General features: G+C 36.4%; 2 protein-coding genes and 1 non-coding gene across 4 annotated transcripts; 2 read left to right on the plus strand and 1 right to left on the minus strand.

The window, feature by feature from the left end:
- Window positions 1–44,781: 44,781 nt before the first annotated feature.
- Window positions 44,782–65,508, plus strand: Chodl (chondrolectin). Its single transcript, XM_052741041.1, has 6 exons — window positions 44,782–45,300; window positions 55,229–55,538; window positions 55,670–55,827; window positions 59,504–59,590; window positions 61,689–61,791; window positions 65,066–65,508. Exons 1-6 carry the CDS (start codon window positions 45,219–45,221, stop codon window positions 65,148–65,150), a joined length of 825 nt encoding a protein of 274 aa, XP_052597001.1. The 5' UTR covers window positions 44,782–45,218; the 3' UTR covers window positions 65,151–65,508.
- A 3,201-nt stretch (window positions 65,509–68,709) lies between these two features.
- Window positions 68,710–180,893, minus strand: Tmprss15 (transmembrane serine protease 15). 2 transcript variants are annotated; one of them, XM_052739823.1, is made up of 27 exons: window positions 180,749–180,893; window positions 177,769–177,899; window positions 177,445–177,512; window positions 168,276–168,427; window positions 163,131–163,175; window positions 160,628–160,663; window positions 159,402–159,446; window positions 151,014–151,145; window positions 147,176–147,284; window positions 144,360–144,466; window positions 139,297–139,437; window positions 138,351–138,500; window positions 128,470–128,575; window positions 127,998–128,148; window positions 123,891–124,026; window positions 117,035–117,124; window positions 114,015–114,140; window positions 112,387–112,527; window positions 103,190–103,300; window positions 101,026–101,158; window positions 89,377–89,472; window positions 85,861–85,910; window positions 85,525–85,711; window positions 78,115–78,296; window positions 76,497–76,592; window positions 71,052–71,194; window positions 68,710–68,865 (listed from the first exon to the last, which is right to left on the minus strand). In XM_052739823.1, the coding sequence occupies exons 1-27, from the start codon at window positions 180,891–180,893 to the stop codon at window positions 68,710–68,712; spliced, it is 3,165 nt and encodes a 1,054-aa protein (XP_052595783.1). The 2 variants fall into 2 exon arrangements, with proteins under 2 accessions (XP_052595783.1, XP_052595784.1); XM_052739824.1 differs by lacking the exons at window positions 159,402–159,446; window positions 163,131–163,175.
- A 7,132-nt stretch (window positions 180,894–188,025) lies between these two features.
- LOC128112358 (small nucleolar RNA U54) lies at window positions 188,026–188,093 on the plus strand. The gene has a single exon (XR_008218976.1). It is a non-coding gene; the product is annotated as a small nucleolar RNA U54 (small nucleolar RNA).
- Window positions 188,094–288,358: the final 100,265 nt, after the last annotated feature.

A 288,358-nucleotide genomic window follows, 5' to 3' on the forward strand; every position in this document is an offset into this window, starting at 1 on the left:
TATTTTAAATATATTTATGCCATTCAGTAAGAAAATCAGTTTTCTAAGTCTTAAAAAGGACACATTAGCCTATAGGTTTGTTCATGTTTCTTGGAATCAAGGATTTAGTATTATTTTTCAATGTATTTAGTAAGATTTCTCCATAAATAAAATTACTTACAATTCATGCATTGCCCTTTTAAAGATTATATCTACTCCCTATAGAATTAAGACTTAAGAATGTATGTAGTGTTTTCCTATGTGTTTTTAAAGTGTATTCAAATAATGAGATTAATTTCAAAAACAACAAAGCAAACTACTTCTTAATTGTAGAGGTTAACTTTAAAGCTACTGAATTGGAAGAAAAATGACTCTTGCATTGCATATACTATGTTGTTCACTATGGATTTGTATAGTAAAAATATTTAATAAGATTCTTAGTTCCATTAAAGTAAAAATGCCATTATAAACTCAATGAAGTAAAAGCTAAAGTTTTCTTAGTCCAAATATTGACTCAGTTTAGAGCTAATATCTATGGAATAAAGAAAAGAAAAGGAGTAAGTCAGCTAAAACAAATGTATGTGGTATTATTGGATTGTTATCCTTATTACATATCACATATCATGATTAATATATAAATTTTTGAAATAATAGTATTTATGTAGGCTTTCTCTGAGATCTGAATTATTATTAATGGTTTCCCCAGGATAAAAGTTTGAGAAACACTAATCCACAAGGCCAGAATTATGAAACTCAGAGCATTTCGTAGGAATCATTATGTAGTGATTGCGAGAACACCCTTGTTTTTTTTCAACTAGTCAATCCATCAATTTGGATTGACAGAGGCCCCAAAGATCCCTTGGTTTGCTGATTCCAAACGCAGACTTATAATGATGATTTTCTTTTCTTTTTTTTAAATTTAATTTTATTTTACAATATAATTTAATTCTACATATCAGCCACGGATTCCCTTGTTCTCCCCCCTCCCACCCCCTCCCTTTTCCCCCAGCCCACCCCCCATTCCCACCTCCTCCAGGGCAAAGCCTCCCCCACAGACTGAGATCAACCTGGTAGACTCAATCCAGGCAGGTCCAGTCCCCTCCTCCCAGGCTGAGCCAAGCATCTCTGCATAAGCCCCAGGTTTCAAACAGCCAACTCATGCACTGAGCACAGGACCTGGTCCCACTGCCTGGATGCCTCCCAAACAGATCAAGCCAATCAACTGTCTCACCTATTCAGAGGGCCTGATCCAGTTGGGGGCCCCTCAGCCATTGGTTCATAGTTCATGTGTTTCCATTCGTTTGGCTATTTGTCCCTGTGCTTTATCCAACCTTGGTCTCAACAATTCTCGCTCATATAAACCCTCCTCTTTCTCGCCAATTGGACTCCTGGAGCTCCACCTGGGGCCTGGCCGTGGATCTCTGCATCCGGTTCCCTCAGCCATTGGATGGGGTTTCTAGCACGACAATTAGGGTGTTTGGCCATCTTATCACCAGAGTAGGTCAGTTTGGGCTGTCTCTCGACCATTGCCAGCCGTCTATTGTGGGGGCATCTTTGTGGATTTCTGTGGGCCTCTCTAGCACTTTGCTTCTTCCTATTCTCATGTGGTCTTCATTTACCATGGTTTCCTATTCCTTGTTCTCCCTCTCTGTTCTTGATCCAGCTGGGATCTCCCGCTCCCCCAAGCTCTCTTTCCCTCGACCCTCGCCCTTCATTACCCCCACTCACGTCCAGGCTGTTCATGTAGATCTCATCCATTTCTCCATCATTGGACAATCCCCGTGTCTTTCTTGGGGTCCTGTTTTCCAGGTAGCCTCCCTGGTGTTGTGAGTAGCAGTCCAGTCGTCCTTGTTCAACATCTAGTATCCTGCTATGAGTGAGTACATACCATGTTTGTCTTTCTGAGTCTGGGTTACCTCACTTAGGATGATTTTTTCTAGATCCATCCATTTGCCTGCAAAACTCATGTTGTCATTGTTTTTCTCTTCTGAGTAGTATTCCATTGTGTACCACATTTTATTTATCCATTCTTCAGTTGAAGGGCATCTAGGTTGTTTCCAGGTTCTGGCTATTACAAACAATGCTGATATGAACCTAGCTGAGCAAGTGCCCTTGTGGTATGATTGAGCATTCCTTGGGTATATGCTTAAGAGTGGTATAGTTGGATCTTGGGGGAGATTGATTCCCAGTTTTCTAAGAAAGCATCATATTGATTTCCAAAGTGGTTGTACAAGCTTGCGTTCCCACCAGCAGTGGAGAAGAGTTCCCCTAGCTCCACATTCTCTCCAGCATAAGGTGTCTTCAGTGTTTTTGATCTTAGCCATTTTCTTATTCTACCTGGAGAGTGGCACATAAGATCTTCCTTTTATTGTGAATACTGCTACCATCATCCATCCACATTTAACAAGTTGAATAGAAATCTCTTTGTCTCCCACTCCCCCTGATGTTGCACAGTGCAAATCCAATTCCATTTATATCTACTACCAACCCGTAGTCCCCAGAAACTACTCTCTGCTGCCATTTTTATCACCCCATGCAGCTCATACCTATATTTTTACCATGATTGTACAAAGTTCCCCTGAATTAGTCTGTTTCCCTGCCTCTCCTGTGGTCATCTGTCTTTCCATTTTACTTTCTAAAGAAACTGAATGATCTTCAAGTTCTCAAATTAGATGCTCTGGTTCCCTAATACTCACTCACCCCCAGGTCAGTATTCTTCAATGTTTCCATATTTAAAATAAAATATGAATGCTCTCTTTAAACTGACTGCCTGCATTTGTAGCTTCATTTCCTATGATACATCTCTCTTTTGGTTACCACACTGTCCCCCTGACTCTGCAAAGAAAGTGAGTCTATCCCCTCCACTTTCTGTATTTCCATGAGCTGGCATTTCTGATCTGTGACTGCCTGCTTCTATCAGGAGTTTCTCTAAGACCCAACTTAAAGTAGCTACTGAGTAACTGCTTTAAAAGTTTAAGATACATTTCACTAATAAAATCTGTATGCATTTGTGACATATGATAGCTTGTTTTTGATATAGTTATGCACTGTGAAATAGTTAAGTCAAGTGCAGTAGCATGTTGATCATCTTGCATACTTCTTGGTATTGGGAAGAATTTTTGAGGTCTATTCCTTAGCAATTTTCAAATGTAGAACAGATAGATTATTTTCATCTTAACTGAAAAAAAAAACTTGGACGTATTTGTTGTACACAACATTTTAAAACAGAATGCCAGTTAGAATGGCTAAATAGGTCTAAAGAACATATGTATCTTAATACTTAAAATTTTTATGGTGAGGACACTAATCTACTCTTAGCAGTTTTCAAGAATCCCAGACAGTTTTTAATGCAACGTGTTATTATTAACTATAATCACTATACTGTATAATGGTTCTTCTAAATGCATCCATATTGTCTATTTGAAACTTCCAGCCATTCCACCAGCATTTCCTGTCCTTTCACACTGTTGGTGGCTCCTGAGAACTAACATTCAATATTCTGTGTCTAGGCTTTTGACATTGTAAGACTCTGTACGCCGGTGAGATTATGCACCTTCCTCTTTGTACTTTGTCTCACCTAATGTCATCTGACTTCATGCACGTTGTCACAGATGACAGGATTTCTTTTTATATTACTCTATCTCAGTTCTCTGTGGGGTACACTTGGTTTAGTGTCAATTTCCAAGTTAAATATTATTTGTTTGCTTTTCATTTTCTCGGAATATGAGGTAAACTTAATAGAAGCATTGACTGTGCTGTTCTGCACTGCACTCTTGACTAATAATAGTGCCTAAAAGCAAAAGTACTCAAATCATGGATGAACAAGCATTTTAATGGAGGCAGTGAGAGAATGCAAGTTGAGGACAGTGACTGGCTTTTTATTATCATATGGTTACCCTTCTGAACATGGTCAACATCCAATGACATATCAGCCTTGAGGTAAATCCTGGTTACTGCAGATTTTTAATCCATAATATGAGGATTTTGAATTAGAATTATGTTTCAGAGCCTTGTTAACACTTCAAACGTACATTACATAGTGGACAGTGGTAAATTTCTTTAGGCCTCCAGTGACATTAACTCCTGAGCTAAACTGTCATAGCAAGAATAGCACACATGCAACTAACGTGCACATCCTTGATGAATCTGGGGTTTGCTAAACACAACAAATCGCATTCCCTTAAAATATTATTTATTACAAACCATGCCTTAAATGCCAATTGTTAAAAATGTTTTGATATGAAACTTTTATTCAGACAGAGGAAAAAAATCTACTAGTATATCTAAGTTTCAGGACATTTTCTTCCTTTATTGGTTTGGGGTACTTAAAGAAATTTGTTTTCTACTTTCTTCTGGAATGTTCATTTCCCTCATTCGAAATTGCTATGTTCAAATAACAGGAGGAAATACCTGGTAGTTATAGCAGACAGAAACACATGATTTTTGTAAGGAGGCATTCATTAAAAAAAATCAATATGAATCCATTTGGAAAAGTGGAATTGTTTAAAGATATATAAACACCTTCACCCAGTTTTTGTCCATTTTCTGAATACACAGTGTGACATTCAATTTGAGAGGGCAATATTCTTCTAAAAATCTTCCCTTTGTATTATACCAGATAAAATGATTTTATTACTGTTATTACAAATTCTTCAGTCACATCCCATAGCTCCAACATTGCTTTGTGACTGACTTTACACCAGCATTAGCAAGACTTCTTTACAAGAAATTTGCCCAATTTTACATAGGATCTTAAAATTCTTCTTTTAACATGTTAACCATATAATGTTAACTATATGGAAAACAAATTGTGTTGATTAGGATTATTTCTATGTATGTTTGTACTTTAGATTTCCTCAGAATAATTAACAATATCCTCCTTCAGCATCAGCTTTATCAGTCTCATAAATATACAGTCAAACAAAATCCCCCTCTCATTCCAGTATATTAATAACAGAAAGTGAAATGCCATCTTGATTTCCATGAAAACTGAAATTAACCATTATGTAGTAAATACTGTCATTATTGTCCATACACCTTTTTGTTATTGTTTTTCCAATATAGTAATAACTTTACTTGCTTTTGTCACTTCTGTGTTCACCCACACTTACGTGGCTAAATATACCTCTACAATCAAAAACTTATCTCTGTTTTCTCAGATCTCTACTGTATATGTCCCTTACTATGTTCAGTAATGCTTTAAACATAATTAATCCTTAAGAGGAAATAGCATGGCTACCCCTGAAATCATCTTCCATTGATAATATTTGATAATATTACCACACCTGTTAATCATACATTACACACACACACACACACACACACACACACACACACACACACACACACACATGCATGTGAGTAGACTAGTATATATATGATATATATTCCATATGTAAATATTATATATGTACATATATCAATGGTCGAACAATTACTAGATGAACTAAATGCTATATGTAACACAGGCAAGATTACTGTAAATGTGACATTCACAGCCAGCATATATTTGCTCAACATTAATCAATTACAGTTTAAGGCTGTAAGATGTGTGTGAAAGGTGTTATGGAGAACACAGGGAGAATAGAATCCCTGGAATTTTGATATCAGAGAAAGATTGCTGAATAAAGGACTTATCAGATTGATGAGTGATTGTTGGAAGAGGTGAGGTGTTGCAGTTCTATTTCTGTTCTATGCACCCCATGCAAAGACTCATGATGCAAGAAGACCTGTGTAGATGGGAAACTGACAGTCTCTGAGGTTTAATAGAGTATGAGAGAACATGTGGTAAAGTATGACTGGAAAGGCTTTTAAAGAACGGACGTTTACCCAGGGAAAGACAGCAACTATTAAATAATGAGCCAGAGAAGGTCATGGTTGGAGCAGCATCTTATCAACAATCTTACCACCAACTTCTGAAAAAACAGACATAGTTTTTAAAATAGTATTTCTTTATTTTTTATAATACAACATAATTACAATGTCTCTTCTCTCCATTTCCATTCTCTACCCCCTCCATATGCCACTCCTTGCTCTCCTTCAAATTCATGGTCTCTTTTTTTATATTAATTGTTAGTGCATGCATGCATATATGTTTACACACCTACATACATATTCCTAATAGAACCTGTTCAGTCTGTATAATGTTACTGGCACACACATTTTCAGGGCTGAGCCTTTGGTATTCGATAGCCAATCCGTGTGTTCCTGAAGAAGCCCATTTCTTCCACTTTCAGCATTCCTTAGTAGCTTGCAGTTCTTTCGTAAGGTTGAGGCCTTGTAGGTTTTCGACTCCCTACTTTAGCATGTCTATTACTGACGGTCCTTGTTCAGTTCATGTTTAAGCAGTAAGTTGGTGAGACTTTATGGGTGTAGCTTCTGACATTTCTAGGAGACACAGTCTCACAGAAAACTCCCTCTGTGTCGGGCTCTTAGAATCTTTCTGCTTCTTCCTCTGCAATGCTCCCTAAGCCTTAGATGTAAGAGTTGTGTTGTATATATATCCGTTGGGACTGGACTCGACAATGCTGCATTTTATTGGTTGTGGTTTTCCGTCATTGTCTCTTTCTGTTGCAAAAAGAAGTTTCCTTGATGAGGGCTGAGGACTCTGCTTATCTGTGGATGGAAGGACCATTATTTAGAGTGTAGTTAAGGTTTCTGCTGATTTGATAAAGTGGCACTTGTAGGTTCTCTTCCAAGATCCATGACATCACTAGTCTTAGGCAGCTGGCTAGGTTTCTAGTACCAGGCATGATTTCTCTCTTGTGGAATTATTCCAATTGGGCCTAGAAGAGAATTTTGGGTTGTCACTAAGGTTTGCATGTCTCTACGGCACACATAGGGCTGTTGTGTCTTGCTAGCTGTTGCGTTTCATAGGCATGATAGCTGGGTAAGACTGTGAATTGCTGTCCTTCTTTGGAAACTTGGTTGGCACCTTCTCAGGCCTTATGTAAAAGTGATGCTTAGGGACTTATTGTTTCCACTATTTCAAACAGGAAGGCACTTTGCATATTATATATTCATCAATAATCTAAACAACTATACTAAAACACAACCTTAAAATTTGGAATCATGTTCATATGTCAAATGCTTATAATCTACTTTCCTACTTATCAGATAATATATTAAAGCTGTTTGTATACATTAACATGTAAAATTTATATATTGAACCACAATCTTTATAGACATTATTATATGGCTTTTAAAGCAATGCCTATCAGTAAATCAATTTGTTTTGACAACCAAACTATCTATATAAATAATTGAGCCATTGTATCTAATAAATTTTCTCTAATAAGTGAAGCTGAAAATGAAAATTTGAACAAAAATAAAAATAAATGGGGAATTTGATGATAACATTACTATTACTGTTGTTATTATTATTGATAATAGGTGATAAAATTGTGACAAAAAGTATTAATATCAAATAAAATATCAAATGAAGAACTGAGAGTCTCTGATTTTCAAGTAAACATTTTAGGTGATAATGCAGATCCAGATCACGAAGGCTTTCTTATAACTTCAAGAGCTTTTCCTTCTTAGAAATTTTAAATGGCTAAATATGTCTTTACAGGAAGTCTATACAACTTGATGGGCACTTAAAAAAAAGGAAGGCATCCCATGGTTAATGTAAAAATTACAAAATGGATTTCTTCTTCCTTTGAGAAACTGTTTCATGTGCTTATTTGTAAGGAAACAGGAGACTCATTTTAAAAGAGATTTGAAGGATATTTGTAATGCTGGCCTTTGCATTCACAGGACATCAATTCCTCTTCAGAATCAAATCTCAGACATATTATTGTGTTGATGGAAATCTTTTTAAAAATGTCTCTACACTGTCTTAGTTGTATCTGTGTTGTAATTCTTGATTTTTCCAACACTTAATTTTGAGTTTTAAGGGTTCAATTATCAACTTCTATGCAAACAATAGCAACTTCACAGATTGTGAAAAAAAAAATATACATCCTATGGCATTCAGATACTAAAATCTAAAACTGTATGAAAAAAATTACCCAGAGATATGTTATGTATTGGATATTTATCATTCACAAGTTAATTGGTGGTGTTACTGGTCAGTATCAGTCACATATTTTATGGGAGAATATCCATAGATATTTTGATTAAGTTACTACTTGTAGAAGGTATGCTTTAAGATGTAAGGCTGAATATAAGCGTTTGCTATTGTTGCTGATAGTACCAAATGCATTGTGCCTGCATTGTTCCTCACTAGGGTCTAAACAAGGTGGTAAACACAGTAGCAGAGTAAGGGTAATGCAAATCAAAACCTTATGACTACTGAAGCTTGATCTGGAATAAACATCTTTATGTAAAAACTAAATCAACTTGATAAATATATATATATATATATATATATATATATATATATATATATATATATATATATATATATACTTGCTCAGTGATGGCAATAGAGGACTAAATGAGCTTCCTATTTGGAAACTACTCCCTGGTCAATATTTCTCCATTTTACAGCAAAGCTTATGGATTTGGAGAATTTGGAACATATGATGTAACTAAGGATATCATAATAATAGAAGCAGATAAACAACCAAATGACAGCCACACATGCTTATAAAATTTTGAGAATGTCTTCTTGTAAATGTCCTGTGGAAATCGATATACAAATATTAATTATCTTTGCAAATTAAAGTAAGGTAGCCACAGGTTTGAAATCCAAGTTGCATTTTTATGTTGTGAAGGTAAAATTCAGAGCCGTGTCTAGTGTCTTCCTTTGCTGATGCTTATGTAGAGACCTTGTCAATGAAGGGGAAGGAGCTAAGCTTCTTTAGTATCCTTGAAGAACCTGTCTCCCTAAAGTAAGTTCAGTTAAACCTAGACTTCTTATTTACAAAACCAACTTTGTGACATGCTGGGCTATTTAAAGAGACTTACAAATTCATAAGACAGACATCTAAAATTGTCATACCACACTTCTAGCTGAGGTCAGTTTAAGAAAGAAGTGAATTCCCAACCTTTAGAGTAGTACTGGTGTCCAGTTTTATGCCTGCAGAGCCTCAATACCTACTGCAGAGACTCAGTGGTATAAGGATACTTTCTCAGTGTTGCAGTCTCTAGGATGCCAGTTGCTCCCAGTTGCCTACAATCTACAGCTTAAAGATGAAATCAAACTATACTGGGCCAAGTTCCTTTTGGCACTACATACCTATAGTACCTGGACAATAAATAACTCGGTGGTATGTGTACTCTCTTCACTCAAAGAAGACATTTAAACAGAATTCCCATTGCCAGCTGCTATCAGACATATTACCTGGTGTCTTGCTTTCCCATCAGCAAATTTAAAAACTAATTTACATTTCTTCTTAAGCCATTTTTTGCCGGCCCTGAAGTACTGACCTGAGTGTGACTTAGATCGCCTCATCAAGACTTGGCTACCTATAAAGACAGCATGGCGTTTTTAGCCCTGTGACAGATTGGCTTTTCATTTACCACCTCTTTCCAAAGAAGCACTTAAGCCTGATAAGTCTATGTCTTTGGAAAGTTTACTCTCTCATTTATAATAAAGCTATTTAGAAAATCAAGATCATATGGCCAAGTGATCTTTCAGTGCAGGCATGTGGGAGAAAAATTAAAATTTATCCCCTCCAAAGTTCATTTCTAGACATTGGCCCTAAAGATAGATCAAGAGAAAATGAGCAAGTTGACTTTATTTGGAGTTCTTTGCTGATGCTCATCATAATTTAACCCTGTTAATTTATTGTAGATAGTGTCTCTTTATTTCTCTATCCATGTTTCACTCACATTTGCTTAGACCCAATCTGGTTTGCGTTATCAATACAACAGCCTAGAACCTGGGGTCACTTATGTTTAGTGAAGACTTACACACTTGAAATAGTTCTGGCCTTATCTATTGCTTGCTAGTCTACATTTCTGTACTGGTTAGATTTTTGTCAACTTGATACAAGCAAGAGTTATCTTGGAAGAAGAACGCTCATTTGAGAAAATGCCTCCATGGACTGGCCTGTTGGCAAATCTGTGGATCATTTTCTGTTGGCAATGCCACCTCTGGGCAGGTAGTACCGGGTGATATAGGAAAGCAGGCTTAACAGGCCATGGGGAACAAGCCAGTATACAGCATTTTTCCATGGCCTCTGATTCAGTTCCTGCCTCCAAGTTCCTGCCTAGATTTCCTGCTCTGACTTCTCTTTATGATGCATCACAAACTGTAAGACGGAATAAACCCTTTCCTCCCCAAGTTGTTTTGGTCATAGTGTTTATCACAGTGACGGATACAAAACTAGGACAGTTTTCCTTGACTGATCAGACTCCCATGCGTTCTGAGCACTTCATAAACCACACACACACACACACACACACACGAGAGAGAGAGAGAGAGAGAGAGAGAGAGAGAGAGAGAGAGAGAGAGACTATACATGTGTATAAGACACTTGTTTACATGCACACACATATATAATATGTGCATGCATATGTGTATGTGCTTGTATATGTATATGCATGTGGGAGATACCATCAGTTTCCACAAAAGTCTGGTCTTTCTTTTTCTCTGTGGATCAGAAATACTACACAGCCTGTTGAACATAATCAGATTCCTCCATGAATAATTAGGTGAGTGAACACTGGACTTTGTATTCCCTATAAAATGGAAATGGGGGCAATTTCTGCAACATCCAGGACTGAGGCATAGTAAAGCAACTGCATCTCTTACTATGTTGTTCTTTTGGAGAACCTTATAATTGATATGCCTCATAGACCTAGTTTTCACCTGTATGTGAATAAAAGGCTTATAGAAATGGCTGAGATCAAGATAAAAAAAATATTAGATCTCATTTTTTCATGTAATTATATGAACCTGAGCTGTCACCCAATTTGGACTTTAGATTGTTACTTAAGAGTTTCTTTCTTAAGCATGTTGTATTAATATTAAGAAAACAGCAAGATATAGTATGCTTTACTTGAGGTGGTCTAGGTGGGCAGCCTTGTCTCTATGGTGGCTTACCATAGGACAAAGTAAGTTTCACTGAAAAGTGAAATGTTACCCTTGATAGAATCAAAACATTCCAGCTGAGTGTAGAGGAGTTGAATGGAAACAGTTGAATGGCAGTAACAGCTACATAACTGGAAGTCAAGTGACACAGTTGACGGAACAAAAAATGTAAATCTTAGAAACACAGAAGATAACTGAAGAGAATGACAGAAAGATGTCAGATAATTAATACAAAAGGGGATCAACAAACTAAATCCCAGGTGGTGGTTAAATATACCTTAGTTTGTTTGCCTAATTAAAAAACAATGTACTGGCATGTGCTTCAAAGGCATGTGTCTTTGTCTCTTTTCTGGTTGCTGTAACAGAATACTCTGACAAAAGCAACTTTGGGGCTAAAGACTTTCTTTAGCTTACTGTTCCGGGGTTACAATTCATCAAGGCAGGGAAGTCACAGTGTGAGGACTTGGAAACTGCAGCTGGTCACATTGGCCAGAAGTAGACAACAATGAATCCATGCATATGAGTGCTTAGCTCATTCTCCCTGGCTTTTGTAGTCTGGGATTCTCTGCCCAGGGAATACTCTGCCCATGATTAAGATGAGTTTTCCCATATCAATTAATGTAATTAAGAATATCCCCAAGCGTCATCTTCAGAGGTCAGTCTCCCTAGTAATTCTAGATTTTGTGAAGTAGATAATTAATAATATGCACCACAAAATGTACAACAGAAGTAGGAGCAGGATTAATTACAAGTTGTGACAATTTGGGAGCTAGAACAATGGAAGACTTTGAAAGAGAAGATTTCTTTTGCTTATCAATCTTTATATGCTGTTAACAATTTAAAAATATGTGTTTCTTATTCCCTTGCACATTGCAGCATTGCTTAAAATACCCAGGTTGGGCAACTGACTTCTATGTCCATCAATAAATAAATGAATAAAGAAGATGTGATGAGTACATGCACTGAAATAATTCTTAGTCTTAAAGCTTAGTCTTAAAGAAGTCACGCTGTCTGTGACAGCATCTATGAACCTGGAGAACATGATGCTAAGTAAAATAAGCCAGGCTCAGAAAGGCACATGCTGCATGGTTCAACTTAGATGTGAAATTTAAGATACTGAATACCAAAGGAGAAAGTAGAATCATAGCTACTGGGTAAGGGGAATAAAGATGAAGTGATGTTAATAAAAGGGTCCCAAGTTTTGGTTATCCATGCAGAATTTCTGCTAGAGATTTAATAGAGAGCATAGTGACTAATGCTAAGGAGCATGTGAATTTTGCTAGTAAATTATACCTTATATATACACAAACACAGGGATTCTCTCTCACACACATACATATATATATACACACTATCTCTCAAACATTTTCTCTCTTGTACACACATACTCTCTCATATATCCACTTACTTTTTCTCTCTCTTACACACAGATGCTCTCTCTCTCACACACACACATGCAACCATGTAAAGGGATGATGAGTCAACTATCTTGAGAGTGTTAATAATTTTCATGTATAGATTTATAACAAAATGTTACATCAAACATGTTAAATGTGTATAATCTTGCAATTTATATGGCACTAAAGCTGGAATAAAATAAAAGCATATATTTGTATAAACTCAACTAATATAGTTAGGTAGATATAAATTTAAGTATGTACTCAAATGAAATTTGAGCATAGCATCAAACAATTTTAGCATGCAGTATGAAGGGTAATGTACAAAATTTTTATTTTCAATTTAAACTAGTGCAAACCAGTTTTGAAAATAAGTTGTTGTCCCTCATTGGGTGACAAAGGAATGAGATCTAGGACAGAAGATGTTTGTAAAGTCATCAGAGGGTAGAAAAAGACAACTCAAGGATACCATTGAGAATGCCACAATGTGAAACCATCAACTTAAAGAAGCTGAGCTTAAATCAAAGTATAAAGAAGGTTATTGACATTTCTGTTATTTGCTGTAACCTTAACTTTCAATATTATAATCACATTACTGGGTGAGAAATTTTTAAGTTTAGATTTTAATAAATGGAAAATTGCTAAACTGCCATGATAGGAGGGAGATACAATGAAATAAGAGGATTGTATATGAAGCCGTAAAACTTGAAAAGGAAGCTTGGTTGACTTCACAGTTATCCACGTGAGCATAAAATTTGCAAATGCAGCTGAATAAATATTTCATGATCCTTTAAACTTACCTAGGCATTTTGAATCACTATTAAGGGGAAAGACACACAGTTGACTTGGCAATCACAAGGCATTTACCTAATGAAAAGCCATTGTTATTAGTGAACTTTATTATTTATTTGAAAATGGAAAGCTGAAAGTTATCTGCAGGTCAGCAAATAACACAGACAATTGAAAGCACAAAGGTTGCTTGGCATCTATGGGTTTACTTAATTAGATTTTCAGTTAGACGCTAAGCAGTGCATTATAGACAGGGCTTCCATATTCCCTAGGTGTACATAATAGTATAAGGAGGTTTTACCTCCTATTAATCTTGGCATAATTATAAATTAACATTGAGATTATGCTTCATTTCACAGAAGATCATGTAAATTTTTGCACTAACATTAAAATACAATGTATCTCAGTCAACTATTTGTGTTATTTCCCTTCTTTCACAAATAGCCCATTAAAAATTGGGATTTTCAAATAAGAGGAATAGAAGTTAGCATTATTGTTATTTAAAACAAAGAATGGTTTGATGTCATAAGAGACCACAATAATTTAGTCTATATGATTTGACATTGCTATTTGACACATCTCTAAACAAGACAAGCAAACAAACAAAAACAACAACAACAACAAAAACCCCCTCCCAGATTGTATTTCCATGTGATTCAAGTTAATTACATTGGCATGCTATGTGTTACTATACACACAGGAAACAAAGGAAGTAGTGGCCTCATAAGAGGAAAACAAAGGTCCAATCGCACAAGACAGCCTTTCCCTTCAGTTACAATGAAAACTAAACTCACATTGAGTCAGACACCATCAGTGAACATATATACCTGTTGTGAAATAAAAATAATGTAAAATCACTAGGAAATGTCATTTTTTTGTATTAAAGCTGAATTTTATTCCCCTGTCTCATACAATTTTAAGGATGTTTAGTGAAATCGTACAGGCAAAGAATTAAAATAAATTGATTAAGTAATTTCCTGCTCATTAGAAAACCAAAAATGTTAATAAGCTAATATTTATTTCTTGGCTTTTCGATATTGTTGGAAAGTGGATCCGGTAAAGTATGAAAGAGAGAAATGACCAGGGATAATCTCACATACCTTTTAAAGGCTGACTCATTAAAATCCAATTTAATTTAGGATAAAGAGAAAATCAACTTCATTACAAACTTTAATTCATTAGTTTTAATTTTTTCTAACCATCCTAAATAGACTAATTTATTTAAGCAGATAGACTTAACTACTCCACATGCATGAAAATATTTCACATATCTCTTTTAAAAGTAAAGAAGCTTAAAAATAATATTTTAAGAAAATGTTTATGGGGAATCAGATATATAGTGCATAGAATTCTCTTCCCATAGGCTCTTTCCTCTCAGTTTCGTTTACTATTAGCATCTTCATTACCATACTACCTGTTACAGTTGACTAACACTGATATAGCACTAACTGAAATCCATAAATACAATAGGATTCATGTTTTTGTAGTTTATAGTTTCTTAATATCTATAATATCATGTCAATTATTATAACTTTAACAAAGATAGTTCAATTACTTAAAAATCCCATGTACTCAGCTTCCTATCACCTTCTACCCTTAAGTTCTCTGACAATAGGACCACAAGCCTTTCCTCATTCTCTTTCTTTCCTATTTACAAGATTGTATTAGTTACTTTTATGTTGCTATGATAAAACTCCATGGCCAGCTTTATAGAAGGGGAATTTATTTTGGGCTTTTGGTTCCAGACAGCACCCATGATGGTGGAGTAGATGGGAGGTGGATGGAGTCACAACTGAGAGCTCATACCTTGAACAGCAAGCAGGAGACAGAGAATGAAGTGGACATGCCACTGGATTTTGAAAACTCAAAGCCCACCTCCTGTGACATACCTCGTCCAATAAGGCCACACCTCCTAATCCTTCCCAAACAGTTCCAACAACTGTTGGCCAAGTATTCAAGCCTATGAATCTATTGAGTTCATTGATATTCAAATCAGTTCACCACACACTCCCGCCATGCTTCCTCCCCACAAGTCTCAAAACAAAGATCCAATTGGTAAGAAACTGAAACCTTAAAACCTCCCCAAGTTTTTAACTATCAGTTGGTAGTTTCAGGTACTTACTACGGAGACAGAAAATTAGATAGGAAATCAGCACCAAACTATGGCAGTTGTTGATGCACTGATGTGATGTGGGGAGACCTTCAGGATTAGTTTGCAGGAAGATTTTGGAAAAGTTTAGAGGAGCCAGGCATGTACACCTGTATTCCCAGCTGTCGACAAACCTGGAAGAGAGTTATCAACAGAAAACTGAACTTGGCTCTGAAATGTGTGCTTCTAACATCAAGAATTATGGGAAAATATATCTCTTGTATAAGCCACCAACTCTGTAGTATCTTATCGTAGCAGCCTAAGTAGACTAATAGTGTATGTGATCACACATTAGTGCTTAATTTAGTACTCCACATTCTTTAGGAACTTTATATAAATCTTATTACCATAGAGGATTGATGCCAATAGAAAAGGAATTTGTTTTGTGATAAAGTGTCTTTGTCTTCAAAGGTATACTATCCTGTTCAGCTTAACATAGATAATAAATTTGCTGCATATACAAAAGTTAGTAATTGTCCAACATCAATCTGATTAATTTAAAATGAAAGTGTTCATCTTAAAATTTTTTGATGCTGTCTGATATAAAGAAAAAATAATAGCTCATATGTAAAGATCAATTAATCACTAAATAAAGTCTGTATTTTAAATTCAGTGTTTTTCATAGTATAAATTATTATACTACCAAAAATAATTCACTTATATTATTTAATATGCCTGGTGTCACAAGTATTTGTTTTGCTTAAAATGAGAAGATCTTGGCTTAGATAAATTTTTGTGACTATTAGAAGAAGAAGTACTGTGGTGGTATTGTGTTCCCAAAAATATTGTGTACCTTAATAAACTTATCTGGGGTCAGAGAACAGAAGAGCCACAAGATACTTAGGCTGGAAAACATTAGTACACGCCTTTAAACCTAGCATTCCAGAGACAGAAATCCCTCTGCATCTCTGTGAGTTCAAGGCTGCATTGGAAACAGCCAGGCATGGTGACTCACGCCTTTAATCCCAGAAAGCAGCCTTTAATCCCAGAGAGTGGTGGTAGAAAGCAGAAAGGTTTATAAGGCATGAGGACCAGAAACTAGAGGCATTTGCCTGGTTAAGCATTTGGCTGGTTAAGCATTCAGGCTTCTAGCAGCAATTCAGCTGAGAGCCATTGGGATGAGGACACAGAAGCTTCCAGTCCGAGGAAACAGGACCAACTGAGGAATTGGCAAGGTGAGATAGCTGTGGCTTGTTCTGTCTCTCTGACCATCCAGCATTTCACCCCAACAACTGGCCCCGGGTTTGATTTTATTAATAAGACTCTCTAAGATTCGTGCTACAAAGTACAGAAATAAAATTTATAAGGACCACTTTGAGTATTTGTGGCTTTTAATATTTGTGTGAAAAGTCAGCTCAAAGGGCTGATATACATTTTTAAATCAAATCTTAAGAGAAATTCTGTATTATTTTTAAATGTCTACTAAAATGCTTGCTTATATAAACATATGTATAGATTATTGTGCACTACCCTTTAAAATTACAAGCATTCTTCTACGTTGCGTTTAAATCTCCACAGACAACAATAACATGGATTTATGACTATGTTTTGCTGCTGACTACACATTCTATTTCCTTGTTATAATTGAAAGAGTAAGGGGCTTTTGATGATAGCAACTTGGAGTATGTGCTGTAGCTCCTTAATGTTCTGCAATTTTTCACACGAAGAGTCTTTTTATTACTGTATCCCATTTACTTCATATTTTGGAAGGCGTTATCCACTCAATGACATTTAGAAAATAATATATACCTAATTTGAAACTAATCAAAGGAACATAGCTCTTTGCATCCACTCAGCATAAGATCTTGAGATTTTTTTCCACTTGACCACTACATTCAGATGTTTGTTTAAAAGAAACAGTATTGAAACAACAGGAGTAGCTTGATCCTCATCGAAGCTTAGGAGGCATAGGGTAACAGTGGATGATTCTGATTTGAAAATGCCATCTTGAAAACAACCATTATGAACCTTAGAATTCTATTGTGTGCTTTTCATACTGAAGTAGTTTACCTTCCTGGCACCTGTTACATAAATAATTTATTTTTACTCAAATACTCATAGTATTGGGGGAAGAGATCCAACAGAATATTTTAATAAAAGTGAATCAAATGCTATTCCCTCTCTCTCTCTCTGTCTCTCCCTCTCTCTCTTTTTTTTTACTATTTTTAGGAATGATGGAAGTGATAGCAGAATGTATTTCAAAATGAAAGTCACATTTATTAATTCTGTATTCATCAAGGATGATGCAATTGTGTAAATATTTACAAAAAGAACACTTGAGAAAATTCAACATGCTATCATGACAGAAACTTTCAACAAATTGTTATATAAAAGGAATACTTCTCAATATACAAAGACCATAGATAGCAAGCCCATAGCCAATGTCAAACTCAGTAAAGGAAAGTCCCAAGTTTCCTTCTATGATTAAGAATGAGAATGACAGTCCCTGTCACTATTTATGTCCAAGACAGAATTGAAGTCCTAGCCAGAGCAATCAATCAAGGAAGAAAAATAAAACTCATTTATATTGGAAAGGAAGAAAAATAGCCCCTGTTTACAGATTGATGTATTATATGTCAATAAATGACTCTAGAGACTACACAAAATATTGTTAAAACTAAAAAAAAAAAAACAACCCAGAGTTTCCAAATACAGTTTCAACATATAAAATCTCCATGTTGCTATAGACAAATACCAAGTTATGTAACACTGGAATCAAGAAGGCAATGACATTTATAATATCACCTCCAAATACAATAGGAATAATTTAATCAAATAGGTGAAATAACTGTACACTGAGAACTGTAAAGCATTCATGAAAAATTTGAGGAAATACAAATAAATGGGAAGGTATCTCATTTTCATGAAAAAATGTTACAAATGCATTCACAGTTCCCAAAGAAACCTACAGATTCAATGAAGTTCTTTTTGTTGTTGTTTTTGTTTTTGTTTTTTGCTTTTTTTTTTTTTGAGATAGGGTTTCTCTGTGTAGCTTTGGAGCCTGTCCTGGACCTTGCTTTGTATCTGCCTGGCTCTGCCTCCTGAGTTCTGGAATTAAAGGCATGCATGACCACTGCCCAGCTTCAATGAAGTTCTTATCTAAGTTCAATGATTTTTTTTTTTTTTGCACAGAAAATGAAAACAATAATCACAAACAATGTGAGGGGTAGAAATCTGTGATCCCAACGCTCAGAAACACAAGAAAGATGGGGTGCAAGTGTGAAGTTAGCTTGGGCTATATAGTGAGATGTTGAAAATAGATAAAAGGGAAAAAGTCAATAGAATTCACATGACCACAGAAAATACCAAATAATTAAGAGCATATAAAGAAAAGAAAATACAATAAAGCCAAAGGTGTCATACTAATAATCTTAAAATACAGAACAAATCTAGAGCAATCTGATAGCATAGCGTTGCCACAGAAACTGATGCTTATTCAAATCAAACAGAACAGAACCCACAAATAAATCCATACATTTGTGGCGCACAATTGGGATAGGTCCACAAATGACAAAGGACACTTTCTTCAATTAACAGATTGTGAAAACCTGGTATTTATGTGAAGAAAAATGAAAAGTGGTTACTTATCTTGCCTACAAACAAATACCAATACAAAATTGATGAATGGCATAATATAATGTCTAAAAGTATGGCCATATTAGGACAAAAATGCAGAGGGGAACAACTTCAGTGTGTTGGTAGGAAATACTGCCCTTATGACAGTGGATGAAACTGGAGGGGGCTGTGACATGTGAAAAGGATATCAGTTTTGAAGTCCTTGGATACAGTTGTTGCCAAGGCCTGGGCATGTATATCAAAATTCCTATGCTAACAATTGTCAAAGGCATTTTATCATCAGATATGCTCTTAGGCTGTCCTTCTAATATCACAGCCTAATGCCTGACACTGGATTACATTAGGGTTATTAAGCAGGGCCTTTGAAGGAGCTGGGAAATACCTCAGTGGTAAGGTGCTGACTGCAATCCTTGAGAACACGGGTTTTTCCCCAGCACTGCAATACAACAGAATAAACAACAAAGGACCGAAGGAGGGGGAAGGAGTCTTCCACTTTGGGCAGTTGTATGACAGAAGGTGTGGCATCGTTTCTAAAGACTGAAGCAATGTGATGCCTTGGTGGATGCAGAGGATGGGTAAGAACCAGGATCGTCAGACATCAGATCCAGCAGTACCTTGATTTTGGCATTTGTGGCTGAGAAATAAAATTATCTTTAAATTTTCTTATTATTTGAAATTAAACTAGAAAATACATCATCTTCTCCTTTCCCTTTCCTCTCTCCAGCCCTTCCTCCCTTGCTCTCTCTCAAATTTATGACCTCTGGCCTCTTTTCCTTTAATTGTTGTTACATATATATGTATTTGTTTATATCATATACACACACATATATACATATATGTATATATGTTTATATATTGAGATATTCCTCAATATATAAAGAGTCCCCTCAGTCTGTATAATTTCACTTGTACTCATATAATTTCAAGAATGACCACTTACAGAAGTTGTTGGCACCTTAAGATTTTTTTATAGCTGCAGAAATGAATTAAGGTAATTGTGCGTCTTCTCACTCTCACAGTTGTTATGCATAATTAATTTTTGTTATCTTATTTTTGTTGCTTGTCACTTTCATACATTTATATAATATAATTTTAATTATTTTGCCACTGTTCCTTTCTCTTCTACCTCTCCCACTGAAACCCTTCCTTCCTTCCTTCCTTCCTTCCTTCCTTCTTTCCTTTCTTTTTCTTTCTTCCCTCCCTCCTCTCCCTTTCTTCCTTTCATTCTGGTTTTTTGAGGCAGGTCTGTCTATGTAGACAAGGTTGGCCTTGAACTCACAGAGATTCTTTTGCTTCTGTCTCCCAAGTGCAGATTAAAGGTTAGTACTATTGTGCCTGGCTAATTTGAGTATTTTTTTCAAATTAGGATTTTTGTTTGATTTTTATTTTGTTTTGTTTTGTGGGAGAAAGACCATGAAGTAGGGAGGTGTAGAGCTTCTGAGAGGAATTGGGGAAAGGAAATAATGTGGTCAAAATATATTGCATGAAAAATTGTTAAATAAAAATAAGTTAGTATATATAGATATGTTGTAGATAAAAAGAAAACAGTTTCCTAAAGCAAAGTGATTAAAAATATGTGGGTTTATTTATCTAGAGCACTGGAAAATAGTGTAGTTTTTCTGTGTATAAAAATTGTTAAATAAAAATAAATTAGTATATATAGATATGTTGCAGATAAAAAGAAAACAGTTCTTTAAAGAAAAGTGATTAAGAATATGAGGGTTTATTTATCTTGAGCACTGGAAAACAGTACAGTTTTTCTGTCTATACAAATAGATATTTTACTCTTTACTAATCTAATTGATTATTTATGGACAGTGTGAATTTCAATCTAAGCTTTGTTCTTCTGTCCAGCAATTTCAGTAGTTATGAGTTATAACAATTAGCTATAACTTAATTGTTAACTAATCAGTTGGTTGAAACAATTCTAATAATTCACCTATCGTTCCTTTGTAAAAACTTTGTGTTTCATTATCTATTCTCTCCCCAGGGAGGGAATGGTGCCAAACTGGCTTATCCCAGGCTGAGAGTTCAGAAAATAAAAGAAATTTAAGAAACTTAAAGTACACAAACAATACTAAACCCAAATATTCATGTAGTAAATATTCCATTAGAAGGACATATGAAATATTAAATGTACAGAGGTAAAGTAGCAATGAATCTTAGGTTGTACAGACATAGGCATGAAATATGTCTGAATATCTTTTTGCTAGGATCACAACTGTGAGAAAGGAAAAGCTGGCATTTGTGTCGAGTATATTTATATTTATTGTTGAAAAATGCCAATCAATATTGAGTCTGACTGTTAACTAAGAGCATGACTCTGCCACAGCCCAAATAAAGTCATAGTTAATAGCAATTTTAATGTCTGAAACCACTGTAATTGCTCTTAGAAATCAATAAATCCATGAAAGACCCTTTCTGGTTTTAGATACAAGTATTGAACAATACATCACGTTCGGAAAGGCTACTTTCGAGCTTGACAACCCAGACAAATTTAGAATTGGTTTGAAAACTAAATAGAAACAAGTGAATTCCTTTTTCAACACCCATAAATGTAGAGGTAAAGAAGTGACAACTTATATTTACAGGTTTGGCTACATATTAATTTAAAATCACTGAAGCTTTAATGGTTTTCTTTGTAAAAAAAAATTCACTAAACTAAAGGCGTTTGTAGCTGAAGAAGGGGGCAGGGTTAACATCTGTGTACAGTGAGATGCTGTCCTTTATATACACTCTATTCAAAGGAGAGGACTGTTGGAATGTACTGAGAAATATATTTTGTACTCATGATAAAACTTGGTCAAAAACAGATTCATAGAACTTTTTCTGTAAGGATTGTATTGAACTAAAGTTTTCAACTCATCTTTGTCTTGATTCTCTATTCACACACAAAGAGAAATGGTTTTGTAGTAAAATGTGTCGATGCAGTGCTCATCATGGCTAAGCTGCAAACTGGGATGTAAGCAGGAAGCCCAAGGATAGAATGTTATTTGGAGAAGTGATATTGTTGTCATCTCAGGAATAATCACCTGTATTTACTGCATTCGGTCTTCAGGAAACACTAATAGAGATGCAATGATTTGTTTGTTTTTTTTCAATAGTTGATGTCAAGCAAATTATCTCGGCCCAATCTGTGACACGGGAACAATGCTTCTTGTGGCATTTGTTACTGGAATTGTGAGTAATGTTCTGATCGAAGATAATATCTTTTAAGTCGCTCTTGTCATTTTGCCTGGCTCACTGGCTTAGATTGCTATTTGGACATCTTCAACCTTTAATATCTGAATGACTTGTGCGAGTACAGACCACTTTTACTTACAAAATGGTTATCAGCATGATCAAAGTGTCTATCATTTCGAAGGGAGCAGAAAACTATTGTTTCAGTCATAGGATACAAACTGTCCCATAGATGTTTGGCATCATGTCTCATTATGTTCTAACCAAAAATCAGATAACATTATTGCCTAATTCTTTTTTTTTTTCTCTCTTGTTTGAGATTGAAAATACACTTCTCTGTTGTTGAAACAAGCATGGTTTGTGTATGTTAGCACGGTATAAAGCATTTGGTTGGTTGAACTTAGTTGTACTGAAAATGAATAGGAACAAATGAAAATGGTTTGAAGGTGAAGGGAACCCAGCTGAGGTTGGAATATGAATTTTAACAGAGGCGAGGCCAACAAGAGGAGAAGAGTCAGGGCAATTGACTGAACGATCTTAGAAACAGCATGACAAAGGCTACCGCTGGGATGCGCAAGTGCAAGGACTTCATATTTAACATCAAGGCAGTGGGAAGTAAAACTGAGCCCAGACAGTGGAAAGTGGTTCGTACCATCATCAGTTGCCAGTGTTCAAACGGGACAGCATTCCTATTACTATTTAGGTTGGTGAAGTGGTCTGATAAAGTTGCAGGGAGTCAGACCCTTGCCAGCTGACCAAGCTACATTCCTTCTGCATGGTGAATGTTACCATCTAGACAATTTTAAATATGTATGCAGAAATGTCTTCATATAAAAGTTCAACGAGTATGTAGTCATGGGGCTGAATTTTTTTTCTGTATGTGTCTCACTTCTATAACTTCTTACTTCGAACATGAACTGTTTTATAGCACTAGTTATGAAAGCTGTGGTGGTATAAAGGTATATTTAGAGAACAATGTTAGAAATAATATTTTCAAGGGTTCAGTAAATTATTTCTTAACAGTCCATGTCTTTATCAGGCTGTATCATACCTCTCCATGTGAGAATGGCTTTGGGGATATTAGAAGTATTCGTTTATTTGTTGGTTATGCATATTTATTCACTTGGTGGAAGTAAATTTATGAACAATCACTTTGAATTTATGAGTTTTAGTGTTATGTGTCATATTTTAACAATTGATGAAAAAAGAAGCCATGAATTTGAAGAAGAATAGAAAGGAGGATATGGGAGGTTTTGGATGGAAGAAAGGGAAGAGAGGACTGCTGTAAATTAAATTATAATCTCAAGAATAAAAGAAAGAGGGGGAGAAAGAAAGAAAACTCGGTTAGGAGTATAGTCTGTTCCTTCAAGATACTGATGATTTTCTGCTACACTGAGCATTTATACGTGCATTCTCATGTCCTTTGTGATTTGTGTTATAGCATAAAATAGCTGTTATCATTAATGTAGAAAAGTGAAGTATGCTATCATTAAGAGATGCTATATTTCATTTGAGTTAAAGATGAATTGTATTAGCAAAAATTACAATAATTCTTGAAAAGAGAGCTAGCTCTTTTGTTCATTTTAAGTGTGTGTCTAGAGTGTTTATTCTGACATCCAAGGGCAATTGCCTACCAACAATGGTTGTTGCTTTGTAGACATAAATGTGCTCAGTTAGTAAGAGAGCAGATGAAGTGATCATGTGCCTTAATTCTGTTTGGCCGTTTGTTTAATTTGGAGATTTATTGGCAAAACTGAAGACACCGACTGTATCTTAATGAATACTGTGGTTTATTACAGAAGTAGACAAATGCCTCGTTTTTAAGGAAAGCAAGGCATGTGTGTCGAAGTCACCATTGTGTGACTTGTTACTACACAACCACTGAGCATAACTTGAGTATTGTTGGGCAACACTTGCTTTTGGATTTTCATCGTTTAATTCGATAAGAGCCAAATGAATCACTACTGTGTATTAATGCCATTCGTTCAGTATGCTTGTAAAAACTATTGCTAGTCCCCTTACATTCTGTGTCAACATTTTACACTAATAACTTAAATGATTCAGTTGTTGTCTGTGGTTTCAAATTTTAAACTTTCACTGTTACACGAGAATGTGGATGATGCAAAACAAGGTAACGTGGAGAGGGGAGTTTCCAGTTTCTAGATCACAAGTCACTGGACTATGTCTGCATGCCCTTGGAGCACCACCCCATGTAAATTGTTTTTCATGTTCTTTTTTATTTCTTCATAACTTTTCTTTCTTTCTCTCTTTCATCATTCCTTACTATACATCTGTAAGGAACAACATAGTGGATGAATAACCAACAGATGGCTTTATGTTAACGGCTGTACCAGTGGATGCATCATTAGTTTCACATTTGGGGTACCCAGGCAATGCTAGCTTGACTGTGTGCATCTGTCTGTCAGTTCCTCAGGGATTTGTCACACAAGTAATCCAAGCGTCTCAGCTGTGTTTTTAGACCCCTAGTGTCTGCTCTGGCATGTAAAGGTACCCATGGGCCAGCCTAATCCTCTTGTCAATTTTCTGAGCGGCTAGAAGAGGTCTCTTAAATCCTGAATCCCTATTAACCACTCTAACGTTCTTCTACCATTTAAAAGAGTTGATCTGTTGCTGATTCTCGTTTTAGGTTTGCTTAATAAGATTTTAGAGAACTATTGCTAAAAATAAAAACTCCATTTCAACTAAAATATTGTTTATAACGAGGTGAAGCATATGAAGAGTAATAAGTACTGAATGAAGCCACTACCAAATTCAGTCACAAGTACTGTGGATGTTTATGGATTTAGCATAGAATAGAATTCCATGTGCCTTTTATCCATGCCTTCCTCATTTACCATATAACAAGTCCTTGCAGGTTAAAAGTACAGAAGATGCATTTGAGGGAATAGTCAGGTTAAAGTCATGAACTTGATACTTCTGAATCTTCTCTAGTACTGTGGATATAATAAGAATGTTTGATTAAAGAAAATTAGGTCATTAACACTAATATGTCCTTGCACTACATTATAGTATATAAAATACACGAAAATGAGGAAAGGCTGCAAGAGGAAATATCCAGTTAAATCTTACTTTTGCCTTCATGTAATTTAAACTGCTAATCTAATATTTGTAGAACTGTGTATTTATGTGATTTATTTGATATAATTTAAAGTATTTCAATAGCTTATATAAAAAAGTCTTTATTTCCTCTTTACATGATTGCTTCTGGATCTAGACATATCAGATGCATTCAACTTAGCTGTCATTTTGAGATCTTGTCTGAATAAACACTCACTACCAGAAATACTGTTTGTGCTAAAGGAGAGAGATAATATGTTTCACTAAAACAGTGAAACATATTAATAGTTTTGGTGTGAGTAGGCCTGTGTTGTATCCTATTCCATTCTCTTGGCTGAAGCAAATCACGTTATGAAGCCCATCACTAGTGGGATGGAAACTCATACTTTTCCAAGTGGTGATTTGGGAAGAATAATAACCATGATTGTAAAACAATCTACAGTCACTCTGTTTTTAAGACTACAAGTATTAATTTTCTCTATTTCTTCAATTAGTTATTAGAATGCTGATTCAATGAGGGTCTTCTCTTCCTCTCAAAGTATTCTTTTTCTTTATTAAAATATTTTTAAAATTAAAATATAATTATACTATTTCTCTCCTTCCCTTCCTTCTTTCAAATCACTCTCATGAGTCTTTCTTACAACCTCTCCTATGCTCCCCCATTCCCACTCAAATTCAAATTCATAGCCTCTTTTTCATACACACACACACACACAACCTACTGAATCCATTTAGTGTTGCTTTTATTCATGTGAATTCAGGGCTGACCACTTGGTATTGGATAATTAAGTGGCCTCTTCCTGGTGAAGACAAATTTTCCCTTTCTCCACAGTCATTAGCCACTTACAGCTCTTCATTTAGGAGTGTGGCCCCATGGCATTTCTCCTTTGCATGATGGCATACCTGCTGGTGTGATCCTTATTCTGCTGACATCACTCTTATTCAAATATTTTTTTATGTAGCCATGATGTTGAGGTATTATGGGCATAGCTTCCTTGTCATGTCTAGTAGATGATGTCTCACAACAGACTTTATGGTCCTCTGGCTCATACACTCTTTTTGCCTCCTCGATGATGTTTCCTGAGCCTTAGTGGTAGGAGTTGAGCTGCTGATGTATCCTTTGAGGCTTCGCACCTCCAAAGTCAGTTAATCTCATTATTTTACCAGTTGTACTTCTTGCTAATGGTCCCTGTCTGATGCAAAAAGAATTTTGCTTGATAATTATTCCTTGATAAGGGCGAGAACTACACCTATCTGTGGGTACAAGGATAAACACTGTACTGGCTAGTTTTATGTCAACTTGACACAAGCCATAGTCATTACAGATTAGGGAGCCTCAATTGAGAAAATACCTCTGTAAGATCCAGATGTAAAGCATTTTCTTAATTAATGACCTATAGGGGAGGTCCCAGCCCATTGTGGGTGGTGCCATCAATGGACTGGTGGCCCTGGGTTCTATAAAAATGCAGGCTGAGCAAGTCACGAAGAACAAGTCAGTAAGCAGCAGTCCTCCATGGCTTCTGAATCAGCTCCTGCCTTCAGGTTCCTGCCCTGTGTGAATTCCTGACCCCACTATTTTTTATGATGAACTATTACATAGAATTATGAGTGAAATAAGTGCTTTCTTCCCCAAGTTTCTTTTGTCACAGGACTAATAACCCTAACTAAGACAAGTACTTGGAATGCATATAGGATTTATACTGATTTAGTTAACTTGGCAGTAGTGGGTTCTCCTCCAAGGTCCATTACCTACATAACCATAGGTAGTTGGCCAGATTTCCAGTACCAGGCATAATTTTCCTCATGTTAAGCGGCCCTTAAATCAAATCAGACAGCTTTGGTCACCACAAGGACATGAGTACCATTATTACATCTTTAAGAATACGTTGCCATATTGTTCATTGTGGTTTATAGACATCATAGATGGGTAGAATGTCTCTCTCCCTTGGCAGCTTACATAGCACCTGATACTATGAAAGTTGGTTCTCAAGAAGGAGGCTTTCTGAACAGATCCCAGTTAAGATCATATATATTAACCCCTTGCTCAAATTACATGGTGTCTTGAGCAATAGGAACTTACCTTCCACCTCTGTATGACAACCAAGGGAAACAGCAATAGATTATATCGTTTTGGGAATCTCTTGGACTCCCCTGACCAATAACTTGAAAGGAGGTTTCTTATGCCTGGTGTTAAGGTTTTTGTTAGATGGTCCATGGCTCTTGAGGGGAACATTGTCATCCCAATATATATAATGAAGTTGTCAGACAGACACACGTGTGTGTGTGTGTGTGTGTGTGTGTGTGTGTGTGTGTGTGTGTGTGTGTGTGTGTGTTACAATTTTTGGTAACTATAAAATAATATGATTCTCTAAGGCCTTTTCAGTCATCCTTAGTGTTATTTATCACCCCTCTCTCCCTTCCTCCCTCCTTCTTTTCCTCCCTCCCTCCCTTTTCTTCTGTGTTGACCTCCCTCCTTCCTACCCAGTTAAAGCTTTCCTCTCCTTTTCTTCTACTTCCCCTTTTATATCAGTGTGTCCTACTTCCTCCAAGTATTCTTTTTTACTGTTTAAGTTTGTCCTTTAACAACTTCATACATGAATATAAGGCATATCCCTTACTCTCATCTCCAGCATCTCTAATTTCCTCCTACTTCGGTCTATTTTCTGTCTTTCCTACAACACTCTTTCTCATATTTCTGCCCTCAAGTTTTATTTTGGGACTCAGTTTAACCAGGGCCATTCTATATGACCATGAGTTTGAACTTACCTATTGGAGCCTGGTAGACCCAGCAGTGGGTGTCCAACTGGAGACAGCAACCCTGTCTTCCAGAATCTATAAATAGCCAGTACTTCTGGAGACCTTTCCCTGCCCATGACTGATTGTTGACACGACCAGTCTCTTATGTAGATGCAATGTAATTACTGAAGCTGCCATGACTTCATGATTGCAATGATCAGGCCATGCCTAGAGGATGTCATTTTGCAGATTTTTTTTAAATCTCACTGCTCTTACCATTTGTCATGACACTTCTCTCTTCTAGAATGTGCCATGATCCTTTGAGAGTATGATAACAATGTCTTATTTAGGGCTGGGCCATCAGCTGTCACTTATTCTCAGCATCTTGGGCAGCCATTCACTGCAACATACATCAAAGAGAAATTTATTTGATTAAATATGCTTGAGAGCATACTTTGTCTATTGGTATAAGCATAGATGTTTAGAAGGCAATGTGATGCCATTGTTCATGCGGTTAAGCAACAGTATTAAGTTTTTCCCTATGACATAGGACCTCCCTGTCATACGGTGTTAAGCAGGCTTACAGTTTAAAGCATGGATTCTCCCATGGAATAGGCCATATTAGTTGCACGTGTGCTATTCTTGCTTTGATATTTAATGCAGGGGTTAATGTAGATAGACATTTAGCAATTAGGGTTACCAGAGGCCTACCGAAATGTATAACTGTTCACTATGTAACATATGTTAGAAGTGCTAACAAGGCTCTTGAGGGTAAGTCTAATACTCTTTTTAATATTCTCATTAGAAAAGAATAGCTTTCTAGGAGATAACAACCAAATATGACAACGTAAAATTTAAGCTAAAACAAGAACCAACACCTCAAGACTGGACAAGGTAACCCAACAGAAGGGAAAGGGCTCCAAGAGCAGGTGCAAGAATCAGAGACCCACTCATTCACACACTTGGAAGTCCCATAAAGAACACTAAACTAATAGCTGTAATATATACGGAGAGGACCTGGTGCAAATCTGTGTTGGCCCTGTTCTTGCTGTTTCAGTCTCTGTGAGCTCATATGAGCCTTCCTCAGTTAATTCAGAGGGCCTTGTTCTTCTGGTATCCTCCATCCCCTATGGCTCCTACATTCCTACTGTCTTTCTCTTCCTCAGTTAATTCAGAGGGCCTTGTTTTCTGGTATCCTCCATCCCCTATGGCTCCTACATTCCTACTGCCTTTCTCTTCCTCAGAGTTTTCTGAACTGAGAGGGCTAGAATTTGATGGAGACATCCCTTTTAAAGCTATGTGTTCCAAGGTCTGTCTCTCTGCATAATGTCTGGATACGGTCATTAGGAGTCATTTTCTCTTTACTATTTTTATTCAGACCAGCAATATTTGGTTTTATTCTAGGTCTCTGAACTATCTAGTGTCTAGTTCTTGGTTGGCCAAACAGTGTTGGGTATGAGTTCATGGAGTGGGCTTTAAGTCAAATCAGACATTGGTTGGCTACTCTCACAAGTTCTGTGCCACCTTTGCCCTAGCAGATCTTGCAGACAGGACATATTGTAGGTCAAAAGTTTTGTGGCTGGGGGAAAGGCATATCTTATAGCTTACTTTTGAAAAAAAATATGACTCAGCTTTTAAGTTTAAGATTATCATAATCTGTGTTGTAATAAAGTAGTCATACTTTTAACAAAGATTTCTGACAAGGTAAATGACTGCTGCATTCCTTGCCAGCCCACTAAAGTGCTCAATGTTTTGGATCCAACATCACAAAATGAAACTGCTCGGAGAGTGCCCTGCAGTAACCCATTTCATTTTATATCCTACTCAGCAGAAATTGCTTCGATGGCTGCTGGCCATCGATTGTATGCTAACTCCATGATTTGGCACACAGTCCTTCGATTTGACTTAATTTAAACACATCTCTTCTCCAGTTAGACCTTCCACTGAATGCTCAAGACTTTCCAGAAATGGTCTAGAAATAGTCTTGCACTGGCCCATTGATTGTCAGGGTAGTAGTTCTGGGTTCATGCCTATGGCTAATCTTATATTATCTTTGAATCTGTGAGAGAGTCTATTTGAAATATATTTTCATAACTTTTTAAACCTTTATTCTTTTTTAATCTCTCTCTCTCTCTCTCTCTCTCTCTCTCTCTCTCTCTCTCTCTCTCTCTCTCTCTCCTCTTCTTCAAAGTCTAGAGTTCGTTCCAAATCCCAAAATGTTGTCTCAGTAGATTGTTTGAGGAGCTTACATTTTTGTAATGTACAAAAAAGAACACTGTGCCTTTGTTTCAGTATCACTTGGGAGAATAATTTAGATAAAGTCTATGCAGCCTATTATTTAAGACTTTGCTTAGTATGGGTAAGTATTTTCCCTTTTGGTCCCCTGAGTTTCCTGATTGTTTCTTTCATGTGTCATCACATTTACCCCTCTCTGCTCTGTAGTGCTTTCTAAAGTGCTTGATTAGGTGTCCTGGTCAACTAAGCCCCACTCTGCTCTACACAGTGCCACAGATAGATAAGGGGTATGGCCACTACCTTTGTTGTCCTTGATTCTGGTGGAAAGAAAAATCTTATGCTTCTTTTATAATAAAATGGCCTAACCACACTGTGATATGGCTCTAATAATTCAGCTCCAGAATTGTGGAGGAACTCCAGGGCCAGTCCACAGGGAAATTATTTTTATAAACGACAGCAGCGTTGCGGCCAATGTTTTTCAAATCTCCATCAATCTTATGTCATCTACAATTTTTTCTTTTCTCACCCTCTTTCTCTTTTTGATAGGGTCTCACTGAACAGAGAAGTTGTATCTTTAAAATGGCTTCTACTGTAAGGTCATGCTGCATGTTTTTTTTTTTTTCTCATACATGAACTGTAGCTTCAAATCTTTTGTGTTGTGTCTTTAATCTGGAGTGCTTATGGAATCAAGGAAACTGGGATCAGGCCTTTGGGATGTGGCATGCATGGAGGAATGAGAGACAGTAGTAGGATATGGTAAGATGAAAGGAGAGAGAGAGAGAGAGAGAGAGAGAGAGAGAGAGAGAGAGAGAGAGAGAGAGAGAGAGTCAATCTTAGAATAGAAAGGTTCAAGAGAGGAGTGGGGTGATGGGAATGGGGAGAAGATGATGTCCTAGTTATTGTTTCTATTGCTGTGAAGAGACACCATGACCATGGCAATCTTATAAAGGAAACCATTAAATTGGGGTGGCTTACTTACAGTTTCAGAGGTTTAATCCATTACCATCGTGGTGGGGAGCATGGCGGTGTGCAGGCAGACATGGTGCTGGAGAAAAAGCTGATACATGTTGACATGCAGGCAACAGGGAGCAAGATTTTGACCCTGGGAGTAGCTTGAGCATATAAGAAAGACTACACCTACTACAACAAGCTCACACCTCCTCATAGTGCCATTCCCTTTGGGGGCCATTTTCTTTCAAACCACCACAGCTGAGGTATGGAAAAGGTTAAACAAAATATGGAGTGTATATAGAAATAGCTGCATAGAAACTGATGATCTTACAACTCACGTAACACACACACACACACACACACACACACACACACACACACACACACACACAGAAAGCAGAGCATATAAGATATGGAAAACGTGGGTGGTACTAGGGGCTAAAGACTGAAGCAGAGATAGGAGGAGGGAGATGGGAGTAAGGTGAGAATAGGGCAATGTTAACCATATTAAAGATGTATGAAAGAAGGGTTATGAAAATCCACAAGTTTGGAAGCTAATTGTAAATATACTGAAAATAAAAGAATAAATTTGAACAGAGGTACCCTGCGTTAATGAACAATGCTGCCCACCAGAAGAAACTGGTCATTAAATGAATATCCAAGTTCAAGGCATGGGTTACCCCTATGAGTTCTTTGTCTCAGAAGCCCAAGAGGCATCTAAAATAACACAGGCTATTGTTATTGATCATTGCCGTGGCTAAATGTAAATTTCCATTGCTATAGACATCACACATTTTGGCTCAGGACACAGAGAAACCAATCTCAATCTGACCATGAAGCTGACTACAAATGTGCTATAGTTTTATAGTGATGGAAGTTGCTATGAAGTTGGGAGAGAAAATACCTCAATGGTTTTATGCAGGGAGGACCCTGTATGCTACAACGTGGGCCTCGAAGCCAGAATGTTCTCATTAGTGCAATACTGCAAAACTCTGTGTGTGTGTGTGTGTGTGTGTGTGTGTGTGTGTGTGTGTGTGTGTGCGTGCGTGCGTGGATAACCAAAAGATCTTTTGATTGTATATGAGGATTGCTCCATATGGGCATGCCTGGTACTGTAATTTATTTTTTTATTTATTTCTATTAGTTATTTGAGAATTTCATACATGTTTTGATTCATCTGTGTTCTCCCAGACTCTCTATCCTACCCAACCAACAGAATGTCCTTTAAAAAATACCCATCAAGACAAATTTGTGCTGTCCAAATGTTCTTGAATTTATATCCTGTTTCACAAGATGAAACTTATAATACTTTGTACAATTATCAGGCCCAAACAAGTTATATCTAGATATGTCACAGACTCTATGGGAGAGCCTACTAATATTACTCTGCTAAATTGATGTACTATTAAAATGACTCCTAATAACTCATCATTGTACCTATAGATCAATGCATCTCTGAAGCGTCATAAGAAAAGCTTATATCTGCAGTTTATGAGCTTAGCACAGAGACTAACAAATGGCTAAATGAACTGTCTCCTTCACCTGCTTAGTTGCTTTTTCTTTGTTTTCTTTTTTAAAGGATTTATTGATTTCTTCCAATTTTTTGTTTGTCTTTTCCTCAGTTTCCTTAAGGGATATTTTCGTTTCCTCTTTAAAAAGCCTTTATCTTTATCTTCATAAAGTTATTTTTAAGGTCTCTTTCTCCTGCTTCTTCTACACTGTGATGTTCAGGTCTTGCTGTTGTAGAACTTCTAGGTTCAGGTGGTGCCATATTGCTCTTTTTGCTATTGCATGTATTTTTGCACTGGCATCTACCCATCTCTTCCTTCAATAGGTTCAAGATGTACCTGTGTCTGAGAGAGCTTCTCTTGGTCCACTCTGTGTGCTTGCTGTGTCTGTATCTCAGGGGGCCACTCGTGGTCCAATCATAGCTCTTGGTCTAAATGGAGCTGGCAGATTCTGTGTCTCAGGGATCCACTCTTGGTCCAATCAGACATGCAAATTCCATGTCTTAGGAAGCTGCTGAGGTCGCAGGGGGATGGGTGGATTTAGGGTATGGTGTGGGTCTTGTAGATTGCAGGGTCCAATGGGGAGTGTTGGTGGAGAAGCCTGCCCCCAAGAGTCTTTTCTGCTGGCTGGCAACTAGGGCAGCGATAGATGGGGGTTCCTGGGCATGGGTTGTGTCCCAGGGCCTAGGCCGTGGAGGCAGGACTCTCTGGGTCACTGTTTCCTGCTTGTTGTTTGAGATGGGAGCTCTCTCCATCCCAGGTGCTTGCTGCCACACTTCCTTGCTGTATGGTAATGACCTCTTATCCCCATGGAACAGTTAAGTCCAAGATAAACCTTTGTTTAAGTTGCTCTGGTCATGGCATTTTTTCACAGCAACAGAAATATAACTGATACAGATGTATACAAGGAAACGTTGTCATCTGAACAGTTGAATATGTGAGCTCACAATAGCTGTGACAGCATTCACAAGACCTATTCAAGCCCAAACCAGATCCCAGCATGGAGAAGGCAGGCGGACACAAAGTCCCGCCCCTAGCTGTTGGACTATTGGCAATTGGTACCTACTGAGAAAGTGAGACAGTTTTCTCTAAGGGTCTGCTAAGTGAACCACGCTTCAATGTAAGGTCACACGGTCGACTATTACTAACTTTAATGGGAAACTTAAACTGCTCGTGTGAAAATGCTCACGTGCTGCTTCCATTTGAATGTTCTGAGTTCATTTACTTGTGAATTCAGTGTTGTCTGCAACATTTATCCAGTATCTTGATAAAAATAAGGCAAAAGAATTGAAAAGAGAACCAGAAAAAAATATTGTACACCTCATTCTCTTTGAAGCCCAGAGGTGTCCTGTGTGCTGGATGATGACTGGGTGCTAGTTGAGTTACCAACACATGTCACTGGAAGAGAAGAAGAGAGGGAACAAGGCTTCCTCTGGAAGTTCTGAGAAGACTTCAGTAAATACAATAATACAAGTATGGTTGGCATAGTTCAGATTTGGGTTATCTTACCTTTTAGATAAGATGATAAAACATATGTATGCAGAGAGTTTAGGAAGTTATACTATCTAGGGTTAATTTACAGCCAGAGAAGTGCGAGTTTTCCACTTAGGGAAGGAAGGCGGCTGATCTGAGGTGTTTTTATTTTGTTGTGGAAAGAAGGGCTGGTGTTTGGGGTCGGTAAAACAAGAGACAGACACCCAAAACATAGGGAAATTTTACGTGTCAGGTTAAGAAAAACACAGAGAAATGTGGTCTGTCACCCAGTTGGTCATACTGACTGATTTCTGCAAGCAGACAATGTTGAAGGTAGAAAGATAAAGAAGTTTAGATTTTAGAAGGCTTGAATGAAGGACAGAGAAATTCTATTCTGTTGGACAAACTACTAGTTGAAGGTATATAAGCCTGTGCACTTTAAAAATAGGAACAAGGACAGAGTGGGAGAGCAATGAAAGAGATACTATGATAGTAGGAGACATCATGGGGATAGGGAGAAACCAGGTGCTAAGGATGTTCCCAGGAATCCACAAAGATGACCCCAGCTTAGACTACTGGCAAAAGTGGAGAGGGTGCCTGCACTAGCTTACCTCAGTAATCAGATCAGTGAATACCCTATCTGTCATCATAGAGCCTTCATCCAGTAACTGATTAAAACAGATGCAGAGATCCACAGTCAAACACCAGACAGAGCTCCAGGAGTCCACTCAAAGAGAGAGAAGAGGGATTCTGTGAGCAAGGGCATCAAGATCATGATGGGGAAACCTGCAGTGACAACCAAAGCAAACTAGTGGGAACTCATGAAATTTAGACTAAGAGCTGTGGAGCCACCATGGAATTGAGCTAGTCCCTCTGCATAATCGAGACAGTTGAGTAGCTTGATCGGCTTAAGGGGTCCCACAGCAGTAGGATCAGGATCCATCCCTGGTGCATTAGCTGACTTTTTGGAACCCACTGCCTATGGTGGGACACCTTGCACAGCCTTGATGCAGGGGGAGGGGCTTGGACCTGCCTCTCCTGAATGTACCAGGCTCTGCTGGCTTCCCATGGGAGGCCTTACCTTGTTGGAGGAGAGAATGGGGGTGAGTGAGTTGGGGAGGGAGGCTGAAGGGGCTAGAGGAGGGAAGAGAGGGGGAATCTGTGGTTGGCATGTAAAATGAATAAAAGATTCCTTAGTTTTTTTTTTTTTTTTTAAATAGGAATTCTAGGGACTGGAGAGATACCTACATTTTTAAGAGAACTCACTACTCTTTCAAAGAACCAAGTTCAGCTCCCAACACCCATCTTAAGTGGTTAATATAACCATATAACTCCAGCTCCAGAGGAACCAATGTCTTTGGCTTCAGTGGAACTTTCTTTCACATGAAGATACCCACATGGACACATACAGATGCACAGACTATGAATAATACAAAAATAAAATGAACTTTAAAATTGTGTGTGTGTGTGTGTGTGTGTGTGTGTGTGTGTGTGTGTGTGTGTGTGTTGCAGGAGGCGGGTGGTCAGTGGGTAGAAACATGGCTCAGAAGTCAAGAGCACTTGCTTCTCTTGCAAAGGAATCAGGTTCAATTCCAGAAACCCATTATGGCAACTTACAGCTTCCCTCTAACTCCTGTTTCAAGGGATCTTATGACCTCTCTGTCCTTAGGACACTTGGTATGCGTGTCTACATATAAATACGGACAGGTACTCATGAACACATAAAACAAAAATAAAGAGATCTTAAAAACATGACACTTGAATCGATTCCCCTGCCTTCATGTCTGCAGTGCTGAGGTTACGGTGTGCTGATTCATCACACATAGCTTGTATGAGGTTCGGAATCAAACCCAGGACTTGGTGCCTGTTCTGCAGATACTTTACCAACTGAGCTGTATCCCCAACTCCATAGTGGAGTTTTTCTAAGCATATTTATCCTAACATTGGAGGGGGAAAGTTAAGAAACTAAAATCCTAAGTATTTGAAAAATAAAGCTGTATTTTTCATTGATGTAGATAGGGTGGCGAGTGGGTGGAAAAGGCTGGAGTCTAAATCCCAGTTAACTCTTGAGATTGCATGCAGTCATGTCTATATGAATTGCTCCTGGTGCTTAGCAGCTGTGGACAGCACCAGGAGTCTATGAAACGGTTAGCAAGCACCTGCCACAGGTAATGCTGTGTTCAAATGCTTTTCAAAATAGCAGACTCTATGATACTTGTGACCAAATGAATGTGTTTCACTTAAACAAATTAGATGTTCCAAATACCTTTTCTATCAAAAATTATGGTCAAAGGCATTTTGTTGTCATGGCAACACAAAATAGAAATTGGAAACTGGAGTATTAGAGGTGAGCCAAAGAGGACAAATTACTTCTCTTTAGCTAAGGTCTATTCCTCTTTTAATGTTCATATATTAAGGAGGAATTTGAAATTTTCATATAGTTTTTTCCCTACCAATTGTTAGATTTAGAATGTTCAGTTATAGTTGTATTCCATATGAGTAATTAAATAAGTGAATCACCTCCCCATTCTTTTTGTACCTCAGAAATGTTCTTTATTTCCATTTTGATAACTGAGCATTTGCACCCTTCATTCAGGAAAGTATTTTGGTCACATATGTGTTCTTCAAAATGTATTTTATGAAGGCTCAAAATCCTACAAGTGAAACCCAAGGCTTCTTCCAAAGGTAGTTGTGTATCGCTACATGATGTAGACATTACTTATGCCTTTTAGCTTTCATGTCAATGTCACAATAGAAATCACAATTGGAATACTCATAGATGACAAGACATCAGGAATAGGAGGCAGGGTGGTCACTTTGCATCTGCAGTTAGGAAACTATCAGTGAACAGGAAGTGGGGCCTAGATAAGATATAAAATCTCAAGCCAGTCCCCACTGACCCACTTCCTCTATCATGATCCCAATCTTAAAGGATACACAACCACCACCAGTTTTAGATCAAATGTTCAAACTTATGACATTGTAGGGGTATTTCACATTCAAACCACATCACCATTTAATATTTATAACTTTACATATTCTCTTAAGAGTAAATAGTAACTTAATATTTAATGTGTATTCACAAAACAAATATTTTATCCACCTAGTCTTTATTTATGAAAATGTACTAAATATTTTATTTATTGTGCATTTGCCAAATAATCAATTTCCTTGACAAGTAGGCAATAGATTGGGAATAAACACACCAACTGACAGTTAAAAAAAAAACCACATGCTCGGAATTAACAGTATGCAGAAAGAGACAAGTATTATAGCAGAGTAACTGCATTGGGAACTTAGCAAATATTTGTTAAGTGAATAGCAGACACTATTGAAAGACACTGAAGTCAAGATGAGCAAGTAGAGGTGGATTTAGATTCTGTGCTCAGGGGAGGACTTGCTGCAGGTTTCGGTAGAGGCAGATACACTTTCATTTAGGATCACCCTAAAGCTTCTGCATATACTGAAGATTGAACTTGGGGAAAGAAACCAACGTGCTATCTAAAAGACAAGGCATTAGTGGCCCTTACCTATTAGAATGGCTGTATAGAGTCATGTGGCCATGTGAGAGTCTAGATTGGGATTACTATGGAGGTAGTGTAACTAATTAAGATGGTAAGATAGTGAGGTCTACTTTATCTACGATAAACTCAAGTCTGTCTGTCTGTCTGTCTGTCTCTCTCTCTCTCTCTCTTTCTGTGTGTGTGTGTGTGTGTGTGTGTGTGTGTGTGTGTGTGTGTGTGTGTGTGTACCAATGTGAATTCCTGAAGAGGTCAGAGGAGACACTGTGTCTCTTATTTTACCACATTGTTGTCTTTGAGACAGGGTCACATATTGAACCAAAATGATCATAAATCTTCAGCTACACTGATTTGCTGTCCAGTCAGAGATCTGTGAGGGTCTGTCTGTCTCTGTCCCCACCCTCCTCTACCCCCAGTGCTAGGGTAGCAGGTACATGCAGCCATGCCCAGCTTTCTGTATTGGGTGCTGGGGATTTGAGCTAAGGACTTATGTTTGCATAAAAAGTGCTTTTACCCACTGAGTGATCCCTTCAGCTCCAGAGAAGTCTTTTACAGTCTCATGTTAATGAGTCCCCATGGAGATGAGCCCGAGGCCACAATAGTTATGCTTGTTTGGTAAGAACTTGGTGTGTATTTTGTTGTACTATTTAACTTCATAAATATTTAAAATCTTAAGAGTTATTTCTGATATTTTAGTATCAGGTTAAATGATTTCTTCTCATTAGGAAAGTACTTGGCTAAAATATCCGAGATGATTTCTTATTTCGCTGATGGTCTTTAAAGCGTTTATAAATCAAGACTACTTTATGTTATATCTACTTTTTGGAAGTAAATACTGTAGCATCAATTCATTATGCAACTTCTTTCCTGGTACAAAGACTTTGGCAATAGGCATGCACTTAATTTTACTCTTCTCTTCTTCTTCTTCTTTTTTTTTTTTATTCAACTTTATTTTGAAAGAATTTCTGTGGATGGCAGAATATGCACCTCCCTGACAGTGTGCTCCTTATTATTTCCAACATTTCCACTTTGCTGTACTGCAGTGTACACATGGGTTTGGCATGTGAGCTGTTTACACATTGAAACCCATTCTGAAAAAGTTGCAAAGTGACAGGTGCGGATCCAGAAGGATATGCAAATTGACACATTGTACAAATACCTTTGTATTTTCTCCACCATTTTTCCTCTAACTGCGCGGATCAAGCCACACAATTCAATTCCTTTGCTCTACTGACCAGCATCAGAATGATCACTTTTTAGTTGCTTGATAGGTGTGAACATATGCTGATTATTTGGAAACCTCACAAATATGTAATTTATGCTTTTCTAGGTCTCTAGCTATTATACTTCCATTTGCACATTTCCTTTTTTTTTTCTTACATAAAGAGTCAGGGTTTTCAAATATTCACTGAAGTTTTGTAGTCTCCTGATTGGGTTATCGTTCACTCAACCTGGCACTTGGTTTAAGTTGGCTTCGTTTGGGATTTCTGTTTATGTGTTTCTTTGTGATGTGATGACTTGTTGCTCAGAGGACCACAGAAACAGCCATAGGACTTTGGTTTGCTGAGACGTTTGGAAATCTAATAAGATAATAAGTATTCATTGTGAGTTTGTATTGTCCTTCTCTAGAAGGAGAGTGTGAGGAAGGAAGGGAGACGAAGTAGGGGAAATAAGGTGGAGAAAGCGGTGAAGGAAAACGAAGAGGGGAATAAAAACTATAGGCTTTCCTAACTCTGTGAAAATAGCATGGTAAAGTTGGAGATTTCAGAAGTAATCTGTCCTGGTATTTTCCAGATTCTTTGAGTATGAAGCCATTTGACTTTTTTTTTTTTTTTTTTTTGAATCCACATAATAGAAATTGCTCTCTGGGTTAGTATTAATTAAATATAGAGAGACTAGCTCTATAAATTTAATAATATTTAAAAATTAACCTTACATTTTATTAGAAACAAAGACTATGTACATTTAGAAAATTAGTGCAGACATCATACAACATTCTGGCAGGGAGCAAGGTTTAAAATTAGAACAATTTGTAAAAGAGACAAGCAGCATTTCAAAGGTAGAACACCAGGCTGTTGGGAACCACAAAACTTCTGCAACTCGGTCTCTCTTTTAAAGTAAAAACAGAACAGGTAAAGACGTTTGGAGAAGATAACAGCTCAGGAATTAGGTTTACTTTTCTGTCAGTGAAATAGTAACCTTTCTCTTCTTCCCTTCCAACCCTAACCTCCCAACCCCCCTCCTCTCTCTCTCTCCTCTCTCTTATTCTGTAGGTAATGTGTTGATACATTTTTATAAAATCTTTCAAACACTATACAGTTCACCCTCAGAATAATTCAAATTCAACTGTTTCTATGGGGTTCCTGTTTATTTACAGCATTTAAATGATAACATAAAAGTTTTTCACTCACTTGTATCTTTGCAATAGATTGTTGCATAATTTATATACAACCATATACTTACTGTTTTTGAAAGCTCCGTACATGCATAAACTCACAGTAGATGTGGTTGGTTACTTGTGCAATATGAAGCCAGTCAAAATTCCAGCATAGATAAGGAGAGACACAAATGTCCCACTCCCATGGAAGGAGCTATTGATAGTTGATAGTTACTGAGGGAAGGAAGTCTCTTTCCTTTGGACTTTGGAAATGTGGCAGCTGGTAGGTTGCTCATGCTCTGGTGGATAGCTTCATACCCATGTATGGGAAGAACTGGTTGGATTCAGAACATTGTTAATAACAAAGCAATACATTAAAAAGAGGAAATAAAGCTGGGAGTGAGAATGGGTAAAGGACATCATAAGGAGTTGGGGAGAAGTAGTGGTGTAATGGATATGTTCATAATGAAGTAATTTGTCAAGTATATACCTAATAAAACTAGACAACTAAGCTAGAGGTAACTTTTACCTTCTTGTTTTGATTTTTCACTTTGTATTAGTATACAAAATCAGTATATTAAAATTAGATTTGGTAATAAGAGATTTAAAGCAAGAACATTGACTCATTCTAGATTCATAAAAATACCATTGTTGAATTAGCTTCATTTATTTTATTTTTGTAGCTGTATTAAATCTTGAGAACTTCGTGCATGTATTTTGATCATATTCATTCCATTCCTCCTGGTAATTCCTTCCAGATCCGCTCTCACCTTCCTACCACACTCAACTTTGTGTCCTCCTTTTATTTTAACAAACCATTGTTTTTAATTTGCCTCTATATATGCCTAAATGTGGGGTTAGCCATTGCAGCAGGCTTGACCCACCAGGAGCTGCTAAAAGAATACTTAATTAAAGCTGACTTTAATTAAAATTGACCAATTCTTCATCTCTAATGCAAAATGTTCCATTAGTAGAGATCCATACTTAAAAAAAATGTTTTCTGAATGGTCATAGTTTAGAAGATATTTAATGATTACTAAACTTGAAGTGATAGAAAAGCATCTTCCTGCTTGTGTAATTCTTCATTACATTTCCAGCATCACTATGAACACTGGATCTCTGCTAGATTGCCCTCTAAAAACAAACACTTCTGGAATTTCGAGAGTGTCACTGGCTCCTGAATGAGGCAATTCATGTACTCAACAGCTCAGAGACCCTTTGAGATGAACAAGTGCATCTTGGGGGAACTTGGTCACCCGTTCATTCATCCTGTGTTCGAGCAAGTTACTTACTAGCCATCTGTATTCCAAGAGCATGAATTACTTCTTTCCCCATTCACTTCCAGTTGTGCACTCACCATGAGCATCTAATTCATGTGCCCATTATTTCATCTGCAGATAGCCTAAAATATGGACATTTGCTCCGAGTCATTGGCTTTTGTGTGTACACAGTCACTTCAGCCTCGGTCACAGCAGCAGGGTTCCTTCATATATGCTCCAGATAAGAAATATGAATGGTCATCTCCAAAAGAGAGTGACTATAACTTTATATTGATATAATCATGATGTCACCAAACCCAATATTATCTAAGTCATTCATTTTATTTCATTTTACTTAAAATAGTGTATGAATCTCCTAAGCCATTGAAACAGTGTAAGATAACTTTGGGGCTACCCTTTTGGACATTACCATTTTTTATTTTAGAGTTTTAAGAGAAAGATACATTTTAGCTGTTGGGTCAGTGTTACAGGTTTCACTCTACTCACTTTTCAGTTCTCATTTGAAACCATATTGTTTGGAAAGAGATTTAGGAACAGTCTTAGTATATATCAATTGCACACAAAATAACTGATTTCACTATGAGATTTTCACTCATGTGTAAGGTGTGATCATATTCTCTTCTTTTCTCTTGTCTCCTACCATTTCCAGATGATCTCTCTTCCCTGTAGTCCCCCTTCTACTTTCACATCATTGATTTATTTTTCTAAATTAGATTATCATCTAACCTCCCTTGACTGTTATTCACACCTTGCTTTTAGCTCACTGGAACCCAGCTCTTCACGTATACAAACAGTTTCTCATATACTCTTCCTCTTGCCTGTTATCAAAGAAGCCCTTAATCTGATTATTGATACAAACCTAGTACTTAGATATCTAATTTTGTTTGGGTAAAAGAACTAAACTATGTTTGCCATAAAATTCCATTTATCTTTTACTGTCCCTTATGTGTATCTATAGAGGAAGTAAGTGATGATCATTTGTTAACAAAATTGTTTAAAAATTATTTTCGCTTTCTACTAACTCCAATAGCTGTGCAACATTTCTGTTGCAAGTTTTTATTTTTTTTCCTGAAACAGGTTCTCACTATTTTGCCCAGGCTGGCTTTACACTTCTTCCTGCCTTATCCTCTCAGGGTTTTGGGATTATTGGCATGAGCTACCATACTTGTCTATGGCATATTTTTTGTTGTTATTTTATTTTTATTATTTAAAGCAATGTTTAAATTTAAATATATTTTAGTCATTTTCTTCTCCTCCCCCAAGTCCTTCAAGATCCTCCTACCCACGCAATTTTAAGTTGTTTCTCAAAAAACAAAAACCCAATACCACAGCAATGCTCCCCTAAACTAAGAAAATAAAATAAAACACACCCACAATATAAAAGTAAACACCAAACTGTAATCAAATAAAAACACACAATAAAAACTGTGAATTCCATTATATGTTGGTCAACTACTACTGAACATGAGGACTCTCCTGGAGTGGTTGATATACCCAATGTCATTCTATTAGAGAAACTGATCTCTCAGCAGTTATAAGTGACAGTTCAGTTGTTAGCTTTAGTGGCTAGGCTTTTATTCATTCATCAAAGATGATTATAGTATGTGTTCAGTTATATGTGGATATTAGCTGTGCAGTCTATGATAACCAAGCTACAATCCATAGAACCATAAGGGTAGCTAGTGACTAAGAGTCTGGTCCTCTCTCCATAATGAATTGTGTTACTTTGTCAGGCATCTCTTTGACCAAAGCTACAGCCAGTGATTCCCACTGACATGATTTCCAGGGCCACACTACAGTTCTATAACCTTGAGGTTTTCTTTTGCATTTCCCATCTTCCATTCAAAATCCCAATAGCATCTCCTCCTTGATGATATGAACTAGTGATAAAAATAATAGACCCTCTGCCAAATCAACATTTATCAACTGCCCATTGCTCTACAATAAGATAGTGTATTCACAGTCAATAACAGAACAACAAAGTGATATATTACAATATATGTAATATATATTATACAGATACATCATAATTATCTTAGAATTCTACCTTCATCAGTAAAGCAGATCTATAGTTAAGGATCTTTCAATTGCTAAAATGCCTGTTTCTGTGAGACTGGTCCTTATCGTAGCAGTACATACTGCCCTTTCCCAAGAAAATGATCCAACAGATAGCAAGTTTTTACTTCATATGAAAACCAAAGAGAGTAAGATGTGGAAGGAAAGTGTGCTGTCCATTAAAACAGAAAATTATTTTATTTAACAGATCTTGGTGCATTTAAGCAACATAATGAGGAAATGGCTAGACAGTTAAAGCACTTGCCACTTAAGCAAAAGGACAAGAGTTAAGATCCCCAAACCCACGTAAGTGCCAGGTTGGTGTTATGTCTCTCCTGTAACCCAGCCTTTGAAGGTGGAGTAGGGGATCCCTAAGCATGCAAGCTAAGGAGACAACTCATATGGACAAGATCTGGGTTTCAGTGTGAGACCCTGCATTAATGGATAAGATGGAAGAAAGTTAAGGGAGATTCCTGATAGCAATTTTGAGCCTTCACATGTATATCCATTCATACACACACGTGCGTGTGCGGGCACACACACGCACAGACACACAGTCACACAAAATGTGTATACATGAAAAAACCAAAACTATAAAAATAAATAATAAATTATGATAAAAAGCAACATAATGAAAAAATGCCAGTTCTACTGAACCTGAGTAAGAGAACATTTTCAGTGTTCCTTTCATAGAATACACACACACACACACACACACACACACACACACACACACACGCTCATTATGAGAACTCTCATGAACTTCCCTGGACACACAAAAGAGTTAAACCAGACATTGGCCTGTTAGAGAAGAGTGGGTCAGATTTGGAAAGGTGTATGTTCCTTAAAGTGAGATTTACATCTAACGGAAACCATATAGCACTGATGAGTGAGTTCAAAGAAATACACTCACTTTATATCCATGAAGTTCCCAACAATTCAGAATATTTATTTTGTCTTGATTTTTTTTTTTTTTTTGAACACTGAGATTGAAATCAGTTGAGGGAAAACTTGTTTCCAAGATTCTTTTCAATTTGCTTCTGTGGCAATGTAGTCAAGCAACCTGTTTGGAAATAATCTATTTGCAGAAGCTAGGTGGGGAAAAAGCTGCCACATTATATAATTCACTGAGCGAGTTTTGGCTCCCACTCTGCCAATCCATCTTAAATAGTGGCTAGTGCCCTGCATCTCGCTATACATATGATCAAGCAATTTAGCAGAAAAAGAGAAAGGCCCTGCGACTTGGCATCCCCGTGGACATTTATCTTTGAGAAAACCAAATGGAGCCAACTTTTGCCAGAGTTTAATAGCAAAGCTGTCACATTTTACACAAATGAGTATTGAAGTCTGTTGGCAAATGGGAAGGGGGTGGGGATCAGGGGAGTGGAAGAGGAGGGACTGCTGACTGCACTCTTTTCAAAGTGGCTCCAGTTTTTAGGGGAGGGGCCAGCTGCTTTGCTTGGCAGGGGAGATGAAGTAGTTAAAATGATTGCTAGCTTGGGATTGGAACCCCAGGCTCTGGGTGTATATAAGACGGTGCAGCCAGCGCAGAGCTGCTCTTGCTGCGGCTGCTGCTGTTGGAGCCAGGACCAGGGTACACGGGCTCAACCTCTTAGGACACAGAGACCAGAGAGGGAAGCGAAGAGGGCTGCTTAGATCTGCGCTAGGGAATCCTGGTTCACCTTTGCAATAGAACCCCTAACCCTGTCCCCTGCCCCCAGACACACGCCCACGGTCTCTTGCACTCCAGCCCAGTGCCGCACGGGGCACCCTGGCAGCAGGTCCCCGCTGAAGGCGATGCTTACAGGGATCCTAGCTCCTGTTCTGGGAAGGAGGAAGTAGTATCCAGCAGAAAAGCAAGGAGGTTGCTGGCTAGAGCCGCGGGTGACTGTGCTGCGGGAGGACACCGCCTTTGCTCCGCCGGACACCTGCTGCAGAAGTCTCGCCACCATGATCCGCATGGTCTCGCTGCTGCTGGGAGCCACGCTGCTGCTCTGTGGCCAAGGAGCCTTTGCCCGACGGGTGGTCAGCGGTGAGTCAGGGCAGGGGTACTGTCCACCCAGCGGAAGACAAGGGACTTGGGACTCTGGGGCAGTAACAGGCAGTTTGCATTAGGGTGGGGACTCCCCAGAGAGTTGGAAAACTGGACTGAGTAAGGCTTCCAGAGAGATGGTGAAAAACGTGTTATCCTTTTCTTTCCCCTTTCTCTCCGCAAAGCAGAAAGTTTTAGTTTTTTGGGGGAAGCGTCCTCTCTAGCTGCGGAGCAAACGCTAGCTAAATCCGGGGCAGCATGGTCTCTTCAGCACCGTTTTCCACTTTCTTTGGAAGACTGTGAGTGGATCACAGGCAGGCAGGGTTGGGCACCTGCGGAAGGGGTGTGGTCGAGCCAGGCAGACAGAGCCTGGAGGCTAAAAAGCTGCAGCATGAATTGCCACCTCCTGCTGGTCTGGTTTCAGTCCCGCCAGGGTGCTCTCACAAGGATGGCTTCTGAGACCAGCCCAGTTCAGAGGTCTGAGTTTGCAGCCTTTGTTCTCAGGAGGACTGCACTGTCGCCTTCTTTTTTACATACTTCCTTCCCTAGTTAGACAACTCAGGAAACTGAGTCAACTGCAGTTGGGTCCAGGTTTGGTTTGGTGGGTACTTGGTAACGATCTGGGTCTGTGTATCCCGCAGCTGCACAGTTAAGTCTCTCAAATCGGTAAAAGGGAAATAGGTTAAAATTATCAAGCTTCCTAGCTTTGTCTGCCCCCCCGCCCCCCCCCCCCCCCCCCCCCCCCCCGAGCGTCTGTTGTCTAATCTTTGAGCAATTCACATCATACCCACCTCCCCTCAGTTTGGGGAAGTCTCCTAAGGCTATAGACTCTTCAGTGGCTGAGATGAATGTGAACAACCCTGCTCATGGCAGCTGTACAGTTAGTTATGCATAGAGAAAGCTCTTGCTAGGCTCATCAAACAGCGGCAACGGGTTTGGTGAATGTAGTAGAGTATTGTTTTAAGGATAAAGTCTTTGCATCTAACATACAAGGCAAACGCGGCCCACTGAAAGCTTGTCCATCAGCCTAATAGCTGTTACTTCTAGATGTGAGACGACAGTAACTTAGAGTTTAGAAACAGGTCTTTAGGAGCTAGTATGTTAAGCCTGCCTCCGATCGTCTCAGCAATTCATGCATTTCACTCAGTCAGATACAGTTCTTAAATGTGCAGGTAAGCAATTAGTCTCCACAGGATGTTCAGAGCCTATGAGTTTAAATTCTTTTCCTTCCCAATTTAGCAGAGAATAAAGAACTGCGTGGAGATCTCTCTGGTGGAACCAACTAACTATACATTTCACTAGCTTTGTTTTCAGGAATTTTTTCACATAAATAAATGAACAGCAAGAGACTATGCTTTGAACATATGGCATTTTTAGACAAGCAGGAGCATTCCACTAATTTAAAAAATGTTTCTTTGTTGTATTCTTATTTATATGCCTTAAAGTTCCAAGGGGGGAGGGGGAGATCCAGGGCAGAAAATAGAACTCAAGCACTTTGTTGATGGAAAGTTTAATTTTCTTTGTACTTCTACACAAATTAGTCCAAAACTTGGGCTATGCTTTTCTTTAGCAATTCATGGGCATCTGGAAGATGACATCTGGAACATTTCTGAGTAACTGAGCATGATTTATTCGATTTAGTATAAATGATGATGTTGACTTGAGATTAGAACAATTAGTTATGTTTTTCTTATGAATAATTTGATTGTCTTTGCATTGAAATTTATCTATCTATACACTGATTTATGAATAATTCTAGCTGTGATGGGTTGAGCAGAGAGCAGCCTTTAAAATCTGTTATTTTTGAAGCAATATTTCCTAACAGTCCACTGTCAGCCTGTTGATATTTGTTCTGAATGGTGTAGCAACCATTTTATGCCACTAGGGACCAGTTACCCTGTCCCTTCTCAAGTGTCTGAAGAGAAGTGAGACAGCTTCTTTGCTTTCCACTGTTTGGAACATACTTAGAACACACGGAAAATAATTTCTACTTGTTATATTTCAGGACAACCATTTATAATTCCTTTGGACTATCAAATAATCACTTACCCTCCATATCCTCAAAAGACAGACACTGGCAAACTTAATATCTAGATATGTTTTTCATGTTTCAAAACATTCAACAAGATACATTCTAATGCTTTTAAGCACATTAATTTATGGTGAAAATGGTTTAGTTATTAAATACATTTCCTGCAACTTTGCCATCAGCTGATCTGCATAAGAGTTAATAGTATCCGATGTAACAGGGCAGTGCACAGAGACACACAGAGAACTCTGATGATAATAATCAGTGTATTTACTGAATTTGTGATTCCTGCTGGGAAACTAATTTGAGGATCTGAATTGTATGGTGATTTCTAACTTCACACAGATGGGTGGGGGACATCTGTTGCATCTCTTTAATCATTCAATTCAGAAAGTCACTAGCTGGTAATCACATTTTTCTTCTGACAAAGTTTGAGGTTTTTCTTTATGGTAAAATATGAAAATGGGGCATTAAAACTGAAGTCTCTGTGAGAGAATATGTCTTGAAAGCAAGTGACATTTTATTTTAAAACATTTGAAATATTTTAATGAAATCTTTGCTTTTTCTTTCTTTTTTTTCTTAGAGTTTGGATCACTAGTTCCCAACATCCTCAGGCTGCAATGTGGCATTAACCATATTCAAGGCATCCCTCAATTTCTCCAGAACTCTCTTCCATATACAGTCTTAACTCTACTACAACTGAGATACACTTTGTCTGAGAGACTAAGGGAAAACAGACCTTTAGAAACAAGGTTACAAGGCCTGTGACTAACTACCCCACAGCAATTCATGTGCTTCACGGAGTCAGACATAATTTTTAAATGTACAATTAACCAATCACTCTCCACTTTCACCAGAACGTTTGGAGTCTCTGACTCTAAGTCCCTTTCCTCCATAATTTAGCAGAAAATAAAAAGTTCACTGTAGAGAGGTCTAGTTAGTGGAACCAGTTATATGCAGATTTCTCTTTTTATCATGTAGAGAACACAGAATATTACATAAGTGGTGACCAGTAAGTAGCTTTAAAAGGTAATTTAATAGTAAGAAAGATGCAAGTGAAACTGCAGAGCATGTTCTATCTTAGAGAAAAATCCCATGACATCATCAAAGCAGAAAATGATGATAGTGCAGATCTCAAAGATGCAATTACTTTAAGTATCTCTTGGGCAAGAAGGCAGCAAATTAATCTTATTACTAAGCATTTAATAAACTACCCATTTATCACAGGCATTGTTCCTTAGTGGCTGTTCATCATTATCATATGGTGGCACTCTCTGTACACGAACGCTAAAACTGGCTCTGTAATTTAAAAAGGACTCTGAAGGGGAAATACAGCTGATGCATCGTTAGTAATTTTTACTACTTACATCTCCCTTCTGTGTTAGATTTTCACATACAGGTGCATTCATATAGATAACTGTGAGGTGAACTTTTTAAAAAAAAACTGTTTTAATGTAGTGCTGCTGGAACAGCACCCCATGATATTTTGACTATAGTGATAGTTTTTATATCGGTGATGACATTCAATTTAGGCTTTAATTGTTTTATTGAGAAAATAAAAGAACAGATGACACATCATTTCTATATCTATGTATATGTCTATATACATATATTCAAAGATAGAAGTGTCCTTAAATTAACTCTCATCTAATTATTATTCAACATGAAAAGTACACACTCAAAAACAATTTCTCAATAGACAATCCTGTGCTTTTACCAGCATTCAGTAACTAACCAATGGCTATATTAAATCAATGTCTCTAACACAGAATAGATTCATGGCACATACATTTATCAAACCCTTTATTCATAAAGTCTGTTGCTTGAGACACATGTGGAGAAGCATAGACATCATGGAAAATGGGCAGCATCAGCATTGAGACTGTCTCCAAACCCAAGTGTGCAGTTATGATCTGTGTGAACTTGGACAAACTTTTAAACTCTGTCTGTGTCCCCTTTCAAAGATAGGATGAGAAAGTCTACATCATACAGTGGCTTGAAGGATCAAAACGTTTTGATACAATTAGTGCCTTGTGCATGTAGAGAGGGTAGGAGGAGGGGCTTAGCTTGGTAAGTAACTTAGAGTTGAGTTTTCTAGAGGCGAAGGTAACTTTTCTAGTTGAATAGCTTATAAGAAGGACCTCTTAGTTATATGTCAATGGATTCTGATTTCCCACTTCCTCTAAAGACTCAGTTTTTTCACTTCCTCTGAAGGTGTGAATTGTACTGGAAGTGAAGTCTCATATTTCAAATTATTGTTCAATATCAGACAATTATTATCATTAGTTCTATGAAACATATAGCCTATATCAGTTTTTAAGGAAGCAGAAATGACCATGGAAGTTTTGTTCATTCTAATTACCTGCAGTTCTGCGGGACTTAAGGTACTTCTTTTTGATTGGCTGTTTAAACTCTCAAGTCATATTATTATGAACCTTCATTATGGATGGTTTCCATTCATAATATTTATATCTATTTCAAATATCAGGATGTGGACTCTGAGGTCCCTCCCTTCTCAGAGAGCTGGTGGTGTTTCTTGGGGGAGGAGTAAATAAGAAAGACTGGGGCCACCACCATCCCTGAAGTGACCCACGATGGCAAATTTAATTTTTCTCAGTGTAAGAGAATAGATGCCAGCTATTGTGCACTCTGCAATTAAATGAATCCTGAAACTCATCTTGCATAAGTAATTTAATTTTAATAAATCTGTCTTAACTTCAAATGAAAATTCTTAAGAAATTGATGTACTCTTGAGAATTGCAAATAGAACACTTACAGTAAACAATATTCTCTTTTACTTAGTTCAGGATAATTGTCTTTGTTCTCAGAGATCATGAGATTTATGTATTTCAACACCACCACATGTTTTAGTGTGTTTTGAGGGAGATAGGAAAGAATTATGGTAAAGATTTTTTTTGGGGGGGGATTATAGTAATGAATCTTAAGTTTTACCAATCTGGTTTAGGTGAGATTTATCATATTGTCCCTTTTTTACATTTTCATTATTTTTCAATTAAAGGTTAATCATAACAGAAGAAAATAAATTTATAATTTTTTACTATGTTTCTATTGAACAACATGTAATAATTATTTAATGTTGGTTATCATTTATTATAGTAAGAGGGATAAGGGTAAGTTTGACAACCTCATAGCTGCAGAACATTCTACAATAAATAATTTGAGTAAAGTAAAACCAAATTGTTGTTCCTATTCAAGAAGAAGAAACATTGTCATAACTTCATGAGTTTACTTTGAAGCCAATTTCAAGCTTTGCTAACATTTATCATTTTTCATAACTATGAAAAACCAAAATTCTTATTTATAGAAATAATAACAATATTAATTGTGACAATGATAGAACTGTTTAACAGCTATTAATAAAAATTTTCTGTATATAAAAGAACATATCTAGGTTTGTGGCTCAGTGTGGTCCCCTGTATTTACAAATCTGATAGGGGTGAATATTTCTTTCTATAATTCTATGCAAATTCACTTTGAGAAAATTTAAATTTGTAAATAGTTCTTCGATTTGGAGATTATTTAGTTTTAGGTGCACATCCAGAGTATTTTCATAAAAGTAATTACACAAAGCCATCTTGAACTTTTCCTTTTAATAATGTTTCTAGAATCTGGAGTGGAAGGTCTTTGTACATAAGCCAAAACTAAGTAATTTTCAACTAGAGATTCTGAATTGAGACTTCTTCATAGCTATGCATGTAACCCTAGAGTAGCATAAACCACTGTATGACTTTTAGAAAGATTACCATCCCCAAAATATTTCTGAAAGATTTTATTTGAATATGATGTTTAAAAGCAAAAGTCAGGGAAAGTTTTCATGTGAACAACCAGGGCAAGGAGGGAGGTCATCATAATTGTTCTCTAGGAAGGCTGGCTTTTCTGGGAGTTGAGAAAGTCACATCAGAAGACATGCATTAGCAGAACTTGTCTGGGAATTAGGGCAACATTTGTTTCCCAGCTGTTCAAGTTCCACTGTGATCACAGCCAAATGGGATCAGCGAAAGTGCAGCAGCAAGCCCCGTAGCTCCAGCTTCTGCTCATTTTGCCACAACTTGGGCCAAATGTGCACAATAAGGTAGAAATCAGTAGTAAAGTAGAATTATATGTAAAGGTATTCACCCTGTCAGCACTAACTGATTCTATATGAGCCATAATAATTGCTCAGTGTGTCTGTAATTTCCTGGAAACTGCCTTGCTCTCCCTGACCTGGTAGTAGCTTTTTAGTTCAAACATGAAGACTCAGCTGATACTCACCGAATGTCCTTTGGGGTTAACATATCTGTTCCAGCTGATAAAAGGCTTCTGTCTCGATCCCCTCAAGAGTCCTCTTTCTTGCAGCCATCATCATCTTTGTACATTTATTGGGGTCATGGATTACTCCATCTATAGGGAAAGGCTGCCTGATACAGAGTGCCAAGGTTTGTAGCTGGAGTTTTCCTGCCTGGCCCACAGTCAGGGCAAATCTCTCTCACCCGCCAGTCCCAAGCCACTCAAACCCGATCAAGTAAACACAGAGACTTATATTGGTTACAAACTGTATGGCCGTGGCAGGCTTCTTGCTAACTGTTCTTACAGCTTAAATTAATCCATTTCTATTAATCTATACCTTGCCACGTGGCTTGTGGCTTACCGGTACTTTACATCTTCCTTGTCCTGATGGCGGCTGGCAGTGTCTCCCTCACCTAGCTTCCTGTTCTCTCAATTTTCCTCTCTGTTAGTCCCACCTATACTTCCTGCCTGGCCACTGCCAATCAGTGATTTATTCATTGACCAATCAGCAACACATTTGACATACAGACCATCCCACAGCAAAGGTTGGCACTTTTCCCCAGGACCTATGTAGCATCAGTTGTGAATTATTTAAAATGCAATTCTTTGCCTAGGCATCATTACTTATACTTTTTACAATGTAACATAATAGTATTAGGACTCTCTACATTGTACTCAGAGCTCTCTATGCATTTTATTATAAGTGCTATCTTAGTTTTATAAATGAGTGAATTTCAATCACATTGTATACCTTCACCATGTATAAACTAGAGATAAATTTATCTTTTAATATATCTAAGATAATGAGCAGTGAATTTTAACACATAAATCATATCCAGGCAGCCTCTTAAGGTACCCTGGTTTTGTTACATATAAATACATGTTACTCACCAAAAACATCCTGCTTTTTTGTCTCTCTTTCCATTGAGATCTTGCAAAGTAATCTAAAAAAAAAATAAAAACAATATTTAATAAAATGCTTTAGTAAAATACGGGGCTAAATGTCTTTAGGGGTGAAAATTGGGAACTTGAAAACTCAGGGGAATGTAGCTAAGATATATTTGGAAACTCAGAATATGTAAAGGATGTACTAGATGAAAATAGGATGAGAGTTTGCTTCTTGAACACAAAAATAAAATATAGACTTGTAAGAATCATTGGAATCGCCGGGCGGTGGTGGCGCACGCCTTTAATCCCAGCACTCGGGAGGCAGAGCCAGGCGGATCTCTGTGAGTTCGAGGCCAGCCTGGGCTACCAAGTGAGTCCCAGGAAAGTCGCAAAGCTACACAGAGAAACCCTGTCTCGAAAAACCAAAAAAAAAAAAAAAAAAAAAAAAAAAAAAATCTATAAAAAAAAAAAAAAAAAGAATCATTGGAATCTTACAAGGAACAACTATTTTAAACAGTGAAATAGTCACAAAGCATAATAATAATCAAGGGTAAATTTTCAAATTTATGTATGATGTATATTAGAACTAAGCATTGGGATTTCCATTGCTTACTGTCAATGATTATTTCAGATTATTTGCCCTACTAAACCTCTTTAGGTCATTTCCCATGGCCATTACTACTGATATGTTAATTTTTATTAAATTCAGTTAACCTGTATATGAATTTGTTTGTACTTTTCAATGTACAGCTCCTAAGTCCAGATTCCAGTTAGCTGGCTTGTTTCCATTGCTGGAATAACCATTTTATGTTTTCAGCTGTTGCTAGGATCCTGAATGCTTATCACTTAAATACTGTTGTGAGGTAAATGGTCTTCCACCAACTTCTGCTTGCTCTTGCCTTGAATGTCATTGCAGATCACAAATTGAGTTTCAGGGGCTGGGAGAATGCTGTAATGTTGATGCAATATAGTTGCTCAGCATGATGGACCGTAATTAAGAGTATAAACTATAATGCTCTACTTATCACAGTATTTAAGCATGATTCCCCCCTTCTACAAATGACAACTTTCCATATAGACTGTAAAATTAAAAAGACACTGTAAGAGGATGTCAAATACTTATTTTATGTGTGTGCTGGGAGTAAAAAGTCATGTTCTCATGCTTGCACCGTGAGCAATCTGCCCATTGAGCATCTCCCAAGTTCCAACATCTTTATAAATTGAAATTAATAGACTAGAAAAGCAAACTTTACAATATTATTGGATGAGAGAGTACTCTTACAAAATATTTTTTATTAATTCTTTTAGAATATCATACAATGTATTTTTATTTATTTATTTATTTTTATTTTATAATTTAATTTAATTTTACATATCAGTCATGGATTCCCCTGTCCTACCTCCTCCCGGCCCCCTGCCCTCCCCCCAGCCCGCCCCCCATTCCCATTTCTTCCAGGCCAAGGACTCCCCTGGGGATTCAACTCAGCCTGGTAGATTCAGTCAAGGCAGGTCCAGTCCCCTCCTCCCTTTACCCAGGCAGAGCAAAGTGTCCCTGCATAGGCCCCAAGAGCTGTCTTACCTTGTCTTGGCAAGGATCAGCAGTCCTTTCTTTTGTGCTTTGCTTGTCCATTTTGAACAGCATACTCTCAGCAGTTGATGTGAGGACATTTCCTGGCAACACCAATCTACTTCAGAGAAGATGATGGGCATTGAAGAAACTCATATGGAATTTACTTTCATTGTGGCAAAAGTTAGCAACTGGGCATACAATGTATTTTTATCAGTCAGTCAAACTCTTTAACTCCTCACAGATCTGCCACCACCATCCTATCCTTTCCCAACTTCATGCCCTCCTCTTTTTAAAATTAATAATTCATCCACTCTAAGATGTACTGTCCATATACTTCTTGAATGGGACCATCCACTCAAACATATTTGATCTGGTAGAAGCATCACCCTTAAAGAAAACTGACTCTCCCTTCCCAAGAAACCATCAGTTGTCCATAGTTTCTCAGAGCTGGGACCTCATGAGACACTCCCTGCTATATGCTAAAATGCTGAATGACTTGATCCTGAGCAGGTCTTGTGCAGGCAGCTGCAACTGTTGGGAAATTCATGAGCACAGTGTTCCTGCCTTGTCTATAAGTCATTCTTTTGCCCTGGTCCTCCCCAACATTTGCCTTTTACATGCTTTCTCCACCCTTTCCATGATGGTACTTGGGTAGGAGGGTCTGATATAGATGTCCTATTTCTGGCTGAATATTCTATAGTCACTCCTTTATGTTTTGATCAGTTGTGAGTTTCTGTGCTAACCACCATCCACTGCACAAAGAAACTTTTCTGATGAGGTTTGAGAGGTGCAGTAGTCTATGGGTAGAGAGATAAGAATTTAGAAGGAAACTTTGGTAATATGTCCACTCACCCAAATGTCAGTAATATATTCACCCTTGTGGCTTGTGAGGTCCCCAGTCATTAGTTCTTGACCAGATTTGCAATACCAGGCATGGGTTTCCTCCTGGAGAGGCAGGACCTAAGTCTAATTAGAGAGTAGTTGTTTACTCCCATAACTGTTATGCCACTATTACACCCATGGACGTACTTGGAAAAAAAGAGTTCTTGATAGTGTTTCTTATTTTGATTTGTTCTTTTATTATGATTAATGTCAAACTTATGAATAGAGACCTCACAATCAGCTTATCTATATCTTTTTTTTGTTTATTTTAGGTCAAAAGGTGTGTTTTGCTGATGTGAAACATCCGTGCTACAAAATGGCCTACTTCCATGAACTGTCTAGCCGAGTGAGCTTCCAGGAAGCACGCCTGGCTTGTGAAAGCGAAGGAGGTGTCCTCCTCAGTCTTGAGAATGAGGCTGAACAGAAGTTAATAGAGAGCATGTTGCAGAACCTGACCAAACCTGGAACGGGGATTTCAGATGGTGACTTCTGGATAGGACTTTTGAGAAGTGGGGATGGCCAAACATCTGGTGCCTGCCCAGATCTCTACCAGTGGTCTGATGGAAGCAGCTCCCAGTTCAGGTAAGCTGTGACTGGACCCAGAAGTGTTTATCGATGCCCTGGAGGAGTCATAAGGGCAAAAGAAAGGCCCTGGTACCTAGGAACACTCAGACCACATGTTACTGAGTGTCCTTTTGGCTCTATATTTGTAGGAACTGGTACACTGATGAACCTTCTTGTGGAAGCGAAAAGTGTGTTGTCATGTACCATCAACCAACTGCCAATCCTGGCCTAGGAGGTCCCTACCTTTACCAGTGGAATGATGACAGGTGCAACATGAAGCACAATTACATCTGCAAGTACGAACCTGGTAAGAGACCTTCATAGCTATAGTAAATTTTGTTCATATTAGTCCTTGTCTTCATGGTTTTCAGCCTTCCTCTATTATTCCTATGAAAGAGGCATCACCTAACAACTCGCCCTGCTAATGTACTGAAGCTTGTTGCTTGCTGGAGAGAAAACCTGCCAGTGTATTGAATACAAGGGAATGGGTAGAAACATTTGTTGGGAGAGGCCTTTCAAGAGAAAATAATATTTTTTACAAGAACCAGACAGTGCTGTTGTAATTATATTTTGTAAATGACAAATTTCTATGTGAAAATATCTTAAAAACTTATAAGATTGTGTGTAAAGTAGGTATAGGCTGCCAAAGTGCTTATAGACTTGCACACTTGTGAGCAATAGTTCCTTGGTTCTTTCCTGCTGAGTTTAGGGGAGCAAATAGCTTTCCTCCGGCATATTATTTCACTGTGTTACAGCATAATACTTTCCATGTGGTCCTTTATCTGAGCTTAAATCCTTTCTCAATAGTTAAAAGAAGTAGGGTCACATTACACATTCTTCATCTGATTTGTATTTTTTGAGAAATGACACTTTTGTTAGTTTTCTTCTGAAATATTCAGTTGCTTGTCATACTCGGCAACTGGGAAAATTACCTTGACCTAAGTCACAGTAGTGTGGCTTCCCACTGAATGTGGTGAAATTGAGTTACTTTAATAAGACACTTCAATTGAATTTGGATTTAAACTAAAAGAAGGACTAATCAAAAATGTGGAAACATATATTTGATTGTCTTAGACACTCAAGTTAGATACTTAAGCCTTGATATATTTATTTTTCTATTTTTCTCTACAATATTGGGAAGGGCCATTTTAACTTTTCTGAAAGACTGTGACCTCATATTATGTTCCCATAGAAGGCAATTATATCCAAGTACACTATTCCTATTATTCTCTTGAAATTACACAATTTCTTTTCTCATAAAGCCATGAAGCACAAGGGATTATTGGATTAGACTTACCCTTCTCTTATGTTTATCCTGCTCTTGAGTATATTAGCCAACTTTTTATATCCCTGGTGAGTTTATCCTTTGCCCTGGGTTGCTAAATCTGTCATTACACTCCTGGAAGCCTTTGCAAAGCTAAGTCTGTTATTCATTTCTACTCTTTCTAATTGTGTCTTAGAGAAATACAGTTAAGATTCTGTGATATTTTAAATTTGCTGCAACACTTGACATTTATTAATGAGAGGGTTAAAGGAATGAGTATAGCTGTGCAACATGTATATATGTATTTTTATATTATACCCATGATCAGTTTGAAATTTATTATTTACTTTCATATTTCTACTCTCATACACTATCTAATAGCATGACCAATGGTGTTGAAAATGTTAAAAAAATTACCCTGGTTATTCAGAAATGAGAAAATTCAATTTTATTTTTGTCCTCTCCTCTACTGAAACACATATATATTCTTTTGGTTCACTGATACCCATTTTTTATGGCAGTACTTGTAAGTTATTTTTGTGTTAAACTTGTCTTTTGGATCTGATGAGGTGACTCGGAAGAGAAAGACACTTGTTACTAAGTCTGAAAACTGAGTTCAATCCCAGGAATTTTTACGGTGGAAAGAGAAAACCTACTTCCTCAAGTTGTCTACTGGACTTCACACGCACACCATGACACTCATGCTCCCAGTTAGACACAAACATGACATTCATGCTCCCAGCCACACACAAAATAGATTTAATTTAAAAAAAATTAACATTGTCCTATGGGCTTTTGTTTTTAGATAAAAATAGCTTATATAAAATTAAATTACTAGACTTTTATTTAATTCACAATCACATTGAAGTTTGTTAGAAATGTTTTAAGTGTAATTACTTTGCTGACTAATTTCATGTCTTTATAAATTGTTCCAAAACATCAGTTGACCACCTGCATTCATATACTAATGAAATTATTTAGAAAAATAACTATAGATTAGGAAGCTATTAAAGTATCAGTTAAATTTAAAATTTATGAAAACATTACTACAGGATGATGGGTGGTTAAACTACCAGTGAATTGAGATTGTAGGATAATATGAGGCATGAGAATTCTTTAAAACATTTATGTGTTCCAAAGACTACAGAAAATGTTCTATGTAACATAAAATGACAAGAATAAAGAGTCTAATTTCTTTGACCAATGAAAACATTTACAGTTGATTTTGTTATTATTGTTGTTGCTTGTTTGTTTTTGAGGCAGAGTTTTACTCTATGGCCCAGTCTGGCATGAAACTCAAAATATAGACTCATGGTGAACTACTAGGCTTGTCATGAATAAAAGGATGTTATAGGCTTATAGAGGGAAATTACAGTTTAATACTCCACCCTCAAAGAACTTCATTAAAGAAGAAATAGTCACAGATAGTCATGATGGGGTACCTGAAGAAAATACCCTTCATTCTTCTCCAGTTCCCTGAGAAGAACTCCATTCAGAGTGTCTCCATTCAGAGTAACAGGAGTTCTGAAGGAGAAGCTCCTTCAATTCCATTTATTTCTGGAGTATTAGAGAAGTTATAGCGTATACCTCAGGGGGCAAGACAAAGACCTCACAGGAGAGAGGATCACTTCACCTCAGGAGGAACAAAGGGAATGAATTCCTTGCTCTTATAACTTTACACATGTGAAATTTAGGGGTTGGAGGGGGGCAAGCATCACACCATGTGGCCTAACCTGTGTGCCAGGAGTTTGAATAGAGAGAGGTGTGTGTGTGTGTGGCACCAGATAAGAGTTATGGTTGGTTCAGACTGGGGGGGTATGGGATGGAGGTCTTGTTGTTAGGTGTAAGTGGAAGGAAGGAGACTTCAAAGCCACAAGAGCCTTGCTGATCAACTTGAATGTGCTTCACTACAGCAGGTGGGTGGTAGGTAGGTGGGGTAGATGGAAGGTTTGTAACCTATTCTTGCTTGCTAGTTTTTTTTCTCATTAATACAATTTTCTTTGGCTAAACTGTTAATGTCACAATTGGTTTTGTAGGGGAAAAGTATATAAAATGGTAGTACCAGACCATGCTAAGAAATCTTAAGAATTTCCCATGCATTTCAGAATTGAAAGATCTAATCACATAATGCTGGAACTGAAACAACCTGTAAAGCTTGACTTGCTATTATTTAAAAGAGCAGGCCCTATTGGAATTCACATCGAAGGATGTCCTTATTTGGGTAGCATAGACATGATTTTCAGATGGCTGCTGCTTAAATCAGCAATTTCGCATGCAACTGTGCAGTTATCTGCTCATTATACTGCACAGCAAAGGTTATTGCTTAGAGAATTTACCTTGTTTTCTTTTAAATTACGTCTCATGTCTTACATTTTAAGTTCACACATTATTGTTTGCTCCTGTCGCTTTGGGCCCCTTTGTCATTACTGATTGCAGCAAGCTGCCTTCAGCACTCTACCACTTCGGGTTGCTAAACGAAGTTTGGGATTATAGAAGGAATTGATCAAATTGGTTCTTTTATTCAGACATAATTAAATATTGACTATTGTTAGTTAATTTTATGTACATTTAATTCAGAATATATATTTGACTGCAAATATTCAGAAATCCAAATCAACCTTTTTTTTTTACCATTTTACTGATAAATTTGTATTTTTGTTGATGTCTGCATTTTCCTTATTTAATTATTATTTATTATTCCTACGCTCATTCTTTACAGAGATTCAGCCAACAGACCCCGTTGAAAAGCCGTATCTTACAAACCAACCTGGAGACACCCATGAGAATGTGGTTGTTACTGAAGCAGGTGAGTCCCTTGCTTGTGTTCTTACCTCTCACCTAAAGAATTGTGCTTTGCTGCCGGGCAGTGGTGGCGCACGCCTTTAATCCCAGCACTCGGGAGGCAGAGCCAGGCGGATCTCTGTGAGTTCGAGGCCAGCCTGGGCTACCAAGTGAGTTCCAGGAAAAGGCGCAAAGTTACACAGAGAAACCCTGTCTCGAAAAACCAAAAAAAAAAAAAAAAAAAAAAAAAAAAGAATTGTGCTTTGCACCAGTGCTTCACATTGACCCCAGGGAAACCTCTCTTGTGGTTCAGGGATGTAATGCATTAATTATGGGCCCATAGATATTTATTTTTGACCTACATTAGAAATAATTATGCAAGGGTGCATTTTGAATAGAATAACCTTTAAAATATTTCCATTTCAAGTATCTAATATGAAACTAAGGGATCGACATTAACACTTGTTATCTACAAAACATTTCCTAATATAATATAGTAGTTATCATGTATGCTGGCATATTTAGTGGCCTGGAATACTTTCTGCTGAATGTTCAGGGCTGGTCTTGTGGTAGAGATGAGGTATACAATAAGCATCATTATAGTGTGTGTATTCCTCCCTGGTGTAAATACTTCAATCTGATCAATTTCAGACTATCACTGTGATATCACTGTATGGCATGTTGGAAGGAGATGTACACAATGTGCTCGCTGCCACTGTAGAAGAGAGAGTAAAAAATGCAATCCCCAGTGCAAGTTCCTTATTAGCTAGTAACTCCTCAAATATTCCTTAAAACATTTTTTGACATGACCTAAATCCAGAGGGACAGAAATATTCATCCTATTTGTTTTGTGAATATTGATCCAAAGACCCAAGTGTTTCAAAACCAGTAACTCATAGATAGAGGCTCAGAAGGAAGGCTGAGCACTCCACAATCACGATTCTCTGGATTTTGATCCTCCTACGCAGCCCTATGGTCATAAACATGTGGGACACACACACACACATACATACACACACATACACACACACACAACATGAAGTAAGGAAGAAATAAGTAGAGGGATTTGTGAGAATTTGGAGTGGGGAATGAGGTGTGGGTTTGATTAAAATAAAGTGCATTTATATATGAATTTAAAAATGTGTTAAACAGCTGCATATCTCAGAATAACCTGTTACTAGATCTCATTAAATACACCACTTAGCAAAGAAAAAGATAAACAATGAGATGCATATATTATGGCCAACTTTAATCAGAATCATTATGATTCATGATATTGTTAACTAACTTTCAGTTTGCAAGCCAAATGCAATGTCTCCTAGTTTGTTTTCCTTATACAGACACGCTCTTAAGCCTTTGGGCCTTTTCTGTTTCAGGGATCTGATTTTAGCATCATCCATAATGTCTAAACACAATTAAAGTTGTCAGTAAATAATTAAACTACAGATATTTTTCCCCCTAAAGTATTGAAAGTGTGTATAATAGTGTCATTTCATGCTCTGTAGGTCTTGAGTGTTAGTGATTTTCTTCAAAATCTAAGAATGCCTGCCATCATTGAGAGGGAGAGAACAGGGTTAAAAGATGACCTATTTTCAGAATTTAATTAAATCATGTCATTGTCTCCAGAGTCTAATGTCTCTGGATTATGATTGCATCACTACCTAGTATGTGCTTATTGTCACTTAATGCCAGATGCTTACAAATTCTCATGACATTGAGCTTATTGGCTAAGATAATTCATTATCTACTAAGTCTACAATGATTATAGTAATTATTATTCCTTAATATAATGTCTTCACTTCTCCAATGATGCAGAAAAATTAATAAAATGAGAGAGCTAAGATTACTAACATGTTGTGGAAATTAGCCCATGTTTGAATTGGAAACGGAATAGAAATTTAAAGGCATGCATATTTAATTGAGAATGTGAACCAGGGCATTACAGTTTTGTTTATATTTTTTTTCAAAGTGTCTATGTATTTTTCATAAGCTCTTGTACTTGGAGTTTACCTTTTGGTAACAATTCTATTCTACCTTAACCTTTAGGGAAATTTGTTCATAAATTTACTTTTGAGTTCCTTCCTGAGCAATCACTGAACACTACAACTGTTTTATTTCTGTAGGTATAATTCCCAATCTAATTTATGTTATCATACCAACGATTCCGCTGCTTTTACTGATACTTGTTGCTTTCGGAACCTGCTGTTTCCAGATGTTGCATAAAAGGTAAAAAATATATTTGTTTCAAGATAATGAAGGAAAAAACCCTTAAAAGTACTTTGAGACACCTTTTAAAAATGTTAAAATGTTACTATGCCTTTAACTTATATTAAAGGATTTTAATGTCCTCGCCTGTCAGTAAAAATCCACCACGCGAAGAGTTATAGAATGTACTGATATTATCTGAGGAATCCAGCATCTCCTTTACATTTCACAAGTCCTACAAATTGCTTGCCTTACTGTTTCTGCTTTTCAGTCAGGAAAATGGTAGCTCAGTTGGGTCATCTTCAGTTGCCTTGCGTCGCACAGTTAGCACATGTGGTGGGTGTGAAGTGGGAGTGCTCATAAGCTCATGTGAGATGCACTATATTATATGGTCTCTGGATTGTTACATTAAATTGATGTTAAACCTTTCAATCTGGATATCAAGTTACATGTAAGACTTGGTTTTAAAGGCGTATATGTAGCATAGTTTCAAGATTCAAATATTAAGCTTCTGTTTTATTTCAAAAAGACATTTTAAGACTAGGAAATTAAATGTCATTGTGAAGACAGCAAGTTGAATGTGGTATCCTTGAGAGGCTGAAGCAGGATTACCACGAGTGTAAGTCCAGCTTGAGCTAGTGAGTTCCAGGACAGTCTGAGCTACATCATGAGACCTTGTCTCAATGATTAAAAAAAAAGTTCATTGTTTTCCAAACACACACACACACACACACACACACACACACACACACACACACACACACTGGGTACTATCTGGCAGATATTTTGAAATAAAGTGATATATCCTAATAGCAAGAATTCTAAGGACTTGTCAAACACTTGTTCATGCTTATCATTACCCTTGAGTCAGTGAAGTGAACTTTTTATGTGTGGTACAGTCTGTCAAAAAATTTCAATAAATGAAGTATAAATATGTATCAGATTAGAAACTAGAAGATGCATTTAGATAAGGAGAGATATGCTGGAATAAATGACCTCTTTGTTTTATGGTTAAATAACTGTTCGAAAGAAGGCTTCCATCAAAGAAGAAGGACCTGCAAATGAAATCATTTTTCTTTTTTTGTTTCATCATCTTCTTTTCCTTAAATAAATCCTAAAGTGCCTGAGAAGTAGCAACCCCCCTGAAAGGATATTAGCTGTACATGACTCATGTGTATTAATAACCGATCAAATCTAGATGTGCCTGGCACTACATGCCTACAGTCCCAGAACTCAGGAGGTCGAGGAGCAGAAAGATTGCTAGTTTGAGTCCAGCTGGAGTTCCATAACAAGAACGTATCTAAAGGAACAAGCAGACACCTCCCACCAGCCAAATCACACCAAAGGAAAAAAAACCCAAAATCAAAATCAAATAAAACATAACAATAATATATTTGAAAATATGAAAATAATTTAAACTAAAAATAAAGGGTATTAAAATGAAGTCTAGAAAATTAGTATTATATTTGTGATCCTCTTGACTTTCATTAAAAGACACATGAGACAATATACAATTTATTTCCCAGTATTTTATATATAATAAGCACAATACAAAGCATGTCATTTCTTGCCCTAATTCCAAAGACTATGGACAGAATTATGTTTGATTTCTCATTGGGAAAGCAGTGGTGTAGGAAGACTGTAAATTCCCTCTTAGCCCAGACAGACTGTTAAAATGGCCATTTAAGTAGCAAACTGGTTAGTAAACATTAAATACATGATTCAGACATGCTCACTTGTCAAGTTAAATGTGTTAATGTGTTGAGCAGCAGCCTCTCCTCTAAGGCTTGTTCTGTTTTTCCCAAATGGTGGTTGTAGTCATTCAAAAGATCTGTGACTGTTCCCACTTGTTTCAAAGTTTCAGAGTGAGAAAATAAACCCGAATTGGGCACCTTCGGTTGCCGGGATGAGCTGAAGTCCTTTGTTCGTCATTCTTAGAGCCTCCCCTTTTCCTTTCTTCCAGGAGAGCAAGGAGAAACCTCATCAAAGACTCCACTCCATTATCATCCGAGTGCCTTGCAGAAAGTTTAAATTCCAATCTGGTACACATGGTGGTTTCTCTCCTTCCATATCATTTCCAGAACAACTTTCCTTCCTTTAACTAGTAGAACTTTTTAAAGGAAATAGTAAAGCCACATTGACATCTTAACTGCTTTTCTTACCATTTAAAATACTCTGCTCTTCATAAACTTTGCCTGACTTATTTTTGCTTCATGCTAGTTGTACTTGGTAGAATTGAGTTATGTTGACCTTATTTGTTTGAAGAAATGTCCATATAACAAGCAATTTGGAATTTTACTAATCGCAACAACACTCGATTTGATATGAACAAAGTATTTCGCATTGCAATGATTGGGGCTATTTAGAAATAGTTCTTTTTCTTTGTCTTCAAGGAGTTCTGCAAATCTGCAGGATGATGGAATGGTGCAGGGGTGTGTCTGTGAGCGTGGCAAATGCTATTAGAGGCTTAAATGTGAATACCTAAGTGTAGAAGTAAGTACTAAACACAGGGAATGTGGACAGACCAGGTGAGAGATCATCCTCAGGAACCTAAAGCAAAGAAATGCAGATCTTGACATGTAATTGGAAAGAGAACGACTTGAGGAAACTTGCAAACAGACACTTGTGCAGGAGCCTGAGCAGTGAGCACTGTAGGAAAAACCATCAGAATCCCAGACACAGGCTATCATGGGGGCCTAGGTCTAGTTCTATAGGACAGAAGTTTTGTGTCAGACGTATCTTAGAGGAAGAACTCACAGGCATCTAAGTCACCACATATATGTCTGCTTTGCACTTCCACTGGTCTGAGAGACAGGCACAATTAAGCTTTCTGTACACAAGTGACCTACGTACAGCTCGGGACGACTTATGGTAGGAGGCAGACAGACATTTCTTACATTAGGTCCACAGCATGTGTTTAGATGATTTGACACCAACTGTAGCAACCATTATATTAGAGTATCCATAAAGCAAGATTTAGAAACCTGGCCAAGGAAAACAAGGCTTATTGGGGGAAAACTGAAAGTTTTAGTACTCTGCCAGGCATTATTATGCATGTGTGTTTGAACTGTCAACAGATGTAGGTATGTTTGTTGGTTTGTTTTCACCTCTCATGAGAACTGTTTGTCATCTTCACCCAGTGGGATAATCTAGACTCTTTTGTAGGAATGGAAAATATGCTGATGAGGAAAGAAGAACTCATAATATCTGTCTGAGCATCTCTCTTTGGACGAACACATGACCAGCCTGATAAGAAGATTCAGGAACTGAATTTATTTCTTTTTGTGTTTTTCAGTAAAGGAAGAACCAAAACTAGCCCGAACCAGTCTACACTGTGGATTTCAAAGAGCACAAGAAAAGAGAGTGGCATGGAAGTATAATAATTAACTGACTTTGCTCCATAAAATAAAAATAGTTTTGTAATTCTTGACCAGTGTAAGGAACGGCATCATTAGCTTGGAATGGCTTGAAATCTCAAAGGATCTGCAAGATGAACTGTAAGCTCCCCCTTGAGGCCAATGTCAAAATAAATTTTATATGTTCATAGTTTCACTTACAAAATATGCTGTGTTAATCATAGAGTGAGACCTGCTTACTCAGCTAAAGGATGCACCCAAACTTCATGTAAATGAAATGGACCATGCAGATAAAATCTCGGTGGGCACATCTGGAATCCCTGTGTTGGAAGTAGTTCCTTTTGCCTTTTGTCCCCTTTATCATTTTGATCTATTTCATGTAATATAAATTGTATTCAAATTTACAGTGTGTAGAAACATTGTACCTTTGCAAAAGTGTTTGATAAAATGGATTGTTCTGATATTTATATTTATGGCACTTCATTTTTACATGCATGCTGTTTTGATGAAATACTAAATTCACACAGACCCAAAGAAATCTTTCCATAGGGAATTTTTGTTTTGTTTTGTTTTGCAGGAATAGTTCATGTTCTTTCCATTTCTCTGCTTTTGGTTGCATAAGGTTTAGGAAATCTCTTCAGAAATAAGAAACTGTTTCATTGACTGTGCTATAAATCTCCTGAAACACTTTACTTAGAGGCAAGAACTGTCTAACTTCAATTGTGCAAGACACGTGCCTTACAATTATTCTTAATTTAAAATTAAACTGATTTTTGTAATAAAATATCTTTACTAATAGTTGTATAGACACCAATGTCGTTTATCTTGAAAAAAAAAATTGTGTCCACAGTACAAATCACAGGTCTTCACACGTTGCCTATAGAATTGCAAGTTGAGTTGTTCTGTGAGTGTCTGGAATCAGTGTGGCTTCTCCCTGTCAACCAAACAGGATGGCTGTTAAAGGATTTGGATTGAACCTAGAGTCAGACCACTGCAGTTCGGCTAAGGTATTCCTAAGTGAATTTGGCTCGTATTGATATGTAGGGCCAAATGGTTTTCAGCAGTGTGATGCTAAGCAGAACACACAGATATTACAGATTATGAACAAAACAAAACAAAAAATTCCAAGTCACACCAATTAATGCCCATGGGCTAGAGGTCACTGATGTTTGGATATCTTTGGTGCGGGTTTATTTATGATTATGAACTGTGGCTCCTTTGTGTCTGATCGAGTTTCTTCAACAAAGTAGCATTTGTTCTTCTCAAGAGAGAGTTGTAACTATTTTGTCTTTGAATGTCCCTGTGTTACTTTCAGCCAAATAAAAAGTTCTTGTTTCTGAGAATGATCATTGTTTGGTGTTGCCTAAATTCTTAAGTGAACAAAATGCATTATGTGTTTGCTCGTTACCTGAAGGTGAAAACAAACATTCCATGTGAAGAACATGGAAAGCAAGGACATAGCGTGAACAGGGAAACTTCTTAGTTTCTGTCAGTCTTTCAGTCGGACAATAAAGTAGTTTCCTTAAGCAGACTTGGTTTTCCAAAAAAGAGGCAAAAAAGGACCTCAGATCTTTTGCTACTGCTTGCAGACTGAGAACCGGCCACTGCTTTCTAAGTTCAGCGGTCCTCCTTCAGCCCTCATCCTTTCCGCACTCTCCATCTTTTGGGTCCAATGGGAGGCCAGCTGCTTGGATTTATGCCTTCCCTCCATGCCAACTCCGCCCGCCCGTTTCTTCCTCTAGTTAGAACTGTGAGAAGGGAAGCCGGGCTTTGCCTTTGTGTCACCCAGGACTCTAACAGCTGGAGGGTGGAAGCACACAGGGATAGGGGAAGGCCATTGTTCCCCCTTCTGTCATTATCCAGGTCAGGACAACTTCTGGTGCCAGTGACAAACTCCATCTGTGACAAGGGCGGGAAAACACATTTCCTTCCTATTAGACGATAACAATGACACTGCCCCAAGGGTTTCTGAAAGTTTTAGCTGGCCCATGAAAAACAAACCGACACGCGATGTAACTGCTCTGTATTTTCAGAGCATAGCTTAAATACAGGTTGGGAAATGCCATTAAATATGGAGCTGCCTTCAGGTATTCAAAACAAATGACACACCCACTCTTTATGCTCCTTTGCCCTTGCTGGGATCAGGTTAGTAGCAAGTTTGTGCTAAAAAGAATGTGTTCAAAGACTCCTGATTATTTATGCTGCTGCTTATGGGAATATCTAGTCTTCCATCATCTTGTCAATCCTTCTTTTAATGACATGTTTTCCATGCTCTGACTGTCTTTAGGTACAATATGATTGTCTCTTGAACTCTGTCCTCAACCTTCAGGGTCATTCCTATCGGCATAGTTGTTTCCAGTGTCTCTTAAGTACACCAATTATAATCATTCTCTCTAAGTGTAGCTGAAGCTTTCATCCTTCTTTCCTCCCTCCCTCCCTCCCTCCCTCCTTCCCTCCCTCCCTCCCTCCCTCCCTTCTGTCCACAAAGGAAATCGTGACAATTGCTTCTTTTTATTCAACTCATTTGAATCTCTTTTATCCTTCCATTTTTTCAATTCATGCAAAAGTGTGTGTGTATGTGTGCTTGTGAAATATGTCTCTGTGTGTGTGCATATGTGCATTTTGTGTTAAGTTGCTATGGATTTCAGTAGATTCTGTTCCAAAAGCTAAACTGACATTTGTAGTTACTCTGGAAATGATCCAAGAGATTACAGTAGTAAAGCAAATTAATTTATTACACATTTTTGGCTTTAATGGTCAATTCAACTGTGCCTGAACAATTTTTTCATGTTAAAGATATTCTGTAAACATACAAACTAAGAAAAACTTTTAATAACTGAATTTCTTCAAAATACTTGCTTTTTTTGAGATTTAAAAAAACACCAGTTTGAAGTAAATGGTTAAGTTCAAATGACTCAGATAAAGACTATTTGTGTAGAATGACATCGTTAGGCAGTTTACTTTTACATTGATGCTCGGTCAGGAGAGAGACGTATGTGTGTTTTCTTTACCTGGACGAAAGTGATAGTTATGATGAGATCATGTTTTCAATATGAGTTTAGAATATATGTACTTTTAGGAGCAGGGAAAATATTGCGTGTAAATAGAAATGCATGCAGATGCTAGAACAAGAAAACAAGGATGACTCTAATGGTACACGAAACTGAAACCAGATAAGTTACATCAGTTCATTTGAAACAGCATCATACTTCAGACAAACTATCACATTTCCTTTCTTTACCTGTTTTTGATTAAATGTGTGGAAAATGTCTTAAAATAATAACACTTCACACAAAAGAAAATGGCAAAAATGTATTCAAAATAAAGGAAATGATAATGTCTATAAATAATAATTGTTTATAATGAAACAAGAATGCAATTTAGAGTTATTTTATGTTGCAAAAATTGACTTTAATTTCTTATTTTGTCTCTCTTCCTTTTCCCAGTATTTACATGATTTAGTTAAAAAACAAAAGCTTGTTTTTTTCTTCTCATGAAACTCTCAGTTGCTGTGCTACTTTGAGTAAAAAGGAAAAACAAACAAACAAACAAAAACTGCCCAATTTTCACATTAGGAAAATGCCTAATGTAGAAAACTTTGTATCCACTCAATAAACTCTGAGACCCGGGTGTATACCCCAGGGCGATTAGGCAGTGCACACTGGACTCCAAATGATGTCACACCAACAAGAAACCACCTGTTGTTTTCTTGGCACATTAACGGTCCTCCCGAATCACCCTAAAGTGTGAATAACAAAGAAAAGTTGTGGGTACATGGCCAATCAGTATAAACAACTGTGCTAAGCTCACCAACCAAAAGATAAATGTACAGAAATATGATTGATTGCCAGATGTTTCTGTATTCTCACCATCAGCCTAGTCATTAGAAATTTGCTCCTCAAGGAGATGGGGCAAATGGTAACAATAGAAAGTTTATAATTATGAAGGAGCACTTCTTAGCAAGTAACTCTTCCTCACCTTCATTATTGTATTTCAATGTACTTAGACATTCTCTAAAGTGCTACAATAAAAAGTCACGTCAATATCAACGGACTAATCACTTTATTAGGTAACAGGCGAAGTATCAGAAAAAGCCTTCACATAAAAGGCAAAGCTATTCCACATCATGATTTTAGAAGAGTGGAGAATTCACACATGGTTTGGGATTTAGTTCTCCTACGTGACTGAAAATTTTGCCAACCATCAATCAGATTTGAAAACCTTAACATTTCAACCCAAGTAAGCAAATCTCATGTTTCCTAGTAATCAGAACATGTGTTTTCATTTAGACTTCAGTTATAGGAGGATAGCATTTTTGTTGTTGTTGTTTTGAGACAGGGTTTCTCCGTGTAGTTTTTTTTGTTTTTGTTTTTGTTTTTGTTTTTGTTTTTTGAGACAGGACCTCACTGTGTATGTAGCCTTTGCTGGCCTGGAACTGGCTATATAGATCTGACTAACATTGAACTTACAGAGATCTGCCTGCCTCTGCTGAAATTAAAGGCATGTACTACCCAGCAAGTTATTTATTTTTATACCACAAAATAATATGAAACTCTATAATTGATCAAGAATCACTGCTATAATAGAGCATTTAAAATTTGGCTCAATGTTAGGAATTATCCTGAGACACCTCTTGGTGCTATATTTAAAGGGAAAAAGGTGGCGTGACACTACTGATAAATAATTCAGTTTCTGAATGAAAATGAAATGACATTCATCCACTTATCAATAAGAAGATATTCTATAGTCTCTCTTATTGACTTTAAATTCAGAAGACTACCTCGAATATGCAAAGGAACTGGGTCTGACTGATGGGAAAAATTTTGAGGATAAAAAAATAATGATTCAATGAATGTATTCAAACAATGATATGTTCAACTTTTTAAATGCTATGTTATTATTTAACCAGTTAATATTAACGTTGAACCAGGAAAATTATGTGGCAATCTAGGGTGATGCTTACTCAGTTATAACAACTTTCTATTGAATGAAATATTTCTGTGCATTAGGAATTTCTTCCTTGCTACTGAATAGCATGCTTAGATCCTGTAGAAAGCAGAGCCAAGCATAAGATTTCACAGATCTGGAATGAGTTACTGGCATACTGTAACTCTAAGATCAAAAGCATTAGCCATCATATTTTCTACCTCATTTGTGAGGTGTCTACGTGCAACCCCCATTAACTATAATGGAAGTTGTACAGCTGATTTCCTTCTTGCAACTTATTCTATCAATCACATCTTAAGTGGTAATGTATCTTATCTTTAGCACATTTTTCATTTTGTAAGGAAAGCCTAAAGATCCAGAGGTAAATTTTAAACAATTGTAAAGCTCTTTGATTTGTATTGAATTTCCAAGTGTTCATCAAAGCAGAATAAAGGTAAAGCCAGGCTGAAGGTTTAACGTGACTGGAGACATTGATTTAACTGGGAAAAAAACCACACATTAATCTCCGTCTGTTAAAAAAGTGTTGTCAAATTGTTTTATATATGTTTTACTATATGAAACAAGCTGCTACACTGTAGCACAGTAAAGCCATTTTCTCACGATATAATTGGTTACTCTCACAGGTATGAATTACACATCTTTAGCACTTTGTAGTTTAATTTAATGCAGTAGATTGGGATGCATTAATATTTTATTAATTTCCAAATAATTAAGACATGCCAGAAAGTGTATTTAGTAAGTCTCCTAATAAAATCTCCTAACTAGTTTTCAGTGTTTGCAAATTGCCTTGTATATGTCATCCGACTTAACCCTCTCAATGAATGACAAGCAGCGTGTGTAGCCACTCATTGTCAGTAATCGAATTTACCAGGAAAGAAGTGGAGCTGAGGATTGGTAGTGATTTCTTAACTCCCAAATTATAGCTAAGCAAAGAAAATGCTATCTAAATGTATATGACAATGACTACCCTATATTTACCTGACAAGTGTCTATACCTCCTTCTTCATATCCTGCACATATCATATTTTCTGTGATGTTATATTCTGGCAGCTGTTGTTGGCACTTCTCGTTGGATAAAAGAGGAACAGCGGCTTCTTTCAGGACATCAACAGTAGAACCTGCTGAAAATGGGTGATGCAGACAGCCAGTCAGTAGTGATTAACAGGCATCCTTGAATGAAACACCATCCATCTGATTTATTCCAGCACTTTGCTCTCATTATCAAGTACTGTGTGGAGGTATAATGGGACTAACTACTAACTCTGCACTTTAAAGTACATAGTAAAGCCACCTGCACACTTTGGCAAATGGGTAACAGCAACACATTTCTTTCTTTCGTAAGGGGTAGTAGGAATCGTGGATTGGACTAGGGTGGTCTTTAGGCATTTTCAAGGATTTTAAAGAGTTCCAGTATTGCTCATAGAAATGAAGTCTGCTAGCACAAAGGGTCCATTCATGGAAATCAGCACCAACTTGGAGATTGAGAAGAGCTTTTCATTCAGCACCTGAGGAGGTGCTCCCTCCTGTATAGTGTGACATTCAGCGTCTTTGTGGTTCTGTGTGTATGAGCAGGTGCACATTGAGCGGGGACAAAGCTCCGATGAACTGTGCTCTGCTCTGGGGGCAATCAGCTTGCCATCCCATGCAGGCAAAGAAGAAGGAAGTGTATTTTAGCATTGTGTATTTGCATTTGTTTTATGTAACTAATCATTCACTGGAAGTGTGAATCTCTGCTTACTGAACTACTAGTCCCAAGAGGCTTGTGAAACAGACAGGTGTTAGTTCCTCCAGAAAAGGTACACAAGCACTCCCTCCTGATTAGCAATTCTATTTGGCATGGCAAAAGAGGTAGAAAGTTAAGGGTTATTTATTACACCTGTCAGGCAGTATTGTAAAAAAAAAATACAATTTCATGTTGATCTAAGTTCCACTTATACATGAAGAAAATTAAAATACTGAGGAAAGAAACAAATGTGTGTGTGTATGTGTGTGTGTGTGTGTGTGTGTGTGTTTATGCATGTGATTTAAGTGCAACACGCACACACGTATCTCAGTGTATGTTGGTAAACACATAGCTATTTGTTATCTAGGGAAAAATAATGTCCTCAATCTGCCCTCTTCTCTACCTGTGGCAAACAGTCCTACCATGGATGATTTAACTCTGTAGGAACAATGGTGAAAACAGAGCAGGGAAGAAAATGTACAAATCGCTACTGCCTCCATGGTGCCAGCCAAGTGAACAACACAGCCCACCACTGGCTTCCAAAACCTGTCAGCTTTTGCGTTAAGAAAGCAAACACAGGAGACTGAAATAGAGAAGAAAGTTCAACCACTCTCTATCATTTGTCCTACGAAGATCAAGGATGAGTGCCCAGACCTTAGCTTTACAATAAAATCAGAAGCCCCTCTTGGTTCTTGTCCCTGGATACAAAATCTGTTTGATTAAGTAACAGAGCCCTTTCCTTCGTAAAGGAAGCTGTGAGCAATGTTTGTGTATTTCATAGTTCTTTCTTTTGTAAAATTTTATTTTTGTTACTTTTGAGTTATGTGCATGGGTGTGTGAAGGTGCACAAGAGTACAGGTGGCAGAGACACACAGAAGAGGTGTCTGATCCCCCAGAGCTAGACTAGTTAAGGGCACTGAGTTAGGAGCTAACTAACCTGGGTGCTGGGATGTGAACTCAGGTCCTCTGCAAGAACAGTGTACAATTTTAACTGCTGAACCATCTTTCCAACATATTTATTTCTTTATCTTAGTTTCCATGTGGATGATCGAGAATACACACACACACACACACACACACACACACACACACACACAAATATAAAAAGATATATGGCCAAATTTGGTTATTTTAAAGTACTGACTGTCTAACTTAAAAGTTTTCTCCTCATTTCTTTCTAGAGAAAAATATACTCCCAAAGATCTTAGCTAATTAATTAGTAAAATAAACATATAAGACCAGAAAATGGGATTTTTATGAAATTGCATAGCTATAAATCATCAGGAAAAATGAATAAAATTCATGAAAAAAATGTAAGAAGGAATAAAACATGGCCTGAGTATTGCATTCTAAATGATTTCCGATGCCATGTGCCTCTCCTGGCTCCACTCTGCCTTTAGAGACATTTTAATTTAATTAAACATATATTTTAGGAATAATAAGCAAGCCACACTTGCTCAGCTCCAAAACATCTTCCATGGAATAAAGAGTCTTAAATTTTGTTAGCAGATAATTTGTTCTTGGTGTCTACATTGCAGCTATAAGTTGTTCATTTGAAATCTGGAAGTCAAAACATCTGTCTAGCAATCATTCTACTCTTTAAGTTTCAAATTTAATAAGGCATGACTTTTTCAAGTAGAGGAAATACAAAAATATGGTCTTGAATATACTCTGTGGACAGTGGCAATGAGTTACTGTCAATTAGACATTGTTACTGTTATAGATTGTTATGCTGAGTCACCAGGCAGGCGAGCACTGGCCTCAGAACTGGATGCTTTCTTGATAAGCAAAGTCCCCCCCCCCATTTTTAAAGAACATTTTGATGCCCCTTGCTCATAGAATCCCTCTTCTCTCTCTTCGACTGGACTTTTGGAGCTCCTCCTGGTGCTTAGCTATGGACCTCTGCATCTGCTTCCATCAGTTACTGGATGAAGGTTCCATGGTGACAGGGTATTTACCGATCTGATTATTGGGGTAAGCCAGTTTAGGCACCCTCTCCACTATTGCTAGTAGTCTAAGCTGGGGTCATCCTTGTGGATTCCTGTGAACTTCCCTAGCACCTGGTTTCTCCCTATTCCCATGATGCCTCTCTCTATCATGGTATCTCTTTCATTGCTCTCTCACTCAAGATCATGATTGGGGAAACCTACAGAGACAACCAAACCAAGCTAGTGGGAACTCATGAATTTTAGACCAACAGCTGTGGAGCCTCCATGGGACTGAACTAGGCCTCTTTATAAGTGAGACAATTGTATAACCCTATCTGCTTAAGGGGCCCCTTGGCAGTAGGATCAGGATCCATCCCTGGTGCGTGAGCTGGCTTTCTGGAGCCTACTCCCTATGGTGGGACACCTCACATAGCCTTAATGCAGAGGGAGGGGCTTGGACCCTCAACTGAATGTGTCAGCCACTGCTGACTCACCATGGGAGACCTTACCTTGTCAGAGGAGGGAATGAGGGGAGGATTGGGGTAGGGGGAAGGCTAGGGGGCCAGAGAAGGGAAGAGGGGGAATCTGTGGTTGGTATGTAAAATGAAAAAACATTCTTAATAAAAAAAGAAAAAGACCGTTTTTCTTTATTCTTTAACATATTCATACATGTATACACTGTCTCTCGGTCCTATTGGTCCAACTCCCCTCTTCCATTCCATTTCAAAAGTGAAATAAAGAACTAAATGGAAGAAATATGTGCAGTATATTTGTATAGGCTAAGTATAATGTTGTGATAAGGTTTCTGATCACCATGTTTTACATGACCAAAGGCTGAAAACCACTAAGCCATTACATACATTCTCTCCAAAAAAAAATTTTCAAAGTGAGTGCTTTGATTCTGAGACTAGACAGCTCCATAAAGTTTGTGTATTTGCTTTTTAAATACATCTGGGACATTTTACCTATCAGGCCTATAGAAGTCACATGATCCTGCCAGACAATAGTGCCCTTCCTTTTGGCCTAGCCTTACTGAACATTCAAAACTTTGTTCATGATGTTGTAGTCTTGGAAGGAATCTTGTAGCCAAAGATGTAATTAGGTTTGATGGTATGAATATCTGGGCTATATCATATAATTCATTCATTCATATATACATATTCTGGTTAGCTATAGTTTTTAAACTCATTTCTCTCTACATATTAAAAAAAGAAAATAAAGCAGGATTCATGCATATATTATTTGGTACTTAAGGCAAATCATCTTTCTCCTCAAACATTTATCCTTTTCTTTGTCAGACCTTCAGAATCATTTATTCTGCGCTTTGAAGTGAATAGAACGTCATTGCTGTCCATAATTCCCTTACTGCAGTGATCACACTGGACGCTCTTGTTTCTGTATAATTATCATGCATTTGGTCAATCTAGTCTCCTCTGCACTCCTCCCAGCCTCTAATAACCATTTGCTGTCAACTTCTATGCCTTCAACTTTTAGGTTTCCTCATGTAAGTAAGATCATATATTACTTGGGTTAGTGTGCTTAGTTTATTTCACTTAAAATAATCCTCAATTTCAAGCACACTGTCACAAATTTCAATATTTCATCATTTTATGGTCAAATAGCATTCCATTGTGAATATATGCTACATTTACTTATTTTCTTTTTGTGTGTGTGTTTTTGACATAGTGTCTCACCATGTAGTCAAGGCTAGCCCCAAACACTCAAAGCTCCTGCCTCAGTCTCCACCTGGTTGATAGATTTACCAGTCCAAACCACTATGTCCAATTACTAAATTTTCTTTATCTATTCGCTAGTGCTACACACAATTTGTTTCCTTTTCTTGCCTATTGGGAACTATGTTGCAGGGAACATGCCATGTGGAGGTCTTAGCATGTTTATGCTAATTTCAGTTCCTTTGGATGTCATATGCGGTAGGAACATGTTTAGATGATGTGGGAGTTCTATTCTGAAATTTGAAGGGACATTTGTGATATTTCCCCAAAAGCTGTACTAATTTAGACTCCCACAAGAAATGTCCACAATTCCATTTTCTTTATCTCCTCACCAGCACTTACTTTTTGTTTGCTTGTTAGGAGCTGTTCTTACTGGGGCTAAGGTGATATTTATATGGCTGTTTTGACTTTCATTCCCAAGGTGATTGCTGATGTGGCTCAAGTATATTTAATGTGCATCAGATTTGTGTTTGGAAACATGCCACTAAGTAAATCTTAAGGATTCAGTAATGTACAAATTTATGGTCTTCTGTTCATCTTATATTTGAGATCTTTTGCCAGTAGGAAGAACCAGTACATTAAAGTTAACAAAGATCCTTTTTTCATTTTAGAGAATTTAAATGTGAGACAATAACACTACAAATAAAGATAGCTTTGTTGATTGTAAAAATGTAAAAGGTAGTAATTCCACTCTTGAGATGAGACTTCTTTTTGTATGTAAACACAAATTTATAGAACCTTGGGTTATATTCACTTCAATATGTATAAATTTTTAATTCATCAGTATTTTTTCATGCTAAATTTACATAATGGTTTTGGTAGCACCTTGATTTTTCTGGGTTATGGGATTAGATTCTACACAATCTGAAAATATTTGGTGGTATTACATAACATAAACATGAATATAACCCCAACAATTGTTTTAGAATATTCTGCAAAAATAGGTTGAGATATAAAAATATTGAAAATATCCATAGCAAATTTCAGTAGCATATATTTTCTAGTATACATTTTCTCATTTTCAAATGTGATAACTTACTATAAATGTCAGTAAATCCCCAGCCAGCAATTGAACACATTCTCCCTGGAATGAATATTTGATTTTCTTCTGGTAAACAAATAGGCTGGATATAATCTGAAATATCAAGCAAAACAAATTAAACAGCAGAAAAAGAAGAAACACCTGAATATTACTCATGTTTCTAACAAATTTTTAAAAATCAACCATTTCCAACATTTAATATAAAATGTTTGTATTTGAATTTCACTATCCTGGAGGAACTTCAGATATTAAGGGGCAAAGTCATTTTAGAGCAGTAATCATTTGTCTGTGTTTGATGGTATGGTGAACTCTTGGGATTCTTCCCCATCATTCTCTAAATAATCTTTTTTCATGTACATAACACCTTAGCTCAGGATTTATCATTTGTTTTTGATTTTTAAATAACCATGTTACTCATTTGAAAGTAGTTCCAATTTTGTTAAATGTCGTGAATGTTCTTTTAAATTTTTATTTATATGTGTACATATACATGTATTTGCATGCACGTATGCATATGTACACATATATGTATACATGTAAGTGAAATCTCACACATTTGCATGTTGAAGGCAGAGGACAACTCTAGAGAGCCAGTTCTTTCCCATCATCTTGTGGGATCCACGAGTGAACTCTGGTCATTAGGCCCGCACAAAAGTGCCTCTACTTGCTGGTCTCTGCCTGATGAGACATCTTGCTGGCCCCTTTAAAGTTCTTTCAAAATGTTAGTTGAGAAAAAAATACTGGAGAATGTTTTAAAATATTTTTTGACACATAGAACCATATTAAAATCACGTTTCAGTTGTTTCAGTTGGGTCTTATGGAAGTATTGTGTTTGATTTCTCAGCATCAGCTGACAAGTACTTTGGTTTTCAGTGAGCTTCTGATGTCCCCAAGATGTATGAAAGATACAGAAACGAAGACTACCCTTGAGGACAGTGCAATGCTACTAAGGATTGTAATGTTCTGCTTTTCCGTAATCCACATGTAGACTGATCCCATGAATTAAATTCTCATATCAAACATGGACATAATCCTGACAGTTGTTTTTTATAACATTCTGTGAAAAATAATTCATTTCATGTATGGTGGCAATGCTGCCCAACTGGGCTTTGGAAAAGACTTCATAGTAACTGTTAGGATCGAACAGAACAGAACTCTTTAGGACAAATTTCACTTTACCAAGTGAATTCTTGCAAATTTTATAGGTGCTTGAGGCAATCCTTCATTGGTTGGTCTTATAATATTGTTGGATCTCCTTTAAAACTGTTGCCACGTGGATAACATATTTCATCAACCTATTCTCTTTTCTTTTGTGTCTTGCTTCATGCATTTTGACAGATGGACCCATGTTTCTATTGCATGACAAAGAGAGAGGCTTCTCTATGAGAGGACTCTAAGTGTTCATTTTACTGACGTCCATATAGTTGGATTTAAGCACTATGATGAGGGAGATTTCATACTTTTTCCTATATACTTCAATTGTTTTTAGGTTATAAGAATGTCTGCAGAAAATTATCAAATTTTATGAATTAGCATTGAATTGCTACAGATGATATTTCAAGTCTCATTTTGCATTGCTGTGAGCAGATGGAGTGGCTAGATATCATTCTCTTACCTGTGTAATTCACTTCATACTCAAGGTGCATCATGGCAATGTCACTGAACTTTCTTCGACTATCATAATGAGGGTTTATGACAATTTGATCAATCACCCGTCTTGCTACTTGAGGAGAAGTCAGATTTGATTGCATATGCAGGCCCAGGAATGCTGTCCACCTGGTTGGATCTCTATTTCTTCTGAAGATTGTAATAAGAAAATCTTTTCAATCTTTTTCATTTAGAACAAAACTTTCCAGAAGTTATCTAACAAAAAGTTAAAACTGTACAGCATTTCCATTCAATATTATTACTTGATCCTCTAGGGAATGTTCCTTTGAAAGTATTTTTTCTTATTATTTTTCACTGATATGAAAATTTGGACATACTTAGGGACCACCATTTGATGTTTTAATGCAGGTGTATATATGATGTTGTAATGCTTAAGTCAAAGTAAGTACATACATTTTTCTCTAACATTTATTATTTTCTTGTGAAATTATTCAAGATGATTTCTTCTACCTTTTTGAAACATATATCACTGTTACTTGTAGCCACACTCTTGTGTAATAGAAAACTAACTTCTATTTTATGTCCCAGCCTTACTTATTGATCAAATTCCCTCCTAGTCTCCTCTGTTTATCTTCCCTAGCTTCTGGCAACCACTAGTATATTATCAATACCATGTAAACCAACTTTACTGGGTTCCAAATGTGACTCGATTTTAACATTCCTAATCAGATTACAGAAGCTTAATTAATATCATTTTTCTTCTAATATGATGTCTCCTCAAACATTTTGACATTGTATTAGTTACTTTCCTACTGCCATGAAAAAAAAAACAGTATGAAAAAGCAACTTATATAAGGAAAGAGTTTATTTGGCTTCTGGTTTCAGAGGAACAGATAGAACCGCCTTCATAGGTATCATTTTAGTTGAAAAGAAGTGATTCTATGTGTTTTCAAATTTTTATTTCTTCATAGATTCTACACTCTAAGACAAAGTGGAAGAGCTGGGCTGGGAGTACAACTCAGTGGAGGAGCGCTGGTTTGAGATGTGCAAGTCCTTTGGACTGATCACCAGCTCTGAAAAAAAAAGGAGGTAGAGGGGAAAAATAACAGAATGTAAAAGAATAGAATAGAAAGAAGGAATAAAGGAATGGCAATGAAATGATAGGAAGGAAGAAGACAGAAGGTAAGTGGACAGCTGGTCATACCGATAGCAACCTCTAATCCTTTGGATGTCACTTGGATAAGGCTGCTTCAGGTGTAGAAGTTGACTTAATTCTGTCAAGTTTTACCACCATCTGCTAAGTTTTGTGGTAAAGATGCTTGTCTTAGAATTGAAGGAAAAACAAAGATTGGGAGGGACCAGAAAGCCATGCATTTCTGACTTGGCAATCACGAAGACTAGAACACATTTCCTAGGAAATCAGTACTGCACCAGATGGGTAGGTAAACCAGTGCTATCCCCAAATAGTGATGTTGCCTCAGGAATCAATGTTTTAGGGAACAAAAATAGCAAGAGAGTCAAGGAAGAGCAACATGATAGTGAAATAGACATTACCACAGGTTGTATTTTGTAATTGTAAACTGGAGCCCCCACTCTATTTTACAATTACTATAAATGGCACAAAACAGCCACAGCAAGTTTGTCCATAATCCTGCTTTCTCCTAGAAAAGTTTTTGGACTCTAGAGTTATTCTCTTCTGAATAAGATGAGGACCACCTAGGGTATAGCCAATTATAATTTTAAGGAGTGAAAATTAAGATGTTTCTGAAATGGAAATTGATACTACAGAGTAAAAAAATTCTTCAAGAATTATCAAGAACAATCCAGAAAGAAACATCAGACCAAATTGGATAAAATTCATCAAATTTCAGCAGTTTAGACATCAGTTAATAATTACCACAATTATTTTAGTCGCCATAATGACTTGGTAATGGGAGAGCATGAGTCTACAATAAGTGCACAAAGAAATAATTAAATAAATAATAAATAATGAAAATGAATAGAAAATTAGGACACAGATTTTTACTCTGTTTATGAGTAAGTATAAATATTATTGAAGTGCAAGAAGGCAAAATACAAGGCACTGGGAGGAAGCTACAACATCATCATTACCTGCCTGTGAACTAGTCACAGAAACAAGGAATCATTTTTGAACACCCTCCTTTGCATGACTTCCCAAACAGCACATGCACTTGTGATTTATTTTTCACTTAGTGCTTCTTTCTCCATCCCCCTCCAGCTCTCTTTCTTTTCTACTCTAAATATTAGAATACTTCAGGATTCTACTTTAGTCTTTTAAAAAATATATTATACATTCAATCCATCGATGAGCTTATTCAGTGATGATGCTATGAATTCAAGTATCAAGGGCATGTTATCATACTTCAGTCATTGCTTCTCTAGAATTTAGGTCCAAACTGACCAGTATCAATTAAAAAAATCCACAGCCAGAAATTATGCAGAAGAGAGAGAGAGAGAGAGAGAGAGAGAGAGAGAGAGAGAGAGAGAGAGAAAGTATAAATTGGAGGTCTCCACCAGGTTCCTCCCCTCAGAGCTTGGGGAATCCCAGAAGAGGGAGAGAAAAGACTGTAGGAGTCAGGAGGGATAGAGGACATGAGGAGAACATGGCTCACTGCATGAACTAAGCAGGACTCATATGGGCTCACAGAGACTGAAGCAGAGAACACAGGGACCTGTACAGGTCTGCATCACACCCTCTGCATACATGTTATGACTGTTAGCTTGCTGTTTTTGTGAGATTCCAAACACATGAGCAGATGCATCTCTGACTCTTTCTCCTGCTCTTGAGACTCTTTTCCTCCTACTGGTTGCCTTGTCCAGCCAGCCTCGATATGAGGGCTTTTTGCCTTGTCATATTGTATCTTGTTTCATCCTGTTTGTCTCTTGGAGGCCTGCCCTGCTCTTTTCTGAAGAGGAAATGGAGGAAGAGTGAATCTGGGCAGGAGGGAAGGTTGGGGGAGCTAGAAGGAGTGGAGGAAGGGATGTAGTGTATGAGAGAAGAATCTATATTTTTTAAAGATAGCTTAGATAGGTATAAAAAGTAAGAACCCATACTTCTGTTTTTACTACCTCTTTGTTCTCATTTTCTCATATCAAACTCACATTACTTATAGTCACCCCTTAATTCTTCCTAGTGCTATTATACATATGTGTCTTTGCTAGTAAATTCCCACCATCCTCAGCTGTGATCCTAGGATAGCATCATCAATTTCTATCTGCTTTCTACAATTTCACTCTTGCTTAGTAATTTTATCACCACACATCAGCCTGATAAGATGAGGTTATTCTGCAGCCTCTAAAAGGTTGTTCATCTCATTAGTCATGGCCTAATGATTCTTTTTCAAGATTGTACTTCAATATCCAATGTTATTTTTGTTCCTTTAAGAGCCAAATCAAGTAGCAAAGATTCTTGAAGTTTCTGGAATAGGCCTACATCACTGTTCACCAGAGTGACTTTGTTGCTATGGATGGATACACACACACACACACACACACACACACACACACACACACACACACACACACACACAAACACACACACACATGTATATGTATGCATATTATCTATCCATTACTTCTTTAGCTAGTCCTTCAAGTAGATCAGTGAAGCTCCCGCCAACTATCCTAACCCTCCCTTCACTTGGCCTATGCTGGTTATATGTGTCTTTAGTGCACATATAATTCTCTAAAATATTTATTTGAATATTTTTATCCTTTAATATTTAGAATAAAGATTATTGGAACAAGGATTTTGTTGGTCCATACAGCACTATCATGCCAAAATATTTGAAAAATGCTTAGTGTAGTGTGATTTCTTAGCAAAAACACTTTATTAAATGAGCAGATGAGAAGCCAGAAGCAATGAAATCCCTGGGAAGATTGAGTACTACCCATTGTATCTGAAGCCACATAAGCTCATGTGCTTCCACACATTAAGAAATAATAAGATTTATCAGTGAAATTCAAGATGACAGGTGTTCTCAACAGAGAGACAACCTCAGAAATCTGATATAGAAGCCTGAAGGAAATTAAACTTCTAAGAAGTCTAATAACTGCAAATACATACATAATTATATATATATACATACATACATATATATATATAAATATAATATACGTTACAAAATATGCAATCAAAGGATGTGTTGGATGGGTTAGTAAAGTGTCAAAGGGATTCTGAGTAGACTGAGGAGACAGAAGAACTTTCCACTTCACCATCTGCTGGGTAGAAGTGCGTGCTAACATTGTATTAAACATAGGAATTCTGTGTGGCATTAGTTCAATGAATATCCTGATCACAATTTTCCTTTTATTAAGAAATTACTTTTACAGATAAAACGAGGGAATAAAATAAAAATTGGTGGTATCAATTTGTTATTCTGTGAAAATATTTTAAATATGTCACTAAAATAATTTGGAAACCTTTTTGTTGCTTTGCCAGTGACATCAAGCAATAGACAAGAAAATTAGAAAGAGAAACTATTTCTAGTGAATGTCTGAGGATAGTAAGATGCAAATATTTCTGGACAATTCTGAATGTTTATGATTATAGTATAGCTCACCTTTACTCATTTGTGTTCAAACTAAAAGTAGATGAAGACATTTTGTATTCTGTCTGATTGAACATGTGCTTATAATAGATAGGACAGCTTTTTGATCCTTTTATGCATTTGTGGTTTGAATAGATGTTATATTGGTATCACTGACCTATAAAAAGTACATCCATGGAATAGATAAGTGCAATATGTCATTGATTCTGCTCTAGGCCTGCTTGACATTTATAAATCATTTGTTCTGTGAGGATGTCAAACAGAAATTTCCCAAACCTGAGGCTAACAAAACAATATTGTTGAGTAATACCTATCCATGTGCAAGAGAAAAGACCAAATTTTTAGCTTAAACTTTTATTTATAATACAGTTGTGATAGAGACCACCAACTTGTAACTTGCTCAAAAGAATGAGTATAGGAAAAGAGTGAAGAAATATTTAGTACAGATGAGAAGTGAATGCATGCTACAGTTATTTCTTTGTTGTGTTGGGAAAGAGATCAAATGCAATTGTCAGAAGACAATAGGGTCAATGGAGGTAGCTTTTACTATTGAGTGAGGCTATTATTTAGTTATTTAAACATTCTACCAATGTATAATACCAGATAGCTGTAAAGGCAGATGGAGCAATACTTTGGTTAGTCCCCCAGAAAACTAATTGGTTAGCCAATCTACCATCTGGCCATGTGTCCCAGATCTACAGACTTCTGTGGTCTACATTTGAGTTTATCCTCGTTATGGTACCATGGGCATCTAGATGCAGGTGGAATCAGCAATGTTCATCACATGACAACTCTGCCTCTTTCTGTCTTCCCTGAAATTGTCTGACAATTTGTTTTTACATACCCAGTAACTCTCCTTGTTTGAATTAGAAGGAGAGCTTAAATGTTTGAACCTGACTATGTACATCTACCTTCTCCAAGCCTGAGCCCACAGTTCATTCTCAGTCTTGTGCTGCTATAGGGAGACTCACCTTAATCTTAACAAATGAGGTTATGGGATGCAATGCTCTCTCAGCTCTTAGATGCAGGTGATCAATTCTTTGTCAGGTTTTCATACATCTTAGGAGAAATCTTCCTTTCTTTTATGATCTCATTGAGAATTGTTAGTAGGTAACTAAAGCCTTGACATTCCTTGTGCCAGAGTAGATGAACAGTTTCTTGGGCCCCGATCATTTATTTCTTCCTTTCCCCCTCATCTCTCTCCATTTACTCTCTTTAACCCCATGGCACTGCATTAGTAATGACTACTTTTAATGAGAAGAAATGATTCCCAGAATTAGGTATGAACTTTGCTTTTTCTTGTCACAAAACAAAGGTATGCATGGAAATTAGCTCTAAATTTTAGGTACATGTAGCATTAACATAAATGCGACCCAAGAATTAAGTCATTGCAAGGTACTTAACCCACAGACTTTTAGAGCACAATGTGCTTATAATTTGAGGGCTCTCCATGAATGTGATTTTTGTAGTGATGATTTGATAAAAGTAAGCATTGACCTAATTGAATGATAACAAAAATTACACAATAAATATCAATTCTACACTTAAAAATGTTTACCTTGTGACTAGATAAAGATGTCAATGTGTGTAGGAGAAGTAATACTTGATATAATGAATGAATAATATATTTGAATCAAAATTTTATAAATAATTTTATGGAGAAATGATTGCAAACTTTGTCACAAACAGTAGACATATTTTCCTGATGGGCTTGGGCCTATATAAAATAAGATGTTGTTTTGTGTCTGCTGAGATGATCCTGTTTGCTAAAGGACACTTTGATGAGGGGGGAAATAGTTTTCTATAGGTTGTAAGAGAAAAGGGTCCATGGTGGAAACTATCAGTTGCTCACATAAGTGGGAATAGATGCCGGAGTTAAAAGGGAATGTTATGACTGAGTGATGAGGGCAGAGGCATTAGTGATGAGAAACAAAGAACTTGCAGTTGTGTATGAGGTAGCTAAGAGGTCTTGAAAAGAGGCAAGCTCTGAGAATTAAAGTCAGTGTCAACATGCCAGCTAGCTAGCTTTCCTGAGACCACATCCTGATCTCCCAGGAAACATATGGGTGTTACTGCTTTTTAACAGATTCTTGTTTCTAATGTAGGTAATTGAAACGATCTCTAAGGAAGCCTTCATTTATTTCAGGATAGAAATCCCAGCCTATTGTGTAGACAAGGTGTTAACCAACATTAACTAAGAACAACTATATATACTTTTGTTATGTATTCTTTGGTATATATACAAAGAGAACTTAGTATAATTAATAACACTTGAGGCACCTGTGAGGTTGGAGGCCATTGACACCAGCTAACAACTAGCAGACAGTAATAACTATCAAAACAGGAGACAGGTGAATGGATGGGGTCTTCAACCATCACTTACTGGGGGAGCGGTCCATGAATAGTACACAATCACTTCCCTGGTTGGTTTAGGGGAACATGCACAGAGCATATTGGCTGAGAGTTGGCTCAGTGTCTGATGGCCCAGAGAACCAATAATTTCATAACAATTATCACAAGCATTGTTCAGCTAGTACTATGGCTATATAAAAGCTCATAGATTATTTCAAGGGCTTTTTCTTCTGTTTGAAGTCTGTGCCCCTCCCCCCACTCTTGAGAGTTTTTCTCACTTTTCCTTCATTTGTCAAATTTACTTAATATCTCTTAATAAAGCTTGCACTGTGCTTTGCATACTCCTAGATGGATATGCATATTACATCTTTATTAGCATGAGACAGAGAACATGGAGCCACTGTGTCTCAAGTCAGTTTTGGTGATGGTGAGTGTTTGGCACCCTGGTGTGTGAGTGAGTCATGCCCAACTGGGACCTTCACATTCATGCTCACCTATAGACACAGTGTGCAGCAGACACCAGCCATTCACTGCTGACGAGTGACGCACCACAGTGCAGCTTGTCAAGGTAACTCTCTCTGTAATACAGAGCCACCACCCAGGGCCACGACCCTGCTTGGGCGTCACTTCCACCGAAGATCTTTGGGTTGACTTTCTGGGTCACCATTTTTTCTCCACATGCTATCAAAAATCATTGAAGAGATGACATATACTTTATTCTTACGTCATTCATTTGGTCATGAAAATTAAATTGATGACAAAATAATTTCAAGTGACATGAAATTGTCTGGAATTTTAAGTTGAAGGCTTAAAGGGTGACAAATACTTACATTTACGGTTACAGTGCAAGAGAATCAAGAAATCTTGTGAACACTGTAGACTATAAACAGAAAATACATTTTTGTTAGTTGAATAGACATTTAAATCTATGTGCCAGATAAGAAATTCAGGGAAGTTGAAATCCATAGAAGAAAACGGCCCACTTGAATGTCAAATAGGGCTGTGTTTGCATTTTTATCACTAACTCTTTATGTGATTTTAGGAAAATTTCTCAGTATCAATATGATTATAATAGATTAATGTATTGTGATTTCATGGAGATTAAGAGAAAATTTTGCTTTGAAATTATCATGAGTTAAACATAATATTTGATCTATGGCAGATATTGCCACTTTGCTCATACCAACCTTGGATTTCATCATTCTCTCATTCTTAGGGAATATGTTTCAATACCTCTAGTATATATCTAAAACCACATATAGAATTAAACTCTATATTCAATGAGTTGCCTTGTAACCAAGCCCCTATGACATACCATGGTTGTAAATTTTGCAGTTTTTGTTATTATTGTGAGAGTAACACAAACTGATTTCTTACTTTTCCACGATTTCATGAATAGACAATACATGTTTACTACAGGTTGTAGATTTTTAGCAATACCCACATATGACTTTTCCTTCTCTCCTTATTATTCAGAAAACTTTTAAAGATATACACTGTTTCTTTACTTTGATGTCACTATTGAGCAAATTATGACTTACTTGGAGAAAAGCACTGAATACTGCAAGTAATTTTGAGAATTAAAATAACTTCTGAAAAATTAATGGGAAGATAATGCATGCCTTGGTTATGTTACACCAAGAGATGGCCCATTCAGGACCCAATAAGACTGGCTAGTGCTATCCAGATTGGCAATAATTGAAACTAATGAACAGCTTATGTATGGATTTACCCTTTAAAATATTTAGACAGTGACTGGCCATTTGGTAACTGAACTAATAGAAATTAAGACTGTAAATGAGGAACAACTGATGAAAATCAGCCTCAATATCATCAATTTCAGAGCTATTTAGTGATGAATCATTCTGTAGACTGTGTACTTCATTCTGTAAGTGAATAATGAATGGCTTGCAGCCTCTGTTTGTAAGAGAAGCAGACATGTGTATGGAGACTATAAAAAATGAATAGGCACAAACTGCTGAAAAAGTATTGCCTATAATTTTGAAATTTGGTTTTTCAAGAGCCAAAAATGTACATAAAGAAAATTTGTTTATAAGGTGTTCTACAATCCAACCAGCAGAGGTCAATGTTACACCAGGAATCATAATACTTTACACTCTTTTCTTCTGCCGAGGATATCTCACACATTAAATAACACACATATTTGTGTACATGTGCACACATATAGAATGAAATGTTTTACATTTAAGTACTTACCTGAATGAGGTGTACATGTTGCTTAAATCTTTTTACTTTGGGAAAGGAAAAGTACAAAACAATACTGTATGCTCTATCAAAGCACCTCAATGCTTTTAGAATATGCATGATAAAGCTTATTTAAAAGCACATGCATCTATGTTCTATGATTGATATTCTCTTTTAATATACAAGGCAAGTTCAATAGAAATATAATAAAATGTGTTTTACTAATAATAATTAATATGATTATATGTCTTTCTCTCTATATAAAATGCTTCAAAGAAATCTGTTTTCCTTTTGATGCCCACCTATGTTGGAATGAAAAATAGTTTATAGGATGCCTTATAGAATATTTTTAAGTGTCATAAAACACTTTTCACATCTACAGTACTTGCCAATAAAAATCCATATCCAAAATGGCTTCTAAGACATTGTTACTGGTCTTCAAAAGAGCAAACAATGCTTAATTAATTTTTATCAAGCACAGAAGTAGTTAGTAGTTCATTACCAATTTAACAAGAAATTTCAATTTTTCTCTGGTAACTTCTCACTTGTCTTTACTAGAAATCTTAAAAAACAAGGATACTCTCAAAGGCACCATTATTCATATGACACTGAGTATAATAATTGTTCAACAAATAAATAAAAACATTAATTAAGGGAATGAATAAATCAATACATCTCAATTTTCTCAGTGCAGTATAAAGTGGCCAATTAAGAAAAGGATTGAGCCGGGCGGTGGTGGCGCACGCCTTTAATCCCAGCACTCGGGAGGCAGAGTCAGGCGGATCTCTGTGAGTTCGAGGCCAGCCTGGGCTACCAAGTGAGTTCCAGGAGAGGCGCAAAGCTACACAGAGAAACCCTGTCTCGAAAAACCAAAAAAAAAAAAAAAAAAGGATTGAGGACGTTTAGCTAATTGGCTTTTTTTTTGGTGTAAAAAAGGTAAAGTGTGCATCTATATAAAGTCATTTTTAAATATCATGGATGTAGGTATAATAGTGTCATTAAATATTAATTGATACTGACACCTTTTCATAAGGATAGATTGACATGGTCCTTTTCTGAAACATACATGCAACTATTTTGAATGGCTCTAAACTATTTTCTTTTCTCTTTCTAACTAAAATTTAATCTATGAAACATGAGTAGATAGGATTATCAACCTCCTGGAGAACCATGAACCTGAGAATGCTTTATAGAAAGGAGGATGGAAAACCTCTTTGAAAACTTTCAGATGGTTTGGTTGATCTCCAATGAGACTCGTGATATCAGGCAACATTGATACAAAATACTTAACCTCAAGGCTTTTTCAATAATACTAAATATGGTCCTTATGAATTTGATTTACTACTTGACCTTATGATACTAAATACGGTCTTCACGAATTTGATTTACTACCTGAGCTTGTGAGAGCGCTGACTTTCACATCAAGTGTGTTAAACAAAACACAGTGGTGATAGGATGTTAACTCAGAGTGCAATTTTGATGTCTCCTTGCAGTCAGTTCTCACCCACAGTTTATCTATAGTGAAATTATAAAACTCAGAGTCCGATTTCATACATAAACTGCCACTAATGCCTAAATAGGAGGAATTACATAATTTACTCATGACATGCTTTTGAATAGAGGAAGGGTGCTGCTTTACAAACCCCTACAAAAGACTGAAAGAATAAACCTACCTTAAAACAGTAAAAAAAAAAAAAAGAGGCAATATATGCCTAATTATATTATTTTAAGTGATAATCGTATTTATTTGTTAGGAAAGATAATATTTGATTCTCATCTAACCCTGTCCCTTTTGATGGTTGTCTGAGGAGCATTGATCCTACCCATTCTAGGACTCACAATTTCTTCTTATCATGGGGTTTAGGGATTTGGAATATGAAAATAAGAACAGTATTAGGGTATATCATCTCCCTATCTGCATGCCAGAATATTAGTTACTTATATTTCATTAGACTGTCTTATAAAAATGAGGACCAGACAATTCTATCAGAAAAGATTAGTTAGATGGTGCTTGGCATGACACAAATAGAAGAAAGTGAACAACTTTCATGTGTATGTGGTACCACTGACACTTTATTGGCTTCAAAATATTTCCATCTAGTCTTGTGTACCAAAAGAAAATAAAACATCTCAATACTTACCTGGGTGTCAGTGTCAGGCTGCCATTCGGGGCTCTGTTTACTCTCACAAATGGTCCATCTCCAGTAGAGAATGTTGGCATTGATGAGTTTGAACTCCTAAGGGAGGGAAAATGACATAAAAACAGAAGATGAAATACCAAAAAAAAAAACCATGTTACATTTTAAATCATTTAGTGATGCATATTTTGAAATAAATTATTTGATGACCTGGGAGTGGTTGGCATGTGTCATATGAAAGAAGTCTATTTTCAGTATATATATATATATATATATATATATATATATATATATATATATATATATATATATATATATTTATAAAATCAATTTATATATATATAAAATCAAGCACTACTACAAACCATTAGCAGAATTATTACTAATGACATGAAATGTGCTCATTTTTGAGACCTGCCTTTAGTACTTGTTTGCATATCCTACAGAATCTTACAAAGATCACTCTACACATTTCTCTTGAGAATCTGATTTCTTTTCAGTTTTTCTTGTCTGTGTTATCAATGGATGTCAATAGTTGAATGGGTCAATTCATATAAAATTGGAATCTAATTTGAATAAGATAAAATAAACACAATCCTCATGATTTAAGCATTTCTTCTTAATGAGTATATCTCATCTTTCAAGAAAATCAAACTACCTAAGAACTACATAGTGAAATCAAATTTCAGAATTTAGTTTTTAAATCTTTTTTTTTTTTTTTTTTAGCTTCTGATATTTCCTTAAATTTAAGGTCCAAGCAGTCCTAATTGAAAGACAGAAGCCATATGGTTGCTCTGAGGACCTCTGCAGTCTGGATCTGCAGTTGTCAACTTGTAAGCCACCACAGGGTGGCAAAAGACACCTCCAGATAAAAAGGCAACCAATTCTCCAGTCTGAAACATGTGGTATCTGCATCATCTACTGTGTGTCTTGGTGATAATTTCTCTTAATTAATTTAATTTCTCTTAAGAATTACTTACTTGTACCTTAAAATTTAGCTAGAGACTCAACTTTTAGTCCTCCATATTATTTCAGTTCTTTTATTCATTCAAGATCATAATCTTAATATAAAACTATGCATTTAAATTTGGGAGTGAATGAGGAGGACAAGGAAAGAAGGAGAGAGAGGCTTAAAAATGATACAATGTGCTTACGGTAAATCCCCTACTGTTAACAACAATAACAACAACAACCACAACAACAATCTTTGCCTTGGGATTGTAAACATTCCTATCTTTACTGTTATTTATGGTTGTCAGGAGACAATGTAGTTCCTATCCCTTGAAATAACATGTTGAGTATGCTGTTGCCTCTCCAGAATATTCAACATCTCCCTAGGATGATAGCTAACAGCAACAGTGTGTTTGGGTACACAGGGAATGTGCACTGAATACTCAAAATTCATATAATCAATGAAAAGAAAAAAATGTCTATAGGGTAACTCCTCTTTCTTCTAAAGTCTTCAATTGACTGAACATTTATTTGGTATCTTCAGCCACTGAAGAGGAAGTTGGGAAAGTGGAGGCTCTCTCTAATGTCTCAGAGTTTGGAATATTACACTTTCATTTGAAAAGCAGATAAATTTAATGAAAGAACACAAAGCCACTAATATTCCTTTAATAAAATCCCAGATAGATTTAGCATAGCAAAGACACCTTACTATTGTTATTTTTGGAGATGAAACTATCTCCTTCTATCACGTGAGCAGAAGGACTATTTTACTTATGTAGCTATATGCACATGTATTTGCTGCAGCTTAGGAAAAAAGGCAGAAGTGGATTAGAGTGTTAAAGATATTCTAGTCCTAAAAGCTTTATCAATATAAAATAGTTCCAGGTGAAGACTGGCACATTCATGTGAGAGAGAATGTAGATCAAGAGCTCTGGATTTTATCAGCACCTGGTTTCCAGTAGAAGTCATCACACCAACTGAAAATACTAGACCTCCCAAATGAGAAGAGGCTTTATTTGTTCATGTTGGCTGCAGGCTCCAGACAACTGGAACTGATTAGTCCACTTCTATGCTGGGAGGCTAAAGTCCAAGGCGATAATTACTCTCTAATCTCCCTTTAGACAACTTTCTTCTTGTGTTTACTCATGTTACCGTTTCTTATTCTGCTCAAGGTCTACCACCTTTGAGCATTCTTCCAAGTAGTTTCCTAAGTCTCTTATTCTCCAGCAGACATTGTCACAGTGCTTTGTCAACAGCATTGGCTATCACCTCAGAAAATGTATTAAACATGTGAACTACCCAGAACCACTCTACATCTATGGGATCAGAAAGTTGGGGTGCAGGCCCATCATGCTGCTGTAGCAAACTTTTCAAATGATTCTAATACCTGCTACAGAAAAGGAAGAAGGTCATGCTGACATACAAACACTGTTTATTATAGTTGTACAAGGCTTTGTCTTGTATCTTGATTTCTAGCCTTTAGAATCTGTTTTCATGCCAGTTGTTTGGCTCGAACTGTTTGGGGGGGCACCCAGGCAGGAGGATTGGGATCTGTCCCTGGTCTATGGGCAGGCTTCTGGAACCCGGTGCCTGTGGTGTGACACCTTGCACAGCCTTGGTGCAGTGGGAAGGGACTTGGACCTGCCTAGGTTCAGTGTGCTGGGCTCTGCTGACTCCCTATGGGAGACCTTGATTTGGGGGATGTGGGGATGCGGGGTGGCTTGGGAAAGAGGGCTGGGGGGTGGGAGGAGGGAGGAGGGGGGATCTGTGGATAGTATGTGGAGTGAGTAGAAAATTTCTTAATAAAGAAAAATGAAAAAAAAGAATCTGTTTTCATACAGAAAATGAGAACACCATCAAGACATCTACATGAAAATGTATTGCAGGCATGTAGATTTTAGACAATTCAATTCCCCTGTTCTTTCACTATTCCTTTGAAATTTCTTTAAGATAGGTCCTGAAGGGACCTGTCAATATCTGTGGAAATTTAAAAACAATAGAAAATATTAAATTATGTTTTTTAACTGTTTAACCTACCCTATTTATTACATATCTACTGTTGATACATGGCGGGACTGTGCTTAATAATGTTACCACAAGTATTCTAAAAGAAAGGAAGGCTAGAGGAAAACCTTTAAGAATAATGGACACCTGATGGGGAAATCTACAGAGACAACTGAACCAAGCTCAAAAGAACTCATGATCTTTAGACCGACCGCTGTGGAACCTGCATGAGACTGGACTAGACCCTCTGCATACAGGAGACAGTTGAGTAGCTGGGTCTGTTTGAGGGGGCCCTGGCAGTGTGATCAGGATCTATCCCTGGAGCATTCCATTACCTATGGTTGGACGTTGGACACCTAACTCACCCTTGAATGTACCAAGCTTAGCTGTCCCCCCATGAGAGAACTTACTCTGTTGGAGGTGGAGATGAGGGGTTGGGGGGAAAAGGTGGGGGGAGTGGGAGGAGGGATGAGAGGGCGATCTGTGGTTGGTATGTAAAATGAATAAAAAAATAAAAAAATAATGGATCTCAAAAACGTTGTTCTGTGGTGATGTTGATGCTGTCCCAAGATGAAGTGGAGATAATGTATTCGTATGGAAAAAAGACACATATTATATTATTCTTTTCTATGTGATTCGGATGAAAATGAGACAATGAAACAGACTGCATTTAATTATATAGCTATATTGACAGAGTCTTGCTATGTATCCCAGACTGATATTAGTCTCATTATACATCCCAAATTAACCTTTTAAGACTCCTGCTTCAGTCTTGAGTGCTAGAATTACAGGAGTGCTGCGTCTTATCATCTTTAGTTTGCTAGAAAACAATGTACCTTCAACAAAATCTGTAAAGTATTCACATAAGTAAATTTTCATGTTTAATATTGATGCCAGAAACCTAAAAGTATCCTCCAGAGTTCTTCAGCTCATGTACATATTTCCATGAGTAAGTACTGGAAATTAGATTTGGGGACTTAATTAGAAGTAGACTAAATGAATTTAAAATCCTACCAGCTTAAATTTACCCTTTCTCCCTGGACATAATTTAAGTTTGATTCACAATAAACAGAATATGAAGCAACAAATGTTTAAGAGAAACCATTAATTAATAAAGGACAAAATAATAAACAATACATGGAAAATAAGGTATTAGCAACCCTATGTGATGTCATTGTAATGACCCTTTTTCTGTCCCACTAGCCAACTCCCAAATGTGATGGAGACTTATTATTAATTGTGAAAGCCCGCCTTATATCTTAGGCTTGTTCTTAACTAGCTCTTATAACTTAAATTAACCCATTTCTAGTAATGTACATTTTGCTCTGTGGCTTTTTACCTTTCTTTCATTCTGTATGTCCAATTCCCTCTATGTCTCATTGGTGTCTCCTCTGTGCTTCAATTATCTCCTCCTACTTCTTCTCTTTGCTTGGAAGTCCCATCTATACTTCCTGCCTAGCTATTGGCTGTTCAACTCTTTATTAAACCAATCACAACAGTATATCTCCACACAGTGTACAAATATCCCATAACATGCCAACACTTACTTTTGAAAAAAAATCTCCTAATGGATGCAAATTGAATCAAGATGATTATAACTAATTAAGTTTTTATGGTAATTTCCAGACCTACAGATTTTGATAACTCCAGTGCTCACTTCTATAACTGTCCGAAAAGACTAGAGATTTAGTATCATACAGATCACTATATATAGCTTTACCTTGTTTACATATTAGTGTCTCCCAGCAACCTATTTCTGAACCATTATTATCATTTTTATGGTTTGTATACCCATAAAGGGCTCTCCTGACTTAAGGAAAAGTCTTCTATGTGAGAAGAGAAGCATATAAATGCAAATATTATTACTTTTAGGTCATAGATGGAGTATAAAAATATACTTATAAAAGAATTCAAGGGAGAGAAAAAGGGATATCCCCAGGCTGCTCGGATGGTATCCAGTCTTCAGCCACTTTTCTCCGGCCCTGCTTAGGCTGCCTCTCTTTTGTCTCCCTCCTCAGACTGCATTTGCTGAGATAAGGATTCTTCCCTGCAGCAAGAGCTTTGGTAGAGATGTTTTAAGCCTTTGGACACACTAAAGCTGACGGAATAATAATGCATGTTGCAAATACTGCAGCCTAGCACTGTAGCTCATTTCACACCCCAAAAGGTTTAAGGAATGAATAGAGCCAGGTGGGATTAAGTTAAAAAGGCTTTTGGAGAATGAAGGTCTTTCTTTTCGGATTGGAGGGAAAGAAGGGGATAGAGTTGGCTGGACAGAGTTCAGGACTTTTATAGACAGGGAGATGGTGGCTGGAAGAGAATCCAAGACTCTGACAGTCTCAACAGTGGGCAGTTGTGTAACAATCTGTCTGAACTGGATGTATTTCAATTGCAAATCTCATTCATTTACTACATTTATAGCAGCACACCTGCCATTCACCTAGAGAAACTTTTAGCAAGCAGGTAAACTTGATGAATTTCAGATTTTTCTGACCTCAGCTTTTTAAAGTTTGTGACATTTGCATAGAAAGTAAAAAAGTGTCGATAGAAGAGTTATCTTGACCTAATCAGTCCCTCCTCTGTGCATGGTGCCATAGTCACAGTAAAAGAGAAATCAATGAGTCAAGTTCTCTGTGGACAGTATATTGAGTATTGTAGTATTGTGTACAGCATGCTATCCTTAAACTTAACTTTCTCAGGTGTTACTGGTTTTATTTTAATTAATTAATTAATTAATTAATTAATCTATTTACTTATTTATTTATGCGTTTATTGTGTATGCTGATACTGTGAGGTTGTGTGTGTATGTGTGTGTTTGTGTGTGTGTTTGTGTGTGTGTGTGTGTGTGTGTGTGTGTGTGTGTGTGTGTGTGTGTGTTTGTCTTCTGAGCCAGATGACTATTGTACACAGAAGCATACATCCTGTTATAACTTCATGGCATCCCTTGCCTATGTGCCTTGACCAGCCCTATAAGGTAATTAATTGATCAGAGATGAGTTTGGGGAAGCTGTCAAAAAAGTACTGCAGTTCATTTGCTCCTTAATTATTTTTATTTAAGAAATTTTTTATTTTAAAGCAGGGGGAAATGAGTGTAATTTGTATGTCAGGTAAATGATAAGTTTTTAGTAGTGTATTATTTACGGGAATCATTTTGGTAGTCATTTTCACACAGTAGAAACTGTTTTTCCAACAGCTTGTCTACTACAGCTTCTTCCATTCAGCCACACCTAAGTAATATGGTGCTGTGGCTGAAGAATAGTCTCAGCAGCCAAAGGTGCTTGCCACCAGATGTGAGAACTTGAGTTTCATTCATCCCCAGGCACTACATGGTAGAGAGAACAGACTTCTCTCTCCGGACTGGACTCCCTCTCCCTTTTCCCTCCCTTCTCTCCCCTCCCCCCTCCTCCATGTGTATGTATACATCTACCTATCCCTAATTAAATAAATGTAATGAAAATATAAATATATGGCTGGAAGGTTTAAGTAAAAGGAAACAAAAATAGAAAATATTTGTTTCTATAAAAAAAGTAAACAAAGTCATTAAGGTTAAACGTAGTAGTTAATTTTTTTTCTGATCTTTCTCATATCTTATCCTGGTGTTTTTTTTTTTTGTGTGTGTGTGTGTGCGTGTGTGTGCGTGTGCATGTATGTGCCTCTGTGTGTATGCATGTCTGTGTGTGTTCACAGTTGTAATAAGTTAAGGCTTTTCCTACATACTTGAAGATTTTTAGGACACTGACAGTAATTACATATGGGAAAAAGAACACTGTCTATCAACTTATTAAATCAATATAAAACACCAATTTTAATTTCAGGTTTTAGTACCTCATGTCAAATTGTGGAATAAATTAAATGTGTGTTTACATGAGATCCTTCATTTTATTTTGGAGATCATAACATAATGAGATCATTTCTCCCTTCCCATTCTTCCAATTAATTTTGGTAACATTATTTTAAAAGCAAAATTCATCCTCTACCTCAGTGTTTGCCAATGCCTTGCAGTAGAAGAACACTGATGCAAGTCTATTTCCTGTCCAGATTTGAGAATTAATTAGCCTGGTATGTAGAGACATACTGCAAGAGACTCTTAGGGTTAACAACTCCTAGATTTCCTACTCAGGAAACAAATCATTAGCTCAATTTCTCACTAATATTTTTTAAATATTAATAATTAATTTTAATGATGTTTCAAGGCAAATCCCATGGGCATGGATTGGGCTGTAACAATGTGGATATCTTTCTTAGAAAACATGATTGAAAACTCACTGCTATTTTAACATTACTCTCGCTTCAATGTAAAAGTTTTTCTTTTTCTTACTTTGATCAAAGACACAAAAATATTATTCAAAGTACTTTTTACTTATGCATGGTATAAATGGAAAAGAATTAAAGTGTTTAATATAAAGGAGTAAAAACTGAGGAAATCTGCCTCATGTGATTTTCTCAAATCTGTAGGGAATTACAGTTCATACCCAATCTGCATAAATAACCTTGAGAGACTACAGTGCCTGCTTAATAAATTGGATCCTAAATTATTTCCCACTGTACCAAACACATCATTTAAACTCACCAAATATTCTTTCCATTTCCTTATGCTGGTCTAGACAACTCTCATTAATGCTGTAATGTTCTTTCAGTGATTAAAGCACTATGGAGACTAATAAGAATGCATAGGGACAAAGATTAACATCTTTGCACAAATTAACTGAATCATTTCAGAAGAAAGCAAGTACCTGGCCTTTCTGAAAACTATTGTATCTAAGACAATGGATTGCATCACATTTTTTTATATTGAAGGACCCTGTCTCTTGGTCTCTATGTCTTGCAGCAAGAACTATGATCCATAGGAAATGAGGTCAATGAACTAGACAGTAAAATCTGGCTGGGGATGAGATCACATGTAAATAAATAGGACTCAGTGTTGAAGAAATGATTTATATTCACTTAACACAGGCCAGTCTCTGGAAAGACTTTTCTGATATAACCTCACTGAGTTCAAGTCTCAGGCAGCACCTTTCATTTATATTATACAGGAATTTTCTATTTATGTGTTTATCTTCACCACATAAACATGTACACCCAAGTCATAATTTATTCATTCATGAACCTTGTACAGCATCACAACTAATGCTTCTATTTTTTAATGAAGAATAATCAAAATATACTTTCAAAGTTTAAATGCACTAGAGATATGTGCATTAATTCTAGTACATTCTATTTTGCATCTGTAAAAATCACTTCATCTAAGATATTTAATTCAAATTAATTTAAATTATTTCTTTTACTTTTTTCATCTTTGAGACTGTAATATAACTATAACATTTACCCCCTCTTTTCCATTCATTCTAGCCCTTCCAAATACACCTCCTTGCTCTCTTTATAAATTCATGGCCTCTTTGTTTTTTGTTATTACACACACACATCTATATGTATATATATATATATTCATGTGTATATGTATATATCAAAGTAAGATGTTGATCATTTTGATTTTCATAAACAAATCAAGTACATCCATCTTCTAGAAGGTAATTTAATTAGGATTTACATAATACAATAGAGAGATTCCTTTTATTTATAAGCCTGGGGTAGTACTCAAGAGACTGGTGAAAATGAACAGCACATGGGTGTGCAACCCAGCAATCCTGGACCTTCAGAAGCCCTAGCTTAGAAACAAGGTAAACTCACCAATCTCTTCAGCTGCATTATTGCAAACCAAGTCTTTTAAAGAGATCCTCAACTTCCCGAAAATTTTAACAGGAAGGCAAAGCCTGAAGTTGCTATTGAACTAAATCATTGTTGAGCATGAACCCGGAGATGATGTCATTATCCAGTGTTTTACTTGAACTTAGAAAAATGAACAAATTCTCAACTTTTACTTTTTGTTGACTCTTCCAAAATAAAAAACATCATACCGGACATTACTCCTCCTACAACTCATACCATTTCACAGTTCCTTTTTTGTTAAATGCTACCAAAATTGAAGTGATTTTTGTTTCATTAAAATCTACATTGTATTATAAAAAGGATGGGGCCTCTATATATATGAACATCTAAAGTACATGGAATTTTTGATTGATACTCATAAATTAAATTGATGATCATTTGCATAGTGTGTGATAAAATTCCCCTCTTGCCTTTTCTTTTGATGGGAATCACCTTTTAGATGAAATGTGCATGGAACTGTGGTTTCCCATTATGAATTCAAGGAGACAAGGGAAACTAGAAACTTTCAGTCCAATTATTGGAAGTTCTGATGTGTTTCGAACATTCCACATGAGACTGCACATTATTATCCACTGAAAATATCTGTATGTAGTGGCTGGTTTCTATCATGGCATTAATGCACAATAGGAGTCTCTCGGTCAACCAGCAGTAATACAATTTTATGGAGTAAGCTTGAAATTTTGCTACTGGCTACTGCATGTGAGGGTATTTTCAGTGAGACTATTTTTCAGTTCTACATAGAAAATCTGTGTGCTACCCAGACAAATTTCTGTTGTTACTTTGAGAGCTCATCTCACTGTGTAGCCATGGATGTCCTGGAACTTTTTATATAGACTAGATTGGCATTAACAGCAATTCTCTTGCCTCTTTTTCCCCATGGTGATAATGTATGCGTGGGCCATCTCACCAGTCTGGGAATTCTGTTATGTGACCCACTAGTCAGTTAGAACAAAGCATCCCTTGCTGAAAAGACAATTCATTGTATTTGTTTTCATGAATTAACAGAAGTTAAAATGTCTGCCAAGAGTTCATATATAGATTTTGGTGTGCATAAATTTGTTTTTTCTCTTAACTTCATATCCTTATTTTGAATTTTTTCAAATCATTTAGGTTTAATGACTGCTGTTATTAACATATAAAAATCATTTTTGTTCCATTTAAATATGTTCACTTCTGGAAATCAGGTTACCTAGCCACCCATCTGATATATTGTTAATTAACATCTCTGCCTATGCAAATTTTCACAAGTAGACATCTATAACCAAATCACAGAAACACCTGTGTCCAGGTAATTGCCAAGCACGTATCTTTGTTTGTTCATTTGTTTGTGGTTTTGGTTTGTTTATTTGTTTTGATTTTGTTTTTGAGATAGGATTCCATGTAGCCCAAGCTAGCCTTAATGTACTATGTACCCAAGGATGATCTTGAATTCTTAATCCTCTTGCCTCAACTTTCTGCGTGTTGGTGTTACAAGCAGGTGTCACCATGCCTGACTGTGTGTTTTAGAATATACTAGAAAATCACTTGGCAGTTCATGGTGAAAAAATGATTATGGTTAGACAACTTTTCTGTACTTTTTTATATTTTAGAAACAATTGCATTCATGTGAGTTCATTCAGTTCCTCTGCTGATATTTATCTTTTAACAATTTTTTTGAGATTCAGAACAATAGTGAATAAAATTAAGGTATGTTATAGTAGAACTCAAAAATCTCAAAAAGCTCCATGAGTTAGATCCCCAATGAAGATTCTGCTTAGAGAAGGCGGGACTCATTACTAACTGGTACCTGTTGGGAGAGGAAACATCAGTTCCCTTTAAGGGTGAGACTTTTCATAGGTCTAGTATGTTCCAGTATGTGGCTTCACAGCCAAAGATTTATCAGTACTGAATGTAATTGATAAGTTTACAAAAACAGAAGGAATGGGCACACAAAATTGGGTGGGTTTGGAAAGAAGTCTTGATGCTGGAGGAGATGGGAGATGGTGACTGATATCATCAAAATACAATGTATGAATTGTTCAGAGAATTATTATTTTTTACAAATATATTAGCACAATTCATATTTGAGGATGGGGTTAATCATAATTTTTTTGTCTTTTTTTTTTTTTTTTTTTTTTTTTTTTTTTTTTTTTTTTTTGGTTTTTCGAGACAGGGTTTCCCTGTGTAGCTTTGCGCCTTTCCTGGAACTCACTTTGGAGACCAGGCTGGCCTCGAACTCACAGAGATCTGCCTGGCTCTGCCTCCCGAGTGCTGGGATTAAAGGCGTGTGCCACCACCGCCCGGCTGTCTTTTATTTTTTGGTAACAAACATTTTCTAAATTTATACTATAAATTTCAGATAAATTTAACTTCATATCAATAAAATTGTCAGTTTTAAAAAATAGAGCTAAGTAGTGAGTTAGAGAAATGAGTTGGTGTGTAAGGGCTCCTCGCACTCCCTCTTAATTGATTGTGTTGGATTCCTAGGGCCCACATGACTGAATAAGAGAACCAATGCAAAAAGTCATCCTCAGAAGCTTTTTCTGCATCTACTGAGATGATTGCATAATTTTTGTCCTTAAGTCCATTTACGTGGTTTATTATATTTGTTTACTTGTGGATGTTTAAACATGCCTACGTCTCTGGGATAAATCCAACTTGGTTATAGTGGATAATCTTTTTAATATATGTCCATATTTGATTTACAAGTATTTTCATGAGCATTTTTGAATCTATGCCAATTATAATAACGAATAAAATATAATTCCTACCCAAACTATGCTATCCCCTATATTTACATCTGCACCTGGCATACACATATTCATATTCTCACATATACACATCACACATACACACACACACACACACACACACACACACACACACACATACACACACACATACACAGAGAGAGAGAGAGAGAGAGAGAGAGAGAGACTATACACATATTATTAATAATAAAATATAAAGGAACATAGTACACTCACTTACCCTAGTCCCAGGAGATGACAAACTTCATCTGAAATTTCTGTGGTCCATTGTTCAGCACAAGCTAAATGCCAGACGCTGTGGATTTGGAACTGTACCAAACCACTGTTGCTCATTGTACCATTGAGGAAACGCACTACAAATGCAGAGCATAGAATGTGGTTACACGAAACCAGGGAATGGGGGCCATGTGGGGGTACTGGTCAAAGGGAAAGATTTCATCTCCACAGGAGGAAGAAAGTTTTTTGAGACCAAGTATACAGTAAAGATATGTTAGCTATGTACTTCTAAATTGCTAAAAAAATAAATTTCAAACTGTGTAATTTCAAAAATATTAAGCATTTGAGGTGCTGTGTAGAATGATTGGTTATGTTACTTATTCCACATTGCACACGTCAAGCCTAATGTCACTTTGGGTGCCATAAATAGTTATAAATATAAATTTTTCAACAGCAGTCTTGAAATACCCCTAAGTACATAGAGATACATTGAGGATATTAGATTATACATAGGGTCATCTTGATTACTTTCATAGACGAATGATGGCCTTAACTGAGATGTGCTCATTCTTAACAGTTAGATCTTAGAAACTGATTGTAGTTTTTTTTCTTTCTAAAGAGTATCTTGGAAAAAAAAGAGTATCTTGGAAGATATAAACTGAGAATTATAAACTTAGTTGACATAATTTTGTCCTTTTCTCTGTCTATAAAATGAAAAAAGCAAAGACATTCAAGTTTATTTCCTAGCAAATGAACAAAATAAATTTTTGTATTTTGTATTTTAAGTCATTAGAAAAACATTCCTTATAAACTTAGTCACTAAAAGAAGGAGAAAGTTCAGGCTGTGTTTTTTTTTTTTTTTTTTTTTTTTCTCACTCATGCTGCCCATTCCAGTAGGGTTGTGTTTTCATTCACTGTGTTTATTGTTTGGTTCTTGCTGTGGGATGTTCTGTATGGCAAATGTGTTGCTGATTAGTCAATAAATAAAACACTGATTGGCCATTGGCTAGGCAGGAAGTGTAGGCGGGACAAGGAGGAGAATAAAGCTGGGAAGTGGAAGGCTGAGTCAGAGAGACACTGCCAGCTGCCACGATGACAAACAGCATGTGAAGATGCCGGTAAGCCACGAGCCATGTGGCAAGGTATAGATTAATGGAAATGGATTAATTTAAGCTGTAAGAACAGTTAGCAAGAAGCCTGCCACGACCGTACAGTTTGTAACCAATATAAGTCTCTGTGTTTACTTGGTTGGGTCTGAGCTGCTGTGGGACTGGCTGGTGACAGAGATTTGTCCTGACTGTGGGTCAGGCAGGAAAACTTTAGCTACAGATTCTCACCATTTTCTCACTGTCTTACCAACATTCTGCAAAGAGTGTTATGGTCGTTATACCCAGAAAGAGACTGAACCTAACCTAGTTATCAATTAAAGTAATGCTCTGCAATGGGAGTCTGACATACAAACATCATGTTGTTATTGGTTTTACTTTATTCTTGCATTAAAAGAGTTTAGTATTGAATTAAATAGACTGAGACTCTTAAAAATAACTATAGCTTTAGGAGTTATGTGATCTTTGACAGGCACATAACTTCTCCAACACCCAGTTTCTTCAGGACTGTGTCTAGTAAGTTCTTCATGTGGAACTCTTTTACCCCGCTTATTTATGGTCTAGTGTGCATAATATGTCTAATCCTTTTCTCTTTTTTAGGAATTAAAGCAATGTATAATAAAATAGCACATTGCTCATATCATCATTGCATCCTGACATTGGGACTTGACCTGAAACCAATCAAAGCAGAGGAAACCAAAGACACTTATGAACTAGAATTCCTATAAGTACCCAATTCAGAGGGTTCAGTTAAATTATGCTGAATCCATGTGCTTCTCCTGAAGGCAACAAAACCAAATAGAGCAGTGAATGTGGTGGGAACTAAGGTGCCTGTTTTGTGTTACTTTCTGTCTTTGATATTTATGTCTTCTGACTGAGTCTTGTCCTAGACTTACAGTTGTTACATGTAATCAAGTTTAATAAAGCAACATGCACAAGCTGCAAACCAAAATGGTGAGGGAGGCTCACACTCCACAATACTTGAGATAAATCCTTTCATGTTTGGAAAATCCAAAAACAAATCTAAAGTAACACGAGTATCTTCAAGAAAATAAGACATACCACAGTGTTCTTCATCTGAGCCATCAGTACAGTGCGTGTGTCCATCACAGAGATTCTCCACTGGAATGCACTTTCCATCTTTACACTGAAATTCACCATCCTGGCAGGGCTCTGTTTATTGTATAGGGTAAAGAAATCACAGATTGAAGGTTTCTGCATACCCATTCCATTTAGGCATCTTTGGACATCAGACCTTTGCATTAAAAGCACATGGTGGAAGAAGCTTCAAGTTGAAACATCACAAAGTTCCTTACCCAGATTGCTTCAGAAACGGCACTAAAGTGTACATGTGGCTTTAAAGGAGTATAGACAAAACCTTGGTCATCTGTTTTGCAAAAGTGCTTTGGGGACAGTTCAAGAGGTAGCTGGGATTGATCAAAAAATGAATTGACCCTAGAGACCTCCAACATGGCTGGGAGATCCTTCCCTCAAAGAGATTTATTGTCATGTCTAAGAAGGAAGAACTTTATGTTGGAATGACAAGAGGAGCTCTCTGTTCAGGACACATGTAACGTAGATCCTCTAAGAATGGACTGCTGTATGTGGAAACATTTAACACCCCATGCTCTACAGTACACTGACGTTCCTGAAGGAGAAACAAAAGCCCTTGATAACAAAACAAACAAAAAAAGCAGCAGCAAGACTTCTACTTTGAAAACAAATGGCAAATATAATCAGTATCACGATTGTATCATTATATTAAACTTAGATTGATTTCACTAAGTCACAGCTTAAATTAAAAGGATATCAGAAACAAAATAACTGCTCCTCATGAAATTTTGTTTTTAAAAGTCATTCAGAAGTTTTTATTTGTCAAATACATGTGTATGTATGTACACACAGATATGGTACAGTGTCATTAATTAGAAACACACATAAAACAAACATAGGTATTGACCTTTTGACAAAGGTAATAAAAAGTATAGATAATAAGTTAATCCTGTATTTCCTCTAGAAACAATTGCTCTATATTTGCTGGCTTAACAGTATTTGAGGGGAGTGGAGCTCTATTTTTATTAACTGTTTTCATACATGTATTTCACAATTTCATACATGTGCAAAGCTCCAACATCTCTACTTTTCTTTCTATCTTTATTCTCTCTCCTTACATATTTTTTTCTCATAGTTATGGTTGGTTTTTTTCATAGGGTTTGTACCATTAATGTAACAGTTTGTATGCCTTGCCAGATCAGTCATTATTGTAGCTCTCAGGATGCATTTCTAATGACCAAAGGTAACAGTACTTGAAAGGAATAATTTTAACTAGGAATCTAGCTTGTAGACTCAAATCTGAGAACAGTGTTAAATATTGCTACATTTTTAAGGAGGATTTTTAAATTAGTTCTTCAAAGATTTCATACAATATGTTTGATTGTATTCACGAACCTTTCTATCTTTGATATACTCCCTGCTCTTCCCACCCAACTTGCTGTCCTTTCTTTTTTGTATCCTTCAAGACCGATATGTACACATAAATTTATCTTTTTGAGACTCAGTTTTCTTGTGTGTTGAGTGGGGATTAGTTCCACTTATTATGAGAATAAATAAATAATATGCTTGGCTTACCAATATGTGTATACTTACTGTTCAATAGATGGTATTAACAGTAAAAATAGGAACATTATTAAAAATCCTATTTAGAAAACTGCTGGCAGAATCTGTAGACCTGGGAAAGAGGCTGCCACTGACTTAAGATCTATCCTTCTTCATACCTTAGTCAGAGAAGCTTATGTTTTAGTAGGAAGTGGTATTGCAGCCTCATAACTGGTCAAAGTGTTAAGAATGTGACTGGAAATGTTCATCCTTAAATATCACTAAAGCCTCAAGAAACATCACAGACAGGGGTGTAAAGAATGAGAGAGGTGGGGGTGCAAAAAAGTCCCAGGAAATGCTATCTTCTTGAATAGCATGGCTATAGCACAGACAAGCTCATAGCGTCTGTGATCACTTGCACACAATCTACACTAGAACAAGCAAATCAAAACTCTAGCATAAATGGTCAAGTTATTCATGAGCCATTATCCTTGGATGGAAGTGTCATTCATGAGCCACTATTCTTACCTAGGGTTCTATTGGAGGTTGACAGTTGTTAAAGGAAGGGGAGCCATTTTTCTTCGGGAATGTGGTTCCCAAAAGATTACCCACAATCCAGTGGATGGCCCCCCACTCATGTGCATATGACTAGTCTTAATCAGACTGAGAAGGACTGAAACTGGATGAATAGCTGTAATTGCTGCAAAGGCTGAGGACCTGAGTTTGAGCCCAGGAACTCACTTGGTGGAAGAAGAGAACTGACTCCCTAAAATCGTTCTCTGCCTTTGGCATTGGTGCCATTCTATAGACGGCCACACACATACACGTGCATAACTAACCAAGCAAATATAAAATAAAAAAATAGAAAAAGCAGGGGGCTGGAATGTTGAAGGGGGAGCTGGAGCACCAAAAGGGTGGGTATAATAAAAATACATTATATATATATATATATATATATATATATATATATATATGAGTCTCACAATTAAATCATATAAAAATACAAACTTTAAAAATATCTTTCTTCCTTTCTCTCTCCTTCTTTCATTTTTTTTTATGCATGGGTGTATTCTAACATTGATCTCTGAAACATCTATTAACTTAATATTCTTGTTCTCTGTTCTGTTTCTTTCCAAACAACAAGATGAACAGGGAAATATGTCTAATCATTTTCACTTGGTAGCAGAAAACAGTAATTGAAACTATTTATCTATTTTAGGCTTTGAAACATTCTATATTTTAACCAAAATCTAATTTACCTTAATATAGATATTTTTAGGAAGTCACGGCTGGCTGTTTCTGCAAATTTTTGTATCAGGAGAAAAGTAGGTTATATATCTCAAAACATAATACTATTAGGGAGGTTCTAGTAAATGTAATTATCAATTTATTTCACAAACACATATTTTTAAACAGATTACTGAGATGACAAATGGCCCCAAATGATTAAATTTTCTACAAGGAAGCACGAGTCTCTTACTGGAAAGATTTCTCTTTCTTCTAGATGTTTAGTTTTCCTTCAGAATACAGAAAAACTTCAAAATAGATGCACCCACATAAATATACACCCTATAACAATATATATTAGCATATATTAATTTTTATAAGGTAACAGCACTAGCTTCATACCCATAATCAAATATTTTAATATATTTCATAATGTCAGTCATTACTGGTTACTGTTAAGTTATGTATTATATTTTCCATAGCTATTATAATCATTATGTCAAATGAAGTTACAATGACAGTTCTTATTTATGGAGACATTTATTGATAAATGTTGCTTTTATTATTGTGATCAAGTTATATTCAGCTGGAAAGCCATGTGTTAGTTAGTTAAAATAAGTATAAATATCAGTATAAAATTTTGAGTAAAAATATGTGCCCTGTCCCTGTCTGAAACTTATAATTTACTGTCTTTCTGTAATCAAAACTGTTAGGATTGTACCTGTAAGCCCAGAAAAGATAGGTAGTTCAGAAGGTAAAATAAATGGAATGAAGAAATACCAGAATGGAGAAAATGGCATATTGTTGCTGAAGTGAATAGAAATTATAAAATTTGAGGAGTGGTATGAACAAGCTATTTCAAAACTTTCCTTTTATGTATAAACCTGATTTTGATTTTTTTTGGGAACATAATATTTCAGATCATTAGGAATTCCTTAATACAATAATTTACGTTTTCTGGAGTCTGAAATCTTATTTCTGATAATTTTATGCCCATAGTGAGAGGGGCAAAGTAAGATTACTCAGAATTGAATTTCCCCATCTTCTTCTTATGAAGTCTCGACAGCCCTGCTTCATTTAGTTAACCATATGGTTGTTTTTTTCTTTTTTTTAAAGAAACTAAATTGGTTTCTAAGGCACACATCACAGAAGCTGAGGAGGACTCTAAGGTCCTGAATGTAACAAGCTGCCACTTGTGAGCTTGCTGGGGGCTCTACTGAATTCCACATGAAGACTCTGAGAATCAGAAATAAGCAACGGGAACACATTCATAAGAGACTTAACATAATAAATATCTACTGTGGATACTCAAGTTCAACATGAGTGGAAATGATTAAAAGAGGATAAATAAAATAAAATATGCCTCATAATTGTATTTCAATTGAAAACTTTAAAGTATTCCTTACATATCAAAGAAGACAAGTGAAGTTTTTAAATACTGGAAACAATTTTTAACATAATTTTTGCACAATGTTTCTGAAATGATTGCCAAAGCAGAACACCAATATAAAAAGGCATGCGTACCTAATCTCATATTCATTACTGGCTTGATTATCTTCTATTGCCAAATCCCTGTTTCTGTAACAGCTTTTCAAGGCTTTTGCTATTTAAAAAAGTCTTGATGGAAAACACTCTGCTGAGGAAAACTGGGTCACTGTACTTCCCTCCCCAGAAGACTGTCTTCCAGGTCTAGGAATGGCAGCTCACAAGTGAGTACATTGATCATGCAGTGATGTTCTGGAGGACATTCCTCTAGATCCCTCAAAGAGACCATTCTCTTCAAAACAAGATGCTTATGACCAAAATCTAGGTCTAGGTCAAACCAAATGCAAAGAACCCCTCACATAGCACTGTATGACTTTTTGGATTGACTGCATTAAACTATACCAGTTGGCTTACTTCCTCAAATGGAAATTTGTGGTGATGCTATTTGTGGTAGTTTTCAAAATACTTGATACTCTATTTTTCAAGAGTAAAACCATATAAAATCAATAACCAATAATTTTGATGAAGAGATATGTTCGTTCTCACCTTTCATAACCTATACTATTTCAGTTTCTTTCATGTCTTACCATTTGTGATTTTAAAATAGGAATGTAAAGACCTGTGACTTGCACAAATTTTGTTTGGGGGTACTTTCAGTTTTACATATAAGACAGTGCTCTACAATTATTTCAGTTGCTTAGATTGCAAAAAATCCACTCTCCTACTGGTTGTTATATAGATTTAAAAAAAAAACTTTTTAGGTTGGTTTCATTATTTATTTCCATTTTTAAAAAGCACGTTGTTATTCTATGAAAATTTCTTTTCATGACAAAACTCTTGAAAACATGTTGAGATGCCTATCCTTCTGGCAGGATAAGTACCTTTGTGTGTTAGCTATTTTCTTGTTCCATTGTCTGATATTCTGCACATCTGCACATGTAACTATCCTGCATTAAATACAGATGATGTACCATCCTCCTTAGCATACAGACGGTGACTCAGTCATAAAATACAGGCAATATTGATATTGTTCTCTTTTCATTGTGCAGGATTTCTTTAAACCTAAAATGTTGTTTTTTAAGTTTTCATCATTAAAATTGATTTAATCACCAACGCCCTTGAAGATATATATTATCTTTGTAAATATTATTCCTCTTGAATATTATTCCTCTTAAAACTCAAAATGTTAAGTAGGAAAGGCTATGATAGTGATACTTGCTAAATATTTTTATTTTATAAAACACAACAAGTCATCAGGATTTTTCAATTAATTTTCATCACTCCCGAAAAATGTGTTGTTTTTCTCCATATGCTTTTCTTTCTGAATTTTCATGTAGTTTGCTCTGCTCTTCTGAGTTTTTATTTGGTGTCTTGTCTTCCATGCCCATTACTGACTATCATTCTTTCCTATGCGTTTATTATTTTGCAGTCTTTATTATACTTTCCGGCTAGAACATTACTAGTAATATGAATATTTTGGAATCAGATACCAGAAAATTACATGGCTTGTATTGTGTGTATGTGTGTATGTGTTTGTACAGCAAGTTCTCTCATTGGCCTAGAGCTTAGATGACTAGGGCAGGCTGGCTGCCCAGGCAGCCCCAGAGATATAACTACTTCTGCTTCCTAGCACTAGAATTACAAGTGTGCTCCACCACATACAGCTTTTCCACTTGGGTACCTGGGATAGACACAGGTCTTCATGATTGTAAAGCCGGCACTGTTTGAATTAAAATAACTCCCCAGCCCTGATGCAAGTCATCAGCAAAGACTCCAGTCACATTGGAAAGAAGAGTCAGGGTATGGTAGAATTTCACCGGAAACCGCTCTGGCCAAAGAGGAGTACATGTTTTCAGAAGACTCGAGGGGAGACTGGGTTGTGATGTCACTTGCAAAACAAGTGACAAGCAAGTGCTAGTCTATTAGGAAGCAGCAATTATGTAAGAATTAAAAGATCAGAATCATAACTTTATGTAAAAAATAATAGTGAAAACATTTTTAATTTTTTGCTACTCAGTGTTTTGGTCCTATGCAGAATTATGTCCTATGCATAGGACATAACTCAATTTCTTTAAAACATCAAACACATATTTAGCTTTTAATCTAATGTTACACATCCTAAGTATATTTTTTTCTTAAAAGTACTAAATGCTAGCTACTAACATATCCTAACGTATGTTCATTACAATTGCATACTATGCATGTCATTAAAAAATTAAGCTTAAGCCAAATCAAGTACTGAGTTAAGTTACAAAAGAAAAATAATGGATTTTCCCAAAGTGGAAATAAAACCTGAAGCAGTAGAAAAACTATTGCAAATACACAGTTATCATATTTTAATCAGTAATAACAAAATTAGCAAGGAGTAGGGCTACTGACTAAATTTAAAATGTCATGTTCCAAATGATCTTGATTAATACTTCCAAAACAATGATTCATTTTTTTAGCTAAATTTTGAATATACATATACATGCATTATAACAAATATATGCTTATTTTTATTTTCAAGTTATTTTATATATTTCTTTATTCACCATTTAATAAAACTGTCATTTTTCTCCTTTCACATGAACTCTAGTTTCATTTTCTACATAAATTATATTTTAAGATCAATTCTAATTTCTTAGAAACTTACTCTCTCCTCCTCCCCCTGATTCCACTCCCTCTGCCTCCATCATAAAAAAAAATCTCATGTGGTCCAGGATGGTCTGGAACTCAGTATGCTACAAAAGACATTTTAAATTTGGATCCTTGTGTGTTCCTTGGGTTCTTTTCCTTTTGTTTGTTTTGTTCTGTTCCAATGTTTTTGTTCCATCTTCTGATGCTTCATTTTATTTTATTTTTATCCCTCAGAAGCCCAGAGGTGAGGCTACAGGGGAGTGGAAACATTTTCATTCCTCAAATGGAGCAGGTTCATTTACCTCACTTATTTGGATATAATGTGTTCTCTTTCTCTTTGCCCCTCAAACTCAGGGTTTGAAAAGTTTGATCTCTAGCTAGTGATTCTTTCTTGGAAGGGTCTGGAAATTTTAGGTGATGGAACTTGGCTGAAGGAAGTAGTGAACTGGTGTTTATTTTGTTTTAGGAGTGTAAGGACTCTCTCTCTCTCTCTCTCTCTCTCTCTCTCTCTCTCTCTCTCTCTCTCTCTCCCTTCCCTTCTCCCCCTCTCTGTTTCTGCTTTTCTATTATAAATTAGGAATTAGGTAGCCTCTATCACACACTTGTACCACCATCATGTTCTTCCTTTTTATGGGCTCAGAATCTAAGGGCCAAGGACTGTAGTCTGACGGTCTGAAGTCTCTGAAACCTGGAAACAAAGCAAATCCTTCCTCTTCTAAATTGACTTCTCCAGTATCTGATTACATTGATGGATAGCTGACTCATGGGGACAAATAGCTTTTCTCTGGGGTGGGGAATTCATTCCCTAGATTTATTCAATCTAGACACTTACAGCATTTTAAAAAATATGTATGTATGCTCATATGAGAACAAATATGTCTGTTTTTGGACAATGCTTAGGCAAGCCAATAAGTTGCACTCTTCCACAGCCTCCCCATCAGATCCTGCCTCCAGCATTCTTCCCTGAATTCTCTGTATGATGAACTAGGAACTTTAAGGTGAAATAAACCATTTCCTCTCCAAAAGCAAAATAGAGGAACGAAAGAAAAATAATTTCTGATCCTCCTTCTTCTACCTGGGATACAGACAGTTATCACACCATGCCAAACTTATGTTTTAATATATATTATATATATATATACATGTATGTATACACACATGCATACATAATATACATACATATATATATACACACACATTATATATTATACATATTGTTTGTTAGTCTGAGTAATTGTTTATTTTGTTTGATTCATATCACTGTTTCTAAGTCAAAAGCAGCTGCTTCTAAACCAGATGGGAGATTAGCTGATTGGGTTTGCAGCCAACCCTTCCTAAGTAGCTTTCATAATTAATATTGTGGGTTATTGTTGGGGCTAGAGAATGGCCATAAAGCTGAAAGCAGGCCACTTCCTGGGACAGGGTCAAAGTTTCAGGCCAGCTGTGAGGGTAGAAAAACAGATATAAGCATAATTTATCCGTCTAACAGGATTTAGCCTTAGATAATAATCCAGAAGAGAGGAGTCATGCAAACCTTCATTTTCTCTAGTAATTCATATCAATAAAGGAAAATTTGTATCAGGAAAGATGCACTGAGCTGAGGGTCAGCACAAAGAAAGCCAGAGCCTGTGTGGAACTGTAAGTAAAAAATCATTCAAAGATTTTAAAACATCATACACATGATAGTAAAGACATATTTTATATATCTCTAACTAAACCTGTCTGTCTTTGTATCTGCTCTCTCTCTCTCTCTGTCTTATCTCTGTGTGTGTGTGTGTTTGTTACAATGCTTTACTTTTTCCTTCCTCTAAGAATAGGGATATGATAAAGAACACAATAAGAAGGTTGTGATGCCAACAACATTCAGTGTTAACCTCCTCCATTGCAGTTGCTTTATTCTGGCTGTCTCTAACGTTAAGTCTCTAACTTAACGATGGTTAAGTTTTTAACTGGGGGTCACTGGCATTTAGCAGTCCAGTAGCCCATCTCCCTCCTCCTCTCTCAATAAGATCTCAGCAAAATGAAAAGTCTTTCGTTACAGAGCCAGTTCCTTTAATTTGAACTTCATGTTAAATTTTAATTTTTGTGAGTAGAAGTCAAGGGTCTGAATAGAGAAATACTTGATATGCAAAAAAATGTTGTGGATTCCTGCTGTGAAAAACCCAGGTAACCATTACATATATAGAAAGAAGGGACAAAAATCTACACTGTGCTGAGAAAGACAAAATAATAACTCAGAATGCAAATACATATGTTGTAATTTACTCTTGAAAGGGCTTTTACTCCCTTTGGTTTGTTCATGTAGCTATGACGAAGTGTGCAACATTTCTTACCTGGAATCCCCAAGTAATATCCCGTCGTGAAATTCGCTTTGAAGCCCTTTCTTGCCCCACTTACGCTTGTGATGAAAAGCACAGTCATTCTGTTGGTGGTAGAGAACACGTCCTTCACAGGGCCAGGTCCTGTGTACACAGCTGTCCGCAAGGGAAGAGAGACTGTGAGATGTTTGAATCTCAGAGATACACGAAGAATTTTACCTCTGTCTTCTAGGTCGGACTCCATGCAGCATGGCTCACCAAAAGCATGTGCTTATTCTTATAGTTTAGATGCTGATTCTTAACTGCTTTGTTCTATTAGAAGCATAAAAGCAATTCCAGAACAAAACAATTTCTATCTACATGTTACAGTATAATTTAGATCTCCTTCTGGAATTTTTATTTCTTTTGATTTGTGGGAATAATTAGAAGTAAAATAATAAATTGCTGTTTTCCTTGATCATATAATCAGTGTTTTTTTTATTAGAAACACAATTTAACCTGAAAAATGAAATAAAGAGCAACCATTCGAAATATGTTTACAAATGCATATACTGATCCAGATGAATGTTCCCTAATTCTTGCCGGTCCCCAAAGGATTTCATTGTTGATTTATTCTGTTTATGACTCTGATAATTCATTCCAGAAAGCTGTGTTCTAGAACTTTGTGGGATTTTGCTGATATGTCTGGGGAATCCTCATTATTATCCTTGTCCTGCAGAGGTTGGAGTCTCATGGTGAGTCTTCATTCATTTGTCACAATTTTAATATAATAATGCCTTGATTTAAATAACTCCGGCAAGATTTTATCATAAGTGATGAATGAGTCACAAGAACAGCTAGATAAAACCATGTCTGTGGTGAAGAACAATAGTTCATGCTTCTAAGTTGAACATTTAAGCATCTTCCTAATTTAATATTTGGCTTACATTACCAAATGGTAGTTCTTTCTTAAAAATTAATGGCTAAATAATATAATATAATCTTATGTTTGGCTAATAACTTTTAAATATGCTAATATGTATTTTGTTGAGCAGATACAATTATTTCTCATGTAAGTTACAAAGTAATAGCCAATAGAAATAGAATAAACATTGGCTAACTTTTGTATCGTTCTCAGCTGCTACAGACAATAACAAGCAAAACAAGGATATAATATAAAATGAAATTGCTTAAATTTTTTTATAGAAACAGAATTTGGATATTTTATTGTCAAAGGAAATCTGGTTTAACAATTATCTTTAAGCACCTGATGTATACAGAATTCATAAAAACTACTTAATAGTTTACACATGGCATGTGTGTTTATAGTTAATTATTGCCGACTTTTAAGAACTGTAATGCAAACATATCAGTCCTGATTAGCAACAAATATTCTAGAAGAGTATAATGTCATCATTGAAAAGATGTTCCATATGAAAACACAATATGGTCTGGGAGCACTTGAGGGAGGAGAAATCATAATCACAATATATTGTATGAAAAAAGTCTATTTTCAATAAACTGAAAATCTTCAACATGTTACCCTGCTATTATATTTTCATGTTGCCAATTGTAAAGTTCATATATCTGCTTCAAAGCGCTCTCTCTGTGCATTAAGTATCTTGAGCTATACAACTTCCAGAGGGTTCAAATTTCAGTCTTACCTAAGAGCAAGGAGTCAACTTCTCCCCCATCTCTCACTTCAACCACATCATTGATATTTTCTAAATCAAATTCTTGAAAGTGAAGTTGGATATTTTTTCCCTTTTGTGCATTTAAATTCCATACACCTTGCAGACAACAAACAACAACAATTAGTTTACATCTTTGCATTTGTATTAAGTCTTCAAAGTCTTATTTATTTTCATTGATTTGTTTTGTTTGGAGCTAAGAAAACTAATATATTAGTTTGGACTTAAATATGTATTGTAACAATTCAATTAAATTTGATATAAACTCACCATAATTAAATTTATTTTATACAAAATAAAATACTTTATTCAAAGGTTTTAAATATACAATTAATGCCATAGTATAAAGTTTATGAACATCAATAGCTATTAATAGTCTACCTCAATTCACTTAATTTTCTTTATTTTTTTGCATTGTGTGTGTGTGGGGCGGAAGGGGTTAAGCTCCCACAGTGCACAGAAGACAACTTACTGGGGTAGTTCTCTCTTTCCACCACTGAGGTTTCAAGGATCAAACAAAGGACATAGGCTTAATGGCAAGCATCTTTACCTGATAACCCATCTATTCAGCTCCAGTTCACCTAATTTTCCAAGATCAAATAGGTAAACTCTAAAATTTATTTGAAAGTTTCTCTAATTAAAAACATTCCATGCTGTTACTTCTTTTTTTAAAAAAAAAAAAAAATGTGTGCTTCAATGAATGTTCCTCGTTTTCATGAGTTTTTGAGATGATTTAAAATTCAGAATCTCTTTTGTACCATTTATTCCTCCAGTTTGAGTATCCTCATTCATACTTAAGGAATCAACACTCATCTATAGAGCACTGGCCTTTTCAAATATTTGCAATTTACATCATACACTTTGTTTGAGAAATAAACAGATTTTCAGAAGTATTTATTGTATATGGAACATACACACACACACACACACACACACACACACACACACACACACACACAGGTCTGTTCTTTGGAAAATTCCTGGGTCTTCTCTCCATCTTAGGTAAGGGCAGCACCATGTGTAGACTCACCCCTGGCTGTTCATATCTTCTATTGCATGCAATCAATCTCCATAAACTTTAATCCCGTCTCCTATGCCCATCACTCATAGTCAGTTCTCAACATTCTTTGTTCTAACGGACTGTCAGTTCTGATGTTCTAATTGGAGATGCTGCTGACACTCTTCTTCTCACTCTCTGTTTCTGATATATAGACAGATTGATCTGTCCAAAATGCAAGTTTTATTCTATCATGCTTTTCAAGCAAATTTCTGGAAATTTCCTCTTTTTTTCTCATAAAAATACTCAAGTCCCATAACACAGGGAAAATTTCTTCATATTGCCACTTTAACCAAGTACAGTTATTGAGTTTGCCTTAAAGAGCCAAGAAAGTCCTGATTTCTTGGACTAGTCTGTGAAGGACCTCATGTCCCTCTACAATGCCATATCACTCTTATTTTAGTGGTATCTTGAACATTTGTAACACTTGACCCTTTATCTGAGGGTCTTACCAGACACTAACATTGTTTAATTGATAAGTAAAGTTCTTGGTAAACATTTGATGAATAAAAGAACTACAAACAACGAAGGAATGTTGAGAAAAGGAGAAATAGTCTTCCCCTGGGTAAAGCACATCAGTGGGTTGTCCAAGACCAAGTGATTAGCCCCGAAAACACACATATATATCAGTATAATGTTACTTATAGTACTTACACACATATATGCTTATATATACATATATACATGTAAAAGCAGTTCATGAAAAAGAAGCCATGAATTTGACAGAGAGTAGGTAGGGGTATATTGGAGTGTTTGGAAGGAGGAAAGGGAAGGGGGAAATTATGTAATCACATATAATCTCAAAAATAAAAGCAATAAAACTCCATTAGTTTTTTTCAATGACTTTTAGAGTTTTTAAATCTTTATGCAAAAGAAATAATTACAAGTTGTCTTCAGCATGAAGTATTTAGTAGGGAAGATAATCTTTGCTTCCACATTCAGATTATGTTAGGCAAATGTCTACCTATTCATTTGCCCTTGTGACCTCTATTTTCTTTGAAACTGTTATACATTTCTTTGTGCAGAGAGGCTCACATTTTAAAATCCTCTTTCCACTGTTATTGTTATGTTCATGGTATTGGCTCAATACTGCATTTGAGTCCTAACTAGGCACAGGGAAAAAACATGGCTGTTTCACAGCCCATGCCTCCTAAATTACAATCTTTGTGAAAATAGGATGGAGAATGTGGATTTGTAGTACAGATTCTACAGTCTTCAGATAACCATCATGCATTTCTCTATGTAGTTACACTAGCCCAGAGTTAGCTTTTGTACAATATTTTGTAGGTTGCTTTCTTTAAATTTTGACATTTCATCAGCCCCCAATCAGCTTCCTCATCAGTAATAGGAGTCTAATCATGTTACTGTGGTTGTATTCTTCATTGAATCTAGTATGCATTTTCTAAAGGTGAAGATATTACGTTGGCTGTTTTCACCTGTTGCATTGGCTTTGTTCTGTGAAACTTCAAGCTTTCTGCACACTTCTCTAGGGATTATATGCATGAGCTAGGAAATTGATGAGAGAAATATATGGAGCAAGGGTGACTGCATTAAGGGCATTACTTTTATGTTTTTATTCTGGAATTACAATAGTAAAAATGTTCTGTAAAGAATAATTGTGAGAATGGACTGAAAACGTGCATAGTGAACACTATTACTTTGTCTTCACTTTAAAAGATAGCAATGAAAAGTAGGCTACAAATCTGAAAGAAATCAGAGAAGGGTATATGGGAGGGTTTGGAGGGGGTAAAGCAATGTGGGGGGGATGATGTAATTATAAATACTCTCAAAAATGAAATAATTAAGGAAGTATTTCACAGGTAGACATGTTACTGTGTCCATTTTGACAAATTCATAATCTGCTTCACTATGTTAAGGAGGGGCATAACCTATTATGTACATTTTTCCTTGGTAACCCAGGAAAGAAAAGACTCACAGAAAGCTTGATTAGGGTAGATGTCTGGAAAGTTTGGAGAACTGAATGTTGTATTTGGCTCCCATAATTCAAAAGGTCCCCCGCAGTCAGCTGCAATGGATGAGGAAAGAGGTGTTAGCAGCACTGTATCTATTCCACAGATACCTTACTAGATGCCAGGCATTGTAAAAATACATTTCCCAGAATGCTAGTTTTGACAGAGGCATTTTACAAGTTGTATAAGTTGTTAGGGAAACATGTTAGTACTTTGGTGTCTTTACTAGAAAAGATCTAAAAAACTTTGTATTCTTATTTCCTTTATAAGTTTCAAGAGATGATAATAGTGTTTAGGATTGCCCATATTTATTTGACCAATGGAAATACTTTGCAAAACACAAGAGATAAAATCATACCTGCAGAAAAACATGAATATTTATAGTAGAGCAAATCCCATCCCTGCCACCATCCAAGAAGGACCAGTGCTGGTGTGTCACTGATCTAGCAACACAAATGTCCCTATGATTTATTCTTAAGGTATTTAGCATAAATGTTGATAAATATTGAAGCATGTGGTAGTCAGGAAGGTGAGTGACACTTTCTCTTCCTGTTTATAATTCTTCTGAGGGAAAGCATATTAGCACACATCTATGATCCAAGATCTTAAAACATGGAAGCAGGAGGCTTTGAAATTCAAGACCTTTTTATGCTACATGAGAACCTATACACAACACTCCCCACCAAAAGAAAAAAAAAAACACAATAAAACAACTTTTAGTTTTGTTTTCTAGTTAGATCTGTTACTCAGCATTTTTCAACAATTGGGATTCCCAGGGCTTAACTAAATTTTATTATAAAATGAGAGCCTACATCTTCCAGTTCAGACTGTGATTAGGTATGTTAACATTCTAATATACTGAGTGCATTTTATTTTCTTTTTATTCATTAGAAACAAGTCTAAAACAGTTTAAGAATTCATTGTTTTAGGGACCCTGATTATGATATTTGTTACCATTGTTATATTAAAAAATGATTTCCCAGATTTAAGTAGCCTGATTTAACTCTATGATGTATTTTCCTTTTAGTGAAGGCATATAAGGCTAGAATTTTTTTATACTCAATAAATTAGAAATGAAATTGGAAGAGGGATAATTAAACCAACTATATCCATGCAGAGTCTTTGATCATACCTTCTTTCTAGTAATAATTTTCCACACATATCATCAGCCTTCTTTAGCTAAACCACTTGAACTTCTTGTGAATGTGTGCACATGCATGCATGTTTGTATATGTGAGATTTTGTGTGTACGCATGTGTGTATGAGTATGTTTGTATTTGTTTGATTATGTACTTGTGCATGTGGATGCATGTGTTTGTGAACTAATGTGATTTCTGTCCATGTGTTTGTATGTGTGTGGGTTCTATTCATAAGCATGTGTTCATGTGTGTGCACTTATGAGTGTGTGTAGACAAGTGTAGTTCTGTATGTTTGTGTGTGAATGTATCTTTGCATATGTGTGTGTTCATGTGAATGGGTTCAGTGTAAACTTGTGTGCATTTGTGCATAGCATATTTGTCTGTGTGCATGTTAGAACATGTATGTGTTTGTGAGTGTATATTTGTGTTAGTGGGTATGTAGTTTGTGTGCAATTGGTTTGCGTTTAAATGTGTATGTTGTATATTCATGAGTGTGAATGTGTGTGTTTGTTTATATCATGGGTATATGTGTACTCATAAGTGAACTTGCATATGTGTGTTTGTGTATGTGTTTATATATAAGTGTGTGTACATGTTTGCACACACATCATTGTGTTTCAGTTTTTATGTGTGTATACGTGCATATAAGTGTATATGCAAGTGTATGTACTGGTGTATATGTATATGTGTTTGTGTGTTCATGAAAGTGTACTTCTACATGTGTTTCCATGTGTTTGCATGTGTATATGTGTGCATGTATATTTGTGTGAATATGTGTGTTTTTGTGTATTCACAAGTATGTTGTATATGTATATTTATGAATGTTAATGTGTAAGGGTATGTACATGTACATGTGTGTGCCTATCTGTGTTTAAGTATGTGTGTGCATGTTTGTGTCAATGAGTCCATGTGGCTGTGTGAGTAAATTTGTACATGTATACGTGTCTGTGTACAGATGAACATGTGAATACACGTGCTTTGGTGGTTTTTTTCTTACATGAATGTGTGTTTTATGGGTATGTTCATGCACATGTGTATGTGTTGTGTGCATGTATGTATGCTTTACGTATGGCTGATTGTGTACAAGTGTGTTTTCATGTGTACATTTCTATTTTCCCCATTTTCTCTTTAGAGAGTTGGGAAATTTCTAAGTCAAACACTGCTAATATTACATAGCTGGTATTTTGAGAACAGTTTGAATTTTTACATAACTGAAAACTTAACCACGTATGTGAGAAAGATGAATAGGTGGGATTTTAATAAACTCACAGCCAAAACTAAAGTGATGTCAGCTGTTAAGCCTAATCAGGCAGATAGTTTACTCAGCATTTATTCTGCAAACAGAAGTGTCAGGCAGGTCGCTCCCTTAATGCACTTACGAAGCCCTTTTTGAAAGATATTCGAACTATAATTTCACATCCAATCACTGACCAGAAATACTCCTTTGATCTTTGTATGGAAGATGCTTCCGTGGCTGCCTCCATGTCAATGACTGTAAGAAATTACCAAATCGCCTCGTGCCACTGTGGCTGTTGCAGTACAACTTATTTTAATGGCGGCGTTGCCATAGTGGGTGGAGCACATGATTCTTAGGAGAGCCACAGGCTGATGAGGCATGACTCTAGAAACTGCAGTCATCCTGTGCTATCAGGTGACCGACGGCAGCACGCGCAATGGGAGTAAAGCCGCCTGACTGCCCTCGAGGGTCTGTCCATGAACAGGATTGGATTCTCACTTTTAATATTCTAGGTGCTGTGCTTTCAGATGTTTGCGCTTTCATTAATCTCTTCTCATGTTATAGAAATTTCCACCACACGCACGATGTGTTTGTGCAGCATTCTCCAAGGTAGTTTTCAAAGATGGATTCTGTTGGTAACCTCTACTTAAGGCTAACACGTCTGACGTATGTGTCCATATGGAGGTGTATCCAGGAGGCAAGCAAGAGGCGAGCCCAACTCTCTTATAGTGAGAGTTTGAATTAAACACGTGGAAGAAAAAAGAAATGAAGACATAATTTCACTTACTAACACTCTCCTGATTGGTACCCATATAGGGGGAAGTAGTAGATGTAACGAGAAATAATAAATCACATTGAATTTATGTGAAAGTAATTTTTAATGTCCTCAATTATTATCTATTATTTTAGTAATACACAATAAGTCTTTTAATATTATATGAAACATGTTAATAAGTTTGGGTTATAATCTAAAATTTAATCTCCCATGAGAATTTGGGGTCCAATTTTTAAAAATTAATAGTTTTAGTACATAATTATTAACTATTGATAATGTGAATGTTTTTACCAAACTTATGACTAATTGGTTTAAATGTTTATTCTTAAACATTAAATTTTATTTGTTCTTAAAATAAATCTATACGATGATAACACTAAATGAGGCTAGTTGTTGTCAAGGTAAAGAGATGAAGGCAAAACATACCAGGAAAAAGTTCTTTGATGAAGGAGTCTATGAATGCAATTAATATCTGTGCGTACTAGGGGCTGAGTGTTAAGTTGAAAAAACACCAAAGAATTATGGTCTGCAAAGAAAGGCTGAGACAGCCTGAGTGCAGATTGGTTTCCACATGGAGATCTTGTCAAGTTGTTTAGTAATGTTTTTCAAATTAACTCTTACTGTGTGTTAAGAAATGAAAGATGGCTTAAATCAGGACATAATAGAGAAAAAAAAATCTTAGAACTACTGAACATTAAAATGGCTAACGCTATTTTTTTTCCTAATTAGTTGAGAACCCCAGAAATCAGAGACTGGAGTGCATATTTCTTTTTGTCTAGACTTTCTGTACTTTTTTCACAGAGCTTCAGAACTGTTTTTTAAATTAGTATGATGTTTGTATAACAGAATATTAGCGCTTATAAACTTCTGTAAGTCGAGAGTACCCATATTGAAATTAATTGTGCTGACATCACAGGCACCATCCTGGAGCTGAGGGAGCAGAGACTAAAGGCACATGGTAGAGGAATCCCTGCAGTTGTGAATGTCCATAAAACTAGACCTAACAATAATCTCAGGAACGGAGTGGGCACAGAGTTTTAGTATTCACCTCCTTGTCTGAGATTTTCTTATTTAACTGCTCTGTAAAGAGTGAAAGAAAGGTTTTAGCCAGTCAACCATGGTTTCCTTTTATTTTTGCTTAAACAAGTCAGTGATCTGGAATCAGAATAGCTCTACACAAACAGGACTTCCATTGACCCATCTGCAAAAGGCATTAGAAAGAAATTGTTCAGAATGAGTTGGATGGCAATTAACATTTTCGCTGTGCTAAACGTTGGCTCAAAGTGAACCACTTGGAAAGTGGAACAAACACACTCTGGGCAAAGTCCAAATTTATATCTTAAAATCAGATGGGTTAACCTAACTGTACAATTCCCCCAATGCTAAAATGTGCATGGATGCCAAGTTTCTGTACATTGAAATAATATGATTTTTTTTTTTTTTACTGACTGGAATAGATACAATGATGTTATAATCATTTATTTTATGTGTGATAATATAAAAAGTTATCTCAGATTTTATAATTTAAGTAATATGATTTGTCTCATGTCTTAAATATGAAGCATCTGAGATTGTATTATGGAAACTTAGAAATGCTCATCAAACAGGTAGTTATTTTAAGAAATCTGAACATACAATTTTGCATAAAAATGTCATATAGTATAAATGTAGAGGATCCACAAAGAATGTGATAGGTCTGCTGCCACCAAGCAGCAAATTATTGCATTTGAATTGGTATTAACCCAAAAATTTAGTTTCAATGACCAAAAGAGGAACATGACAAAACATTGGGATACCAAAAGGATTTCTCAATGCGTCTAATAATATTTATGGGTTTTTGATTATTGTGATACTAGAAACCAGACAGATACAATGAATTACAGTTGGGCTCAACTGATAAACATTGAGAAGCACACTTGCGTATCTGCTCAATCTATCAGAGCCTTGTAGCACATCCCAAACACTGGAAAAAAATATAAAACCTCAGTTTTTGTCAGAATTTTTAGCAGTATTGTCTATCTGGGTTCTTTACCCCTTTCTCTCAGATTTCTGAATGCCACTTTTATCCACACATTTCCTTAGCTAAATCTTTTCTACCTCATCCTTTCACACATACAAGCCACAAATAGTACACTGTTTAAAATATCTGTTCTTCTATCATGTTAAAATTTTCAAAAATCACCTATACTGATACTTCTTAGATTTCTTTGGCAGTGTCATTTGTAGAGTGGATATCTATGACTAAAATGAATTTTTGGAATATTGCATAATTCAGGAAACTTCTAAAATTTTCAATATTCAAGGAGAGTGAAAACTAGCCTTTCAGTAGGATATATTGAATATTCAACGTGGCAGCATGAGGCTTGTATGAACTACATCTTTATTTGGAGGGAGCTCATTTGTTCAAACTTGTCAAACACCAATCATTTTTCTACAGGACTTTGGGTTTGTTAAAGCCACTTAGCTTTAAAAAAAATCTGCTTAAAATGAAAACAAAACCAAAACAAGTAAACAAATAAAAAACCAAACACATATGGGAATCAGTTCTCTCCTCTTTGATGTCTGTCAAATCACATGGTCTTGTAATATAGGATGTGTTACTTCAGACATGGATAAGATGAATGGTCTTATAATATAGGATGTGTTCCTTCAGACATGGAGAAGATGAATGGTAATGAGGTTTCTTTGAAATTTAAGCTTTTCAATTTGACCTAAGAAAAATAGGCATAAGATCCATTTTGTTCTTTTGAGTTAAAAGTTATGGTAAGATTGGAAATCTCGGTTATTGCTCAGTTAAACAGCTCCCCAGGGAGGGTATTGCAAAGCCTTACCAAAGCATCATTTCAGGATATAAACATTTTCCAGTCATCAGCATTGCAAAAGTTTGAGTTAATATTTGCTCTCAAATTATTCTAAAATAGAGTTGGAATGTGCGATGGTTTGAAAGAAAATGGTCACCAGAGGGAGTGGCACTATTAGGAAATGTGGTTTTGTTGGAGTAGGTATGGAAATGTGTCACTGTGGAAATGGGCTTTGTGGTCTCATATATACTCAAGACACCAACCAGTGTCTCAGTTCACTTCCTGTTGCCTGAAAGATGCAGAATTCTTCAGCACTACATCTACTTGCATGCTGCCATGCTCCCTGCCGTGATGATAATGGACTAAGCCTCTGAAACTGTAATCCTCCATCACAAATAAACATTTTTCTTTTTAAGAGTTGCTGTGGTCATGGTGTCTCTTCACAGCAATAGACACCCTAACTAAGACAGGCTGTTTCCGTCTTAATTGAGCTATTGTAATTTTCAATTTTTTTTCTGTAAGAAGGCGATGAGAACAACAGCAACTCTTCCCCACAGACAGTAGCAACCCATTCATCACTATCAGTGCGACACTGGAGTTTGTATTTTAATGTGAATGAAATAAAAATTAGTACTGTAATTAAATTCAAGAATGAAAATTATTTTAAAAATATTTTAAATATGATCAACAACCAAATAATAAATGACTCTGTGTGTTCATTGTATTGGCTAGCTATCATTTTTCTTATGGTCTTTATCTAATTAATTTTACTTTGATTTTTCCATTGAAATACTATAAGGCTGATATAATAAAAATAAGCCAAAACAAGACATAGTCATGATTTTGGAGTACACATACAGGGTCACTTACTAGGAAGCTCTGGTGGAGGGGTGGGAACCAAAGTTGGTTCTGGATAAGGACTCTCACTACAAATTCCGTTTGTTAGGCTTATGTCATCCAAGGCTATTGAACTCAAACCTGGGTTTCTAAAAGCATTGAACACAACCTGAAATTCAGAGAGGCATATAATATTACTTCACTCTAATAATTTCTGACTTGGTTTTACTTAATAACTCTGGAGAATCAGTATTGCCAATTACACAATGCATAATAAAATACCCCACATTGAAATATTGATAAATCATCCTGGATAAGTTCTTTTGAGGATCTCAATCTTTGTATTATGCATAAATCTTAGCAAAATATCCATGTATGTCTTCCTTCTGAGTTAGATTATAGTCTGATGATTTATCGCTCTCTCTTTGCTGATTTTATCATACTCTATTTTACTTAGTGAAATCTAAACATAATTTGGAAGCAGAGAAACCTCCTCTCAATTATATTAAAAATCTGAATATCACTTATACAGAGGGTCTAATCTAGGCCCTTTGCATAAGCAAGACAGTTGTGTAGCTTGATCTACTTAAAGGGTCCCCTGGCGGTCGGATCAGGATCTATCCCTGGTGCATCAGCCAGCTTTTTGAAGCCCACTACCTATGGTGGGACACCTTTCACAGCTTTGATGCAAAAGGAGGGGCTTGGATCTGCCTCAACTGAATGTACCAGGCTCTGCTGACTCCCCATGTGAGGCCTTACCTTGTCAGAGGAGGGAATGGGGAATGAGATGGGGATTAAGGCTGGGGGTGGGAGGCAGGAAGAGAGGGAGATCTGTGGTTAGTATGCAAAATGAATAAAAAGAATTTAATAAAAAATCAAAATATCTGTTTTCCTTCATAGTACATACCAGTCTGAAGAGAAGATACTCTAATTAGATCATTTAAATAGAAAAAAAAAGGGACAAGATGAAATGACTGACATAATATGAGCATTCAGAATAATCTAGTACTGGCCATAGTGCATTTAGGGATCTGAGACAGCATTCCTATGAAGGTGCTGATCACAAGACCCACAAACAGTCTTGGTCACAGCTCCTGGGGTCAGAGATACCACAGCAAGTTCTCAGACACAGTGGCTGTTTTCAACTATACTTCTTTGGACCTATCTACAGTAGGATAAGAATGACATAAACATAATACTTGCTGCGTTGTACTTGCTGTACTAGGCACATGATATATATTATCTTACTTAATTTTTTAACATATTATATATTCCTCAATTCACAAATTTGTCCATTAATTCTATAGATCTCATACAAGACACTATTCTAAGTAAGTGTGAATTTCTTCCTTTCCCAGAGAAGAAAATAAAATTTTAAAGAGATATCAGCAAGTTGCCCACAACTTCTCAGTATAATGGCATAACCAAAAAGTAAGTTAGTATTCTCCCACAGAGAATGATACCCTGCCCAGCCGCACTGTATGACAGATTCCAAATAACACTGAACCTCATACTGACCATGGTATGTCCTATGCTATCTTACCTATGAAGAAGTATAATTTATAAATTCGGTACAATATGGATCAACAGTAGTAACATAATGTAACAGAACAGCTTGCTGTGTATCAATTTCCTCCATCTTACAAGGAAACTCCTTAAAAGTCAGGATATTCTAAAGGAAGGAAAGACAGTCCATCCTGCGGGGAGAGTCTTTCAAACGCAGGAAGCAGACCACTCAAAGGATTTCAAGAATTCCCTCAAACTGATGAGGTTCGGGAGATCTGCCCTCCCTAAGAATTTATAAGTAAGAATTTATAAGTAAGAACTGTTGAGAGACACTGTCAGACATGCTGAGCTACCTTGATAGGCTCCTATCAGCTGAGCTGACTGGAAAAGGCACACTCCAGTCTGCAGAGTTAATTTCAAGTTTCCAGCTTTTGTGACCCATCATCTACGCTGTGGTAATGCAGCTGTCTTTGAGGCATGTCTAAGTAATCCACCTCTACACTCCTGTTCCCCAAAAAATCTCATTGGTTCATCAAGGTGGACTTTGTTGGCATCCTTACTTTGGCCTGTTATTGCATCTCTATCCAGGGTGAGTAGATGTCAGTTTCTATATTCCCAGAACTAGTGTCACACAACATAATTATAACAATACACTATAATAAAATGAGTGTGATGGTAATTATTTATTTAGAAGTTTATATTCAGTGCTTTAGGACTGCAATTAACTAAACCATTCAAGTTAAACCATGAATAAACAGTCATCACTGTGCATGTGAGATGTGGCAGTATATTTCTGCATGTAGAGCTAAGTTCAAAAATACTGGATCATTATGAGTTTAGAAAAGAACCTCAATGGTCAGAACTGCCTGCAGAAACACTGATTTCCTCATTTTATTCATCTTTTTTTTTCTTTTTGACATTCCTGCTGTGGGATATTCTGTATGTAAAATGTGTTGCTCTGATTGGTTAATAAATAAAACACTGATTGGCCAGTAGCCAGGCAGGAAGTATAGACAGATGCCCCAACTTTACAGAGAAACTTTGGATGACTGTCCATGCTGCCAGCTGTCTCTGTCTACCCTGCAAGACTCTTGAAAGTTGCTTGCATCGTTTTTCCCATTTCTCAGGTAATATTATATCCTTCTGTGGTCTTTGATGTGTATCTTGTAGAAGACAAGATAGTTATAATTTTCCTTAGTTATGATAAAAGATAAGTTAGATATGAAATCTTAGACTCACAAATATAGGATAGATAGGATATCTTCTTTAATTTTGCCAAATATATATAGACTAGATATTATAAATAGACTAGATAGTGTAACTGTAATTCTTGCTTGATAAGTGTTTTGTTATATGTAATTTTACTATGTGAAAGTTAAAACCTTCCTTTTTGATAAAAAAGAAAAGAGGAAGTGCTGTGGGATGTTCTGTATGTTAAATCTGTTGCTCTGATTGATTAATAAATAAAACACTGATTGGCCAATAGCCAGGCAGGAAGGATAGGTGGGACAAGGAGAGAGGAGAATTCAGGGAAGTGCAAGGCTGAGGCAGAGAGATGCTGCCAGCCACCAAGATGAGGAGCAGGATGTAAAGTACCAGTAAGCCACAAGCCATGTGGCAAAGTATAGATGAATAGAAATGGGTTAATTTAAGATAGAAGAAGTAGATAACAAGAAGCCTGCCATGGCCCTACAGTTTATAAGCAATATAAGTCTCTGTGTGTTTCCTCAGTTGGGTCTAAGTGGCTGCAGGACTGGAGGGCAAGAGAGATTTGTCCTGACTGTGGGCCAGGAAGGACTGGAGAAAACTTTAGCTACATGTTCCATTTTTTTCTTATTTGACTTATCAGAGAAAAAACAAAATTAAAGAAGAAAACTTCACAATGAAGAATAGAATAAGAAAAAATAAAGGAAAGGGTGACAGGAAGACTGCAGATGAGGGTCACTGATTATGGCTGCCATACTCTATGTCATAGGGGACAATCTATGCCTCTGGTGATGACATTGTCTGTTCAAATATACATCTTCTAAAAGTGATACTAACTTGTTTCAAATTACTCAATTAAAATGTTGTTAATTGGTCAAACTAATAGGGCACATTATCCTATATTTTAATAGCAACAACCCTTAGGAAATGAAGACATTAAATTCTTATCTGGAAAAATTAATTCAACTTAATGCAGAATAAATGATCAGAGACTTCCCAATGATACGGCTCATAAAATTTCTTTCCAAAGGAAATCAATGGAGATTAAGTTAGAATGGGTTCAGCTGGTGGATATTGATGGGCATGGATGTCCAACTATGTAGTGATAATTATCTAGAATGTGTAAAACTGAACAAGGTAAGTCAGAAGAATAGGAGAAAGTATTGATGAAGGGAGATGGAGTTGCCTTCTTTTCTGTGGATTTCGTGGACTATCACAAACAGTATGTTATATCACAAATGATTCCTCAAATGTGTTATTTAGTAAATCAGTGAACAAATGTCTTAACAAAAAGAGTAAGGTAGATTAGAAAAGAAGAGAAAATTACTAGGTTTTGTCTAGAAAATACTTTACCATATCATTCATTATAAAGTGTACTCACACATCACAAAAAAATACAAACAGAAATTACAAAATATTATGGCAAACCTTAAATTCCACTGTTTCATTTAATGTAACTTGACCATAATTCCAATTCTTCCCATAATTTCCTTTCCTTTGAAAAACTATCTTGTCTGTGGTTTCATCACTGCTGATATGAATGCTTAAGTTGTAGACATTTTCACAACACATATAATACCTGGTTTGGAAATAAGCAAAGATGTTTAGTTTCCTAACACATTGAATAAATTCATATTAGTTCTTTCTCTGTATTTTCTTGTATTTAAAATATTTGTGTTTTCTTTGGGTGATTTTTGGGGAAGAGGGTCCGGAGGGTCTACCAACACTTTGCTGTTCTATTAATTGAAAAAAAAAAAAAAACAATAATGCATTCTCTAAAATTTTAGCTATCTTAGTGAAATCTGAGACTGGCTCCCTAACAAAAAGCAATGCTAGACATGTACAAAGATAGCATTTCAGTATGCCCAACCAGAAGTGAAGGATCTGACTGAAAACATACCAGAAATGAAGGCAGACAGGCTCCGCAGGGAGCTCTAAAGAGAGACTTAGAAGTCCCACTCTTTCATTTCTCCATCCTTGTTCAGCTGGTGTAGCAATGTAAAATCCTGCGAAGACAACTAAGAACTTTGACTTGCTTAAAAGAGATAAACATTTAAGATAAAGCATTGGGACATGTATTTTTGCACATTGGATGAGGTACCCGACTTGAGTCCAGAATGGTTGACTCTGCCATAATAAATTGTTTAGGAAAATCACTCAACCTTGGACTTCTTCACTTTAATTCTAATTTCCTACACATCTTGATAAACTCATGGCTTGACAGGTAATCAGCACATGGCTGATTCTATTTAGATATTCTGATTTTTAACTCGTGGGATATACAATTATTTGAGCATACATTTGATGACAAGTCTAAACGTTCCAAAGAACACTGGTTTTATATCCCATTGACTACACTGCATATCTTTACATAAGAAGGTGTCTGATTTTATAAGGGTTTCATACTTCTGTATTCCTCTGAATGATAACTAATCAGATCACAATGGAACAGGCAGCATGCTAATCCATATAAAAGCTTTTGAAGTAGCACAAGATACAGCAAAAGTGCTTTCTGGTCTAGAATTCATTATTCAAGCCAATGATTTGAGTCATTCCAAGTGTGTGAAGTAAGGTTAGGTAAAACTATCTTGAACATTCTCTTAGGGGGATTTACTTCATTCTTAGTTTGAAACTCATATATTAAGACAGAAGCAGGAATCATTCAGCAAACTGTGCCACAAAGCAAATGAAATATTGGACTAATAGAATTTGATTGCCACGCATTTTTTATGAAATGCTCAGATGTACTTGCTTGAAATCAACATCTTCTCTCCTGTGCCATGCAACAGAAAAATATAGGCAATGTTGCATATAAAATGCAATCTCATTCATTTGTAATATGCAAGAGTAAGAATAAGATGTGAAGAAAAGAAATACAAGCAGAACTGCTTATAAACACATATTTAGACCAATGAGGCAAAAATTACTCAGAATAAATGAGTGTTCTATCAAGGTGAAATCATGCCAAATGCCTTATAAATATAATATATACAGATACAGTGATTTATATTACAAAATGCAAGATAAAATAAATGTGTTTAACAGTTTATAGTAGTAACAGATTACTCACATTTTATATAAGTTGTAATATTACATGAATATTTTAGCTATGTCTGTGCTCACATATACAAAGCTATGTAAAAGATCAGCTTCAGATTCATAGCACAAGTACCAGCATCTGTTCTCTAAGAGCCCACAAACAAATTCATTTTGGATTCATCTAGCTTTTAGTTACTTAGGGCATGATAAGAAAGCAGTAAGTATGAAAGTGGTCTAACTGTCCTGGAATTTTCAAGTTAGGAGTTGATTGTGTAATAGAAGCACACATCATGTTGGTATTTCTTTTCAGCCATGTTCGCCCATCATAGCCAGTCTACTATTTATAATATGAAGTGCATTAAATCTATTATTCACTCATTTAGTGGTACTATATTTAGATCTGATTATACAATTAATATATGACTTTTTATTAATTCATGTATTTATTTTTCATCCCGACCACAGCTTCCCCTCCCCCCTCTTCTCCCATTCTCTACACCCTCCTCTTTTCTGCTCCCCTCAATCCATCCCTCCTCTGAAATTACTTAGAAAGGGGCAGGCCTCCTATGGGCTTCAGCAAAGCATGGCATATCAAGTGACCATAGGACCGAGCACCTCCCCCTGTATTCAGGTTAGGTAAGATAATCCAGCATGAGAAATAGGTTCCCAAGAGCCAGTCAAATCACTAGGGATGGCTACTGCTCCCATTGCCAGGAGTCCCACATGTAGACCAAACTACACAACTGTCACCTATATGCAGAGGATCTTGGTTGGTCCCATGCAGGCTCCCTGGTTGTTGGTTCAGACTCTGAATCCAGGCTAGTAGTTTTTGTGGGTTTTCCTGCAATGTTCCTGAAGCCCCATTTCTTATAATTCCTCCTCTCCTCCGTAGGACTCCCCTAGTGCTGTCCAACGTTTCGTCATGGGTCTCTGAATCTACCTCCATCAAGTCCACATAAAATAACACTAATTATGGAAACTATAGTACCTTTTATATTTTCAAAAATAAACTAATGTAGTAAACATCATGAGCTATAGAGATGGTTTCATATATATACTAAGTTATTATCTATGTCAGCTAAATTAATTAGCTAACAAAAGGTAAAATAAATTCTCTATAAAATTATGAGAGTAGAGTGTGCAACTTGCATTAATTTAGTCTACTCACCCAATTACTCTTTAATTTAATCTATGGCATTTTGATATTGCTCACTTGACTTATTTAATGCATACAGGATGCAATAGGAATACTCAAAGAGAATATATTTCATTTTAACTTGTTCAGAATTTTTTCTAACCTAGAAGATTTCCTAATATAGAGGGTTAATGTTTTATGCACACCAGTTTTCTAACATTTGTCTCTGGGAGAAGGTACATTTTTTACTCCCAATGTTACTATCATTTCTCTTTTTGAGTTTTCTCAAAATTGACCATATCTTTTGCCTTCACTAATCTGAGTATACTATAAACCTAACTTTGTACCTTCATGTGGTGAGCTCTAAATTAGCAATCCACTTAGTTGTTATACTCAGAGTAAGAAACCACACAGACAATATTTTTTCCTGGAGTATATCACCAGGTGTAGGAAGAAGTGATGTCACTAGGGATGATGACACTAAGTCAGGACACTGTGCCTGAAGGTTTTCCTGTGCTCTCCCAGCACCAAGGACCCCATAGCCACTTATAAAATAATCACTCAGAAACTTACATTAATTAAAACTTTATGGCCTACCAGCTCAGGCTTCTTGCTAGCTATATCTTACATCTTCAATTAACCCATTTATATAAGTCTATACGTTGTCACGTGGCTCATGGCTTACTGGTATCTTTACATCTTGCTTTCTCTGTGTCTTGCTGGGACGCCTGACTCAGCCTTCCTCTTCCCAGCATTCTCTTCTCTGCTTGTCCCACCTATACTTCCTGCCTGGCTACTGGCCAATCAGCACTTTATTTATTAACCAATCAGAGCAACACATTCACAGCATACAGAGCAATATCCATAGCAGGACACCATTTGTGCTGGTTAAGTTTTGTGAGCTTGACACAATAGTTACCTGGAAAGAGGGAAGCTCAAATGATGATTTCCCTCTATCAGTTTGGCCTATGGGCCCATTGGATTATTTTCTCAACTACTAATTGATCTAGAAGGGCCCAGCCTACTGTCGGTGGTACTAATCCTGGGCAGGTGAGTCTGGTGGTATATGAAAAGTAGCTGAGAAACCCAGAGGAAGCAGGCTAGTAAGCTTACATTCCTCTGTGGTTTCTGCTTTAGTTCTTGCCTCCAAGTTTCTGCCACGAGTTCCTGTCTTGGCTTCCTTTGATGATGAACTGTAAGCTGCAAACCAAATAAACCCCTTTCCCTTTTAAGTTGTTCTTGATCAGTGTTTTATCACAGCAACATATAAACTAATCAGTACACTGCTGGTAGCGTTTATTTCCAAATGTGCCTTCCTCTAAGATGAGCTATAAATCAGGAATTCTGTACTAACCACAGCAATGCTTAGGAGTGCTCCCTGAGATGTATCTGATCGGTCACTTCTTCATTCAAGATCATCTATCTCTACAACAGATATGGAGTCACTCTGTTGAGGCCTTTTTACTACGGCAGCCATATCTTCTAGACCTACTGATAATAAATTATCTATTATATGTAAAACACTTCTTTAAGTTTTGATTCTCTGTGTATATCCAAATCCATAGAAATTTAAGGACATTTTAGATCCTGTGTTATTTTCTGACCGTATTCTCCTTTTAATTTTTCTCTCTTAAAAATACTATACTTTTATTGGAGAAAATTTAACTTGGCTCTTTAAGAAAGCCTCCTTGATACAAGTGTGCTGTGGATGATTGATTGATAAATAAAACACTGATTGGCCAGGCAGGAAGTATAGGCGGGACAAGCAGAGAGGAGAATTGAGAGAACAGGAAGGCAGAGAGGAGGAGATGCCAGCCTGCCATCCAGGGAGCATCATGTAAAGCCATGGAACACGTGGCGACATATAGATTAACAGAAATGGACTGAGTATAAGAGTAAGAGCTAGACAGTGGTAGGCCTGAGCTAATGGCTGAGCAGTTTAAATAATATAAGTGTCTGTATGCTTATTTTATAAGTGGGCTATGGGACTGCTGGGGCTTGGCGGGACCCGGAGAGAAAAACTCGAGCTACACAAGTGACTACTCCGTTTGAATTTTCAGAAACACATTTTATTTCTCTGATGTCATTTCATATGCTGTGCTGCTCAATCTCTTTTATCATGCATGGAATATGTCAATTTTTATTTTATTTTACATTTATTAAAGATATCATGCACATTTGTGTATGTGAGTGTTCATATATATATATATGTGTGTGTGTGTGTGTCTATGTACATGTGCATATATGCATTATGTAGGCCAAGAGATGACCTTGGTGTCCTGCTTTTGGAGCTTTTCTAGTTGTTTTTTTGATACAGGGTCTTTCATTGGCCTGGGGATTGGTGATGTGACTGTTCTGGCTGACCAGGTAGCCCCAGGGACCCTCTAATTTCTTCCCATACTGCCCAGCCATGTTATGGCATTTCAAGTGCCTGTTGTCTAACTAGGCTTTTTACAGGTGCTGGGAAATCTAGTTCAGGACCCCATTTTTGCCTGGTGAACACTTTACCCATTAAGCAAGTTCCCTAGGCCTGCAGTATGTACTTATTGAAGAATTTGGGGGAAATGAGTAGTATCTTGTTCATTTTTGTGTTTTCTGTTTGGGTTAGGTAAATGTTGTTTAACCTATTTTTATAACAATTTGGCTTGTTTTCACATTTATTAGAGTCCTACAAAGAAGGAATGACTCATCAGATATTTTTTACATAACCATACAGGATTTCTATAGTTAAATGATATTTTTTTTTAGTTCTTTAATTTTCTTGAAATGCATTCTAGATTTCTTGAAATTAACCTTAAAGTAAGTTTAAAGCCAAAAAGTTGAATAAACTTGGCTAATTCAAGCATACAATAACCGTTTTCTCTAGTCATTAAACTTTTCTTACAAATTCCTACTGTCATCTTTTCTGTTTCTTTCCCCATGAACTGAATTCAAAATCTCTCCAGTCAACACCCCAATTAAAGCTGTAAATCCTAGGCATGCATTGATGCTGATGTAGACAGCAGAGTCCGGGGAGATGACTGTGCTTTCTAGAAAACTGGAGGTCTCTTTCAAGAAGAAACCAGGTTGGTGTAAGTGGCTTCGTGAGTCTTAGTGTGGGTATAAGACAGTGGAATATACTAGGTAAATATTACTGAGAGTTTTAATAAAAAGATTGGTTTAAATTCAGTTTCTTTAAATATGACAAAGTAGTACTATTTTCTAAAATTTAATACAGCAAGAAAGATAAGACTAAAGAAAATAATGCTACTTTCAAAGGATAATATAAATTATACTAAAAGTATATTTATTTACCAAATTGACATGCAGATATATATATAAGCTTTTTGTGCTCCACAGTGTTTCTTTTAATTTTTAATTTTTCTGGAAGTTTGCTGCTGGTTTAATAGACTGTGGTGGTCTGTCCTCCATTATTGTGGTTCCCTAAATGGAGAAGGAGGGGGCAATAAAATTTCACCCTAGCGAAGACATCAGGTTTTCTTAATTTTAATGACTACCATTCTACTCAATGCTTCAAATCTTTGAAAACAATTGGGATTGGGTTGAAAAGAGGAGAAAAAGAACTTGATGCCAGCTAGCCCTTTCTGACACCTACATTTGCAAAGTCTTTTCTATGCTAGTAACCTCATTTGCCCCAAATGTTCAGAACAAATAGGCCCCCCTCTGAGCATGGCAAAGCACTGCCCTGCATCAAGGCCACCAGCTCCCAGTTCCCTTTACTTTTAAGAAGTACAAAGAAATCCTGAGAGCTGACAAGGCAAAGATTGAGGAGCTGTGGCTCCCCCAAGAGTGAGTTCTTTAGAAGATCTGGAAAAAGTTGAGCAGGGGTTTAGATGTTCTTCCCTAAAGTGATGCTAATTCAAAGTTTATCTGTTCCATTTGGGCTCTCCTGTCATTTAAAGTGAAGGCTAGGAACAAAAGAACCCTGCATAGATAAGAAGAACTGCAGGAGAGGTTTAATTCTCTTGCATTTCAGAGGTACAATGTTCTGACACATTAAAAAAAAAAGCCAGTTGGAAGAGAAATACCCCTGGAGGTGAATGACTGGTAGATTATGAAATCACAGCTATGAGAGTCAGAGAGACCTATTAAGCCCTGGCGTCGTCCTCATTACTTACTGCCACTGGTGTGCTCTGACCTGCTTGATCTTGTCTAATTTTCATAACTCCTGCTACATACCTTTCTCCTGAGACTCCATTTCCCTCCCAACTATTTAAAATCCCATCCTGCGTCCCTTTGGCCAGCTTCATCTCATCTCTTCAGTCATTTACTCTGCTGGCAAGCTGAAATCATTTTTCCCTCCTGCAATGTACTTAGACTCTCTTAAATAGCAATGAAATTATTTTCATATCTATTATGATGACACAAAAGTGGAAAAAGGATAATTTCGACATCAAAAAACACATATCTATCATAGTCAATAGATACTAGTGATTTTCTTAACTTTTATCTAACTCCTGTTGTTAAAGTGTGGTACAGACATTATTGGATTTTTTTTTAACACTAGAGGAAATTAAAAGTGACCCTGTTCTTTGGGTATTTCAGGATGTCTTTATAGGGCTAAAGTGATTATTAAACTAAAGGCATGTAATTTTACTATGTTAAAGTTAAACCCTTCCTATTTGATTAGACAGAAAAGGGGAGGTGCTGTGGGATGGTCTTTCTGTATGCCGTGATTGTGTTTCTCTGATTGGTTGATGAATAAAACGCTGATTGGCCAGTAGGCAGGCAGGAATTATAGGCGGGATAAACAGAGAAGGAGAATTCTGGGAAGTGGAAGGCTGAGTCAGTAGACACCAGCTCACTGTCTAGGGAGCAGCATGTAATGACACACAGGTAAAGCCACGGAACACGTGGCAACATATAGCTTAACAGAAATAGGCTGAGTTTAAATGTAAGAGCTAGTCAGTGGTAGGCCTAAACTAATTACCCTGCAGTTATAATTAATGTAAGCTTCTGAGTGATTATTTTATAAGCAGCTGTGGGGTCTATGGGGCTGGTCAAGACTGGAGAAAACTTCAACTACAAAGCATTAGTCTTCATTGGGTGAGTTAGTAGTTTAACCATGTGGGATCAGGCTCTTGGAAACAATTTATTCCAGGCTAATTATCTAGGATCACTGATATGTCATCATTTTCAATATTAAATATCGTTGGTCTTTTGGAAGCAGTCATATATGCAGAGCACATTTGCATGCATATGTCTATAATGATATATAATGTTTGATTTTCAATTTATAGTTATTTAGTTATTAGTAACTAATAGTAACTCATTACAACTATTATTCCTTTTAAATTACTTTCAGAATCTAACTTCTCACTACATCTGCTCTCTGATTCTGGTCCCGTGACCCCTTCTCTGGGTCAGTGGGCAGTCTGGCACTGGTGTCTCATTGTCTTGAACTTTCACAAGTGTGCTGGTCCTGTTGGTTAGTATGTGCCCTAACAATTCTCTGTGCTGGACCTAAAGCAGTTCCTCCTTATCCTCAACATCTATCAAGCACCCTAGATGAGCCAAGGTCAGATACTCCTCACTGTCCTTTCTACTGCATCCCAGCCTGGTGGGCACAATGGCTTTTCCTCAAAGAGGTCAACATTCTCTTCTGTTCTCCCAGCTCTCTTTGTTCCCTCTGTCTAGCACAGGTGTGGCTGGCTCTTGTGATCCTTTAGAAGTTTGATTCATGTCACTTCTTCAATGACATCTAAAGTGGTCACCTTATATTAATTAGTACTTTCTTTCTCATTTCTGCTTTCAAAGCTTTATATTTTCCCAGGTTCTTCCTACACATTTAATGTACTAAAATTACTCTTTATGTAAACTGCTTATTTTTAAAATTTTTTTTCATAGAATACATGATCTATAAAACCAGAAAATATGTTTTTATTTTTAATCCACCGATGTATTATGAGTATCTCACATATGGCTTAGGGGCTCAAAAAATGAATAAAAGAAAAAATAAAAGGGTGTTTTTGGGGACTTGTGTGCAATTACATTAAATATAGTCATGCTAATAAAATCTTTAATCTAATTAAAAGAGGGAAATAAGCATTTTTTTCTATTACTGGAATGTTTCTGTTCAAAGAACCAGAGTTAAATAGGCTTCTATCTTTAAAAAAATTTACATTTTCAATGTCCATTAACAACATGTCAGTCACCGTTCACATTAAGTCAATCCTTTGCTCTTCAGGTCATAAAAAGTTTCCTTTATACAGTGTACATGTGCTTAGACTTTTAGTGCTATAATTTGTTTCATTGGATAAATTATTCAGAAATAATTGAGTCAGAGGTGTAGACATTTATTCCTACATTCAAAATGTTGGTTAGATCAAAATAAAAATGACTAGGTTCTCATCCCTGGAAGGAATGTCATGGCAAAGGAAAGCGGTAAGTCATCACGCAGTGTTTGATGAAAAGAAGTTCTCACTCAGAGGTCTCGCAACTGTGTGCAAACTGTGATGTGTGAGATGAATTCTCAGCCCCTGAGTACAGCAGTGTTCGTGTGAGCTTCTTGGTATTGTGTTTTTATCAGTGACACTGACAGGTCAATTTGAAGAATGGATTTGTTTCTCTATATGCATGCACATACACACACATACATATACAGACACACACATATATACACATACACGCACACATATATACACACATAAACACATTTACACATGTACACATACATATATATACACATACACACATGTACACATACATACATTTACATACACACATATACACATACACACATACATGCACACATTACACTGCATGCATATACATACGCACTTAAACACATACAAACACACAATGTCTGACGTGATTGTGATTTTTTCCCCTTAACATTTAAAGTACACATCTTACTAAATTTGTAACCTTTATTCCCTGAGTTTATTAGTTTTACACATGTGTTACTTCTAGTATCTCATTAGTATCATCCCAGAATAATGACGTACCCCTATCTTCCCCATACTTTCCTACTTAGTCAAACTATATTGTCTTCAATGTTAGTGCTTCTACATGGAATCTAGCATCTCATTCACAGGAAGATGCCTTTACACAGCACGGCTTTCCCTTACAGTCTGTGCTCTCAACTTACTCTTCTCTATGGCGACCAGAAGAAAATCTCTATCTGTTCTGCTGGGATCTGCACACTCACAAAGTCCAAGGTGTTTTTAAGAACAATATGACTTGAACCAATGAACAAGTTCAGCCAGACTATGAGCGATGGACCAATACACAAACTACATTATATTTCTGTGTATTCACAATGAATGATAGAAAAATGAAATTAAGGCAAAACAGACTAATGGTCAGATAAGTCGATTATCTTACACAAGTCTACTTACTATTGAATCATTTCAAAGATACGGTCACAAGTTAATTTTCTTATCTCTAATGACCTTTGCTTTCATCATAATATCTGAGTGAAGGGGTAAAATAATACAGGTTATAAAAACTTACAGTTAGATATTGGATTACCATTTTTCTTTCAAATATAATTATTCATTAATTACAGAAAAATATAATTTTTTTCACTTAATGAAGCTTCATTCAAGTGAAGTAACAGTGCATGCTTTTTTTTGTTTTGCTTTATGAATAAATGTAAATCATACCTGAACCATTTCCAAATGTGTGATCAAAATCTGGTCCAGGGAAGGGAGGTAATTGTGACCCCTGAAGTCTTTCCCACTCATTATTGTCATCGAGATCTTGGATCCAAAAGCAAAAGCCATCATCAAAAGCACAATTGATTTTCTCATAATCTGTGAATTTAAAAAACCTGAATTAGGCCGGGCGGTGGTGGCGCACGCCTTTAATCCCAGCACTCGGGAGGCAGAGCCAGGTGGATCTCTGTGAGTTCGAGGCCAGCCTGGGCTACCAAGCGAGTCCCAGGAAAGGCGCAAAGCTACACAGAGAAACCCTGTCTCGAAAAACGAAAAAAAAAAAAAAAACCTGAATTATATGGAAAATAACCCAAATTTATACAGTTTTTTAATTGCTTGCTTCCTGTGCATCAAGCTATTCTTTTTATTAATCTTAACTGTGATTAGTTTTATTTATTTTAAATTTTTATTTTATTTAAGTTAAAATACATATCTGTTTCACTATGACAAATTATTGTGTTTCTTACAGTATTGGGCTTTAACAAACTTACATTGCTTCTTTTTTCCATATTGATTCCACTATTTACCCACATATACTGTGCCCATCTGCCTCTCTCCCCTTATAACTAAATTCAGTGCTTTAATCAAATCAACTTCATGTTGAATTTTTTTCAGAATTAGTTTATACTAATCTACTTTTGCTTATAATGTTGACTGAATATAAAAAAATTAATTTAATTGTTAGATTGACTTGTGATTTACTGAAGCTGGTCATCTGATTCCTATGAAGAATGTAAACTACTTTTAATATATTATTTGTTTCTAATTATTATCTAAAGAGAGAATTAGTTAAAAGCTAGGAAAGAACTCATATAGTCAAAAATTTAGGTCCTGCTGATGTTAAAAACACTAGAGCGTCTGGAGAGTCAAAGACTGACCAGTAGAAAGTACTTACTGCTAAGGTCATTGATGTTAAAGGTGTCGTAGGTGCCATTAAAGCCAACATAATCAGTTTTATCAGAGTTTATCAAAAAGGTGACAGTAACTAGGTTGGAGAAAATTCGAATTGTTCCAGGATTAGTTTCCACAAAAGAGGCTGTGAAAGAAAATATTGACAAATGACTATAAGCATATTCTGTTTCTACCCACAAAGGGAAAAGATGAATTACTTTACTAAGTATGTTCCTCTAAAAGCCACAAGTTGAGAAGTTATAGGGCTAAAGGTAAACTTTGTGTCCCATACCACAGTAACGAGAGCTAGCACAGGGACATCACATGGAAGTAAAAAGTGCATGGTTTTTGAAGTGAAAAGTGCTATATATCCACATAGCAGTAGAAACTCAAAACAATAATAGACAATGTAAGAATTGCTTCTATGGAATTGATACCGATTGTATTATTGTTCTGCTTTAACTCTGCCACCTATAGATTATCTTTCCACTTTTGATTCTCAAGCATTGATATGCTTGTAGTATTAATTGAAATCATATAATTTATAAAATTATCATTACATGAAATGGTTTTGCAACAATGTATAGCTTACCATGTCCATCATCAAAGGTAGTAATATCACATTTAGGAGAATAAAAATTGGGTTTTGGGGAGGGGAATGTCCACACATTTAAATGAGTCATGTTCAGGTACACAAAAGCACACACTTTAGATGGGCAATCTGGAGTATGTATCAAATTCAGGCCTTTGAAAAGTGTCAAACTTCAGATGGAGGACACATCATTGCTATTCATTTTCTTTTAAAGAGATACATCATGAAATATTGAAAAATATGTACTTCTGCACAAATTAGTAAAAGTTCATGTTATAATGGCAATTTCAACAAAACCCAGTGGAAATATCAAACTCAAACACTGAGCCATGTATTAATATTCCATCCATGATGTATCGTTCATTCAGCTTTTGCTCATGAAGACTTATGTTGGCTAGGAGACCTAGCAGTGTATGTAACTCATAACCAGCATTATTCTCATATTGAAAATCTCGTGCAATCACTTAAGAGATATGAATACTATAGAAGCTTTGCCTTAAGCCTATCTGCCTCATTCCTGCCACCATGTTCATTTCCTGTACATTAAAATTCTTATACACAGTGGCTTCTGGGGGGATCAAATGAAGGTGGGCACATAACAGCATCCTTGACAGTGTGTTAGATCCCACATTTGCAAATGTTAAGGATCAGGTTTAGATAGTTCAAGACTTTAGTTCATGAAGCTCATTTATCTGCTTTTGGTATACAGACATCTCTGGAAAAAGTGTAGAGATTTCATGAAGCATTAATTATATTGAAAAACTCTTTTGACCCCAAGTGGAATCAGAACCACTGTGCCAGATGGAATGCTATGCACCAAAGAGGGTACCAGAGGGCTAAATGGTTAAGAGCTAGGCTCTGGAGACACTGTTGAATTTTGTCCCACTCCACGACTCACACTGTTTCTTTTTGTCCCCCTCGACTCTGATGTTGCGCACCTGCTTTCTGGGCAAACTTCTTCTAAGGGATAAATATTTGATTTCCACATGGAACGGTGGTTAGCACCTAGCAAACGCTCAGTGGGTGATCTTGTTTCCTTACCTCAGCAATTAGAATTTTAAGTCCCCAAAAGCAAAGGCTATGATTTATTTTTCGTGTGCCTCTGTCACATGGACAGATCAGAAGCACATTTTAGTTGATGACTGAGCACATGTATTAAAATATAAAATATAAATAAACAGAGTAGTTGAATATTCCTAAACTATACAAATATTTATGGAAAGAATTTACCTTATAATATTAAAAGCTGGATTTTCTCTAATATTACATTACAACAAATAGTATAATTTTCAGCAATATCTTTTTCTAAATTTACACTTGTATGGATTTTAATTTACATAAGATTGCATAACTATCATTGATCAAATAATCACTGGTTTTCTAACAGCAGTAACTCTGGTGGGTAATGTTAGGGAAAGAGGAGAGCCGAGAAACACGATAAAAATGCAAGGTGTTTAAAAAGAGTCCAAAGATAGAAATAGCAGATATTCCATAGATTAGGTTTCAACAGATGTTGTAAAAGACATTTACTATCTTTTATTTAGAAAGAAAATGCTGGCATTATTAGAGCATCAGCTTATGATGTAGAGGACTTCAACGATGCCCAACATTTAGCCTTGAGTGCCAACTGTGAATTCAGTATGGGGCCATGTGTTGATGACATGGAGAAGCAACTAGATGCCTCATTAGAAAAATCCAGACATTTTAGTTAATATAAGAAAATAACTTTGGAATTTATTTGCTATTGTAAAAATGTAATGGAAATAATCAAGAAAGCACTCTTAATTTTTCTAGGCAGTCTGATGAGGTGATTTTGTCAGTTGTGGACTGAGGCAATTCCTTAAATTAGCAACAAAATTTTTCATACAAATTATCATTTTCCAGAAAAATGAGTGAATGGGTACTTTTGAGTGTAGAAAAAGTGTGTCAATGAAAGCATAAATCTTATCAAAGCTGCTTTATTTTGGATATATTTGCATGCATTTTATTTAATTTTGTATTTGCTAAGGCTATTGCTATCACATGTTTTTAAGGAGACAAAACATTTCTGGCAAAGTCTGGTGAAACAGAACTCTTGTCCCAGATACCCAGCTACTTGGGTGAGTAAGGCAGGAGGACTGTAAGTTGAAGGCATTCGGGTGACACAAGGTGAATAAAACCATCCTAGGAAACTTTGTGAGACCAAGTTTCAAAGCTAAAGACAACAAAACTGAAGATGTAGTTCAAACATAGCCCTTTACCCAGCAGGTACCAAAGCTCTAGACTCACCCTTGTGCCTCAAATATTACTGATTATTTTAGGTACTAGTGGAAAAGAGACCACTGCTCTCAGTCCATCCCTTTAATTCTCAACATGGCTCTTTATTAAGACCACTGAATTAAGATCATGTCTTCATGACTAGAACCTAAAGAGCAAGATTTTGACCTAACTGCTTAGCAATCTATTTAGAAGTATTATCTAAAAATTACTGACAAATACTTCTGGAATTTATCTATTTTGACTATCTTAATAAAGTATATAACAACTATTTTTGGGACACTGGGTAATTTTCTTCCCTTATAATTTCTTTAGATAATTTCCCCAGATTTAAGTAAGAGATATATACATTCCCCAATATGATAAAATAAAAACTGTGTTGGTTCTTTATATTCTGAATTAGAATTCAGTGATTACTATCTAGTAAACATCTCTCAAACAAAGGAATATATAAAAAGCAGTTTTGAAAACATGTGCTTGTAAATTAGTTATTAGTTGCCTTTCAATAAAAATAAATATAAAGTTATTGTAAATTCTTTTGGCATCCATGATCATACAATATATTATCATGGTGTAAGAATATAAACCTGTTAGTTTAAGTTTAAATAAAGAAATCCCATGTTTTTATAATTCAATCCACAGGCTAAATATTAGAGAAATCATTGTTATTATTTAAGAGTGAGTGTTTTGATTTTAAATGACTTTTCTCATTTTTTCTTGTTAAAATTGATATTTTATATTTTTAATTTGAAACATTTTGTGTAGAATCTTAAGTGACTGTTATAATTTAAATGGACTTTTATAAACTCATTCTCTTTGTGAATATTAGCTTCATATAACATTATTGTGATAATTCCTTTTGTATTATGACATTCATATGCCTAATTATCTCAATGTTTGCTTAATGTTTAACTACAAAGCTAAATACACAAAAATACATTTTAAGGAACTAGGTATTTTAAGAGTAATGGAACATAAAACATTTACCTCTATCTGTAGGAAAGTTAGATTTTTATCATCCGTATAATATATTTTATTACACTTTATATGAATTGGGGGGCATTTATTGAGATGACTGAAACTGATTTACACATTGTCGGGGATGATTCTAGCTAGCATCTACTTATGATGTATTAGATTTGGTGATATCTAGTTGAGCCATAGTATTTAACCATCTGAGTTATGGCAATATTTATTTTAGGGAACGGTAGTTTTAAGCTACAGAAACAGATTGTCAGTTGAATGTTCTATTTGTTTAAGTGAATGTGAACACATGATCTTATGTGTTGTAGGCATCCTCATTACAGTGTTTCTCTTGGACTGCTAGAACACAGTACATAACTCCACTGAATTTAAAGGTTAAACATTTTGGGTTGACTTCTGTCTCTAATATTCTCTCTCTGAACTTAACATGTTCCCCTTTATTTCACTTCACTCTTCTATAATATGTGTGTTGCAATCATGTTAATAATATTAAATCAGAGAGTTTACACAGATTATCCAGTACAATATTAGGTCAACAATATGCACTAAACGTCTGTATCTTTGGGATATGCTTTAATATTTATCATTAATAAATCAATCAAAACCTTTTAACTAGATTGGAATCGTTTTTCATCATTTATACGATTCAAAGGTGAAATCACTGATTTTTAATATCAAGACTTACTTACAACTGATCTTCCTGGACTATTTCGCCACAGTTATGGGGATAGCTGATTACTCCATGTTCTGTTTTCTATTTAAGTTCCTCGGGAATTTTTCCTCTAATTTCATTCTATGTGATAACCAGGCTGTGCAGTTTAGGCCACTTGGAATGAAGTTCATGTGTTTGGTGTGGACCACCAATCTATTCCCTGCCTTTCCTCAGCTCCATCACTGTCAATGCACTAATGACAAACTGTTCTATGTAGTGTCATGAAAAAAGAGAGTGAAATCTTAAGGGCTATTTGATTTTAATAAATGGGGTCAACATTTAAACAATGAATGACACCTAATTTAAAAAAAAACTTTCACATGATTTTAAAAACATTAGTTTTACTGCAAAAAGTCACACACAGCACCCATTTCCTATTTTTGACAGTGACAACCATCTTTATTTTAGTGACTTAAATGTTAACTTAATATTCTAATCAAAATTCAAATAGGAACGTTACCATTCTCAAGGCTTCTCATTCATTTTCATTGTTATAACCAACTATAAGTTTGTTTTAACTTACCTCTTAAAATTTTGCTGGGTCCTACGCCTTCATAAATGTTTAGCACATCTGTATAATGTGAAATAAAAGATCCAAAGCTAATTCTAATGGAAAGTCCTTGATGTACACTAAATTAAAAGAAAAAAAAGGTAAAAGTCTTTAAGCTGTGATAAATCTCAATACATTCTACAATTTGATTGTATTTTCCATTCTGTGACAAAGCATATGGGGTAAGCTATTCTACAAATTTTACTACACAATACAATACAGTCCTGTAACTACTACCAGAACATACATATTTAAGACTTTCTCATCTAGCACAATTGACACTCTGTATTCTTAAAACAAAACCTTTTCAATGCTCTGTCCCTCTGGCCCCAGTAACAATATTTTACTTCCTTCTATGAAGTTAGCAATTTTAAGTACTTCACTTAACTGAAAGTTATTATGAAAAAATTGTGAGGTATTTATCTTGCGTGGTTAGCTTATTTCATTTCATGGTCATCAAGTTTCAATCATGAATAGGAAACTCTTCCTTTCGTATGGCTGAATGAAGATGTCCCACAATATATATATATATATTCCACATTCCCCTTTCCATTTATCTAACTTAACAATATTAGTGGAATGTTAGCCACATACTTGCTGTCTTGTTTACCAGAAAGTCTCTGACTCCAAGTCAGATTTGTTGACTCATCCTCGCATTCTCTAATATTTGTATGCACTATAATATGATCATGGACTGAATGATGTCAGTGTAACTTATAGTGATAGTTTATAGCAAGAAATAAGATGAGTTCATTGCAAAGTTTCAGTGTGATGAAGTTATTATGTTGTGTGTGGCAATAAATTTATAAGTCTATGAGAGTAAGTTAAGTAGATATGGCAGAACATATGTGCCCAGACTTGCTTTGTGTCCACAGGAGTATGACATAGGCAGATAGATCAAGTTGGAGAGGAGAAGCCCCACCAGATCGAGAGGTGGAGAGGAAGGATGATGGTGGTGGCTGCTTATTTAGTTTTTGATTCCTCTAGGGCAGTCAGAGAATTGTTGAGTTAACCTGCCCGTAAAACCACCAGGGAAGCTAGAGTCAATGCTCAAGAAGACAGAAAATGAAAAAATTATTTCTCATTTTTTAGTTGAAGTCCCAGTGTAGTCAAGAAAATAGTGACTTCTTTATCTGAAATAGCTTTGAGACGATAATTCATATGAACATCAGAGAAGCATCCTTAGAGTCGTTTTGCTCATTGACGTCCTCTGCCTTTTAGAGGAAGAACTTAGGAAAGAGAGGAGAAGAACAATTCCATACGGTTCCCTGCTATCTTCTGGATCACAAAAGCCAATTCACTTAATGTAAACAGGACAACAGAAACATCTGAGAGATGGAGAATTAGCCTCTCCCAGGTTTTAAGCCCCTTGTTGGTTACTCAATGCAAAATGGTCTGCCCTGAAATCATATACACACAAACAATAAAAATGGACTAAGCAAGTACATTTATGTATTTGTGAATCTCTCTGCATATATATATATGTGTGTGTGTATGTATGTATATATATATATATATATATATATATAATAACAATGATCTAAGGAAAAGTGGCATCAATTTGAGAGGTGATGAGTGGGGAGACATAGGAGGGGTAGAATGTGAAAAAGGAAGAGCAGAATGATGTAATTATATTTTAATTAAAATTATAATTACAAAAACAAAAGAAATAATTTAAAATATATTAATATCTGTATTATATATGAATATGTATTGTAATCTTATATAAATAGAAGCACTTATGAAAATAAGACTAATAGGAGACTATAATCTTGTGTTGTTATAATATTAGGCATTTTTGTTTCCCTGGGATATTTTTTTTAAAGAAAATAGATAATTTTTTAAATGTAATGTTCACACCTTCATATTTGTATCTTAACTAACCTTGCTGTAGGCCACTTGATATGTGCTAAACCTGTTTTGTTCATTATTGTATTTTATAATGACTTTGATCCTATAGCTATAGATTCTGAACAATGTGGATATGGAAATTTGGGGTGAAAGATACTTGTTTATGTTTATGAATGCACACATCCTGAATCTGAAGAAGCTAGATGTGAAAACACAAGACCCATCTTTGTTGTCCGTGTTACAGGACACTGGTCAGCTGTTAAATGTAGTTATCAATTTAAGGGTAGGCAAACTCAGTGTCCCAAATATTTTACTGGCATATTAAGTGTTTTCGTCTCTAAACTTGTATAAAACTCATTGTGTTTATTTTGATCCTTGGGGAGGGGGCGCAGATAGTAACTAGTTTTAAAAAGAGAAAAGCTAAATTATTTAATTGACTGATTAGATTAAGACTGATCATGATGTCTTGATAGCTTGTTTTGGGGTGGTAGTTTAGATCCCAGTAAACTACTGCTCTTTCTCATACAAAGCTTTTCTTTTTTTCTTCTTTTTTTATTTAATCTTTTTTTTATTTTTCTTTATTAAGAAATTTTCTACTCACTCCACATACCACCCACAGATCCCACCTCCTCCCTCCTCCCCCTGAGCCCTCTCTCTCAAGCCACCCCATATCCCCCAAATTAAGGTCTCCCATGGGGAGTCAGCAGAGCCTGGCACACTGAGCCTAGGCAGGTCCAAGCCCCTTCTCACTGCACCAAGGAAAGCTTTTCATGGTACAGAGTAATTTTTAATGTTAAGATCGAAAGAGGAACTTTGAGACAATCTACCAGTTGATGGTTAGTGAAAACTATATTTATTTAAACATACTGTAGAAAGGGGAAATATTATGTTGGAGGTTTTTCAGACTGAAGATCAGGACATAGACAGTGGTCTCTTACCTGATGATCCAGCGGCAAACACCATCTGACCCGTCTGGCTTTGGGTAACGATCAGCTTGGAAAGGCCCAGAATTTCCCATCAACAAAAACCTTCCATCACAAGCTGTGGCTGTTTGAATATGTCAGGTAATATTAGATATAAGATGTCATGGAATAGGAGGGATTAAGTCTCTTGGTTGTAAACAATATTCACAACACGCCCCTTTCTTTGGAGGCTTTGATCTGCAATTCCCATGACAGTGTACGTTAAACAAGCAAAAGTGAATTAAAATTTCCATCTTTTGCAAGGTTCTTAAACACTAATACAGGCCATGTAAGCAGCATCATAAAAATTAGAAAGGAATGCAATAAAAAGAGGAGAAAGCAGAGCACTTTAAATAGTTGTAATAGCCATTTGCTATGCTGGGGAATTTAGCTCTTCTCCAGATTTATTTCTGACTGTCTCAAGAGAAAGGGAGTCAACAGTGTTATGCTGCACAACCAGATTCGTAATTTTCCAAAGGATGGAGATTATTCTGTGTTTGTTGGACTCAGTTGCAGTGCCCTCAGGAGCAGAAGACTTTTCTGTGCTTCCTCAGACTTGTATACTTGCAGAAGATGGAGTCATATGGATTCATGTGACTGAGTTGCTTAATCAGTCATTCTGCAACTAAACTGTGTTTGTTTCCAAATGTCCCCTTGCCTGTGAACAGTTTATGAAAGAGCCAAGTAAGAGAGGGTGACTGACAGGAAGCTGGCATCCTTGACACCTAGGCAAGTATCTGTGACTGCTTTCAGGGGACCATCATCGTCTTAAGTTGCTAGGATTTTTGTATCTTTTGTATCACCATGTCTAGCCTGTCCCAAAGAATATGATCCATTTTTTTTTTTAAGCCATCAGACACCTTTCCTACATTCACAAAGCAGTCCTGATGGCATGCACTTGGGGCCCACCACGGGCTCCCTCTGCTGGCTCAATATTTACCAATTCGGTCTTTCTTCAGGCATTGACTTCTCCAGGACATAAGAATTAAACATGATCGGTGCAGACAAACCAAAGGTATCACATGCACACATACATGTGAGCGTGCAAACTACAAGAACCCTTGCCCACTTTCGGACAGCCCTGCATCTTGGCCTAAGAGCCGAGTCAGCATCATTTCTCTACGTAGGTCAGCTAAGAAGCAAACTTTCTTGCTGATACAACTCTAATCAGAAGAGAAACACAATTTAAAGAAATCTTACTTTACCTGTAGTCAGCTATAAGCTGTGCAAACCTAAATAACTAAAGACTAAATGCAGAAACTCGGTACGGCAGCAATCATTAATATGACTTTGTTAATAACACAAACTAGAATTAGAGCTCACAGCTGGGGTAAAAATCAATAAATAAGAGAGAGATCAAAGGTCAGTGTCTTACAGAGAAAATTCTTAAATTAGCTTATAATTTTTTTCTCTGAGTATGGATTGATGCATGAGGGCTTTGAGGTGGTGTCCTGCTGCTAAACATTGGAGTTGATTCTCAAGGGATAGCTAGGCCTCGGGGGTTCACTACCACCACTGATTAAAATGAATAAGATCACCTGTGCTCTGAAACACCTGCTGCCTGAAGATAGTTCGCTTGATTGATTTTTCTGCTACCTTGGCTAAACAATGACTTGAAACTATTTTTCAGAAATAAATACAACACTAACTTTATGATACATACAAAGGAATGGAGACAATAAGCACACAGAAACTTAAGAGTCCCATGAAAGCTGGATGACCTTAAGGTTTAATAAATATAAAGCCGCCATATACTGAAAAAATATCATGCAGATCATCGTGCGTTTAAAGCAAAGATAGACATTTAATTTTAATGCTGAGGCTCATCTTGTGACTCAGAAAAAAAGAATTTATTACTTTAAAATTTATTTAGAAACAATTTATCATCATTATGTTAGTAGTCTTACGATTAATTGTTAATATGAATTGTTATCAACTTATTTTGAAAATGAGAAACTTGATGAGGTTAAAGGTCAAACAATAAGTGAGACATGTTTTAAAATTATTTGATTTGTCTAATGTTGTTACATCATTTCCTATCTTTAAAGTTGTTAATCATCAGTACATAGGTTTAAAGCTATATGTCTAACTTTGATACAGATTATTGTTTTTGATGCACATTTGGATCATATTCTCTTGGAAAAGATTTTGTAAAATCCCAGAAAAACCAACAACGACAAAAACAAACCACAGTGCACAAATCACCATCTTCCTTTTTGAGTAGCTTAGTCCTATAAAATAGATGAAAAACATTCCACAGTCTATACTTCCAATACATGCCAACTGCACTTGAAAGTTTATAGTTCAACTCTGCATGCTTGAAATTTATCCAAGAACACTTGAATTTGGATTTCTGAGTGGAAGAATCTCAGGTGCAGTTACTTTCAGGTAAGCTTCTGTGAAACAGACACAGTACCTGTCTGACCTAATGGATATGGAATTTTCTTAATTTAGTACCTTGTTCAAAACTTCATCTTGAATCAATGTCAAGGAATATGAGGACACAATGGTAACAGACAAGGAACTAGTAGCCTTAAAACACCCTGCGAGCTATGTTCACCATCAACTTTACAAGCTCTATAAAGTTGACTTGTACTACACACTTGAGCTGCAACCCTAGCACTCAGGAACCATAGACAGAAGCGTCATAATAGTGAGCTCAAGGTCAGAGACTCTCCTTCAAAAAAGCAGAAATAAATCGAAAGGTGATAATGGGTCACACCAAAAATAGGCTTAATTCAGCCTTCCCTTTAAGTTTTCAAAACTGAATTATAGGTTAGACTTAAGTTAATGGTACTTTTCATTGCTTACAATCTGAATTTACACTTACATGATGATAGGCTGCAATGAAACTACATTATTTGATAAGATTCTTTCTGTAAGCTTTTCTAAGTGGAAGCAAACTGCAGTGAACTATAAATCAAAGAGAGATTCCATTTAGATTATCAGGATCACTGTTTGGTGTATTGTGTGTGTTATTTAAGTGTTTATTAACAATGTAATTAAAATGAGAACCATCACAACAAATAACAAAATAGATTCATTAAACACCATTTTTACCCCCAGAAAACATTGTTGCTGAGTTGTTACCCGTAGCTGTTTGTCCTACCTGTAGAATGGCAAGGGGAAAGGAAAAGAAGGAGGAAAAGTGGATGGTGTTCACTGATTTGATACTATGAAGTAGGGACAAGAGGAGTGACATTTGATGGGGAAAATATCGGAAAAGGTATTATGTTATTACTGTGTATTCCTAAGAATCGTGGTAGCTTAAGACAAGGTGAGATGGAAAGACGTGACCTCATCCCCTCCCTGAATCATGTGTGACTGGTCACAGTATTCTTTACAGAGTTCTCAAATGGGATTGCGTAAAATTAGTTACATCTAATATTGTGCAATTAAGTTTAAAAATAATATCTTTATTAGATTTTGTGTTCAAATATGCATATGGATATTGTACTAAATCACTCTTCACTAGTTTCAGCTAGATGAGACTAAATGTGTATGCACAAGTCTGTGCATGTGTGTATGCATGCATATGTGTACACATAAGTGTATACATGCATTCACATGTGTGCTGTGTGCATGTGTGTGCATACATGTGCTTGTGTGTATTGTGTGTGTGCATGTGTATGTGTACATGTATTTGTATGTAGTGTGTGTGCATGCATGTGTATGTGTACATGTGTGTGTGTGTGTGAGAGTGTGTGTGTGTGTGTGTGTGTGTGTGTGTGTGTGTGTGTGTGTATGTGTGTGTGTGTGTCCAGTCATGGAGAAGAAAAGATGAAGAAGAGTGAAGGAAGGTGGGTGGCCTTACCACACAGTTCTGTGTCTTCATCTGAACCGTCTGGACAATTCACTTCTCCATCACAAAATAAATCAGTTGCTATGCAATTCCCAGTGTTAGCACAGGGCCGTGAGTCAGGTTGGCACTCTATTGGAGCATTGCCTAAAAAATAAAGATTCAGATTGTAAGCATCTTGAACAGTAAATTTCCAATTGTTTTGGTATAAACAATGGCTGAGTATTTCTTGTGTGTTTTCCATCACTTTAGCTTTATAGTGGATTGATGGAGTTCACTTTGTAAAAAGGAATATTTATTTCACTTGATGAATCATTTACAAAAATTCAAGGCATTTTTGACAGAAAGAAATATTTCTTCACTGATGTTAAATGTGAATGTTGATGCCGTTCATTCTATTTTTGTAAACTTACAGTTTAGTCACTTAAATCCCTATGGTGGTTTGAGTGAGAATGGCTACCATAAGTTCATACGTTTGAATACTTGGTCTTCAGTGGGTGGAACTCCTTGGGAAGGATTAGGAGGTGTGACCATGTTGGAGAGGATGTGTCCTGGAAGCTAGCTTTTCAAACATTTCAAAAGTCATTCCCAGTTAGTGTTCTCTGACTCTCTCTCTCTGCCCCATATTTAGGGATCAAGATGTAAGTTCTCAGTTACAACCCCAGTGTCATGCCTGCCTGCCTGTCATGGTCCCCACCATGATGATCACGGACTCCAACCCTCTGATACTATAAGCCCCATTGAATGCTTTCATTGTAAACTACCTTAGTCATGGTGTCTTAACACAGCAATGGAAAAGTACCTAAGTCCCTAATTTTATATCTTGAGCAAGGTTGTGTTAGATGGGACATTATGTTGTAGAGTTTATTATAGCATCTAGTTAATAATTCATTTACTCTTTATTATTTGAAAACACAATGGAGTTAATAAAGTCTACACAGTCTGCAAAGGAAAATGTCATCAACAAAATCACTTTGAGTTAAGATAAAATGTCTACTTGAGAGTGCACTACATAATGAAAGTGGAGATTGGCTATTTCTGTTCCATAATTCTTTGCATCTTGTCACAGCCATTCCTTGGGATTTCAATGCAAACACATCCATCTATAGTGCTAGATCATAGTCTGTCTGCCCAGGAGCTTTCAGTTTGTAGCTCTCAGCCTGTTTATCCTTCAACTTCCTTGCTTCCATGGATATGATATAGAGAGACTGTCTTAGGTAGGGTTTCTATTGCTGTGAATAGACACCAAGACCAAGGCAACTGTTATAAAAGAAGATATTTAATTGAAGTGGCAGCTTACAATTCATAGGTTCAGTCCATTATCATCATGGCCGGACATGGGGGCATGCAGGCAGATATGGTGCTGGAGAGGTAGCTGCTACATGTTGATATGCAGGCAACAGGAAGTAGACTGAGACACTGGGCAGTATCTTGAGCATATATGAAGCCTGCCTCCACAGTGACACACTTCCTCCAACAAGACTATGCCTACTCCATAGGTCACACCTCCTAATAGTGCTACTCCCTTTGGGGGTCATTTTATTTCAAACCACCACAGAGGCATACTAAGACACATATACTTTTGGAAATTAGCTTTGAAATTCTAAGAATACGATATATTCTTATTTGTCTACAAGATAATATGTATCTTATTTTTCAGGGCAATGTGTAAATTTGAATGTTTTTGTTTGTGATTAGAATATCAAAGATGCTTTAAGGGTTTTTTAAAACTTAACTCCATAACATTTGTTTTGTTATTATTTCTAACTTAAAAAAAAACACTTTTACTTTTTATTTATTCTTTGAAAATATCATATATGTGTATAGTGTATTTTGATCATTTGTACCTCTAATTCCTCTCCAACTCATTCCAGACTCCTCCACCATGTCTCCTTCCCAACTTCACATCTTTTCCTTTGCTCCCACTGAGTTCTATTAGTGCTACTCCTAGTGAGTAGGGCTGTTCACTGGAGTTTTTAACATGAACAGAAACACTGTACTGCCATCTGCTGGGGCTTAAAACTATAACAAGCAAAATGAATTCAGAAATTTCATATGCTTTCTATAAGATCAATAGGGAAAATCAAATATTTGTATCGTGTATCCACAAAGCTAAATCTTGTTTGAGGACATTTATAGTCAGGGTTGATGAACATATAAATAACTAAATTAGACTTTAAAAAAACTGGTTCTGATTAAAATGAACATAAACCATTGGGAGACTAATGGAAAAGTTATATCTAAAAATAGCATAAAGATTGGAGTTATTTTAAAATGGCAGAAAAATCTCATTTAATAAAATAAAAATAGAAATAAATATGTTTATTAAATACAAATGCACATTATACTTAAAATATAAGAACTATTTATCAAGCAAGTCATTTAATTATTGTGTCTCAATTCACAAAAGGCACAATATTTGATAGCATGTCAGAAACTCTTGGTAAATAAATAGGTGGAAAAAAAAGCATTTCCTTTACATATCCATGTTTTTGTTTGTGATTAGAATATCAATGAATCTTTAAGCATTTTTGAAAATTTAACTTCATAACATTTGTTATTTTGCCAGAGGATCATAAGACTCTACGTATTTAGTGTTTAGAAGACTAAATTTGGGGAAATAAGTAGCTTGGGCTGTCTTTGGATCTTTGCTTCCCGAAGCTCTACATACCTCTCTATTGTCTGTTAACCTTCAAACCCACACTGGCAAGAGAGGGAAGAGAGGGTGCTTGCGACCCTTAGAGTCCTGTGCTGAGTGGTTTTATGTCAACTTCACTCAGTCTGGCGTCATTTGAAAACATAATATCCCAAGCAGATGGGCCTGTGAACAAGTTTGTGGTGCATTCTATTAACTAGTGGGCCCAGCCCACTGTGGATGGTGGTCCTGGGTTTTACAAAAAAGCAGATTGAGAAAGTCTCGGGGAGCAAGCCAATAAGCAACACTTCTCCATGGCTTCTGCATCAGCTCCTGACTCCAGGTTTCTGTTCTGTTTGAATTTGGGCCCTGACTTCCCTCAGTGATAGACTGATGTGGAGCTGTTAGCTGAAATAAACCTTTTCCTTTCCAAGTTGCTTTTGGCGTCGGTGTTTTATCACAGCTCTAGGAACTCCTACTAAGACAACCCTTGTAGTGATCATTAATCCACCAGTTTTTATGGCTACTTATGTCATGACAATCTACAGGGTGGAGATAAAAGATAGAAGGAGAAAAAAAGGTTTATGGTACAGCATAGCCTCTGTTCTCACGGAGCTTGATGTAAGAAAATAGTTCATTAATCATTTTTGTATTTTTTTTTTTCAGAGGAGTGGTGGAGACAGGTTGGTCTGAGGCCAGTCTCAAACTCCCTATGTAGCTGAAGGTGACCGACTTTCTGAGCATCCTGCTTCCATTTTGAGAGCGTAGGGATTGTAGGTGTATACAACCACATCCAGGTTATGATGCAGTGAAAAGTAACTCCCTAGGGTAAGCGGTAGGTAGGCACTCCACCTGCCAAGCTGCATGCTGATTAATTTTAATGAGGCACTAAGACCACAATTGAAAGCACTGGGAAGTAGGCAGAGGTTGAAACCATCTTCACAAGAGAATTCATATTTAAATTAGACTCTGAAGAATTCCTGGTAGTAACTGAAATAGACAAGTATGGAATATATGTGCTGGTATGACAGAAGGACCTGGAAATAAGACACACAGAAAAGTCTAATTTATCTAGTTGTGATGATACTGGGGGCATGTCATAAAAGAGTGAAGAAGGCTTAGAATTAGGAAAACTGTCTTTCCTTAAACGAAGACTACAATATACTTGTCAATGGATAAAATCTCTACATCCCTGGCTTGAGCAGTTCAATCAAGGGCACAATTCTTCCTAGATGCTTTTGGCCCACCATCATATCCTTCACAAAAACTGAGCATTACTTTTTTTCTCCTCTTCAACCCCAACTTCGACCACACAGTGGATTAGTGGCAAGATGTTGCATTTTGTGTGAAATAGAGAAAACCCACAGTATTGAAACTTTCATGTTTCTGAAATCATTGCCTGCTCCGTCAGCAACAAAGGACCACTGTGTAGGAAGCCTTCAAGCACAAGAGCAAGTGCCCCCAAAGAGCCCCTCCAGGCATACTGCAGCAGCCAAGAAATCAATCTGTGTAATGTGGCCTCAGCTCCTGTCGCTCCCTTCTAGTGCTCCAAATTGGTTAGTAAAACTTTACAGTAATTGGCAACAAAGGCAGCTGAACAAAAGAACATAACCCACATGGACTTTTTACCTGTTATCGTATAAAAAATTCTCTTTGGCAGAATTTATTATAGTACTAATGCCGAGTATATGATGCATGTGTTTGTTGATTTTTCTCAAACTCTGTCTTCAAGGCATATAAAAATGGGAATAAACTTAACATCCCTGAAAGACATATTCATAATAAATTACTGCTTGGAAACTGCAGTTTTCAAGTTTAATTGCCTTGTTCCTCCCTATAAATCTATAGTGTCTTGCTGTATGAGAGGAATAAATGAGAGGTATGATTCAGGACTCATGTGCTACATGAACTTAATGCAAAGAAGAATATGATATTTTACTACCTAGTTATCTTTCAATAAGTCTTTATGAATTAATTAAAGCAATTCAGTGAAAGGAAATAGTCAAAAATAATATTTTGTTGTTGCACAAGTTACCGGATATAAATGAGCACCACCAATTTTAGATCATATTTGAAATCTAGTATTGGGAAAAAACTCTTTCTTTTATAATAATATGCAGCTGCTGCTATTATAATTGTTACTATTTTGATGTAAGTCATTAGGAATAGGGTGAAGTGACCTAATTGGTTCTGACCTCCTCTGTGTGAGTTGCTGGGCTGTCCACCATGAAATGGTATATGAATCTCTTCTCTTTTTATTTTTAGTCTACTTTGTCATTACAAGAAATATTCAGGAACAGTCTCAGGCATGTATTTGAATATTTATATCCTATGTATATTCTGTGTATAAAGTTAGAAGATACTATATAGTTTTGCAAGTACGTAAGGAGTAATTGGTAGAGTTAGTCAGTGAGGAAATTGGACCATGCCTTACCAAGAATGAATACTCTTATATAACTTTTTTATGTGATACTAAGAATTATAAATTAGAGCTTAGTGCATGCTTGGCAAGTTCAGTACAAGATACACCTCAATGTTTATAATACTTCTTCACCTTTATTTTGACTATCACTTGCTTATTTTTAATAAGACAGATAAGCTCAAGTGTATGTTGACCATATTCTTGTAACTCAAATGATGGGGTATTTGGATTAGTTTTCTTTACCCTCTTTTCCTTTAGACTGAAGGCACTGGGTATACACTCAGCTAGGTTTCACTATTGTTTGACTGTTTTCTTCAACACAGTTCAGGAGAAAACGTTCATGGCTTCCTTTTTGTTGTGATATTTCTAGTGTTTATTGTCCACCCCTGAGTCATTCCATGGATTTCTCTTATAATATTTTATGCCTCTAAATGGACCTCAGTAACTCAGTTAGATGAATCATGTAATGAGTCTGTAAACTGAGGAATGGGAAACAGGACACTAATTTACAGGCTTGTTGCTTATTTTAAGGTTTCTGGAGGAATGTCTTGAAACATTTTAGCTACCTTTTCAGTTTAGTTTGACATAAATGACATTAAATTATCAACTGACTTTTTTCAAAGTAAATTATTATTCTTAATAGAAGTTGAATGTGTAAAAATGTGGTTTTTGGAACTTTTAGTATTTCTTCACATTGCAAAAATGAATGTGGGCTACATGACCATTTTCCATATGTAGGGCTGCTCTGTGGCTGTGCCTAAACATAACTGTGGGTACGGCCACACTTATGAACTTTCTATGGGCTCTGGGGTTGTTATTATTGGCGGTGATAAATCATTTTAATTAATGAATCATGTTTTAATTTGCATTCAAACATTGCACCAGTACACATTGTATAAGAATTATCAATTCTAACTAAGAGGGACTATTTATAGTTTCAGAAATATTGTTCTGGTATGTCTGTAATCTGAAATGTAAAATTTAGTGAGATAAAAGAAGAACTGAGAAAGTACAATAATAGTAGATTTCCATGTCCTTCATAACAGCATGACACCATCATTTGCCTTGCCGCTCCATGTTACCTGGGACATGAGTTACCCTTTTCCAGTGCATCCATTCTATATACAGTACTCATCCATAAGTCACGAAAAAGTTGTCATTACACATTGTTTTTGAGTCACACCGCTTACTTATTAGTGACTTATATTTAATAACTGACCCAAACATAAGAAATCACAACACTTAAACTTTGGATAGGTCATTTGAACATCATAAGGTGGTTTCCAAAATGCAAAGGTAAGTTTATCAGAATAATATACACGTATGCATAAGAGAAGACATAACACATATGGATACTTGTCCATGTACAGTAGTTTTACCCCTTGATTAAGACAATCATTACCAGAAATGTAATATAATAACTGCGTTTAATATAGACAATGTACTAACATCCCACCTTGGCTTAGCTGGCCTCAAATATGCTCAAAGAACTTGTATTAAGTTATAACTGGGTAAAATCATGCAAGAGAAAACTTACTTTATATTAAAGCATTGTGTATTTTATATATTTACTAAATATTAAAATTACAAATTAGAATGCAACACAGCATTTTATACCATAAAAATGGCTAATTTCTTAATTTGAACCTCTGTTAAGTCTGTGACCGTCTGCATAGGAGTTTAATTTTACCGCTGTTTTAGGCATCTGCTGGGGGTCTGAGAATTTTTAGACAATGGGGAGAGAACAATTGGAGGTGGTGATTTTGACATTCCTGAGTTTACTTAAATGTTAGGACTCACGCCATTTATCAAGAAGATTAAGTAAAGCCCAGAGAAAACAAGTCTCACTGTCCTGACATTGACTACCTGAACCAGGATGACATCAATGAGCATGACAAACTGGACAAGGAAAACCCCATGAGGCCTCAACCCTACACAAAGAACTATGGGAAACTGAGGAAAGCTGGAAGTGGAAGAGGTGGTCCTCCCCAGGGACTAGTACACCATTTGTCATTGAATGCCAAATGGTCAGTCCTGAAATGAAAACACACATACAGTGACATTATATGTACTTAACAGGCTATATTTTGGAACACACACACACACACACACACACATATATGTGTGTGTGTGTGTGTGTGTGTGTGTGTGTGTGTGTGCGTGCATGCGCACACACACGTGCATGTGTATGAAAACACATATATGCAAGCAATAACAATTAGTGAAAAATAAGCCATCAATTTGAAGGAGAGTATGTAGGGGTATGTGGGAGCATTTGGAGGGATGAAAAGGAAGGGAGAAATGTTGCAATTAAATTATAATCTTCAAAAATAAGCAACAACAACAACAAGAAAAGCACAATGGGCAAATTACTAGGACTCTAGAGAAATCGACACTTCAAAGACTGATTGGGGAAGGGCAACATGGCTCAGAGTAAAGACACTTGCTGTCAAGCCTGATGATTTGAATTTGATCACTGGTCGGACCCACATGGAGAATGAGAGAACTGACTCTAACAAGTTGTCCTCTGGCTTCTAGGTGTGCACTATGAGACACATGCCCTTGTACTCATGGGACAAATAAATTGATAATATAAGAAAATAACATCCTGGAAACTATCTTATATTACACTCTTACTAAAAAAAAAAAAAGACTTAATGAATCCAACAGTACTTTATTACTGACTTATGACAGTACTACATTTATAGAACAGCCCTAAGTTGTATGCAGAGAATACAGTCAAAAGAACAGAAATCTCAGTGTCTGATGAAACGGGCATCCTTTTGAGAAAACACTTCAGGTCTAGTGGTTACATCCCTGGCAAGAGGCAATAACCATGGTTTTAAAAATCAGAATGCAAGAGTAAAGTCAGACAACCAAGGTTATTAGCCTCCGATATTCAACCATGTTCGTGAAACTTTATGCTTCAGCTGCAAATTATTAAGTCCAGTTTTTCTTCTTTAGAGAGCATTATTAAACTGCTGAAGCATCAGATAGTTTCCAAGTATTGGTGAAAATGCAAATTTAAAAATAATACTATGAAGACTCACTTGAAGTCACCCTAGAAGTCCTGACTATTGGTTCATCTGCAAAAATAGGTAAAATTAAAATAATTTATATATTTTAAGTGGATATTAGCTATTCATTATTTATTTCCACTGCACAATATTTTACCTTGACACTTCTAGCTTATTCTAAATTATTAGCACATGTTAATTTATTATATATAATTTTATGCAAATATAGAGATATAAATTTATGTTTTATTTTAATTTTTACAGCTATTATCAATTGACCAATAATTGTGCATATGTGTGGCAATCAATATGACACTCTAAGAACAAACCTGATGTTGCTGCAGCAGTCACTGTTGAGAAGTTTCCCGAAGATGCTAGAAGGAAGCAAAGTTGATTTGCTACTTGGGCTTATGATTTAAATTTATTGTAAAACATGGTTACAGTTTGGGTAGCTTTTCATATGTCACTTGGGTTGTTGTTGATGTTGCTTTTGTAGCACCTATTGTAGATATGCGATTAAGACTGACCTGAAGTTGCCAGTGGACTGCAAAGACAAGTGATATTATAATAATATCACATACTTTAATAAAATGTTATGTGTATACTGTTTCATGTTTCATCCAATGGGGCTGGAGAGATGACTGAGCAGTTAAGAGGACTGGTTACCATTGCAGAAAACCTAGGTTCCCTTCTCATCATCCATACAGTGGTTCACATCCATCTATGACTCCAGTTCCCAGGGATATAGTACCCTCTTCTGAGCTCCATGGGTACTAGGCATGCACTTAGCATGGATGCAGATAATCAGACAAAACATTCATTCATAGAATATAATAAAAATGCATCTAAAATATAATATTTCATATAATTTTAGCTTATTGTGAATTATTAGTGTATATTAACTCAGATATGACCTTTGTATCTAGATCTAAAGATAATTATTTTATGATTTTTAAAATTTGTCTTACAGCTATTAAATAGTTGATGAATAATTGTGCACATTTATATGGTACAATGTGATGTAACCTTCATTGTGCTGTTAAGGACTGAGCCCACCTCAAGTCAATGCAGGAATTGTTGCTGTAAGAACCCAGGATGCTTAAAGAATGTAAAACTGATTTGACAATTGATTTTAGTACAGTGGTGGCACATGCCTTTAATTCCAGCACTCAGGAGGCATGGGAAGCTGGATCACTGTGAGTTTAAAGCCAGCCTGGTCTACAAAGAGTTCCAGAACAGCCAGGGCTACACAGAGAAACCCTTCCTGAAAAGTCAAAATAATAATAATAATAATAATAATAATAATAATAATAATAATAATGATAATAATGCAAAAGATAATAATTATTTCTCTTTTTGATATTTTGTGTTTGTTCATTTTGTTCTTCAGTTTTTAACATGTTTGTTTCTAGACTTCTAGAAGTGCCCCATAACAGGTGCACACACACATACACACATGCACACACATGTGAACATAAACATGTACGCACACATGCACACACATTCTCACAATCAAATCATAAATAAAATAAATAATAATATTATTAAAGCTGACCTGAAGTTGTCATAGAACTGCTGGTTGTCAGCTTATCTGCAAAGATAAGTGAGATTAAAATGATTATTATGTATTTTAGACTGGTTATACACAGACTTTCTCATAAATAAATAATTTATTTTTATATTTCATCCAAGAAAGTTTCAGCTTATTAGGATTTAATACTTATTTATGTATCTGAATCTAAGGATAAGCCTTTTATGCTTTATTTTAATGTTTTACAATTATTTTAGTTTAAGATAATTTTGCATATTTATGGGATTCAATGTGATGTGTTTGATACATATCTACAGAGTGAGATGATTAAACTAGATTAATGAACTAATGGGACAAATTTATCAGTTCATGTACTTTTTTGTTGATTTTCACAATATTAAAATGTAGTTTTAGACTTTTACCTACTCTTTTTTTTTTAAATAGAGGATGTATTCAATGGCCATTAAGTAAACACCAGGATTCACTAATTCGTATGCCTATGAGCTAAAAGGTTCTATGTTTGATACAAGTGGGGGTGTGCTTAAACCAGAAGATGAGAAATCAAGAGACAACTTTCTGTTTTCCGAGACTGATACAACCTTTGTGACCTTGGGCATGTTATTTGTTCTTTATTAAAAAGAAAAACAGATGTACTTGTTTTTATTTACGTGTGTAGGTATCTCACCTACATGTATATTTGTGCACCGTGTGTGTGTGTGTGTGTGTGTGTGTGTGTGTGTGTGTGTGTGTGTGTGTTTGTGTGTCTGTTTGTGCCTGTGTGTGTCTGTGTGTGCACAGTGCCCAGGGAAGTCAGAAGGCATTGGAGTCCCTCGACGTGTAGTTATGGATAATTGTTAGCTGTAATGTGTATGCTGGGACCCAACTCCAGTCTTCTGCCAGAGCAGTAGGCACTTTTAACCACCTACCTATCTCTCTGTTTTCCTATTTATTCTTTTATGTTTTTTTCAGTGTGAAAATTGTTACTTCCATAATGGGTGTTCCAGAAAATTAAATGATGTGATTATTGGTTCAAGTATGTACTGTATAATACTTGTCTCAAATATTGTGGAAATGTCATGACTATGGATAACACTAAAAGTGTTACCATTATGAGCTTATGACAATTGCCATTTCTTAATGATATGTAGATAAGATTGACATTTAGGATAACTTTTGCAATATTCAGGGGAAGATTAGTAATCATATAATTTTCAGAATGCTGATTTCAAAGAATTTATAAAACGAAGTGGTTGTTAGGTTTGGTTGTTAGCAGAACCACAATGAATTTTCAGATTTTCCAGTTGCTTTTTTTAATACTTTTCTCATTAGAGATTACATTTACATTTTTTTTTTTTTTTTTTGGTTTTTCGAGACAGGGTTTCTCTGTGTAGCTTTGCGCCTCTCCTGGAACTCACTTGGTAGCCCAGGCTGGCCTCGAACTCACAGAGATCCGCCTGGCTCTGCCTCCCGAGTGCTGGGATTAAAGGCGTCGAAATCACAGAGATCCGCCTGGCTCTGCCGCCCGAGTGCTGGGATTAAAGGTGTGCGCCACCACCGCCCGGCTACATTTACATTTTAAGATAACTAGTGTTCATTGTAAAAAGAGTTTGATAATTTTTCAAAAAGAACTCTTCTAATAGTGATGTTACCTCGATTAGACATGAAGAAGTTCTAAATACTACGAGCAGGGATTGAAATCTAAATAAAAGTGACAGTGACAGATGCCGAAGGTAATCAGTTAGCACTACAGTTGGTTTTCTTTTTCCAAAAAGAGTGGAATATATCTTTTTATTGTTTTAATGGTTTTATCTCCAGGGCCTCATGACGTGGGTCAGCTGTGGAATCATACACACATCATATAAAGTTTAAAATAAAACAGGAGTATTGAAATCTGAAATATCTGTACTTGGCATAAGTAAGTTGGTATTAATATTCTCAGCTATATTACTCTTAACTCAAATATAACTTTCATAGTTTAAAATGAAGACTAAAGATCATACCAAGGTGCAGACATAAAATGTATTCTTTTCTAATGTCGTGAAGGGTTGAAGAGCACTGAGGGCAGGCAAAATGGCTTTGTCAGAAAAATGCCTGTCATGTGAGCATGAGGAACTGAGTTCAGATTCCCAGGACTCTTCTAGAAACCTCAGGTCTGGTTGTTTACATCTGGAATCCCACAGATCAGGTGTGGTGAAAGACAGGTAGATCCCCAGAGCTTGCTGGCCAGGCTGTCTGGCCAATATTCTTGTTTCAAAATACAAGGTTTGAAGCACTGATGGAAGACAGCATTCTTCAACCTCAGGTCCATACATGTTCACAAACATTACTGTGGACTCATGTGTAAACACACAGACACACACACAGACACACAGACACATACACAAGACACACACACAGACATACACACAGACACACACAGAGACTCACACACAGACACACACACAGACACACACACAAACACACACACAAACACACACACAGACACACACACAAACACACACACAATGTTATAAATACAAATACTGACCTGAAGTTGTAACAGGGAATGCTGTTGAGAAGTTATCCAAAGATGCTAGGAGAAAGTAAAGATGATTTTATACTTGACTTTGTAATATAACTGCATTATAAAAAACATTGAATACAGTTTGAATACTTCTTCAAAGGGCATCTGATCTTTTGATTTCCAATTTACTTGATGCAATGCTCTTTGTTGTGTGGCTATGATACTTTGGATATGTTTTAGTAACTGCATAACCAGTTTGTATAATTTGCCTAAGCTAAGTTTGCTTTGTTTTGTGTTAATTCAAGAAAAGTACCTAATCAATTATGCAATAGTTACATGGACTAGTTTATATTCAACTAATATAATGTTATCTATGAGACCTTACCATTCCTAGGACTAATAATAACAAATTTAAAATAAAATATATTTGAAAAAATGCAAAATGCAAATATTAACCTAAATATCTAAAATTAAGCTTGGTGCTATGTTTATTGATGCGTTTTAAGACTTCTCAAAAATCAAATATAGCATAGCTTTGATTGGAGAATATTTTTAAGTCCCTGTAACAATGAGGTTTATGGCATGTGTAAGACAGACTACAGTCTGATTTTTGTTTTAATTTGGGGTTATGGATGCTTCTTGGTCATATGCACAAGGAATGCTCAGTCATACCATCACAAGGATACTTGCTTTGCTATGTTCATAGCAGCATAATTCATAAATAGCCAGAACCTGGAAACAATGTAGATGCCCCTCAACTGAAGAAAATGTGGTACATATACATAATGGAGTACTACTCAGCAGAAAAAAATAAAACAATGACATCATAAAATTTGCAGGCAAATGGATGTAATTAGAAAATATCATCCTGAGTGAGATAACTTAGTCTAAGAAAGACAAACATTGTATGTACTCACTCATAAGTGGACACTAGATGTAAATAAAGCAAAGGATAACCAGACTACAACCCACAGCTCCAGAGATGCTAGCTAACAAAGAGGACCCTAAGAGGGATGCATGCATTGCCCTGGAAAGGGGAAATAGATGAGAGCTACATGAACAAAATGGGGAGGGGCGGGCAATGGACGGTACGGGATAGAGGATGAGAACATAAGAGAATGGGACAGTCAAGCTGGAACAGGGATGGTGTGGGAGAGCAATGAAAGAGATGCCTTGATAGAGGGAGACACCACGGGAGTAGGGAGAAACCTCATGCTATGGAAGTCCCTAGGAATCCACAAGGATGACCCCAGCTTAGACTACTAGCAATAGTGGAGAGGGTGCCTGAGCTGGCTTACCCTGGTGATCAGATTGGTGAATACCCTAACTGTCATCATAGAGCTCTCATCCAGTAACTGATGGAAGCAGATGCAGAGATCTACAGCCAAGCACCAGGCCAAGCTCCAAGAGTCCAGTTGAAGAGAGAGAAGAGGGATTCTATGAGCAAGGGGCATCAAGATCATGATGGGGAAATCTACAGAGACAACCGAACCAAGCTAGTGGGAACTCATGAACTTTTGATCAACAGTTGTGGAGCCTCCACGGGACTGGACTAGACCCTCTGCATGAGTCAGACAGTTGTGTAGCTTGATCTGCTTAAGGTGCTCCCTGGCAGTAGGATCAGGATCCATCCCTGGTGCATGAGCTGGCATTTTGGAGCCCATTACCTGTGGTGGAACACCTTGCACAGCCTTGATGCAGGAGGAGGGGTTTGGACCTGCCTCAACTGAATGTAACAGGCTTTGCTGACTCCTCATGGGAGGCCTTACCTTTTGGAAGGAGGGAAATGGGGAGTGGGTTGGGAAGGGGAAGGGGTGGGAGGAAGGAAGAGAGGGAGATCTGTGGTGGGTATGTAAAACGAATAAAACATTTCTTAATAAAAATAATTGGAAATAAAAGAAAGGTAGCTGAGCAATCCGTAGGGAGAAAACCTTAATCAGCATTCCTCCGTGGTCTCTGTTTCAGTTCCCACCTTCAGGTTCTTGCTGTGTGCTCCTGCCCTGAATTCTCTTTGTGATGGATAAGCTGTAAACTGAAATCAACCCTCTCCTCCTCAAGTGGGCTTTGAGCAGGATTTTGTCACAGCAACAGAAAAGTAACTGGGACACCGTATTTGCAAAGATCTTTTTTCTTTCTGAGGAAGCTCTTAAACATTCTGGGAGTTAGGAAACAATGCATCAGAAGTCGCTATAAATATACTTTGCATTCAGACACACTGTGAGGAAACTATGGAGATCTGCCAGAAAAACGAAACAAAACAAAACAAAACAGACAGACTAAAGTCAACTCAAGAGGATATGATTTTCTTTAATCAGTATGTGATTTTTTTTTAACCAATACATTTCATCCTCCAGGTCATGCAAGTATATGGAATCATAAAGATTAATTATAGGATATATGTCAAATAGTTTATCAAGGAGACTATCAACGTGAACACACATTAAAGTAAAGAGGAAAAAAAATTTCTTAGAAGAAAATGACTTGAAAAAAATCAAGTATTATCTTCCAGTGATAGAACAATTATAAGCAAACTCTAGTTGATGACTAATAAGAAAGGCATTATTCTCAAAATGCCTAGAGCAGAGTCCTGCAACAGTTGTAAGCAGTATATGGCAGGCAATTTACCAAAGTCCTCTTCTGTTTGGTCTTTTACTTTGCAAAATGGGAATGGTAAAATGATAGCACAACAATTTGTTAGATTTGGTTACAAAGCATTTTGATGGGTAGTAAATGATGACTAATGGTAATCTTCATATTAACTTAATAACAAATCCAAAATATGCCATGTCTGCTCCATAGGGGGCATTTCAGGAAGCATGGCTTTAGTTGGGACACGTAGAAACTGAGCTAACGTCTTGGCAAACAATTCAGGATTAATTAGAGAGTTTTATTAAGGATTACAGGAGAGTGACTGGCTATTGTGCTTCCTGAACCAACTCTGTGAAGAAAATTATAATGTGTCACAGGTGTGAATCTACGATGACAAGTTACAGCATAGTGTGGGACACAAGCTTCTGCAAGCTTATGTAGAGTTAATGGAAAAGCAACCCTGTATTAACTGACTTGGTTCTTTACCAGAGTATGAGAACTGAAGGTGGCCACTCAGTCTGTCTCCGCTACTTTTGGTGAGCATAATTAACTATTGATATTATTTTATATATAAGGGCCCTTCCATTACCAACAATCTGAATTCTGAAATATATTTAGCTTCATCATTTAGAGATAAGGCATTGTGAACATAGAAAAGCAGAGAAAATTACTACTGAGTATAACTAAATTACTGTAAATATCTTTTTGAATTGAACTGAAGGAAGGGAATGAGAATTAAAAAAAAAACAGAATAATTTCGGTATATGTATTAATTCTAATTGTTCATGTGACAAGATAGCAATGGAGGAGAGATTTATGTACTCTCATGGCTTCAGAGGTTTCAGGCTATGGTGACTGGATCAATTGCTTCTGGGTAAGTGATGAAGTAAAACCGTCATGATGGAGGGAAATGCTTTAACATATCTGCTCACATACAGCAATGCTGAGTGAATAAACACTGAGGGATGGGGGTAGGAAGTGAAAAAGCAAGAATGTATTTTGTCAAGGATACCATAACACTAGTATTAAAGTAAAAGCTCTCCACATGCAGGGTAGTCTCCTAAACTGTACCCTGGAACACAGAAATGGCATTAGCAGACAACCTGACAAAATTCCTAACAAAGCGATTAATCTTATCAGTTGCTCTCATTTGCTTTCCTGTTGCTGTGATAAACAACATGACCTAAAGCGACTTGGACAAGAAAGTGTTTATTTAACCTGAAGGTTCCTAGTCATCATCTATGGAAACCAGGACAAGAACTGAGGCAGAAACTGAAACAGAGGAGACAGGAAAAGGCTGCTTACTGCCTCCCTCTCATAGCTTGCCCAGCCACATTCCTTATATAACCCAGGCCCATCTCCCCAAGGTTGATCTCTCTTACATTAATTAGCAAGAAAATGCGCTGCATACATGACTACAGGTTGATACAATGGAGGCAATTCCTCAACTGGGATGTTTTCTGCTACTCAGATATCTTAAGCTGTCAACTGATGATAACTGTGACATTAAAGATACATACTTATATGAATACATGTATGTAGGAGATAATATATGTATATGTTATATGTGTGTATATGTATATATGTACATCTATAAGATATGTATATATATATTATATGTATATACTACAAAGCTACATACAGTGACCTACTTTCTCCAACCATGCCCTCCTAATAGCCCACTTAACAAGGAGCTCATTAATGAGTTAATCCATTGGTTAATTTAGCATTTTCCTGATCCAAGTATCTCCAAAGCATTGTATGAATGGAAGACCATTTTTTCAAAAGGAACCTTTTAAGAGGAAACTTCACATCCAAACCCCAGAGATTCCATAGACATATCGTCCGGGTATTACTTTAAAATTTATTTGTTACTTTGTGTGATTGTGTGTGCATGTGTGTTTGTGAGCATGATGTGTGAGCAAGGCATGCTTATGGAAGTTAGAAGACAAGTTTTGGAGTCAGTTCTTTCTTTCAATTTTTGGTTCAGGGGATTTAACTCCAGCTGTCAGGTTTGCACGGCTACCTGCTGAGCCATCTCCCTGGTCTCTGGTGTTAGTTTTGACTCCCGTGCTTTTCTCCTTTTGTGTATTTTTAGGATAACAATCCTCTATCGCTTTAAAAGGAAAGTTAACTTTTTCAATAGGAAACTGTATTAGATTCAATTTGTTAATCCATCTTTTGTCTTCCTTTCAATTTCTAATTAGACATTTGTCCTTGCCACTTGACTGTAATCTCATAAGGTCTGTGACTCAAACGTAAATTCTCTAATTTGACTTTGTAATGAATGATTCCAGAAAAGTCAGAATCCACTTGACCAACAGATCGAATGTGACAAGATTCACAAACATCTATGCCCACTGACATTTTCAGAATCTTTTTTATATTTGATGGTTTCCAAACCTCCTCTCACCGATAATTCCCTTCAAATATTTCACTTTTCTCATGTAAATGTGTTACCTCAGGCGATCCAATATGCTCCTAAAGCCAAGGACGCGTCTCCTGCCTCTTTCCTATATTGCTAGAATCTTAATTTTATAGCTTAATGATTCAAAGAAATCAAATAATGTTCACAGATACCTGTGATATCAATGCTGTTCAAATCAATATGGAGAATGACCAGTTGGCTGGATATGTTTGCTTCAATGCCTTGAATCAGTTCTTCTTTTACATTTTCATTTGACACCCACTGAGCAAAAAAAAGGTCAAAAAGGACTATAACGCTGCCATTTCTGCAAAGAAAAAAATGACATAAGAGTAAAAAATCAAGCATCTTCAAGTGATTTATTCTCAGTTCAGGTAAAGTGTCTGTGAAATTTGCTAGTTAGTTATCATGCCCTCAATCCTCATTACACCAGTGTAAAGCATTGTAACCCCTGCTCCACAACACCTTTTTACAATATTTCTTTTCTAAAATAGAAAAGTAAAAATGAATATAATAGATATTGTAAAGTATTATCTTTAGTATAATGGAAGGAAAGCCTTCCGTATTGAAAGCTTTCAATATTTTTACAAGAATAGAAATGCTAAAGTAAAACCAACATGGAATCGGTGTTCAGTAGGGCACACAGGAAAACAGTGCTGTTTCTTAGTCCCTTGTGTCAAATGAAACAGTGTCTCACAGTGTTCTGTCATTTTACCCTTTGAAGGAATGAAGTGTGTGAGCTTGCAATCTGTCTGGTGGATTCATAGGTCAAGAGAAATCTGACATCATTTCGTGCGTGTTTCAAATAAACCGTGCACATTTAAGAAGACCTGATATGAAGCCTCTGTGAACATTTGTATTTAGTCTTCTTTTTCCTTTTGTTTAACCTAAATTCTTAAAATATGTCTTGATTTTGAGGATAGAAAGACAAGAAACATACCTGGAATTACTGGACACTCAGGATATTTATTCTTTTAAGACATTTCTGACACACGATCATCACAATTGAAAATTTCAACCCTGTGGCCTTACAGAATATTCTTCCCCTTTATTTTAACTCTCGCTCTGTAGTTTGCATTTTAAATGGTATTTTTGTTTACATTGTAAAAAATATTAAAAGAAGAGTTCATTTGGAAACAATAGAGGCACCTGAGAGATTTTGTTTTGTTTTCTTTCCCGCCTTTCTGTTAACTGCATGTTCCCTCTTAAGCTTACAACCACACAGGAAGGGAAACTCAAGCTCTGATCTTCGTTTTGTGCTGACAATTCTTAGGTTGAAGTTGACTCCTTAAGGTAGATCAGGGAGAGTCAGCCCTGACATGGTGATGCTGATGCTAACACAAAGACCTTGGTGCTGCTGCTGCTAAGACAAAGACCTTGCACACATGCAACCTTGGTATCTCCAAGTTAATGAGCCTCTCCAAGGAAGGACTTTGTTAGCCCTGAATGATTTCCTTATCTATCTGTCCTGCAGGAACCTAGAGTAAAAGTTAACTTTTCCTTCCATCATTATATACCAATGCAGGAAGTCCCTGGAAGACCACAGTAGTTCATCATCTCACAGGACATGATGTCCCTTCTTAATGCTTGTGTTAGTATGCAGGTTCATAGTTCAGCAGGAATTATTCCTTTCCATGGAGGTGGTTTTCTCATTATTTAAATGACCAAGATACTTGGTTATTATCATCCCACAGTTCACTTCTATTAAGTTAATTATCTGAAAATGTTGGCAAGATTAACAGTCCAATTATCTTCTTAAATCACAGTAACCAAATCTTATTAGTGGGACAGCACCTTAGTAACCGTTCAGAGCTCCCAAATGTACACATGAAAGAAACTCTTGTCTTTAGTAAGGAATCAGTTTTTCACAGACACTTTTTCCAATCTGGTCTTCAACACTTGTTATGTTTTCTATACCAACTGACCCCTGTTTTTTTAATATTCATTTAATATTTTATTTTTTACTAATATGTATGTGTATTTGTGGCAGGGACATTGTGGTGTGCGCACACATGAGTGCAGATGCACCTGCAGGGCAGAAGAGGAAGTTGGATCCCCTGGTGGTTATGAGTCTCTTGGGGTGGGTGCTGGGAACTAAGTTCTGGTCCTCTGCAAGAGCAAATGTCCTTTATACTGTGCCCTTTCTCCAGAGCCCTGAACTCTATGTTTCTTGCAGAGTAAAAATAGTAAGGAATGAAGCTGTCTTCTTTAACCGTTTCTCATGACTGGGTCCTTATCAATGGAACGTGAGAAGACTGGCAAAAGACTATTAGACTTCTATTTTTACATAAAATAAAAGTACCGAGAAGTACTGTTTTATCTGTTAGACTACTTTTATGCCTCTATGTAACAGCCAGAATTTGAGGACCATTTCAGGGTCCTCTGGGGATCATTAGGGTAGTCAGGATTGAAAGTCATATGCAGCATATTGGAAAAAAGTAAACACTTAAATCTCTTACGTTATTGTCAACAGAACATTGAATTAATCTGCACAGAAAACAAGACTCTGTGAGATGTCAGAAAAACCAAACAAAATGAAAGAAAAGAAAACAAACAAATAAAAAATCCCTCTGCTTTTTAAGGTTTGGGTGATTATATACCTTGTTAACGAAAGTTAAAAACATGTTAATTGGCATACAACTTTCAGGTTTCATCCCATTTTTAGTGAAAAGGATGATGGAGACTAGATTGTCCTGAGCCTTCACACTGGCTAATGTTTTCTCTATAATTATACAAACATCAACACCTAGAGCAAGAGTGTAAACTGTCTGCAGGGTTCTATGGTTTTTTTTACAACAGACGGGATAGTCATGTCTCTGTTTCTTAGAAACAGGTACCCCTGTTTTTTCAACACTTTAGTGAACTATTCTTAAGGAAAGAGACTGATAGACATCATCTAAGAGATGGGTACATATATTTATTGTCTTGCGATGTTGTAAGAATTTCACATATACGTAGATGGGGAAATACCTAACGACTTGCAAGTTTTGGTTAGTCAAAAGAGAGAAAAATGTTTTGTTCCTATATGCTGTCAAGATGGACAGTTTCCTTTTTCTCCTCCTCCACCACTTCCCCTTTTCTCGTGCCCTCTTTAATCCTTCCCCGTTTCTTTATGTTTTCAGGATCTATCCTCTTTGCCAAACATCACTGCTGAAGTATGAACTAAGAGCTGATAGGATTAAATATGGTTTAAAATAAAGCGTGGATGCACAGAATCTTTTATCTACTGTCGTCGTCGTCAGTTCCACGGTTTTACTTTCTCTTTTGTTGCACAAAAGATAATTTATATGATAATGAAATCTGTGTCTTCTCTATATATTTCCACATATTTAATTATACAGAAACCTTGATTTTGTGTAGCTTGAATCAGGCAGTAGAAGACACAAGGTATTTGGGGCAGAGAAAATGCAGTTCTGAAATTTTCCTTCACTGGGTTGTAACTAACTGAAATAATTTAACCTCAAGCATAAATGTGTTTGTATGAAGGATGTGTCTTCTTAGTTGTGAATTATATGTAGCACTTAATAATTTGTATCTGTGAGGGTGAAAGTCTATATTATAGATACACATACAATTGTATCCTTTACAATTTATTTTTGTATTCAGTATAAATGTTGAGATAAGAAAGATATATAGTAGAAATCAAGGAAACCATGATAAGTATTTGTGTTTCATCTCATAAGCAGGGAGAAACTTATTTTCAGTAGTTTATCAATGATTGGTATCCATGCTGTGAGATTTATTTTATTTATTAAGATAAATGAGAAAAATCATTCCTTTAAGGAAAAATAATGGCCATTTTTATTTCAAAGAACTTGTTCTTAGTAGAGGAGCTTCAGAGCTCTCCTCTTTTTGGTCTCTCCCTCTCTCCATTTAATTTTACAGCTAGATAAATCCTATCATTGTACAGAGAGATTGGATGTAATAGATCAAAATGTTCCTTATCTCATGTTTTCCTTAATGATACCGATAACCTTTAGGCTTGCTGAATAAACACGGCTCTTTCCTTTGAGAACCTTGTGACTCATCTGTGTGCAAAGGGCAAACTTAAAGTAGGCATTGCCGCAGAGGGCAAACAGCCCTTTATTGAAAGAGTCAACTGCTAATGCTCTGTGAGTCAAAACATTTTCCACAGAGCACAATAACAGAATCCCCAAAAGAGAGAAAAACAAATTTTTCTCTTCAGACTGGTTACACACACACACACACGGACACACACACACACACACACACACACACACACACACACATACATTTTAGAAAGTGGCAAAAATACATGAAATCCTTGTAAAATAAGATAAAATAGATTGACGACTAAGTTTGCTGTTCTTAGTGATATGTTTTGATGACACACATGTGAGGTCACTGAAATTGTATTATTTTAAAAATATTTATTGTTAGATATATGTTTTCCATACTGTTATGCAGAGGATAAATCATTTATTTCTGTTCCCTGATTTTACAAATCAAATAAGAATTGAAATGCTTAAGTCTAATAGTGGTTTTGCCCCTTTTCCTATGAGTATAGATATCATTTGTGATTATTTAAGATAACCCGAAATTGACAGGATGAGACACAAGTATGTCAACTGGAATTTGAATTCCTAACACCCATATAAATGCTAAGAGGGTATTTGTCTCCTAAGTGTAATACCAACACTTTGGAGGCAGAGATGTGGAACCCTGGTAGCAAACTGGCTAGCTAGTCTAGGTGAATGGGTGCACTCTGGGTTCAAATGAAAGAGTATACATTAACACACACACACACACACACACACACACACACACACACACACACATCATAAAATTAAATAGCTTGGAATGTTTCCTTGTTCTCTTTTCTTTTCCCATATCTCCCTTTTTCAGGCTATTAATTAAAAAAAAAAAATGGCAAGATTCTGTCCTGCCTTCTTCCCATTAATGTTATTTGACTTTATGTCATTATTTTTCTGGGCATAATTCTTTGGCACTGAATTGACCATCCCACCTTCGTTTAGTCTCAAGAACAGAGGATTCTGGGCTGGAAGGAGGGATCAGTTGTTAAGAATACTTTTTGCTCTTGCAGAGGACCAGGGTTAGGTTCCCAGCATCCACATGATTGTTCAAAACAATACATCACTTCCAGGGGAACCAATGTCTTATTTTGACCTCTGTGGTCAGATCCTATCACCTATTAAGGAGAGAATCAAACTTCTATCACATCTTGAGGGTGATATTTTGTATGATTACACCAAGTTCTGAATGAGTTGGGGAGAAAAGTGCTCACTCAGAAAAGTGTGTCGGTTAAGCATCCATGGAGATGTGACATGGATTAGTGCTTAGCAGTTGCTAAAATGTAAAGGAGGGACACTAAGGAGAAAAATGGGAGTCCAGCTGAAGTGAAACTATACAGAAGAATGAAAGGTCAGCATAGATGCTAAAAGTGTATGAAGGATCTATGAAATTCAAACGAGTGTCTGAGACAGCACATAGGAACACACCTGCATTTCCAGTGGTAATGTTAGAGAGTCTTCAGGAAACCCAGGGTATGAATAGGGAGCTAAACTCAGTCTCTAAGGTGTCAAGTTACAACCTCACAGTGGCTGAGAATGCACAAAACCTGCCTTGGGCAGAAGGGAATAAAGCTTCTTTCTAGTAACTGAAATTAGAAAACACACAAGACATGGTGCTAAAAATGATTATTTAATGAATGGTTTTCTGATGTCCATAGTCACCTTAAACGTGGATTCCTAGTCTTTGCATACACAATTTGAGAGAATCAATTTTAAGTAGCATGCTTATTTTTCATTTGTAGAAATTGAGTGAACTTCCTTCTGAAGCTCTGACCATAACTCAGACAGAGCAGCCAGTCAAAGTCTAGGTGAAGTTATCTTAAGTCTTTTATATTTCCTTGGACCATTATACAATGTGTATGCATAATTTATATGAATTGCCACTTGGTAACATTATTAGATATTTTTAATGTTGATACATCTCTTTAACAATATTTTCACATATTTGAAATAGGGATTTTAAACCAGCATCCCTATAGTATCTTCAGAGACTAATTATTATTAATTAATTAGTGGCTGCATATACTCATCAGTCACTTCCTAGGTAACACTTTTAGGTAGAAAATCAAAAACTTTATAAGCATCCTAAATGTAAGAAAGTCAAGACAATGCTCTCGGTACCTCAGCACAAGAGAGAGAAAATTTCTTGATGGTGTTGGTTGTATAAACTCCTTAACAAAATTCTTCCTCAATATCTTTATTCTTAAAAACTTGTAAATTATGTGGTTGAATGCAAGGCTTGCCTGTGACTTTCAGAAAAATAAGAGAAATGGAAGCATAAACTGATATTCATTTGGTTATTGTCAAAACAAAATATTTGTTTCAGCTTTTCATGGGTATCTTATTCATTTCTTTTTTGTGTATGGATGGGCATGTATGTGTGCATGTTTTTTATGTGTGGATATCTGAGTGTGTGGGTAGGAAGGGTACATGCATACACTACACTTGGAGGCCAGAAGACAACCTCAGCTTTCCTCCCTCAGGATGCTCACCATTTTCACTTTTGAGATAGAATCCTTATTTTACCTGGGTCTCATTGATTTGAATTTTAGTATTGGTTTGCTGGCCAAAGAGGCCTGGGGATTTGATTGTCTTTACCACCCTACCGTGGGTATTACAAGCATGTGCAACCAAAACCCTCTTTGTTATGTAAATTCTGGACAATGAACTCAAGTCTTCAGGCATCCATGGCAAAGACTTCACTGACTGAGTTATCTCCCCTACCCACTACTGCGGTTTTAATACAATTTTTGCTGATCCTTAAAACTATATACCTACGTTTGCCGTTTGGTATTATGCTGCCCTCTACTTGTGCAATGCGCAGGACAATAGTTCATACTCGAATGATTTTACTTTATTTTCTTTATGCTTGATTTTAGTTTTGCATTTCACTGTCTCTTTCAAAGCATGTGGTTTCCTTTCCAGAATAGTTGAGATATCTCTGACTAAGCTGAAGATCATTTGGGGAAGATAGGAGAAACATAGTTTCCTAGAGATTACAGAAAGACAGTTATTGTCACATCAGATTGGAGAAATAATTATAAATGTTTCAGTGGAAAGAAACGTGACAGTGGTGTGTCATTCTGAGAAGGAAGTAAAAGAAAAAGGAAACAATGATAACAATTTGCATTATAACAGCAGACACTTAACTCTCGGTCTATGGCACTCTCCTCCCCAACAGAAACCTGTACAACACTTTAATATGTTGATATGTCTTTACATCATTTCCACAGTACAGTTAATGTAGCACCCTTATTGCATCTCCAATTTTTCTGTAGCTTTTATTAGCAAAGCAATGTAGAATTTGTAAAAAAAAAAAACACCACCAAACCCTGTATCATATTTGATATGAAACATAATATTAGAACTTCTGGATTGATCACCACACATCAGACTTAGGCTGGATTCATTTAATTAATAATTTGATTTATTATCTTTCTATATGCTTGTTCAAACAATTACTATAGGTTTCAGAAAAATTTTCATTTATTTAACTATACAAGATAAGATTTAAGACAAAGTGGGACCGGGTCCTGTGCTCATTGCATGAGTTGGCTGTTTGAAACCTGGGGCCTATGCAGGATTGTTTGACTCGGCCTGGGAGGAGGGGACTGGACCTACCTGGACTGAGTCTACCAGGTTGACTTCAGTCTGTGGGGAAGGCTTTGCCCTGGAGGAGATGGGAATGGGGGGGGTTGGGGGGAAGGTGAGGGGGACGGGAGGGGGGAGAACAAGGGAATCCGTGGCTGATATGTAGAACTGAATTGTATTGCAAAATAAATAAAATATATATATATATATATATATATATATATATATATATATATATATCAAAAAAAAGATTTAAGACAAAATACATAGCAAAATAAGGTGCTTTTGCACTATTTCGATTATGGGTTCTATATTTTCCACAGTGTTTAATTCTCTGGATTGAAAATGAGGGGACTTTGAATACAGATTCTGCTGTAAGTTTTCACATAGACTGACTAATTTTCTGAAGAAGAAAGAGCAGGAGGGAGAAAAAAGCAAAGGATAAATAAAGGATAGAATTTTCCGATAAAACATCACCTTTGGAAATGAACTAAGTGAGACATCCAGAGATGACTGAAGCCACTAGGGGAAAGATATGCCAAAAGATGATATAACAGTTTATGATGTGTGTGCCTTAAGGTTTAAATTATATTGCTTTGTTTGTTGTTTTCAGTAGTGTTTTACACAAAAATTATTCAAAAAGAACAGAAGTGATCATTTGATACCTGTTTTCTCATCCAAATTGCCTTTGCCTCATTTTTTTCTCATTTTAGTAACTTAAAAGTCTTTCTCATTTTTTTCCTATTTCAGATACGAAAGGTATTGCTCAATTGCCTATATTTGTATTTGAATTTTCTAGTCATTGAGTAGAACACTCCTTTATCTTTTTTCTTTAACTTTTATAGATTCTCATTAGCAGTAAATCTTCTTTGCTAATTGTGCTGCTCATGAGTATCTCTGTTCCAAAGTCCCTTTGGTTCTCACAGTTGATAAATCATTAGATTCACTGTGACATAAGCAAGAAGACATGACAGGAAGTCCTTTTGTTTATAGTCACAATGATTCAACAGGTTAAATCTCATAGTAAATGTTCTTACAGGAAATGATACATATAGAGAGTGTAGCTTAATATACCTACGCACCAATACATACTCTAGATTGAAGTATTCATAGAGAAATTACATATTATCCTATTCATCTGAGACTCATTAACTTATTTACTTATTTAGTGTAAGTACATGTGTGAGTGTGTGTGTGTGTGTGTGTGTGTGTGTGTGTGTGTGTGTGTGTGAACATGTGCCCACAGAGGCCAGAAGCGGGTCGAGGATGCTACAATCACAGCATTTTTTTCTCTAAGTACAAAAGCTAACGTATCTCCTCTCTTTTTTGATTTACAACGTAAACAAACTAGGTGATATATTATTTTACTGATAACTAAGAAGTTTCTTTCACATGTTCTTAACAAATTAAGCATTATATCACCATGGGCATATATTCAGTTTTAATCCTTACACACATCTCCACAATTTTACCCTCGTAAGAGAAACGTGTTAGCATATTAATTATCAAATATTACTATTATCTCTTACTAAAAATGAAAATTTTTTCTGAAAAACATTACCAAGTACACACATAATGTTGGAAGTATTTCTTCCGTCCTACACATAATGACACTACACATTTGAGCATAGTATTGGCTGGAGCAATGTGTTCTCAGAAGAATGGTTTCAAGTATACTCACTCAAATTGAAAAACCCTCGATTTCTTATACTCGTTCTTCAGATTACTTGATTCAAAGATCTCATCTATCTAAAAAGATGAAAAATATATTAAATTGAATATTTAAAGTTTTATCAACTTTTTATACAGAATGCAGGCAATCCATTTGTTTAGAATTGCGGAAATCTTCATGGTGGGTGGGTTCATACAATTACGAATTCTGAAAACGGCATGCATTTACTGATATTTCCTGAGCATAAAAATGTGGTCTATGCATCATTTGAAAATGACTTAATAAAATAGATTATGAGATTTTAACCCAGCTGTGGAGAGACAGCCCCCCTACCATTTGCTGAAGGTCAAAAGCAAGAACTTTGAAATCCACTGAGAGTCTGTCTTGTAAATTAGGATTGTATGTCACTCCCGATGTTATTGTAAATGTCCCTCTGACTTCATGACTTTTTCCAAGTTCTGCACCTAGATGAATTAATAAGAAATAAAGAAGAATATTGCATCCTAGTTTTTGATATAGGGGCAACAACACTCATTTAATAGACTTTTTCTGTAATTATTTAATTCTTGCGTTTTCTTTGTAATCTTCCTTTTTCAAAACCAGCTACTCCCCTCTCTTTTTCCATTTTTACATGTCTGGTTGTTTGAAAAGAATAAAAAAATATAGGCTTATTTTTCACTCTCTTTATTTCTTCCTCCTTTCTTTGAAGTCAAGCCATACATTTTTTCCCATTTTCTTTTTAAATTGAGATTCCTGTTGGAAGTCACAGGGCATAATCATACTTTACCAATTACGGGAAGTGATTCAGGAAAACATAGTGAGAAGTGGACCATTAAAAGTTATGTAGCTGCTGTTAGATGTTTCTTAGACCCCAAGCCTCCAGGACACTGCTGGCTTTCTGCATGTGAATTTCTGTGAAGATTTCTGTTCATGTGTAACTTTGAAACACAGCTTTGAAGCTACTTCTTACATCCTACTAATTATAAACTTGGCATGTAGGACTTTTGGCATGAGACAGGAACTGTCTTCATTGGAGAAGTTATTGAGAACGAGGTAGAAAATACAGTCTCAGTGGGGAAATAATGTAAGATGTGGTGAACAAATTAAACAATCCTTTTATCTGAATATTTTCTTTGATACATATTTGTATTTAAAATGAATAACTGTCTTAAACTCACAAAATGATAAAACCATTAGTCAATGCAATAGTAACATTAAGTAATTCTCACAATGGCATGATATGAGAAGATTTTTTTTCTTTCCTTCAACAGGGAAATGGGGGATTAGAATGACATAATTTCCTAATGTAATAAAGATGAGCAATGATGGGGTGAAACTTAAATATATGTTTGATATGTTTGACTAACTATAACCTCCAAACTCTCCTGGACACATAATTTTCCTGTCCAGAAAAATATTAAAGTGAATATTTCAAATTTCAATAAATTTCCATTTAGCTTAAAAAACATGTACCTTATTGTTATTTCTATCATTTCCATTTTGTGAACAAATTAAATTACATTTAAAACAATGAAAGAGTTAAGAGATGTCTGAATGAAGGAGACTAGGAGTCCTTTATTAGTATGTCTGTGTATGGAGCTGATCTGCATTTAGAAAGTTGATGGAGAAACCATCAGTATGAAAAATATTATACCAAGGTGAATTTTTTAATAGAGACAATTTCTATGCATGCACAAGAAAATGACAAGTTCAGTGAAGGCTTTATATGTATTCTATATAATTTTTACATTTTAAAATTATATACATACACATATATGTGCATATAACCATAATCAAAGAAAGAGGTTATTAACTTCAGTGTTGGGGGAATTCAGAGAATTTCAAGGAAGGATATCAGGGAGAGGCTTGAGGGAGGAAACAGAGGGTGAATATGATTTAAATCTATTTCAATTAAAAATGTTAAAACTTTACAATATTTCCATTATGCAAAAATTAAATAACTATAATACATTTAATTTCCACTAATGTTTTATTATTAGTAAGTCAAATTTCTGTTTTTTCTGAGTAATTACTCATTATATTGCATCAACATTTACAAATAATGTCTATATTATAGAATAAATAAATGACATATTCTTTATGAACTAAAAAAAATCCAGTAGATTGAAAATTATTTTTTCAAAAGTCATTTGAAGCAAATAAATAAGCCCAAAACCACCACTTTTCTAAAACCAGGTGAAACTTGTGTATTGCTCATACTAAGTACTTACAAATATTTATTCTTTATTTTAAAGGCAGATTCCCTCTAGATATAATATTTAAATTATCATGGATTATACTAAAATTATTTCTATAAAACTACAAATACTTTTTATTACATTCAAATCCAAACATTTATTAGTCAGGGGAAAATAGTTTATCCCTAAATACTTATTAAAATGAAGGTGACTCACAAGCAAATTCTTCTACTTGTGAGTTTTTAGAACTAATTTTGCTTACATACAATTCATTATTTTCAAATATAAATGAAATTAAAAAAAAAAAAACTTTGCTACCCAGGCAATTGTGATGGTTCTGACTTATTTATTTGTCTTCTAAGTGAGTAAGTGGTAATTAGGAGTCAAATCTTAAAATTGGGGTTCAGTTTGGGATCTGATGTCATCTATGTACCAAATGTTGCCAACTTAAGCAAGCTAGTTCTCAAGCTCTTTGTTTCAGATTCATAACATGAATAGTGAGACACCAATAAAATGAAGTCAAAGATTTGTGACACCATGACATTATATTTGAATGTCTTTGAAAAGCTTTTGGCCCATATTAGCTTAGTTCTACACAATAATGTTTTAATTTCTTTCTTTTTTTTATCACATTACTCCTCAAGCAGAATGAAATTCTTATGTATCTATATTTATGTATTTATGTTTGAATTTGTTTACTCAAAAATAGCAACATTTTAGGCCAAAAAACAGAATAAAGATATTATTTTATATAAATGGACAGATGTGTTCATTTACTCATTATATGTATGAGCTTGTACAGTCCATGATATTTTAATATGTGTATGATTTCATTTTTATCACCATGAGTATACAGGCTATGAAACCTACTCTATTATATACTGAAATGAAAAACTGAAACTTATTTTGTAAAAAAGGTAAAACACTGTATTCCTGAATTTGAATTAGGGATTATTTGAAATGACATACCAACTGATTTTCTTAATATTCTGTGAATTAAAGTCTCCAGAATCACTTAAATGTAACAAAAATAACTTGTGGTGTAGCCAAAGTAATGAATCAATTACATCACAGTTTGACCTAGAACATGTTCCTTGTTTAAACGCACGACTTACTTGTTTCTGATTCCCTGATGGCCAGCCAGGATACGGCAGTTAACCCAGCACTGAGCACCATGAGCATCACGAACAGAGCCGAGAGCATTGCTTCGAACAGGCTGATAGAAGGATGTCCTGCAGCCACATTTTTGTTTGACTTCATTTTTTACTTTTGGAAGATGGATACTTCAGAAACTATGAGAGACTACAGTTTTTCGCATCAGCAAAACTGATACTTTAATACTAACTGTAGAGTAAAATCTCTCAAGTTCCTAAGGATTCTAAAGGCATCAACCACTCAAACTAACATCGGCAGTCTTCAGTGTGAATGTGCTGTGAGTATCCCTCTGGAAATGATATGTCTCTATACATTCAGTATCAAAAGGGATGGTTAATATTTAAGAAGATACAGTGAGTAAAGATGCCTAGAGTTGTAAATTGCAATCATGTGAACAGGCCATTTGTCAGGGTAAGAGAAATGAAATGCATGCCATTTCTCTTAAACAAACAAACAAAAATAATTGACCCTTAATCTCCTTGAGAACTATTAAAAAATCTGAAAATGATGATAGACGAATTGGTCATTAGGGAAATGCACTTGATATTTGCATAACTGTTCCTAACAGATCAACCTTCTACCCTGTGACTCAGGTCACAATTAGAAGTATTCTCCTGTAGGAAGGTAAAAAACATCAAACCATAACATACATATATCTATAGCGTAGATGTATAGTGTCTTATTCTACTCCTCTGTTTCTCCCTCTTACTTCCCCCTTTCTCTTATGTGTACGCATGGGTACATAGATACATTATTGAAATAAACAGAAGTCTTGTGAACCTTATGATGCCACTCTTGAAGTTACACAATGTGAGGTAGTATTGATTTTACTTAAAGGAAAGTCCACTTAGGCATCATATGGCTACTCTACATGACGTGAGCAGTTATCAGTTCCTGGGATTAATCATCCTAAGAAAAACAGAGTGTTTATTTCTATTTTAAGAAACTATGCTAGGCAGAGGAGACCTTGCTCATATAATTGTATACTTTATCATCTTAAGATAGAACAAGAGAACAGGTTACAATGTCCTTCGCGGTAACTGTAGACCTGTGCTTTCCTGAAAAAAACGAAACTTTTCTTATAATTAAAGTGGAGTGTACAGTTGGAACTTTTTTCTAACTTGCATAGTAATGAGACCAGGACATAAAGCAATCAATCAGCTTTCCAATCAATCAATTGTATCGATTTTATTTTGGAGTAAGCCAAATACTTTTAATTCTGCTAGATAATATTGAGTTCATGAGCTCTATTACAAGTGTAGAAATGACACACAAAATATAAAATTGAAAATCCAAAGGGATATATTTAGGTTCAGAGATAATACAAAAGTTCAAATTTGGAACCTACTTTTCATACTGGGTCACCTTGTCCAGCCTTAATACCTGGGGATGTTCTTAGTCTTACTGTAACTTGATATGCCATGTTTTGTTGATATCCATGGGACACCTGCCCTTTTCTGAACAGAAATAGGAGGAGCGATCAGAGGGGAGGGTGGAAACAGCAGGGGCAGGGGGTGGTGTGTGACTGGGAGGGACCAGGGAAAAGAGGGGGGTGGGGAAACATAAAAAGAAAACAAATTCCTATATCTATAGCTGAGTTTAGTGTGTGTAAATAAATACATGGAAGAATGTCTTGTTAAAGACAATAATTTATGAAGGACAGTCTGAAATTAAACAAGTGCGTGTGAGAAGTAATATACCCTGTCTTCAAATGTACAAAGCAAGCTATTAAAATAAAACCAGAGCCGCCCTATCAGGTAACAGCAGTCACTGCAGAGTTGTAATGATGGGAGTATAGAATCAGAAATTCAACTCGATGTAGAATAAAGAGCCCAGAAATAACTTGATTTGTGCATGCGAAACATCATACATTAAACATAGTGTTATTGTTAATACATGAGGAAGAATTGCTATTCAAGGAATGGGACTGAGTTGATTTCTTATCCATCAGCAAAATAAATAAAATTAGATCATTATCTCACAGCCTTAGGATGAATAAATTCAAGGTGGAGTGAATACATGAGAACTATATATAAATTCAGAAGAAAAATGCAGTGTTGTTTGACAGTTTCAATTGAGTTTTAAATAATAGCATAAAACAGGGAGAATTATACTGATAAATTTACCCAATAATAACTCAAAAATTTTTCAAGAAACCGAAACCAAAGTCAAAGCCAGAGAACTGGTTGTGAGAACATCTTTCTGTGTCTGTTTGTAACAGACAAATTCTAATTCCTAAAAATAGGAATTAGACCACTGTTTTAACATGAATATTTGGGAAATGGTTCACAGAAAGCCCACTAGGAAAATGATGACATTAAAAATTGCATGAGTTGGTTGTTTGAAACCTGGGGCTTATGCAGGGTTGCTTGGCTCAGCCTGGGAGGAGGGGACTGGACCTGCCTGGACTGAGTCTACCAGGTTGATCTCAGTCCTGGAGGAGGCTTTGCCCTGGAGGAGGTGGGAATGGGGGGTGGCCTGGGGGGAAGGGGAGGGGGGCGGGAGGGGGGAGAACAAGGGAATCCGTGGCTGATATGTAGAACTGAATTGTATTGTAAAAATAAGATTTAAAAAAAATTGCACACAAGAAATAAAGCCAGTGCTGCCTGGGTGTGGTCAAGTCCACAGGAACCTGGAAGAGTATCTCATCAGTGCCTTTGGGAGCTAACAGAGCAGGCTCAAAGGTCTCCTAGCTACAGTAGTAAGAAGGATCATCAGTCAACACACAGCCATGTTCATTGTGGGAGAGTGACTCAAGAACTCCCTTTTCCCTGTGGCATGTTCAGATTGTCCTGCCTGGGAAAGGGTGGGGGCATTTATGAGAAGCTATAGGAATGACAGAAAATTCATGTGATTGAGGATTTCTACATTACATGCTAAATATTCAAAATATTCATAGAAGATAGAAAGGATAGAATTTGGAAGATAAAGAAAATGAGGAGGAAGAGAGAAGAGGGGGGGATATAGGTTAGTACGGAGTAAATATGCTCAAAGCATGTCATGCATTTGCTCAAAAAATGGCACTGTGGAATCTGCTGCTTGGTACAAGGATACACAATATAAAAAAAAGACATTGAGGAAATTTAGAAAATAATTTCTAGTTCTTTTAGTTAGTACAGGTAGCAGAAAATTGACAAAAATGAAAAAAACATAACATAACAAAACCACCCCAATACCACCAAAAACAAGCAAAATGGAAAAGAAAAAAATGCAGATAAATACAGAAAAAGGTTGCTGTAAGTATAGAAATCTAATTAATATAAGAAATTGACCAAAAACATTAAAAATACGGGCACTGCAAGAAAGTGGCATTCCTTGTTTGTTAGAGGAAAAATTCCTGTCCTCCAATTGCAATTCATCGGTCTTATTTCCAGTTTTGTGAAATGCTGTCTTCTGTGGCCTGTTCTTCCCCATTCCCTGTGGTCTATACACCACCCAGCAAGCACAAGACCAGATATCAATACCAAGAACTACAATCATTCCAAACCCAGGTTTTTAAATGCCAAGCGCTAAAACACAATCAATAACAGCTCAGACAATATATATTTTCACTAGAGCCAAGCAACTCCACTATAGTGGGTCGTGAGAAATGCAATATTGCTGAAGCACAACACAAGGACTTCAGAATAGCTAGCATTCCTATCTTCAAGGTCCTTAAAGAAGATATGAATGAATCTACTATTGAAATCTACAGAAACACAAACAGTAGAATGAAATGAATAAAATAGTGCAAGACATGAAAGTGGAATTAGAATGGATAAAGAATATCGAAACTGGGGGAAAACAGAAAAGAGAAATATAAGAATTTAAACAGGAACCTCAGAGGGAAGCATCACCAACAGAATATGAGATGGAAGAGAGAATCTTGGTTATTGAAGACAAAAAGAAGAAATTAATACATCAGTCAAAGAAAACATTAAATCTAAGAAAAATCATGGCACAAAATGTTCAGGAAATCTGAGACACTATGAAAAGACCAATAATTCAAAATACTATGAATAGTAAAAATAGAGGAAGTAAAAGAAACCCAGGTCAAAGGCACAGAAAATATTTTCAACAAAATCATAGAAGAAAATGTTCCTGTACTAAAGAAGGAGGTACCTATCAAAGCACAACAAGCAAACAGAAAACCAAATAGACTGTATCAGAAAAGAAATTCCTCACAGTACAAGATGACCAAAATACACAATGTACAGAACAAAGAGAATATTTAAAGCTGCAAGAGAAAAATACTAAAGAACATACTTGGACACAAAGCAAGTCTCCACAGATAAAAGAAAATTGAAATAACACCCTGCATCCTATCTGGTCACCAAGGATTAAAACTGGGTATCAACAACAACAGAAACCACAGAAAGCTTACAAGCTCATGGAAACTGAACAACTCACTACTGAATGAAAAATATGCCTACCTTGAAATTGGGAAAGATATTTAGAACTTTCTAAAATCGAATAAAAATGAAAACACAACATACCTAAACTTATTGGACATACTGAAGGCTGTTCTAAGCATCAAGGTCATAGCAATAAGTGCCTACATTTAAAAAAATGGAAAGATATCATACTAGTTAAATACACCTGAAGGCTTTATATCAAAGAGGAGAAATAATACCCCAAAGGAGTAGACGGCAAGAACTCAACTTGGGCCTGAGATCAATAAACTAGAAACAACAAACAAACGAACAAACAAGACAAAGAACCAATGAAACAAATAATCAGTTTTTTTTTTTTTTTTTGAGAAACTCAGTAAGATTGACAACCTTTAACCAAATTAAGTGAAAGCCAGAGAAAGAAGATTCAAATTAACAAGCTTAGAGATGAAAAATGGGACATAACAACAGAAACTGAGCAAATCTAGAGAATGATAAGGACATTCTTCAAAAGAGAATATTGAAACATCAACAAGGTTCTTCTTCCTGTCAAGAGTTAAAATTTTCAATACCATGTTGCAATTTCCTGAAAAGCAAGTCAAATTTGCAAGCAGCTTGAGAAAAAGGGAATCTGTACATTACTTTTGGTAGAATGGACATTTTTATTATGTTAATCCCACTGACACATGAGCATGGAAGATTTTTCCATCTTCAGATATCGTCTTCAATGTATTAAAGGTTTTATTTTACAAGTCTTTCACTTGCTTGGTTAGAATTACCACTGAATATTCTCTATACATTAATGAGAATCTGTAGGAAATGGCAGGATCTGTGGTTTCCTAGCGTAGTTACTGACACCAGCAACAGACACTGAGCCTGCTAGTCCTGCATCATCTCACCTGCCTTTTCCTCAGATGTCAACGAATGGATGAATGGGCAAAGAAAATGTGGTACATTACACAAGAGAATATTACTCAGCTGTTATAAAAATGCAATTATGAAACTAATTCACAGGTAAATGAACAAACAGAGCTAGAAAAAGTCATCCTGAGTTATTTACCCCAGACCCAGAAAGACAAATAAGGCAAGTACACACACACACACACACACACACACACACACACACACACACACACACACACACTTTATCTGTTGATTCATAATCCATATAACCACAGATGTGAGTTAGTGAGTAATGGGCTAGAGAGGAGACATGGATCTGCCTAGGAAGAGGAAATAGAATAAGTAGGAGGAGAAGGGAAGAGGGGCTTGTGAGAGGGAATAATGTAAGGGACAGTAAAACTAAGAGGAATTTGATGCATAATTGGAAACCTTTTACAGTAGAAGCTTCCTAAAATATGTACACATATGTAGGTGATCTAAATGAAATCGACAAGTAACAGGGAAGAGAGATCCTCAACTGGACATTTCTCATCACCAAATGAAACTTCCAGTATTGGGAACAAGTTACATCTAATTGAATTGTTGGCCAAAGGGACCACACCTGAACCCCAAACAATCCAGGCTATTGGTGTTTCTCCACAAACTGACAGTAAGCCCCTATTGCTGAAGACAACACCTGTACAGCTTATTTAATATGAAGAAATTAAGCTGGTACCTACCCAGAGTCTTCACTGGTATGGACTAGTATTCATGATACTGGAAGGTACTCTGTATGCTACCAAAGAAGAAAGGTGTCTTAGTTAGGGTTTCTATTGAGGCAACAAAGCACCATGACCAAAAGCAAGTTTGGGAGAAAACAGTTTATTTGCCTTACTGTCCATATTGCTGTTCGTCATTCAAGGAAGTCAGGACAAGAACTCAAACGGGGCAGGAACTGATACAGAGGTCGTGGAGGAGTGCTGCTTATTGGTTTGCTTCTCATGGCTTGCTCTTTCTAACTTTGTATAGAACCCAGGACCAGCAGCCCAGGGATGGCACTACCCACCATGGGTTGGGCCCTCCCCGACTGATCAGTAATTGAGAAAATGCCTACAGCTGTATCTCATTGAGTCATTTCCTTAACTGAGGCTCCTTCCTCTGAAGACCCTAGCTTGTGTCAATTGACATACAAAACCAGCCAATACAAAAGGTAAACATCGACCTAGCTATAAACCTTTCAATCTACAAGAGGGAGTGACCTGTCTGCAAGACACAATGGTGTAATAGTGGCACAAAGCTTGTGGGTATAACAAACCAAGGTCTGATTTGTGTTAAGGCCCACTCCATGAGATGGAGCCCATACCCAATACTGTTTGGGTGGCTAGGAATCTGAAAGTTAGACAGGCCAGAGACTTAGGGGAAAATGAAATACTACTGTTCTACTAAAGGAACTTATCAATAAAACGACTCCTAATAACATTGTGCTATACTCAACAGATCACTGTCATGCTCAGCCATCATCAGAGAAGCTTTCTCCTGCAGCACATGAGAACAAATACAGACCCACAGCCAGACAACATGCAGAGAGTGAGAGACCTTGGAACACTTGTCCATAAAAAGTACGTTTCCTTCAAACTTCACCACTTCAAGGCTCAAGGAACCCTGTGGAAGAGGAGTCAGGAAGAGTGCAAGAGCCAGAGGGGTGGAGGATACCACGAAATCAAGGCCTTCTAGTCACAACCTCGCAGGAGCACCATTGAACTCACAGAAATCGAGGCAGCTTGCACATAGGGGTCTTCACCAGAGGGGACTTGGAGACCTCATCTTTAACCCAGAAGCTGTCTCCAATTCATAACCCTTGAGGGTAGGCCCAGTGCCCAGCAGTAGATGGCCAACACATACACACACACACACACACACACACACACACACACACACACACACAAACAACAACAACAAAAACACACAAAAAAACCCCAAAAAACCGGCGGTGAGGAGACCCCTACTGTCTTGAACTGCAGTGATGTTTCTTATACGCTATTCTGAGCCGATAGGAGAAAAAAAAAAACCCAAAAAAACAAAAACAAACAAAAACCCTCAATGGCATTTTTTGAGTTTCTTTGTTTCATAATGTTGTCAGGACTTTATTTATTTTTTCTACATTATAAGTTATCAGCATATATATTATGGCTCCAGTTTGGGGTTTTAATGGGATCCTTTTGTGTGCAAACATGTGTTTATCTGTCTTTGTATGTATTTCATGTGCTTTTTCTTTGGCTCTTTTCCTTGCTTGGTTGTTTCATCACATTCATATTTGTTTTGTTCTGATTTATCTTATCTGATTTTATTATTATCCTTGGATGCCTGTGTTCTAAGGAGAGACAGAAAGGGAGAGGAGAAGGGAAGCAACTGGGGGGAGTAGGGGGAGGGGGAACCATAATCAGAATACATTTTATAAGAATCATCTATTTTCAATAAAAGAAAAATTACTCTTAAAGATTTTCATCTGGCTGGAGAGATGGCTGAGCAGGCAAGAGCTGTGTTTGGATATAATACAGTTCAGTTTCCAGCACCCACAGGCAGACTTAGAATCTTCCCCAATCCCAGGGTTTTCACTGAATCCTCTAGCCTCCTCTGGCACTGTGTGTACTTGGTACCCTTACATATGTGCAGGCAACACACTCAAATACATAGAATCAATTTCTAAAACCCATTAAAATTTTTATTTTCATTTCTGCACATATGTGTGCACATGCGTGCAGGTGCCCAGAGAGACCAGCAGCAGAAGAGTGCATTAGATCCTCTGCAGCTAACATTACAGAAGTTGTAAGCCATTAGATTTGGGTCTTGGGAACCCATCATCCTTTGCAAGAGCAGTAAGAGCTCTTAACTGCTGAGACATCTCTCCTACCCGTAGATCCTTTATGTTCTTATTTTTGGTTAAATCATACACATGTATTTTTTTTCTTTCTTTATTTTAATTAATTAATTAATTTTTGGTCTGTTTGCTTGTATTTCTCTTTGTCCTTTCATGATGGGCTTTTCACTGGGTTATAACTAGGTTTTTACTACTCAGTGGATTATAGAGAGGACATAAATATTTTGTGCTTCACCATCAACTGCACATTAACAAAATGCCTATCCAATTCAATGTCTGACTCAAACATGTAAAGACGGTATTGGTTTTATTCTATTAAAGCTACATGTGACAACTGATTTGTGTTTCATGTCATAGTTTCCATGTCATGACAACCTAGAAAGGGCCGTAGTATTCAGCTAATCAACAGTTTGAAAGACACTACGACATCCCCCGTGTGGCAGAATACAGTTTTACAAACGGATGTTGGAAAACCGAAATTAGTCGCACTGTCTTGCTTCTACTGGAGTCTTGTCAAACTGTACCTGTGTTCCCCATCCGTGTTCAGTTTAGGAGTCGGGATTGCTCTTAAATATGTGGTAGACAGAAGACACTGTAAGAGTCAAAGCACACTCAATTGGTGGGTGATATAATGGCTATTCAACAAGGTGGTATGACGCTATAAAAAACGTACGAGAGTCCTAGATATGCTGATGCAAGGCTGTCCTACAGAGCCTCTGACCTTTACTGTTTGACTTGAGAATCTTCAGAAAAACTCTGTGCTTCCATTTTCTCGTCTCCAGACCAAAGTTACTGACTTTCAAAATCCCCTTCATGTTTGAAATTTCATGACTTTGACTTCATAATTTTAGTGGCTCCTCCAAAAGACAGCATATGATTCCTATGCCTTCACATTTAAAAGAAATATCTCATGTTTCAGATAGTCACCTGAAACTCATCTGTGTGGGATGATGTCTTTTAAAATATATTCTTAAGATCTTTCCCTCCTAGCTCCCCTTGACCTTTCTCTCTCATTGCAGCATTTTTCAATCCTCTCCTCCCATTTGACTGCAGTGAGACCATATTTACTTTCTTTTTGCAGATGCAAATTCTTCTTCCCAACTCTTCCAGCTTTGTTCAGGCTCCACATGCAGCTTCCTGCCTTGTGACATGAAAGTCACTCTCACCAAGCCTATCTCCCTAATCTACTTTTATCTGTAAAGTGGATTATAAAAGTTTTGAATAAAGGGTATTGTACCGGAACACGCTGAACTGCGTAGCACCAGCACTTAACTGTTCTGAAGGAAAGAACTCTATTCATGGAAGTATTCAAAAATAGACCTGCATTTCAGGAAAGAAAAATGAACTAGGCTGGGAGAGATTGGTTTTTCCTAGTAGGGGTTACCACACTTTTCATAGCGTCTTAGTTGGTTAGTAGGGAGCTTTGAAAAAATATCAGCATGGTCTTCCCTATCAGCTGCTAGTTTAGGTCATTTTCAAAGAAACCCCCTGTGTATCCAGGATCCTAACCAATTCTCAACCCCATGATTTTACATTGTTGTGCCAGCTGCATCTGTAGCTCAGGCAGGGTTTATCTCCTCACCACGCTACTTCTTAACTTTAATCATCTTATTGCCTGGAGGTCAAAAAAATTTTTTTTTGATATTGAAAAAGAGTGAGCCTACTTGTCAAATTTTCTCAGCATTCTCTTTCTCTAATGGGCCTGCTGTCATTTCCAAACTGTTACATCCAGTTTTATTCTTTGCATAGAACAAGTTTTCCACATCTACTTGCGAAGTTTTCTGTCTTTTCATTAAAACAAGCCCAAGCGCTTATCCTTTTTTCTTCTTCTTCCTAAATGAAAGAACAGTGTTAGAGATAATTAAGGCACCATTTAGTTAAGAAAACAAGTTTTCTCTTCTGATTTATGCCTCAAAACTCTCAAACAAGTTTTTCAAACTAAATTCTTTTATATAACACTGAAATAAGTTCACTGGAGAGTAGTATGATATTATATAGATCAGTTTGTATTGAGGTAATACATAGTTTTATATGAATATTATTCATGTATCTTTACATCATTTTATATAAATATTATTTACTTACCTTTATGCCAGCTCATAGAACATAGTGGCTGAATATGTAAATTTTCTTAAATAACATAATGTTGTACCCTAAATTATGTGCTAAGTTAAGGTTTCCATGATCATGCTGTGACTGCTAAAACTAAGACCATTAACATTGAAATTAAAATAACACATGGTAACAGGAAGCTAGCGAGTGTTTTTAATTGCATTGAATAACTCTAAATTTAATGACAGACAGATCAAGTAGAGCTTATTAGAGAACTAAATGGGATAACTGCATATTGAGTTATATTTCTAACAATATGTTATTAGAGAGGTTATGCAATGTTTAGTGACTTTTTTATATAGGCTTATTTTGGTTTGGATTTTAAATGGCCTCCAGTGAATGGTTTAAATAGTAGGTCATGACCTGGAGCCTGTGGGCTTCTGTGACAAACTGGAGTCATTGGTCAATAGGGCCTGGTGGAAGCCAGAAATGGGCCCTTCAGTGGGGCTGTTGACTGCTGTATTCCCAAGCTCTCTGCCCAATTTCCAGTTGCTCTGACATGAGACACTTTCCTCCAGCACACACTTCCTTCCATGATGCTCCACCTCTTTACAGTTCCCATCCATGGGGCTCGTTGATCATTGTCTCCGAGCATTGAGACCATGAGCCACAAGAATTCATTCACCCATTTTAGTTGATTTTGTCAGGTGTCTTGTTAGTTGTTTGTTACAGCAACAAAAAGGTAACCAAGACAAAATGGAATGATGGGCTCAGGACTGTAGTTCACTGTAAGATTATTGCCTATCATATTCAAAACACAGGGATAAACCCATAGTACAAGTGGTAAAACCCACAAACACAGCTGTAGCATAAATTACTCTATGTTCACACTCGCCTTCCGGTAATAGAAACCCTAAGATTTTGCCTACTGTCCATTATCATCTTCAGTTTTCCTTCAGCTTAAATGTGTTCATAGATTAAGGTAGGATGTAAAAGTGACACAAGGTAACCTTGGTGAAATTTTATTCTTCTCTCTTGAAGGTGACAAATGGGCTACACAGCAGTTTCAGAAGCTATTTGTGACTATCAGTGTAAAGTCACACATCATGGCCCTTCATAAGTGTCATTTCTATCTAGCCAAGAATCAAGAATTTCCTTTTCTCCATACTTCGTTGTTATAATTACACAGTGAAATATGAATTATGTGTATGAATTAGAATTTTAAATTACAAATTATGCTATAAATAGAAGTTATTTATTTATAAGGAGACCACTTTTTTATCTGAAAGCAGGGACTCTCCAATTATATGTTTAATAACATTTATAATATTTTATATTTAATAACATAAATAATACTTCTTTAGCAAGTATTTCAGTGTAGAAATGTATCCACTCTGAACTAAACAGACACCCACTAAAGTATTAAAATTATTGTATCTATACAGACATTTTTCTTGGTATCTTTTAAAAACTTTTCATTTTTTTCCTTTTTATATTTTTATTGTTTGCTTTACTGGGATATGTATAGTACTATGTATCATTAACTATAGATTTATGTTATATAGAAAATCTCCAGAAATTTCAGGTTATTTATTTTGAGAACACTATTTTATCTGGTTTTAATAATCTTTGAAGGACATTAGCTCCTTGTGACTAATCTAGATAGAGTAAATTCACATATAACAAAGTGAAGATGTTATTACTTTATTTTTAAAGTTTGGTCAAAACATTGAGACTTTTGATAGAGTCATATGTTTTATGGAGCATTTTGCAAAACATATTAAAGTAACCATCCTTCCTGTGTTTGACTTTAAATTATCCAGATGGATCATGACTTTAATTCTTGACATTGATCACAATAGAATAATTTATTCAAAAATATGCACTTTATGGATAATAACACCTCATATATATTTATCTACTGTGGAACTAAATTTCTGTTTTATGTTCTTTGTTTTTACAAGGTTATAAGACCTTAGTTTAGAAAAGTCAACTCATGCCAGATTGACTTGAATAATACATTTCAATAATTACTGCATTTTCATTAAGATAATGGTAAGTAGGTAAATCAATTTGCATTTAGGCCAATTAGAAGAATAATATTTACATACACAATTTCAACTGATCTTGAATAAAGAAAAAAATTACAGCAAAAATATCATATTGATTGTTATCCAGTCAAATTTTCCTGAAATATCTTCCAAAATGGAGTCTTAAAATTTTGTGTGACATGTAGTCCTAATTACCATTGGTCTTATTCTTCTACTTGAAATTGTTTCTTATACTTTCTTATAAAAAATGCATTATTAAAATTCAACCCAATCATCTCCACTCTGTGAGGGTAAGAAGGCAACAATAAATGATTTCAATATTGTGCATAATCCTACCAGGGTCCCCTCCTTTATTGGAATGTTTCTGTCATTGCAGGTGTAATGGAACTAGAGGGGACCTCTGGGGATAAAGACTAAACAAGGACGCCGTGGATATAATTGCACAGCACAGGCATGCAATTAAATATGCAATTATAATAGCTAATACATTTTGATTCTGTGGTAGGGAACAAAATAAGAGAAGTTATTTTTTGAAACATTTTAAGATTCCTGCTACACAAGCTACTATCTATGCTGAGCAAGATTGATATGTTCACAACTTAATTAAATTTAAGCTCCCGATAACCCTTTGATAAAAATAGAGCCCAAACCTCTCAGATGTCTGTGTCTGCTACTTGTTTTTGATCAAGAAAAATAAGATTAACTCTTCAGCAAAATGAGCAAAATAGATTTCCAGAAGCTAATTGTGATCAATGGGAATTGACCTATATAAGCAAAATAATCAGGACAATGCTGGTATAAGCAGTTATATATGTCGGATAAAGGTACAGCCCCACATATATAAAAACAAATACTCAAATACTCCATGTATAACCTCAAGTACTTATATATAAACAAAACAGGTACGTACAGATACACATAATCGGGTTTACACATGTATTTTTACCTAGACATATATGTATATGTTCATAAAAACAAACAAATAAAATAGTAATATATTTGCAACAAAGGTATATAAACTTTTCAAATAATCCCTTCAAAACAGCCTACTTTCCCTAAGGAGTGCTGCTGTAGGAAGAGGCTGAGACTTCCCAGCAATTTAGGGGAAAATCCTAGTTTGTAACTTGGTCTCTTTCTTTAGTTGAAAGATAACCAAATATTTTGTGCATGTGTTTTTCTGGTCATGAACAGGTAACAAACAAATGTAGCATTTACTTCACCTCCTCTGAGTATATCTTTTCATCTCATTTGCCTCCACTCAGCATTCATTCTAGTGCTTGGGATTACCTGGAAGAGGACTTCTGAAATAAAGGGTCAAGTGGATATCCTGCATCTGTGGATCATGGATGAGAGCTAAGGGATTTCTTCTGTTTTTATTTCTCCATCTCTTGTCGTGTTTCTCTGTTGTGGCTGCGGGCAGTCAGACTGAGAACATTCTGTCAGTAGTGCTGTGTTCCAAGGCTTATTCAGTCAGTCGTTCATGTCGATGTGTCAGTGCTCACCACTGGATGAGAGTGGCTTTATCAAGCTGCATGCAACCAGTCGGAGAAGCTATATTATCAAACTTCTGAGGAATCTTCTTACCTTTGAGGACTGCATTAAATGCGGTCTCTCCCTGACAAAGAGATTATGACAACTTCCATGATTTCTTAACCCTAACCCGACTGCCATATGTTTCTGTGATTTGATCAATAAATAATTAGCTCTATAATCAATTCATTATGAAAATGATTTTACAGCTATTTACAGCTGCATTTTTGTTCAGAGTAGAGACAATGATGATGTGAGTATTCAAAGCAGTCTTGATCAATACCTGCTAGAAAACATGGTTGAAACTGGATTTACCACAGAAGAAAAATAGGTAATTATTTCTAAACACAGTCACTCCATTGAAATTGTGCTACTAATGTTAGATCTATGCAACTGTAACAGCATCTAGACCATATGAAAGATGCTGCATGTATTTCTTTATTAGAAAAGTTTGTCTTCTGCTTCCTTGATATCATCCCTACTCATGTCAATCCTGGTGCTTCTCACGATAGATAGAAAGTACATCAGCTCTATTACATGATCATTACATTTCATTTGGTTAATAAGGTGAATAAAACCAGACAATATTTTCCTTATGCCACAAGAAAGACACTGTCCTGAATAGGGCTGCTATGTCAACTTGAATAACCACAGCTGGTCAACAGTGGACACACACATGACTGAAGAATGGATGTTGACTGTGTGTTACTGGGTGCAACTCCAAAGTCACTTCATTCTTTTTGGTAAAGGCATTCTTGTCCTGACAGAACAAATAATAATGGAAATATGTAAATGTATGCCAAACAAAAGAATTATTTTCAAGATACTAAACTGGAAGTCAAATATTATCTTTTAGATTTTGCCAATAACATTGCCTTGTGTCAGCTTCTGTATGTGCTTGAGATAATCCATAACAACATTGTTAGCTAGCATTAATATCTCATGACTGTGATTAGAACAATCCTAGACAAGACCACTAAAGTCACTATTACCTTGCTTGCAAGAGATATTTATTAGATAGTTAAGATGTCGTCTGTGGTTGGATAAAATACAAGTAAAAGGAAACTTGCTGTTTTGTGTGGTCCCTCAAATGATATGTTCAACACTTTAGAAAATGTAATAAAACTTCAAGGTGATGATAAAGGTGCCTTGCACCTAGTAAAATCTGCAGGTAACCTGGAATAATTATCATTAGGGACTAGTGATTCTGTCAAATTTCAATGCCATCACATTGAATAGATAAAAGGATCATTTGAACTGACTGCTATAATTATGAAATAAGCTTTTGGTATTTGAGTGATATAAACAGCATGGCTGGGCTTTGACAGTGGGGATACAGCCCTTGGGGCTCACCATGCTGATACCACTTTGGGTCTTTGTCAGATTAGAGACATCACTAGTAGAGTGAATCCCAGAGATAACTTATCAAAGAATTTTCTGGTGCTTAGGCTTTCTGAACTTCGTATCTAGGAAAGTCATCCAGAGATTTAGAAGAGGTTGTGGCTTTACCTAACCTAAAGCATAGTCCTTGAACATCACATGGAAATTTGTTAGAAACACAGAATCAGACTCTGAATTCATAAGAATTTCTATTGTACACTTAAGTTCTAAACACTTGAAGAGTTTGGTGAGACACTCAGAAATTGTCTTTTATGTGCTATTAGTATAAATGCCTGACTTGTGAGCACTCTACTACCACACACTAGACCACAAATCCTAGAAATTACTGATGATCTGACATGATACAAAAATGCATAGTGCATTAAACTCTTCCAATGGGCTCTCAGTTTGAATATCATGCAAAAGTGGTATTTGGTATGTCAAGACTTTGTTTATGTATAGTTGTCAGTGTTCTATACTGATTTTAAAGGAGAAAGAATATGTACAAAAATGTCATTGACAGGTCCCGGTCCCACTGCCTGGGTGCCTCCAAAACAGTTCAAGCTAATCAACTGTCTCACTTATCCAGAGGGCCTGATCCAGTTGGATGAGCTGGTTGTTTAGAACCTGGGGCCTATGCAGGGACACTTTGCTCAGCTTGGGAGGAGGGGACTGGACCTGCCTGGACTGAATCTACCAGGTTGAGCTGAATCCCCAGGGAGTCCTTGCCCTGGAGGAGATGGGAATGGGGGGTGGGCTGGGGGGAGGGTGGGAGGAGGAAGGACAGGGGAATCCGGGGCTGATATGTAAAATTAAATCAAATTATTAAAAAAATTGCAATTATTAAAAAAATGTCATTGACTTCTGAATACTAAATCTTGACTGGAAAAAAAATTGTTTCTGGTTAGTAGCTCTATAATGTCTAATTTTCACTTAATTTCCCTAAACATCAATATGAGGGACATAGAAATTGCCTAATCAATAAGGGACATCTTTAGAATTATTTTCCTTTAAAGCTAAGGGATTCTTTGGCCAATTTTTTACATTATTAGGGTTCACTACTGTTTATAACAAGTGTTTATATATATTAGGAATTCCAGAATCACTGTGTTTTTTGGAAGATAACTATGTAGTTCCATTGCAGAAGAGCAACCCAATTTCCACACTGCTGTTTGTACTCATATTTGGAATATATTTAAATCCCTCCATATACTCATCCTTGCTCCCTTCCAAATTCATGGCTTTTTTCATTAATTGGTATTGCAGGTCTATTTATGAAACAATTTATTTTCTAATATTCTGAATAGGATGTTTTTTGGTATGAAACTTTTTGTTAGGAAGATAATCATTTAAATCTAAATCTCCCGGAGATTCTAACTAGATTTTATCTGCTGCCTTAATTTCCTACTTCACTCTTTTATCAAAAGAAAAGATATAAGATCCATCCATCCATCTATTGTTCCCAGTGGTCACTGTGCAATTCCAGGTTCTTGGCCTCTTTACTTAAGAATGAAATCTAAGCCCTTACAGATTTACGAAGTAGCACAGAAGCATTGTTCAAAGTCAAGAGCAAGGGTCACATATATGGTCAAGACTAACAGGACCACTTGAGTATAGGAACTTAAGAGTTTGTTTTATTATTTGGGACTTTCTTTTATGGGTTTGAGAGAAGCAGTTTGGTTGCTAGGCACATAGTACAGGCTGTTTTTTATTTTTATAGATATCCTAGATTGCATTGGTCTTTGATTACTATGCATGCCTCTTTCCACAATGCATTTAATTTTAATCACAAATAGGTATAACATGGTAAAAAGAAGATTCTTCCTAAATAATTGACTCTGAGAATACAGTTTTTCTTATATTTCATGTACACAAAATTGATTTGGGCTAGATTGGGTTACTGGTCAAAGTTTGAAAATACCTACATAATATTCGTGAAAAGAGATGGTGCTATTGACATGTGGCTAGTGGAAGTAACATTCTCCATTATTTAAGTCAGGTATTCATGCAGTCTACTGTAGAGAGGGGTCCCAGATTGCAAAAGGTGGTTAGGATCATTGTTAAAAGAGGTGTGTGCAAATCTCAAGCCAAGAGGAGCTCTAGCTTAACTAAGCCATTCACTCTGCCTCACCTTTGGTTAAGACCCTCTAAACACTTCCATATTACTATCCTTGCTCCTTTTCAAATTTATGACTTTTTTCACTGTTATTACATGTATACATAAGTATATAAATATGATTTACTCAGTCTGTATAATGTTACTTATATGTATATTTTCAGGACTGACAATTTGGTACTGAATAATGAATTGGTGTGCTATTCCCTAAGGAAGACTGTTTCTCCAGCTCTCAGCATTCCTTAGCAGCCTATAATTCTTTTTGTAGGATTGAAGCCTCCTGGGCTTTTCCCTGTTTTCTTTAACATGTCTGTTGTTCCCGTCCTTGTTTATATTCAGGCAATCTTGTTGGTGAGACTCAATGGGGTTGCTTCTGACTTTTAAAAGATCACAGTGTGTACTGACTCTAAGTAAAGAAGCATGGAACATGGTTCATGCTCAGAACACCAATTCATGGGGTTATTATTCATCTGCGGTACAGGAGATTGAATTCATGACCTCATGAAAATGAGGGATGCATGCTACCATTGAACTACACTTTCCACACATTTGAAACTAGGTAAAATAAAGTAACCACATAGAGATAATTGCTTACAATTAATGGTCATCTACTATGTTCTACATGGGACTCTAAGAACTTAATGTTTCTTTATTTAATCTCAAAATAACCCAGGAGTCAGATAGTGTTACACTTGATAATATGGAAACAGGTAGAAAAAAGTGTGTGTATGCAACTAACATAGTATATTGTATTAGTTACTTTTCATATTACTTTAATAAAGTAACTTAACAAAAGCAACTTATGGGAGAGTTCATTTAGACACTCAGCTTGAAGGTGCAGTCCACCATGATGAGGAAATCAGGGAATCAGGAGATTGAAGTGGCTGGTGACCTTGCATTCACTGTTGAGAGAGTGATGAATGCCACTCCTCAGCTTACTTTCTCCTCTTTATACAGTCATGGTCCCACCCCAGGGAATGGTGTTACCCATAGTTGGATAGATCATCCCACTACAATTAACCTAATTAAGAGAATGCCCCTCTGGCATTCCCAGAGACTCCCAACTCTCAGGTGACTGTAGAGCTCATCAAGTTGATAATTGAGATTAACCATCGTATGTATCAAATCCAGTAGGTACCAGATTTTTAAAAAAACGTAACTCAGTAATTTGAATCTCAACACTAAATTCAGTGGCTTCCTTTGTGTCTGCTTAGCTAAACTTTAATTTTATTTTTTTCAAAATATCCATGTGTGAATACTTTTTGGTAAGGTTAGAGCAAGAGAAACTTAGGAGGATGGAAGTGAAATGATAGCGAGGAAATGAGGAAGCTGATCAGAGGGCTTTAGGTCTGTTTGTAGGTGTCAAATGTGTTTTTGATCATTGATATGGTATGTCTTTTTGCGGACATAAGACTACATTGGCACAGAGTTACTTTAGTTTCTTTATGCTGTGGGTCAAGCTTTTATGTGTTGTCATGGTGGAGGGCTGTGGCTCCCTGTGAAGGTTACTCAAGGTATGACACTTGGATTAGCTTCATTTCTATTGCTGAGATAAAATACACAGACAAAAGCACCTTGAAGAAGAAAGTGTTTAATTTAGCTCACAGTTCCTATCATGATTGCAAAGACATGGTAACAGGCGGGGAAGGCACAGTGGTGGATCAGGAAGCTGGATGACCACACTCGTAGATAGTGAACAGGAAGTAGAGTCAGGATATATGGCTTTGGATGTTGACCCAGTGACATAAGTCCTTCAGTCCACCTTTTAAAGGTCTAATAACCTTTGCAAACAGAACCATTAACAGGGGTTGAAGCCTTTCCATATAGGAGTAGATGTGGAGTTATAATGTAAGGACCCGAGAATTACTGAAAGAAGACCCCAGACTCAAATAGTATGTAAAAACAAAGAGTGTTTATTCTGTAGAAACTACCAACATTCAGGATTGACCACTTTTACAAAATGGCCACCCAGAGAGGAGCATGCAGGCTCATTTTAAGCACAGCTAGGGGAATTTCAGGAATAGTTAGATCATCTCAAACATGATTGGTCAAGTAAGCAGTAGTATACTTTTTATTGGCTGAGGTTAGTTTTACCATCTTTGGGCATACTTGGGCAAGTCTGGGCAAGTTTCAAGGGTAGAGGTGGAGGGTGTGAGAAGGGGGTGTTGTTGTATGAGTTGTCCTTATTTGGTCATTGCTTTGAGATACTGTGGGGCTGACTCAGGTCTCTCCCTGGTCCCTGTTGTCAGGAGTGTTGTTGATTAACAGCACTTTGTTTAAGAAACTGAAACTTAGAGCCGGCTTGTAAAATAGAGGAAGTGTAGATCTCTCAATAATTTATGAGAAAACCAGCAAAGGACAGAATGGCTTCTCATTTATCTTTATAAGGTTATGATTCTTTAATTTTAAATTACTTCATCTATAATTTTTTTTTCACAATTGTGTCCTACCTGATCTTCAGTTAGTGCTTTTGTAACTAATCTTGTGCAAACAATGATAGCTTTTGCCCTCATTCCTTTTTATTGATATTATGGGATGTTCTGATCATAATTTCACTGGTCTTTGTTTTGAGCTACTTCTTCATAGTAACAAAGAGTTTAAGTTTTGGAATAAACTCCCATTTATTATCTATACCTCAAAAATTCCTCTTCCCTAATAGAGTACATCCTGATATACATCTCTGGGAAACAAAGATTTTTTTTTAATAGACCAAGACGTTTCTTGATGCTAAGAGATGAAAGCTTAATGTGATTAAGAAACTGATTATAGCTCACTACAGTTAGCGTTACTTATTGATATTTGATATCATCATCCTCATTTAGTCCACTTCTTTGAACCATTCATGAGTGTTTAACTGACAAGAAAACAGAAAGGAGACATGCAAATAAAATCATAAATTTCAGCCTGATTTGTCTAGATTTTTTAAAATTATTTATTTATTATGTATATAGTGCACATATCCTTGCAGGCCAGAAGAGGGCACCAGATCTCATTACAGATGGTTGTGAGCCACCATATGGTTGCTGGGAATTGAACTCAGGACCTTTGGAAGAGCAAGCGGTGCTCTTAACCTCTGAGCCATCTCTCCAGCCCCTGAGGCCAGCCTGGTCTACAAAGTGAGCTGTGGGACAGCCAGTGCTACATAGAGAAACTAGGAGGAGGAGGAGGAGGAGGAGGAGGAGGAGGAGGAGGAGGAGGAGGAGGAGGAGGAGGAGGAGGAGGAGGAGGAGGAGGAGGAGGAGGAGGAAGAGGAGGTGGAGGAGGAAGAGAAGAAGAAGAAGAAGGAGGAGGAGGAGGAGGGGGAGGAGGAGGAGGAGGAGGAGGAGGAGGGAGTCTCCAGTAACATGATACAGGTATTGGTATAAGTAGTTAAAACTTGAATTAAATGTAAAAATGTAATCATTTCTCCTTTGAGGACTCGTGAAGAAATTTTCCAATACCTGTATCATGTTACTGGAGATTTCTTCTTCTTCTTCTTCTTCTTCTTCTTCTTCTTCTTCTTCTTCTTCTTCTTCTTCCTCCTCCTCCTCCTCCTCCTCCTCCTCCTCCTCCTCCTCCTCCTCCTCCTCTTCCTTCTAGTTTCTCTGTGTAGCACTGGCTGTCCTGCAGCTCACTTTGTAGACCAGGCTGGCCTCACTCAGAGATGCCTCTGCTTACCTGAGTGCTGGCATTAAAGGCACGCATCACCACATCCAGCTTTATATTTATTCACATGGCTTTCATTTACCTGAGCAATAACATCCAAGCCTCATAACTCTGCTATCTTGAGAGAAAATCCTATTTTCCAACTGCTTAATACTCCTTTATACCCTTTACAGTTCTGAAGACTGTTTAAACGCCAGTGCCCAGACTGCTCCAGGTGGCTAATAAAGTTTTACATGCAGGGAAACTTCTCAGTGAACTACACAGCAGTTGCATTATGCGCCACTCTTGTCTCGACATCTCGGTGAGTCTATTTACATGTAGTAATTTCCCTGTACTGGTTAAAGCCCGAAAACGTGATTCATTGTAGCGCTCTTGCAGAAAATGACAGATGGGCTCATTAGTCTTTTGATTCATAAAACTCATGATGTTGTTTTGCTTAAAATAAGAAGCAAAAAATAAGCAAGTTCCTGATAGGTTGGATTCTGCGTCAGAGCTAAGTAAAGTCAACTCTGCAGATTAGGGAAGGAACTGACAAAGGAGCTGGGGGGGGGGGGGGGGGGGTTGGGGGAGTGGGGAGGGGGAGGGAGACGACTATGCAAATGAGTGCATTGCACTTGGTGAGAACTTGTGCATTATAAGGTGGTGGTTAAAATCGAACCGGCGATCCAAAAGTTCCAGGAACAAGGAGTCAAGGAAAGGGACTGAGTTGTCTGTCGTTTGTTGTTCGGTTTGGATGTCACTGCAGCGGGAGAAAGAACAAAGACATTAAATAACATGAGTCTTAAGAGAATGTTTAAAAAAATGCCTGAGCAGCGTTTAAGGGAAAAGAAGTCACCACCAATAGATGGATAATAGAATACAGAGTGGTCTCTGTTCACAAAGGAACCGAACTGAAAGGAAAGAAGGCTTCTGTTGGAACGTCAATACCAGAAACTCTTCAAGAAAGCCCAGTCCAGAAGCTGTAAGCTTATTGTTATTGAAATTTTTACTCATATTGATTAACCATTCATGGTTTTTTCCTTGTCATCAGCAAAACTACTTCAAAAAAAGAAAAGAAAAGAAAAGAAAAAAAGAACTCTCCAGTCAAATCCACATTTAAAATGACAGCCAGAGACTTTCAAATCATATTGTCTGCTTTGCATTTGGAAGCAGCTGTGGGATGTATCATAGGGCTTGCATCATTTTTTTACATTACCTAAAATTAATGATAAAAACTTAGAGGATTAATGAAAAAGAAATCTCATAACATGATAATCATTGAGCAAACCATTGACTGACTCCTTAAAATCACTATTGTTAGAGAAAGTTTCTTATGGTTTGTGTCCATTTCTGTGTCTGGCTTTTATAATTTGTGAAACATAAGTTATTTCTTAAACTCTGATGATTTAAGCAATTGTGATAAAATAATTTTAAAATTATAATAATATGATATGTATATGACATTATTAAATTTCAAAGATTGTGAATACTGTCTTCATAAAAAACTTTTGCTTAATTTATATATAAAATTTTGCTTTATTCATATATAAAATTTTGGTTAAAGGAAACCAAAATTCAAACATTCACATTTTGTTTACATAGTTTGATATTTCACATGGATCAGTATTCTGATGTTCAGATAGGCTTGATGTAGAAAGTCCTTCCGAGCCTGAATACAACATAACAAAAAGATACATTATTCAGCAGGAAAAGAGAGAGGCATTAACACTTACTTTGGGCTCTGTGCCAGTGGAATGGTCTGTGCTATGAGTGTCAACAATATTAAAAAGCATGTCTTTTGACTCGTGTTTAATACACTGTATTTGATGATAAGTATATATTATATTTAATGCAAATGTTCAGAGTAATCCTTTGTTTATATATGATTCTCTGTCATCATGCTCTTGTGTATCTTTTTCATCTTCCATGACCCATCATCACTTAATTTTACTAACCCACACTCAGAAATCTTTCTGGAACAGTAATAACCACCCTAATAAGTAGCACTGAGCTGACACTATCCGTGACAGTTTTCAGGACTGTCAGCTCACATCTGGAACAAATTTGGAAAACACATATCTGGGCTGTTAATCCAGGAGAACTAACTAAGAAGGAAGACATTTCACCAGAGTAGGAAGCACCTTCAGGAATTTCAACTATAAAGAGGGCCCAGCACAAAGCAATAATTGATCCTTCTAGGATTCACCTTCTTGCTGCTGATGGTGTCTATCCTTTGTTGGCCTCAGAACCCAGCTTGTTGGGCCTTCCTCCATAGACTAGGACCAACAAGTGTCCAGAAATTCTCTAGGGCTTTGCTGCCGAATCTTAACGGCTAACTCATCTAGCTTTGTGGACTGAGTGTCTACCGCATTCTCAGGTTCTTTAGCGTGTAGATATTGGTTGTTGTATTGCCAAACCCTATTGTATAAGGCAGCACAGTGAATCCACTAACACACTAATGCTCTTAGTTCTAAAAACACAGTATATAAACTAGGAATTAGTTACCCCATCCCAGTTTCTTTTGAAGAAGAATGCCAAGAGGTAGAGAGCTTAACTAACATGTCTATTACAATTTAAAAAGTTGGTGGTAGGTTAGAATTCATGCTTAGACAGCTGAACTGATCACAGAAGATCCAATATGACCATGTGCAGAGAGGATCTACCATGAGGATGTGATCACAGTGACTTCTATTTTCCGATTAAAGAAAACCAATTTTTTAAAATGTCCATATGGATAAATGAATAATTTCAACGAAATATTTTCTATTTTTACACTATTTTTAGATTATCCAAGATTCTCATTATAAAATGATATATTTTCATCGATAATATGTCAAGATTAAGATCTAAATTTTGTTGCCAAGGGGCCTACTAGCTAATTTAGTGAAAAATGTACTTCAGTTCTTCCCTGCTTGCTAATGTGTCATAATCTGCTTCCTAGTTTGTTCTTCATGATTGTTAGAAACAGACTAGAATGTCATGAAAAAATAATAGAATGTTAGAAAGCAAAAGTGAAAAGAAAGAAAAATAGAAAAAGTTGTGTTCACCTCTTGGTGCCCCATGCCTACCATGTCTGGGTCAATGCAATCAATCTCTTCTCCTGTTGATGTTTGTAAGAAATTAAGATGGTTCTGAGGCCTCATGTCACTGCTCTCTAATGTTTCTGCTTAGTTATCTGGCTATCTGGCTGCTAGTATTTAGATATGGTTTGAATGGATAAATCAGGAGTTCATGTGTTGAAATTTAATCCACATCGGGACACTGAGGCTATTGGAAACTGGTTCCTACCATCTTGTTTAGAAGTAAGGCCATAGGGAGATGTGTAATGTTAAAGTAATCTAACCCTTTGATCAACACTGATAGTATATGAGATTATGAAAGCACTCAAGATTGAATACTGCTGTCCTTAAAAGAAGAGAGGCCAGAAAACACCAGAAACACATGTGCACAATACATATAAACCACACACATTAAGATGCACACATACACATATATGAGACCTCACAGAAAAACACAGAAATGCACATCCACACATATGCATGCACAGATGTACATACATACTTACACTCAGGCACACACATACATCATACACTAACACACACATACATTTCCAAAACACATTAGTTTGTGTGTGTGTGTGTGGAGTATACACACACACACACACACACACACACACACACACACACACACACTTCCATGTCTATTTATGCTGTACTTATTTGGTTTTTTTAGTCAGCCATATTGTTGAAGTATCATGGGTGAAGCTTCTTTGTCATTCACAGGAGAAACAACCTCACAGTGGATTTCCTGGTCCTTTAGCTTTTATAATCTTTGTGTCTCCTCTCTTGTTATGTTCCTTGAATCTTAGATTCAGAAATTGTGTTATAGATGTATCAGCTGGGCCCAGGAACCCCTTGATCATTTGTTTTCTGCGTTTTGACCAATTGTAGCTTTTTGCAATTACCTCCTTCTGTTGCAAAGAGAAGTTTCTTTGAGGAGGGGCAAGGTCTACATTTTTCTGTGGGTGTAAGGATAAATATTTGGAGTGCAATTATGGACTATGCTGTTTCTATTAAGTGCCGGTAGTAGATTCTCCTTTAAGATCCATAACCTGGCTAGCCCTGGGAAGTGGGCTACGTTTCCAGGACCACAAATGGGTTTCCTCCTGTTGAGCTGGGCCTTAAGTTCAGTTAGACAGCGGTGTGTTACTGCCGTGATCTGAGTGCCACTACTCCACCCTTTGTGGTAGCTTGCAATACTGGTTTTGATTGTGGTTAAGGGACATCACACCTGGGTCACTACTGGTTGCTTTCCTCATTGTTAGCTCAGCTTTTGACATGGGTGTAACATTGCCTTTTGAAAATCTTTTTCAAAGAACTTACACGCGTTTCTCAAGTGCTGAACGTAAGCACACCCCACATTTCATTAATCCTAGGTCGTGCACCGGATTGGTTGTCACTGCGGAAGAACAGTTGAAACAAGTTAATGAGGAAACGCTGCAGACAGGTTGTTTGTGTTTCACATCTATGCATAGATTGTCAACTCTGTCAATTAATCTTTGCTCTTGTTTATTATTCATTATTATGAAACTCTTTAGTTAACAGATATATTCTTGTATAACTTATTTTACATTATTATGAATTCATAGTCTTCTACATACTTGTCAGAAACAGTGGACATATCATAATATTAAAATACATGTGTTTCAAAACCTCCAAATATTTGAGTTTCCTCTGGAAATTCTGTTAAAATGATGTTTTTAGAAAATACGTATTTCCAGACTCATTCATCAAGGATTCTCATTGAATTAGCCTGGGGAATTTGATAAGCTGCTTTTAAGTAAAATCAGCCGATGTAATAAATGTGTACCTGGCTCCCGAGCATGCATGGGGTATGGCGGCTTATGTATCAGGGAACAGGTCTAACTAATCTTAAGAAGTTATTCTAAGAGTGAGTCATTGAACAAGCTAAGCGTTATTTGGAGTGAGAATTCACCATCTCATAGGCTATTGTATTTAGTACTCATGAACTCTGGGAGCTTTATCAAGGTTAGTGTTCTTTCTGCTACATTCTCATCACCTGGTCTGTGGACATCATAACATCCCTTGAATGTGAACATCAACATACTGTTGGTGTGAAAAGAATAAGTAGATGTGACAGAGAGTGAACACATATATGTCTTTCTGTATGATGTGAATATATGTGGTTCTCATTGGTTGATAAGTAAAGCCTTTGGCCCATGGCAAGGCAGCTTAGAGGCAGGCAGGAAATCCAAACAGATAGACAGGAAGAGAAAGGAGAGGCAGAGGGGACCGCTGCCAGCCCCTGCCTTGAGAAACAAGATGTAAAGGTACGGGTAAGCCATGAGTCATGTGGTAAAGTATAGATTTCTAGAAATGGGTTAATTTAAGATATAAGAACTAACTAGTGAGAAGACTGAGCCATTAGGCCATATCATTTGTAAATAATATAAGCCTCTGTGTGTTTACTTGGGTCTGAGTGGTTGCAGGACCGGGGGGGGGGGGGCACAGGAATTTTTTAAGTGGCTGTGGGACCTTGTTGCCGGGAGAGCACAGGAAAACTTTCAGCTACATATATGCAAATATAATATTCTTTTAATAGTTCGAGAATTACATACTACATGCATACATACAATGTAGTTGACCATGTTCCTACTTCTACCCCCTAATTCCTCCCAGAACCACTACACATTTGCCTACTCTCTTTTAACTTTCTGTTTTCTTGTCAATCATTGGTGAGTTTTTGAAAGCCCTTTTCCTTTGCTCTACTGAGCTCTGGTAAATAGTTGTCAGCAAGAGAAGAAGTTCAGTACCTTTGGGCCATGACCCACTTAAGTGCTTCTTTAGCTGGGGGAAAAAATCCAACACAGCTTTAAATGTCAGCATTACCTTAGAATCCCCTGGTGTCAGCCTCCAGGGTAAGACTGCCATTTGTAAATATAAATTCTAGGCTTTTCAAATAAAATACTAGAAGTTATTATATCTGTCAGATGAAACAGATAAATACAAGTCTGTAAAATTCTTAAAATTTCATCTCTCACAAACTGTCTTGGGGGCCGGAGAGATGGCTCAGAAGTCAGGAATACTATTTATTCTTTTAGAGGGCTCAGGTTTGGTGATCAGGATGCACTTATTGGCTCACAACCATCTATCACAAGTCTAACTCCAACTCCAGAGTTAAGACACCATCTTCTGACCTCCTTGAGTACCAAGCAAGTCCATGGTAGGCATTCATAAACATAGGAAAAACATACATATCAGCCTAAAGAGTTTAAAAAAAAGGCTACCTTGAAGATAAATGTATTTAATTATCCAATTAAAAGAGGCAGTGAATGAATAGATAAAACAAAACAAGATCACAAGGAACTCAGTAAAAATGAGAAATTGTTTGGAAGAAAAAGGATTAAAGAAGATCTTCCATGTATCCAAAACAAAGCAAGGATAGTCCTAAGTACAGCAGGTAATATACACTGTGTATTGAAAACAATATACAGAGACAGAAATTCACTATATAAAGATGTGACCATCAGCTCTGTTGTATGACATTTTGTTTGTGTTCTGACAAATAAAGCTTGCACGAGATCAGAGGGTGGAGCTAGCCACTAGTTAGCCATAGAGGCCAGGCAATGCTGGCATACTCCTTTAATCCCAGCACTTGGGAGGAGGAAGCAGGAAGATCAGGAGTTCAAGGCCAACCTGGGCTACAGGAGATTGAATCTGTCTAAAAGAAGAACAGAGCCAGGTGGTGGTGGCACATGCCTTTAATCCCTGTATAATTAGGAGGTGGAGACAGGAATAAAAGGTGGATGGAGACAGGACTTTAACTCATTCAGTTTGAGGATTCTTAGAGGCAGGACTCCCCCACCCCCCTCTCATTCTGTCTGAGATTTCATTGAGGTAGGATGTTTCTGGTGGCTGGCTGCTCTGCTTCTCTGATCTTTCAGCTTTCTACCTAATATCTGTGTTAGGAAATGTTAGTATTCAGAACCATCCCTTGGGGACCCTCCCAGCATCCTGACCACATCATCTTACATAAAGTCCTCTTTAAGAGAAGACCCCACCCCTTTCTCTCTCTCTTTCTTCCTCTCTCCCTCTTTCTTCCTTCCACAAGGCTGCATGCACCTCTGCTTTCCCCTTTTCCCTCTTTCTCTTTCTCTCTCTCTCCTCCTTCCCCTCCCCTTTAATAATAAAACTTTCCATGTGGATGCCGTGTCTGCATGATGTGAGTAACTTTCCACTGCCTCACACCGTGGCCCTACTATGTCTGCATGGCATGTCTCCCTCACCTGCCATGGGGTACCTTGGCTCAAACCCGCTAAGGCTATCCTGTGCCGTTTTACCACAATCTGACTCCAGGTTTTTATTGTTAAGACTAATTAGGACCGCGCATCGCAGTTCTATAGGAAGCAACACACACACACACACACACACACACACACACACACACACACACACATATGTGTATACATGTATTGTCAGAGTCAGCAGACATCCATACAACAGCTTCAGAACTGGCAATTTTCTCAACATCACATGGAATATTTCTGAGGATAGATGCTTCTGTCAACCAGAAAACAAATGTCAGCAGATTTCAAAAACTAAAATCTCATCAAGAATTTTTGAATTAAAATGGAATAAAATTATGAATGAAGAACTAAAAAAAAACCTTAAGTATCCAACTAAGTGAAATTAAACAACATACTCTGAACAAATAGTGGGTCAGGAAGAAATTAAGGAGAAAATGAAAACTTCTCAAGACAAATGAAAATGGAGCTACAACAACATATCCGATCTGGAGGGATACACTAAAAACAATACTAGGAAACGTGCTTATAGCAACTAATGAATTCATGTAAAAATTATTGACAGTCTGAGATAAAGAGCCTGTTTTTACTCCTCAGGAAATTAACAAAATATGAAAGTAGTTTATGAATTAGTAGAAGGAAAGAATAAAGATGCAAACAGCAAGAAATACAATAGACACTACAAAAGTAAAGGACAAAGATCAAAACGTTTTGAAAGAAAATAAACATAGTTGTCAGACCCTTCACTAAACTGAGATGATTCAAGTAATAATGACAAAATTAGATATTGCGACGGAAACCAGTAATTACATGAGAATATTAGGCTAATGTGAATAAATACTCAAATGCTAACCATGTCCAGGAACACCTCAATCAACGTGTCCAGAAATAGTGTTTTCCCAGCTATCCCCATCAGGTGTAGTTAAGTTGACAAATTTGCCTCAGTGGGAACACTTATTTATTGTTCTTCCTGGGAGTCTACGAGGTAGATTAATTTGAATGTTTGATAAGGATTTTTTTCAGTCAATCGAATCCTGTAATCATAGTCCTTTGTGGAAAAGACATTTCCTTGAGTTACATAGACAGCATGTCAGCAGTTTCTCTAGAGCTGCGCTGATGCGGTCACGACCTCTATTTGCTAGAAATATCAGCACCACGGTTTCTATAACAGTATTAAGCTCCAGACCTTGGAGCTTTTCATTTGCTCTTTGCAGATATTCTAAACATTTCTTCTTTGCCAGGGGAACTTATTTCCTAGTCCTGAGCTCTGGGGTAAAGAATCTTCTTGGCTTCCTCAGCCAGAGACTCTGGCTTTGTGTCAGACACCAACAGTGACAATCAATGAGTTCAGGGAGAGAAGGGTTAGCAAATGACTGTAGCTAATCACAGCTATTGAGAAGACAAAATTAAGTCCAAAAAGGAAATGAAAGCAAAACAGTTTCTACTTGCATAGTATTGTATAACAATTTTGATTAAAAAATTGATTTGATTTCTTCAGAATAATTAACTTCTGCCTACTTGTAGTTTACTATCATGAATAATCCCCAGCTCATGCAAATTATTTCAAATCAAATTAATTCTTTGGGTAAGGTTATATGATTATAATTAACAAAGAAAGAAAATAATTTAATTAGAAGTATCATATAATTATTTTTCCTAAAAGAAATGAAATTACTGCAATTACTCCTGAACAGATAGTACAGAATTCTGTAATGGATAAATTGAATGAGTCCACAAGCAAAGAAGTTGGCTGGTGAGTTAGAAAATTAGAGGACATCTAGGGGCTCATCTTTTCTCTAGGATATTCCCTGACCCACCAGCAAAATTTTTAAATAGAATAATTATAGAAAAGATTACACTGAACAACTACTCAGGTGACTTATTTTTGTCTTAAAGTTGTTGCTTTCACAATTCTCAAATTACCCCTTCACATTTTGTTAAATAGATTCACATATATGCGTGCCGCCCCCCCCCACACTTAATATCTGCAAACATCAAGACATTTTAACCCATCTTCATGTTTTAAGAATTTAGTAAAGGAGCTAAGGAGAGCTACATAATTTCTTACACTTTATTATAGTTCTTGAATCACTAAATTAAGCTAATCTTTTAAAATAGCAAGAGGAAATGTGAAAATATTTAGCAAATGTCTTAGTGGAGGTTGTTTGAATTCTTATAACAAGAAATTGCTGATGAATTTAAATCACAGGTGGATAATTTAATGTATAAATTGGTATAGGACTACTACTCACAAAGCAATCAAATTGGATACTCTCAACAAACACAGTCTTTGGTATTATTTAACAAATGGTCTAAACAAACAGAGGTGTCCAGAAAATGTTATTTTTACTTTAAATACCATTATCTCAACACATGAGTAACTTTCCTTAGGGTATATGCTACATCACTTTATAAAAGGAGATTTATAAATAATTTTAATTAGGCTGTGAAATGCTAAAAATTCCAATAGAATCTAGGAATCAAAGAATAAGGAGAGATCATAACCATTATATTATCGATGATAGTGTCAGCTTTAGAATATATGGAGCTTTCTTCTTTAATTAAGGATAAAAGAAGGTTGAGAATACACAGTTCTTCTCTGCTTCATTAGCAATTCTATGTGGTATAGTTACATACAGGAAACTAACTATTTCTCTACAGTTATCTTATGTGTGTTGTTGTACTTTTCCTGGGGTGACTATTTCAGTTCAACCCAGGTGGAAGGGGTAACCAACCACACACCAAAGGAACAGTTCCATCCAAGTCCATCTTGATGACATTGGTATCATCAGACTTACTGGTAGGTACATAAGTTTCTTACAGGAGCATGAATGATAATGACAGTTGCACTACTAAAAATTTCCCCTCCAGTAGGAGTGACAAGTTTCAGAAAAATGCTTCACTGGAGTCCTCTGAATTTATGTACAGAAACTCTACTCAACAGTCTCCTTTTCCTGGTGAGCACTTAGTGCTTATATAACCTTTGGAGTGTGTCTCATGAGACTCAAGATTTTTCAGCTTCTGAGTCTTATTTAACAACTCAGAATTTATCATTTCTCCAATTTAAGAAACTACATGACTTTCTACCTCTTCAGCTTCTTTCATTCACTCCTTTTCATATTCTATGGTGTCTCATGACCTTGGAAGGGATAATGCAGAGACATGTTATTTTGTGCCATTTATGACTGAGAATTGTGTGACTATGCTGTATCAAAAGTCATTTATTGTTAGGAATTTAGAGCTGCTCGTAGGAAAAAAAAGAACAAATAAAAGAAAAACCAAAATACCCAAAACCAAAAACCAAACCAAACAAACCAAACCAAAAAACAAACCTCTGACAAAGCATGATGAGACAAAGAACCTCCAAGAATGACATTGAGTTCATTTTGTCTTAGCCATCTATTGCAGGGCATGGGGTCTTCTCTTTTATTTATTTAGCACTCATGTATTATGTCATGACAGCAATTTCCTCCCCTCCCCACAACCTCTCCCTGAGACACACGCCCAACTCTGTCTCCCCTCAGAAAAGAGCAGGATTCCCAGGGACATTAACCAAGCTCAGCATAGCAAGCTACAATAAGACCAGGCATGTACTATCACCAGACACATTGCATTAAGATTGGAAGAGGCAAAAGAGTAGGGAGAAAAGGGCCACACAAGCAGTGAACAGAGTCAGAGACGGCCCTACTCCCACTGGTTGGTATCTCACCAGAACACCAAGCTACTCAGCCATAACACATATGCAGAGGACCTAGGTCAGACCCATGCAGGCTCCCTGGTCTTGCCTAGACCACTTGAATCTCAGTCAGTTTATTCTGTGCATGGTTTTCACTGGTTCTTTACTCTTCTAATTTTATTTTCTACCTCAAAGAATAAGGATATTGTTTAGTACCGATTATGTTTAATTTGATGATGCATATGACTTCTGGTATGTGTAAAGTACAAGTCATTAATTGTGCCGAGAGTTCCCCTTACTTTTATTCCACATGGATATCCATTTGTTCTAGCATGATGTGTTGAAGCAAACTTTCTCCAAATAACCTAATACATTTCAAATATCCATCGATCATATAAGCCTGAATCTATTTCTGTTCTCTGCAATCTGTTCCACTAGTCTATATTCCTATCAATAAATTAATGTCTGTCTTAGTTAATATAACTTTGAAATAAATGTGTACAGCTGATAGTATAAATCATATTAATGATTTTTTCTTTTATAAACCAATTTTTCTCATGCTAGATCCTTAAATTTCTAGAAAACTTCATGATTATCTTGTGAATTTCTATTGAAAAGCATTTTGAAATTTGATGATGACTTAAAATGACAAAAAATAATCTGTTGGGAACTTATGTCATATTGCTTTTTTTCTGCATAATACATATTTATAATGGCCCACACTTATGTTGATTTAGATTATAAATTAACTCAGAAATGATGTATATTGTCATTGTAGATATCCTAAACATAATTCTCTAAACTAATTTGAAGAGTTTTGCTGAACTGTTCTAAACCACTCCTTTTTTTATTGATTTATTTTGTGTATTTGTTTGAGTGTACTCGTGTGTGTGTGTGTGTGTGTGTGTGTGTGTGTGTGTGTGTGTGTGTGTGCATAGTGTATGTGTGCCACAGGGCAGGTGTGGAGGACAGAGGACAACACTTTGAAATCTTTTCTCTCCTCCTTCTTAGGTTCTAGGATGGAATTCAGGTCATCTGACTTGGGGGACAAGTAGTGTTACCTGCTGCATCAACTCAATGGCGGAAAATCTATGACACTGAGAACTTATAATGCTTTTATATACTTGACATCATGTTCTTTGACTTAAAAATCACTTACTTGTAATTTCTCGCTATATTTCTTGCATAAATATTCCTTATTTATAATTTTTCACAAATCTGATTGATCATTCACGTATACCTGCAGTGGCTGGGGCTCTCTATAGAAACAGATAATGTGTATGAATGAGGATGAATTGATTTTATAGGGTTGACTAGTTACTGTGGTTTCCATTCTTAAAAAAAAATACATTTTCTGAAAAGATTCTATGAAATAGGTATAAAATAAAATTAACCTCATAGACTTTATTTTTTTCCTCAGCAAAAGCATTTTCAAATATTTAACATCCTCTTTGTCTTAACTGTTCAGCATAGAATTTTGCCATAACACAGATTATGGTATATTTAGAGTGAAAAATATATTTTCACTCTAAAAGTGACATATTTCCACTAGTCCATGTAAAGGAGTGATATCAGCTAATTGTTGTTCTGAGTAATAAAATTTTGACATAAAATTAAATTTTTAATTAAAATATCTATGATTGTATATAATAGTAATAAAAACACAATAGGATATATTATAGTAAATTATGAATTTGTTTCTTTAAACCTTTGTTGTTTGTAAAAAGTCATGATACAGTGTTCTAATTTCCAATATATCTCTAATGTGGATTACTTACCAAGGGAGAGTATATTATACTTAGAATATAAGCTGTCTGGTGAGGTAAATCACAATTAAATAGAATCAAACAGGTGTTGTAGGTAAATAAACATGTGTAGAAAAAGTTCTCCGAGGCTTTAAATGCATAACTATAATATCCAAAATATTTAGTTAGAATATATTAAACATTTCAAGATATTAAATTCTAATATTTATATTTTATTTGTGTATATGTGTGCATGGTATGTGTGTGCAGTTTTCCAGAAGGGCCAGATCTTCTAGAGCTAGATTACTGGTGGTTGCAAGCCATCCGTGTAGACGATGGGAATCAAACATGTGTCCTTTAGAAGACCTGCAAAGGCTCTTAACTGCTGAACCATGTCTGCAGCCCAAGATGAATTTTTTCGTTTGCTTTATTTTGCTTTTAAGTGTCTGGGGGTGGAAAACAGGGATTTTTGGATGTCAAATAATTTCACTAGCAATTGTTTTACACCCCTTGTCCCTAATTTACTGAGGATTTGAATTTGTAAGATGGAAAAGAAAACATGAAAACTTATAGCAAGAAAAACAGCTGACATATAAAAGTTGCTTTTGGTTAAGCTAGCAAGAAATCATCTTTATTAATTACTTGGTGGGACACTTAAAAGGTTTCTAATAACAAGGCACTATTTGCTCATCATAATACTAAAATTTGCAGAGACAAACACATTTTATTGAGGAGTAAATCTTAATGAATCTAAAGTGGAATTGCGTTTATGAGGAGTTTGCCTTTAGTAATCATAACACAAACTAGTGAAAATAATATATATACTTGTTAAATATTTTTACTGGAAAAATATTTTCTTCGAGGAGAAATTGAAATAGAGACCACAGAGTAGATTTTTTTTAAATATAAAAAGGAATGGTTCATACAGTGATGAATTTGTTGGTGGCCCTGTCACAAAAGAAGTAGGGGTTCCATCAGGAGCCAGGACAAAGGATGTGCCACTTAACATTGTAAAACTTACATCTGACAAAGTTGCTATTCCAAAATAGCAATGTGAATGTTTCCATTATAAGAGAGCAGAAGATAATGAAGTAAAAGCAAAAGGAAGATTAGTGTTAGGTGATATTTTTAAAAAGTCATGTTTTTAAAGAATTTCTATACTTAATTTCTTTTTAATCAGAAGAAAGGTAATAGCATAGTGAAATAAAAAAAATAAAATGGGAGAAGGGAGATGGATTTTTTTAAAAGAATTCCACAGATGGTTGACCATGCTATTCTTCATACAAAAATTATTAGTACACTTGCTTAATTTAATTATCTTCAAATTTAGTTTTCAGAATAGTTGCAACACTGAGCTCTTGTTTCCCTGTGTCCTTGCTTAGGTCCTTGGTTATTTTGAGGGTTTGTTTAGACAACTGATCTGCTCTGTTGTATTTTCACAGAAGGGACAGAGAGGCACCATCTGTAGGATTTCCTCTAGCTTGCCATCAGAGTAATACACTGGAAACACAAGCAATCACTGCATTTCCATTATGACGACGTGTCAGAAAGCTTAGCTTCATTTGTACTTGATATACAGTGGCTGATTAACGAAGAGATATTTCTCTGGCTTGTTTACTGTTCTTAGCACCCTTGCTAAGCCTCTCTAGGACTAACTGCAGGTACATGTAGAAAGCAGTACAAACCTAGAAAATCTCTAGTCTTTCAAGCACAAATGTAATTAGTAAGTGTTTTGTCTACTTTTAAAAATCTCTTTTTTGATTATTTCTTAGAACGTTTCCATTAACTACATTTATGTAATTCATTTCCAAATTGAGAAATGAGACACAGCCAGAAAACATATAATACAAAAGTAGCTTCAAAAGAGAATAATTGTTTCCTTTACCCAACCCTAGCATTTCACTTTATTCCATTTAAAAATAAATAACTGTACTTTGTCTGTGTACTTTGTACTTTGCCTTCTAATTTACTTTCTATAAGACCTCCAGGTGGTACCATATGTAATTCCACCTTTCACAGGGGAAGCTGTAACTGCTAGGTTTCAATAAATGTGTTCTAGTAAGAAGTTTTAGTTTTGAAAAGCGGAATAAACTGTGGCATATTCAGCCATAGTCCTGCTTTATGACTTCCTCTAAATGAAAAAGAAATCATTCTGGTTGCTAATGAAATTTGCATGTATATAAAGTAGAAAATCACATGCCTTAACATAAATACCAGAGGAAAAAGCAATTGCAGCTGGCTGTTGAAATACTTGGCTCTTGTGTCCACCTGGCTAATGAAAAAAAGCCCTAAAGGCAGCTGTACTTCCAACAGTTTTCTTTTCTTTTTCAACTACATTTTGAAGGCAGGAGGAGGGCATACATGATTATAGAATTCTTTTGGATGTAAATGGATATTTGTACTAAAGAGAAAAGTCACTTCCTTTTTAAATGCCTGAAATATTCAATTTGGGCTTCAGATTTTTGTATGTAAGTTAATTATACAATTTAATTAAAATTCATAATGTAAAAATTGCTTATGTATGTATATTATTGGTATAAATTCATTGTATATAGTACTGGGTTTCATAAATATGTTTTCATACACATAGATGATGCAGTCCATCATTTCCTTCTCTTTTTGACACTAGGCCCCTGTATTCTTGTAAGTAGTTTAATTTCTATGTTCATGATAAACATGCCTAAATGACGTTATGTGTTTGAAAAAAAATGGCATTCGTCATCAAAATAAACATACAGTATTTGTTTAAATGTGACTTATTTTGCTTAATGGTAATATCTGGCTACATCCCTTTTCCTGATGATCATAAAAATTATGTTGTTTTTATGGCTGAATACAACTCCATTAGAGATATAGTAGATGATATTTTCTTTATACCTTCAGTGGATGATGGATACATGGGTTGATTCCATAACCTGGCTGCTGTGAATAGTGGTTCAATAAACACAGAAGTATACAGAACTCTGTGGTACAGTACTTGAGGTCCCTACCAGGAGTGGTAGCGAGGGGTCCAGATAGCAGGCCTATTTTAGGTCTTCTGAGAGATTACCACACTGATTTTCATAGCACTAGCCTGACTTATATCCCCCCAACTATACCTGAAGATTCCCTTCCCTCCACAACTTCAGCAATATTTGTTACTACTTATTTTCTTAAGGATAACTGTTTTGACCAAGGTGAGATGGGATCTCAATATAGTCTTAAGGTACATCTTAATGGCTGAGAATGTTATTTCTTTATGTGTTTATTGGCCAGTTGCAATATTACTTTGGAGAACTGTATGTTAATTTCATTAGCCCATTTATCAATGGGGTAGTTTGGTTTCTCAACTGTCTTGAGTTATTTGTATAGTCATGATATTAATCTCATCTGATGCACATCAGTAAATACCCTTTCTTGTTCTGAAAGCTATTGTTTGACTTTTAACTGTTTCTTTTTCTCAATAGAAGTTTTAATCATTTTATTGATCAATTGGTTTTATTGCCTGGACGACTATAGTCCTTTTTTTTTTTTTTTTTTTTTTTTTTTTTTTTTGGTTTTTCGAGACAGGGTTTCTCTGTGTAGCTTTGCGCCTTTCCTGGAACTCGCTTTGGAGACCAGGCTGGCCTCGAACTCACAGAGATCCGCCTGGCTCTGCCTCCCGGAGTGCTGAGATTAAAGGCGTGCGCCACCACCGCCCGGCTGACTATAGTCCTTTTAAGAAGCTCCTTGCCCATTTCTGACTCATGCAGCATTTTCCCTCGATTTGAGGAATTTTTAAAAATAATTTTATGTAATTAACTGTCCATTCCTTTGGCTGTCGTTCTTGTATGCTTATGATTTGTAAATTATATCTTTTGTGATTCCCCTGGAGCCTTTGTGTTCTGCTTATACAATCATTGTGCCTTTGTAGAATGACTGTTCTGATTCACCCATCCTGTCTCCATGCTCTATTCTTTTTGTCTTCTACTTTTCTGTTCTGTTGTTGAGGCTTTCCACAGATTTTGAAATTTATGTAAGATTCCCATTTGAATTTTTGGACTTTCCACCTCTTTATTCTGTTTTATTCTTTGTGTTTACTCTTGGATTATATTCAAGTACCTATCATCTTTGAAGTCATTCTGGCATGTTAACTTTTTCTTTAAGATTGATAAACAGTTTTAAATTATTTTTCTGAGAGTTCATCTAATTCCCTCTTTTTCTTTTATTGAGAATAGATTTTGTTCATATAATATATCCTGATTATTCTCTTTCTACTCTTCCTAGTTCCTCCCACCCTCCTGTCCCCACCAGACTGACCCCCTTTCTGTCTCTCATTAGAAAAAAACAGGGATATAAGGAATAATAATAAATTATAATATAAAAATAAGGTTAAATAAAAACAAACACATCAAGATAGGACAAAACAAACAGAAGGAAAAGAACCCAAGAAAAGGCACAAGAAACTTATATACGCAGAGACTCACTCATTTGCAATCTCAGGACTCTCATAAAAACACAAAAGCATATATATATGGTAGAAAAAGAGAAAAAATTAAGAAGACAAAAAAAAGAAGAAACAAAGGAAATAAAAGAAAACCCTAATACAACATGACATTATAAGACAAGGAACCTCCAAAGATGGCTCTGAGTTTGTTTTTGTTGACCATCTACTGCTGGGCATGCAGCCTACCCTAAGAGTAGTTTGTTTCCCCCGTGAAACTCCATAGGAGAAAGACAGATTTTCATTTGCAAGTGATCATCAATTTAATTCACTCTTAATGGAAACCACTGCTGAGAAACTGGTAAATTTTAGAGAAGTCATGCTGCCTTAGTTTTTCCTGCACATTGAGATCTGCACACATAATATTAGACCATTGTCTAGATTTAACAAACAATGTGACTGAGGACATGTTGATCTCCAAGGTCCATGCTGCTGCTGGGGCCATAGTGATCTGAGTAGTCTTGTGTTACCATCTGAGGCCCTGGTGATATCCAGGTCCTTGCTTCATCCCAGGGCCATGTCTCGGTCCATAGACTGACTGCAGCCAGAATCTGGGTTGATGTCTGTGACCTATGTAACCACCAAAGGCCATGGGGAAGCCCTTGGTCTGGACTGCCACCTGAGGCCATGTGATGTCCAGGCTAGCACTAAGGACCCTGTCTATGTTCTTGGCCCTACTGCAGCCAGGGTTTGTATTATTAATGCCCGTGGTCCATGATACCTCCAAATGTCATGTGGATGTTCATGCTCTGGACTGCTACCTGAGGCCTTGTTGATGTTTGAGGGTGGTACTGAGCTGACCCCACCCCTTTCTGGTTAATATGCCTGAATGAATTTAAAGAGGATAGGAGCCTGAACAATAAAAAAAAAAGTAAATGCAAAACACAAAGCAGCATAAAGAGGCAGAAATTTTAAAAATTGAAAGAAGAATCTTACCTCAATTTCAAAATCTGTGGAAAGCCTCAACAATGGAATGTAAAGGTAGAAGAAGAAATAACAGGGCATGAAGATGGGGTGCATGAATTAGTACATCCCTGGGAGAGCTGGCCCAGTCAGGTTGGCTTATCAATCCAGCTACCACCCAATCCTATATCCAGGGCTTTGGTTTGGGCCACCCCCAAATCTACCACAACTATGACCTGTTGGAGACCATGAAGGCATGGGTCTGTGGAACCACAGCCACAGGATCTCCATGACTTGGGAAACAGCAGGATACCTGAGAAGAATTTCAGTGAGGATCCAGTATTGATGGTGTAGCAGAAGCCAGAGGTTTTGAACCAGACTAATGACTCATTGCAGTGAACATTTGCAAGTAATGTTAATAGGGCAAAAGGATATACTATGTGACACATCACAGCTCCCAGTATGACTATGATGAATGAATATGTGAGGGAGTGGCAGGAAAGATGGTGTAGAGAACCGATTTTTTTTTCTAAATTTGATTTCTATTTTTTTTTTTTTATTTTGCAATACAATTCAGTTCTACATATCAGCCACGGATTCCCTTGTCCTTCCCCCTCCCGCCCCCCTCACCTTCCCCCCAGCCCAACCCCCCATTCCCACCTCCTCCAGGGTAAAGCCTCCCCCGCGGACTGAGATCAACCTGGTAAACTCAGTCCAGGCAGGTCCAGTCCCCTCCTCCCAGGCCGAGCCAAGTGACCCTGCATAGGCCCCAGGTTTCAAACAGCCAACTCATGCAATGAGCACAGGACCAGGTCCCACTGCCTGGATGCCTCCCAAACAGATCAAGCCAATTAACTGTCTCACCCATTCAGAGGTCCTGATCCAGTTGGGGATCCCTCAGCCATTGGTTCATAGTTCATGTGTTTCCATTCATTTGGCTATTTGTCCCTGTGCTTTATCCAACCTTGGTCTCAACAATTCTTGCTCATATAAACCCTCCTCTTTCTCGCTAATTGGACTCCCAGAGCTCCACCCGGGGCCTAGCCATGGATCTCTGCATCCAGATCCCTCAGTCGTTGGATGGGGTTTCTAGCACGACAATTAGGGTGTTTGGCCATCCCATCACCAGAGTAGGTCAGTTCGGGCTGTCTCTCGACCATTGCCAGCAGTCTGTTGTGGGGGTATCTTTGTGGATTTCTGTGGGCCTCTCTAGCACTTTGCTTCTTCCTATTCTCATGTGGTCTTCATTTACCATGGTCTCCCATTCCTTGTTCTCCCTCTCTGTTGTTGATCCAGCTGGGATCTCCCACTCCCCCAAGCTCTCTTTCCCTCGACCCTCGCCCTTCATTACCCCCACTCATGTCCAGGCTATTCATGTAGATCTCATCCATTTCTCTGTCATTGGGCGATCCCCGTGTCTTTCTTGGGGTCCTGTTTTCCAGCTGAACAAGTGTCTTATTGCCGTGGTGCCATTTTCTGGACCAAGCTAAGATTAGTGGGGATTAACCTTTCATTTTTCTCTCACAATGAAGTTAATACTAAAACTCATATCAAATGTTCTCCATGTCACCTTTCCTTTCCAATATTTTTTTTTATTTTAAGTCTTCCTTAGCTGTTTTTATTCTTCTATACAGTTCCAATGAACGATAACTGGTTTTCCATATTCTGAATAAATACAGAAAGGAAACATTGGGGTGCTATTTCTATGAGCATTCATGTTTTGGAAAAATATCAAGAATGGTGTAGAAAGTGGTTGTAGAGTAACAGATTTTCTATTATGACATGCTGATTTCAGTTCTAAATTTTTCAAGTAATTTATGTTTGGACTGAAGTGTTTCTTTGCTAATGTTCTGGAAGATGATCAGGAAGTATAAACAAGTAGTACAAAAAATAGCTTAAAGTTTCAAAATTTGGTTTTTAATGCCTCGTGATATTGACAGAGTTCACTCATAGATTTTACAATAGGACCTTAGAAACTGTTGGTACCAAAACTCTCAGCGTCTTCATAGAAACCCAAAAGGTAACTGAAAGCAGGGCAAAATCCTGCCATCTCTGTCCCCACTGGAACTTGTATCCTTATTTTGATCAGAATCCTGCTTAACTCTGCATGAAATCATGAATATCAGTCACAGGGTGTCTGTCTACAGCTTAGTGATAGCAGACCTGTATCTCACCCTCCTCTCAGGCTGAGCTCACAGAGATAAGAAAAACTAAAGGAATTTACTCTCTTCAGCTACAACATCTTTTACTGGGTACCGAAAGAGGTTCTTTAAAGTCTGCATTTTTTTCTCTTTCATAATTTTCTTTTAAGGTATCTTTCCTTTCACTGAAAAAACATCTTTTCTCACATAATATGCCCTGATTATGCCTTCCCACCCCTGTACTCCTCCAGGTTTCTTACTTTCCCTTCATTAGCATAGGAACATACTTTCTGAACAGAACACCATTAGCATAGACAATAAAATAAAAAAAATAAACAACACATCACGAAGTTGAAAAGCTTCTATATGCCTAAGGACACTCTTATTCAGATAAAGTGGCAGCCTACAGAATGGGAAAGATTTTTATCAATCTTATATCTGACAGAGGGCTAATATCCAAAATATATAAAGAACTCAAGAAACAAACAAACAAATAATCCAGCTAAAAGTGGGGTACAGATCTAAACAGATAATTCTCAAAGTATGAAATTCAAATGGCTGAGAAATACTTAAGGACATATTTAACACCCTTAACCATCAGGGAAATGTAAATAAGAACTACTTTGAGATTTTATTTTAATCCATCAGAATGGCTAAGATCAATAAAACAGATAATACCGTATGTTGGCAGGATGTAGAGGATGGGGATTATTCCTCCATTTTTGGTGGGAGTGCAAATATGTACAGCCACTATGAAAATCAGTGTGGCGATTCCTTGGGAAGATGGGAATTGATCTACTTCAAGACTCAGCTATACCACTTGGGTGTATACCCAAACGTTGCTGCATCCTACCACAGAGAGAATTGCTGAAACATATTTGTTGTGTCTCTGATCATAATAGCCTGAAATTGGAAACAACCTCAATTACTCTCAACAGAAGAATAGATAAAGAAAAGGTGGTACATTTACATAAGGGAATATTACTCAGCCATTAAAATATTGAAATAATGAAATTTGAAGGTAAATGGATAGAAGTAGAAAAAACAATCATCCTGAGTGAGGCAACCCAGACTTAGAAAGGAATACATGGTATGTTAGAAATAGGATAGTTATGGATGGATGGGAGACTAGAGTGGGAGGATCAGTTGGAGAGGGGGAGGAAAGAAGGAATCTAGTGGAGGAATAAGGAGAAAGACAGTTAAATTTAAGAGCCATTTCAGTAGTATGGAAACTGAATACAGTAGAAGCTACCCAAAATACTTACGTTTATGAAGACAACCTAAATGTAATCTCCAAATAATGGGGAGACAGAGCCCCAGCTGGACATCTCTTGCCATCACATGAAACTTCCAATACTGGGATTGGGTTACATATAATCAAATTGTTGGCTGAAGGGATCCCATGGGAATCCCCAAACAACCCAAGCTGTTGTCAAGACTGTAGGTTGTCATCCACAAATTACAACAAGGATCTATTGCTGAAGAAAACATCTACACCTTTCATTGAACATGGAGAAGTTGGACTAGAGTCTACATAGAGCTTTCACCCCTACATACTGGAGTCTGATATAGGAAGGTATTGTGCATTCTACTGAAGAAGACACATAAACACCAACCAATCCATGGACCGTATGATGGACAAAGGTATCCTGCCTGCAAATGACAGTGCAACTGTGGTACAAAGCTTGTGTGAGTAACCAACCAGTATCTGTTTTGACTTTAGACTTACTCCCGGAGATGGAACTCATTCCTGACACTGATTGAGTGAGCAAGAACCTGAGATTAAATGTCCCAGGAACCTAGGATAAAATCAAATGCTACTGTTCTAAAACAAAAATCAAGTATCAATAAAATGGCTTCCAATGGCATTTTTCTGCAATATATTCATAGATCAGTGCCTTGCTCAACCATTATCAGAGAACTCTTCTCCTGCAGCTAATGGTAACAAATATAGAGCCCCACAGCCAGAGATTATGCAGTCTGAGACCTTGGAATACGCAGCTCTAAAAGGGATGTCTCCATCAAATCATTCACCTCAGAACTCAGGGAAACCCATGGAAGAGGATGCTGAAAGAGTGTCCTGAGCTTCCAGTTTAGTATTTTTATGAGATTCCTGAGTGTGTGAATGACTGGGTTTCTGTTTCTTGTGCCTTTCTTGTGCTCATTTCCTTCTGGCTTTTATTTGTTTGTTTTGTCCAATTCTGATGTTTTAGTTTTTTATTTGCCTTTTATATTACATTACTATGTGTATTATAGTCCGCTAGAAGCTTATTTGTTTTCTAATGAGGGACAAAAATGGGTAGATCTGTATGAGAGGGGAAGTGGGATGGAATTGGGAGGAGTAAATGGAGCAGAAACCAAAATCAAGATGCAGCATGTGAGAAAAAAATCTATCTTCAACAAAAGAAAAAACAAAACACTTCAAAACAAGGAGGTAATTATGTGTTGATAAATAGCTGATGATCTAATGACAGAAGTTTATAAATGATGCTATCTCCTTTAAAAAGCATTATTGTTGTGCAACTTTGCCACCAATTTTTGGTTACTTTAATAATTGTGTTCCTAGCATTCTGTTCAACAATAATAAAAGCCATGTCTAAATCTCTATTTTGTTGTAATTCTTGCAGAGAAAGAAATTATTTTATACTTTCACTTTCAAAAGAAAAACAGAATAATGTGATAGGTATTATTTCTATTATTATTTTAACTTTTTACAGTTAGTTTACTTTGTTCACATCAACTGGGCTGAAGAGGGTCACACTCGTGGGAACTTCTCATATTACAGAAGAAGATCTTACAGTGTAGAGCTGACGAATAGCAGCAAATCTTAATATCTAAAACTTACTCATCAATAAATTTGAGGAGTAGAGTTGAACTTGTCTTATTCTTAAGATTTATGTAACAACTGTTTAGAATATTAAATGTGTGTGTGTGTGTGTGTGTGTGTGTGTGTGTGTGTGTGTGTGTGTGTGTAATGAGTCTTAAATACATTGCACAATTGCATTTGAAAACTTAATTTCAGTTTTTGAGACATATGTAACAATCAACAAAATTTACAAGATCTGTTGAACTTGGAGAAATCTTTGTTCACATCAACCTAAAGACATCAATAGAGGTTATACGTTCCAGTAGATCTTTGCCAACTCTCTCTGCTAGGCAAACCCAAGAAGAGTTTTACAGTTTGGCCACATGTAGATAAAGCATGCGATTTAAACAGCTATCATGAACCATGAAGGGAAACAGTAAGCCAGTAATTACTGTGGCTTTTCTAATGGGGTGAAAGCCAAAAGCAAGACGTTGGAATAGCATCAGACTGATAAAATGCAGGAAATAGTATAATCTTGCTCTTCAAAAAATGAAATTGTTTGAGTAACATTTTGTCTTGAAAGTGGTCATTCAGCTGAGAGGCAACAAATTCAAGAAAGTTTTGAGTATACAAATATTAAGAGTAATCATAGAATGAAATAAATACTCCTTTATGAGTGATAATTTTTTATTTTTTAATTTTTTTTTAGGTTTTTCGAGACAGGGTTTCTCTGTGTAGCTTCTCGCCTTTCCTGGATCTTGCTCTGTAGACCAGGCTGGCCTCGAACTCACAGAGATCCACCTGCCTCTGCCTCCCGAGTGTTGGGATTAAAGGTGTGCGCCACCACCGCCTGGCTGATACTATTTTTAATATCATTCAACACTCAATTTTCTTTCTACAAAAAGAGAGACTGGAGGTAGAGGTAATGAAAAAGCCTCAGAATAAGTGTAGTAAGTTCGAATAGAAATTAAATGAACATAGTGTCTTTCAGAGTTCTTTTTACCATTTTTTTTTTATATGTAGAGTTCACTCCAGAGGCCAATTATTTGGTTGGTCTTTCTAACAATAAAGAAAATAGGTTAATAGTAAAAATGTTAAGCTAAGAGTGGTGATCATAAGCAACCATTCATTCAGGTTTGGCTGTTTTGGTTTCGTGATTTTTTTTTTTTCTTATTAAGAAATTTTCTGCATCTGCCTCCATCAGTCACAGGACAAAGACTCTATGATGACCCAGGCAGGGGGATGGGGATCCATCCCTGGTGTATGGGCAGGCTTTTGGGGATCTGGTGCCTGTGGTGTGATGCCTTGGTGCAGTGGGAAGGGACCTGGACCTGCCTAGGCTCAGTGTGCTGAGCTCTGCGGACTCCCCATGGCAGACCTTGATTTGGGGCATGTGGGGATGTGGGGTGGCTTGGGAGGAAGGGCTGGAGGGTGGGAGAAGGGAGGATGTGGGATCTGTGGGTGGTATGTAGAGTGAGTAGAAAATTTCTTAATAAAGAAAAATGAAAAAAAAGAAATTTTCTATTCGTTTTACATCCCAACCACAGATTTCCCTGTCCTCCATCCTCCTGTCCTCCAGCCTTTCCCCCCAAGCCTTCCCCCATTCCTACCTCCTCCAAGTCAAGGTCTCCCATGGGGAGTCAGCAGAGCCTGGTACATTCAGTTGAGGCAGGTCCAAGCCCCTTCCTGCTGCACCAAGGTGTCACACCTTGATCTTTTAAAGTAAACTAAATATAAATAATTCTACAGGGCACTGTAGTAAAGTACTGGATGAGTCTAATGACTCATCACACAGGTATGACTTCATACAGGTATGAAGAAAGGAAGAGATGAGGCACACAGTAAAGCACTCCATAGTAGAGCAGAATGTGGAAGAGAACCTAAGTGCAGTGATTATTTAATAGTAATAATATATTAAAACTTCAGAGCAACTGAGTGGGAAATTCCAGTCAGTTAGGATTATGAGGCTGAGGCTATGAAAAAAACTGCAGCACATTTATGTTAAAACATCTTTCTGGATTCTAGGTAGTCACTGAGGAAATATGATAGAATAAGGACACGCAATACAGATAAGTTTACTGAACCATGATTTAATAGTTATTAGTACTGCAAGGTGTATATTATCTTTCATATTCAAACATTATTATTCAATAATCACTGTTTAGGCCTAGGATAAGCAATCTGTTCAAGCTGCTGCCCTACTCCAGATTTTGAAATTCCCAAGCAGCAGTTGGGCTGAGTGGAGTCACAGACTATTCTGAGGTGAAGCTGAAACTCTGTAGCAGTTTATAAATCAGAAGATGTGTGTGTGTGTGTGTGCGCGCGCGCGTGCGCGCGCATGTTCTGTTTTCTTTTAATCTGGTTTGCTCTTTTTTCATTGCTTGTTAGTTTGTTTGTCTGTTTGCTTGCTTTTAAAGATGAGAAAGAAAGGGCATGGAGTTGGATGGGTATGGAGGTGGAAAGTATCTGGGAGGCGTTGAGGTAAAGGGGCAGTGATCAGAATACATTGTATAAAAATATATCTTAATTAGAAAAGTCAGAAGGTTTCATACTGGGTTCAATTTGTCAGCATGCATGTTTCTCTTTGTCTATGAATTTCAACCTATATTAAATACAATGGGGGTCCCTGGCATAGGGTAACATAATATGGTTTGTTTTAAAATATAACATACACTTGTTAATAAAGTATGTGCTTTTGTTATTGTGGCCCTGAAACTTTCCTTATAGTTACTGCTAACTCTGCAGGTTGTATCCATAGTCATAACCAAGGAGAGTCAGTTAATAATAACGTAAAAATGCTAGCTAGATGGAAAGACCTCATGTTTGCATGAATGAACAACTGGTCCAATTAGCACTTTCTTTCCACCATCCTGAATTATGACTATTATCTTCCCTTTAAATTGCTCTGTCAAAAGTATGTGTGTGTTTTAATTGTTCTCTAAATTATCTTCTTTTGTGTCTATATTTCATATAATCAATAATTTAAGTTTAAAAATCATTGTAACAAGGTCTCATATAGGCCACGTTGTTCCAAGCCAGTCATGATTTTGAACCTCTGAATTTTTTTTCTCTCTCTGTCTCCCCAGTGCAGGGATTATTAGTATGAACACTATGATTTAATTTAATCTTCAAGGACATATTTTTAGAGCAGCAGTAGGAAACCAAACTTCACTAAAGGTCATTCTAAGAAGCAAAATATAGTTGGTTGTACTGTTCATCATACCACCCATTCCCACTGCCCATTCCTGGTTTTCCATTTACACTTTGGTGCCTGCAAATTATAATTAAATATTGATATAGAAATTTTTATAGATTGTGAAAACCTCCTTAATGAAGTTTTCTTCTTGTTATTAATGGAGGAAAATGGATTTTATTGATATGATTTACTCTGTACTTTTTCTCAGCTACTCTAACTAGGCTGTCGCTGTTGATTTGTGGTCTTTTAGTCAAATTATCATTAGTTGTATGACTGATTACAGTTGGTATTGAATACGTAGATAGTATTAAACTATTATTTATAATAATACATAGATAGTATTAAACTATTATTAAAGATAATAACCCAATGATCATTAAATTAGTCAGGCTTTCTATTTTTAATGGTGCAGCTCTTCAGCAATCTGTGCATAACAAAGTTCATAAATATAAAATTTTATGTACATCTTAACATATTCATATATCTAGACATATATTTCTATATATGTGAATATTTTCATATATAAAAATAAATTTACATTATAAAATATACAATGTTATATGTCTTCATGTATCCAATATGCAGAGAGGTAGATGCATAGATAGTATATATTGATAGGACATATTTTATTTTGCTGTCTTTACATATATTTATAACATGATATATAAATTGTTTATCATTATTCAAGTATAAATTTGCAATGAAGCTTTTAAAAAGCAAAATAGTCAATTTCTGGGAATCTCAGGAATCAGGGATTGTCAGAGGTATCAAGAAGTGTCCATGGAATGCTCTTCCCTCTGTGAGTGAGAGAAATAGTAGGATTTGAGCATTCAGCTCTGATTTTTCTCCATTCCAGTGTCCTGCACCACAGAGTAGAAGGTTGTGTTGGCCTAGTCGGCCTCAGTCTAGAGGACACAGTTCTACTTTTCGTAATAGATGGAAATGGACATGGAGAAAGGGGAGACCTACAATAACTCACTCCCTGAGATGTGGACTCATGGAATTCAGGACTCTCTCCATGTGTAGTTAATGTGAGCGGAGGTATCAGGAAGATGTGACAAGAACACAGAATGCTTCCAAGACAGTGTTCCACTTCATACTTACCTTTAAGTTTGTAGTGTTGTTTCCAAGAAATCTAAGATGCAAACATACAATTTTTCTGGTTTTTCAATACAGACTACTAAATACTAAGGATTCTAAATCAGTCTTGCTTTTCAGATAAATGCTAACAAACCTCCCAAAGCCATGGAAAGTTTGAGAATCTCTGATTCTGTAAAAAGTTAAAACAGAAATGAGTCATTATTTTCAACTTTAATAAGAGTTTCTTCACAGTTGTTCCAGAGTGATATGGATTAAAAGGAGATTGCAATCCAATACATCTTTTTTTTCTAGTTAATTTTAGATAAAGGATTATAGGTTGTTTGGTGGAAAACACCTCTTTACCTTGCCAGTAGATACAAGTCCTACCGGCAAGTCTAACTTCAGAGACAATGCCCAATTCCTGTAAGCAATAGAGCAACTGCTGTGGAGTAAAGCTTGAAGAGTTTCGATTTCTTTACATTTCCTCCTTCAAGATGAACTGTGGACTTTATACAGATATTTATTTGCTCACATGAAATTATGGTCAATATCTATTAAATATCATTTAATTTTATTGACAGAAATAGAGAAATACCACATTAGTTCTAAAGTGATTGGTCCTGGAGAATAGAGTAAGTTAATTATTAATGAGAATTATATTTTACTGTGTGCCAAAGAAGTATTTGATATATGTACATCTGAGTTATAGGAATATGCAAATAGCATTAAGAAATTATATATAGAGAAAGAAACTACAGCCATAAAACTATAAAATCCGAATCGTATTTCTCAGCATTGATCTCTAGTAAATGCCTGAGTCAGGACTTTAGGACACTGTAAGAAATAATGTCCTTCTAGGCTGGAATTATAAATTTTGGTCGATAAAATGCAGTTTGTTCCATATTTTAAACATTACTTTATGATGTCAAGTTGCAAACCCAATGAAGAGCTTTCCCCTTCATTGAAATATTTTCAGAATTGTGGTAGAAAATGTTTATCAAATTTTTCTGAAAGACAAATATTTCTCAAAAACAAGTTATGTGCTTGATCTTCCCCTCTTGAGTTTGCGCATGAATGGTAAAGCAGGAATTTCTTTGGTCAGTGTGCATAAATGTGGCCTCCAAGTCTCAATTATTGTTTCTCTAGACATTCTTAACCACCTTTATTTTGTAGTCAAGGAAAGATTGTTTCAGTCATGAAAACCTGCATTTGCCGGTGGAATATGGAATGAGGGATGGATAACCCTCCACATCCCTTGGTGTAGTTGTGTGATGGTTGTACTTCTTCACTTTTGCCTCCTCTTTCTTCTCCTTGTTCATCTTCTTCATAAAGGCCTGGTTTGATCTCTTTTGTGAATTCTGACTGGTTCTAAAAGTTCCCATACTTTATCATGATTTTTGAGCCTCAGGCTTTTTGCAGATTTGTGTATTTTTCAACATGTATCTCTTTTTTCTTGATTAACCTAGTTTTATTACCTTTATGTCTGAAGCTTCTTCCTGCAGTATTTGGGAACAAATAGAGACCCACACTGTACCACGTTCAGAGAGTGGGAGAGCTTGGAACACTGAATCCTAAACAGGACATCTCCTTCAAATCACTCCCCTTCAGGGCTGAGGAATCCTGCAGAAGGCAAGCCAGAAAGAGTGTCAGAACCAGTGGGGATAGATGACACCAAGGAGACAGTGTCTTCCAGACTCAGTGGGACTGACACACGGATGAACTCAGGGACAGTGGCAGCATGCACTCAGCCTTCACAGGTTCAAGCCACACAGAGTCCCAGGGCTGAGACGGGGAAGTGGACCCAAACCCCTATCTCTAATCCAGAAGCTGTCTGGAATCACCAACTGGTTGCAAAGAAAAAAATAATAGTTTTCTCCAATGGACTCTCACTAGTTATATAAACCACAGGTAAGGGTCAACATGAAACAATCCCACCTACATCTTTTACACGAGGAGGGTGTGGTTAAAATAACTACAGTTGATTTTGTAGATAAAACAAAAACATTACAAATCAAGAATCTGAAGGCTTTTTGATTATTCAACAAAATTGAAAAGCATGAACATATCTGACTCCTGTAGTATCGAAGGAACTGATAATTTCTTTACTCTATTACTTCTCACACCCTATTATTTTTGACAGTTCTTCTAACAGGCTGCAATGGTTTAGGCAGAGAAAAGGAAGTAGAAGTTTTGTAGATGTTTTGTCTCATATTGCTTTATTTGGGCATCTTTCATCCTCCTGGTCTTTTGCTTATTTACATGGTTTCTGATTTTGATTTTGTGTTTTTATGGCTTTTGTGTGAGTGCCTGTGTGTGTGTGTGTGTGTGTGTGTGTGTGTGTGTGTGTGTGTGTGTTTCTTGTGCTCTGTTGTTTTTATTCTGCTTTGTTTGGTACTTAATTTTTTTTGATAATTTATTTTTATTTTACGTGCATTGGTATTTTGTCTATATGTATGTCTGTGAAGGTGCCAGGTTTTTTGGAACTGACAAACAGTTGTGAGCTGCCATGTGGGTGCTGGGAATTGAACTCAGGTCCTCTGGAAGATCAGATAGTGCTCTTAACTGCTGAGCCATCTCTTTTAATTTTTTTATTTGACTTTTTTTCTAAAGAAAGAGAAAAAAACATATGAATTTGGATGGGTAGAGAAGTGGGGAGAACCTGGGAGGAAAAGGGTGAGGAGAAATTATGGTCAGAATATATTGTATGAATTTTTCAATAAAAAATATTGGAGACCCTGAAAAAAAAACCCCAAAAAACCCAAAAATCAAATTATGAAATTAATGAAGAACAAGTCTATTTTTCTTTCATTGTATAATCTTAATTAGTGGAGAAGGAAGAAAAACCTTGAAAATATTTTTCTTGGTGAATATAGACAAACTTTTATGATGAAGCAAAATTCCTGTTCACATTGATTTTAATTAACTATCACGTTTAAGAAACACTACATCACTACATGGATATAAATCATATGTATATGTCTATAGGGCATAAGGATTTTCACTTACCTATATCATCACAGTTTTTTTGCTAGAAGGTTACAGGGTATAAATAAAATATGGTTGCATTAATAACTTAAGACTTGAAGAATGGTTTGGGTATTAGCAATAGTACATGATTTATAAATATTAGGTTTGTGCAAAAGGAATTGTGATTTCAGACCAATTTTAATTATGACAACCAGCCTCAAACATGTTTATCATTCAAAATAGGAACCATTACAATCGAACCATTTTGCCAACAAAAAGAGGTTGCTTTCATTCCTGTACTGTAAAACTTCATGCTTTGAGATTGGACAAATCCTTTTGAAGTATTGCCTGCATCCTGCTGATGGTGGAAGCTTTCCCTGCAAAAAGCTGCCCAGATGTTTGAAGAAATGGTAGTAACTTGGGGAGAGCTCAGGAGATATAATGGGTGAGTCATCCATGATTTCTGTTAGATGAAATCTAACCTTGTCTGTCTGAAATTCTAGGGTGGTGGAAACTTGTCATGGAAGGAAGCACCAAGAAATGACTAATGTCATGAAGTAAGGGTTTGGATAATCAAGATTTGAAGCTCAGCAAAACCTTTTAGTAACTGTGGTTACTCCAAACTTACTTTTTATGAAGGAAGTATACATATAATACATTGTAATATATATTGCAATTATTGCAATTTACCAGTTGCAAATTATCAGTGTGTCAAAGAAAGAAAAATATATAGAAGATGGATTAGAAATAAAAATATTTTACTTGGGAATAAATGTATAAACCATATATACATATACATACATATATATGTGTATGTATGTATGTATGTGTGTATACTTGTGTATGTATTAAATGTTCTAATCTTCTCATTTGAAAAATATGGACTTTGACTGTCTCAAGTAATTATTGTGAGCATAAAATAAAATAGTGAATTTCAGACCAGCTAGGCTGGAGATGAGGCTCATCTGGGACTACAAATCTATCAAACATGAAGCCCTAGGTTGGATTTAAAGTACTATATAAAACTGAATGTAATAGTGCAGGTCCATAATCTCAGAACTCCCTGGAGATGGAGGCAAGAGGATCACATCTTCAAGGTTATCCTCAGCTACACAGTGTGTTCAAGGCCAGCCTGAGCTACATGAGACTCAATAACAAGCTGGTAAAACTAAGGCAAAACTTTAGGCTGTGCTGTGATTATTACACCAGTAACATAAATTCCATTAAAACATCTATCTTATGCCTAATAAGGTAAAGAAGATATAGTTTCTTTGCTACATCAAGTTAAATTTCAAAGGTAAAGCAGCCTGTGTTATTCTCTGATGTATCTTTGTTGATGCCTGCTTGATGACAAGGGGAGAGGCCATTGCCTAAGAAATCCTCTTTGCAAATTATCAGAGCATCAAAGAAAGAAAAACGTATAAAAGATGGATTAGAAAATAAAAATTTATTATCTGGAGATAAAAATATACAAGTTCTAATCATGTTTTTTCCAGTCCCCTGTTCCGTTTTGTGAGTGATGTTATCTCTGTTGTCTCAATTATTTTTTATTATTTTCTACTATTGTCGCCTGCAACAACCTTTTCTAAATTTTGTGTGAATATAGCAGGCAGGGAAAACAGTGTAAACTTTATTTAATAAGGATCTATTTCAAGGCTATGAGCATAAGGCAGATTTGCTTTTTGGTGAAATTCATCTCAAACTGTGTAGACAAAGCTACAGAAACAGCACAAAATCGATCAGATGTAATGTTTCATAAACTGAGAATAATACATTTTCTTTAGATGTTATTGAGCAGTAACAGTTTTCTCATATATAATTAAAAACTTTATCAGTTTCCTCGGACTCAGCCATTATACTGGTATTGATATAATTATATTGAGTTATTATTTCAATCTTTCAAAGTATTTTTACACTTAGAATTTTTCTCATTGCATTTAGTCTAATGTGGTATCACATCACTGGATGAGCTCATTTGTTTTTATATACATTTAATAAATGTATGAAGATACAAATGCCTTTGAACTGAATATAAACCAGCTTTCCAATTTAAACACCAACTTTTTCCATTCCTTTGAATGAAAATTTTGAGAAAGCACGTATTTAAGTCACTATAAAAAATTATACTTCTATTAATGATTTATCAAAACATTTAAAATAATTATATGATATAAGAGTCATTATTTTTCTAATAATTTACTAACATTTTGTATTCTTTCATTCATTTTTTAATTAACAGTGTAGTCATTCATAGACTATGTAGGAGAAAGGGAGGATTTATTTTTTAGCTTTAAGTACAATATTCCTGTGGCCTTTTTCTAAGCCGAGAATGAAAATTATTTTAATCTTGTAGATTATTCAATGTGTTTCTTTCTCATTCTCCATATCTCCATAAAGCCCCAAAGCTAATTAACCACACAATGATGTTTATAGTTCTGAATCTGCTATCATGGCAAAATGTTTGAACTCTGACCATGAAGTTTTTGTACCACAATGTTTTTCTTTCAAATACGAGCATGTAATCCTTTGTTCCAACTTGATATCACATGGTCTGCCACGTCACTCATAAGCTACACTCTCCTAAATTTAACTGAAATACTGTTTATCTCTTTTCTAATTAATGCTATTCTAACGTGCCTGCATGTACTAACATGCAGCCATTTGTTTACTTGGAATCTGATAAACAGGATTTCAGACAATCCCTTTGCCTCTTTTTCTCCATATGCACAGATTGCAGCTAAAGTCTCAGGTCCCAGATGGCAAAGTTCTTCTCAAATAGCTGTGATTAGAACTATTATTAGCCATAGTACACAGCTATACTTTTCATAAACATCACAATTCCATCTGACTGATGTCGCTGAGAATTTTTGAATTTCCGATTAAATATGTTAAAACTTATAACTTTTAATTTCCTTTGGAATTTTTTAAAACAATTTTACATATATTTGATCAAAACATGTTAAAGTTCAGGTCACATGTGATTTTCAAGGAGAGAACCAGATTACAGTGGTTTTGCTTGTTATTTTTATTACTTTTCCAAAATAGCAGATAAGTTCCCTAAAATGTCAGGTTATTTCTCAAATAAAGTAATTATATTCTCATGCTTTAGCAAGTGTTTGTGATTTATCTCCTTGGTTCCAACACCAGAGTTTTGTTTTAGCAATTCTGTCATATTTTGGCAACATAGAGTTTGTCTTTTAAACTCTACATAGACATTTCCCTTCTGTACTTGTTTATAAAACACAATTATTTTGTGCAGAATCACAAAAAATTTATTAGAAAATAGAAAACACAAATATTCTTTAATTATCTGTGCTTTTATAGTCTATTTGTGGGTACACTCTCCCCAATACTCACAGATAATCAAAATAGCAGGAAAAAAAACGTGTATCTCATTTTATTTTTTACCTAAATAATTGTATGACCATTGATAACCACCTCACTTGTTTAGACATTGATTATTTTTGTTTTTTTCAAGTTAAGTAGTTGAATTTATTTAAACACACACACACAATTTATGCGTTCCCTTATGATTTTTTTTTTCTTCAAGGAAGGGCACCCATGAAATCAGTGCAAAGGAGCAAGTATGCCCACCATCCATGGAGCTCTGCTCTGATCCTCTTTGCTCCACATCTCTTCAGGTAACCAGGCTTTCAGGAGAATCAAAGTATAGATGTTCAAATGGTGTATTCACTAACTTAGTAACCCTTAGTTCTAAATGTTATATAGCCTGTGTGTTGTTACTCTTTGGCCCTCCCTTTCTCAAATTTTTTTCCTAGCAATTTGTCCACATGGCTGCCTACCTATTTAATCAAATCATTCTCATTCTGTACATTGTCCTATTGTGTACTTTACCACCATATATTTATCTAATCTGAGAAGGAATTTAATGTCTCGTCATCTCAGAGTTTTTGTCATGCAGGAGGTGTAAGCTAAGCTAAGTTGTGGCATATTAAAAAATGAGATATCAGTACCAAATTTTACAAAAATTCAGAGGATCAGAGCAAAGCCACGCCTGGAATTTAAAACAGGATTCACAATTGTTATTTATCTCTTGCATTAGGAATCTTGCTCTTGTAAAATCAACATGAAAAGTTTAATCAAGGCCTTTGCCAAGAACTCATTAACAATTGTAATTTCAGGGAGATTTGATCAGATTATTTTTTTCTCATGTGTCCCCAATTAAAAGGAGAATATAGGCTATAAGCCAAATTCTACCCCAAATCCTTGTCTTTTCTTTCAGAAGGATGTATTTAATTTCTTATTAATTTATTATTTCATATTATCCTCTCTTCTTTAAATATATGAGTTTGTTTAGTGTACACACATATGTACATATAGTGTGTATATATACATATATGTATATGTGTGTATATCATATGATGTGAAGATCAGTTCATAGCATTTTCCAGCTGTATTTCCAATTCATCAACACCATTTTGATTTTGTTATAAATAGGCTTCTTGTGGACGGATAGATGTGTTTCTGCGTTGTGTTCTGTATCCATTATAAATTTGATGGTAAAAAAGTCCTTCAACATAATCTTCATCCTGTTGTTCACTACAGACACCACAGTATACATTTTTCTGTGTTGTATTCTTTAGTATTTAAAAACTGTGTTGAGTTTATGTGTTAATTCACAGACTTTAGAATTAAGTTATTATTTTACTCATAAATGTGATATCAGAATAAGAATAGACTTTTTTACTGAATGATTCAATTTATTGAGTTACTTAGGATTTAGTATATAATTTTATATAATAAGTATTGCTTACTTTATAATCTTGAGATTTTGTTCCAAGTAAAAATAGTATTTTTTAAAATTTCCTTCTCATGTAGTCATAAATGATGTTAACTTGCTTGTTCTTGATATATCTTGTTTTCAGCAATTTGCTAAATAGATGTTCTAGTCACACACGTCATTGAATAACGAACGAGTTTTATTTCTTCTTTCTTTGATCTCAATACAGTGGCTAGACTTAATAGACCGTATGAAAGGTGGCAGTGGGTGCTCTTTTAGTTTTGTCTTGATGTTACCAGAAAAAAAAAATCATCATATTCAACACAGAGCACACCGTATCAGATTTTTAGTGAATGCCCCTTATTAAAGGAATTCCTCATTCTTCTTCAGAGATACTGTTCGTGTGCGTTATATATAAACTGCCACGTGTTTCCTGAGATCTCTGGTGGGTCGAAGAGCTGAACATAATAAATACCTGTGTAATTTTTCTTACTCTCTGTTTATATGCTTTTCCAGTCATTGGGAACAGATTCCATTTTAAATATAAAAGCAAACAAAACTCAACATAAACGCAACAGTGTTTTCACATTCTTATGTAGAACTAATAAAATCCTATTAACTGAACTCTAGTCATCTGGCAAAAAGAGAATTTCCTTTACATATTATGACTGGTAGTTTTCTATTTTCAACAAAGACATTGATTCCATCTGCAGTTCTTTCTGGCCTCTGGTTTCTCATGATTTTTTATTTATTTATTTATTTATTTATTTATTTGGTGTGTGTGTGTGTGTGTGTGTGTGTGTGTGTGTGTGTGTGTGTGTGTGCTGTCCTTTTGCATTTCTATTACTACAGATTGAACCTTGACCTCACAGGCTAGGTAAGCGCTCTATCACAGAGTTCTCTGTCCTGGCTTTCACATTTACATGGCTTCCATACAATGCCATAGAGACGTTTTTACCTTGAGGCTCATACCTAATTGAAATTTCTGCCCATGATAACTCAGTAATTTCTCCAAAAACAGTGATGTCTGTCTAATAGGGTTAACAGTCACGATCTTCCTTTCCTACGCCCTAAATATATGTTGGATTAGTTCAAGGAACTTAAGCAGCACTTTTTGAATTCTCTGTTATCACAATCCTTCATAATTTTCAGCATTCAATTCACTTTTACTTGCCTTCTGAAATGGTCCAAGTTTGGACTTTTCTTCTTCTTCTTTTATCTAGCGTTTTTTTCCTTTCTCATCTCAAGTTTGATGTGTATCTCTGCCTTTCCATTCTTAAAGCTGGTACTGATTTCCTCAGACAGCAGTGTAACCTTCAGTGTCTAGGCGAAATCCTCCATTTTCATTAGTGTTCTGCATCCTTTGATTTCCACTACATGAGGAAATCAGAGCCCCGAGATTTTATGGAGTCAGGATGTCTGTCTTTTTGTTACTAACACTGGGGATGGTTGCACTCAGAGTAAAATACAGAAGAGATCTGTGAACTACTACCATGCTATATTCATCATCTGTCATTTTCTCAGTGGTGCTAGGAAGAGAATTTTACGTGTTGAACTTTATGTCTTGATCCATCTGTGGCTATTTTAATACTTCAGTTTCTTCAAGGAATGTGGTCTATGATATCTGAACTCCCACTTCTAGCTGATATTCTCATCCACTTACTTCACTTAAAGTAAAACAACATTTGATTTAAAAATCATCAATTTCTCAGTTAAAATACAAAGGATCCTTTCTCATCTACAATTATACTTACTTTTCTTGTATATATTATTGGCTTATTGGTAAAACAATACCTTTCAATTTATTTGCCTAAAATTATCTCCCCCTATTCCGTAGGGTACTTTTTATATCATTATTCTTCCTTGTTATTATTTATTCAGCATTTATTTCTTTGGTTCTTACTCTATATTAGCACTTTACTTGCTAGTGTAATATTCAAGGCAAGTTTATGAAGAAATCTGCTGTCTTAGTAGATACAGCACATTGGTATGGAGGAGACAAACACTGAACAATAAATTACATATAAATACCAATTAATCAAAATTATAATTATTAAATTTAATATGAGTTATAAATTATTACATTAACATAAAGTGAACATAAGCTAAATCCCCATCCTTAAGAAAATTAGAAGCTAGCAAGGTAAAAACAAAGTATAATGAGATAAAAGAACCAAAAGTTCCTGATTGAAGGATAAGCATACAAAAATATTAAGTAGAGTGTGATTATTGGCTTCGTTGGGAATGCAAGACATCATTTGGTAATTGAGTTATCCAGAACATACAGTTTTGCACTTGCGCCAAGATTGTGTATGGATCTTGTGGCATATAAATCCCCTGACTACAAGTATCTTTTCTAAGTCTCCAGGTAAGCAATTTTTAATTACTCCATCAGTAGAATGATGTAGTTGTGTCATTTTTCTGAGTTTTATAGGCCTTTACATTCTATGAGTCGGTATCAGTTACAAGTAATCATCATAATATTATTTTCATATATTACTTTAAGACTTTGCAAGCCTTAGTTGCACTATCACTTTTAACTGTTGGAAATTTCTTATTTTACAAATAATTCCTAATACTAGCATAAATATTTAGCAAGCTGATTCTGAGAAGAAAAATAACCTTCCAAGTCTCAAGGGATTCACAATTATAGATGTAAAATAATTAATCTAGTTCTCCACTGGTGTCATTTCATTCTAACCAATTTGTCTCATGCTGAAAGTTCAACGCAAAAACATTCATCATTCCAAAATTCACTATCATTGTACACAGTGTCCAGAAGCATCTTAAAATCGTTATTGTACTGTGCATCTAATAACATCTTAGGTGTCAAATAATCTGTCTTATAGAGTAGAACTCCCTTTTGCTGTTTTCTTCTGGTTGTACTGTGTCTTAATTGCACGACCCAGGAGCTGAGTTTGTGGTTTCTCTATCTCTTTCTTCTTGTTGTAATAGTGCTGATGTGTCACGGAATTGTGACTACAACTTCTATGGTAATTGATGGGAACAAATTCTTCTGGGATGTATTAATAGCGCTGCAGGCAGTGAGGCAAGCAGTGAATGGAAAGTAAATGGGTTCAGGAGCTCTGGAGACATCGATGTTGCTGGAGGCAGGGAGGTAGGCATCCACTAATAACTACAGCTAAACAGTGGGAACAAGTATACATGAGGCTTGTCTCACTGGTCATTATATATCATTTGCACTTTGTGGTTATGCTCAAATGTGGCTTTCCCAAACCAATTAGCCTTCAGCATGGTGCTAACTAGTACAAATGTGGCTCCTAGTTGGAATGATCACTGGACCTTTGATTTTATGTGCCCATGATAATGATACAGATTCCCACTGCACTTCTAAAGAAGAAATATTTGTCTTTTAATCTTGAATAGTTTTTCCGAAGACCAAATTCCTTTTAAGTGACTTAGTGTGAATTTATAAAACTCCACCTTTACATTTTTAATCAAGGGTTATAAAGTTGAGTAGTACAATACTATTTTTATTAGAACATGTAATTTTGTTGATTAGGGACTTGGTCCACAGAGAATGTGCTCCTTGCTGAAGATCTAAAATTCCACAGGAGCATTGCTTGAATAGAAACAAATTGAAGCATAAATCTAATTGATCTTATCAATAAAGACCAAGAGTCAGATATTGGGGTAAAAACCTGAAAGATCAGAGGAGCCAGGAGTAGCCACCAGTCACCTCCTCACTCCTCTATTTCTCTGTCAAAAAGAGCCAAGATCTTCTGTCCGCCCCACCTTTTCACTCCTTGTCTCCTTTCTGCACAGACCTCCAGACCTCTATGGTTAACTAGTGCTAGCTCCTCCCTCTGACTCCAAGCAAGCTTTATTTGTCAGAACACAAGCAAAATATCACACAACAACAAATGTTAAAGCTCATCCTCATTAGATTAATGAACAATTCAATAAAATTCAATAAAATATTTTGAGTGCCTGTCTATGTTGTATTTTGCATAGAGCTTGAGGAAGGAATAAGAGACTGCATTTAATTAGTACTTGGAAATAAATAAACAAAGATTATTCCACTGTATACACACAAAAAGAAAAAAAGAAATTATTTATTTCAATTAATAGTGGGAGCCAATGAGGAGAATGCAAGCATCCCACCAGGCATATTAAGTGGAGAAGCAAATGACTTCTGTGGAAGTCTGCATCCAGCAGATTATGGGCAAATCTGTAAGTTTTACCAATACCAGAAGTTACAGTTTTTCTAGCTGGAGTTTATATTTGCTTCATGACACAGTGAGGAGAACGTAAAATATAGATAAGTTCTTATTAGAATATAGAATTTTTTTATGAAACATGTCTTGTGTTCATTTCCCCAGAAAATAATATTTTCTTTGCTCTTTCCATGGCCAAATTCACATGCTAAGTAATAAAAATTAAAAAAAAAACATACAGGCATGCTATGTGATTCACGGTTTTCATACTCTTGGCTTGTCAGTAAATCCCTATCTCATGGTAGTCCACACTTACTTAGTCTTGACACTAAAGATGGCATCAATCACCAGTTGATTGTGTATAAACATCCTTGTGTTTAAACATGTCTGTGAATAATTCCTTAAACAGACATATTTCTTTACAAATAAGGAATCCAGCATGAAGTTAACTCTCATGTCCAGTTGGGAAGAATTTAATGACTTAAGCACCATATGGCATCTTCCTCACTAGCTAGGCTCACTAAACATGAAAAAAAAAATCTCTCCACAAAACAGCAGAGTGCAGTCTCCCGCTGAAATACATGAAGAGCATTTAATATTTTGTCAGTCTTCCACAGACATCTTGATGAATATGAATTAACAGAATTGTCAGAATCTGTGTTTTTAATATGTATGGATCAAACATAAACCAAATATTAGCTGACTTCTGAGAGGGTACACTGAGTTCTTTGTAATGTTTTCTTCTTTCTGTGTGGTCTTTTTTGGAGTCATCAGATATCAGACTGAGAGTTTAGAGCTACAGTCAAATTTTCTTGGGTAGAAGGACAACTTAAGGGCTTAAGTTTAATACATAAAACTTAAAAATATTATATTTGTTAAGTTATTGAGAATTTCAGACACATTTTGGTCATTGACACCCCTCAGTTTATCCAACATTTGCCCATATCCATGTCCCCTTACCTACCCACCCAACCTTGTATTCTCATTTTTTAAAAAAAGAAAACCCATATAGTGCAAATTGTGCTGCCTGTATACTTCTGGGTATGGTCTTCCTCTGGAGAGTGTTCAGTCTACCAGAGGCCACATCCTTAAAAAATCAACTCTCCCTTTCTCAACAGCTATCAGCTGTCAATATTTCCTTAAGTAGACACGAGACTCATGCCCACCTTGGGTTCTTTTGACTTGAACCTGCATAGGTCCTGGTCATGCTGTCACAATCACTGTGTGACAGTGTTGTTGTGTCTGGGAAACACTGCTTTTTTTTTTATAGTCATCTATTGTCTCTGGCTCTTACAGTATTTCCACTCTCTTTGATGATGGCCGTTGAACACTGGGAGAAAGAATAAGGATGTTACCTTTGAATCTTTACATAGCATTTTCATTTAGATTGCCCACAGATGTGATACAATTAATTAGTATGCGGCCACAAGGAACCACAGCGCATTGGCTTTCAAGAACAGATTAGGAGGATGTCATGGTCTCAAACCTCCAAGTATTAACCTGCCAAACAATAAAGCTAAAATCTTTTTTTTTTCTTTTATTGTTAAGACAAGGATGGACAAGCTATCATCTGTAGAACCAGAGAGTTTAGGTACAGAGTAAGGGACTAGTGAGTAGGGGCAGACCTCCCTAGGGAGGGGCAATAGTATAGATAACTGATGGAGCATGGGACTAGAACAGGAGCATCAAACAAGAAGAGGGAGTGGAGAGAGGGATGAAGGAGGAAATACTGGAAAGACAGGTAAAATTTAGGAGCATTTGACAGGTCAAATGAAAACCTAAATTGTAGAATTGTCTTAAAAATTTTAAAGTATGTCCTTATGTCTCCCTGGATTTCCTTAGTGTCTGGTATTATGTTCCCTCTCTCATCCTTAATTTGTTAATTTGGACCTTCTATTTCTGCCTTTTAGTTAATTTGGATAGGAGTGTGTCAATATTATTGGTTTTCTCCAAGAATTATTTGCTTCTTTGATTCTTGTGTTAGCTTTTGTTTGATTCTATACTATTTATTTCAGTCCCAAGTTTGCTTATTTATTGTGGTCTATTCCTTTTGGGTGTGATTTCTTTTCTTTCTTTCTTTCTTTTTTTTTTTGTTCTAGAGATTTTGGGTACGCTGTTAGGCGCTTAGCAGATATTTCTTCAATTTTTTTTTTATGTAGACACTTAGTACTATGAACTAGCCTCTCACAGCTGCTTTTGTGTTCCATAAGTTTTAGTATATTGTGTTTTCATTTTTATTCAATTCTTGAAAGTCATTAATTTCTTTCTTAATTTATATCTTTACCCATTTTTCATTCAGTTTCCATGAATTTGTAAGATTTCTGTTGTTTCAGTTCTTGATATCCATCTTTATTCCTTGGTGGTCAGATAAGATGCAGGATTTTATTTCAATTTTCTTGTATCTGTTGAGACTTGCTTTGTGTATGAGTATGTGGTCAATTTTGGAGAAATTGCCATGAGCTTTTGAGAAGAAGGTATATTCTTTTGTATTTAGGTGAAATGTTCTGTAAATATCTGTGATATTTCTTTGGTATAGGCATCAGTTAACTCCAGTATTTCTCTGTTTGGTTTTTGTCTGGGCGACTTGTCTCTTGACAAAAGTGGTGTACTGAAGTCTCCCACATCAGTGTGTAAGGGTCACTGTATGATTTAACCTGTAGTAGTGTTTCTTTTATGAACTTGGGTGCCCTTGTGTTTAGAGCATAGATGTTACAGACTGAAATGTCTTCTTGGTGAATTTTTTTCTTTAATGGGTATGTAGTGTCCTTCCCTATCTCTTTCAATTAGTTTTGGTTTGAAGTCTGTTTTGTTAGATGTTAAAAATAGTTACACTCTCTTGCTTCTTAGGTCCATTACCTTGGAATATCCTTTTTTCAACCTTTCACCCTGAGATGATGTCTATCCTTGATTTAAAGGATTTGCTTGTCTGTTATTATTTATTTCTGTTTTCTTGGGTGTGATTAACCTCTCTCAGGTTGAAGTTTTCCTTACGGTGCCTACTGTAGGGTTAGATTTATAAACAGACATAACTTTTATCATAGAATGTCTGATTTTCTCCATCTACTGTGATGGAAAGTTTTGCTGGGAATAGTAGTCTGGGCTGGCATCTGTGGTCTCTTAGAGTTTGTAGAACATCTGTCCCGTCTCTTCTGGTTTTGGAGTCTCTATTAAGAAGTCAGGTGTTGCCAGCCTTTGGTCCCAGCACTCAGGAGGTGGAGGCAGGCAGATCTCTCTGAGTTTGAGGCCAACCTGGTCTACAGCACAAGTTCCAGCACAGGCTCCAAAGCTACACAGAGAAACTCTGTCTCAATAAACCAAAAGAAAAAAAAAGTCAAATGTTATTCTCATTGGTCTATCTTTAGATGTTAACAAGTCTTTTGCCTTCTCAGGTTTTAATAGTCTTTCTTTGTATGTTTAGTGTTTTGATTATTATGTGATGAAAGAAATTACTTTCCTGGTCCAGTCTATTTGATGTTCTGTATGCTTCTTGCACTCCTTCTGTAGGTTAGTGCAATTTTCTTCTATGATCTTGTTGAAAATATTTTCTACGCCTTTGACATGGGCTTCTTATCCTTCCTCCATTCCTATTACTCTTCAATTTGATTTTTTATTATCTCACAAATTGTAGACAGGGTTTTCTGTGTCCCTGCATTTGCTCTCAATAACTACACAGAGACTTCTTATTAATTATGAATGCTCAGCCAATAGCTTAGGCTTATCTCCAGCCAGCTCTTACAACTTTAATTGACCAATTTTTTATTAATCTATGTGCTGTCCTGAGGCTTGTTTACCTCATCTATGAACTTCCTATGTTGCTTCCACATCTGTCTCTAGACTCCTCAGACTCTGCCCTTCTTCTTCCCAGCATTCTCTCTATCTAAAAATCCTGCCTAGCTATCGGCCAATCAGCCTGTCATTAACAATGAGAACAACACATTTTCACAGGGTACAGAAGGATTATTCCACAGCACCAAATTTTCTGGATCTTTTTCCCAGAACGTTTTTAGATTCAACATTTTCTTTGACTGAGGTATCCATTTATTCTATTTTATTTTCAGTGTCTGACGTTCTCTCTTCTATTTCTTGTATTCTATTACTGAGGATAGCCTCTGAGTTTACTGTTTGAGTTTCTAAATATTTAATATTCAGATTGCCCTTAGTTTGGGTTTTCTTACACTGATTCTATTTCCACTTTCTTGTCTTGAACTGTTTTATTTATTTTCTTCCACTCCCTCTTGTGTTTTCATGGATTTCTTTAAGGGGTTTATTCTTTTTTCTCTTTAAGGATCTCTATCATAAAGTCTATTTTAAAGTCCTTGTTTTGCACTTCAGCTATGTCGAAATTAACAGGGCATACTATGGTAGGGTTGCTGGACTCTAGTGGAGACATATAGTCTTGGCTGTTGTTGATTGTGTTTTTACATTAATATCTCTATATCTAAGCCACTTTGGGATGATTGCAATTTTAGGTGCCGATATTTGGTCTCATTTTTGCTGGCTGGGTTTTTGTTCCTTGGTTTTTGTTTCCCTTGCTGGTTCTAAGGAGCAAATTACTCTGGGATCTTGATAGGTGTAGCCACTGAAGAGTCAAAGCAAAATAAGTTTCTAAGTATTTGGGGGTTGACACTCAGGAATGGGAATGTGCAGGGAGCATATGGAGGTCCACAGGAGGGGGAAAAGCAGGGTATTCCTCCAGGATCTGCTTAGGTCCCTGGGAACAAGAAGAGTCTACACTAAGTAGTCTGCTACGGAGCTGGAGACAAGCCTGGGGATTGAATTTAGATGAGAGAAGAGAAAATGAAGATCTTAAGTTTGTCTACCTGCTTCCTAGGCATACTTGCTTCTCTGGCATGCTTGGCTGGTAGTTTCCCAGGGATTAGTTCTAGGAGCTACTATATAATGTGATGAGTTGAAGAAGCGGTATATGTTTTCCATTGGAATTGGGTGCAGAGAGGACCAGGAAGCCACAGAAGTTAGTCATTGACAGGGTTAGGGTTGATGCTAACGGACAGGATTTTGAGGAAAGAAAGGAGAGGTGAAAATCTGCTTTTAGGCTTTTTTCTTCCCTGGGTAGAGTGGCTTATGGGTTCTCAGGGACAGGGTATGCCTCTCAAATCCACCTCTCTCCAAAAAATTTGTAATGCAAAAGGCTATGTCTGCCAAACTGAAATGTTAAAATGTCAATCAATCTTATGTAAATTAAGTATTTCCTTGGTCAGAAAATATTCTCTTCACTCTATTTGACAATTTAAAATAATTAAGGCTTGCATTCAGATGAAGAAAATACAATGAGAAATGTAGTTGTTTGAATGAGAATGGTCCCATAGACCCATATATATAAATTCTGGGTGCTCACTTGATGGAAGTGTTTTGGGATGATTAGAGGGCATGGTCTTGTTGGTAGAAGTGTGTCACTGGGGGGTGGGCTTTGGGGCTTCTGTGTTGGCTCCTTCTCTGCCTTGTGGTTCTTGTTTTGAGATGTAAGCTCTCAAATGCTGCTCCAATGTTATGCCTGCCTGCTGCCATGCTATCTGCCATGCTGGCCATAGCCTCACTCTCTGAAACTCTAAGCTCTCTTTTAATACTTTCTTCTATAAATTGGCTTTGTCATGTTATTTTTGTCACAGAAGTAGAAAAGTAATAAAGACAGAAGCCTACAGAGTTGCTATTTTCTAATCATGGGCAATGTAGCTCCACAAATTCAATTAACTGTTAATTAATGTACAATTAAAAAACAAAAGCATTACAATCAGAGTTTAAAACTGATTTTGGTGCCTGATTCACATTTAAAATTTCATAGAACTCTTTTTTGACTCTACATCCTGAGTGAAGAATGATTTTTTTTCCAACATAATACTAAGTGAAAACTACCGGGTACACATTTTTTAAAAAAAATTAATTTTATTTAATTATTTTTTTTAATTTATTTTACATACTGACCACAGTTTCTCTCCCTCCTCTCCTCCCATTCTCTTCCCCAACTCCCATCTAACCCCCTCCCCACCCACTCCTCCTTCATCTCCATTTAGAAAGGGACAGGCCTCCCATGGGCTTGAACAAAGCATGGTACATCAAGTTGAGGCAGGACCCAGCTCCTCCCCTTGCATAAAGGCTGGACAAGGTAATCCAGCATGGGGAAACAGGTTCCAAAAGCCAGATAAATGCCAGGGACAGGTCCTGATGTCACTGCTATGTTTTACAGACAGACCAAGCTATACAACTGTCACACAAATGCAGAGGACCTAGGTCGGTTCATTTTTTAAGAGACCAATTTCTTGTGTGTTTCTGTCTATTTATACATTACCCAGTGTTATAGAAAGAGAATGCTCACAAATGTTCTTTCCACTGTTTTTCCAAACAAGAAATAAAATAATTAAGAGAGCAATTTCTTGTGTGTTTATATCTGTCCATTTACATATTGTGTCCAATGTTATAGAAAGAGCATACTTCAAGTAAAATAGTCATGGAAAACTGGAGTTGGTAGGGAATTTGAAGAGGAAGCCCATGCATAGTTTGAACATCTTGGAGGAAAAAGGTTTAGCTTCATTATGTGTTAAATAAAGAGTTATATAAACAAAATTGTGCTTTAATTTGAATTGCTTTATGGTCCATTATATTGATTCATAAGCAATTTAAATCATTTTCTTTGTTCCTTTTTGAAAAAACAATACTAATACTACTTAATAATACAAACAAGCACTCAGTGAAGAAATCAAATGTCCTTCTACCACAGTTTGCTAGATCAGTTAAATTACTGAATCAGTTAAATTAATACTTATATAATTAATAGTTAAATTAATACTTATATCGTACTCCAGTGTTGTGTTATGAAGTGAATCACAGTAGGCTTAATACTTTCCTCCACTCCTATGGTAATCCTATAGTATTTTCTCTTTGATAGTAATGGTAAATCCCATTAGCTTTCCCACTTATCAGATGATATTAGGAAAGAATATTTAGGTGGTTTTTTGTTTTTTTGCTTTTGTTTTGTAATTTTTTTCAAGATAGGCTTTCTCTGTGTAACAATCCTGGCTGTCCTGGCATCTGCTTTGTAGATCAGCATGGCCTCAAATTCACAGAGATCTTCCTGCCTCTGCCTCTCCAGTGCTGGGATTAAAGACTTCTGCCATCACTGCCTGGCTATTAGGTGTTTTGTTTTGTTTTGTTTTGTTTTGTTTTTTTAGGTTTATTTTTCTACCTATCAAAGGTTGGTGGTTCTTCAAAAGATATTTCTATGTGGAACTTGCAAATGTACTCCAATACAATAAGCATCTTGAAATGAGAGCATCCTGAATTAATTGGATGAATTTTCAATCTAATGATAGGAGTCTTTAGCAAAGAAAAGAAGGGGAGAGGTACTAATATGGGAAGTCAGGACAGAGGGAGCACATTTGCAACACGTCTGCAGTCATCAGTCGCTGGAGAAGCAGCAAAGCTCTTCCCCCAAGTCATCTCAGGGGCCTGTGGTCTACTGCCATCTGTGATTTGTGCTGGCCACTTGGAAGATGAGAAGATGAACGTGTGATCATTTAATTCACCAGGTTTACAGCCCTTCCTTACAGCAGCCTGAGGGAACCAATGCAGCCTCATTTCCACAAACACTAAAGGTGAGGCCAAATGCAAACAGGGAAAGGGTACAGTTAAGAAATATGCAGCGCCCTCCAATTGGGCCGTTTGTGAGCTGTAGCAGAATGGGTGTTTACAAAGGTGAGATTGGGGTTAAGGAGGATTATGTGGTGATGGCAAATGACTGATTTTCTAAGGCTGCAGTAGTGAACTAGTGCACACAGCGAGGCACGGACTTGAGTCATTTGTTTTCTCAGGGTTCTGGAGACAGGTTCCAGCAAGGCTGCTTTCTGAGGCTTCTGCTCTCAGTGGCTTGCAGTTTCCCACGTTTTCCGTGTTGTCTCACAGGTGTATGGGTGTTCCTGTGAGTGTGTGTTTGTGTGTGCGCGCGCGCGTGTGCATGCATGTGTGTGCATGTACGTGTGTGCGTGGTGTGTGTATGCGTATAATCACTCTCATGTATCTTCCAGTATCTTCCTTTCATTAAGACATCAATCAGATAAGATGAAGGTTCATGCCAACAGCTTCATTTCAATTTAATTATCCATTTAAAGACTCTCTAAATATGGACACAACTGTAAGTTCCTGGCAGCTTGTTTCACGAGATGAATTTTAGTATTCAAGTGAGCCTACAGCATTGTTTTTGGCAAAGATATGCCCTGTGAGACCCAGAGAAGATGAGGCCTGAGCCGAGATGGATGTTTAGGAAATGATGACCTTGCTACGGCAATAAAGGAGGTATTACAGGAAGGGAAGCTGAAGAACAGATTTTCCTTTCCCTTTCTTTTTTTATCCTAAAGGAACAGCGAGGCTTTGCATATAAGCATCCCAATCTTAGAGTCAGAGCAAAAGTGGGAAGGTTAGAGGGGTTCTGAAGAAGACGCCCAGACTGATTGAACACTAACGTCATTTCACCCTTGAGACAACCTGTGGTCAGTTGGGTAGTCTGAAGGCATGCCTTGGAAATTCAAAATTGCAGTCTCACCTTCTACAAATTATTTTTAATTTTCAATCATATATATTAAATGTTAAATTAAATATATATTATACATACATATGTGCACACACACATAACTCAAATAGCACAAAGTACTTTAACATATCACAAAAACAGGTACATATTCTAAGATTGAGCTGCTGTGTGTCAGGCAAGGCTGTGCTCTGGATGTACGAAATGCTCTGAAACACAGCTCAAATGCCTCTTTTTAGAGATCTTATTTCTTAAGTCGCTATATGATCAGTACCCAAGAACCCAGTGAAATAATAGGATGTATTTAACCAAATAATTCTAGAGGAAAACGTCTCATAAGGATAGCATACTAAAGCACCTTCATCATCCAAGAAACTAATTAATATTCATTTAAATGAATTAAACTACAAATAGACATAGGCTTATTTTCCTTAGTATGTAAATAATCCACTAGAATATAGTTATTATTTGAATATCTTTAGGTATTCTAGTCAACTAAGTAATAGGAATAAATATTTGGATTTATTATCACTCTGCTTCTTTTCCTCATGGGTTCTTTAGTCTTAAGTTACAACGTTTCACAGATAAATTAAATGAAAATATCAGTTTACAAACTGCCTCATCTGTTTATACATATACTGACTGTCTGCTCTTATTTGGAAAATGCATGAGGCCAGTTTTGCTAGAAACCTAATGGAAGTTTCTGTGAACTGGGTTTATACATTAGAAAGCTTGATGATTAAATTTCTGAAAATAATTAATGATTACATACATTTTAATAAAGTTTATAATGAATAGACAGTGAAGAAAATTGCATATTTGTTGCAGTTTCTGCTAGGAAATAATTGCCACCGGAAAAGTCAAATGAGTAATAGAAATAGTTGAGGGATTTAAAAACTGCTCACAGGGTTTTCACAGAACATTGCCACTAGAGGGCACTGCTGTTCTTTAGCACACCACTTGTACCCTCAATAGCCGTTGGAGATTTAAAACAGGGGCTGACTGGCAAATTTGGACTGTGTTATGAAATTTTCAGAAAGAGGAAAATATATTTATGAACGTTTATGCAATTTATCAGAGCTCTTAAAAGGCCGAATACTTAACTTAGACTTCCATCAAACTCATTTTACCTATCTTTGTGAAATACATTTGGAGAACATGACACAGAATGAAGAAAGAAAAAGATGATTTGGTACTCTGTAGAAATTTTTAAAAGAGAATTCTGTATATTCATTGTAAAAAATGTCTGCTTCTTATAACGTGAAATCATAATCATAATCATAGCTGCCTAGACAGGCTTCCCTTCGCGGTGCTATGACAAACTTAAGCAAACATAGTTTATATTCATACCATTTTATACTTTCATATTTAGACATGCACAGTACAAATGAGAAGACAGGTACTTTCATGACTCATTTATAAGAAAAGATTGAGGAGCAGAATTCAATGACTGTGTAAATCACATAGGCATGAAGGTGGAAATATACATGCATGCACGTGAAAATAAAAATGAAGATGAAGAATATTTTTTTCTACCAAACTAGAAATATATATATACATGTAAAGTTCAAGGTTTGGTGTTGAGAAACAAAACTTATATTTCATTAGTAGTACTGCAACCTTTAGTTCAAATCAACTTAAGACATGCTGTGTTTATTATGTAATATATTATGACTACTATAGAAATGTAAGGTATACTTATTGACACAAAACAATGGAAGCTTAAGGGGCATTTGATATATATCTTCAAATAGGATGCATCATGCACCGTATGTGAAAACACACCTGTTTTGTAGGTAGAATTAGGAGTTCTTTGTGGGTTACAGTGAACTACAGTCCTCTATGGAGGAAAAAGATTTTGTACTGGTCTTGAAATATAAGTTTAGTTCAAATTCCTGTGTAAGGCGCTACACAGAACAAGACTCAGAACCCTGGATGGTCCGGGTAGACCCGGTGGCAGTCAATATATAAATCTGGAGGCTTTGGTGAGTAGGGCTGGGGGTGGGAGTTGAAGCAATAAATGGGAGCTAGGGGGGTAATCAGAAGTTAAGAGCACTTGATGCTCTTTCAGAGTACCTGAGTTCAGTTCCCAGAAGCCATATAGTGGCTCACAACTGCCCACAGCTCCAGCTTCAGGGGATCTAATCCTCCTTTCTCAACTTACCAGACACATTTCATTTATCGTGCATGCAAAACACTCTAATACATTAAATAAAAATAAATAAATCATAAAAAACAATAAGTAAAGATTAAAAAATTATGTATGCCTTTGGACGATCAGTTGTGTGATGTGATGAAATCAGTAATTGGGAAAAGAAAGTTGTTGGGACGTATTTCATGAAGAACCTCTTTCATAAAGCAATCCCAAGATGGTAAGAAGATTAGTCAAGGCAGGGCAACACACAGAGGAAGTGAGAGACTAAACATGCCATTTGGAAAAACTGAACAACAGTGATCTTTACTAATCAATGGTAGGGGAAGCAGAACAGAAAGAAAATAGGAAATGGGCTTAACTCTTCAAGAAAATTAAGCCCACCGGACATACAAAACAAAAGAAAGGAGAAGGAGGTTTATATTAGAGAAAAGACAAGAGAAACAGTTCTGTTTTAGATGTTGAAACATCTTTCATTTGATTAAATACAAACATTCTCCCTAGAAATGCAGGGCACGCTGTAGAAGGGAGTTAGATTGTCATAAATTTAAAGAGTTATATTTAGAAATGCTAATTAAACCAGAAGGAGGGGGTATATCTCTGACTGCAGCGGGAAAAAGAGAACAGGGGATTAAGTCTAAAATGTGGGTCAATCTGTATTTTTATGTTTAGAGTAAGGGCTGCTACCATTGAGATATTAAAAATAATTATCTTAGATGTGTGTTGGAGGAAGGATATAAAAAATTCATCAGAGTCAAAGAATAGGGTTTCCCTGAAGTGGAATTCTAAACATGTCAGGATTTGGAAGTGAACATGTCACAGAATTAACTAATTCACAGAAGACCATTTCCATCTAGAAAGGCATTATTTCATAAAGGATTTGGGGACAGAAGTAAGATCAGCCTGTTTTGAATGGAAGGGAGAGGATGTATGTGAAGTGAAATGAAATTAAACAGAAAGCTAGTATCAAAGGTTTAAAAACTAGGAGTAAATACTGTACACGCACCTAGAGAAAAGGGAGAAGGAATCATGCAGAAATCAAAGATCTAAAACAAAGAGAAATAGATTGAAGGCCCAGGTGTCAGATGGATAGAGGGGACTGAGGATATGGCTGGAACAATCCCTTTAGGAAGCTATGACAGTATAATTCTCATAAAGAGATATAATGAACTTTAGATTTGTCTGGTATATTCTCAGCTACGTCAAATCTATTTTAATTGCATACAGGTTAAATTAATCAGTAAAAACCAAGATAGCGTTTGTCATCGTTGTATTGAGATTGTACCCACCCAAGGGCTTAAGTAAGTATTCTCCCTGACCCCTCCCTCTGCTTAGACGATCCATGCACAATACAGATGGTAACTCAGCTTGTCATATAATATTTTTTCTGATATTTGGTGCTAAAAATGACTCTTTACTATAATATGCTACTCAGTTTACCATAGACTCTTAATGATGCCCATGTATAAGGCTAACAGAAACTGAAATCTTGCAATTCAAAAGGAATAGGAATACCAAAGCATGATGATCAGCAGTCTAAGCCTACTTTGTTTTAGTATGAAATGTTTCTGCTTTTATAGGCATTTTCATCAGTGAAACACACACTATCGTTCTGAAAGGTTTCTGTAAATCACAATCAATGCCAATGATGCTGGTCAAGATCTCCTGTGCTGACTTGGGTGAGACCTGGGCATGACTTTGCTCTGCTCTTCCTTCCTTTGACTTTGGTTGCTGAGCACCAGCAAGGCCTTCTACTCATCCAGCATGTATTCTAGGAGATGCTTATCTGTGCACTTTTGGTCTCCTTGTCTGTCCACCTGACTGACTACCATGCTCTGATTTCCTGTATCATGCTATTCGTTTTTAATATTGCTCACTTCAGTGCTAAATTGCCTCCTCAAACTTCAGATTACACAGCTAGGAAGAGTCTTGTAGGCAAGGATTGGAGTCCTTACCAAGCTGCGCCTTCTAAATACTGACTCACCTACCATAAGAATAAAATCCTTTTGCATTAATGATGGTACCAAGATTTTATCTATCTATCTATCATCTATCTATCTATCTATCTATCATCTATCTATCTATCTATCTATCTATCTATCTATCTATCTATCTATCTATCTATCTATCTATCTATCTATCTTTGTTTTCAAGACAGAGTTTCTTTGTGTTATAGTCCTGGCTGTCCTGGAACTCCCTTTATAGACCAGACTGGCCTCAAATTCAGAGATCGATCTGCCTCTATCTCCCAAGTGCTGGGATTAAAGGCCTATGCCACCACCACCCAGCTGGTATCAAGATTTCTAATCCACAGTTTTCAGAAATGTCATTAATAGTAGGAAGCAAGAGTTTAGAAGGTGGTGATGCATACCAGTAAGATCTCACCTGAGAGACAGAGGCAGGAGGATCACAATTACAAGCTAGCTTGGACTACATGTGGGGACAATCAATACAACAAAAACAAAAGAAAACAGAAGTGACAAACAAAAATCTGAACAAATAATAAACAATAAAAGATACAATGAAGCAGAAACAAGCTTGGCTGAGTCTTCTTTATCATTGTGACACAGTCTTATCTCCCTCAATGGCAGAAGTAGGTTCAAAGAAATATGACAGAAGGTGAAGTAAGTATGTTAACATCTCATGCTTACACACACATGCACACACACACACACACACACACACACACACACACACACGCTAATAGTTAAAATGTCACTTGGTGGAATGATTTTATGGAATATATACCTTCCTGTACATGGTTCCCTGCTGACCCAAATGTTACATAGCTTATAAATGTGAACATTGTTAATTTTAATAATTATGTAACTTAAGACAGGCTTACTAATATTTTACCATTCGTGGATATACAGCATCCCCTCACCTCGGTATACTATTAACTATTGCACAGGTTAAGATACATCAAGTCTCTGTTTCATATGTTCTAAGTCCTAGCTATAGAGTACTACAATAGAGGACACTTTCTACAGAACTGCAGCAAGACTTCTTCAAGAAAAAAGTTAGTGTAGACATACTCTTGTGTGACTTTTCCTAGGGGGTTGTGAACAGGTTGTACTTATCCTAGGTAGGACACTGAGGATACATCAGATAAACAGTTCTCCCAAAGTCCTCCTTAGCTAACCGATGAGTTTATTGGAGTTACTCACACATGTCTAGGTGGGGGGTTACTTACAAAGCAGGAATGACTCAGTCAGCTGTATCCCTGAAGAACCCATCCTAGCGTGGGTGACTATTCCAGAAAACAGCATTCATGGAGCTCTGCTCACAATGCTCAGGCAGTTGAAGGGTTGGAGACTGAGACTACTCTGCTCTGACTCTTCTCTCCTTAGCCTGTTCCCTGCTTCTGTCACTTGGGGGAATGGCCGTGTGCATCTTGTGATGTTTATTTACTGTCCAAATCACCATAAACCTCTCTCACCCCTCCAAAAGGAAATAGTAAATACTATAGACATTTCTTTCATCAAATTTTACTATGGCATGAGATTTGAGAAAGTGGTAATGGTTCTTATTTATTCCATGCCACACCAATCACAGGAAATGTAAATTTTAGGATCATCAGAAGAAATAAATCCAGCTAGTGAATTTCTGGAGACTTCATTCTAAGGCTTACTGAAAATCACAATAATCACAATAGTTTATGGAGACACAATGCCAGCTAATTCTTTGTGTGCAGATATACTTGTTTGTACGTGTGTGTGTGGTGTGTGTGTGTGTGTGTGTGTGTGTGTGTGTGTGTGTGTGTGTGTGTGTAAGGGTTAGTGTGCCTGTGGAGGACAGAGGTTAACATTAGGTGTCTTCCTCACTCTTCACCTCATGGTTTTGAGACAGAATCTTTCACCAAACCTGGAGATCACAATTCAGGTAGGCTCCAAGAATCTGTGTGTTCAGCTTGGGAATCAGCATTTGTCCTTTCAATCAATATCAGCAATGAGGATTATCCTTCACACCACTCCAAATCTATACTTCATTTTCCCTCAAAGAGCTAGAAACACTTTGAGTCTCTTCCTTGATTTTCCTTTTGTTCAGGAGACATCTTTTATTAGAGTTCTTGACATAGCCTCTGTAACTGCTCATCTTGATTCTAGACTATTTTCCCCATGTTTTTCATGTTAACCCCATTGCACCTTCTGTGAAGACTAAAAAGGCGTTAAGGTTTCTAAATCAGGCTACTGGTGTCAAAAGTTACCTCAGCATCTATAATCAGAAAAATAATAGTCCCCTCTTTTTCTTCTGAAGGTTGCAATTTCCCAAATGAATTCATTGGGACTCTGTTGTGCTTTCAATGTACATCTCTGACTTCACATGTTTTCAGTGCGCAGGTATTTCCTACATTCCCGTGTTGAACCTAAATTGTTGTTTCTCCATGTTCTCTGCCTAGCTGCGAAAGGAAGCTCCCTCCCATGAAGAAGACACGGCAGAGGTGAAGAGGAGTTAACTTCAGTGGGGATGATCCTGATACAGTGGGCATCGTGGCCTTGTCTGCTTTCTTTTCATGAACTGATTCTGAGTGCGCCACATGCCCTGTCTCAGGAGGTTAGGAAGAGAGCTTTCCAGTTGCCACATTCCAAACCATTGCCTCTGTAAATTCAGTTCTGTCATGTTCTCCAGCTTGTCTCACTCTCTCTCTTGTCTTTTTTCCAGACATAGTCACTTACCTCAGGATCAGTATTCAGGGGAAACTAAAATAATAATAAAAAATCAAGATAAAACACATTCTATGTGTGAGAATGACAAATTTAATTTTAAAAAAGTCAAGAAAAAAACCACAAGAATGAGTACAACCTGACTTTAGAGTAAGAATTAATCTAACTTGTGTGTAGTTGAGAAGAGAAGATTTCAGAGATCAGAAGGCTCTGAGTTTGTTAGAAAAATACGCTCTTGATATATTATTCAACATAATGAGATATTAACAAAATAGTAAATAAACCCATGATTTTTGTAGAGCCAATACCAAATCCCAGAGAGAATAACACAAATGTGGGAGATTTATTATTGTAATTTGAAAGTAAGTACCTGAGAGGTATCTAAATATCATTGGATATCGACTGGAGACTATTTTAAAGTGTGTGTGTGTGTGTGTGTGTGTGTGTGTGTGTGCTTTAAATCATATATATGAATTTGGTATGCACCTAAGGATGATCTCGAATTCCTGATCTTCATACTTCTATCTCTTAAATGTAGGGATTTAAGATAGGACATTACACTTGGCCAACAGAAATATTTATAATAACAAACATTATTATATTTTTAAAACATTTACAACACTAGCCTGGTGTATATGATACCCTGCCTTAAACAAACAAACTTGTAAGGGAAACCAAAAGTTAAGCATTCTTGCTAACTATTCTTGCTTAAACAATTTGTGTATCCGACTAATATTGGCATTGTGAATTTTTTTGGTGGCTTTAATTTCTTAAAATTTAAGTAAAACATGGCTGAAGTATAGTTTAGTTGATAACATATTTTCTTGGCATGCACAAACTCTGGGTGACACGTAGCTGTCAATTCACTATTCTGGAGGTAGACATAGGAGGGGTCAGAAATTCAAAGTCATCATCCACTACCCAGATTTACATAAAACTTTGTAGGGAAAAATACATGAAAAACCTTATCTAAATATTGACTACATTTCAATATTCAAAATAAATATTCAAATATAAAATTATATTTGACATTCTGGAGCATTTTTGTGTTTTTTTTTCCTTCAACTGCATGTCTTTATTTTAAAAGTAAAAATTATAACATACAGAAATTTCTGGAGAAAAAAAAAAACTGCTTATGTTCTTTAGCTCCTTTCCTTAAGTGAAAGAGCTACTTTGAAATTACAGATTCACTACAATTTCACATGGGCTATTCACAACACTTGGTGAGTTGACTGGATCACGAAAATGGGTCAGATTTGCTGTGTGTCATTTATGATTGACTGCATTTATAATGTTTTATTGATTCATGAAGCTCACACATTTAACAATATCAATGAATTATTTTTACATAAAATATATATGTATATGAAAGATATATGTGAAACATACCTATGAAATATGTGAAATATGTATATATTCATCCATCATTTACATGCATATGCATCATCAGGTAAAATCAGAGAAATTTGAAGGTATGCTTCATGCCATTCTTGATGTGAACTGTGTAAGCAGTCTGGCATTAAAGAATCATTATTCTGTAGTGATACATTTCATATACTGTGTAGTATTTTGGTGAAAACAATATTGAAATGGTACTGGAAAATCTGGTTCTCAGCCCTACTTCTGACATCAAATAATTGTATCACCCTAGTGCTGACTTTATGGATCTCCAGATATTTTATTGCAAAGTTGATATTTCATTCATTTTTAATATCCCTCCAGGCTGTGCCTTCTACCTTTAAAGATACTCAGTAAAAGGCACAGGGAAGAAAATTTCTTGGTAAACCATGTTTTGATTATTAGGTGCAATTCTTGTCTTGTATTTGAAATACTGAAATAATAAGATGCATGAAAATAAAATACGATTTGAAGAATAGTTTATTCTTACACAGTTCCTTGGGCATTTCTCCACTAGAGCAGGCTGTATAACTGGCCAAGTCAAAGCACTTAGCATTTCATAGAGCAAATGATACGTGGGAAAAAGCATTCTTATGATTTTAATTGTCTGAATGGAAATGTAGTCTGCTGTGGGATGTTCTGTGTGGCAAATGTGTTGCTGATTAGTCAATAAATAAAACTGATTGGCCATTGGCTAGGCAGGAAGTGTAGGCGGGACAAGGGGGAGAATAAAGCTGGGAAGTGGAAGGCTGAGTCAGAGAGACACTGCCAGCCGCCACCATGACAAATAGCATGTGAAGATGCCGGTAAGCCACGAGCCATGTGGCAAGGTATAGATTAATGGAAATGGATTAATTTAAGCTGGAAGAACAGTTAGCAAGAAGCCTGCCACAGCCATACAGTTTGTAAGCAATATAAGTAAGTCTCTGTGTTTACTTGGTTGGGTCTGAGTGGCTGTGGGACTGGTGGGTGAGAGAGATTTGTCCTGACTGTGGGCCAGGCAGGAAAACTCTAGCTACAGTACTCAATGGTAAGGGTTTAATTAATAATTAATATGGCAATTGAAATCGTAGACAGACCACTTTGTATGTGTTTGGCCATATTCATCTTTTCATGGAAGAGCAGTGAGGACACTCTCTGAGAGATTTCCCCCTGGGAGACTGACGGGTACAGCATTTTGAATTATTTTGCATATGTCGTTGAAAGAAATTGGTTGCCGATGTTTTCTATTTGGACATTTGGGTCAACAGACACATGTCAGTTTCTTCTGTCATCCCCTAGATGTTGGAATTTAAATGAAGAAAGAGGAAAAGTTTCCAACAAGGAAGTGGAAAATACCCCTAAGGAGCAGGAATAAGATTGTACTGGGAAAAAATAGGCACTTTTAGAAAGAAAGAGAGAATAGAGTTATATGCAGAAAACTTAAAATGAGACTGCCATTTAATGAGGTATGAGAAGCATCCATGTAACAGTTTTTGTGGCTTCTGAATTCTCTGTGTCTTCATAATGATGTGCATCCTTTTATCTGTTTCACATGGGAGAAAGAACAGAGAATTCCTAGTGTTCTCAGAACGAACCTCACAGGAGAGGCACATCCACCAGAAGCCATCAGTGGCTGTGATCTTCGAAAGGTCCTCTTGTATATACTTCACTGAGATTTTATATAGTTTCCTTTAAGGATCATCTATAATTTCCTTTCTCAATATAGCAAGGTCAATTGGAAAAAAATTTGAAAGGCAAATAGTAAGGACACCATTTTGGGGATTTTTTTTCTCTATGTTTCATAAATGTCTGCTCATGGCACCACTTGTGTAGCCTTTGAGTAACTTCAGTTTCTTCATCTTTCACCTCGACTATTGAATACGGTCTCTCATCTGTGCTTTCCTACTAATTATATTTTCAGCTGTGGTTATCCAGATAACCATCACCTGTTTGGGAAAGAAATAAACTTTTGTGCTGGTTAGATTTTATTTTCAACTTGACATAAACTCGAGTCACCTGGGGAGAGAGAACTTCAACTGAAGCATGGCCCAGAGAGGACTGACATCTTGCTTGTGTCTGTTGAGAAATTATCTTGAGTGATGATATAGAAGGTTCCACCCCACCTGGGCAACACCATTTCTTGGGAAGGTGTCCCTGGAGCATATACTAAAGGTGACGAAGCACGAACTTATATGGGAGCCAGGAAACTTGCTGTTGGGGTTCTGCTTAAGTTCCTCAGGGATAGATTGTGATCTGGAAGTGGAAGCCAGATAAACCTTTTATCCCCAAGTTGCCTTCCGTCAGAAGTGTTTTATCACAGCAACAAAATGAAACTAGAACATATCTCTCTTCACCTAAATCCTTTGCACGTAGATATGTATTTGTACAGACACAGCTGCACACTATCTCTAAACATTGCTCATGATTTTTTAGTATGTAATATACTTTGACATGTTTTCCATGGTATCCTTAAAGACTGAAATAATTTTGGAAGCCTAAATGATCTATAAACCTCACCATCGTTTTTTTTTTTTTTTCTTAATTGGGTACTATAAAATATAGCCAATTATTATTTTTTTTGTTTTGGGACAAGATAAGGTTAGTTAGGTGATTGACAGCAGATGTATACACAAAAGTAAAATTCAAGTGATGGCAAATATTCCCTCTTCTGCAGGTTTAGTCACAGGGGCAGAATGATCTCCTTACATAATTTGGAATCACAGCTCCATGAAGTGTAACAAGCCCTACGAAGGGAACCAAAGCACACCCACATTTTACTAATTTACTCCAGTCTCAGCAGAACGTATATAACTGTCAGCCACAATCAGACCTTCATAACATACCTTCTTTCTTCATGGCTCCTCTTTACTGTAACCAGAATGAAGACCACCTGCTATTAATATTCTCATGATTTGCGTGGCTGACTAATGAGAATTGCCTGAACAAAGCTGGTTTTAAACAATTGCTCTCAAGCCCAGGCTTTTATGGTTCTGTTAGCCTGCGTTAAAATACTTCACTGTCAAATGAAAATTGGGAGCAAGGCAACATAGGCCCCAGGAAAGGGTACATACATTGTGTGAAATATGTAATTAGGAACAAGCACAGTGACAAAATGGAGTCACAAGCACATGTAGCAGGCATGTCTGGGAGAAACTGTTACCGAAAAGCTGGGAAGCCAGCACTTAGCTGACATGGATTTTCCTCTGCCTATCCATTCTTTATTGTATCTAGCAAATTAGCGAGTGTGTTAGCATGAGTGCCATACTCCCGGGAAAGGGCAGTGATTTCTTCTCCTCTCACTCATATTCCAGATTGACAGTTCCCTAGGGGGACAGCAGAAGTAACTTTAGACGTGCCCTGATGGAGGCGAGTCAGCTCATTAGGAGCTGCCTTCACAGCACTTTACCTTCAGCTCACAGATGGAGACAAGGGCTCTTTGAAGGCGATTTCGAGGCAGATTCGCGTGGAGCAGCATAAGTGGGGTTTCTGTAAAGTATCGTTCCCCTGGAAACCAAGTGTAACAAATACCCTGTTGTCATCAGCTCAGGATGCCTATGGTTCACACATAAATATAGGGCCTGTGCAGAAATCTGCACAGAGGATGCCTGTGTTAAAGATATACATAAGCAAGAGGTCTTAAGGATGGTCAATCAGATCCTTTAGGGAGTCTTGAACTCTTTTAAAAGAGCAGAGTATTAAAGTGCCTGGAAGAAATTACTCCTTTATGATATATGTGTGGTACAGAGTTCCTGTGTGAAATACAGTATTCCTCCATGCAATTTAGAAAGAATTCAATTTTAATTGAATTAGATAGTGTTTTACTATAGAGGCCTATCTTGTTAATTTAAATCCCAAGATTCTCACTTGTGGGAACAATCATAGTAGAATTTTATTTTATTAATAATTTAACTCTATCCACATTCATAAGATTGAAAATATTAGTGAATAGGATGCTATTTTCCTTAGTGATTTTTTTTAAATCTTAGTACAGTTGTTCCTCTGGTTCTGTAGGCCCTATATCTGCAGATTTAACCAAATATGTATAAAAAATGCTTGAAAAAATTCTGCAGTGAATACATACAGACTTCTTTCCTTCTTATGAGACATTTAGAAATATATATATGAATCATTTAGATGTTGTATTCAACAATAATAAACAACCCAGGGATGATTTTTAGTAGTGGCAAGAAGTATATAGGTAATATCCACATTCTGGTGTAGAACAGTTTTTGTGACAGACTTACGCATTTTTAGACTTTTATAGCCGCAGGTGTTTCTGAAAACCATGGGCACCTAGGAGAAACTGTGCAATATAAAGGGAGAAAATAGGTAATAGAGTTTAAGATGTGTCTAACATTACATTGTATGTGTACTCTGGATATTTAAACGCAGACTTGAATGAGGAATAAAAAAGCAGTTTTCAGGACTTAATATCCTTTATAAAGAAGTCCCAAGGATGAGTCTTATGCAAAAAAGCTCCTAAAACAGCTGTCAACATCTACATGTTATGTGCACTACAGGATTTATTTAATAGCAGCAGCATAAATGTATCTATTCATTTTTAACATTCCAACAACAACCTTGGATATGACTTAGCATGAAAACATCATTCCTGTTTCACATGTCTTAAACCAATAACTTAATGTTTTTAAGTCAAAATTCTAGTATGTATGAAGTAAAATCAGTGACACCATAAATCCGAATTCCTTTTACTATTTCTGTACTTATTACCAATTGTTCCACATTTCCTACTTGAAACTTCACTCATTTTGAGCGACATGGTCTTTATTTAAAAGGCTCTAAAACTATCAGGTCCATGAGATGTATTATCTTGAAATTACATAAAGAGAAATGGAGACATAAAGGACCTAGGTCACTCTTCTTCATTCACACTGTGCCAGGTCTTTGAATATTCCTTCTCCTTATTTAATCACTGGTTTATGATAGGCTACAATTCAACTCTACCTAATTAGTCTTTACAAGCATAATGGTTGATTAGTTAATCGAGACACATGTACTTACTTAACTTCAATTTGATCTACTTAGGTTTGAAATATGGTTTTTCACAGTCTCGACTGTCAGAGAATGAAACTCTTCCTTTTTAAATTTCTTGCATAGTTAATGTCTCCTTGACTTGAACATTACTGGATCATAGCAGAGTCTGCTCTGTGGGTTCTTGACACAGGCTGAAGTCTTCACTTTTTAGCTGTTATTCACATAGTTCTAAGTGCATTACAAAAAAAATGCTGAAGTTGAATGTTTTTATTCCACTCTGTGTTACTAATGGGATTTTACCAAGGAGCATGACCTCTAATCATATTAATATTTAATCAAGCAATAAACATGCCTTGCTGCGAAGCTCAAAGGCAACCAAATTCTCTCTAGTGATGATTTTTCTATTAAATTGACAAGGATTTCTTTTGCTTTATCTCATTATTGTAAAATTGGGGTAAATGTCTCTGTGTTCAATTCCCTGTAAGTGCCCTAAGGGCCTCTTCTTAACTCTCCTACCTAAATGAATGAAGTATACAAAAGTGAAATTTAATATACTCTCCAAAGCTTTCTTCAGACATGACCTAAAAGGAAAAAAAAACCTACAAAAACAATACAGACTTATTTCAAAATGGTTTTGAATAAAAGTAAGGAGGAATACCCAGTAATTAGTTATAAGTACTATCATTATAAAATATCACATGTGTGACAGGGAAAGAAATACTGATTTTTATGTAATAGTAGAAAACTATCCCATTATATTTACGTTATTTTTTAGGTGTCTGTCCCTGAAAGGATGGGGGAAGGAAAACATCTCATAGCTACATTATGGTCTCCTTCTGGAGAACACACCCAAAATATTCCAGATCACTTCCCACCCACTGACATCATATCTGGGCACTGAAAAAATTATTTTTGAGTGTGTGAAGAGATACTGTGACTCCCTTCTATCCTTTTTGTCCCTCTCAAAAGTCATCTGTACTTCCACTCTATTTGTCTTCCTCACCTGCACTGACCTTGGAGGCTCACCCCTTCCAGAGTTTGTAGTTCTAACCAGAGAGGATCACTATAACCCAGGAAGTTGTGTCTTCTGTGAATGCTTGCAGAGCACAGTCACCATTCCAATTTCATAAAAATACATTTCATCAATTGATCCCATCAATCACATGAAATCAGCTAAGCCATGATCTTATTTGTCTTCTGGAAGATGAATGAGATGAATGATGTTGGATCTCTGGCAGAGCTGTTTCTTTCACTAATTAGCAATCTTATTTTTTTTTCTATTTGGCTTTGTCTTTTTTATGAGCCCAAAGCTGAAAAGCTAGTTAAGCATGCTTCTAAAAAAGACAGTGTGTGTGTGTGTGTGTGTGTGTGTGTGTGTGTGTGTTCACTTGATGCAGTGGGGGTCAGGCACTCAAGCACATTATTAGATGGGAGTAAAGCAAGACCAATGCTCCCATCACTCTGTGCCTCTGTGTGGCGTGGACAGTTTTTGATGTGTGATGCACGACAGAAGTGGCACTTACCAAGCTTTCAGGAAACAACTCTGTGTCTCAAGACTTTCTGTATTGCTGGCTGTCAGGATTGACCAGGCTTACTCAAGGAGCCTGTCGCTATTCCGGGGCATAGGGTGGGGGGCATGTTTAATGTCTTACCATTTCAAGTGTTGCTAGCACACAGCCTTTCCCTCCCTTATCTGGAAAGATATGGTTGCTTCTGTGTAGCACCTGGTCTTCATGAAACAAAATATTCTCCATGCTCTCTCTGCTCAACATGTTGCATTTTCTTGGCTTTGGTTCCCAGCTGCTCTCTACTTGTTATTTCAAAACTGATTCTAAAGAAAGGAGACAGTGCTAAATACTTGCTCTGAAAGAATTCTTATCTCCTGTGAGAGATAAGAACTTTTTTCTTTCCATGATTCCCCTTTGTCCATCTAAAATCATTAGCTATCAAAATGAATGTGTTTGATTATTTTGGGGCTTCGCTATCACATGACCAATTTCTAACTTGCATTAGATTTTGAAAGAGGAGAAGATACAGCTCTTTTAGAGGAAATTTAAGCAAGGCTCAGGATAAACGGTCTAAAAAGTCAAACTGTTGCTGGAGATTATTAAGTACTGATTCCAAACAAATAATATGGGGTACAGGAATAATTCCCAACATTCATGCTCTTAACTCAATTCCCACCAAAATGAAAGACTGAAAGAAAAAAAAAACGATTAAAAATCTATTACCTGTTGTTCAGGCACCGAAAACAGCATTTTCCAGAAGCTTCTAACAGGCAATTGACTGTGATAGGGTGATGCTCAGTGGGGGCGAGGCCTACACTGGAATCGACATTTTCCTTCCTCACTTAAACGATTAAACCTTTCTTCAATTAGATCAAGGGATTTTATTTCTTTTCGAGCCTTTATGAGTTTCTGATACACAAATGATCCTAGGCAAAACACTCAAGAAAATTAAGCAGATACAACACTTTCAGTCTACATTGCACCCTGTGGAGGGCACTCACAGACCATCAAACATAGCCCAGCGTTCCCGAGACAGCTCCCTGGTTATCATTTTCAAGGCAAATTCTGACTTGTCTGCTCTATCTTCACAAAGTATTCCTGAAGTAAGACTTACGTGAAAGCTGAGACTGAAACGGAGGCAACCACTCTTTCTTAGGGTCATGTAACCTCTCGGGATCAAGTCACAAGTTTACCTGCTAGGCAGACTCAGTAAATCTAACTTCTAATTTCTATCTTACATAAACAGAATTAAAGATACAATAAGAAAAAACAATCAGTGAAATGTCTACATTTTTACAAGGGTCATACTTAATATGGCAGAGACTGGGAGGCTACGGGTGAGAAAGTCACGCTAGAGTAGGTTAAAAGCTGTTATTCCCCTTGGAGAGGTGGGCAGAAGGGTCATCTCTTTGTGGAAGGGAATAAATGTGACTGGCAGGTCAACATGATCATAGCCAGGCAGAGTGTAAACCCTTTACAATCTGTATAAGGATGTTTGTGAAATGGCCTGAGATCTCTTCTCCAAACCAATATCATTAGCATTGAAGTAAAACACTGACTTTGCTAGGTGAATGTTGTTCAGACACACAATTAAATTAAAAAGGAACGTCCACACTAGAAAGACCCCGGAATCCGATCGTACACATGGCATATAAGGACAAACATTTTCAAGTTTAGGAAGGATTTTATCTGTGAAAATGAGGTATTATCTAGGTAAAGAGGAAATTATAGAAGAAGGAAAGTAGCATTTATAAAAATATGTTTCCATTGTATGAAACAATTATGAAAATATCAACCACTGGAATGCTGAGAAACTGGTAGACTCATAGAAGATGGAGAGCATCCGATGCTTGGATATTTTCATGTTCGTGAGCTTCCATTCAAATAAATATATAAATGCCAGTGAAGTTTTCTGGTGTTATATTTCAAGACCCATTAAAGGTAATTTTTTTTTTGTATTTTCAATTTTCACATTCTTCTAGTTGTAAAATTAATAAACAACTTCACATTTTGTAAAACTGTAAAAGAAAAGTGCAGTAGGTATTTTATTGTTAATAAATTTCAAAATTGAGTGCTGTGACCAAAGGAGCTATTTTGAACCCTTGTAGCTCCTTTGAATGATACACTTTAATATGGAAGCCTAGAGAACATGTTTTCTACATATATAAATAGGATTTTGAGTCAATAAAATAGGAGTCTAAACTACCATTTATATTTTATCAAAATATTACGGCTATGAGAATTGTTGGAGGATGAATGGGGAAGCCTCATTATTTGAAGGACTGATGCTAAATTATTTGATAATAACGCCCACAGGTAAACCAGCATCCTAATTGATTAAGTATTTATTTTTATTCTATTTTTCGGATGAGATTAAGTGAAACATACTAGTTTTCTCAGTTTAAATTTATGTAGAAATGAGCAAATACAATTTTGCTCTTTTTTTTAAACCTGTGTGAAATTGTGAAGTGGGATATTGGGTTAAGATCATATTTTCTGTCATTAGTGTCTGAGTCTAGGGAAGTGAAAGGTGTTTTCAGAAGCCAGTGTTGTCGAGGAATACAGCTTCGCTTGTCTGTACAACAAGGATCCTGAACTGCTTGTCATAGCTGGCAGACTCCACTTGCTGAGGTGTTGAAATCTGAAAGGAAGCAGATAAATGCAATGAAAAACTTTGTTTCTCTACTGTTCCAAACAGGAGCTCAATCTGGAGAGACAAGGGATTCTCAGAGCGTGAGAACCCTGTAAATCACGACATGAATCTCCACGCCAGCTGCTGATAAACCGTGGCTTAGCTCTCAGGATAAAAGTTGCAGATACGCTTCCCTGGAACCAGGACAGGCAGATGTAAGAGCTACTTCCAATGCTGAACCGAGGCCTGAAGAGCAGGGTTTCCAATTCTGTTGCTTTTTTCCTTCTTTTCTCCTATTGAATGTGTTTGAGCAGCATATGATTTCAAACGATCCTAGGAACGCATCATTTTGAGCTGTCGTATTCTTCAGAGACAACGACTTAGAAGTTTCTTCCAGATAGTTTGAGTATTTAGCTCAGGAACTTGTTTGATTTCACTTCGCTGCGTATACATTAGATGAAGGACATTTCTGAGGGAAGCTTAATTAAATTCACTGTCACCAGGGGATGTTTGCATCAGTACTCTTCTTTCCCCAAGGTCCCCAAGTCGTATTAGGACACCACGAAGCATCCCCAGTTAATGATACTTGCCCAGTGAAGATTTTCTCACAGTACAAATAACTGGTAAGCAAATGGCCTATTATCACGTTGATCATGCTGCTTTGGAATAAAGTGTTTTTCCATAGCTCCTTGATTCTCAAGGTGATCGGGAAATCTTCCATTTTAAAATATAGTTTGGTTACATTTAGAAATAAATTTTGTCAACAGTATGTTAACTGTTATATTTTTTTCATTAAATTCCACATTTAGAAACTTGAATTTGGTCAATATATAAAATAGCATTAAAAGATTAACAAGTCAATGCAAGAGTTTGAAATACTGTGCATAATAATGTCAAGACTCCAGGATGTAGATAATACATGTTTATAATCCAGTAACTATTAATGTGTTTATGTTCTTACTAACTTTGCCCCACCTTTGGCGATGATTCGTTTGGCTTCTGTTTTGTTTCAACACTCCTGCCCCACTTTTTTCTTTTACATTTTAAAGATCTATTTCTTGAGTTATCTAGAATGTTGACCATCAACCATGATCAGTGACTTGTCTTCTAATGTATATGGAGAAAACTACCAGTGTTCTTAAGCATTGTGATCATTACCAAATGAAAAGAAGAATGTATTGACTCTATTATACAGCAGGTAATTGGAGAATAAAATGAGTAAGTGATGTATTCATAGACACTGGGCATTCATTTCATATTCTGGATAACATAGATTGATTTCTAGTCTAAAGACTTTGATATACTCGGTTATCTGGGTTTGTCTCTTTGTGCACTGTCAGTTTTTGAATAAGTATCTGGTAACTTTTTCACATTGAGCTAGAGATCACATCCAGTACTAATACATGTTAGGTAAACACCCTACCACTTAATTGCATCTTTATCCTTAGAGGAAGCTCTTTTATTGTGATTGTCTCTCAGGTATTGATAATATTCTAAATTCTGTGACTAATATCATTCATATATCTTCTATTGTGGGGGTTTAGTTCTTTGGGATTTGCTAGTGTGAGGTTATCTATTGCCTACATTTTGGTGGTTTCAGCTAACTTCCTTGGGTTGGAATTTTCAGAAAATTGGGAATCAACCTAACTCATGACCCAACAATACCACTCCTGGGCATATACCCAAAAGATGCTTAATCATATCACAAGGATATTTGCTCGACTATGTTCGTAGCAGCATTATCAATAATAGCCAGAACCTGGAAACAACCAAGATGCCCCTCAACTGAAGAATGGATAAAGAAAATGTGGTACATTTATACAATGGAGTATTACAACAGTGGTAAAAAAATGACATCATGAAATTTGTAGGCAGATGGATGAAACTAGAAAAAATCATCCTGAATGAGGTAACCCAGACCCAGAAAGATAAACATGGTATGTATTCACTCATGAGTGAATATTAGACACAAAGCAAAGGATAACCATGCTACAACTCACAACCCCAAGATGCTGGGTAAAGAGGAGGACCCTGAGAGGGACACACATGGATTGCCCCAGGAAGGAGAAAGATTTAAGATCTCCTGGGTGAACTGGGAGGGGGAGTAGAGGGGAAGGTATGGGGGGGTTAGAAACATGAGGGCTTGAAAGGGCCAAGTTCAAGGAGGGTCAGAGAGGGAGAACAATGAAAGAGATATCTTGACAGAATGAGCCATTATGGGGTTAGGGAGAAATCTGGTGCTAGGGAAATCCCCAGGAACCCACAAGGATGTACCTAGCTAAGACTCATAGCAATGGTGGAGAGGATGCTCTAACTAGCTTTCCCCTGTACTTGGATCAGTGACTACCCTAGTTGTCATCATAGAACCTACACCTAACAAATGATGGAAGCACATGCAGAGACCCATAGCCAAGCTCTTGGCTAAGCTCCTGGAGTTGAGTTGAAGAGAGGGAGAAGGGACTATAAGAGGGGGTGGGGGTGGGAAAGAGACAAACTACTGAGGCAGCTGACCTGAGCTAATGGGAGCCTACTGATTCTGGACTGACAGCTGGGGAGACTGCATGGGACCACACTAGGTCCCTTGAATGAGGGTGACAGATGTGTGGCTTGATCTGTTTGTGAGTCCCCTGGCAATCGGACTAGGACTCATCCAGAGTACATGAACTGACTTTTTTAGAGCCTATTCCTTATGGTGCTATGCCTTACTCAGCCTTGATGCAGGGAGGAGGGACTTGGGCCTGCTCCAATTAGGTTTGCCAGCCTATGTTGAATACCCAAGGGAGGCCTTACCACCTATGAGGAGTTGGTGGGGAGGAGCAGGAGAAGGGGAGGGAGGGGGAACCGTGTGTGGTATATAATATGAAAAAAATAAACTTTAAATAAACAAGTAAACCTTAATAAAAAAAATTTTAAAACAAAAGAGTGGATTCTAACACTGAGGGTATCTGATTCTTTCTGTACAATTCAAGCTGCCAGCTTCCAAGTATTGTGCACAGAGCTGTTCCTGTCACTGATAAGAAGCATTTTACTTCTACTTCTAGTTCGGTGACCTGACTACCAAAATAATCAATCGCTCACCACACGATGACTTGTACCATCCATATCTTCGCAAGGACAGACTGCCAACAACAACATTTCTTTGGTCAGCATTAATATATTCCTATTTTTATTTTAAGTAAAAACTTCAAATCAAAAGTTTTTTCTACTCTTCTTATAGGTTTGTAATTAATCTTCTGAATTTTCTTGAAATATATTTGAGGGTAATATTTTATTCCTTATTAATTTCTTATTTCCTAATTATTTGATTATTATAGAGTTGCCATTTTCATCATAGGGCGTTCACCTTGGGATTTTCTTTAGTCCCAAGTTACAAGTCAAACTATGCTAGTACTTCTATGATATTAAGAATTTGTATTAGTTTTCTTTTGCTAGAGCAAAAGACAATCAAATATGGTTGCTTAGTGCACAGTTTCAGAGACTAGAGTTTAAACTTCCTAGGTCCCACTGCAGCAGGGCCTCCCAAGTGTGCTATTTACATACTTGTGCTACTGTGCTACCCTGTGTATACCAGAGACACCACATAGAGTGTTAGTAAGTCAGAGTGTAGAAGAGAATCTTGTTTACAGCAGCCCAGTTCTGCAGAAGTACCTATAGTCTCACATGAACTACTTAGCTGCATTAAGGATTCTTAAAGCAATGCCCCCAATGTCATAGTCGCCTTGCTCTATGCTTCAGTGACTAAATGTCCCATCATTCTTGACATTGGTTCATTAGGGACCAGCTTCCAACACTGAAACATCAAGGAAACACACCCAAATAGTATAATGACTGTAATATTTTGCCCTAGGCTACCAAGGTTCATGTTTAATTCAAACTACAAAAATATACTCACTCCATCCCAATAGTACCAAAGTCTTATCCCTGCATCAATGAAAAGCCCTAAATCAAGAGATCATCTGTGATTTGAGGCAAGATTATTTCAGCAATGACAAAAAAAATAGATTATGAAGAGGATACACTTCCCTGTTTTAAAACAGAGATAGGAAGTAGGGAGGAATAAATGACTCAAAGAAAGACTAACTTAACAGAGAAGGCCTTAAGTCTTAATACTCCATCAGGAGTCAGATATGGTAGCACATGCTGCAATCCAAGCACACACCCACCCACACCCACCCAACCCCCACACACAATCAGGACAGCCTCCTACAGTTAAAAGCTTTTGTGCATTTTCTAACACAGAATGACAATCCCATTCTTCATTCAGGTTTTATTACTTTTTTATTGTTATCACAAGACTTCTGAGGTTGAATTTGCTATTTTAAAATGTTTATTATTTAGCTCAGTTTTGAAAACTGTCAGGTCCACATTGGCTTGGTTCAAGTGTTCAGTCTTTGATGGGGATGGTTTCATGAGAGGAATTCATGTGAGAGGAAGAACTTACAGAGAAAGAGAGGAGACCCAGAGACACTGGGGATGGGCCCATAATATACTTTCAGAACAACATCTCCTCATTACTTGCAAAGCCCCATCAAAAGCCATGTCCACAGTGTCACATGACTCCTCATTGTGCTCTACTTCTTACAGATGTCCATCATTCACTAACATAGACATGCTGAGGACCAAGGTTACAATATATTTACATTTGTAGGGATAAAGTCAAACTATAACAGAACTTTGTGTAAAAACAGTAAAAATGAAATAATAATAATAATAATAATAATAAACACCTCAAGTTACTAGTAAATCTGGTGCTCTTGTGATGCAGTGGATTATGGGCCATGAGTATTCAATGCAATCAAGTGTGACAACATTGTACTGTACTGTACATACTGTCTATCTCTTTCCCTACCCTATTGGTTGTTTTAGATATAAGATTAAAATGTTTCAGTATGTCTATTAAATATAAAGCATTAAAGATACTCAGTTTTGGGTCCTCCTTGTTATCTAGCTTCTCTGGAGCTATAGGTTGTAGGGTGCTAGGGAAGTTCCCAGGAATCCACAAGGATGACCAGAGTTTAGACTACTAGCAATAGTGGAGAGGGTGCCTGAACTGGCTAACCCTAGTGATCCAATCAGTGAATACCCTAATTATCATTATAGAATCTTTCTCCAGTAACTGATGGAAGCAGTTACAGAGATCTACAGCCAAGCACCAGGCCGAGCTCCAGGAGTCCAGTTGAAGAGAGAAAAGGGGGATTCTGTGAGCAAGGGCATCAACATCATGATGGGGAAACCTACAGAGATAACCAAACCAAATCAGTTGGGAACTTATGACATTTAGATCAAGAGCTGTGGAGCCTGCATGGGACTACACTAGGCCCTCTGCATACCAAGACAGTTTTGTAGCTTGATCTGCTTAAGGGGTCCTCTGGCATTAGGATCAGAATCCATCCCTGGTGCATTAGCAGGCATTTTGGAGCCCACTACCTATGGTGGAACACCTTATACAGTCTTGAGGCGGGACAGGGCCTTAGACTTGCCTCTACTAAATATACCTCCCCATGGGAGGCCTTACCTTCTTGTAGGAGGGAATGGAGAGTGGGTTGGGAGGGAGAGGACAGAAGGGCAGGAGGATGGAAGAAGTTGATCTTTGATTGGTATGTAAAATGAATTTTAAAAAGATACTCAGTTTTCTTTTAAACTTCGCAAAATTTTGCAATCAAGGTAAATCTGGAAACAGATATGGGGATATTATATTTTTTCTTGGTGTCAATTAGTAATTTGAACTGTGTGGTTGATATATTGTACACCCCAATAAACTTACCTGGGGGTTAGAGAACAGAACAGCCACTATATTAAACATAGAGGTTAGGCAGTGTTAGCACACACTTTTAATCCTATGACTTGGGAAGCAGAGATCCATTGGGATCTCTGTGAGTTCAAGGCCACACTGGAAACAACCAGGCATTGTGACACATGCCTTTAATCCCAGAAAGTGATGGCAGGAAGCAGAAAGGTATATAAGGCATGAGGACCAGGAAGTAGAGGCCTTATTAAGCTTTTAGCTTTTAGCGGCAGTTCAGCTCAGATCCATTTGGATGAGAACTCAGAGACTTCCAGTTTGAGGAAACAGGATCAGCAGAGAAGTTGGAAAGGTGAAGATGAATGTGGCTTATTCTGCTTCTCTGAACTTTCAGAATTTATCCCAGTAGCTGGCACTGGCACCGTGTTTTTTATTAACAAGACCTTTTAAGATTTGTGCTACAGATCTGTTCATAAACTTCTTATCCTAAAAGTGTTAAATTAATTAACGTATAATTGTACCATTTTCTCTTTCCCTTTCCTCTCTCTAATACATCCCATGTACCCTGCCGCACCCTGTTCTCTCAAATGAATGGTTTCTGGTTTCTTTTTAAAAAACTGTTATAGCATATGTGTGTATATATAAACACACACACATATATATTTCTAAATATATAAATACAATCTTCTTAGTCTGTATAATAACAGTAATACTTGTATATATATATATGTGTGTGTGTGTGTAGCTCATTTTTAGATGAACAAAGGTTATTTAAAAAATAATGATTTTTCAAATCATAAATGCATATATCCTGATACTGAATAGATACAATGTGTACTGTATTTCAAATGTAGTATAATTTTAAAAGTATATAACATTTAAATTACTTCTGCAGGAGTATGAAATAATATTTCATGGACAAATGAGAATCTATGAGTTTAGAATACCAATTATTCATTAAAGGAATTTAATGGTTTAATTCATTTGGTGAAAAACTGACACAGTAATCAATAATGGCTTCAAATTATTAAGAAAGTGTTAATGCCTAGAATAAAAATGGCACTTCTTTCTTAGGACTTACTATTTAATCTTCTGAATAATATTGAAAGAGGTGAGCCATATTCTCTAGTATAATTGTGTGTGCCACACATACATATAATTCAAATTCACAGTTTAAAACTGCTAGGAAAATATAAGCTTATCTTTTATATGTTATTAATGTTTATTAAAATATTTTAATAGTGTTAGGAGACACAGAATATAATACAATTATAATATATAATCCTAACTGGGTAAGGTTGAGTAACAAAATCATACAGTAGAAATAAAATATCATAACAAAGACAGTAAGTAGCCCATTAGGAAAACATACTAAAAATATAATATGAAAATACTGATGACTAAAATATATGAGCTCCAACAAAAATTAAAGTCACTGTTTAATAGTGAAAAAAATCACTGTTTATATAGAAAGGAGAAAATAGTAATTATCAGACATTTATCTGCTTATACAAACAAAATATGCTAACTAGTTTTAAAATTTTAAAAACAGTTACTAAGTTAAAAATAATTTTGAAAAGAAAGAAATTCATAATTCCCTGGATGCAAACTAAAAATGTGATTGGCAGAGGTTTGGCTAAAGGATGCAGGCGAAAAGGATGCTGTCCCTTTGTTGTGCAACAACTGCGTACACCCTGGGAATCAGTGGAGTGTGATTGAGAAGTTTTGACACTTGGCTACAGATGGCAAAAGAGTGTGGCAACTGGAGACTCCTCAGTGATAATTTTACTACATAAATCATCAATCTGAATGGCTATTTTTGCCACAAATTGTTTTCAGAAAAATTAAGGAAACGAGATCCTAGCTCAATGTTCCTCATTTTAGCAGAATAGTTAGAAAAGCGAAGAAGACACGAAATGAAGAGTTGCTCACATCGTACCTCCACCTCCAAATAACATGGGTTAGATAGAGGGTTAGTAGTGGAGAAGGAGAGGGAGTGAGTTCAAGAGTTCTGAACTGGCAACCAGTAACTGGCTTGCCATCATGAAATTAAGTATTATGCCTCTGAGTCACTGGCCCCATGCCAGTATTCACAGACAGCCTCTTAACTCGGCTAGCTTTAATGCCAAAGAGGAATAGTCGCTACCTCTGAACCAACTTAGAGACACGGAGCATGGAAAAATACCCCATACATTGGGGAGCAGGACAAAGAAGTAAGCATTATACTATGCCTTAGCAAGTTATATTTGCACCAGTGAAACTCAATAATGGTAGGGTGGTCACTACTGGCTCTGTGCTGAGTCTAGCATCTGTGGACTGATTCTATGGATTTGTTCCTGTTCCAGGATGACATACAGTCAGCTGGATTTTTGTTATAGCCACTATTTCCTGTAGCTGACTTAGAATCCAAGACCATGAGTACCAGCATAGTACCCTTATAGAGTACCATTATAGAACCAGAAGCCATGGTCCTACTCCTGTGCTACACCTGTCTCACTGGACTGTGAACAGACAATGAAACCAAGTGTGATAACACTGTTGGGTTACTGGGATGCTCACCCCCTCTTTTCCTCATCTCACTGATTCTCTGGGCAATAAGAAGAAATTGTACTAATATTTCATATGAGCCCAGAGCAGAGTCTCATAATTGAAACTTAGAAGTAGAAACCTGTCTCTCTTCACCAACAGTTAGTGACTAAAGACAGAACTTTTATATGTCCATGGTAACAAGTATAAGTTGGAAGAAGCAATGGTTCCTTGATGGTTTCTCCTAATTCATACTGAGCAACATAAGCTGCAGATTTGGAACCAGTTGGCCTGGGGCATGTTTCAGTACTGACACAGTGCATGATATCAATACTGAACTTTCAAGAAACCTGGATGGACAGTGAATTATAGTCCTGGATTTGCAGTAGTAAACTGGAATGATAGAAGACCAGCCATCTGCTTAGATTTTCTGTCCTCTGGCAAAGCAAATTCATAATGTCAAAGTCAGAATACATAGAACGAAGAAAAAAACCTAAACTTTTAGTGTACAAACAATAATATATAATGATAAGGCATCAAGAACTTCTAGAGAATCATAATCTCTGCTAAGACATAAAATCATCTTTTAGAAAGTAACAATATAGCAACCAGTACATTTTAACTCTCAGAGAATGTAAAGAACTTATTTCAAAGAAATTCAATGAACTTCAATAAAACACAAAGAAATGAGTCAATACTTTAATCAGAAAATCTTAACAGAAGGATCCCAGTAATTAAAAAATGCAAACAAAACTCTTTATCTGAAAGACATACAAACCGGACTCTAAAATGGAGTGGTCATCAATAGTAGAATGAATGAAACAGAAATACAAAGGAATCTGGGAGTTTACTGACAGCTTCTTGGAAGTATATTGTCAGAAGGGAAAAAGAAGAAAATGAGGAGGAATGAAGACTGCTTATAGGAACTTCAAGAGCAGCATAAATAGAACAAATGTGTGAGTTGTTAGGGGCTCATGAGACACTTGGCAGAAGACTAGAAAATAAGAGCTTGGGTGCTAATTCCTATTTTTCTAGACAGTCACAGATGGTATTGGAGTATTAAATCCCGAGAATTAGTTATGTCTGTAGGCATTAAAATAAATAGAATAGAGAGGATCATGATGCTTGTCTCCCCCACAAAAACCTAATGAGGAATGGATGGAGTCTACATCAGGTCTTTTTCTTAGGCCATTTTAAACTGCTTACAGTTCATTCGAACCCATGTATAGAATTTACTCATTACTTTACAAAAATAGAAAAATGTTTGCTAAATCCAAATGAACTAAGAACTAAGTGCATAATTATTTGTGATGACTGAAACACTTAAAAATGGAAATGGTAGCAGAAAAGGATCTGGGAGATAGGCACATGTGAAACATGAAGTGATACACAGGCATTACAGGTTGGACTTTAGAATCTGCTTTATCTAACTTCAACCTATGATTCCCCATCCTTTTTATTTTTTGAGAAATAGGGCCACTGACGTATTATAGCACAAAATTTAAATGTATTCCTCAATTACTTACTTTCTCTTCAAAATAATTATTTTATAACTACAATATTTTCCCCTCCCCCTTTCTTCTTCCAAACTCTCTGTGTACTGTACCCCTTCCTCTCTTTGGAAATCATGGCATTTATTCAATTATTTGTCTTTTTCAATATATTGTATATATAACTTCCTAAACACAATATATATTATATATTTTATCATCTATCTATCATCTATCTATCATCTATCAATCATCTATCTATCTATCTACCTATCCATCCATCTATCTATCTATCTATCTATCTATCTATCTATCTATCTATCTATCTGTCTGTCTGTCTGTCTGTCTGTCTATCTATCTATTATCTATCTATCATCTATCAATCATCTATCCATCTATCTATGTATCATCTATCAATCATCTATCTATCTATCTGTCTATCATCTATCTATCTATCTATCTATCTATCTATCTATCTATCTATCTATCTTCTATTTATCTAGATATACACACACATACAAATTCTGAAATACATAAATACAATCTGCTTAGTCTGTATACTTGAGTACCTATATTTTCAGGACTGACAATTTGACATTGGAAAACCATCTTAACCAACTGGTGTTCTTCCCTGGGGAAAACTAATTCTCCTTCTCCTAGTATTCCTTAGCTGCCTATAGCTCTTTGTTTATGGTTGAGACATTCTGGGCTTTTTATACCAAGACATTTGGAATTTATAGTAAAGAATTTATAATTTTCCTGACTCAGTTTTCTTTAAGGGGCTGGCCACTGGGAGTTTGACCATGCTCCAGTGAGCATGTGGACAACACAAATTGAAATTTGTTCCCTTTTTTTTCTTTCTTCTTTCTTTTATTTTGTTGGGGGAAGTCACAAGTTGAGGGTGTATATGGGAGGACTAGACTGGGAAGTAAGTGTGATTGGAGTGCATGATTTGAAATTCCCAAATAATAAAAATACGTTGAAAAAAAATTGATGACTTCCTTGCTCTAAATCTTTCATATTTTTCTTATTGTCTTTTTTCTAATTTCACATCTTTCCTTCCTTTTTCAGTATTCATGCTTATTTTTCATATAGTGAACTTTTCCATCTCTTCCTTGGTCAAGGATATAAACCTGCAATTTCATTGACATCAGTGAAAATGCTTAGTACGGCTTGACTTAAGCCTATTTCTCCTGACTGAATTTTGGTGAAAGCAAATGCTTTCATTTAAAGACCAAACAAACAAACAAAAAGCAAGACTCATGATAAACAAAATTGCAACTAATACACTTTTTTCACCCTTCTCTCATAGAACATATTCATAAGTTCGAGATATTAGTAAATACTTTGCAATATCTCATCAAAATCTGCAGGTGAAATAAAGATAAAATTCATTGAATGATGCTGAGCTATTGCGACGGATATATTTGTCACATTAAATGAGCATGTGAGTCCAAAGGGGCTGAGGGCAACACTTAATTTCCACATGTATGCCTACTTTGATCTTTACAGGTTGTAGTTATGTCACAAATAATGCAAATAAAATTAATTCACTTGGAAATCTTAGTTCCTGGGTGATTTCTTTGAATAAAAAGACAGCACATGTGTTCATTATTGCTAAAAAAGGATGGAGAACATACTTCATGAGAAACTGCACAATGGTTAAGATACTTATAGTTTAAATACTAGCTATTCTTCTCAAAGATAGAAAAATATTTTTGTTGTAATGGATATATTTCTCAATCAATTGTTGAAATTTGATTAAAGTTTTCACTTTATGTAGACTTTAATACAGAAAATGTAGCCATTATATAAGTTCAAAAACATGGACTTGTGTCTCACTGTTTTCACTAGATATAATTCATAATCCTTAAGTATCCACTTTTCTCTCTGCTTTCTGATACAGAATTTACATACCAAAAGCTACCTAATTTTTTCCCCTGCGTTGTGCTCACATGTGGATGTATATATGTTGTAGTCCGTACATGGCACTTCAGCAAAGCAGGCTCTGTTCCTTTTTGGATTCCAGGCCTTTTCTCACAAGGCTCATCTTATGCAGAAATTCTGTTTATAGTATGCTAGCCTCTTAAAATATAGCTAATATTCAAACACTTTGGAGGGAAAAGTACATTCATTTGTTGATTTAAATAAATGTATTTTTCTTTACAGTGCTCCCAATGTCCTTTGGGATAAAGGTTTAATTCCTCAAGCTTTAATTTTACTTTTCTGTGCATGCTGTATAATTGTTTACTAAGTTTTCCATCAAGTATTAGTAATTATGGACTGTTCTTGTTTATGTACCATTGCATGTGACAGATATTTTGTTATAATTGCTGTTTTATTTTTCCCATTGACTCTTTCACAAAATATTGTTGTTTCATTTGGTTTTACTTATTTTTCTGTAAACTTCGTAAGGAGTCATACTTTCATAAATAATCACCATTGATTTCAATTACTTGGAGTATCTGTGATCTTTTTCTTATGATACATCATATAATTTTTGTGTTATAATTTTGAAAGTATATATTCTTCAGGAGACTTTTTCTTATAATTCAAGTAGTGATTTTGAAAATCTGTGATGACTGCTTATCATACTATGTTCTTAATATTGTAGAATTTATTCCATGTCTACTCTATTTTGAAATTGAAAAAAAATGACTTCGTTTATTTGAGCAAGCTGTATTTTATTTAGAAAAGACACAGATGATGAATGATATTTTCAGGTTATATTTTGTAACATGAAAACAACAAAAGTTTTTATGGAAACCACATTTAGGACAGTCAGATTCCAGGGAAAATGCTGATCATATAAACACTACGATTGTATCATATTCCCTTCTTTAGAATAAAATAACAAAGAAAAAGCTATCAAATTTAAAAGGTACATTGTAATTCATTTAAAAAAGTAAACATACAATATGGAAATCAGTGCACAAGTATGAATTAGACTTACTGAGAGAGTTTGAATTCATGAATCAGTACAGTCTGTGTTACATACCAAGGACCATTATCCTTGATAAATACTAAGTTCTAATTTACATTATTACAATACTGTAAATTTTCAACACACCATTTCAGTTTTCAATGCTATAATCGGTAGCATTAGAATTGGTAAATACCCTCATTTATAGAACTATACTGACGTCTGTGATCTTGTCTCCTGTCTTCCTCAAGCTCATGTGACTTTCTCCTTTTCAGTACTGTCCCACTGGACATATCTACAAAACACTCCAACACCTAAGACTCAAGGAATGTTGCAGAGGAGGGAAAGAATGACTCTAAGAAACAGAAGATCAGGGAGTTAATGATATAACATAATATCTGTGATATTATGTCTGCAACTCATAGCAGAAACTGTAGCTGGAAAGTGTCAACAACATGAACTTCACAAGGATGGTACCAATGAACATGCCAAACTGGATGGGGGAAAGTCAATGAGATCGCAACACTACATTAAGCACTTTAGGCAACTGAGGAAGGCTGGAGCAGGAGGGAAACTGCTCTTTATCATGGAAGACCCGCCCCCCTCACCGCCCTGAAAACATACATACAGTAGCATTATACAGACGGCACAGGTCGTATTTAGGCATACACGTATCTATACAAATACATATATGTATGAATGACAATTAGTGTAAAAAGACACCATGAATTTGAAGATGAGCAGGGAGTGATATAAGGGTGGGTCTGGGGAAGGAAAGAAAAGGGGAAATGTAATTAAGTTATGATCTCAAAAATATAAAAAGAAAATTTGTTATTGATTGCAAAGCAATAATGATACCATTAGTAAGTAAATATTGTGTGCTTAAAAATAAAGACAAACTCTAAGATATATCTAGTGTGTTGTTTTCTTCTTGCTGTCTTTAGTTGGACCTATAAAAGGCAAATGGGTCTTGAAATTGAACACCTAGGAAATCTCTTTGTACAGAACATCTTTAGATAAAGTATAGTGATAGTATATTTCTTACAGATAGCAATAGCAAATAGATAAAGCAGTTATACATTGTAATAGACTGATTCTGATTAGGATGTGTTTTATTTATACTATCCATTAACAATTTTAAATTAGACACTCAAAATAATTACTGGAATTACATAGAGGATTAGGAAAGATTTCATCTAATATGACTATATATATATATATATATATATATATATATATATATATATATATACCTACTACTTTTTAGTCAATGATCTTGGTATAATAACTTACTGTTGATTTATATTTCTACTCAAACTTTATTTCATAAACGTGTTAAGTATTGATTTTGTATAAATAGTTTTCAAGGTAAATCATGCAGTAAGCAATCTTAGACAACATTTTGTTAAATGTTTTCAATATGTAATGTATTTTATTTCATAGTATAGTTTTTAACATTATATATTTATAAGCCATTAACTAACTTCTTTAATTAATTTGTCTACATGTTTATAACTGTTAGTACATTGCACACAATCTTTTAGTCCCTGTTTTTTGATACTTTTGAAACAAAGTCTTAAAGGTACATTTTCTTTTTTTTTTTTTTTATTAATTTATTTTGCAATACAATTCAGTTCTACATATCAGCCATGGATTCCCTTGTTCTCCCCCCCTCCCGTCCCCCTCACCTTCCCCCCGACCCCCCCCCCCCATTCCCATGTCCTCCAGGGCAAAGCCTTCCCCACAGACTGAGGTCAACCTGGTAGACTCAGTCCAGGTAGGTCTAGTCCCCTCCTCCCAGGCCGAGCCAAACAATCCTGCATAGGCCCCAGGTTTCAAACAGCCAACTCATGCAATGAGCACAAGATCTGGTCCCACTGCCTGGATGCCTCCCAAACAGATCAAGCCAATCAACTGTCTCATCCATTCAGAGGGCCTGATCCAGTGGGGACCCTTCAGCCATTGGTTCATAGTTCATGTGTTTCCATTCATTTGGCTATTTGTCCCTGTGCTTTATCCAACCTTGGTCTCAACAATTCTCGCTCATATAAACCCTCCTCATTCTCGCTAATTGGACTCCCAGAGATCCACCCAGGGCCTAGTCATGGATCTCTGCATCCAGATCCCTCAGTAGTTGGATGAGGTTTCTAGCACAACAATTAGGGTGTTTGGCCATCCCATCACCAGAGGACGTCCCTTTTGGAACACTCTGTGCGGATAAGGCCAAGAACGAACCACAAGGAGATGGGCAGACGTCAAGGCAGAAATATATACAACAAAATGAATAGCAATACAGCATCACCTGGCCCTAGCCCTCCTCCAACACCTAGACCTGAACATCAGAAATTGGAAGAAGCAGAAGAAAACAGCCTTATGAATGACATCATGAAGAAGCTAGAGGCTTGCGTAGAGGAAAAGACAAAAAAATGTGAAGAACGCTGTAAACAACTAGAGGAAAGGGCAAACAAATTAGAAGAAATCAATAAAGTCCTGGAAGAAAACAATAAAATACTGAGAGAAAATCAAGAAAAATCAATGAAACAAATGAAGGAAACAGTCCAAGACCTGAAAAGGGAAATAGAAAAAATGAAGAAGACACAAACAGAGGGAATGCTGGAAATAGAAAATCTGAGAAAACGATTGGGAACTTCAGATGCAAGTATAATCAACAGAATGCAAGAGATGGAAGAGAGGATCTCTAGCATTGAAGATACAGTAGAAGAAATATATTCATCAGTCAAAGAAAACACTAAAGCCAACAAAGTCATGAACCAAGATGTCCAAGAAATTTGGGACACCATGAAAAGACCAAACCTAAGAATAATAGGGGTCGAAGAAGGAGAAGAATACATTTTCATATAAACAAATATCTACAGAAATACTTCGGAGATGGATCAAAGTGCTTACCATGTCAGCATGTAACCTGAGTTTGGATATCCAGTGTCTGCTGTGAATGACAGTGGTATGTATAACCCCATTACTAGAAGTTGCAGGCAGAGTTAGACTGAGCCTCAGGAGCTTTCTGGTCCACCAGTCTAGTCAAATTTGAGAGGCCTTATACCCATTCCACAAATACCTGGAAAACAATAGAGAAAGATACTTGAAGTAGACTGACGTTCTCCAGATGTGTATTCATGGTCTAGTATTCCTGCACACGTGTGCAGACACATACATATACTACACACAGAGAGAAATACCTGAAACACAAAAAGTCTTACATGCATCCATATGCGTATACTGCAGAGAGACAGAGAGAGAGAGAGAGAGAGAGAGAGAGAGAGAGAGAGAGAGAGAGAGAGAGAGAGAAATATCCAAGGTACAAAATGTTTGGATTTTGAATGTTTTTAACAGGAATTATACTAAGATTTTTTTTTTTTTTTGGTTTTTCGAGACAGGGTTTCTCTGTGTAGCTTTGCGCCTTTCCTGGAACTCACTTGGTAGCCCAGGCTGGCCTCGAACTCACAGAGATCCGCCTGGCTCTGCCTCCCGAGTGCTGGGATGAAAGGCGTGCGCCACCACCGCCCGGCTATACTAAGATTTTGCAATTACAGTTCTGTGAAAAATAAATGTTTCATGCAAAAGAAATACTGCCTAGAAGAGATAAATACATGTAAATACAATGTGTTTGAAATGCCATAAAACAGGATAATAGAAAGGTTTCATGATAGAACATCAAATGTCATATGGTATCTTTCATTAAATAATGAATTTTAATTTTGTAACTAAAATGAGGGAAATTCTTGTAGAAATCAATGAAATGAGACAAAAATTTAAGCCTGTTGAGATCAGACAATGGAGAACCTTCTCTAACACTTTGCGCTACATTATCATTAATATGTTAAAAATTTACCCTAACAAATCTTACAAATATAACCTATAACCACTAAATATATTCCCAAGTTTTTTTGATGAGTAAAGTCTGTATTCAAATGATAGTACCAACACTATTTTAGAAAAGATTAGTTATGAAGCTGTACAGGAAGGCTCCTTGAGAATGTGCTACTTTTACTAACATATCTGGGGAAATTTGAAATCCTGTTTAACAACATTAAGATTATGGATGATAGTGATAATTGTAATAACCACCATTATTGAATATTTATTTTGATGATTCAAAATATAGTCTATTATAAGAATACTCTGATATGAACATTAATTTCCCAGCATTATAGATAACATCCTGAAACATAGAAAATGCCATAATCAAAGAAATTTAAGTAATAGCTTCAGAACTAAAATGTAAATCTCTTACTAAGAAAATCAGAGAATAGACTCTGAAAGATGGAAGAAAGATAATGGTGCTTTAGAATCTGCCTCTTCTACTCATCTAGGAACTCTTTTCTTCTTCGTGCCTAGGAACTTTCAGAACTCGTAACTGGTCCCATCTCTTGGATTTGAATAATTGTGACTTACAAAGTCAGCATACATTGTGAGTAATGTTTTGTCTGGATATTTCCATCGAGAACTAAAAGATGAAATTGCATGAAAAAGAGATAAGGGACTGAATATCCACATAAAACTCTATTTGTGAACATTTCTAAACTCTATTCGTAAAACATCTCACTCAAGCATTACTAAAGGCAGGAACATACTGAAGGAATTGCTGTACAGGTTTACAGGAACATGTTGTGGTTTGATCCTAAGTAACATTTCAACTTTCCTTTATTTGGAATCCATTTTACTCCAGCTCCTGAAGGGTTTTTCTATAACCATAGTCATTTTTAATTAAAAAAAAATGAGCATCTGATTTTCCTTATACATCCATCTTTTCACTATTTCCAATAGACTGGCAGTTATGAACTACATGGGGAGATTTTAAACTTTTTTGCTATTGAATTTCAGATATCTACAGATGTGTCTAGCAGATAGGTGAAATTCTAGCAGAATCAACTCTGCAGGATGCCAAATAAGGATGGTGACCTACAAATTGCTCTGAAAGAGTCAGGAGACTCCTGGAGTGATACGTAGTCAGAGACCAAGGGTGCAGTAGTTGCAGGAGCAATGGGAGTCCCTGTGTGAAAACTGTTTTTTACCAGGCACAGTGCTTTCAAAGCTCACCCATAAGTTCAAAGAGAACATGTACTTTCATCTGAAGGCAAACAAACTACTCTTCATGTATTTTCTAATTATTTCAAGTGATGTGGAGATACCTGTGTCATTTCCCCCTAGGAATGAGGTAGTTTCTCCATTTCTTTTTACTTCATGAATAATGAACGCATTATTTCTAGAGACGCAATAATGCATTAGAGGCTAGTGTGATTTAACTAATTGCTGTGTTCTCCGGAATGCAGTATAAGCTGGTTCACATGTAGAAGTCAATGCAAATAAATTATACATTGCAAATCTAATAAATAAATAAAATATCTGAACCACATATTAGTGTTTAATTTGACCTTTGGCAGGGTGCTTGCATTTTGTTCTGAAGTGTATAAGGAATTTCTAAATCATCACAGCAAAATTGACTTAGCCATTTTTTGCTCAAACCTGACATGTATATTACAGAAAACCAGAATGTTCCTGAATACAAATGGACAATACTCTTACTTTTCCTTCTGTTTTGAGTTTGTTTGCTATTAATTTCCCTTATATTATTATGTGGTCATTTGTAACTTTTACTTTTCTAATTATCTTTGTCTTTGGTACATTTCTTTTAAAGTCTTTTTATTTCCTGGCATTCTGGACTAAAAAAAATTTTTAAAAAGAAGCAAAAGAATAAAAGTCCTCCTATATATTGTCTACAGATTTATATGGCAAAAAATTTACTGCCTGTATACTACAAAGAATTTTTCCATTTACCTGTAGCACAAGAAAGATTTCTGTCCTGTTCTAAAACATTACATACTGCCAATAGCACAATTATATATACTTTTATAGTTCATTACCCAAACCATCTCTCTCCCTGAGAAATCCAGAAAATTGGCTATGCCTCATTGATTCACAGTAGATATGCCAGTCTGGATGGGGATTTTTTTTTTTTAAAGAAAAAAAAATACATTACAGAACTAAAAACAACTACACCGATTTACATATGTAGTACACTATGATACTGTCTGTTATGATATTGCACCAGAGCTTCTGTCAGACTAATGGATGCTATTGTATTGTTTCAAGATGTTTCTAAAGTTAAGTGGAAGAACTGATCTCTGTGTGGAACAATGGATCTTCCTCTAAGATATTTTTATTCAAGTCTTCAGAGTGTTAAATAGACAAAATCTGCAAATTCCCAGGAGCTCTATTTTCCATTGTATGACCTTGTTCCTATGAGGAGAAAATAGGTTCATTATAACACAGTGGCTATTAATACAAGATAGAATCACATTATCCAAACAATAGAGTTTCTCTTAAGTCTCTGATACATGCAAACACAATATTGTTATTGTTGTTATGAATATTATGACAAGAACATTGCTCCACTGAAAACAGAAAGATTTCATTTTCTTTAGTAATTGTCACAACTGTGTCTATCAGGATTCTTAAAAAGATACACTTTCTGAACAGAAACAGAGGAGGAGTAGACTAGGGGGGTGGAGAGGAGGAGGGGGGAGGGAATGGGAGAAGCAGAGGGATGGGAAACGGCAGTCAGGATGTAAAATAATGAATAAATTTATTTAAAAAAAGCAAAGGCAAACACACAAAAATATATAATTCCACTAAAATATTTTTACACACAACCCATAATGCTTAGCTTATGGTTGATTGGTCGAATTATAATAATGTATAAAATATCTACTGGTAAATCAGTTGTGGAAATCATTAATATACCTCCTATGTGTGGTATATTAAAGCTTAAATAAAACTTTACCATTTGTTACCTTCACCAAATTCGCGTGTTACAGTCTCAGCATAGCAGATGAACATGTTCAATGGACAGTGCTGAACTTGTCTGATACAGCATACTCAACAACACTCGTAGTTGGAAGATTTTCTGTGTCCTGGACTGCTACAGTCAGGACAAATCTCTCTCACTCATGTCTCCCAAGTAAACACACAGAGGCTTATATTAATTTTAACTGCATAGCCATGGCTCAAGCTTTTTGCTAGCTAACTCTTATATCTTAAATTAGCCCATAACTATTCATCTATATATTGCCACATGTTCACATGTTCTGTGGCATTACCTGTGTCCCATTACATGTTGCTCCTTGGGCAGCTCCCTGGCATCTCTCTCTGCCTTCTTCCTGTCTCTCCTTCTTTGAATTTCCTGCCTACCTCTAAGCTGCCTTGCCAACGACCAATCAGCTTTATTTATCAACCAATCAGAGCAACATATATTTGCAGCATACTGAAAGACATTTCCCCATCAGACACTAAGCTCAATGGTCTCTACAGTAGTTTAAACGCAATGAAAGGACTTTAAGAATGATAGTTGTATGGAAGTCTCAGTTATTTTTATATAGCTTTAAAAATTAAAACAAGATACGAATTCTTAGAAAATAATAGTGTATGATAATTTCACATAGTTATAGGTATTATAAAGACATTCCTTCAAGTATTTCGTGTTGTTTTATGACATTTAGCTACAATAAGCTTCCTGTTACTTCTCTTCCCAAACTACCCCCTATCTCTCACCAACAGTTTTGATTCTGCTTCGATACAAATGCTTTTCTTCATTTGATTCCATAACCTGGCTAATGTAACTGCTGGTGCGGTAAACATGAATGTACAAGTTTCCTTTCTGTACTGTGTTGGCTTGAGGTCTTCAGGAATATAAAGAGTGGCATAACTGGGTCATACTAACTGCTTTCAGGATTTTAAAAGTGATGTTCATCTTTACCTCTGTGATGGCTAGACAATTTTTCATTCCTTTCAGCACAACATAATGGTTCCCGTTCCCCTGCATCTTCACCAGCATCTTTACTGTATATATATATATATATATATATATATATATATATATATATATATATAAAATTTGTCACTGACAATAATTCTAACTGATGATCGGAACGGTTGAAACACCATTAAGTGTTTGTTATCACTGTTTTTAGTGCCATGAAGAGACACCATGACCATGGCAACTCTTGTAAAAGAAAGGATTTAATTGGGGCTGGCTTACAGTTGCAGAGGTTTATTCCGTTATTGCCATGGTGGGAAGCAAGGCAGCATGCAGGCAGACAAGATACTGGAGAAATAACTGAGAGCTACATCCTGATCTGCAGGCAGAAAGCAGAGGGAGAGGGAGGGGGAGAGGGAGGAGAATGTAGCTGAGAGTTCTACATCTGAATCCTTAGGTAACAGAGAGAGGGAGGGGGAGGGGGAGGGGGAGAAGGAGAGGGACAAGAGGGAGAGGGAGAGGGAGAGGGAGAGGGACAGAGAGAGGGGACAGACTCTGGGCTTAGAATGGGCTATTTGAAACCTCAAATACTACCTCCAGTGACATATTTCTTCCAACAAGGCCACCTGCTTAATTATTTCAAATAATTCCACTCCCTGGTGATTAAGCATTCAAATCTAGAGCCTATGGGTGCCATTCTTATTCTAACCACCCCAGTTGCTCATTTTTATTTCATAGTTATGATCGATTCATTTCTTGTATGGTCTGGGTTTCTTCAAATTTGTTTTTTGAGTTCTTTATATATTAAAGAGATTAATCTTCTGTCAAGAATATGGTTAGCATTTTTTTCTTCCATTATATAGGTTTTCTCATCACTGGATTAACAACTTCCTTTGTTTAGCAGCTATTTTTCTATCTTTTTCTTTTCTTATACAATATATCCAGACCTCTCTTTCCCCTCCTCCCACTCCTCCCAGTCTGCCCTCTTTACCTTCTCTCTCCCCTGATCCATTGCTCTTCCATTTCTCATCAGAAAAGAGCAGGTTTCCCAGAGATGCCAACCGAACAGGGCAAAACAGGATACAATAAGAGTGGACACACAGCTTTTTAATTTTGTGCAAGTTTACTTACAATTTTTTTTGGAT

The sequence above is a fragment of the Peromyscus californicus genome, unplaced genomic scaffold (genome assembly GCF_007827085.1).
Source record: "Peromyscus californicus insignis strain IS unplaced genomic scaffold, ASM782708v3 Scaffold_16__1_contigs__length_79575227, whole genome shotgun sequence".
Lineage (NCBI taxonomy): Eukaryota > Metazoa > Chordata > Mammalia > Rodentia > Cricetidae > Peromyscus > Peromyscus californicus.

Coding starts and splice junctions, on each gene's coding strand:
- Chodl (XM_052741041.1), top strand. CDS start 45,219: ATGATCCGCATGGTCTCGCTGCTGCTGGGAGCCACGCTGCTGCTCTGT. Junction 55,828..59,503: donor CATCTGCAAGTACGAACCTG/GTAAGAGACCTT, acceptor CATTCTTTACAG/AGATTCAGCCAACAGACCCC. Junction 61,792..65,065: donor TTCCAGATGTTGCATAAAAG/GTAAAAAATATA, acceptor TGTGTTTTTCAG/TAAAGGAAGAACCAAAACTA.
- Tmprss15 (XM_052739823.1), bottom strand. CDS start 180,893: ATGAAGTCAAACAAAAATGTGGCTGCAGGACATCCTTCTATCAGCCTG. Junction 163,176..168,275: donor GAACAGCATTGATATCACAG/GTATCTGTGAAC, acceptor ACTTTCTCCTAG/CATCTTTGGATAACTTCTCA. Junction 89,473..101,025: donor TGTCATCTCCTGGGACTAGG/GTAAGTGAGTGT, acceptor TCCCTCCCTTAG/GAGTTCAAACTCATCAATGC.